The sequence below is a fragment of the Canis lupus genome, chromosome 24, assembly GCF_003254725.2.
Source record: "Canis lupus dingo isolate Sandy chromosome 24, ASM325472v2, whole genome shotgun sequence".
In the NCBI taxonomy this organism is placed as follows: domain Eukaryota; kingdom Metazoa; phylum Chordata; class Mammalia; order Carnivora; family Canidae; genus Canis; species Canis lupus.
This window is the reverse complement of record NC_064266.1, coordinates 26,867,714-27,156,071: the sequence shown is the minus strand read 5'-3', so window position 1 is coordinate 27,156,071 and position 288,358 is coordinate 26,867,714. Positions and strand designations below refer to the sequence as shown.

Here is a 288,358-nt window from a genome sequence, read left to right as displayed (position 1 = left end):
CACCCACTCTCATAGACACTCACTTCATCATACTCAAGGTGCTATAACTATCAAAAGAGGGAGAACTTTCTAACAAGACTATCCAACAGGCTGACCCTGGAGATCAGAGATGCACTCATCTGTTATGTTAGATGACCTCTGATTAGGATGTTTATAGAAATCTATTTATTTCCAGAGGGCTTTCATGATGGATCAATTACTTCCAAATACCAGTTTTGAAACTGATGCCAGTGTATGGTGAAATTTTCTGTGGCTCTTAGTTAAATGGGAAGAATAAGGACAATGAATTGCATTTTTACAGAGCCACTTTGAATAACTGTTTTTCATTGTGATTATGGATTTCCAAGGTTTTCAGTTTTAAAATCTGCTTTTCTCTCAGAAGATGGAGAGAGTAAGTGACAGTTGATGTTCTTACATGTCTTTATTTTGAATTACCCTTGACTGTTTTAAAATTTTACTGGTTCACAAAGTCTTTAAATCTTGGAATAATATCAACTTTGGGGTTCACTGAAACATATACAGAATAGAATCCAATGATTCTGGGTTGATATTTTTTCCTAATCTTCTAAACACTACCCAGTATGCAAAGTGGGTAATCCGTAACTTTTGTGGATTGAATGAATGAATGGGATTGTAGTATAACATCTGGCAGTGTATTTGTCATTGGTTGGAAAGAAACTGATGAAAAAAGGCCAAATCTGATGGACTGAGAACTACAGGCCAGGCTTTTACCTCTTGCAAGCTTTCCCGTCACCCAACCGTCAGCACCTCGGACAGCTCAGCTACAATTACGCAGATCTCTGAGGAAACCTATCTAAACACGAAGGCATTTTTACATTATCTTTTCTCCACTTCATTATTTAAACAAGCTCTTCTTGTTCATACACAAGCCTTCCTCTTCGCTCACTTAAACCCTTCCCTTAGATTGTTTGCTTCACAGTCTGCAATTCCCCAGCAAAATGGCCAGCTCTAACCCAAGCTTCAGAAATGCCAATTTTAATTAAAAGTGCAATTTTCAAATCCACCTAAAGCTCAGATAGGATATGGCACACTTGCTGCCCTGTGATCTTTCTGGATGCTTTGTTGATTAAAATGGGTACTGCTTTAAGTGCTTTGTCAAATCTTCACAAAAATGAGGAGAAATTGACATTTACACCTTTATACCAGCAAGAAAGTGATATATTAGATTCACCCTTATTGTCACAAAAGCTTGCTTTTGGCTTAAGGGCAGCATGAGGCCAACAGGTCCCCTGTGATAGCTCTGTTTTGATGCTTCAGCTTTAAGGGCTCTCTCCCCAGCTGGTGGTGATAATGGCAGAGCAGGGAGTGGGGGTGGGGGGAGCTACTATGTCATTTGCCCACTGACTTCTCCACCCCAGACAGTTCCCTATGTGCCTATGCAAGGACTTTGAGCTTTTATGGTTCTCTAATTTTGATTGATACAACAAAAACAGGACTCTATCTTAGCAGATTCCTTGGCTCTACTTCTAGAGACTCTGATTCAGGTTAGGGGAGGTTAGGGGTATGGCCCCAGAATCTGAATTTTAATGAAGTATAAGATGATAATTCTGATTAATAAAGATAAATTTTGTTCTTTGGGAAAATTTGTCCTAGAGATTTCCAGAAAATTTACCACAGGGGTCTAAGCTATGAAGTGGGCCAGGAAAGAAACCCTGTGCAGGGAATCTAAAAATGTGACCCTGTCCAGCTCTGATATTTGTATTCTGGTGTCCTCAGGCAACTCACATCTCCCCTATGTTACAACTTCTCTATCTTTACAAATGAAGGGTCATGCAGTAAATAACAGGTTTATATTCTTAATATGCAAAGATCTTCTGAAAACCCATAATGAAAAGAGCAGCCACCTGATACAAAGATGGTTAAGTGAAACGAGCAAGCATTTCTTGGAGAAAAAAAATGATGAACAAACATTTGAGAAGATAATCAACCTTAAAAATGCCCAAGTAAGTGCAAATCAAAATAACAACAGGGGCGTAGTACTGTTTGTTTTAGTTTTTTCTTTTGCTCATTTGCTCATCATATTGGGGGAAGGAAATCTTGTGAATTGATAACAATGAAACCATTTTTAGAAAGGGAGTGGAAAAATTAGAGTTTCCCTGGATCATTGGTAAAAGTGTGAATGATGGGGCATCTGGGTGGCTTTGTCAGTTAAGCATCTAACTCTTGATTTCAGCTCAGGTCATGATCTCAGGGTCATGGGATCAAGCCCCGCATTAGGCTTGGCATCAGGCTCCACACTCAATAGGGAGTCTGCTTGAGGGTTTCTTTCCCTCTCCTTCTGACTCTCCCCGCCCAGCTTTCTCTCTCTCTTTCTCTAAAATAGATAAATCTTTTTTTAAAAGTATGAATGACTACAATATTTAGAGAAAATAATCTGTCAGAAATTTATTAAAAAATTAAAACGTATGTTTTTTTCATTCAACCATTTTGCTTTAAGAATCTACCCTACAGGGCAGCCCCTGTGGCGCAGCGGTTTAGCGCCACCTGCAGCCCAAGGTGTGATCCTGGAGACCCGGGATCGAGTCCCATGTCAGGCTCCCTGCATGGAGCCCGCTTCTCCCTCTGCCTGTGTCTCTGCACCCCTCTCTCTGTGTCTCTCATGAATAAATAAATAAAATCTTTTTAAAAAAAAGAATCTACCCTACAGAAAAAAAATGTATCAGGACATATGGATATAATGGATATTTATTGAATATTATTGTTAGTGGCCCAAATAGGAAATTACTTAAAGGTCAATCAACAAGGGACTGGTTTTATGCTATAGCCAAACTGAGGAATATTCCACAATTATTGAAAGTCTATCTATTAAATCTGGAAGGGCTGATTTTAAATGATGTCCATGATATATTGAATTGTGAAAAGTCAAGTGACAGATATAATATGATTCCATTTTTGAAAAATAAAAAGAAGAAAACTCCAGACTCTGTATTTATGTGAATGAGTTTGGCACTCATGTAGAAGGAAATATACCAGGCTATTAATATTGATTTCTTCACAGAATGAGATTATAAGAGGATTTGGGGGAAACCATAATGCTTTATTTATTCACATATTGTATAACTTGTTCCAAAAGAATGTATTACTGGGATGCCTGGGTGGCTCAGTGGTTGAGCATCTGCCTTCAGAGCAGGGTATGATCCCAGGGTCCTGGGATCAAGTCTCACATCGGGCTTCTTGCAGGGAGCCTATTTCACCTTCTGCCTGTGTCTCTGCATCTCTCTGTGTGTGTCTCATGAATAAACAAATAAAATCTTTTTAAAAACCAAAAGAATATATTACTCTTTTAACTGAATAACTATAAAGTTGACTTCAGACTTAGTTAAGAGCCAAAAAATAGGGATCCCTGGGTGGCGCAGCGGTTTGGCGCCTGCCTTTGGCCCAGGGCGCGATCCTGGAGACCCGGGATCGAATCCCACGTCGGGCTCCTGGTGCATGGAGCCTGCTTCTCCCTCTGCCTGTGTCTCTGCCTCATTCTCTCTCTCTCTCTGTGACTATCACAAATAAATAAAAATTAAAAAAAAAGAGCCAAAAAATATTAAGGGCTATACTCAAGGGATCATTTAGATCCCTACTAGCTCTGACCATCTTGGGAGAGCTATTTCCTTCCCCTGCCCTACATCAAGGTCCATTTACTTAAAGGTTCAGATTTTCCCATAACCACATCATATCTTTATAGTGATGTCCATTCTAGCACCCACCTGAGAGCCCACGTGGGAAAGACCCAAGCTCCTGAAGTTGGATTTCATGACTAGACTGCACGTTTAGATCCTAGCCCCCCATGGGGACTTAAGTGAAAAGACAAACCAATGCCCTATATATCAAGTTCACCCAGAGCATTACCTTGCTCCTTTCAAACCTGTACAACTTACCCAAGTGCACCTGAGATTCTCTGAAGACAGAACCATGGTATATGTCATGGAGACAATTCAAGGGGACTCTCAAGGACTGTGGATCCCAGGAAGTCCCTGGTACTACCATAATGAGAATTGCCTATGGGACACACACACACACACACACACACACACACACACGTATGGTGCTGGCCCTAGTTTCTGAGAGACACCTCCAGCCTTTCCATTGGCATGCCAGGCTTCTCATGGATGTGAACAGAGTAGAGACCCAGAGACTGATGCTGCACTGATGCTTTCTCCTTTGTCCCTTTATTTTTTTCAAAGATTTTATTTATTTATTCATGATAGACGGTGGAGGGGCAGAGACATAGGCAGAGGGAGAAGCAGGCTCCATGCAGGGAGCCCGATGTGGGACTCAATCCGAGGACTCCAGGATCATGCCCTGGGCCGAAGGCAGATGCTCAACCATTGGAGCCACCCAGGTGTCCCTCTTTTGCCCCCCATAGCAAAAATTATGAAATACACCACACAAGAACTTATGACATAAACGTGTAAACCCAAACCAAGAAATAGAATATTGTCTGAAATTCCCCATGTGATCCTTTCCAATCATACTCTCATCTTCCCACTAGAATAGAGCACTATTCCATCTGCTATGGTCAATCATTTCTTTGCTGGTTTTTATGGCTTTACCACTTTTGTATGCATCCCAAAACAATATTTTAGTTTTGCCTACTTTGAATTTAATATAAATGGACTTACCATTATATGTACTCTTTGGTGTCAATATAAAAAAAACTTATATTATATAAAAAAAACTTCACTTTGCCATATTTAGCTATGGTTCACTCATTTTCATTGTTGTATAGGATTCTGTTGCATGATTACATCATAATTAATTGTTCTGCTGTTGATGGGTATTTGGGTTGTTTCCGGTTATTGGTTATTACAATCCATGCTGCTAAGAACATTGTGTATGTGTCTCCTAATGTCATACACACAAGTGTCTCTAGAAAGAAATGAAATTGCTGGGTCACAGGGCTTGCATATCTCCAACTTTGCTAGATAATGCCCAACTGCTTTCTAAAATGTACCAATTTACATTCCCACCAGCAGTGACCGAGACTTCTTAGTACTGCACCTTCTCACCAGTACTTTATGGATACTCTTTCTTTTCTCAGAGTCTGAACATATTGATTCTTCTTCCTAGAACATTTTCTTTTCCTATTTTCTTATTTATCTTGCTACCTCTAAGGTGGTCATTAAAGACTCTCCCTCCTGGCAGTCTTCCCTGACTCCTTAAATCTGGGTTATATGCCCCCCCCATACTCCCATAATCCCCTCCATAGCATGTATCACACTGAATTATAACTTCTTATTCATTCTCCTGTCTTACTCCACACACACACACACACACACACACACACCACCACCACCACCACCAGACTGAGGGATCCCTGAAGGCAGGGGGTGTATCTTGATCAAATGTAGTGCCCCGCACACAGTTGGTGCTCAGTACATGACTATGGAACAAATAGGCAGAATGCATTTCTTCCCTCAACTCATGGCTCCCTTCAACCATTGGGAAGCCAGGTGAGGATTAAGGCTTTACAGAGAATTGTTGCCAAAACAACAAATAATAACTCTGGGGAAATTAATTGTCAAATCTGGTTCTTTCATTAGTGGCTCATCAAAGGACTGTGAGCCCCCAGGGGCACTCTTAAAAATAAGTAACCGATCAGCGTGGAAGGAAGGGCATCCTCTTCCCAGCACACCCCCTGCCATCTCCACCACCAACACACAAACAGACACACCTCCTGCAAGTTGCACGGTCTGGCCATTTAACACAGTTATTACCAACTCCCACTTAGTGAATTATGAGCAAGAGCCTCGAGAGAGCTTTCAAAGATCTCCAAATGAATGTTTAAAAGCCTGCGGTTACTCAAACAGGCTCAGCTAATGGCATTTATTACTTGGAGGATAGGGTATTTACATAAAGCTGGATTTTTATTATAATGGTCAGATAGTTCCCCAGAGGGCGGGTGGAAGGGAGAAGGGAAGTTGAAGATGCAAGCGTTCTACTTAGAATTGATTTCAACTGATGTTGTTAAACCTAGGGTAGGGGTTGAGCAGGTGACCATGGGGCAGGAGGGGCCAGATACAGAGAATGGTACTGTGTTCCCCCTAAAACAAGAGCCAGCACCCTGGACAGCTCATGCAGTCTGCCATTGATCTGTCGGTAAGTACACTCTCAACAGTTCTTTCTTACTAGGGTCCTTCCGTGAATGATTTAGGGAAGGCCCCTCATTTATCCTAGCTATACTTGGAGTGGGACTAATCCAGGGTATTCACTGTCTCCTGGCTTCATCAGTGGTTCTAGGGATCCCTATGTATTTATGCATATGACAATGGTCAAGGTGAAGATGAATTGAAGCCAGTTGTTGCTGAGTTCAAGGAGCTTCTATTAGTTGTGTAGTACTGCATAATTAGCTACCCTCAAGAATTAGAGGGATAAGACAACAATTATTTATTATGATGCTGCTGATTGGGTGATCCTTCTACTGGCCTTGCCTGGGCAACTAATGAAAGTGTGGGTACCCAGCTAGTGGATTTCTTGGGGCTGGAGGGTCAGGCAGTGAGAATGAATTTAATAGAGGAGTTGATGCCAGGAATGAATCTGGAAGATGAGTCTTCCAGGTGGGCATGACTGAGAGAATATTTTAGAAAGAAGCAGCAGCATATGAACAAAGGTATGAACTGATTGGGAAGTGTTTGGGAACCATGCATATTGGTAAGTAGTTCAGAATGACCAGATCATAGGAGGAAGAATGATGTCAGATGACCCTGGGGAGGTGAGTAGAGCATTAGATACTATGTAGGGGACTTGGCTATTATTCTGTATATTTTGAGGAGAGCTGGAGTGATAATATTTAAAAGAACAATTACTACATACCAGGCATGTTACTCAGCATTGGAGATGCAGCATTATTTCATTTAATCCTTGCTATTACCACCAGTTTACACTTGAGGAAAAGGAGGCATATCCAGGGACACATAGCTATTAAGTACTGATGATGTGTTCAGAATCCAGGTATTCTGGTTTTAGAACTGGTTATTTTAGGGACACCTGGGTGGCTCAGTCAGTTAAGCATCCGACTCTTGATTTTAACTCAGGTCATGTGAGATAGAGCCCCATGTCGGGCTCCATGCTGGGTGTGGAGCCTGTTTAAGATTCTCTGTCCCCTTTCTCTCTACCCTCTTCCCCTTCACAAAATGAACTGGTTATTTCTGGTTATTTTAGTTATTATATTCCATAGCACTATGGCAGAGGGGCAGGGTGTTGAGCCGGGAGTGAGACAATTAATGAGAAATGAAGTAGGATTAAATTTTCATTTCAGAAATAAAGGTGTGTGTGTGGGGAAATTCCATAATTAAATAAATACAGAAGATGTTGGATTAAACAAACTGTATCATGTGTCTTTACTGCCAGACTTCTCAGAGCCCAATGTGAGACTAATATGCACTAGAGCACTGGGTGTTACACTCTATGTTGGTAAATTGAATTTAAATAAAAAATAAAACAATAATATGCACTAGAAAGTAAGCTCCATGAGCACAGGAGGTTTCGTCTCTTTTATTGACAACTGTATCTATTCCCAACACCCAGATTGGCGCCAAACATACAGTAGATGTTCAATAAAAGTATACTGAATCAATTAATATTGGGGAGCTCCAAGGGCTTCTGTATTCCAAAAATTTTAAGTACTGGTTCTTCACCATAGCCTTTTTGTCCTATTGATCCTTCAAGGAACACTAATGCTCTGTGGAACACAATTGAGAAGTTCAGCCACAGAGTACTTGAAAATTACATCAAACTTGTACTGTGGGCCCAACTGTGTGTCAGACAACTATTCATCCATTCGTTCACAACTTCAGAAAACATGAACTGTGAGCTGTCATTCACTGGGTCCCCTACAAAGTACTAGGGAACAAAGATGAGGAGCCATGACCCATGCCCTCAGGAAGTGCCCAGCCAGAGGACATTTTCTCATTTTGCACAGGATTTGTCAACAATCTTATGCAGTTTTCTATGTGGTAAAATGACTTTCCTAAGGTCTTAGCAGAGGCTTACATGATGGACTCCCCTCTCCTGCTCGCTGGTGGAAGAGACAGAAGCAATGGGTGGCCCAGAGGATATCAGCCCATCTATATACTAGAATCTTGAACAATCTGGGGCCAGGGCCCCACTTCCCCTTCAAACAGGTAAACTGAGGTTGCCACTGTTTCCTTCTGATGTAGGTATGACATGCTCTCAGTGGTTTGGCCATGCAGGAGAATTCTGAAGCACAGAAGCAGCTGGCCCCAGGCTGTGACTAGGGCCTCCTGGACCACCGAGTGGGTGGGTCCTTCCTACAGAAGGCTAGTCCTTAACCAACACACAAGTTCTTGCTGTGGGAGCAGGTGAGGAGAGCAGGGAAGTTTCTCCGATCATCAAAGGGTCCCACCTCCTATGGTCACACAAGCTCATGTACACACATATGCAGACACACACAAACATGTACACAGAGCCTCCACCGCATATGCCCACTCACATGTACATCCAGGACAGGGCACAAAAACGCATGCCCACACAGAGCACACCTGCATAGGTGCACACACAGGGATTTGCACACACATGTACAATCACAAACCTGACAGCCATCCCTCACTCTGGGGGACTCCATGCTGAAGTATTTTCCTGGAGGAAGAAGGGAGGAGATCCATGGAGAGGAGATGAGGAGGAGTGCCAGTGCCAGGCGGAATGGGCTCATGGGATTGGTGACATGCTGTCCCCAGGCATGGCAGCCCTGGCCCAAGCCGGCTGCTTTTAGGAGGCCTCTCTCTTCAGCCACACTAATAGTGTCTATAGCACCATTAGTGTCCAGCAGACCTGGCCTCTTAGAGATTCCAGCCTTTATGACAAAGTAATCAGCTTGACAGGCGGAAGAACTTAAAGGGTTCCCCTAGGATGGGCAGGACTTGGGCAACCCCATGTAACACATTCAATAAGTTGAATTAACTACATACTTTCAGGAGGCAGAACTGTTACATCATTTATTTCCTTAAACCAAATGTAATCAGTTTAAAGTCCCATCCAGTTGGCCAGGAAGGAAATTTAACTAGTCATAATTGAGTTTCCTCCCTATCACCTCCGCCTCTGCCAACTGAATTAAGGTCACAAGGGTTTACTCAGAGCAGGTCATTTGGGGATAATCCTCTTGTTTTCTGTTCCCACTGGTCGCTTTTGAAATACACACTATCCAAACTCATATAATTCTTGAAGACTCATATAATTCTTGAAGACCTGGCTTTAGGTGTGGACATAGGGACCCTTGCATGGTCTGAAAAATCTAATAATGCCCTTTCTACAGATAGGCTTCCAGGCATCCTTCCTTAGCATCCCAGAGTTCCAGAAATGGGTGTACAGATCGTCTACACACACTCCCTAAATGAGACTCTTATAGAGTGCTGGAGAACAACTGGTTAAAAGGAAGAGATCATTGAAATATGTCTTCCTTTATCAGCCTGATTCTCCAACAAAACTGATTGACTCCAGCGCACTTGATTTAAATGAAATGCACGTTCTCGGAGCTATAAAAATGACTTTATCATAGTCAAGACGAGAATGATTAAAGAAAATGAATATGTGGGTGATTGAATACAGGATGTCCAGTGACAGGGGATGGAGGACTAGGATCGCTATCTCGATTCAGCCGCAGCTGGCTTTATGATGCTCCCAGGGGCAGCCCCATCTCGGAGCAGGGACAGGATGGCCACAGAGCAAACACTGCCCCAGCCACATCGGACACAGAGAATGGCTCGCGGGGCCGGCGTGACAGCACCTGGCCTCCCGCCGTGGTCAATGCAAAGTAGGTACAGGACGTGGGAGCTGGAGTCAGCCTACCTGGGCTCGGATGTCAGCTCTCCCACGTAATTAGCTACCTGGCCTTAGATAAGCTAGTTAGCCACACTACACCTCACTTCCTCCTTCCAGAGAATGGGAATAGTGGTAGCAGCAGGGCTTTCATCGAATTGCTGTGAGAGTAAATGTAACACACATGAGATAGAGCAATGGTCTCAGTGGATGGAGGCCAGGGCCGGCTGCTTGGTGGCAGCATTTGCACTCAGACCTGCACTGCCTTTCTGGACCTGGCTGGGGGTAACATGGGGCCTCTGGTCCCTCAGGAAGGGATCATCTTACCTGGGAGGAAGCTTGCATGGGGCTATCAGCATGCCTTTGACCCTTCCAACAAGCCACAGCACTCAACTGTGCTGTAACTTGGTAACAGTGCAGACTCCAGAGCCAACTTCTTGGGTTTAGATCTTGGCCTTGCCACTTACCAGCTATGTGGATTTGGGCACATTATTCTACCTCCCTGGGCCTCAGTTTCCTCATCTGTGTAATGGAGCTACCAACAATCCTTACTTTACAGGGTTGAGGTGAGGACTGAATTCGAGAACTCATCTATTATTCCAATAGTATCTCATGGCGCCCCTTCTCACATTCTGACTCTAGATTCCATCTGCCAGGTGTTGAAGCGACCATCCTTTCATTCCTGCATTTATAAAAGAAATTGCTACTTCGTGCTGGGTCTGAGATACACCAGCAGGGGAGGCCTGATTCTTTCACTGCCTCATTCATTCATTCAACAGATACCAGCCGGTGCTGCTCCAGGACCTGGAGATACTTCAGAGAGCAGAGCTCCAGGAGCCCACAGTCTAGTGGGGGAGACAGACGAGAAGCCAACGGACAAATCCAAATCCAAGTTTAGGTGGTCATTATTGCAGAGAAACTAAGGGCAAGATAAGGGTATAGGGAGCGATGGGGGAAGTCCCGCTTCCAACCTCCTCTGCTTCCTGCTTCTCAGGAGTGGTGTGTCTTCCACCCGGTGTTGGAATTCACATTCCCCAGGAGTCCTCAACTCCTCCTCCCTCCTCCCGCTAAACCTAACCAGCCACTAGTTCTGCAGATTTTACTTCCCAAATAGACTTCAAGTCTCCACCTATTCTCTATCCTTCAGACCCACCCTTCCCAGGTCACATCCTCTCTCACCTGGACAACAGCACAGGCCTCCTTCCTGGTCACCTGGCTTCCAGTGTCACCTCCCCACCCCATTCAGCCCTCAAAGTCACAGGGATCTTTCTGGAACGCAGATCAGGACCCCTCTATGCACCTCCGCCCCCTGCTCTCTTTGGATCCCCGCTGCCCTCAGGTACGGCCCCACCCGGGTCCTTTGCCTGGAATCCAGGGCTCTCCAAGACCCAACCCCACCCACCCTGGCTCTACCAGAAGGTCTTCCCGGATCCCACAGGCTGGGTTTGGGGGCCTTGCTCTGGGGCTCCCACAGTACCTGAGCCCACCTCCCCGATTTAAATATAATTGTCCACACTGAACGAAGGTACAGACCGAGGGGGCCAGCCCCGGGCTGAAGGTCGGGAAAGCTGTGTCTTGGCGCAGGACTGGGCCGAAACCAAAGCTCCCCTCCCACCCGGCATCCCGGGCGGGGGAGGGGCGCTGGGGGGTGGGAGTGGGGGGCTCGCGGCCCGCGACCACGTGCACGTGGTGGAACAAAGGGCCCTCGGCGGCCGCAGCTGCAGACTCGGGGGCGCCCCGGCCCCAGGCCCCCCACCCCCGGTTCCCGCCGCGCGCTCTGCGCCTGCGCGGGGAGGGGCTGGAGCGGGGTCTCAGGTGTGGGAGGGGTCGGGGACCCGGCTGGGGTGCGCGCGGAGGGGGCGGTGCGTGCGGAGGGGGTGCGCGCGGAGGGGTGCGCGGAGGGGGGGTGCGCGCGGAGGGGGCGGTGCGCGCGGAGGGGTGCGCGCAGGGGGTGCGCGCGGAGGGGTGCGCGCAGGGGGTGCGCGCGGAGGGGTGCGCGCAGGGGGTGCGCGCCCGCCGCCGAGCCTGCCGCCGGGTCTCCCGAGCTGCGCGCTCCTTCCAGCCGCGCGGCACCTGCTCGGCCAGCGAGCAACAGCGCACTTGGCGGTCGCGGGCGGCGCGGACCCGGGGGAACCGGCTGTGGCCGAGGCAAGGGGAGCCCCGGGGCGAGACAGGGCGGGAAGGGGCGAGGTCGCCGCCCGGGGGAGCCACCTGCATCCGCCCCCCCCCCCCCACCGTGCTTGCTGAGCTGGGGAGCGAGAGAGGAGCGAAGGGACCCGCGGTCGCAGGAGGGGACGCCGCGGGGGCCCCCGAAGGCTCCGGGGCGCTGGGGCCCGGGCCCAAGCTCGAGGGTTTGCGGACACGCGTCCTGCGGGGCTCGGGGGCGGGCCGGCCTTCCTGACGCCCGAGGTGAATGAACCCGGACTCCTCGCCGCGGCCGCGGGACCCGGGCGCCCCCGTCCCTGGCCCTGCCCCAGGGCCCTCTGCTGTGCTCCACGCCTCGTGTCCTGTCTGGCCCTCGGACAGGCCAGTGCCCTCTTGCCCCCAGATCTTCCGGTCGATCGTTGTTCCCTCTGCCTGCGAAGCTGTTGACCTGCTACTCTAAAGGACTGGCTCCTCCCGGCTCGGCTCAAATACCACCTCCTCCAAGAAGCCCTCCTTGACCGCCCTTTCAGAAGAAGGCCCACCCCTCTGTTAGCCCCTATATTACTCTGTTCACTTCCTTCTCTTTTAAGGCATTTATTGAACTTTGTGATTAGACAAATTATTTATTGAAATTAGATATTTATTTTACCCCCAAGAGGAGGAGCTGCCTCTTTTTCACTACTCTTTCTCAGGTACCCACTGAATGTCTGGCCTATCCCTTTGTCTTCTCCCCTCCCCCTCATTCTCCTTCCTGAGAAGTAAATGCTAAAGGGTTGAATGAAACCCTGACTCCCCACTGTGGTCCTCAGGCAGCCCATCCCTGCCATGGTCGGCAACAGCATGGACTGAGCACAGGGGACATCCCCGTGGCAGGGAACATGGGTGCTCAGTGTGGACAAGGCCTTCTCTGACCTGGCTCCTGAGGCCCTGACCCCAAATCCAGCTCAGGCCCTAAGCACGTTTTTGTTTTTTTTTTGTTTTTTGTTTTTTTTTTTTTAAGATTTATTTATTAGAGGCACAGAGAGAGAGAGAGAGAGGCAGAGACACAGGCAGAGGGAGAAGCAGCAGAGGGAGAAGCAGGCTCCATGCAGGGAGCCCGATGTGGGACTTGATCCCAGGCCTCCAGGATCAGGCCCTGGGCTGAAGTCTGCACTAAACCGCTGAGCCACTGGGGCTGTTCCCTAAGCACCTTTCGACAGAAGGCTGCCCTGTCCCTTTGAGTAGCTGCTAGCCATGTGTGGCTGTTGACAGTGCAAGATGTGGTGAGTCCCACTTGAGATGTGCATCAAGTGCAAAACACAGGCTGAACTTTAAAGACTTAGTGTGGAGAAAAGAATGTAAATAGAAAAAAAAAAAAGAATGTAAATAGCCAATTAATAACTTTAAATTGATTATATATTGAAATGACAATATTTTGGATCCAATGGGTTGAATAAAATGTATCCTTAAAATTAACTTCACCTGCCTGGCTCCCTTTTGAAAATCTGGCTACAAGAAAATGTATAATGATAGATGTGGCTCATGATTGTGGCTTTTCTCTGGACAGTGCTGAAGGACATGTCTGATTTATGCCAGGGGTCTGCCCCTCAGCCCTTGGTCACCCATATTCAAACAGAGGGGATTCTTTTTTCTTTTTCTTTCTTTTTTTTTTTTTTAAGATTTTGTTCACCCGGGGATCCCTGGGTGGCTCAGTGGTTTAGCACCTGCCTTTGGTCCAGGGCGTGATCCCTGGGGTCCTGGGATCAAGTCCCACGTCGGGCTCCCGGCATGGAACCTGCTTCTCCCTCCTCCTGTGTCTCTGCCTCTCTCTCTCTCTCTCTCTCTGTCTATCATAAATAAATAAATAAATAAATGTTTAAAAAAAAAAAAGATTTTGTTCACCCATTCATGAGAGAGGCAGAGACATAGGTAGAGAGGGAGAAGCAGGCTCTCTGCGGGGACCTGGACCCGAGGAATAGGACCTGAGCCAAAGGTAGATGCTCAACCACTGAGGCACCCAGGTGTCCCAAGCAGAGGGGATTCAAGTCCACTCTTGACCTTCAGTGTCAAAGAATTTGGGGGCAAGTTTTAAAGCCACTACAGTATCCTTTGCTCTCTGCCATCCAAGTGAAAACACTCTGGAATTTGGAAGGTCTTGGTCCAAACTGGCTCTACGATGTACCCACAGAGTGCCCCTAGGCAAGGCACTTCACCTCCCTGAGCCTCAGTTTCCCCATCTGTGAAAAACGGGTAATATTTGCCTCACACTTGTTTGCAGGACTAAATGATGTGTGGGTGTCTCTCGACACAGTGAGCCCTGATAGATAGTTGGTGGCATCATTATTTAAAAGCATCTAAAGGTCATCCCAAGAGATGACCTCCACACCCTCCATCTCTAACCCCACCCTCAATTTTTGTCCTCCCAAGGGAATTTAAACACCTTGGAAACTGAATAAGGACAGATGGAGTCTGGGGACAATGCGTGCACCCACATACCCCAAGCAGAGCTCAGGTGGTGCTACCACTAGCCTGAGACCCTCCCAGAGGTGACACGTTCTCTCCGTGACAGAACTCAAGCTGGGCCCCTCTGAACCCTCTTCTCTGTGAGGCCCCAAACTTGGCCTGGAAAGACTTGAACAAACACTAACATATTGAGGGCTGCATCCCTAAGATGACCCTAGCCCCCCACTAAAGTGCTTGCCTGAGAAAATGCAAGGCTTTTCCAAAAGACCATTTTTTTTCCAGAGGACACCTAAGGATAGGGCTCTGGTCTCCAGCCTTGATGGGAGGGGAGGGGCAAACCCAGATGGGTTTCACATGGAACAACCCCCGCCCCCCAATTTTTTGTAAATTTTCACTTCCCAGACACTACTGAGCCCCTGCTCACCCCTCTCCCTAACTCCTCATAAAATACCCAGTCACCTTTGCATAAACCAAAGTTGAGTTCAGGTCACACTGGACTCTCTTCCCTTTTGCAACAGCACGTTAATTAAAATTGGTCCTTACTGGGCGGCCTGGGTGGCTCAGCTGGTTAAGCGTCTGAATCTTGCTTTCGGCTCAGGTCAGGATCTCAGGGTCATGGGATCTGAGGGTCACCTGCAGCCCCCAATCTCTTCCAGGCTTCTTTCTGAAAGCTCAACCTTCTGACCCTCTGAAGACTGAGGCAGCGCTCCCTATTTTAATCATTTGCAACTCATCATTAAAATGTATGTTTTATCCACGTGCCACCCATACTATTAATGACTTAATATTGTTCTTTAAACTGACTCAACTATTTTACTATTTTCAACTACTTTATTAAATTTCACTATTACTACTTTTACATTTATGTAAGTGGAAAATCAGAGCATTGCCATCCACAGAAAACCAGTATCTGGCAGTTGCAGGGAGGGGAAGTAGGGGCCAGCCTGGCCTCCATCACAGCCCTGAATAGTTTAAAAAAAAAAAAAAAAAGGCATTTTCAGTGCTAATTTGCAGCTCTGCTGTGCTCTGGGCTACAGCTGGGAGTACAGGAAAACTGAAGCTGAGGGGGCTGTAAGCCCGGCCCCTGCAGGACAGTTTCCTGGAGATCCCTGACCTTGACCAAGTCATAGCAGAGATGCTTGCTCCTTGCCCCCAAACCTAGTGGCCCCTGGTCCCAGACAAGACAAGACGCGTGCAGGGCGTATGGCCAGCACTCAGGGCCAGGGGTCAGAAGGGGGCTGCAGCCTCCAGGGGTGATGAAGGCGCTCAGGAAAATTGCTCATTTTCCCTCCCTCCCTCGACCAACAAGAATAACCACACTAACAAAACAAAATGTATTCATCTGTTGGAGGCAGGCTGCCTGTGGCTCACCAGCCTAGTAGCTTCGGTGGCTGTATCTGACTCCATGGGTCTAGGTGTCCTCATCTATAAAGTCGTGATGAAAGCAATAGCACACCCATCTCATGGTGATTTTCCTTTATGGAAAATAAAGACAAAATAAAAATTAAATTTCCTTACTATCTACAGCCCATTCAGTAGTCCTTGGAACAGGCAGAGTGACCTTCCTCTAGGGACTCAGCTGCCTCAATGTTAGTACTTTGCTAAGGGCAAAAGGCAATCTTAGCCTGACCCCCAGGATCCTGTAAGTCTACTTTAATTTATAAAAATTCCATTGGAAACTTCTTTTATTTCTACCCCCAAGATACATGTTGGCAACCAAGTCCAAGCATATGACCCACTGATATACATCTGAAGGGTCTCATGACTCAGGTTTTAGTAGACAGTAATAAATGACTTTTTCCCAATAGCTAGCCCCCTCAAGGTCCTGGGAATCTTGCTTCCAAAATTCCTTAGAGACTTATCGTATCCCTGACCTCCTCCCAACTTGAAAGTATGTAATGGGCCTCTTCTCATGACCCCAGTGCAGCTCTTTCTGCCCCTTGGTCCTGTCCCCCTGCTTTAATATAACCACCTTTTTTGCACCAAAGGTGTCTCAAGAATTTTTCTTGGCTTTGAACCCCAACGTCTTTCCTACCTCTATAGGGCATTATAAGATGTCTATGCAGCCCTCAGCACGACACTGGGATGACCAGCCACAGGAAGGGTATTGACCCTTGGCAGGGATGCCTTGCTAAGCAAGGTGCCCAAGGTCCCCTGCCTGTAGTAAAGAAAGAGGCAGTCACACAACTAGAGAACAGAACAGAGGTGCTGCGGTGGGGAAGTTTTAGGGGGTTGGGGGTTCACAGTGATGGGGAAGGGAGCAACATCCACCTGGGGCTTGGGGGGAGGGAAGTGACAGTCTGGGAGGGCTTCATGGAAGAAGACGCATGCCAGCAAGGCCCAGAGCTTGTGTGAGTCATTCAGACAAAGAGTAAGGTGAAGGGACGGAGGATGCTTCCACGGGATTCCTTCTCCCTAACTGCCCCTTCAGCGAATCCACTGGTGCTCAACAGAACCCTCTCCAGTCGTCACATGAGGGAAGTTGACTGTCTATCTGTCTACTGCAGAAATCAGAACATGGGGAGTGAACCATGGGAGTGGTTGATGTGACACTTGTACACAACACAGGCACATGAATAAGGGAATTGCCCATGACTAGCCTCGATTATGCCATTGTGACTGATGCTGTGATTCAGGGCAAAAGTGTCCTTAATCTTGAGAGAGAGGTAAGGACAGACATTACAGTCAGGTGCTGCCAGAAGAGGGGAAGAGGGCAGCCCTGCCTCCTCCCATAGCTTGTCAAGGCGGCTCCATGAGGGAGGGAGTCTTTGGAGGCAGCAAGGGGGAGTTGTGGACCTGCAGGCTGCCCAGAATGCCTCCTTGTCCCACATCAGACCTTCCGTGGCTCCCTCTGCTCCTGCTAGCCCAGTGCTTCTCAAACTTGAGCATAAGCCACCTGAGGACTTGTTAACACAAGTTCTGCACCCCCAGAGTTCCTGAGTCAGTAGATTTGGAGTGGGGCCCGAGAATTTGCCTTTCTAACAAGTTTCCGGGTTGCCCATGCTGTTGGACTGCGGACCACACTCTGAGAACCTAGTTCTCCAGCCTCATCTCTTCCCATCTCATCCCATCCCGCCCCATGTCCTCTACGTAGTACTTCTTCCCCCACTCCATGCCTATTGTCCATGACCAGTATTTTAAAAAGCCAGGTGGTTATTTTTTTTTTAAGCCAGGTGGTTATGATGTGTGGTAAGGGTCAAGAAAATCTGACCCAAGCACACAAGATGGGACAATGGGATTTGGAACTGAAAGGACTAGGAGCCATGAACAAAACAAAAACTAAAAAAACAGCAAACCCTCTGAAGCTGCCCTGCTGGTTTATACAGAGGTCTGTAACTCCAAATGTCAACGTACTGAATGCATGCCCAGGGGCCTCTCTGCTCCAGCCCCTGAGAAACCTGCCTGGACAACCTGTTTTGCAGCTTCTCCCACATCCAAGGTGGCCCAGAAGAGTTAGTCACAGAGGCCAGGAGCCCCGTGGGTGCATGTCTGGCGCAGGAACCTCTAGGCTCCTCACCTCACCCACTGCAGACATCACCAATCAATCCCAGTTCTCTCTACCCCGGGGGCTGACTTAGCCTCAGAATATTTTCCAGTTTGGTCCAGGCACCCATTTCCAAATAAGCAGAGCTGGTGCCCAAATTCACAACTATGTGGTCTGCTCAGGACCTGAGGCTGCCTTCCCCACCTGCTCTCTTGACCCAGTTGCAGGTGGCTTATGTTTCCTTGTCTGCTTCTGTCTCTGAGCTCTTGGTTCTATTCTCTCCTGCCTCTGAGCCATCTCCTGGTACCCCCAGCCTCCCAGCATTTTAGACTTCAGCTCTCTGGAGCGGCATTTTGCTGGGATGCTTAGCATAGGACCTGGCGACAGCTGGTACTTAAGCCGTGTCGGTGGGTATCTGACAGTCTATGCATGAAAAAGCAAGTTCTCCCGGGGTCTCAGGCAATATTCTGTTAACACCCTACTCCAAAATTTACTAGCTTAAAGCAAGAGGAGTTTAATTCACTCCTGATCCTGTGGGTCCAGGATTTGCTCGGGGTTCAGCTGAATGATTCTTCTGCATACGTGGCATCACGTAACATTCTCATGTGGCTGGCAAATGATACAGACTTCGGGGGGCGGGGGGCTTTCCATGTGGCTGCTCGGGCTTCCTTGTGCTGCGTTGGTTGGGTTCCAGGAAGGAGCATTCCAAGTGGCAAAGGCAGAAGCTACTGATCTATTAGGACCCCGTCACAGAGCCACAGTGTCACTACTGTCACTTTTCACTGGTCCCACAAAGCCACTGAGCCAGCCCTGATTTAGGAAGAGGGAACCAGGCTGCCCATCTCCATGGGGGGAGCAGGGAAGAACTTGCAGCCATCTTTGGCTCACCAAATCTGGCAGTTTAGGGTCATGGCACCCAGTCGGTGCTTAGTAAGTATTTCTTAATGAATGACTCCATCAATTCCATTGTCAGGACTGGCTGGGGCTCCTCCAGTTCCCGTCCTGTCACTCAGCCCCCAGGCCCACCCAGCATTCCCTCCTACAAGCCCTGACCCAGCCCTTCATGGCAGGGGTAGATGATTGGTGAATTCCTACCCCTATCTGGCATCCAGGAGGCGAGAAGTCTGCGTGGGGATAGGTGGAGCCTTCCTGCAAAGAGGGCAGCCAGTCTGGGCTGCCCCAGGGCCCATTTCCATCTCACTGATGTGGGGTTGGAGAAAAATGCTGATTTTTTTTTTTTTTTTTTTGAGCACTGGAGACAGAGAGCAATCTGGGTTGCTATGCAACCAGCGCCTGTGCCCAGCTGATAACACCAGAGGAATTAACTGTCCTTGTCCTACTCAGTCAGGCTCCGGAGGAGGGGGCTGAGGCTGCTTCCCAGTGCCTGAGCCTCAGCCCCACCAGCTGAATCTCTGGCCCAATTACAGATGGAGGAGTCCAGAGCCAGGTCCCAGCCCCACTCCAGCTTCACAGAACAACCAAGGGATGTCCCTTGCCTGGAGCCAACAGGGGTGCTTGTGGAGTGTGAGGAGGGGGCTGCCTGGGGTATCTTGGATGCAGGGCAGTTCTGTCTTCTTTGATCTGCTAATGAGCTGTGAATTAAAGACAAATCTGAAATGGTGGGAGGCTTTCAGGAGGCTGGTACAGAGTGAGGATAAGATGGGCAGAATGAGGACAACGCAAATACAACACTGACCGGAGCGGGGCCAGTGCCCCCAGCCACAAGCCCCCCCAAGGCCCTGGGGAGAAGCAAGCCAGGTAGGGGTGGGAAGTCCTGGTGGGCAGGGGAGCTGTGTGCAGAGGTGGGGGGACCTTGGCACCCTGGAAACGCCAGGGCTCATTTATCCAGAGTCTGAAGACCTAAGGCAGCCTGTCTGGGGCCTAAGGGGATGCATGAAGGAAATCCAGGGAGACTATTTAACGTGCTTGTTCCCTCCTAGTTGGTCTCTTTAAGGCAAGGAATGCGTACCCTATGCGTTTCTGAGTCGGGCCTGCGTTCCAGGCCAGCCACTTGCAGCTGTGTGACCTTGGGCTTGTCACTTCACCTTCCCGAACACCACTCTTCCCCACCACAGAAAGAAGAATATCTACGGCCTTGTCATCAGCATGAGAGCGATCACATATTTGGCTGAACCATGGGAAACTACTGTGTCGGTGAGTGAAAACTGGTTGAGTATCAACTCTCCCATTTGGTTCAACCTTACCTGTCAGGCACCGAGCAGCGTCCTGCACACAAGAAGCACTCAGTAAATAGAGGCAGCTTTATTTTTTTTTAAGTGATTTCTCCACCCAATGTGGGGCTCGAACTCACCACCCCGAGATCAAGAGTTGCTGGCTCTACTGACTGAGCCAGGCAAACGCCTGAGAAGCAGCTACTGATGTCTTTGTTGTCCTGGGTGGTCATCCAGGGTGCTGTTCAGGGAACGAATGAATGAGTGAATGAAGAGAACCAGCATCAGAATTAGCAGAGCACTGGTGGCTGGTCCCTGGAAACCACTGACACGATGGGGACTCCCTCCTTGAGCCTAGGAGCCAAGTTCACTGGCTCAGCTTGTCTGCTCTTCCTCTCCTCATTCCCCTTCTCCGGGTGTACTCCCTGTGTTCCTTTCTTCTTTCTTTCTTTCTTTCTTTCTTTCTTTCTTTCTTTCTTTCTTTCTTTTTTTCTTTCTTTCTTTCTTTCTTTCTTCTTTCTTTCTTTCTTTTTTTTTTTTTTAAGATTGTATGTATTTATTTGAGAGAGAGAGAGAGAGAGGGCACTGAGCGGGGTGAGGAGCTGAGGGAGAAGAGGCAGGCTCCCTCACTGAGCTGGGAGCCCCAAGTGGGGCTCGATCCCAAGACTCCATGATCATGACCTGAACCAAAGGCAGATGCTTATCTGTCTGAGCCACCCAGGGCCCCCCTGTGGTTTATTTCTCTCTCTTGCCCCATTTACAGAGCTGGAGCCGATGTCTTGTTTTCAGGTTACCATGGTTACCATTTACTTGCGCACTTATTCTGTGCCGGGCTCCACTCTATGCACTTTGCAGGCACTAACTCATTTCCTCCTAACAGCAACCTCACTAGAACTTTATTTTTAACCCTTCGAGTTAGGGTTTATGGAGGTATAATTTAAACACAATAAAATGCGCCTGTTTTCACAGTTGAACAAGTTTTGTTAAATGTATACACCTGTGCAACCACTGCCACCATCATGATGCAGCATTTTCATCACCCTGAAAGTCCCCTCACGCCCCTTTGCAGCCAGTCCCCCCACTGGCCTCCCGCAGTCCGGGTACCACAGACCGGCTTTCTATCACTATAGATTCATTCTGACTTTTCCAGCATTTATGCGAATCATTGGAATCATAGAGTGAACATCTTACATCCGGCTTCTCTTGTCTATCATTCATTTTTCTCCCTTTTAATTGCTGAGTAGTTGTTATGACTGAATTGTGAATATCCCCCCACCAAAAAAAAAAAAAAGTCACAGTTTGAAGCCCTCATCCCCCAGTGTGACTGTATTTGGGGAGAGGACCTTTAAGGAGGTAATTAAGGTTACATGAGGTCCTAAGGTCTTCAGTCCTCAGGAGAAGAGGAGGAGCCCCCCGGAGACATTGCACGCACAGAGGAAAGTTCCTGTGAGGACAGAGTGGGGAGTGGCTGTCCCCACTCTGGGGCAAGGAGAGAGGCCTTCGGGGAAAGGAGAGAGGCCTTCGGGGAAAGTGAGCCCGATGACATCTTGATCTGGCACTTGCAGCCTCCGGGGCCGTGAGAAATGTGTCTCTGTTGTTCAAACCCCATCTGCGGTGTGGTTGCAGCCGCCGAGCTGACAATACAGTGGCATCCCATCAAGCGGGCACAGCGCATCCCCCCCAGCGGTGGTGGTGGTCTCATGGACCAGGAAGCAGACCTGGAGGCACCCAGCACCTCACCTGAGGCCCCACCCATCAGCCAAGAAGCAAAGCCACCTCTGGGGGACTGTGGAGTCTGTGCTCACAGGGGTGGGGCAGAACGTGGCACAGAACAGGTGCTTGCAGGCAAGCCACCTGGTGTCCTGGGCCACTGGTGCCCTGGGGCAAGGCTGCTCCAGCTGGAGGCCAGAGGCTCTTGGGGAGTGGAGGGGAGGTGCCCTGAGAGGGTCCCGCAAGCCCCTTGCCTCTGCCCTCAGACACTGGGGGGCACCGACCTTCCAGGAGCCCACGTGGAGGAGCGGTCAGTGCCTGGCAGGCTGAGGGGGCCTGGGGACAGGAGAGGAGATCCGAGGATGGGGGCTCTCCAGGGAAAGGCCCTGGGGAGGACTCAGCAGAGCAAACATGACACTGGCGCTCCCCTGCTGTGCCTCAGTCTGCTCCTCAGCAAAATGGGTGTGATAATTCTCCTTAGCTGACCTCTCTGAGGAGGAAGAGACAATGAATGAGGCGGGGAGGGGAGTGATCACCTCTTCTCCCAGATGAGAAACCAGAGGCCGAGGGAAGAGAAGGGACATCTGGCCAGGCCACCAAGAAGCATCCTTGCTGGGGGGCTGAGACAATGCCTCCAGGTCTAGGCTCTGGAAACAGCTTCTGGGTCTTTAATGCCACAGGACAGAGATGCCACGATCAAGGCCTGCTTTTCCTGCAGTCTGAGAGCTTCTGGAGGCCAGGACCGTATCCAGTGTTGCTCATCCTCAATCCTCAGCATCCAGCAGAGCTCTTGACACACTGAGGAATGAATGAATAAGTGACTGAAGAGAGCCATGGTTTTCAGAAGTAGGCTGGCAGGGGAGCAGGGTGCCAGAAGTCATGGGTGCCCCTTCTTGGAACATCCGTTAAATCCAGCATATGGGGGAAGTAACCAGGTGACAGGTTAACACTTTTTTTTAAAATTGTGGCTGTTTCTGGGGGATCTCTGGGTGGCTCAGCGGTTTGGCGCCTGCCTTTGGCCCAGGGCGTGATCCTGGAGACTCAGGATCGAGTCCTGCATCGGGCTCCCTGCATGGAGGCTGCTTCTCCCTCTGCCTGTGTCTCTGCCCCTCTCTGTCTCTCTATCATGAATAAATAAATAGTTTTTAAAAATGACAAACTTTATGTTACGCACACATTTTTAATAATAGTAACGCGTGCACACCACCACAATGCTACAATCACTCTCGCAGGGGGTCGAGGCCACCCTTCCATCTCAGGGGCATGGTCACGGCCGTCTTCCAGGCGTGTCCAGTCCCATCAGGAGCTGCAGGCACCAGGGTCCAACCGGGATGCCAGTTGGATGGAGAAGGCACAGGAAGAGACGGGGTGGTTTAAGGGGACATGTCCGGTTAGGTGATTTTTTCAGTAACCCACATCTGCCCGTCTTGTATTTATTTCCCTCACCACATTCCTCCTGTGTGTGCCAAGTGCAGGTTACCAGGCGGGCTGCGGGGAGGGGTGCTGAGGAAGCCAAGCCTGTGTCTGATCTCCGGAGCATGCAGGTCAAGAGGAAAGGCACGACAGCCCGGGCTGTAAGAGGGGCCGCCACCTGCTCCTTGGGGTTTTAAGGGAGGAAGCTTGAACAGCTCTGTGCCCAGGGCCTGGCCCAGAGCAGGAGCCAGTCATGGTTCTTCGGGTTTTTTTCTACTTTACACTCTGACGGGAGATAAAGAAGGCCCAAGTCAGTTGGCTACGGGGTGCAGGGTTCTGTGAAAGGACAAGCCGAGAGGGTTATTTTCTTATTTGAAATAGAGGCAAAATATGCTGGCGAAAATATAGGAGAATATCCACCCAATATAAGGAGGAAAATCTTACTGAGGGGGCAAAGTGGCGTCTTGCTAATCATGATTTCTCTGCTGTCTCCCACCCCCATCCCAATCAAGAGCCTAGTCTCACATCAATCACTGCCCCCCTCTACACTTAGTGCCCCCTCCCCATGACTCACTTGCTTTAGATCCAATTGTTCTCTGGGCCTCCTCAGTCCGGAGCTCTTGATGGATTTGGTAATTGGAGTAATTACGGTAATTTTACCTTAAAGACAGGCAGCTGCAGATTCCCTATTGGGAGCCCCCTCCCTGGGCCTCCTGCCAGCCAGTATTCAGGGAGGAGGACAAGTGGCTCCCATTTCCCTTCCCCCAGAATGCAAAGTGTCTGGGGTGGGATGAGGGCTTTCAATAGAACGCATGTCCCACCCTCTCATCAGTGCCTCCCCAGCCCCCCAGGGGGGTAGAAGACAGTGGGATGGGTTTGCCAGGAATCATTTCTTTCCACCACCCCAACACTGATGCCAGGACTTACAAAGCACAGCAGTGACATTCACTCATTCCCCATCCAGGCCTGAAAACCAAGACAGGGGACCTCTCCTCAACCCGTCGGAGGATGAAGTCTCTTACGGATCCCTTAAAGCCCCAACTGCACGTATCCTGTGCTCTCCATATGTGAGAGGCAGGGAGGGGTACTAGACCTTTGGACAAGGTGAGGAGTCATCTGCCCACAGCCGGTCCCAGCAGCACCCTCGCACCCTTAGCCCCTCCCCGCCCAAGCCTGGGCTCCCTGCCCCCCCAGTGGCAGCCTGAGGAATTTCCACTGCAGAGACCAACGTGTGGGCCGTCGGAGCTCTTCTGGTTTCAGGATTAGGCTTCCCAGCAGAGGAACTTTAAGGAAGGCCTCCAAGAATGTACGAGACCCTGTCAGCGGCTAGAGCCCTGGGGGACCCCAGACAGACCCCCGAGTAGACCAGCAGGGCAGTCGCACACCAGAGCATTGGGGGGCCATACTCGGGGTTGCTGAGGGCAAGGCTGGGAGTGGTCTCAGACTTCCTAGGCCGTGTGGTTCCATAGATATAAACCTTCTAGTCTTCCCAAACCTCTTAGGGTCCATTTCTAGTCCCCACCCCATCGGCCCACTGCCCACTTGTCTTCTTCCGACATCTTTCAAGCTCAGCTTAAAAATCACTCCTGAAACCCCTGGGGAACAGCAGCCCGGGTCATGTCCCTGCCCTGTGTGCCCGTCCCTGCCCTGTGTCCCCGTGGCTCCTTCTCCTTCATCTTACTCACCGCACCTTGTGATCATACCATATTTTGTGTGCCGAGTTATTTTAATGTCTTTCTTCCTCCCCTAGACCACACACTCTGAAAGGAAGGTCTGCATTGATCCAGTGGTCCATCCCCAGAGCCTGGCTTGGACAGAAGTTTTGGTTGATTGCATGTTGAAATTGTTAGCGGCCTGAAGTTGACGGGGGTGCATTCCCGGAAGAGAGAACAGCACAAGCAAGGCTCTGAGGCCAGGGAGGACGGCTAAGCTCAGAAAATGCTGGGACCCCTGAGGGGAAGGGGAGGAGCAAGGAGATAGGTATGGAGGGAGTGGGGAGGGTTCGCTCTGCTGCTTGGGCGTCAGAGCTGGGCACTGGTTGGGCCCACCAGAGAGGAGGGGCATTGATGAATGTGGAATGATCCCCCCTCCCAGGAAGGGGCCTCACTGGGTCACCTCACTGCCATTTTGCCCACCTGATCTGGCCACTGGACTAGATTGGGCTACCGAGGTCACTGGGTGTGGGGACTGCTTAGAGTCAGAAGGGCGCATGCCCGTGTGACATCAGAGCATCACTGAGTGGCCAGGGAGGCGCATCAGTGTCTCCTCTAGCACTGGGGGAAGTGAGGGCAGTAGTGGCCATAGAAGTCCAACTTCTCTTGCCTGTCACCTCCCTTAGGTGAGCAGCATCTCTGCAGCCCTCCCACCTCCCTCGGGGGGCCAATGAAAGGATAGGGCCTCCTGGGATTGGGGCCACCAAGGCCCCGCCCACCCCTGGTCAGCCAATCACTGACTCTGCTGTAGGTGGGTACAAGGGTGGGAGGTGTCCTGAGGACGGAGATGAAGAGGGCAGGATGGGAAAGCCCTGGGAGGCAGCTAATATCCATTAGCCCGGCTGCCCCAGACACCCTCTCCTCCCAGGCATGTGCTGCTCCAGCAACGATGGCCTTGGCTGACCTCTTTCTGTTCCCTCCGTCCTCAGACCCCTTCTCCAGACTCTTCCAATGGCTGGCCCCTGTTCATTTAGGTGCCAGTTCAAGGGTCACCTCCTCAGAGAGGCCTTCTGTAGCAGGTGCTACACCCACATCTGCCCCACCCACATCCCCTTGGCGCCCACCGATCCTGTCCTCACTGATGGCTTCCTATCATAAGGAACCCTGGCCCAGGGTCATTCTATGACACAGAAGCTGGTCAGCCTTGAATCTGTGAAATGGACCAGATGTACCAGAGAGTTAACACCCCTGGAAGCAGCACTCAACCAACAGAGGTGGTCAGTGGATAACACTGTGTCTTCTTTACTCCTTCATTGATGCATGCCTCAAGTATATCTATATCGTTTCCCAGAAATCCCTGCAGCATCCAGCCCCAGCTGCCCACCATCAAAACCTGCTCTGGCTCCAGCCTTCCTATCTCACATCTCTCCTTTCAACAGGGTCTTCCTGGGACCACCTCCCAAATAAACTGCTTACCCTCCAATTTTTGGCTCAGGGTCTGCTTCTTGGGGCTTCCAAACTCAGGCCTTTCCCTGGCCATCCAAAACACAGACCTACCCACATTCCCTTCTCCTCTCTCTCCTTTCTAGAGGCTTGCTTTTCTTTTTAAATATTTTTTAAGACTTTATTTATTTATTTATTTATTTATTTATTTATTTTAGAGAGAGAGAGAGAGAGAGCATGTGTGCATGCACAAGCAAGGGGAGGGGTAGAGGGAGAGGGAAAGAAACTCAAGCAGACCCTATGCTGAGGGCGGAGCCAGATGCAGGGCTCTATACCACCACCCTAAGATCATGACCTGAGCTGTAATTAAGAGTTGGATGTGCTCAACCAACTGAGCTGCCTGGGCGCCCAATAATTTTGTTTCTATGTTAGTGTGTGTCTCTGGATAGTGTATGGGTTCCAAGAGAGTCGGGACCTTCCCTGTCTTGTTTATTACTCTGGCCCCAGCCTAGCCCAGTCCTGGGCACTGAATGTCATTGTGGAGTGGCTGCAGATTTCCTTGCATCATCCTTCCACCGCCTGTGGTGACATAGGAACAGAAGATTGAATCTACAGGAGTACAGAGAGGTTGGGCAAGTTACCCGCAGCCCCACATGAGTAGGTTGGAGCTCAGGTCTGCCATCCAGCTCCATCTGGCCACTAAACACCGCCTGTCCCAGAGAAGCACTCACTTGAATGCCAGGTGAGACACCTCCTCTGCTCAGGGGCATTTCTGCCTTTGCCCAGGGAAACACTCCCACTTGAAGACATCTCTCCAAATCCCATCCTCCTTCCTTCCAGAATCTGGAGGCAGGAAGGGTTTGTCTCAGTCTGCTCAGGCTGCATAACAAAACGCCACAAGCTGAAGGAGTTTAACAACAGATATGTATTTTCTCATAGCTCTGCAGGCTAGAAATCCAGGTCAACGTGCCAGAAAATTAGGTTTCTGGTGAGAACTGTCTTCCTGGTTTCTTGTCTTATTATTGCGTCTTTACATGGCCTTTCCTTTCCTCTGTGTGCCCAAAGACAGTTCTGGTGTCTCTTCTTCATATAAGGATGCAAGTAAAGGGATCAGGGTCCCCATCATATTAACTCATTTAACCCTATTTGTCTCCTTAAAAGCCCTATTTCCAAAAACAGTCAACTTGAGAGAGCTTCAACACATAAAGGCAGGGGCATAATTCAGTCCATAACAGGGCTCCTTAAAAGAAAGATGATCCCAACCCAAGTCAGCCCCAACTGCAAAGAGCTCAGAGAAGCGGGGCACCCAGTGTGAGCTGTGCTAAGCCAGCAGCAGGGCTGGTGCAGGATCATCAATCACCATGATACCAGAGGGTGGAGAAAGATGAGCCCTCAGATAGAGCTGAAGATGAATGGGGAAGCTGACATATGATTAAACTGGGATCCTCTGCTGGTGGCTGATGGCCCACACTGGGTGCAAAGTTAGCACAGCTGGGTCTGGGCTCATGGCACCCACCGAGGCACCTGCCCCTCTCCTACCCAAGGACTGCACAGCTCTCTGTCATCCCAGCCCTCTTAATGAGAGAATGAGGCAGGCAGTGGGACCAGAGCAGGTGCTGGGAACCATGGGGGAGAGAATAACATTAGTTATCATTCAGGCTGCCTGGTTCTTATTATATTAATCGTGAGAGCAATGAATGAGCACTAGGTACTTCAAGTGCATTTTCTCATTTCACTCATTGGACCAGGGAGGTCAGAGTTAAGTTGGGTGGTGAGGCGACAGTTTCAGGAGGAAACAGAGGGGCAAAGAGGTATTCATTCATTCATTCATTCATCCATCCAACAGATTTTTATTAGGCACCTACTATGTACCACATATACACAAAGGTGAGCAAAAATCCACGTGATCTCCGCCTTCAAGGAACTACATTGTATTGAGGGGGGCAGATGATTTAAAAAATGAATCAAATAAGATAACTTCAGGTAATGATAAATGCTTAGAAAATTAAGGTGATGAGAGAGAGCGTGTCAGAGGAGGCAATGTCATATGGGATGATTAGAGAAGTCCTCTTGAAGGAAGGACATCTGAACAGAGACCCGGATGTGGAAGGAGCTGGCCATGGGAGTGGCTGGACTATGAGTGTTCTAGGCAGAGAAAACAGCAAGGGCAAAAGCTCCAAAGCAGGAATGAGCTTGGTATGTCTCAGGAATCAAAAGGAGGTTTGTGTGGCTGGCTTTGTAAAGTGAGGTGTGGATTGGTTGTCAGTGAATGGTATGGGAGACATTAGGCCTCAGAGGCCAGGGCAAGTATTTGGGATACTATTTTAAGTGGTATGGGATCTCTCTGGAAGGTTTTTAGTAGGAGGGCTTTCAGAAGAATTGGGGTTTTGTTTTACAAGAACCACTCTGCCTGCTGTACAGAGATAGAAGGGTGAGAAGAAAGAATAGTTTGAAGGCAGTGAAGCCATTGACACTTTGTACCATCACCATCATCATCACCACTACCACTACGGCCATCATCACCACTAACATCACCACCACTAACATCACCATCACCATTATCACCACCACCACCATTACCATCGTCACCATCACAACCACCATCACCACCACCATCATTATCACCACCATCATCATCACCACCATCATTATCACCACTACCACCACCACCACCATCATTACCATCATCACCATCACCACCATCATCACCATCACCATCATCGTCACCATCATTATCACCACTACCACCATCACTATCATAATTATCATCATCACCACAATCAAAGGCATTGAGATGATTGTGGCTCGGACTAGGACAGTGGTAGGGGCGAAAGGTGCAGTGGTTAGATTGGGGTGTATTTTGATGGGAGGTTCCATAGGGCTTGTAGGTGGATTGTGGGGGTAGGGAGGAATTGGGAAACAGAAGCAGCAACTTTGGCGGAATGGTATTTCCCTGCTAGGTTAATCTACCCAATCCTCCTACTTCCATTCTTGTCTGTCCTCTCTCACTAGACCCTACCAGGTCCTGATACTGCTTCAGTCCATCACGGTATGGCTGAAAGAGCCCTGGATTTGGAATCGGGCATTTAAGCTTTTCATTCTGTGTGACTTCGAACCCATGGTTTAGCCTTGCTGAACTTCAGTTCCTTCATATGTAACATGGGACCATAGTGACACCTACCTCCCAGGACTGTGGGGCTAGTGTTGGGCTAAAGTCGTGCTTCCTCCAGTCTGGGCTCTTTGGTTGGAGCTGCTGGGGAACCAAGGCCACTCAAACACTCTTACTTTACTGCGAGCAGGTGGGGGTAAGTCAGAAGGATATCTCCAACATTGCTTCTCAGAATTCTCCAGTAGAGTCAAGCTCTGGTTGCCCACCATGGTAAGCTGCTTCATGATGCATCCCTTATGAGCTGCCTCCCCCTCACCTCCCCACCCCCTTGAGTTTCTTGGGATCACTATTTGCACCTGAATCATTGTCTCAGGGTCAGCTCTGGATGAACCCAAACGGAGGCACTGGATTATTGTGGAGGTTACACTTATAAAGCCCTGGGCATATGTTAAGCACTTAATAAAATTGTTGTTGAACAAATGAATGAATAAGGCTTCCCCTGCTCTGAGGAGACAGACCCGGGAAAGGGGAAGGAGGAAGGGAGAGACCTGGGACCCTTGAAGATGAGAGAGGGGAGGATCCCAGAGGCAACCCTGCAGCACACCCACCACCTTCAGCAGCTGGTCAGGACTCCATCCCTCTCCAGAGATCTCCTCCTGGCCCTCGGGGAAGCTGCAGGTGCAGAGGTGTGGCCAGAGCCCATTAGTGCTGGACTGGAGAGAAAAAACCTTGAATGAAGTATAAGCGACATTTCACGTGTGCCTTTCATCTTCAAGCGGAATTTAAATATGATATTACAAAATGACAAGATTGCACGAAGCAGCATGTAAATCGTGAGAGCTGCGGAGAGAGGACTCCGTCTTTCCGGTTCTCCCTGGGCTGTTCACAGCCACAGCCCCAGCTCCCCCTCCCTGGGACCCAAACCCTCATCTTTCCAGGGAGCTCAGAGAAGGCAAGGGGGTTGACCCAGGCCACAGAGCTCTTCTGGCTTTGTCTCCAGTATTGTCCCATGATCTATTCTAGGGCCTCTTTCAAAGTAATTTTTCCTGGAGGGAAAAAAAAAACTGCCTCTTGATAGAGCTGCTGTATTTTTTATTCTACTCAGGCTGGGAATTATGGACCAGACTCTGTAGAGATCCAAGTACCCAAGTGTTGTCGCCATACAGCTGGCATGGGGCAGGAGCCACCATCCGGAGAGCTGGGGAACACACCGGAGAGAGGGGGCTCTGTGGGTGTGGTCCTGAGAGAGGACAGTCCCAGCCCTGAGAGTCCTCTGTGGGATCTGAGAGGCATTTCAGAGAAGGTCCCCTTGGAGGAAGACCTAGACTTCCCCTTAGGCAGCTGTGCTGTCATGCTGTGTACACTGACACAGGCCACAGGGGCAGGGCGGTGGCATGTGGGGCTGCTCCTTGGAGTCCAGGACTTAGGTGAGGCTCTGTTGAATGACCCACTCGCCACAGGGGTTGGCGTGATACAGATCTAAGGGGTAGGCACCTGAGGCCAGGTGATGTTCACCTGTGGAAGTGGGGACGGAGGAGGCTGAGGGTGGTGGGTGGGAAGACGCTGCTAGCGGTCTCGGAGCCTCACCGAGCCAGTGTACCGCCTCCACCCCTACCTGTGTGAGCCTTGGCTGCTGTGGCTCACAGCGACCCCTCTCTAGACACTTGACCTCTGCAGATGTCGGATGCCTGGCAGAGGGGCTCGTGCTGCCTCCCCCAGGGCATCCCGCAGCCGATGTCTGCCCGGTGCCCAGGTAGGAGCCACCGACTTCCAGGCCTCTGTAGGGAACCACGCGGACGCAGTCTGCACGCCAGAGCCCCCATGTGGCCAAGGCTGGACTTCTCTCCTGGCCTTCTTCCCCTCCTCCCTCGGAAGGCTGTGCCTGAGGAGCAACCCCTCAAAGCACCTCGGCTGCAGAAATCTTATCTTAGCCTCTGCCCTTGGGCCAGTGGTTCTCAAAGTGCAGTCCCTGCACAAGCACCAGCAGCATCACCTGGGAACTCGTTAGAAATGCAGATTCTCAGGGCCCAGCCGCTGTGTCTTCACAGCCCTCTAGGTGATTCCGACCCCGTGGTACAGTTGGAGAATCACTGCACTAGAGAATGCAACTGAGAACAGCTGCCCATCCTTGGCTCCCACGAAGCCAGGGGAAGAAGCCTCAGAGCGGGGTATGTGCTTGCAGAATTCCTTAAGGAACCCCTGGCCATTGATCCAGGAGGAGCCTTTTCAGTTAGGGTGCCCCAGAGGCATCAGTCTCACTGGTCATAGGGCAACTGTCACACTAAACAGAAATTCCTGCCCTCCCCCTGCCTCAGGCCAGCTCCAGGCAAAACTCCACACTCCTGGACAGGATCCTGAGGCTCGGCACAGGCTGACCCTTAATCCCCAAGAGGCTGGAGGGGAAGGCTAACCCCGAGTGGACTCTGGCTTCCCCCAGAGGGGTCCAGTGAACCCTCAAGGTCAAGAGCTCCCAGGGACCTGGGCTTGGACTCGTTCCCCATCCGGGGCTTAGAGATATTTCTTCCAACTTCCCAGAGGAGGATGTCCGCTGCCTTCACAGGCCTGCTGCCACAAGACGGAGAGAGTGAAACCTCTGACCTTCTCTCCTAGAGGCAGTGACAGCGACTGTTTATGGCCCCAAAACCTGGAAGGGGCAGTCCTCACAGATTTGGGGTGCCAGCTGGGAGAGGAGACATAAGAACCCTCCTGGCAGAGCTGAAGTCCCTGAAGGAGCCCAAGGCCCGAAGGTAAGGGAGCAGCAGCTGGATGGCACTCAGGGGGCCAGCCATGGGTCCCCTGTCACCAGAGCATCTGGATGGAGGCTGTGAGGAGGGGTAGGATGAGGGGTGACAGATGCAGGTAGGAACCTGCTGTGAGAGGCAAATTCTAAGTCAAGGTGGATTATGAATATGGTATGATTACATATGGTAATTTAAATTATCATATAGTTGTTATGTAATTATCATATTATAATTATGGATATCCTGAGTTCAACTCCAGACTCTGTCCCCAGTTTGCTGTGTGGCCCTGGGCAAGTCCCTTTCCCTCTCTGGGCCTTAGTTTTCCCATCCATACAAAGAGGAAGTAGACTAGACACTTGCCGAGGACTGGCAATCCAAGAGTCCTTTGTGCAACTCCATCAAGGAGGCTCCTGAGAGCTCAGCTGTTTCATATATCCTGGAGCAACTGCTGCATATCAGCCCCACTAATCCTCTTTCAGCTCTTTGGCCAGGCTTCCTCAGGGCCTTTGCACATGCTGTTTCCTCTGCCTGGAAGCACTACCTCATTCCCCAAACTATACCAGGTGTGTTGTTCTCCATTTACATTGTTCCCTGTATTTCTTGTGAAACCAAAACAGTTTGTAACTTGATATTTATTTTGTGGCTTTAGACTCAGGTCCGTCTTTTCCACAGGGTGACAAGCTGGTAAGTCCAGCGCCCCTGTCTATTCTTTTCATGGTGATTCTAGCATTGCACATGGGACCTGGTCTATGGTAGACAGTGATTAAATATCATTATTATTTGTAGCCAAGAAGCTCTCTAAGAAGGCTGCAGAACCCAGTTCTGACCACTCCAGAAAGGAAGGAGCCAATGGCATGAGTAACTCCCCTCAGTGGCCTTCGGTTCTGAGAGGCCGACCCCTCCTTTGCCTGCTCCCTGCAGGTGAAAGGCTCCTGTCTCAAGGAAGCGCCCCTTACCACGGAGGGGAGGCTGTTTATGTCCTCACTGCCTTCTTGACCCTGTGAGAGCCAGGACTGAACCACTCTGTGAACCGCCTGGGGACACGGGCCAGTTCAGTGCTGGGAGTCAGGGGCACCTCCAGGGGATCTGTGATAGGCCAGGCCACCTGGATCTTTGCCACTTTGGGAGTCTACTAAGAAAGAAAAAGATCCATCCACATAGGACACGCGTGCATGCCTGGAATTCAAATGTGTGAGCATAAACACACATGCACGTGCACTTACACAAATACCCATGCCAGAAGCACAAGATGCACACATACGCATGCACGCCAGCCCTTTGTGCACACAGCATCTCATGTTCACATACATAAGGCCCCCCAAAGTGTGCTTACACAGACAGGCATGGAAACATACGTGCACATACCTTCACACTCACACACACACGAGGAGCGCATGCAATGCACCTACAGACGTGCATACAGTTTATATAAATGCACATCATGCGCGACGTGTGTGACGCTGGTCAATTTCTCTGTGCGGGCCCTGCTCCGGACTCCTCCCAGCAGCACTCCGTGTTCTCCTCGAAGGCCTCTCTTTCCTATCACTCATCTCTTCGCCTCAATCACCGCACAGCTCACAACGCACCGCGCCCCCCAACCAACCCCGCCCCGTTTCCTCCTCGCCCGCTCGGACGGGGCCGGCGCGCCCCCTGGTGGCCGAATCGGCAGCGCCGGGCCCGGCAGCCAGGTCGCGAGCACCTGGAGGAGGAGGGTCAGGTACGTGCTGTGTGCTGTGGGGCAGCTGGTGCTGTGGGACAGCTGCTCGATGGCACACTCAGGCAGAGGTGTCCCCAAGAACACACCTGGAGTGAGTGGGCTAAGGCTCTGAGAAACCCCAGCCAACCCTGCACTGGCAAATTCCCAAAGACCATCAGATCAGCACATGCCCGTCTGTTGGATCAGAACCCAGCAGACAGAGACCGATGAATCTAGGCCCCGTGGACCTGATAACAAAGAGCATTTATGCAGCTCTGAAAGAAATGGATTCCATGCTGGGATCCTAGATTTACTGCCTGCAAGACACCTGAGCAAGACAATACACCGGGGGGAAAGGGAAGAGGCAATTCTCCCATTTACTAATGTTAGCAACAAGAAAATGTTTAGGTATTCTTGGAATTTTTAGAACTCCCTACAATAAAAATTATTATAATCTAATGTGTCTTAGTAATCACATCAGCTCAGAGATGAAAGACACAGGGAAGCAAGAACTGTGGCAGTGTAGGCGGTACCGCGTGGGGGAGGAGCCGGGCCATCCACGCTCTCGCTCTTGAGCTGGGCTGGAAGGCTGAGCAGAGCTACCAGGCCCAAGCCCTTCCTGAAAACGGAAGGGAATTGCAGGCAGAGCAAACCGCATAAGCAAAAACTCAGAGGTGTGAGGTGCCGGAGGAGTGTGGAGAACCAGCTGGCATTTGGTGTGCGTAGAACACAGAAGAACGCCTGGGCTTGGTGGGGGAGAAACAGAACAGTTGGAGCTTCACTTGCTGGTTTCTAGAATTAAAAAAAAAAAATGCCGATCTTACTGACTTGATGGATGAAGGAAGGGAGTGAGGGGGAAAGGTGAGTCAGTGGATGGATGAGTGGAGGGGTGGGCGGGTAGGTACATGGGTGCATGTTGGATTGATGGGTGGATGTTAGAGGCTGAGCACTTCCCAGTGCTGTGGCCCGCCAGCAGGGGTGGGCCACACTGCCTTGCGTTCACGGGGGTCTCCAGGCCTGGCTGGGTCTTCCCAGGGCTCCTACTCGGCCCTCAGCCTTCAGCAGGCCTTGTATGCCTACAGCACAGAAGGATTTCTCTTCTTACTCTTGTTCCTCACCCTTGCCTTGGACTGTTAATCAGGGTGAGGCTCATGGTGCGCCAGGGAGTGCCTTGGTTATCTGGCTGTGGCCTGTTTTAGGCAGGCCCTGTGCTCCTGGGGCCTCCTGGGGCCTTTAATGATGGCTTTCTCAGCATCATTAAAGCTTCCATGTGAAGGAATTCCTTGTAGAAGCTGAGGGAACACCCAGAATCTGGGGTAGACCAGACAGCTGTGGACTCTCTGAGAGGCATAGCAGTGGAGACAGAAAGTGGAGACAGCTCTCTGACACTAAGGCAGGGGAGGGAAGAAACACAGGCCCACACGTAGGATCCAATGGAGATCCCAGAAGAGACACAAGTAGGGATTGGAGAAATACAACTAGGGATATGTCCCTCACACTGGCAGGAGCATCAGGGCAGCTGACCTAGAGGAGGATAGGAGCCTGTCCCTGTCACCAGGATCGACACTTCATCCCTTCCACCCATGGTGGAGCCACAGCACTCGCTGCCCATAGCAGGTCCTGGTAGTGCACACAGTCATCTGCACCACCTCAGCCACCCCCTCTGCCAAATGCTTCTCTTTGCCCTTGGGGAGTTTGGGGGCAGGAAATTTGGGGGCATCACCATGGAAATGTTCTTTAGAGTCATCTTCTTGCTTGGCTCTCAGGCCGCCTCCTTCCTGAAGAATTTCAGGAGTGCCTGGGGAAGGCCACAGAACCTCCCTTGGATCTTAGCAGGTCCCAGCAATCCTTACCTTTCCCAGAACACCATGCTGCACAACTCGAGGGGGCACTTGGAGGGAGCCTGAGGCTGCAATATGGGTGTCCATTTTAGCTTTGCCATCAGCCCATCAGGACCTCCCTGCGTCTCAGTCTCCTGCGGTGCACATGTGCCCATACCCTTCCCCTTCCCTCCTCCCTCAGAGGCAAAGGAAACATCTGAACCAGATTTCAAGTTTCCGGCAGAAAAGTCACAGCTCTGGGAAATGGGTCTTTTCCCAGATAGCCCCAGGAGAGCTGCTTTTTCTGGAGACTGGATCTGCCAAAAATGCAAAGGAAAAAAATAGGGGAGCAGACACAATGGGGAGAAAGGGGGGGAGATTATAATACTGTCATCTATTAAGTATTCTTTGTGTTTCTGGCCTCTGTGTTAGCATCTTACATGCATTTGTCATCTCATTCAGTCCTCACAACCACTCTGTAAAGTGGGTTCTATCATTGTGCCCATTTTACAGAGAAGGAGAACGCACCCAAGGTCACATAACCAGTAAGGATGAAGGGAAGGAGGGAGGGAGGGAGGGATGGAAAGGTGGAGACACAGATGGTGGATGGATGGATGGACGGATGAAAGGAAGGATGGAGGAAGAGCATACATGGAGCATCTACAAGGTACCACACCTTCTACTCTATGAGTTCTCGTGCGTTAGCTCTTGTAATTGCCAAAACATTGCACACAATGCTATTATTATCCTCATTTTACTGAAAAGAAAACAGAAATTCAAAGAGGCTGTCTTTTCTACCAGAGCCGAGGCACCGAGAGCGAGGTCCCTTGAGCCCGGCTGTCTGGTTTTGCAGACTTCCACGGGGCCTCCAAGTCCGTGCCCGCAGCAGACGAGGGCTCCAGCAGGCCTGGGCTTCCTCACAGCTCCACCCTAGAGGTCCGCCTTGGCTTTGACCCAAAGCCAGCCAAGTGCCAGAGCCCCACCCCCAGTCCTGAGCTCCTACGCCCATAACACACAGTGGGAGTGCCCTAAAAGAGTGTTTCCCAGATTGGCATCCTCCCACTGCAGCAGAACACAGCGGGGCAATGCTTTTCCCGCACACACATGAGGTCCGCTCGGCCAGGCTGGGGGAGTGCTGCAGGCTGTGGGCCCGCAGCCCTGGGAAGTCTGCAGGGAAGACCGAGCCCCAGCCTTGCTCCACTGAGTCAGGGTTCACCCCTCTTGTTTGGACACAGAGTCCTTTCCCCGTAACACCTGTCAGCACCACACGGGACTAGCGTCCGGCAGTCCCCGCTCCGGAAAGCACGGATTTCTTTCAGGGCTCATCTGCTTGCTGTAGGGAAGAGGTCTCAGGAAAGACTCAGCCGTCCCGTGGCCGTCACCGCACGCAGCCCTGGCCATGGTTGTTGAAGGGATGGATAAATCAATGATTGAGTGAGCAGATTTAGAGACCTGATGGTGGCTGTGGGCTGAGATGGTGGAAAGAGGCAGCTCTGGTTACTGTGTCTCCTTTTCTTCTTTTTATTTCTTTTTTAAGTAAGCTCTACACTCAATGGCTCAAACTCACGACTCTGAGGTCAAGAGTGAGGTGCTCGCTCTGCTGACTGAGCCAGCCAGGTGCCCCAGTAACCTTTACCCTCAGGGCATGTCTGCTGGGTTCTGGGAGGATCCGCTGAGCAGGTGGAGGGCCTGCAGGTACTGCTTCAGGTCGGGGCTGTTTGAGGGAGGAGGGAGGACTTGGCCTTTGGTCTCTGGTCTCTGTGGGAGGTTCAGGGACTCTCCCCTGTCAGTGTGGAGACCCCCTCTTGGGGAAGGGAGATAGCAGAGGCTGCCAAGTCCAGGAATGGCCAGGAAACCCTTCATCAGGAGACCTGGAACTGTTTCCTGGGCTGGTGTCAGCTCAGAGAGCTCTGACCAATGCTAGTCTCGAGGCTCGTTCCCTATACTGTGTAAATAAATAAATATCATGCGCATGCACACACACATTCACATGCATGCACCCACATGTGAGCACACACACACTCAGATGTGTGGTCCAAGAGCTATAGTCCAGGGTGAGAAATGCACTGAGCCCACAGTCACCTTTAGGAGGGGAGATAGTCAAGTGCCCTAGAGACAAGGTTTAATGGAGCCCTTTGCATTTTGAGAGCTTCAACGGAAGAAGTGTCGCCCAGCTGGGGTCAGGATCTCCAGGGAGCAGAGGAGGTGGGAGTTACAGAGTTCAGAGAAAGAGTTCACCAGGCCAGACCAGATCCACCAGCTGATAGCTGGTGGAGCCTGGGGACCAGCTGCACGGGGGGTGGACACATGGGGTCGGGGACGGAGGCTGAGCACCAGGTCTTCATCCCTCAGATCCTGCATGGCTCGACTTCATTCTTCATTCACTCATTCATTCATTCATTCATTCATCTGCTCCTCACTCAGCAAGTATCATCCAGTGCCTGTTGGGTGCCATGCTCCAGTCCAGGGGAAACCAACGGGACCCAGATTTGCAGAGCTTATGTTTCAGAGGAGAAGATAGTAAGTGAGCCAAGAAATGACTAAGGATCTTCAGACGCTGATTCACACTAGGAAGGAAACAACAGGGTACTGTGATAGGCAGCGCCTGGGTGGGCCTCGGGGAGGCGCTGACCCCCAGCTGCCATCCCAGTGCCCAGCGGCAGCCCACAAGCCGTGCAAGGGGGCAGGTTTCCAGAACAAGAGGGCAGGGCACAGGGCCTGAGGGAGGAAGGAGGAGTGGGGAGGCTGGGAGCCTGGCCCATGTGAGGAGGCAGGGCCCAGGCCGGGAGGAGCCCAGTCAGAGACAGGAGGGCCCTGGGGGCAGAGAATGGGAGACACCAAGCTTTATCCCAGGCAGTGGGTCGTGGACCAGGTGGAGCTGTGTGGTGACAAGATCTGGTCTGAGTTCTGTTTGATTTTTTATTTTTTTAAAAGAGTTTATTTATTCATGAGAGACACAAAGAGAGAAGCAGAAACATAGGCAGAGGGAGAAGCAGGCTCCCTGCAGGGAGCCCAACACGGGACTGTGATCCTGGGACCCCAGGATCACGCCCTGGGCCAAAGGCAGACGCCCAACTGCTGAGCCCCCAGGTGTCCTGGTTCTGTTTTAAAACGAGACTGTATGATGCAAAAGCTGGAGAGGACTTCTCGGGGTCCCTGCCCTCGGCCACACATGGAAATGGGACTGCCTGAGCCCTGCAGCTTGCCTGGGCATCACAGGGAAGGCCGGGAGGAATGCAGCAGTGAGCAGAGCCTCCGGCAGCTCCCGGGTGAACCTTTTGAGCACATCTTGGGGATACATCTTGGGGTGAACCTTGTCCCAGCTAAAAAGGCCAGTGTAGAAATCTCTCCCCAGGTTTTGTTCCGTCCCCTGCAGGGTGGAGGGGCGCCAGTGAGAAGCTGGCCCAAGGCTCTAGGGAGAGTTGCTCTACCACTTCTCTGGGCCTGTTTCCTCATCTGGAAAGCAACCAACCATCTCTGAGGGCTGATCCGAAGACGAAATGGTCTCATTGTATAAGTCTCATGGCACAGGGTTTCACCCAATAAATGTTGGCAGGCTGACTCCAGGCCCGCAGCTCCACCCCTGCGCCATACTGTGTCGCCTCCCTGCCTTCAACCCTCCTGGAACTCCCTGACCCAAACAGGACCCAAGACAGAACACGGACAATCTGGGAACTGGGTTCTCCCCTGGCTTAACTCGGGAGATGCAGCCTCGAAGATGTGGGGGAAACCACACCATTACCTTGACCCTGGCCTGGGATCCGGGCACCCTGAGAATGCCTTCTGTGTCCAGCTCTCTCTTTTCCAAAATAGGACAGCAGCTATGAGAGAAGAAGCCAGCGTTTAAACCATGAAAAGTGGGATTCAAACCGGTGTGTTTATCTCCCATGAAAACCGGGCCGAGGAGAGAGCTAGGAGAAGGAGAACAGCTTTCTTGGCCATTTCCGGGAGCCAGCCATTGCTCTGAGAGCTTCATACGCATTTTTCTCATTTATTCTTTCATAAAAGGAGGATACTGTTATTATAACTTCATTACAGAGATCTTGACAGGGAGAGTCATAGAGGTTCAAAGATTCATCCCCAGTTTCTGAGCTAGCAAGTGTCAGAGCCAGATGTTGAAACCAGGAGTCCCAATTCTAAAGGCCACACTTACTCCCCAGGCTAGACATCTCCCAATGGTGGCCCCAGACACAGCCTCTCATGAGCAATGAGCCAAAGCTGGGGACAACATACAGCTTGAAGGACCAGGTGCTTGGGAGGGCTTTGCGATCAGCTTCTAGCAGGACATCAAGGGGCACCCTGAAAAGCCACGTTTCTGTGGAAAGTCAAGAGCAGAAGGAGCATTTCACACCCTTGAATGACAGTGGGGTTCCAACCTGCGAGATCTTCTGGGCAACTGAGTCAGATTCCTTCCCTGTGTGAAGACTGGGCTCGCTGGAGAACAGCTGAGCTCAAACTTCACATCTCTCAGGCAGAACCCTTGGTCTCAGCAGTAATGAAAATGTTAGCTGCATCCCAGACCAGAAAATCTCAGCTGGATGAAAAGGTGTTGAAATGAAAATGTGCTGCTGCCCCACAGAGCACGCGGTAAGGTATGTACCAGTGGCCTGGGGTAGATAGTCCAGCTCTGCAGGCATGGGCCACATTCCCAAGACATATTCCCCAGGTCTTCTTACTCATCCTGTCTTACGGTCTTCTAGGGCATGCTCCTCCTTCCAAATCCACTCTACCTTCCTTCTCCCTCCACCTGTCTACTCCCCTCTCTGCAAAACCCCTACCCCTGGTCTGTCTTATCCACTATCTTCTTTTCTTTAAAGAAACAAACAGGGCAGCCTGGGTGGTTCAGCGGTTGAGCATCTGCATTCGGCCCAAGGTGTGATCCTGGAGTCCCAGGATCGAGTCCCATGTCGGGCTCCCTGCATGGAGCCTGCTTCTCCCTCTGCCTGTATCTCTGCCTCTCTTTCTCTCTGTGTCTCTCATGAATAAATAAATAAAATATTTTTTAAAAATAAACAAACAAAATTCACAGTGTGTAGTGTTGACACTGATGCAGTGAAATGAACACTCTCATAATCTATTGAAGGGTAACACACACCAAGAACCGAATAGGTATATTCCAAATAATCTAAGGCACATTCAAAATTGTATGTACAATAATAGGGATTGTATTTTATAATAGGAGAAACAGGGAAATAGTAAATGTCCACTGATAAGGAAATGGTTAAATAAATTAGAACATATCCCTAAGGAGGAAAATAATACCATGAATAAAAATCATGTTTTCAAAGACTGTTATTAATAATTGTCATAAATGATAATATTATTCCAACCAGGTTCATTACCCCTCCTTGTATCTACACCCTTTCCCATATGAATTTGCATACTTCCCCACTCCTTTGCTAGTCAGCCAAGTGATAGCTTTTTTTAAAAGATTTTATTTATTTATTCATGAGAGACACAGAGAGAGAGAGGCAGAGAAGACATTAGGCAGAGGGAGAAGCAGGATTCCTGCGAGAAGCCAGATGCGGAATTCAATCCCAGGACCCCCGGATGACGCCCTGAGCCAAAGGCAGAAGCTCAACCACTGAGCCACCCAGGCGTCCCACAATAGCTTAGACCAGTGGATCAATAAACTCCGTGATGCATGCAGAGGTTCAAATGCATTGTATGGTAGGGTTTGCTCTCTTGTGCTTCTGCCATTAACTGGCAGAAGAACAGGCTCCAAATGGCCTGCTGGTCCAGGAGGATGAGATACATGAAGCAGATCCAGACCCAGCCAACAGCTTGAGTCAAGGCCACTACATCAGCCAATCCCTAAACATGCGAACAAGAGTAAGTGATTGTTGTTTTACGTCATGAGTTTGGCAGTTGTTTGTTATGAGGCAGTATTGTGGCAATAGCTGAATGATACAATGGGAAATGTCCATAATTCTATAATATTTAGTGAAAAAAAAAGATACACATGTAACACAGGACGATGATGCACAGAGAGTTAATAGCACTTATATATGAATTGAATTTTTCCTTTTTGTATTTTCTCTATTTCCCAAATTTCCTACAATGAACAAATTGTAAAAAAAAAAATGAACAAATTGTTTTCAGTTTAAGAAATATACATATATGTATATATATAACACATATATGTAACAGAATAGACATATATGGATGGATGGATATATACATATAACAAAGAGATACAGCAGCTAAGCATGCTTTAGTGGAAGATTCTCCATGCAGCTCCTTGGATGAGAAAACCATGGGTTTTTGGAGTCCTGCTCACTTGTTGCCTTCCACTTCCCTGCCTTGTTCCTCTTCAGTCTGAGCCACAGACCACACAGAGCACAATCAGCTCCATGAGGGCCAGAGCAGGGACTTCTGCACATCCTGCAGGGACAAGTCTCCTGTCCAGGTCAGGCCAAATCTGCCTTTGGGAATCCTAAACTTCTAGGGAGGGAGGTAAGGACAATTGCTCAAGGGACACCTGGTTGGTTCAGTCGGTTAAGCATCAGACTCTTGGTTTTGGCTCAGGTCATGATCTCAGGGTCTTGAGATCGAGTCCTACATAGGGCTCCATGCTCAGTGTGGAATCTCCTTGAGGTTTTCTCTCTCCCTCTGCCTCTGCCCCTGTTCACTCCCTCTCTCCCTCTCTCTCTCTCTCAAAATAAATAAACAAAATTAAAAAAAAAAAAAAGGCGATCGCTCAAGCTGCATGTCTGGTATGTGTGTTGAGGCTCTCCCATCCCTTGAAGGAGGTTATGAGAAGGAAGAACAGAGTGGGTGGGAAGTGGGGCTCAGGATTCCATCCCAGGTTCAAGTTCAAGCTCTATCTCTGACTGAGAGGGTTACATTCTGAGCTTCTAAATTCCCATCTCTCACCATAAAATAGTGCCTCTCTCAAAGCGTTTTGTGCAACGGGCTAAGGGATGTAAAGTGCTTAGGGAGCCACCCACATAGGAAGGCCCCAATAAACAGAAGCTATCTTTATTACTTGCATTCCAACAGAAGGGGCTGAAGGAGTGGGAACACTGCACGGACCTCTTATCATCGCTTCTATTCCGGTCCTTTGTTGCTCTCCTTTGCCCCATCTGTCTCCACCCTTGGCGGTGCCACCCATGGCTCCAATGCTCTTCTTCCTATTACTCTGAATAATAACAGAATATTAATGGAAAAATAAAGTATGCTCGACTGCGCCTCTGGAGGCCACAGTGGGGTCCCGCAGGCAGCACCAGCCATTCCCTCTTCCAGAGGTGAAAACCAGCAAGAGGGAGGGACTGATGAATTTGCTTAGTATCGCCAGGAGGACTTGAGCAGGTTTTTCCAGAAGGCCGCATTCGAGTGCCCCACGAAGGGAAAGGAAGTGTGCTCTGGTTGTAGGTAATGATGTTACGTCAATCAGCTGTGGTACAGGGGATCCCTGCGGTTTGGCGCCTGCCTTTGGCCCAGGGCACGATCCTGGAGACCCAGGATCGAATCCCACATCGGGCTCCCGGTGCACGGAGCCTGCTTCTCCCTCTGCCTATGTCTCTGCTTCTCTCTCTCTCTCACTGTGTGCCTATCATAAATAAAATAAAATAATAAAATAAAAATTTAAAAAAAATCAGCTGTGGTACAGCCTAACACTTGCCGCGTGAGCTGTGGTGTCACACCTCCTGGATCCAAAGTCTGACGTTCCCTGTGAGTTTGGGTAAATCATTTTACCTTTCTTTGTGTCTCACTTGTGAAGAGGGCTAATGACAGGATCTACTTCATGGGATTGTGGGGGAGATCCAATTAAATAGAGCATATAAAACAGTGCTTCACACACAGTGAGTCCTCAATAATTATAACTATTACTATTTTTTAGTTTAGTTATTCAGGGGGTTATTGCCAACATAGCAGAATGAAATGAAATCATGAATGTAAAGTACTGGGTATAATGCCTGGTCCATTGTAAAAGGTCCATATGGAATATCTTTAGATTATTTACCATCATCATTCATGGTTTAATGGGTGAAATCAAATGATCAAGGCTAGAAGGTAAGATAATGTTGAGCATTAATTATCTCTGATGCTTTAGAAATAGAAAGTCAATATTTAAAATTTTATTTTGATGTCCTGTGCTTACATAAGATATTTTCCCTGGGAGAATCTAGGTAAAGAGTACATGGGAGCTTTGTACTATTTTTGCAACTTCTTGCTTCTCAAAATGAGAAAGAAACATTATACTTGGGTGAATGAAAGTGCTTTCCCATTGGGAAGGGGGCATGCTTCCTAAGCAGTGGAGAGTAAGGTCCATCGGGAAGGGCTGGTAAGGGCTGCTGGCGGCTCCGGTTCTGCCTCAAGATCAGTCAGCTCTATCACCTCTCTCTGAACTTCACTGCTCCTTTCCTGCCAGTGAGATGTGGGTGCAATGACAACACCATCTCCTAGGGTGAGGTAACGAAACAAGCCAGTGCATGGAAATCTCTGGAACAAGGCCCAGAGCCAGCTACCTAGTGGTTATCCAATCACATCAAAATATGGTCAGTGAAGAACCTCTTCCTTTAAGTAACAGCAGGACATGGGAAAACCTATACGCAATGAGAGGGGTCAGAACAGTGGCCGCCCTAGAGGGTGGGGATTAGCCAGGAAAGGTGTGGGGAAGGCTTTAGGAGTACAGGACATGTTCTAGATCTTGATCTGGTGATAGTTATACATTAAGCTGCACATGGTAAATATCTGCGCACCTTACCATGCACTGTATTTCCATCTTAAAAACCTAAATATAAATGATGGCATCCTCATTTGGAAGGAACTGTGCTGGGACAGTTGAACCTTTTGTGGGGGAGGCGCGAAAGGCAGAAGCTGGGCTCTCTCTTTCATACCAGACACCACAATTAATTCAAAAAATAACTAGAAACAAAACACATAGGTGAATAGTTATCAGTTTGCTGGATGAAGCATAAAAACTTTCTAAGGGTAAAAATAAAAAAGAATGCAAATGAACAAACATAAGGTGAAGAAGGAGCATAAAGGCCTGTAGCTCCCTGCTCCCCAGTCCCTGGCACAGGCAGTTACTCAGCAGGTGGCTGTGGTAGGAGCTCAGTGAATGAAAGGTTCAACCCCTGTGTGCTGGGTGCCTGGCAGCTTGGCAGGGGTGAGGAAGGCGAGGCAGGCTAGGGTGAGGCAGAAGGGCTGGAGGATGGGCCTGGCCACCAGCCCTCTGGACAGCGTGTTCACCGCAGGGAACCCTTGCCCCAGGCACAGGGGCCTCCGAGCACCTTCCTTCCGAGGGGAAGGCTCCCTCCCTCCCGGCCTCTGTCCAGAGGTCCCTCAGGCTCAGCGGTTGGAAATTGGGCAGAAGGGGTCCCCTGGGTGGCTCAGCGGTTGAGCTTCTGCCTTTGGCCCAGGGCGTGACCCCGGGATCTGGGATCAAGTCCCACATCGGGCTCCTGCAGGGAGCCTGCTTCTCCCTCTGCCTATGTCTCTGCCTCTCTCATGAATAAATAAATACAATCTTTAATTAAAAAAAAAAAAAAGGAAACTGAGCAGAGAGGCAGTGAGTCAGGACTGGCTGCCTCCCCATTGACTCCAAGCTCAGAGCCCCAAGAAGCAAATTCCCAGGCTTGTGCCCTTGCACAGGCCCACGAGACTCAGTAGCAATCGCCTACGATTAGGGCCTGAGATCGTGACCCCAGGAATCAAGCTCTTAGGCGGAGGATTCAGGCCTTTGCCTGAGCAAACCGCAGGAAGGAAGAGTGGGATGCTTAGAGGCGCGCCCTTCTCTTACTTCACAGCGCCGCCCCGTGGGGCAGCTGGAGAATGCCCACGCCTGAGGAATGAAGGCCACTTACCGGGAGGAGACTTAGAAGCCCGGGACCTGGTATTTTGATAGGGATTGCATTAAACGTGTAAATTGCCCCGGGTAACATTGACATTTCCACGATATTAATTCTTCCAATTCATGAGCATGGAATATTTTTCCATCTCTTTGTGTCTTCCTCAATTTCTTTCAGAAGTGTTCTATAGTTTTTAGGGTATAGATCCTTTACCTCTTTGGTTAGGTTTATTCCTAGGAATCTTATGCTTTTGGGTGCAATTGTAAATGGGATTGACTCCTTAATTTCTCTTTATTCAGTCTCATTGTTAGTGTATAGAAATGTCACCATGGACTTTCTTCAGAGAGTTAGAACAAATTATTTTAAGATTTGTGTGGAATCAGAAAAGACCCCGAATAGCCAGGGGAATTTTAAAAAAGAAAACCATAACTGGGGGCATCACAATGCCAGATTTCAGTTTGTACTACAAAGCTGTGGTCATCAAGACAGTGTGGTACTGGCACAAAAACAGACACATAGATCAATGGAACAGAATAGAGAACCCAGAAGTGGACCCTCAACTTTATGGTCAACTAATATTCGATAAAGGGGGAAAGACTATTCACTGGAAGAAAGACAGTCTCTTCAATAAATGGTGCTGGGAAAATTGGACATCCACATGCAGAAGAATGAACCTAGACCACTCTCTTGCACCACACACAAAGATAAACTCAAAATGGATGAAAGATCTAAACATGAGACAAGAATCCATCAAAATCCTAGAGGAGAACACAGGCAACACCCTTTTTGAACTCGGCCACGGTAACTTCTTGCAAGATACATCCACGAAGGCAAAAGAAACAAAAGCAAAAATGAACTATTGGGACTTCATCGAGATAAGAAGCTTTTGCACAGCAAAGGATACAGTCAACAAAACTGAAAGACAACCTACAGAATGGGAGAAGATATTTGCAAATGACGTATCAGATAAAGGGCTAGTTTCCAAGATCTATAAAGAACTTATTAAACTCAACAGCAAAGAAACAAACAATCCAATCACAAAATGGGCAAAAGACATGAACAGAAATCTCACAGAGGAAGACATAGACATGGCCAACACGCACACGAGAAAATGCTCTGCATCACTTGCCATCAGGGAAATACAAATCAAAACCACAATGAGATACCACCTCACACCAGTGAGAATGGGGAACATTAACAAGGCAGGAAACCACAAATGTTGGAGAAGATGCGGAGAAAAGGGAACCCTCTTACACTGTTGGTGGGAATGTGAACTGGTGCAGCCACTCTGGAAAACTGTGTGGAGGTTCCTCACAGAGTTAAAAATAGACCTGCCCTACGACCCAGCAATTGCACTGCTGGGGATTTACCCCAAAGATACAGATGCAATGAAACGCCAGGACACCTGCACCCCGATGTTTCTAGCAGCAATGTCCACAATAGCCAAACTGTGGAAGGAGCCTCGGTGTCCATCGAAAGATGAATGGATAAAGAAGATGTGGTTTATGTATACAATGGAATATTCCTCAGCCATTAGAAACGACAAATACCCACCATTTGCCTCAACATGGATGGAACTGGAGGGTATTATGCTGAGTGAAATGAGTCAATCGGAGAAGGACAAACATTATATGTTCTCATTCATTTGGGGAATATAAATAATAGTGAAAGGGAATATAAGGGAAGGGAGAAGAAATGGGTAGGAAATATCAGAAAGGGAGACAGAACATGGAAGACTCCTAACTCTGGGAAACGAACTAGGGGTGGTGGAAGGGGAGGAGGGAGGGGCGTGGGGGAGAATGGGTGACGGGCACTGAGGGGGGCACTTGACGGGATGAGCACTGGGTGTTACTCTGTATGTTGGCAAATTGAACACCAATAAAAAATAAATTTATTATTAAAAAAATAAATAAATAAATAAAAGTATTTCATTCCTAAAAAAAAAAAAAAAAAGAAGAAGCCCGGGACCTGAGCTGCAGCTTTTCGTTTCATTGCATACCTCAGGCCCCATTCTCTGAAGACACGCCCTCTGCAAATTACCAGCAGCTCCCAGTTAGACTCAGGAAGCCCTGGGACATAGGAGCCATTCCCAACCCCTTCACGGATGGAGCAGCTGAAGCTCAGAGATCTTGCCCAAGGTCCCATAGTTGCTAAAGACCTCCATGTAAAATGGGAGCACAGTGGCCTGCAAGCACGCAGGTAGCATGCATGCCCTAGCGTGCAGGTGCACACAGACGCACGTGTGTGCGCCAACACAGCCCTCCAACAGTATCACTGCAGGAGGTGGTGGCATGAATGCCACTTATTCACCATTGAGCTGAAGAAGCCAAAGATGTCTCTGACATCTCTGACAGGTGCTTTGTGTTGTCTTCCGGTTGAGCAGACACGGATGTCCAGCCGGCAGCACACAGCAACCTCCTGGGTCGATGTCAGGGTGTATGGGAGCCCCTGGTGCTCATTGTCCAAGCTCTGGCCACCGAGGAGGCCTTACAGGCCTGTGTCCTGCAGCCACTGGGATTTGGCTTCTCCTCTTACCAACAGAGGAGAACACCCAGATGAATACACACAGCTACATGCTCAGCCACATGCACTAAAGCCACATATAAGAATGCATACTCACATGGACGCAAGGGGCATCCACATATCTGATCACCAGAGACCCCCTAACACCAACTAAACTCATCAATGGGGAGATCTAATAGGATGCCTGAGAATACCGGGGATGCTGATGGGATTAACCACTATCTGGATGTAACCACTTCCTGGATGCCACTCCTGGGAAACAGAGCAGGCTGGGGAAGGCCTCCTGTATGCTCTGATTCTGAAATGTAGCAATGAGCTCACTCCCCCTCCCAGATCTGGCCGTGACCACAGAACCACGTGGACGCTGCTGTGTAGAGTGCCAGCAAGCAGGTGGTGTGCACTTGGAAAGTCTCTTCCTAGTCAAGACCTTATTTATAATGGAATACACCCCTCCGCTATGCTTCACCACCGTCCTACAGCAAAACCTTTCACCCAAATCAGTCCTGAGTCCCACTTCCACAGATTCCACCAGGAGTTCAGGCTCTGGGCCTGGGAATCTGCACTTGGAACAACATCCCCAGGTTACTGGAGCATCTGGGAAACACTGGCCTGGTTAGTTCCTTCCTTATGACAGGGAACAGATGAGAGCTCAAAGAGGAAGTCGCACACACATGTGAGCAGACGGGGCGGGGGAAGGGGCTGTATATGGTTGTACCCAGTGTGACCAAGCTAGTCCACCAGGTGCTGGTGGTTTAAAAAACCTAAAACTGCTTTTATGACAGTATGGATTGCACACATAAGCCAGACACGCCAGTCTTACAACATTTTCCCTATACTTGGGCACCAAGCAAATGCTTCCAGGGTAGCCACAGCTTTGTGGGTCCTCCCCTAACACGGGCTGGCTGGTGGAGGCACTGATTTCATTGCAATGCCAGGAGTTTTTCCCTCCTGCTAGCCACAGGACATTTGCGTGGGATCTTTTCAACAAACCAGTGTTTCCTGAAATCAAGACATTTACCTATTGCCTTTATAATTTTTTTATGATTTTATTTATTTATTCATGAAAGACAGAGAGAGAGACAGAGACAGAAACAGAGGCAGAGGGAAAAGCAGGCTCCACGCAGGAAGCCCGATGTGGGACTTGATCCTAGGACCACTGGGTCAGGACCCAAGCCAAAGGCAGACGCTCAATTGCTGAGCCACCCAAGCATCCCGCCTTTATAATTTGTATCTGTATATAATTAGTCATGTACAATTGTTTACTTAATATTTTCCCTTAATCCGGGGTCACATTTTAACTAACGCCTATTCTTTTAAACCCTCAATATCCCAACCATTAAATGGAGCATCTACCACCACTTCTGTAAGTAGAAGTTAATGAAAACAATGACTATGTTAACATTTTTGGTCCCATGGCTCCCAGAGGCTCCCGCTGCCCTGTGAGTCTTAAAAAGCTCCTGTTTCTATTTAGTTATCCACATGGGTTTCTCCATTATCCACTCTGGCTTCAACCCCTGTTCTGTGTGAAATTGGATTGCTGGCCAGGTCATGATGGCCGGCCGCTTTCCTGCAGAGGGGGAATCTCCCCAAATCACTGTTTCGGTGCCCAGTGATGTGTATTCCATACTTGAGATGCTGCAGCAGACCTTGAGGGATCCATGTCTCCCATACAACCACATGTTCTGGAAACCATGGGCTAGTGTAGTTGAATTATATGCCCAACCAAGGAGATTTCCACGGCATGCTCTCTCCATTCCCTCATTCACTGAGCAACTATGGATGGAGTATGAGAATGTGCGTGGCTCGGGTCCAGGCACTGAGGAAGTAACGGTGAAGAAGATGGACAATGTCCCCAGCCTTGTGGAGCTGACATTCTGGGTCCTGAGCAAGAACTGCATGGCTGAGCCCTGTCAACCCCCAGAGCAGTGAGATAGCCTCATCATCATCGTCGTCGTCATTATCATCACTGTCGTCATCATTATCATCACAGTGACTGCTGCTTTACACTGCTGAGTTTGGGATGCCCATGCAGTAATAGGTAACAGGGACACAGGGTTGTCTGTCACGCAGAGAGAGATGGGGAGACACTTACATTTGAGCAGAGCACTTGGAGTTCCACTGGAAAGTCAGCTCCACAAGGGGACAGACTTCCCTTTGTGTTGGCTGTTGTATAGCCTCAGTGCCCCAAACAGTACCTGGCATGTAATAGGCACTCATCAGTATTTGCTAAATGAATTAATCTAAGCAGGGCATCTGATTTACATTATAAAAAGATAATTTTGACTGTTGCACGGGAAAGGGGGACAGCAGATGGCCAGGAGCAAGGGCAGGGCAGGGAAGTCAGTGAAGAGAATACTGCACCAGTCCAGATGTGAGGCAAAGCCCTTTCCTGTTCTGGTTTCCGTCAGGCTCCTATAGCATCTCTCCCTGTAGAAGGCAGAGCACCCAGCAGGACCCAGCCAGGGGCCTCACCTAGTGGGAGCTGGCCTTCACCCCTGCTGCTGTTCTCTTGCTTCGGCTCATCTCGCTATTGGATCCGCTCCACCTCCATCTAAATGCTGTCCGTGGACGAACTTTCCACCAAGCTATTATTTAAAAAACAAAGACATAGGGATCCCTGGGTGGCGCAGCGGTTTGGCGCCTGCCTTTGGCCCAGGGCGTGATCCTGGAGACCCGGGATCGAATCCCACGTCGGGCTCCTGGTGCATGGAGCCTGCTTCTCCCTCTGCCTGTGTCTCTGCCTCTCTCTCTCTCTCTGTGTGACTATCATAAATAAAAAAAAAAAAAAAAACAAAGACATAAACAACAATACACTAGAAAAGAAAAGAATGCAGCTGGAAGCTACATTCCTCCAGCCACAGGAATTGGTTCATGGAAGGTAACACAGAATACTTGCTGGGAGTTCTGAGATAGAGACAACCAGCTGGCTCTGGCCCTGGATGCAGAGCGAGTAGCCCCAAGGAGGTGGTGGCCATACAGTGGGGATCCAGGCTCAGAACAAAGTGGATCTCATACTCAACATAAATAGAAAATTTTAAAGCTTGGTCCTAGATGATGTCATTGTGCAGTTGAGTCACAAGAGGGTCACCTACATGGTGCATTTTACTGGAAAGAACCTTGTTGAGGAGGTAACATGGTTTTTTAATCCATCCCCCCCGACAGAGGCTTGGGTTTTTTCCATCTGTCAGTATCACGACAAGCATCCTCATGTTCATTATCCTGTTCCCTTGTGTGGAGGTACCAGGAGAACAGAGGGCCAGAAGCAGATTTGCAGAATCAAAGGGTTTGCGGGACTGTGACTCCTCTTGCCAAATTGCCTTCCAAAAAAGGATTGTTCTATTGGATTTGTTTGTCGTGATTGCTGTTGCAGCCTGGACAGGGTGCTGGTTTTGTTCCTGCTGCCTGCCTGGCCTCTGTCTTGGGGGGTTCTGTGCCCTGGAGTCCCTGGGGCTGCGTTTTGCCCACAACTTGAGATCCCACCTGTCAGTGTTCCCCCAGCTTCTGGAGATGTGATCCAATAACCTGGTCCAGTGTCATGGATATGTGACCTGAGCAGTCACAGGTCCCCTGCTTAGAAGGGCCTCCTGCTTGGTTTCACCATCATCATGGGATTCTTGATAATGTTTGAACAAGGGTCCCCATGTTCATGTGGCGCATGCATGGCTTGTGCCTTTTTCCCAAGTGTCCTGCCCACACACTGAGCTCAACTCCAAGTGATACATACTCACATCCTGAAACATACTCAAATGTGGTAAAGTAGAGAAATCTTAGGTCCGCCAGGGCCCAAAGGAAGAGGCAGGGCACCAGCTCTCCCTGGGTAACGGCTTGGCCATTTTCACCGAGCAGAAGCTTAACTGGAGACCGATTCCCAGTTAATTATAAAATTGGCTGTTCCACTCTATTTATGCTTTTTGAGAAAGCTGCTAGTCGGCGCACCTCCTGTGAATCTGTTTGGTCCCCCATGCTGGCACACAGTTTGGTTTCTTTAGCTGTTTTGTGATTCGCTTGAAAATTGCCGGCATCTGTGTGTTTTTGTGACAATTTGAAAACCTCAGTGACTAAACCCAAACAGAAGTCAACTGTGTCACCATTTCAACAGCTAAGCAATGAGAGAGGAACGATCATTTCTCTGGGTGAACATCCTAAGGGGGTCAGACAGGGGCACAAGAAAGAAGAGATGAGGGATGCCTGGGTGGCTCAGCTGTTAAGTGTCTGCCTTTGGCCCAGGCGTGACCCTGGAGTCCCAGGATCGAGTCCCACCTCAGGCTCTCTGCATGGACCCTGCTTCTCCCTCTGCCTGTGTCTCTGCCTCTCTCTCTCTCTCTCTGCTTCTCATGAATAAATAAAATATTTTTTTTAAAAAAAAGAAGAGATGAAATAAAACCCCAACGGTTCTAAAGGTGTTGTTGTGCCAAGATCACAGTGTGCAGCGTGGCCAACAAATCTTCAGTTTAGCAGAACTACGGGCGCTCAGCGCATCCACAAAATTCATTCTGAGCTTCGCAAACACAGTCAATTTCTTTTGTTTTGTTTTCAACATTTTATTGATGTATAGTGTGTGCAGAAAAGTGCACAGATGTCTCTAATTGTAATTTTGTTTTTAGGCATTTCCCGAGCACGTACTACATGCTCACTAAGCGACGGTTAACCACATCAGACAGTTCAGAAGTTAAGAACTTTGGCTCAAGTGTCAGACAGGTCTGACTTTGAATCCTAGATCTGTCATTTATTAGTGAAGTAACCTTGGGGAGCCTCAGCTTCCTCATCTTCACATGGAGACCACCTCGTGTGGTTTAAGAGCTACTCCAGTCAGCCAGCCAGTGTGTATTGAGCTCCTGACACAGCCAGTCATTAGAAAGCTAATGTACGCCAAGTGCTGGAACAGAAGTCCTCAGTGATTGGCAGCTTGATAAATACATGTTGCTTCTAGGTGCTTCCCACCTGACATTCAGAGGGACAAGTGACTTGCCCGAGGCTGCCCAGGTGATGAGCTGTTTCTAGCTCCTGGTCTGCAGCGAGGAGCCAGAGGCTTACAAGTCCAGCCTGTGACAAAACATGCCATTGGGTCAGATGGTCGGGGCAGCACTCACAGCTGCTCAGAGCTCTCCCGAATGCGAAGTTTCTCCCCACACGCCAGCTGGTCGTCCCCCCAAGCATCCTGTGGGAGAAGGCAGCGTCCTGGAAGTCCTCAGCTCCAGTCCGTATCCTCTAATACTTACTCTGTGTAACCATGGGTGTGTCCCTTTCGGGATCATGATCTGAGCCAAAGGCAGACACCCAACTGAGCCACCTAGGTGCCCTGGAATTGGGTTTAGAGCCAGTTGCTAAAATGCCGACATCAGCTGCTGGTTCAGGGTGGAATGAAGACAGACGAACGCTGGGTGCTCAGAGGTGCCTGGTTACACCCGGTCATAACCACCCCTGATTTCAAAGAGGGCACAGACGAAGGTACAAGAAGGGAAAAGCCACAGACATTTGGCATTTCCATGGTTTGATTCCTGGGCTGCAGGAGGAGGCTTCTGGTAGCAACTCAGCTGTTTTTGGTCCTAGTACTATATTTTACAATGTTTGAAAATGTCTTCCCAACAAAGAGTTCTAAGTGTGCAGCTTGTGTTGTCCTGTGTCATTTGAGTTAGTACTGGGCAGATCAAATTATTGTTCTCAATTCATTATTCCTCCTTCTACTGACAGACTTTGACCCCACCCATCCATTGACTTGGGCTTTGGGCACATGCCAGGCTCTGGCCAATGGAATTTAGTGGACATGAGATAAACCGAGGCATGAAATGTGCCTGCATGATGGGGCTGGCCCTCTTGTACTTCCCATCACCATAGGAAGAACTGTCCCTGGATGGCTGTAGCCCGAGTCCCAGAATGAACACATGGCACAGACCAGAGACCAGCCAGCAGGAGAAGCAAGTTCAGCCAGACCCACAGCTTGAAATGGAGCCACCAGCAGAGCCTGGGGCAGATCAGTGACCCCTCAGGTAGTCAGCAGACACATGGCTTGAATAACGAATGTTGCTTTCATGAACGATTGCCATTGAGTTTGGGATCATTTGTTACACAGCAATAGCTGATACAGACAGTGTATTATTGAACAACCTAAACAGCTTGGCCAGAGAACTAGTGGGTCCACTCTCTCCCACTCACACACATTTCCAGATGCTAGGTGCACATGCCCCGTGCACACTCCATGTCCCACCCTCCCCCCAACTCCCAGATGAAATGACATTCTAGGTTCTGAGTCAAGAGAAGGGTGGGAATCGGATCTCTCAGAGCAGAGGCTGAAAGGCAATGGGTACATCAGGGAACGTGTAGGTCCATACTTTCCCATGCACATGGTCATGTGTGATAATGTGGGCTTATGGAGGGTCTTTCCTCTGCTGCTTTAGAACTTGCATGGAAGTCTGAACTCTCTGTGCCCACACAAGTATGCTATGTAACTTAGTCTATGACTGTGATGTGGATGTGCCCCTTTGGATGTAACATCTTTATGCAGTGCACAACCGGAACATCAGTACACAGCACTTTTGCTATTTATGAAGCAGTCCCTGGGAGAATGGGGGCAGGGCAGGAATAACATATAATAAAAGGCAAATCCTGTGTTTATATTTTGAGTATCATGTTAACTGAGCTCCTAAACTACCTGTAAGGCAACAACTTTCCCCTTAAGACGGGATTGCTAGACTTTGAGATTTAGACTGACCTTCCTAAAGGTCACCACTGCATAAATGTGGTGAACATTTCTGGGATGGCTAGGGGAGATGAAAGTTCTGCCCAAGACCTCTGGGATGATGAATGTGCCCAACCAGAAGATCCGGATCGATACCAAGCTCCACCTGAAGTGGCAGAGTGGCCACCCTCCTGTGTCTTAAACACTTAATACAGCTTGCCATCATTTGAACATAAGGAGGTCTTAACTTTAAAAATCCCCCAGTTACAATTTCTCTTGAAAAGAAATAAGAAGAGATGATAATCCTGAGGCCCCAACCCTAAGAAGCTGGGTGATGGCCACCCCTTCCAGTGAGCTTCCAGCCAGCAGTGAGTCCTTGCTCTACTTTCCAGAGAGGGTCTGAAAGTTCCCAGGGGGTTGAGGTTTGCCTCCATCCTTCCTGTAAGCAAGGTCATGGACACTAGCTTGTCCCCACCTGAGCCACTTAATCAGATTATTTTATATGCTAGGCAACATCTGGAATCATGTTGGTCATGTGTGGCTACTAAGCACTTGAAATGTAGCTAGTATGACTGCAGAGCTGAATTTTTTATTTTATTTCATTTTAACCTTGTGAGTGAGTCTGAGGGACCAGACAGGGATGAAGCCCTGCAGGTAGAGGCAGATGATTACTGTCCAGAGAAGCAGCATGGAAGTGTGAATGCTATAGATAGAATACTACCCTCCCCACAGAAAAGGTGCCCAGGTCCCAATCCCCAGAATCTATATGTTCTGCTACATGGTGAGGTGGGGATTAAGATTTCCATTAAGATGGAAGGGTGCCTGGGTGGCTCAGTCAGTTAAGCATCTGCCTTCAGCTCAGGTCATGATCCCAGGGTCCTGGGATTGAGCCCTGCATCTGGCTCCCTGCTCCTTGGGGAGCCTGGTTCTCCTTTTTTTTTTTTTTTTATTTTTATTCATAGAGATGCAAAGAGAGAGAGGCAGAGACACAGGCAGAGGGAGAAGCAGGCTCCATGCAGAGAGCCCGACGTGGGACTCGATCCAGGGTCTCCAGATCACGCCTCGGGCTGCAGGCGGCGCTAAACCGCTGCGCCACCGGGCTGCCCGAGCCTGGTTCTCCTTTTCCCTCTGCCTGCCACTCCCCCAGCTTGTGCTCTGTCAAATAAATAAATAAATAAATAAAACCTTAAAAAAAAAAAAAAAAGATTGCAGATGGAATTTAGGTTGCTAACCAGCCAACCTTGAAATAGGGAAACTACGCTGGATTATCTAGGTGGGCCCCATGTGACCACTAGGGTTCTTAAATGGGGAAGAGGGAACCAAAAGAGTGAAAAACAGAGACACAGCAGCATGAGAAGGACTTGGGTGGCACACTTTGGAGGTTGAAGGGGACCACAAGCTAAGGAAGGCAGACGGCTTCTAGAAGCTGGTGAACGGGCTCTCTCCTAGAGCTTCCAGAAAGGAATATAGCCCTGCCAACACATGATTGCCCTGGGAGACCCCCTTTGGACTTTTGGCCTCCAGAACTCTAGGATAATAAATCTGTATTGTTTAAGCCACTTAAATTATGGCAGCAATAGGAAATAATTAGCACAGTGGCTTAGGGTCCAGGGCCTGGAGTCAGACTGTTTGGGTCTGTCCTCTTGATGTGTGACCCTGGGAAAGTATCTTAGTTAGGCTCTTGGCTCCTCCTGCTAAATGAGGGTGGCGATGATGATAACAGTATACATAGAGTTGTGAGGAAGAAGTAAAGTAATGCATACAAATCATTTGGCTTCTACTAAGGGCTCCAGTAAATGTCTAAAAGCAAAACTGTGCTTCAACACAGCCTACAAACTACCTAAGATGGGGCAAACAGCCCAGAGGGACAGAACAGTAACCGGAGTAGGATGGGGCTCAGAAGAGAAGGCTTCCTGGAGGAGGCAATGTTGGGGCTCAGTTTTATTTTTTTTTAAAGATTTCATTTATTTATTCATGAAAGACACACACACACAGAGGCAGAGACACAGACAGAAGGAGAAGCAGGCTCCCCACAAGGAACCCAATGAGGGGACTCGATCCTGGATCCCAGGATCAGGACCTGAGCCAAAAGCAGACATTCAACCACTGAGCCATCCAGGAGTCCCAGGACTCAGTTTTAAAGGGTCAGTGAACACTAGGGAGGAAATGAGATGTGCAGAGCTCGCAGGACAGGAAGCAGGTTACTATGCTGGTAAGTACAAAGGAATTTTCCCGGTGGGGGGGGGGATGGGAGCCAACATTAGGGATTGATGAAAATGAAATTGGGAAGAAATAAAGGGTTGTGGGGAACAACTCCCCAAGCAAAATAAAATCCAGAAGCCATTAACCAGCAACACCTGAGGTTGGATTACAACAAAATTCAAAACTCCTGTGTAACAAAGATACCATAAACAAAGTTAGTGACCAGCTGATAGGATATTTGCAACAAATGATAAAGTTACTATCAAGTTTATATAAAGAGTTCCTAGAAATCGATAAGGAATGAAATACCTTCAAAAGACATCTGATAGAAAAGTACACAGCACATCTGAATTAACAGCCACTGGAGATAAAAGGTAAACGCTCAATAGGAAAAGATGTGATTAAGGAAATGTAAATTAAAACAACGAAATGTTTTCACCTACCAATTGGCAAACACCAAAAAGATCACTAATACCCAGGAAAATACCCAAGAAAAAGACATTTCACATTCTGTGAGCATCTGCTGGCCATCCTGGGTGGAGCTGGCAATGCCCAATGGGAGGGGAGTAGGAGGAGTGGGGAATCCTTTTTTTTTTGTTTGTTTGTTTGTTTTTGGGGAATCCTTGAGCTGTGAAGGGTCCCAACCTAACCCCTCAGCATAATGAGAGGCTTCTCCTTTTGTTTCACTGTGAGGCAAGAGAGGAAATACGGAGCCCATCAGAAGGGACCTGCCTTTTGTTGGTTTGTAAGCAAGGTGAGCCCTGGAGAGAACCTGCCTGCCCGCACTTCTGCAGCAAAGGTGGTCGGTTGGCAGCACCAGGGCCGCCGCTGGGTCCCAGGGAACGCAGCGCCCAGGTGGGAGTTCCGTGGTGGACATACAGGAAGGCGTGTGTGAGCTGCAGCAGCTATCAGAATGGCACTTGTTGAAAATGAAGGAACAGGTTCAGAAGGGCGAAGTAAGTGGAGGACTCAGGGCTCAAATACTGATCTTTCTACCACTCGGAGGAGTCAGGAGGCCTGAATTTACCTCTGTTTGAGTCCTTCCAGAGGATTCCCTCGGACTGCTAATGTTTGGTGCACACAGTGCGCTCCCCATGTCCATGCTCCGTGCTAGACACTTCACATGCACTCACCTCGTTGCATCCTCATAGCAGAGAAGGCAGGAACTGTTGCTGCATCCATCTTGCAGAAAAGGAAGCTGAGGCTCAGAGAGTTTAAGTAACTTCCCTGGAGCCCCACACAGCTGGTAAGCAGGGAAGCTAGACTTTGAGATTTAGACTGACCTTCCACCACTGATGCTTTGAAACCGTGTTCGGGTGATCTTTTGGTGCTTGGGTTCACAAACAGGGGCGTGTACCTGCGGCCTTGAAGAAACAGGATATCTGGAGAGATAGGTGACATTAACCCATGACAGAGACCTCAGAGCTACACATGAGCAAAGCATGAGTTCAGGCAGACTTTGTAAAACTGACTTTTTCCACAAGTTATCTGCGTGCAACTGGCTGAGTTGCTTAACCCACTGTGTTAACGGGACCTGAGTGTTGCCCTAGACTCAAAATGGTCTTTCTGCCTCTGTGATCTATCAGACACTCAGCATGTGAAAAGTGCTCAACTGTACTTGTAAGAAAGCTGAGCTAAAAACAAGATACAATTAGCATAGACTAAAAAGAACGAAGTTGTCCAGTCAAGAAGGTCAATATATAAAACCAAACTCGAGCCCACCCAGTGAGGCTATAATTAGAAATAAAGAAAAGAGAGAAAATTATACTATTATAAACTCATTATATAAGTTCAATTTAAAGCATGCGTCTATATAATTTTGATGGACAAAAATGTTGGGGATATAACACACTTGAGTGTGTGTGACATCTTACTAGTGTCTCAATACTCAAAAAATATAGGGGCGCCTGGGTGGCTCAGTGGTTGATCATCTGCCTTCAGCTCAGGGCGTGATCCCGGGATCCTGGGATCAAGTCCCACTTCTGGCTCCCCCACAGGGAGCCTGCTTCTCCCTCTGCCTATGTCTCTGCCTCTCTTTCTGTGTCTCTCATGAATAAATAAATAACATATTTTTTAAAAAATAAAAAAATTAAAGTATTAAAAATACTCAAAAATATAATAACGATCAAATTCAAATAAAATATGTACAGAACTCTGGAGTTTGAAAAACTGCTGGAAGTAAGGATGTTGTTTCTGTTTTGTTTTAAATAATAAAGGGAAGGCAACACAATTCCTTTGTTCATTGATTGATAAATATTGAGCATGGCTGAGGGGATGAGGCTGTCTTATAGTGAATTCAGTGCTAAAAGCCTCAGGATCACAAGGAACAAAGAGATGAAGGGAGGAGAGGGAAAGGGAGGGAAGGAGAACAGCCCTAATAGGTAGGTAGGTAGATAGGTGCATGGATGGATGGATGGATAGATAGATAGATAAATGATAGACAGATATGTCTCTGGCTTTTTACAACTGTCTCTCAAAAAGAGCACATGTCCTGAGGTCCTGAGTGATTTTTGCCTGGGATGGGACACAGCACCCAACTCACAGGAGCTCAGTGAATACACTGTATGAATGAAATGAGCTCCCTGAGCTCCCCCTCTTCTCCCTGAGCCTAGAAGTTGTTCTCACACCAAGGAGTTCTGTGGGCTCCGTTATCCTAGGACTAGGATCCCCTATTCCCTAAATCTGCTCTCCACATCAGTCTCTGGGTCATGGGGTGAAATGAGTAAGGCAATGGGGCTCCCTGGCCGTAGGTGTGTTCTGAGCTAGAAATCTTTGGAGGGCAATTGGGCAGGATCCATTAAGATTCTAACTGTTTCTTTGAAACCTACAGTTATACTTCCAGGAATGAGTTTTACCCACACAAATCTAAATGTCCATTAGCCAGGGACCAGTTCAAATGAGCCAAAGGACAAAGGACAGCCATACGGTTGGATTCTGGGGAGCTATTATAAATGAGTTAATTTTGATATTACTCACCTATAAAGTTGTCCATAACATTAATTAAAGTATAAAAGGAAGCCTAGAAGCACATGGGCCGCATGATCCTATTTGTGTAGAAGCAAACACACAGAGGTTTGTATATGTATATATATACCAAGGAATGTGTAACATTCTTAAATGTTAACAGTAGTACATTCTGGAGAATAGGCATATACACGTCTATACTGTCTGAATTTCTATAATAACACTATAACATGCCATAATTATAGTTGGGGAGAAATGGCTTTTTAAAAATTCTAGTCTGGCTGTCAGAGGCATGCTGACTAGGAAAGAGGGGTGACATAGTTCTCAACCGAGGTGACCAAACAGTCACAAGGACCCAGCTGAGATTTTGTAGCTTAAGGTCCTGAATCCTGAGACACGAGGGTGGCTCAGAGGTTTAGTGCCTGCCTTCTGCCGAGGGCATGATCCCAGGATCCCGGATTGAGTCCCACGTCGGGCTCCCTGCATGGAGCCTGCTTCTCCCTCTGCCTGTGTCTCTGCCTCTCTCTCTCTCTCTCTCTCTGTGTGTGTGTCTCTCATGAATAAATAAATAAATAAAATCTTAAAAAAAAAAAAGTCCTGAATCCTGAACCCCAAATAAACCTTTGGGTCCCTAATACTCCCTAATACTCTCTGCATTCAGAGGAAGGGAAAACAGCACATATGGGGTGTGTATATGAATATATTAGAGCATGAATGAGTGCATGAATAAATCAGTGAACCATAAGGTGGATGGGTAGAAAAACAAATGAGTGGAGGAGTAAATAAATGCTTGGAATGAGTAAACAAGTTAATACCTGAATAAATGAACTTCTGATTTGTAACAAAAAAATCTAACTTGTTGTCATCTCACTTAGGAGTAGGAAACCCTGGAAAGAAAGCGGGGAGGAGGAGAGGGTATCCTGCATCTGGAGAAGCTGCACTTTCAAGCTTCTTTAAGGAAGTACCACCTCTCAACTTCCTGGAGAGCCACGTGTACTCAGAGTAGGGCAGCGCTCCGCACTCTGGGCAACATTCCTCAGCCCCAGCTGGGCCTGGTCCCAGCGCTGGGGTATCTGTCAGGTGGATAGGTGACAGTGGAATGACTTAGATCCTGGCAGCCTGCCAGCACCTCCCGGGGGAGCCTGTGATCCAGCCCACCCACTCACTATTGTTGAGAGGTGTTCCCACCCCTCAGACCCAGAAAGCTTCCCAGGGCTTTGTGCCCTGTGTGCATTTCCTCCCTGCCTTTCTCCCCCTCTGAGCATCTCCTGCTCCCCTCCAAACAGGTGTCCCACCCACTGTGGTAGATGGAGCCACACAGGCCTGGGGTTGATCCTCAGCTCTGCCACTTAGGCTGTCTGACTTCAGGTAAGTGCTTTAACTTCTCTGAGTCACAGCTTCCACATCATTTAAATGAAAATCATGCTTGTCTCCAGGGGCGGCTGTGAGGATTCAGGGGGATAAAACAAGTCAAGGACCCAAATTGTGCCTGGGTGCATGATGTACACCAAGCACCTTATTTCCAGGTGCTCAACTTTTTTCTTCTGGCAGCAGGTTATGGAACATTTATAAAGTGTCAGCCAGGCACTGTGCTGAAAGCTCCACATGCATGGCCACATTCAATCCTCACAGAAGAGGGTGCTAGAAATTATTGTGTGCCGTTAAAACATATACATGAAAGTCCTAACCCCCAGGATCTCAGAATACGAACTTTTCTGGAAATAGGGTATCGACAGAGGTAATCAAGTTAAAATGCAGTCATAAGAGTGGGCCCTCACAAATGAGATGTCCCTATAGACAGGGGCAATTTGGACAGAGAGACAGACATACACGGAGGGAAGACAATGGGAAGACACGCAGGGAGAAAGCTGTATGAAGAGGGAGGCAGGGCTGGAGGGACACAGCCAGAGGCCAAGGAACATCTGGAGCTGCTAGAAGCTGGATCATTCCCACAGGTTCAGAGGGGGCACATCCTGCCAGTGCCTTCTGGACTCCTGGCCTCCAGGCAGTGGAGCAATAAATTTCTGTTGTTCTAAGCCATCCAGTTCGTGATGCTCTGTTGTGGCAGCCACATGAAACTAATACAGGGAGGATTGGCCTCACTTTGCCAAGGACGACACTGAGGCTGCTGGGGGTGGGGAGGGAGGGGCTTGCACTCAGGTTCCAGAGCCTCTGGTTAGAGGTGGAAAATAAGGGCACGCCTGGGAGTTGTGTCATGACAAGAGGTCCAAAGAGAGAGACATTGTCCACTCACTGATTTGAGTTTACTCGTGTTTCTTACAAACATCAACAACACCACCTTCAGCTGCATCATCCAGGACATGGATCTTGAGAAATACCTCTCAGTTAGCAGTCAGAAAAATGAGCCATTTCCAGGCTGTGTGACTTTGGGTCAATTACTTAACCTCTATGAGCCTCCATTTCCACATCTGACTATGGAATGATGACCCACCTCATGGGGTTGTTGTGAAGATCAAATAAGACAAGTCATGGGAAGTGCTTGGCACTGGGGCAGGTGCACAGCAGCAGGCACTCAGCCACGGCTGCTGTAATAGGGATGATGTCTCTTGGGGAGCTCAGTACTAGAAGATCACAGGCTGTGTTTACCACACTCACACACACACACACACACAACCTGCCTTATAGAACAAAATGTTAAAAGGGGGCCTTAATCCATATCCCTCAGAGGCCCTGGGTATCAGCCTCCCACCCAGAGCAGGGAGGGCATCTCCCCACAGTTCCCACCAACTGCCATGCAGAGCTGCTCACCTGCCAGGAGCCCCAGGCAGCTGTCTCCCTTGCCTTCTGCTGCAGGTGCTCCCAGGCACCTGTCCAGATGCCCTCCCTGCAGTGCCAGGCAGTGCCCATTCTTCCTCAGGGTCTGATCTTCCTGCAGGAGGCTCCCCTGGCTCCCCCAGAGTGGCTGGGGGCAGGAGGGTGAAGCTTGGTGTCTCCCCTGGCTTTTCTAGGTCAGCACGGAAGCTGACCTCCAGCACCCCTCCCAGCAGATGGGGCAGAGGCGATCAAGCAGTGCATGAGACTCTACAGAACTGGGAAGTTAGAGAAATTGCCAAAGTCTGAGAGGGGATGTCCGTTACCAAAAAGTATTTATTCAATGCCAGGAAACATCCCAGGAAAACGCAGGTTGCCAAAATCTCCTCAGCTAGAACAAGGCGTGTGTGCAGGAAGGGGTGGGGCGGTGTGTGTGGGGGTGAATATGTGAGAGAGAGAGCGTGTGTGCACGCACGCACTGGGAGGGACATGTACAGTAGGGCAAAGGCCCGGGGGGGCAGGCACCTAATGTACACCCTCCGTGTTACCATATGGTGGGTGATCCAGCAACATCTTCAAAATGTGAATGCAGAGATGTTAAATTCAAAAATTTCTCCTCCTGGAATTGACCCTCTAGATAGAAACACACTTGTACACGAAGATAAAAGTTCAAGGGTGTTCACGGCAGCCTTGTCAGTAAGAACAGAAACCTGGTCCAGCAAATTGGGTGTGGCCCATCTCCCAAAGGGCAGCTCTGTACTCTACTTCAGCTCTAGGACAATAGGGAGCCATAGGGGGCTTTTAGCAGGGGGAAGGGCATGTTCATGTTGTTCATGTTCCGATGCGCGCTTTGGATGGATGGTTCTGACAGGGCAGAAAAAGCAGAGCTGGGAGACTGAGCTCCAGACGAGCTAATAATTCAGGTTCCTTTCTCTTTGCTCTGGATAATTGAAGAGGCTTGTGGTGACCGGTGGGATGTGGGGTGGCAGAGGAGGGGACACTGGGAAGGCCTGGCCCCTTCTGCTGTCAACTCTGGGGTACCAGTGAGGGTGTAAGGACAGGGGATTGCCTCCCCTGCATCTCCCCCACACCTCTCCCTAGAGAAGAGCTGGCACAGCAGAGTCAGGGCCTCGGCTTAAACCCCACCTCCACCGTGTAGCTCCAAGCCAGTTACTTGGCCTTCTGTGCCTCATCTTCCCCATCTCTGAGACAGGGATAGCCAAAGGTCCTACCTCAGAATTCTTGCGAGGGTTAAACCCCTGTGTAAAGCACATGAAGAGTACCTGGTACATAGCAAGCGCTCATAAAATGTGAGCTATTTTTTTTTATCATAACTAGGCCTATGATAGCCACTCTGTAGATATTTATAAAATGAGTATTTGTTATTAAAGTCAACCTAAAGGTGTATCAGGGAGTATGAAATCAGAGAGTGGGAGCTGAAGGCAGGATCCCCAGCCCTTTGAACAGATGGGAGTCAGGCATTCCCAAAGATGGTCAGCAATAGTTGGAGTCAGTGCCAGGGGTTGGGCCCAGGCCCCACAGCTTGCTAAGTGAATGGATGTGGCCAGGCCCAGCAGGTTTGTCAGGGGTCTCCTGAGCACAGGAACCCCCTCGTTCCTTTAATATGGACCCACACCTTCCAGCCCAGCCCTGTCCTAGGATTTCCTCTGAGTTCAGTTGGCCACCTTCTCCCTGTGTCCCTGCTTATATCATCTTCACAGGCCTGGGTTCCTCCCCAAGGACCCTGGGAGGTCATCTGTAGCGGGAGAAGAGCAGGGTCCTCTGGAGGCTTTCCTGAGTCCACTGGTGGAGATGAGTCAGGGGCCCTAGGGAAGCACCTCACTTGCCAGGGTCTTCTTCTTCCCTCACCGGTGAGTCTCTTCCATCCACCTTGGTTACTGCAACCACCCAGCTGACTCCAGGAAAACCAGGCTGGAAAAGCATGGCAGGTTGAGTCTAGGGATGATAATGGAATGAAAGGTGAGAGAGGAAGATGCGTGATGGGGTGGGAAGGGGTTTATATAAATGGGACAGGATTCTGGACAGAGTTCATTAGTTTCCATTTCTTACCCCACTAATTGTACATAAACAGAACAGGCTACATAATCTGTGGGCCCATTAAAAAATGAATGCGCGGGGCCCCGTACCAAAAATTAAAAATTTTAAGACAAGTGACGGCTGAATATCAAAGCAAGCATGGGGCTCTTGAGAACATAGGACCTCATGGCACTGCACAGGTTACCACTCGTGAAGCTGGCCCTGAACACAGAACTCTGAGTGTAAGGACAGTGTGTGTTTTTCCAGGAAAAGTACCCTCAACTGTCAACCCCATGCCCCAGAAGGGTTAAGAATCAGTGTAACTGAGGTTAAGTGAGTGCCCCTGCTTCTCACCCCATGCAGGCAGGGGCTCCACATTGTGACCACAAGGGGAAGAAGGGGGTTAGTGACATCTGGCATCAGCAGACTTTGGAATAGGGCAAGCCATGGAACCAAAGGGACAGAGAAAAGTGGGTGCACGAGGGACAGAGTTTAAGACTTATTGATGGACTGGATGTGGGCTGGGAAGAAAAGAACGGTATGAAGGTTGACCTCCACATTTATGACTCAAGCAATGAAGGCAATCAATGGAGGTGCTATTCATGGAGATGGAAAGAAGCTGGCAGGAGATCACGTTCTGTGTTTTGCACTGTTGGATAGCCAAGGGAATCAAGACTCCCGTTCCGGCCATGAAAAGGTATAAAGAGATAATAGAGTTGAGAAGGACAATTAGAGTGTGGGGGTCTTTGGCACAAGGATGACATTTAACTCCAGGGGAATGGATGAGTCTTTGCAGCTGTTCAGTGGGTGCCACCAGAGCCCTGTTACTTTGGGCAAATTACTTACTGCACTGCCACTCAGAGTTCTTATTTGCAAAATGGAGGTAAGAATAATACCATCTTCGTAGGATCTGATAAATGAGCTTGTGAAAGGGAAGTGCTCAGCACAGGCCCTGGTGCCTGTTAAGTGTCCAATGACCATCAGCAATTGTCATCACTGGCATCATGTCATTCCTTCTACAAATAGCTGTTGCCCCCCCCGCCATGTGTGTCAGGAGTGCTGGGATGCTTTGGATTTACTTATTTATTTTTAAGATTTTATTTATTTATCCATGAGAGACAGAGAGAGAGAGGCAGAGACACAGGCAGAGGGAGAAGCAGGCTCCATGCAGGGAGCCTGATGTGGGACTCGATCCTGGGTCTCCAGGACCACACCCTGGGCTGAAGGTGGCGCTAAACCACTGCACCACCAGGGCTGCCCATCAAGCACTTTGGATTTAGAGCAACAATTATCAGAAATGTCAGGAGGTGGTGAGTGCTAGGGCAGAAATGTAAGGGGGACATTTGAGGTGAGGGAGTGCGCCAAGTGGACGTGGGGTGAAAAGCTCCAGGCAGAGGGAGCAGCCAGTGCAAAGACCCTAAAGAGAGTGGTGGGAGGTGAGGTCACAGAGGTAAAGGGTAGGGGACCTTTGTAAAGGAACTCTTCATGGCAGAGGAGGCTGGTTCTCCAACATGGTGAAAACAGGTTTCCGACAGAATGAAGCAGAGTATTCCCAAACAGCAGACCTCCAACATGGCAGCCACCTAGGCTTTGGGTAGGAACTGAGGCTTCCCCTCCTGCTCCCCACTCCTGCCCCCCCAAAAGGGTCTCACCTGGCTGAAGAGGCTCACCAGCAGGGTCTCTCCTCCTCTTAGCTATGGAATGTCCCCTCCCAGCAAAACTGTGCTGGGCCTTTGCTCCAGGGCTCCCAGTCAAAGCATAAATCTGAGTCATTTTCCTCTGAATCTGTGGAGGTACAAAACAAGGCGTTTTGGGTGGTCATATCCTGTCTCCTACCCCTCACCCAAAAGGAGCCCCCTACCAAGCCTGGCCATTCCTGCAGCTATATCTGAGACCAAGAGACCAAGGCAGAATCATGACATGGGACAGCCCTGAGATCTCAGGAAGACTTCAGGGCCCGCCCTGTAGGGGAGAGGGGTGGTGGATGTGGTAACAGGGTAATAGACATTAAGGACGACACGTGATGTAATGAGCACTGGGTGTTATATAAGACTGATGAATCACTGACCTCGACCTCTGAAACCAATAATACATTATATGTTAATTAATTGAAGTAAAAAAATTTAAAAATAAAAGATGAAAAAAAAAAGACTTTAGGACCTCGAAGGTGACCAGAGACCAAAAACGTTTGTCCTATGACTCAGAAAGTGACCATCCCCACCTATCATATAGAGACAGGCCCTAGAGGTGAGCAAATGACCTACCTGTATTGAGTGTAGTCCAAGAGCAGGCACTGAGGAGACACAAATCCAACCATTGGCCCATCCATCTGTTCACCCACCAATCCATTTATTAACAAATATCATTAACAATGATTTCCACTGCAGCACTGTTTTGTGGGGAAACACACACAAGCAATAAAACACCTGGAAACCGCGCGCGTGTGTGTGTGTGTGTGTGTGTGTGTGTGTGTGTGTCCAACATGAGCGGTCTGGGCGATGGAAGTGTGGCACATGCCCACTGCATAAAGAGCTGGCCCATCCATCCAGTGGCATGTCAGAAGCTGTTAAAACAACCACATGAGACCTGTAGCTTTCAACTTGCAGGATGTCTATGATACATCACAAGCAAGTTTCAGAGAAATTCTCCTTTGTTTTGCAAAACAAGTAAAAACTACCCCCCCCCCCTTTTCTGGAAAACCTGCATGTGTTATTAGGTAGGTGCATGAGCCTGCTAATGTGATTTATCTGGGGAAGGCAAGGTGAAGGAGGAGGAGAGGCTGAGGGGGGACTCTCCTTCTTACTATATTCTTCAGGTGTCTCACTGGTGGCAGAGAAGTAATGGAGGCTGAAGAGAGCCCTCGGCTGGCACACCAAGAGCAGGAGACAGAAAAGGTGGGCTCCATTTCCTCAGCTGTAAAATGGGCATATTTCAGCCTCTTCTACGATGAGGGTTTGACTGAAGCAGAACACGTACAACAGGCATTCATCAAAGTTGGCAGTGATGATGCTTTACAAAGCAGTGTGATTGAAGGGACCACTCATCACTACAGATCGTGATTGTTGTTTGCACATATGCTCTGTGCTAAGAGTTTTATGTGTATGTTCTCATTTGATCCTGTTAACAATTTCTTGAAGGCAATGACTAGTGTTGTGTTTACGGATGAGGAAGGCTCAGAAAGGTAGAATGTCCAGGCTCACAGGCAGGAAGTGGTGGTGTTGGACTCCGATCAGCATCCCCAGTGCCAGTTCCCTGCAATTCCACTGGGTACACTTGTTTCAAGTCAGGGGATTCAAAGGTAGCTTTGAATTTATAACACTTCACTCCAAGGACCATCACAAGGTGGGCAGGACCCTCAAAAGGCATGTATCGGCCCTAAATCCATCTCCGGAGGTTTCTCTTCTTCTCTCTGCAAATTCCTTTCCAATCACCAAAGATATGTCCTCAGCAGAGTATCTTCTCCTTGAAGGGCACTTGTGGCTGCATCCTCTCTCCTCATGTCATGGGTTAGTGTTGTCCAGGATTAGTGTCCCCAGGGCTCACCTGCCCACGACCTTCTCTTGCCTGAGTGTCAAGCTTGCCAGGCAGCTCCCTTCTCCTCCCCTTGCTCCCATGTCTACTTAAGAAAGCACATCCTCCTGGGCCACATGGTCTTCCCTGCTCAAACCAGCTGCCTCCTGGGCCCTGGAACTGCCCTGCTGAGCCAGGCCAGGCAGGGTAGGTAGGGAGGATCAGGGCTAGTCCTATCTGCTTTTCACACTGGATTCCTGGCCAAATTGATTCCAATAAGGTCCACAGCGGACTAGAAAACTACAGGTCAGGGTGTCCTGAGAACCAGCTCCCCCGAACCCTGGCAGGCCCCACCCCCGGCACCAGGACACTACCGGTGAGATAATACTAAGAGCTCCAAGAAGACTGGGCTGGGCCGCTGAGGGAGGACTGCTCATCTCACTTTAAGGACAGTTTCTGGTCCTGGCAAATAACCAATGCCTTATTGCACAGGGCCACATGGGATGTGGGAGAAAGTCTGAGAAAAGGGCAGGGCGGGGCAGGCTGTGGATGGCTTTAGAGCGAGGCCTTCAAGGAGAATGAATTGCTGGAGAGGAGTGCCTTAGACCTTAGGTGAGGCATCTCCTCGCTTCCAGAGAAGCCATCTGAAGCCATGCCTACCCTTCCTCCTACCTTGACAAAACCAACACGGACTGGATTATTCATCAGCCTATAAGCATCTAGTAGGTGCCACGTGTGTACACACACTGAGTGCCCTGCCCTTCACACGTATCTCTCCACAAGGGGTAGGAACCAGTATTATCTCCATCCTGTAGATGAGAAACCCAAGGCTCAGAGAGGACTTGCCCAAAGTCACAGAGCTGGTAGGAGGCAGAGCCAGGATGTGACTGACACCAGGTAAGCGGCACTCTTAAGTACTTCACAGGTGTGTGACGTGGGCACATGGCTTCTCTCCCCGAGCCTCGGTTTCCTCAATCGTACAATAAGGATTACTTCGCAGGGTTATTCTGAGGATTAAATGAGATTATGCACATCAGTCTTTAGCACCACCTTTAGTACCGTGTTGAGAAAACGTTAGCAATCATTCTGAACTATTAAGGGGCGAGGCTAAAATCTGGGCCCAGGTGCTAGACTCCAGAGATGGCTTTAGAGCCGCTACACAGACAAGGGCTCTCCTGCCAGTCACGAGCCACCAGCCCATTGTGAGTTATGCCCCTTGGGGAGGGCTGCAACCCACCCTGGGAATGTGAGATACTTTAAACAGGCATTTTCTGGAAGGTCTCCCCAGGAACTCCCAATAATCACACCATTACCAGCGCCCACATTTGAGAACGTGGGGCAGTTCTGGGGATGAACTGCTTAGCCTGTCTCAATGCCATCTGACCAGAGCTGGTGGTACCCCAGCAACTTCCCTGCTTAGCTGGGCAAAAGTCTTGGAACTGAGGAGCAGGAGGTGGAAGGAAGGAGGTGGAAGGTCAAGCGATCCCCAGGGGAGAGGCCCTATGGTGAGGCGAGCACCCAGGGGGACAGGATATCTGAGGAGCAGGTCATCCCCGCCACAGGCCCTCAGCTTTCCTCTTGGCCAGCTCCTCCCTGCCTCCTGTGCCTCTGGGCCACATGCTGAGCTCAGGACAAGGGTCAGCCTCTGTGATCTTGCAACCCAGATGCCTCCCTGATGTATAGTCTGGGCAGAAAGCAGCGGGAATGGTCTCCTAGCACCTGATAAATGCCTAGGGCTGCCATATCCCATTGTGTAAGTTGTTTACTGCACAGAACTACCCAGCAGGGTGACTGGGAGAGGCTGAAATCCAGCCCACGCCTTGCTCCCCCAGCCTTGTGCCCTGGCTACGTTCATAGGAAAGGGCCCCTTTTACGAATTCATCTGTGGGCAGGGGCCACCTCTTTGTGATTTGTACCAAAGACCTTCTGTGCTAGCAGTGGCCCTGAGGGGACAGAGGTGTGAGCACACACACACACACTGCTTCCCAAACTCCGGCGCTCACTCTTAGCCTCACTCAACTAATCCTTTGCTCCTACTGGAGACTGCTTGTCTCAGCCAGTGGTTAAAGTACATGAAGAAAACTTCTCTTTGCAGTTGCTTCAGGGGACCCCCTGCCCAGTTTCGGGAACCCCCTGCCCAGCTTCAGGATTAGGGCCCAGCATGGGCAACTCACCTTGGCTAAGTAAGAAGCGTAGCCAGATGATCAACAAGACCAACAGCAGACCCACTGGCAGGCAGAGCCAGAACACCAGGAAAGAAAACGTGAGGTCGTTCACCAGTGGCACCAGGGGGTACTTCATGGTGTGTACGTGGCCAAGCCAGGCCTTCCTGGGCTGGGCTGGCAGGGCTGCCCTGGGGACCTAGTGGGCCGGGCCACACTCTGCTCTTAGCCCAATTATGATTGAGAGAGTGATGTAACAAGGAAGTCACAGTGTCCTTCAGGCAAAGGGAGAGCTGTTTTGGACAAGTACTTTTGGACTAATGGGTGGGAGCTAGTGGCAGTGAGAGTTTGCTCAAGAAAAAAAGCCTAGGCTTCCAGGCAGGCATGCCTGGGTTTGAATCCCTGCTAAGATGCTATGGGTTCATGGGATACCTCCTTGTATCCTCTTTAAGAGGGAAATGATTCTTACCTCAGCAAGCTGCTGAAAGTCAGAATAAATAATGGGATAAACATCGCCCCCAGATGGCTGCTCAAGTATTTGAGGTCACAGATTCTTTCAGGAGCCAGCGGGGGTGGGGGGGCCTGTCCTGACCACATCTGTACTTTGTGGCAGTGGCAGGGCCTGTGGTGTACTGGATGGAGTGTGGTGCATCGAAAGCAGGCAGCTTCACAGCTTCAGGCAGTAAATGTTGCGTCAGAAAGGCAGGCCCCCCCCCCCCAAAAAAAAAAAGGCAGGCCCAGTATTGCCACATCTCTCTTCCCAAAAGAGCCCCCCAAATCTGCACTTTTATGTGAAACCTCCCAATATAAAAATGTTGCATCAAGCATTGAAACACTGTTGGCTAAACAAAACAAGTCTGCTGGGCCAGCCTAGGTCACTGGGCTGCCATTTAAAAACTTTCTAACACACATTAGGCCCTCAATAAATGACTACTTAATTTGGAAACTTTACACTTCATTAGAGTTTTCAGTGAGGGGATTCTAAGTTGTTACCCTTGTTCCTTCGTCTCCCAAGTGGAGAGAATACTCTCAAATGCCATTCTTGTCTCTTCCTACCTCAACTGTCATTCGTCCATTCATGTAGTAGTTAGTACACCTCCATGTGCCATGCCAGCCTGTGGCAGGAAGGAGGCTCTGGACCTCCAGGGCCCGAACATTCCTGAGCCGGAGGGACACTATGGCCAGACCGGCAGCCTGATAGGGGCAGGAAGTTCACGGGGAGAATGGCTGCTGCTTGTGGAAGGGAGGGAGGCAGAAGCACTGCGTTCCATCCAGGAGGGTCTTGGATCAGCTAACTCAATCATTATAAGCAAGTGTCTATGAAATACCCCAATTCTGACACTTCCCCCTGTTCTCCTGAGTCAGAACCTCCAGATGAGGCTTAGGACATGACATGTTAATGAGCAAGCAGTCTGATGAAGCCCTTATTTTGGCACCACAGCAACTCATGGAGCATGGGTTGGAAAGTCAGGCAGACCCAGTTCCAGGCTGGCAGAGCAGCTGCAAGAAGCGAGCGGTAGACCTAAGGGAGACATGGGGAGGAAGGATCCCCTTACAGGAAGATACCAGCTCAGGGAGAAAGGCAGGAAGGCCAGCCACAGAAAAATAGAGAAGGGGTGGGAGGGAGGGGAAAGCTGGAGCTTGGAAGCCAGTGGCTGAGTCTTAGCTCAGTGATGGGACGATTGGAGTCCCCAGAAGAGGAGGCCTGGGTAGATGACACTGGAACGTGTGCCCAAGAAGAACAGTGCCTTGGTAGGCTGTGCCACTCAGCCCAGAGGCGAAGACCAGGAGTGGTTTGTGCTGGGGTGGGGGAGATCCCTTAACACTGGGTCCTGAAAGGGGTGGGGTCAGAAAGGGCTGAGGAGCACTGGTGGGAAAGGCTTGAACACACATTTTCTTGCCCAGCCCCAAACAGGACCAATTGTGCAATCAGCGCAAGGTGACGCCTCAATGGCCACCAAAGGACCAGTGAGAGGTCCTGTGGTCAGAACAGGCATGGACTCACAACTACAGGCCAGCCCTGGCCTCCAGGTGCAGTTCAGGGGGTTACATGTTAACATCATATCGAGCCAGTGCCAGGGTGGAGGGGTGACTCTTGGCAGAGGCATGTACCCTAACCAATTCTCATCATTGTTCCCTCGAGTGATACAACCACCCTACACATGTGATGTAGACAGGAAGGTGCTAGTCATGCTGCCTGGAATCCTCTGTAGCCAACCCTACTCACAGGGGCAGTGGGTGGGGGAAGGATGACCTCCTCTGTGTCTCTCTCCTTTCCTGACTGCTAACCCTGACAGAGCCCAGATTATCTGCAGGCAGGAGGACGGCTGGCCTTTCCACATTCCTAAGATCCAGGCAGGCAGCCCCCCAGTGAACACTAGCGTCTGTATGCTGGGCTTCTGTTCACAGCATTTTCATTACACAAGCTCTATAATGACTTTGTATAGTGACATGTATAAAAATAGTGACTTGCTCTATGTTGTACCCTGAAACTAATACAATGCTGTATGTCAATTCAGTTAAAAATTATTTTTAAAAGTCAATCTCATTTTGAATATTCCATGAAACTCTACAAAACCAGCATGAAAACCCACGGATCTAAATTATGAAGGTGAGGCAAAGCAGAGTACACATGCCCTGGAAAGAGTAAATCAGAAATACCCGTGCAGGAATCAAACCCCGCCTGTAACCAAAAGTACACACAACATTATTAGATAAGAATCTCCTTAAAATTTAATTGACTAAATGTATTACATTCAATATTCCATGGGCTTCTTCTGGACAAAGGATCGGCATAAATACAAACAAGCCTCTGGGCCTTTCCCCCTAACCAATGAAGAGAAAACACAGGAGGCGAGGGGACACGAGTACACCTTCGTATTTACACTTCCCCTTTACTTTACAGTTCAGTGCCAGAAATATTTACAGAAAATACAATAAGAAAAAGATCATGTCTTGGCAACATACCGAAATTCATACAAATTGTATATATGATTTCAAGCAAATAATGATACTGCTTATTTTTTAGCCACAACTGCCAAGCCCTTCAGAGGAGAAAGATGTTCTTGGTCACTGCAAGAGGCAAGGACTTGGAAAACTTGGTTTGCTTCAACAAATATTTATTGGGCGCCTACTATATGCAAGGCACTGTGGAATCCCAAATTACACCTTTTCCCTCACCATTAAAAAAAAGAAAAGCATCTGAAGAACATGAGTTGAAACTCTGAGAAAAACACTATACAGTACATGGCTTCTTCAGCTACTGAGAACCCACAGTTTGATTCCACACTGAGTGAGTGGATTACCTCCAATCTCTCTGTCTCAGGAAAAGAGGCTGTCACCGAAATCCTTAAAACAGACCATCGAATTTAACTTAACTATTTCATGTAAACACAGAAATCAATTCTTTTTAGGAAGATATAACCTGAATGGGTTTTAAAATGCTGAATGGAGAACCACTGCCAGCAGGAGTGTCAAATTACCCCTAACACATCTTTACTATCTACCACAAAACATGTCTTTGAGCAAAACTGATTCCCACTTTGGGTAAAGTTCCACCTTCCAATGGAAATAAATGTTCCCAAAGACCGTCTATACTCTGATAATCACTCTGCAGAGCCTGACAAATGCTTCCCCACAGTATGTAGAAAGTAACCATTAATAAAGGCCTCATACACACAACCTGTGGGCAACTGACATTACTGGCCAAAGATGTAGGTCTTCTGTATTTAGAAGTGAGTCCAGAGGAGAATGGGCTGCCCCTGAAATCGAGGACCTGGAAATGGAGGACAGCATGCATGTGCATGGGTGTATGGTCAGGGCAGGAGGGGGTGAACCTGACACATAACTATTCCTTTCAGAGGGCCAATGCTAGGTAGGAGGAGGTCTTAGGAGGAGCACAGAACACAAGTGGGAGCTGGCTGACCGAGAAAAGGCAAAGCCTCCTCATTGTCATCAGTGCTCCCAACCAGAAAGGAGGAAGAAAGCCCCCATCTCCCAAATGGTAAAATGGACTCTGAGGGGCTACCTGCCTCTGTCCCTTGGGTAATGCTTTCCCTGTCACCAAATGCCACACTCATCCATCCCGATACTCCTGTCACATGCAGCAACGACAATGTTTAAAAGCCACAGACCAAAATGGTCCTGGCTTCCCTTCAGAGGTTAAGAATACATGCTAGCAAATTTATCAAGTGGACTACTAAAGGTTGTAACTAGGGACTAAATATGCTCCTCTGGCATTATTCTACTCAACATGATTTTTAACAAAGGCAGTTGGGTGAACTTAGTGACCATATACTCAAACCCATACTAATGAAAGTTTCCAAGGGTTCTAACTGCACTCACTCCGTAGGTGAATGCTATTTTGAGTAGAAGGAAAGAGCACCTCACGAGGTATATGTACCCTATACTCTGTTTGTACTGTACACACTGGGGTCTCATGCCTCCAGGGGCTGCACAGCTCTGAATCGATCCCTTTTTCCCTGGGAGAGCACAGGCTTCTAGATTACAAACTGCATTCAACACAGTTATTCATTCATCAGTTATGAGAATTACAAAGAGTTGCCAGAAATTAGAGCAAACTGAAGGGTCAGGAGGCCTACCCTCAACACGCACATCACAGTACATTTAGCTGACAGTAAAATTATGCTAAAGGTAAAAGTTCTATCCGAAGAATTACACCGAGGAAATACACCTACATCAGTTATTTTTAACCTCTGGAATGTTGTAAGTTGCATATCAATTTAAGCCTTCTTTGTTCATTTCCACTATAAAAAGGGACCATTTTTCCTTTGAAATGTCAATCTGGAATTTCCATGAAAGTTGTTAAACTTCACCTTATACCTGCTGAATTAGTAAAAACATTTTTAGGGTAGAGTTTGCTCCTCTTTATCATATACCCCCTGCCTCCATGCTACCATCTGGAAACATTGATTTATTGCCCAGAGTAAAAAGAAAATCAATTACTCAATAATATCATACCCTGAATGGAAACTGGAGTCTTAGAAGGAGGAGGTAACCTTTACCTGAGCTTAAAACAAACATGATGAAAAGGGTACAGCAAATTTAAAACCAAGAGGTGCTATAATACCCACATTTCTTGCTCACAGATGACAAAATACATACTTTTGGAATAGAAATATCTGCACAGGGAGCTAGGCCCTACATTATCCCCCACTCTCTAATGTTAAAATCCCCAAACGTCAAATGAAACACACCACTGCGGCCCTGACCAAAGTCTATTGACAACAGAGTTCACATAGGGAGACCACCCCTAACACAGCTGTGAGCACTCCTCTTTGGACTTCAGATGTCACTTACTTTCTTAACATAAAATAATCTTAATAAAGAAGAAAGCATATAAGAATAGGAGAAATGAGCAGTGTATACTCTTAGCACTGTAACAGGAATCCTTGGAAGGTTGTTCTGGGTCTGGCCACCTCAAAAGATATATCCCTGGCAAAAAAGTAGCAGCGAGGTAACAGAAGTATTTCCAAAACCCGGGCAGGGATTTTGTTGTGCCTTCAGCTGAAAAGTCCAAAAAAACATGACAACAGCCATTTTTAACAGTAGCCACCCGAGGGGTGGTCACTAACGTTTGTCAATTATGATAAAATCCAGTAGCTCTCTGGGAGAGATCTGAATTAGTAGCATTGAGAGGCTATTTCCTGAACCCCAAATTAGAATCCTTCATAAACTACTGCAGTTTCCTGCTTGGTCCTAAAATAAGAGACAATGGATGAAACCAAATAATTTTCAACCCTTGTTGTGAGTCTACATTTCTCAAAATTTAACCAAGAAATTACCAAGGAATTATGAATGTTTAACCTATCATCATGTCCCCAAGCCACACAGCAAAGGAGAGAGTGGAGGCATCACTGCTGTCGTCTTACAACTGCTAACCCACAAACGCCACCTGTGTCGCCGTAAAAGGACAGGGCCGAGCCTCCATTATAGATCTGCTCCTGGGTTGCCCAGAAACTGAGGCCTTCAGATAGATCTGTGCAGTAATGAGGATGATAACTTTGTGAAATGTGGAGAGGAAACATGAAATATTTTAATGTCAGGCTTCTTATCTAAACAAAACACATATATGTTTGTTTCTGTCAGTTGGACAGTTGGACGACAAATGGACTTACAAGTGAGCAGAAAGCTGAGATTTCTTTCCTTCTCCTCCATGCTATCATCAGTATGAATCTTTAAATGTCCTGGAAGATTCTGAGACAGATTTTAATTCTGAACATAACCTCCTAAAAAGTGAAGTATAAAACTATCTTCAACTTCTAATTTGCAAATTTGATACTACCAATGCACGTGTTTAACTGAGATGCATAAAGCCTTTCTCCTCAAAAGGCTTATATTTAACTAAAATTGTCACTTTTAAAAGAAAGTTTATGGCTAAAATGTGTATCATCATTACCAGCAGGAATATGATTGTGTCTGGGAGCCCATTTCACTAGAAAGCCGAAAGTCTTCTATCAAATGGGTTTATAATGTGTTTCTTCTATTCTGGTGATTAAACAGTAAGCTCTTGGGGAGTGATTTGTTTGTCTTTTTTACAGTGATCACCTATCAAACTGTTTTGCTCTGATATCATAGCCCCAAACTGGAGTTCAATAGTCCTAGACAGTGTCTAAGAAGAGCAGTTCTTGAGTCCAACCTCCTGGAAAAGTGAAGTATAAAACTCTGGCTCCAACTGCTTGTTCCGGTACTTGTTGACAATGTCGGTGATTTTCTGTTTCCGGCGGACATGTGGTGGACTGTAGGAGTCACTCTCCAGTCTCTTTCTTCTACAAATATTAATTACAGTCTGCCTCACCAGAAAACCTTGAAAACAGAGGGTATTAAAATCCACATTAATAACTAACCATCTAGGTGAACTATCAGTCGCTTTTTTTTTTAAAGACCTTACTCATGAGAGACACAGAGAGAGAGAGAGACAGACAGACACACACACACACACAGGCAGAGGGAGAAGCAGGCTCCATGCAGGAAGCCTGACATGGGACTCGATCCCGGGTCTCCAGGATCACCCCCTGGGCTGAAGGCAGCACTAAACCGCTGAGCCACCCAGGCTGCCCAAACTATCAGTTTTCAAGTGAACTATTCTCCCCTTCAAGGTCAAACCTATTTCATTCCATTTGCAAAACTCCCCATCTCCAGAGAGAAGGACAACACTGCAACAAGACTGCAAGAAATACACAATGACAAGGAAAAACAAGCAAAAGTCTGTTCTGACAACCCATTTCTAATTGCCCTGGATTATAAACAGCTATCTGCATTTTCCAGGCCTGGAAGTTTGCGAATCGTAGTTCTATTTGTACTTAAGTAGATAAAGCAAAGTTAGAATAAAATATGCTTTGTTTTTTAAAGATTTTATTTATTTATTCATGAGAGACACAGAGAGAGAGGCAGAGACACAGGCAGAGGGAGAAGCAGGCTCCATGTAGGGAGCCCAATGCAGTACTCGATCCTGTGATCTCCAGGATCATGCCCTGAGCCAAAGGCAGACGCTCAACCGCTGAGCCACCCAGGCGTCTGTCTCATAAAATATGCTTCTTATTTAACAAGAACTATAGCATTTTCTATATGTAGCATCTATTAATATCACCATTTCCTTATTTCTACTTCTTCTTGGTTCATAAAAATGTTTAAATAAACAAACAAGTAAATAAAAAACAGAGAAATCTTAACTCTTCAGCAATATATGAAGACCTTACCAAGTGCTCGTCTGCTGACAATCATCCCATCCACGAGCGGGATGACCATGTTAAATTTTCCAGTGGCTCCTTGAATTTTTATCCGGAATAATCCAGTGTTTAAAGGGTGGATAAAGATGACAGGAACTTCTTTTTCAAGAGTGGTAGATCTTAAGAAAAGAAAACTTTTCACCCAGACATATAAAAGCTTAAGTCCCCCACATACCATGTAAGAAAATTAAGGACGCTTGATGCCAAGCCTGATGTAGTCTGTAAGAGCCAATGTGTCACAGTCTGCTCAGAATCTTCCTTCTGGGAGTCCATGTTGCTGCATTCCCACTCCCACCTCTACCGACACTTAGCCCTAAATGCCCATCACTGCTGCTAGTCTTTCCAAACTGACAAGAAAGGGGCTAAAAAAAAATGTGTTTTAAAGCCACTAGGGATACAGGGTGGAAGGAAACACAGAGGAATCTGTCTGGGAGCTATGAATCTAGCAACCAGCTATGGGACTTTCACAGAGTTCCTCCTTATTCCTCCTTAACCAAAGTGGGAGTGGCCAGGGTATAGGGAATTCCACCAGAGCCAACAATGGAATCTCAGAGCACAAGTGGGAATATAGTTTAGGCCCCATTATGGGAATCTCTAATGTAATTTTTGTTCAGGGGTTGGGGGAGGAAGTTAGGCCCATTAGTCTGAGCCAGCTGAAAATGTCCTCCTTAGCAGAGGTAATAAATGGCTACATCTTTGCAGGGCCAAAGCCTTTGAGTAGGTAATGGGTGCTGATGTCAAAACTGTACCTTTAGAAGACTGAGACACACATCATGCTCAGGGATATGTCACTGCATCTAGAGGTACCCATGTTATTACTCTGTGATACTTGCTACATGTTGGCATTTCTTGTTTTTTTGCTTTCAATACAATGCTTCTGTTCTATATAGGTAAAGTGATTCTGGCCAAAGCAACATTGAGTCAATTTTCAGTATGTTGTATAAAAGTTAGTCTTTTAGTTAATTTTGTCACCAAGACAAATTCTTGACTTTTGCCAGTCTACCAACAAAATACGATTTTTACAGGCTAGTCATATTATTATAACTTTTGACCTAAAAAGACTGAAACAGTAACACTACTACCACCAACACAAGACACTTCAAAGTTTTCTTCCAAACTAGTTCTGGAGAAGTCTACCTCAAGAATTACTCTAGTCTCTTCAGCAAGTCAGCATTATGGAGGAAAAAAAAGACAAAAAGGGCTGTTCTGGGGTGAAAGAGACTGAAGCCATATTAACATCAGATGGAGTGGATTCTGGTTTGAACAAACCAACTCTAAAGGGTATTTTAGGAAAAATGGAGAAATTCTAATATGAACTGGTTACTAGATAGAATTAAGGAATGCTTACTAATTTTACTACTGTGATAATGTTATCTTTGTCTATCTGAAAAGTGTTTTTACTTTTCAGAAATGCAGACTAATATTTAAAATGTTAGGATCTCCTGCAACTTGCTTTAAAATACTTCAGCAGAAAAAAACACCTAAGTTTTAAGAATGACTTCTCCTTTTCGGGAAATTTAAAAATATGTTGTTAAAATAAACCATCTTAAAAAAAAAATAAACCATATTTACTTCAATTCTATGACAATAATCTAATGATGTTAAGAACAAATTCATCTTACATGCAATACAAATCAGATCATGTAGCTTGATATCAAAGGTAGCTCTCTGCTGTACAAGGTAAGGTTGGCATCTGGGGTCAAAAGCCTGAGTGAGTTCAGATCACTTTCTCTTTCATTTACTGAATGTGTGATACTGAAGAATAATCTCTATGAGCCTATTTCATTCCATTTGTAAAACAGAGATGATAATGGTACCTCTCTTGGGTTGTTTTAAAATATTTGTTTAAACCAAAAGCAAGCAAGCAAGCAAGCAAAAAGCCTTGAAACTATAAAGCCTAAAGATATACATTGTTACTAATCTGAATCCAACTATTCTCTTCTTATATCCCTTTTTTGGCATGGGCAGCTAAAATAGGAATCATATCACTATAATATAGTTAGTATTACATTTTATCTAGAAATATTTTCCATTAAATAGCTCATTTAACTAGGATATTTCAACTATCCAGAATGTTTTGACCAATTTAACTCTATTACTTCTAATATTGCTGTTACTATGGTTAACATTTACCTGCTTACACTTATTCATTTTTCTCTCTGCTGCAGATAAATGTACAACAGTAATGATGCCATTTAAAAATACTTGCTAATTTATCACCTTGTGCATGTATCTACCAACTTCTTTGATTTTTTCCCCTCTATGTTTATTTCCTATTTCCTTCATCCCTCTTGTTTCCTTATGTCTTTCTTTATGTAACCACAACTGGCACATTGTAACAAATAGGTTTCTCCATGCTTAAAGACATGCTGATCAGCCTCAGGCAAACAAAGAGTGTACCTCAGAGAAGTGCTGCTGTTTGCAGTAGTTTCCACACCAGTACTGATCTCTGTCAGCAGGTCTGAGAGGGGAAAGTTCTCTGGAAGAAAGTAACAGTAACAGTAACAATTCATATCTCCCTCATATTTCTAAAATAAATAGTATGAAATCTAACTTCTAATCTCTTTATATAAGGGTGCAATAAATATATGGATTACGGTATCCTTAAAATACATAATCCTAACCATTCCTCACCAAGAAGAAATCTCCCTCAAGACATATTTTAGATAAGTTCATCTAAAGCTGAGTTTTTACAGAACATGATCTGTGGCCTTTGAGGGCTTGGTTGGAAAGCAACAATCACACTTGTCCAAAAACCCTGACCTGGATGTGATTTTTAGGTTAAGTATACACTTCTAATGCTCTTATGTTGCTTACATAAAAATCACGAGAAACATCCATAGCAGAATTCCTAAATACAAATTATCTTTATACCAGAACTAGACAGTAGGGTTCATGCAGAAGTGAGGGAAGTGTTCCCTCTTCCCCTTTCCAGAAGACCTGGGAAGACCAGGAGCTACATGGAGAGGGACCAACTGGCAACAAGCTATTCACTGTGATATCAAGAATAGCTAAAAGTTTTATATCCACTTACATCCACTAGTCTCATCAAATCATCACAAGCAGGAGGTGCCATGAGTGTCTCTATTTAATAGATGAGTAATTTAAGGCTTAAAGAAATTGAGTGAGGGGCACAGCCAGGATGCCAACCCAGGCTTGTTGAACTCCAACCCCAGCTTCTGGTCACCATACCACATCTGTGCTGCCTCTCCCCACATATTCAGCAAGTCATTGTCATTCTATAATGGACAAAGTCTTTACACAGTACCTATATCATCATAGCGTTCCACCCAGACTACAGAAACTCTTGTCTCAGGTCCAAGGGGAGGCACAGGGCGACCCTGAGGCAGCTTCTTCATTCTGGAACTGGGACTAAGCTATATGAGGTAGAGAAAAGCAGAAAAGGAGAAGGGAGAGGGGAAAAAAAGAAGTGGCTTAATAAAACTACTCAACCACATATTCAAGTTGTCCAGTGATGTATCAGGCCATGGGATATCACTTCAGGAAAAAAGTTATTTTTTCACTTTTTTGCAAATATATTTGCAAAAAAGCTCTTTGACTCCTCTGTTTATCAAGTCTCAAACTAGAACAAAGAAATGAAGGTCTTAAATTCCAAAAGGAAAATAAGGAATACTGACCAATTATAATTTCCATTTAATAAAAATAAAATTTGTGGGCAGGGTGCCTGTGTGGCTCAGTTGGTTGGGCATCTGATTCTTGGTTTCAGCTCAGGTCCTGACCTTCGGTTTGTGAGATCGAGCCCTATGTTTGCTGGAGATTTTCTCCCTCTCCTTTTGCCCCTCTACCCACTTGTGTGTGCACACTCTTTCTCTAAAATAAATAAACAAAATCTTTTAAAAAATTTATGGACAATGTCTTAATGAGATCATGTGAGACCAAAGGATTTGAGTCTATCTCTGGCCAGCAAACAGAATGCTTTCTTCATCACTTCATCACAATGTTACTGGTTTGCCTGGGGATCCTAACCTCTAAAATGTCCCATCAGCAAGTTACTTCTAGTTCTCATTTCTAGGCCAGAAATTTCCTACTACAGTCTAGGCCAAAAAAGTCACTTTTTTTGTCAGCAGAAAGAAAAAAAGAGTTGCTTATCTCTTTACTATCACAGTGTTTGTTTCTGGTTTCCCTGCCCACCAATTGGCTTGAAGTCTCTCTGAAGAGCTAGCAGGACTCTGTGGCTCCCCTTTAGCACTCTGAGCCTCACCACTTTGAGGGCATGCAGCAGGAATGAGTTTATGCAAAAGTCCTAAACAAAGGTATGTGTACAGAAGGTAGAATCTCATCTCTAAGCTGTATTTTAAAAACAAAACTGCCTTATTAGCACAGAAATATACCTGTGTTTAGCAGATGACCAGAGACCATGGCAATTCCCTTAGATTCTTGTTTCCAATTCTATTTGTGTTCTGACAGTCACAGAAAATGACTGTGACTAAAAGATCTTCCCCAAACTGGTGGCAGACACCAGTCACACTCAGAGACCATTTTTTTTTTTTTTTTTTTTTTTTAAGAGACCATTTTCTTAGCATGGCTCCTAATCAGCTTTGAATCTCCAACTTCAGCCCTAAATATAAAGGGCTTCTGTGATTAGGTCAGGCATACCCGGGTAATCTCCTTTTTATTAAATCAAAGTAACTTTAATAATTATATCCACAGAATCCCTTTAGCTGTATAATGTAACATAAGCACAGGATAAATCGTGTTCACAGGTTCTGCCCACACACAAAGGAGCAAATCATATTGGGGCAAGAGTTCTAGGGAGATCTCTAGCAAGAGATCATGTCATCTGCAAATCCATACAGTGTTACTTCTCCTTTCTGATCCTTATGCATCAATTCTTTTTCTTGTCATATTTCCCTGTATAGGACTCCATGTCCAATATAAGTGGTGAGAGCAGACATCCTTGCTTTGTCTTCCATTCAGGGGGAAAGCAGTCAACAATACTATATAGTATAATGTTAGCTTTAGGCTTCCAGTAGAGCTCGGTCTCAGGTTGAGAAAGTTCTCTTCTACTGATAGTTTGCTGAAATATTTGTCATGAATGAATGTTGAGTTTTATGTCAACTTTTTTCTGTATCTATTGAGTTTTTTTCTTTCTTTTTTTTTTAGTTAGTAGTGTGGAAATCAGTAAAGGGAAACCTCACTAAAATGGAGTAGGTAGGCTAGAAAAAGGAGCTGTACCACCCAATGGCAATTACATGAAGAACTGTCAATTACAGACCCTAACAGAAGAATCATCAACAGGAAAGAAACATCAATTATAGCCCCACCAGGAAAAGATGTACATGGAATCTTCTGCAACTCAGCCAATGAGAGACCTTGGTCATTCCCATCCTGAACTCTTGCTTTCCTCCAATGACTTTCACTCAGAACAACCCCTCCCAACTTCTTCCTTCTTCTTCATAAAACGATGTTCCTCTCCTTTGTTTGCAGGACTTGCCAATAGTTTTGCCATAGCTTATATGTCCCCAGTTGCAATTCTCTGCTATTCTTGAGTAAACTCATTTTTGCTGATAAAATACGTTTATTTTAAAGGTTAGTAGCAGTCTACAAAGTATAAATAATAAAAATACGGTGCTTTAAAGATTTTGGATTTTAAGGAATAACCATACTGACATTCAGAAAATGAGTACAAGGTCTACCAATCACTGAACATTAGATCTGGCTGAAATCCTACATTACTACCCTACATAGACATGTTCATCTCCAAACTATATTCTATGAAACCTTCTAAATATAGCAGTTTCTGATTTTCAAAATCAGTTACTTCAGAAAGTCTTAAACAACTTAACTACTTTTCTACTTTTACTATATTAATTTTAAAGGTGAATACTTCTGTATTCTCTCTCAAGTGCATATATACAGTGTTGATGTTTGAACAATGCAGGGGCTGGAGGTGTTGATCCAGCCTATTGTTGACCAGAAAGAAGTCTTATCAATAATATAGTTGATTAACACATATTTTGTATATTAGATGTATTATGTGCTGTAAAGCTAGAGAAAAGAAAATATTTAAGAAAAACATAAGGAAAATACATTTACTGTACTGTATTTATTGTAAAAACACAGATGTCTGGACCTATGCAATATTTTATTTTTTATTTTATTATTTTTATTATTTTTATTTTATTTATTCATGAGAGACATAGACAGAGAGAGAGTCAGAGAGATACAGGCAGAGGGAGAAGCAGGCTCCATGCAAGGAGCCCAATGCAGAACTCAATCCCAGGACTCCACGATCACACCCTGGGCTGAAGGCAGGCACTAAACTGCTGAGCCACCCAGGGATCCCATGAACCTACGCAATTTAAACCCCTATTGTTCAAGAGTCAACTGTATTATGTTAAAAACAACTTTCACTGTTGAAGAGCCAAATTAAAAATCCTATAAAATCAAAGAATGGTTCAATCAAGTTTACACTTCTTTTGCCTTTCTTATTATGTGTTATAAATCAATCTTCCCACATTTATGAAATCATCTTATACTCTTGCTATCACTCGTCCACTTTCCAGTAGGAAGAGCTAACATGAGGAGAAAACAAAAATAAAGACAAAACAAAAATAATATCTACTGATATGGCAAGAAAAAAAGTATAAAAGTAAAATACTCCCTTCTTGTGGTGGCTGCTGTGTGCCTCACTCAGTGTGTCTATTCATACACTGGGCTAGTCTCCAAAGTGCTACCATTTGTATAGAGCAGACTTGTTTAAGTTGAATGTTACATGATTAAAGACATGGAATGTATAGCTGCTGTTGTACCATTTTTTAAAAAAGATTAATTTGAAAGAGAGAAAGAGAGAATGTATGCACAAGTGAGAGGGGGAGAGGGAGACGCAGACTCCCTGCTGAGTAAGGAGCTCAACACAGGACTCGACCCCAGGACCCTAATCATTAACATGACCTGAGCCTAAGGCAGACATTTAACTGACTAAGCCACCACCAGGTGCCCATCACTGTTGTACCTTCAATGTGTATTTCAGGGACCAAATAAAAGTGTAGGCCTGAGAAGGAATGGGTGAGAGACCTAAGCGTGGTACCAGAATGGCTAAATCAAGGAAACCACGAGAGGCTATCTTAGAATGACCTATTTGTTGCAAGCTGAAAAAAAGAAAATTGTAAGAATTTGATTTAAAAAACTTAAGATACTAAAAAAAAAAAAAAAAGGCAAAACTTAAGATACTAATGAATCAGTACTGCTATCATTGTTCTTTATGTTACAGTTAAAAGCTTGATTTAAAGCATGATTCTATAATTACCCTCAATTCATGACAAATTTTTAAAACTGTATCAACAAAGTTACTTACCCGCTGTGAGGAATTAAGATTGTCTGTGTGATTAGGGAAAAGCTCAAGTGTCAGGGATGGCTGTTTCAGAATTCCAGGCATAAGATCCATATTTGAATCACTATCTTGGTCCGAGATGTTACTTTCTAATGAATCAGCTATAGGGAAAAGAAAAAAAATTATATTTACTACTTCTTTAGAGAAGTGTTTCAACTAATTATGCTAACAGTTTAACCTAAGTCACTTAGGAGAAGCATTGCTTCTAGACAAAAGGTTGGTAAAACTTTTCTATAATGGGTCAGTAAATATTTTAGGCTTTGCTGGCTATGTAGGTCTCTAATGCATATTCTTTGTATTTTATTTATAACACCTTAAGAATGTAAGAACTGTACTTAGTGTTCTAATTTTGGCCTATGTGCCATAGTTTGCCAGCTCCTGCACTACAGAAAAACTGAGATAAGACTAGAAAATATTTAGACTTTTCAGATGCAAAATATAAGCCACCTGTCATTCTCTTAATTATTTTGATTACATATTCAAACATGTGGCGTGGTACCCAGTGGCACTGGGGCATTCCAAAGCTACAGAGGACCTAGTCCTTGTGATTAAGAAGTGATCTGGTTACAGACAAGCACACAGAGTCAGAAAAAACAAAAACAAAGACAAATCTCAAGAAACCGGAAGAGGTTGAGTCAGAGCAGGGGCACAGCTGGCACACGGGACATTTCATGACAAGAGATAAAGACCCAACTGTAGCAACTAAAGTAGAAGGACAAGATTCTAGCTTTGTTGGTGCAAATAGGCTGGCCTAGAGACACCACAAAGGAGGGACTCAACCCACAGAGGACAAATAGGGCCTCGCTTCTGGAATCAAGGTAATAAATCACAGCCTTGATGTGAAGGCAAAGAGCTGCTAAGGATACTGACCTAGACCATCGAAGGCCCCTCCTACCAGGGACACAACTGGCCCAAGAATATAAGACAGGGGTGGGGGACCTAGTGTGGGAAATCAAGGGCCCAAGTACAAAAAGTTCAGAAGGCTGCCAGAGCAAGGGCACGAGAAAAGTAATTAGCCTGAAGATGAGACCATGACAGTGTGATATATAGCAGCCCATTCTACAGACCGTCTCAATGAAGGTGAAGTTTTTCACGTACTACCTGGTCAGGCACAAAGAAATGGGCTTAATTTGCAAGAAGCAAAGGTTTGAGGCAAGATAAGACTATGGGTTCAGACTGAGAAGTAATAATCACTCCTGATCCTTTGGAAGAACTGGCTTAATTCACCACCTTTTCTAGGCTGTGAAGTTTCTCCAGCTTGGTGTCAGATCAGCCAGATGCTATCAGAGAGCCTTCCAATTGTAGGATTCTCTAGAGTTCCAGATAAGGCTCTCACATGGAAGCAGGCAAGTAGATGGGAGCTAATTCATAAATGGAGAAAGAAATGAATACACTGCAAAACAAGCCTTCTATGCATTGATTAATTAAAGAAAGACAAAAAATGGGTTGAAGTGGATCTCTCCTTCTCTACTTAAAGATTATTATAGGAACGTCTGGGTGGCTCAGCGGTTGGGCGTCTGCCTTCTGCTCAGGGTGTGGTCTGGGGATCAAGCCCCACATCAGGCTCCCAATTGGGAGCCTGCTTCTCCTTCTGCCTATGTCTCTGCTTCTCTCTGTGTGTCTCTCATGAATAAATAAAATCTTAAAAAAAAAAAAAAAGATTATTATAAGAGGTTTGGTCCATCTGTCTTTAAAAGTCCTTAAGAAAGAGGAGCTAATATCCTATACCTTTGCATCATCTAAATGCTATCATGCCTTAGAAGTTAAACAGTGTCTTAGATGACTTCAGAAATCTCTCCCAATGCAAAAATACTGCACAAACCAGTGAATATAAAAACAGATTTTAAAACAGCACCATATAAAAAATGCTTACTTAAAGACTCCACAGGAGAAGGAACTACAAAAGCTATTTCCGTAAGGGCATCAGCATAATACAGCACCTTCTTCTGTCCATTGAAAATGCTAGCCCCAATGTCTTCAGAGGAAATCACTTCATCTAGGAATGAGAAACACTACATTACTGCTCCAAAAGGTGGGAAAAATCCATTTCATCCTGCTTCATGAAATTTTAATTGGTTAATAAAGTAATAATCAACAGAAGGTATGTTTCCAGCAAGAACCAATGAGTATGTAAGAAGAATAAAATATAAATGTTCATTAAATGTCTTTACACTAACTTTAAATGATTAAACTTTAATTTTACAGTTTCTGAAACTACACTAAATTAGGCTACTTCTGAAAAGCAGAGACTTGAACTCATCTGTATGAGGCAGATTATGAGGCAGTTTTTCGGGAAGAGGTAATAATCTAAAGGAAGATGACCACCACAGACCTCTAAAAAGAGGGCAGGTGTCTGTGCGTTTTGCACTCTTGCTTTCAAGGTTATTTCTGTCCTTGGTCTCTCTCTACTGCTCCTCAGCTCTGCTTCTTCCCCAGTGGCCAGTGACAGAACATAAAATGTACAGGCAGTATATTGAATAGTAGTATCTGCTCTAAGCCAACAAGAATGAATTAACAAACAAACAAAAAAAAAAGAATGAATTAACAAAAGTAACATTCCTGAGAACTAGTACACTTCTCAATTAAAATGAACACAATGTCCTACCAGGAATGCATAAAAGACCAACAACCTGACAAAAAAATGGGAAGAGGAAATGGAACAAGTAGTTCCCAGGAGAGAAATAAAAAAAAAATTGAAAAAATGCTGAAACTCAGTTATAATTAAAAACAGAAAATTTGGGACACCTGAGTGGCTCAGCAGTTGAGTGTCTGCCTTCGGCTTAGGGCGTGATCATGGGGTCCTGGGATCAGGTCCCACACTGGGCTCCCTGCATGGAGCCTGCTTCTCTCTCTGCCTATCTCTGCCTCTCTCTCTGTCTCTCATGAATAAGTAAATTAAAAATCTTAATTAATCAATTAATTCAGAAAACTTCTCACCTAGCAGATTGGAAGATACCTAATGTTGGTGAGGATGTGGCAAACTTTATTTGCAAAAACAGCATAGTTTGCCAACTCCTGGTTTAGACTCTGGGAAGGCACTTTGTGTCTACTGTAATAGACACTTGGGTTACTGCCCCAACACCCACTCCACCCTCCTCTGCTCTGTAGCAGATGTGAACTGTGAGTGGAACTGACCCTTCACACTGGCTCTACCTTGTCTTTATCTCTCTACCAGGGTTAAGAGTCATTCCATCTCTCTTGCTACGGCCACACGTGTAGAGTGGCCAAATCACTGCATATCTCAGGACTGGAAGTAGGGAGGTTCTGAGACCCAGCTAATCTCTCCTCTTCAGGCGAGGGTTGGCATGTGAATATAAAGCCTGGAACTGCCTTTTGGTACTATGAGAGAAGCCAGGCTAAGGAAAAAGCCAACATATGGACAGCAGAGCTAAAGGAAAACTGCAGAGAAAGAGAACAGGGTGTTGATCAAATGACAACAAAAATGTACACTAATCTCTAGAATTTTCATTTACTACATGAGACAATAAATGACTTTTAAAATATAAGCCAGTTTGGGTCAAGTCTTCTGTTACTGCAACCATAAGCATTCAATGATACATTTATCAAATTGAAACATGTGCATATCCTTTATAAATTTACTTATGGGAATCAGATATACTCAAGCATATATTAAAGGATATATGTAAATTAAAATTGGAGTATATCCCTAAATACTTAGATTTAGCCTTGACTGAAATTAGAAAAAAATGACAGGTCACAAGTCACAATGGTATTCAATTGGAAACCTTGAGAGGGTACAATCTTGCTCACAGAGCAACTCTAGTAATTCAAAGCGTGGACACAGGTATCACCCCCTTCAGAGATATTAACTCTCCAGTGCTCTTCAGGAGCCCTCAGAAGAAAGAGCATTGTGGGGGGGAGGAGGAGAGGGTAAAGGTCTTAAGTTTAAATTTATACTTGCTCTTGTATTTATTATCCTGATTATCTTCCTCAGGAAGATTTGTAGATATGGGCATCAATCTCTCAGAGATAGCTGTTTACTACAAAGGTTTTTATGTAATATCCCAAAAATGTAACCTTTAATGATAACCACAAAGTCTATATAACACACCTTTTAATAGAAAACTGTATTGGACAAAGGACAAAATGTACTTGCTAGCAAACTGCTGCTAGTTTAGGAACTTATTATTATTAGCCTTGTGACATTTGAGCCATGAATTTTATATGAACTGTCTATCTTTCTTTAATTCCTCCCCCCCCCGCCCCCATATACAGAAGACATCTGAAAGAATATATAAACTAGTGTTAAGTGACTTCTTGTCAGGACTAGAATTAGGAGAAAAATATTCTTCTTTAATATACCTCTGGTTTATTTGTAAAATAAGACTACAAACTTAAAGAGACAGAAATTAAGAATAATAAAACAAGAAAAAACAATGACCATTATGAGTTTTACCTTGTTCAGGTCCTTCACCATCATCACAACTGTTAATAGACCAACTGGTAGAAACATGCCCAGTCCAACCTGGGTGTCTGCCCACATCTACTGACCAGCCAAGGGAGAGCAAAAATTCTAGGAAATGTGGCTGAACATTTCTGGAAGATTCCACATTCTTTAAAATCTGAAATACATACCAATCATCAGCTATAATGAAGGAAACAAAAGAGCATATCAAAATAAATCTCCATAAAAATCAGTTAGCTTTGAAGTACCTGACAAATCAAGCCTAAGCTCAGAATAAACTTGGGAATACATTTCTATAGTTAAAAATGATGCTTCTATAGAAGTTAGACAGATTTGGGTTCAAATGGCTGGGTCTTGGGAAAGTTTCTTAACCTCACTCTTTCAGTGTCTTCATCTCTAAAGCAGAGATAGTAACAATGGTTGTGAAGATTAAGTGAGATAATTCTAGCTCCCTCTCTAGCAAAACAATTACTGAACCAGATGTGTTTACTAAAAGTAAACTAAAACTGCTATGTCCCTATCTTCACAGACTTTACTGTCTGCTTAGTGAGACACATTACACAGGTATGTGATTATTTTATTACACACCATGACAAAGGCTGTAAAAGGTACAAATCTATTTTTAATAAGTTCAATGAAGATTAGGTATAATTAACAAACAAGTGAGAAAACATCCTCCTCTTAGTCCAAAGAAGAGAATGCAGCCATTTTAGCATAAAATAAGGTGATCAGAAGGTTCTCTGCTCCTCACTAAATACCAGATTTAATACCTGGGCTTTTTACAAATGGCCTCAAAAAGAAAACCCCCTAAAACTGTTGTTCTCACAGGGGTGACTTCCCCCTCCAGGAGGCACCTGGAGGGGGAAATCACAACTTATGGGATGCTACTGGTATCTGGTGAGTAGAGGCCAAAGATGCTGCTAAATGTCCTTTTTATAGGACAGCTTCCATAATGAAGAATTATCTAGCTAGCCTAAAAGAGTAATAGTGCTGCTGTTGAAAACTCTATGCTAAAGGCAGGAAAGTGGGAAATCCTCTACAAATTATCAAAATCAAAATGCATGTATCAAAATCACCCAGGGAATATTTTTTTCTTGGACATTTCATCAAACTTTTTACTTAGTAATTATAAAACATTTAATTTTAATTTTGTATTAGCATTATTACCTTATAAGCATAAATGACAATTAAGTGATGTATTTGATCTATAGTTCTTAATCTAAGATCATTCAACCTATAATTTAATATCTAAAATAGAATATTAAAAGTATGCAGTATGAACTTAGGTCTATAAAAAAATAAATCATACAACACAAAGGCAAAGAGTACAAGGATCACCTATCAACACTGCAATTGGTATCACTGTTGATAGCACTCAAAATCAGCAAATAGAGATGAGGTATTTTTAATTTTTTTTACATTTTTAAAATTTGTTTAAATTTAATTAATGAACATATAATGTATTATTGGTTTCAGAGGCAGAGGTCCATGATTTATCAGTCTTATATAATACTCAGTGCTTATTACATCACATGCCTTCCTTAATGCCCATCAGCCAGTTACCCCAGCTTCCCACCTCCTTCCCCTCCAGCAACCCCCAGTTTGTTTCCTATGATTAAGAGTCTCTCATGGTTTGTCTCCCTCTCTAATTTCATCTTGTTTTATTTTTTACTCTTTTCCCCTATAATCCTGTTTTGAGGCATTCTTTAATTCAGAGAGGAGTGAGCTGACATGGATTCTGTAGTACCAGATCAACATAATTCTGTCACCTGTACAATTTTGTGAACATGAGATTCTCGTAGACCATTGTGGACTTCTACACAACACCAGCAGAGGTAGGATCCTAGAATCACTATTTTTATTTTTTATTTTTACCTGGTGTCAATTTATTGGCTTTTAGGGAGATTGTACATTTATATTGATTGCAGTATTTTTAAATTCTAAATTCAATTAGTTAATATATTAGTTTCAGAGGTAGAGTTCAGTGATTCATCAGTCTTATATAACACTCAGTGCTCATTACATCACATATCCTCCTTAACGTCCAACACCCAGTTACCCCATCTCCCTACCCCCTTCCCTCCAGCCAGGGTTTGTTTGTTTCCTATGGTTAAGAGTCTTATGGTTTGTCCTCTGGTTTCATCCTGTTACATTTTTTCCTCTCTTCTCCTATGATCCTCTGTTTTGTTCCTTAAATTCCATGTTTGAGTGAAATCATAACTGTCTTTCTCTGATTGACTTATTTTGCTTAGCATAATACCCTCTAGTTCCATCCATATTGTAGCAAAAGGCAAGAGTTCATTTTTTTTTTTAAGAGTTCATTTTTTATGGCTAAGTAGTATTCCACTATATGTATGTGTATGTGTGTGCGTGCGTGTGTATACACATACCACATCTTTATCCATTCATCTGTCAATGGACATCTGGGTTCTTTCCATAGTTTGGCTATCGTGGAATTTGCTATTAATATGGGGATGTAGGTGCCCCTTCAGAGGACTATATTTGTATCTCTGGAGTAAATACCCAGTAGTGCAATTGTTAGGTGGTAGGGTAGCTCTATTTTCAACTTTTTGAGGAACCTCCATACTGTTTTCCAGAGCAGCTGCACCAGCTTGCATTCCCACCAACAATGTAGAAGGATTCCTCTTTCTCTGAAACCTCACTAACATCTGTCATTTCCTGACTTGTTAATTTTAGCCATTTTGACTAGTGTGAGGTGGTATCTCATGGTGATTTTGATCTGTAGTTCCCAGATGATGAGCGATGTTGAGCATTTTTTCATGTGTCTGTTGGCCATTTGTATGTCTTCTTTGGGGAAATGTCTTGTTCATGTCTTCTATCAATTTCTTGATTGAATGATTTGTTCTTTGGGTGTTGAGTTTGGTAAGTTCTTTATAGATTTTGGTAGCCCTTTATCTTATAAGATACTTACAAATACCTTCTCCCATTCTGTCAGCCGTCTTTTGGTTTTGTCAAATGTTTCCTTTGCTGCGCAAAAGCTTTTGATTTTGATGAAGTCCTAATAGTTCACTTTTGCCTTTGTTTCCCTTGCCTTTGGAGACACGTCTAGCAAGAAGTTGCTGCAGCCGAGGTCAGAGAGGTGGCTGCCTGTGTTCTCCTCCAGGATTTTGATGGATTCCTGTCTCACATGTAGATCTTTTATCCAGCTATTTTTACATATGGTGTAAGGAGATGCTCCAGGTTCATTCTTCTGCATGTGGCTGCCCAATTTTCCCAAAACCATTTGTTGAAAAGACTGTCTTTTGTCCATTGGATAGTCTTTCCTGCTTTGTTGATTAGCTGACCACAGAGTTGAGGGTCCATTTCTGGGTTCTCTATTCTTTTCCACTGATCTATATCTGTTTTTGTGCCAGTACCATATTGTCTTGATGATTATAGCTTTGTGATAAAGCTTGAAGTCCTGAATTGTGATGCCACCAGCTTTGGTTTACTTTTTCAACATTCCTTTGACTATTTGGGGTCTTTTCTGGTTCCATACAAATTTTAAGATTATTTGTTCTAGCTCTGTGAAAAAAGTTGATGGTACAGACTTGAAAGTATAGACTGCTCTGGGAAGCATGACTTTTTTTTTTTTTTTTCTGAAGCATGACATTTTAAAAGTATTTGTTCTTCCAGTCCAAGAGCATGGAACATTTTTCCATTCTTTGTGTCTTCCTCAATTTCCTTCAAGAGTATTCTATAGTTTCCTAAGTACAGATCCTTTGACTCTTTGGTTAAGTTTATTCCTGGGTATCTTACGGTTTTTGGTGCAATTGTAAATGGAATCTACTCAATTTCTCTTTCTTCTGTCTCATTGTTAGTGTATAGGAATATAACTGATTTCTGTGCATTGATTTTATATCCTGGAATCACTACTTTTAAAAGTTCCCCCCACTCAAAAGACAGTGACAGAGTCCACAAGTCACAGATGTGGTTCATCAATGCTGATCTATGTCAAGACCATACAGAGGCGTGATCAAACCAAAATATGGAGTGTTCCTTCTATTACTTGTCAATCCACTGGGCAAAAATTGCCAGGCCATTATGTCTTAAACACTTCTCATTAGAAGTACACATATGTAGTTCACCCACAGCGCTTCACAGTCATGTAAGTGCCAAAAAACTGATTTGACAGCCACTTCCAGTTTTTTTCCAATTAAAATTTTTATTCAGGAGTGAAAGTTTTAAATAAACAATTTCTGAAAAGTATTGCATCAAGATGCAATAGATGAGTCAAATTCAACCTACAAAGCCACTGACTGGCAGCTAGAAATTAATCTAAAGCCACCCTGTGCCTAGGAAAGGTGGGGCTCAGACATTCTACAGGAGGCTGCAGAGAATGTGCATTGTTCTAATCACTCTCAGTCCCTAAAGAGCTAAGGTAACTAAATTAGTTTAAGAGCTACTTCAATGGTTTATGTCTTCTTTTACAGGAAGGAGAAAAATGGCCCTATTATTGTCATATGAACCATGCATTAGACTTCTTCCAAACAAATCCCCAATTGCTCCAATCTACCCCATTCTGAGGTTCTTTCAAAAACCTGGAGTCCACTGGTCTCACCTCCAGCTACCATAAGCCCATATCCTCCTAAGCTCCAAGTATACTCACTCCACAATGAATTTTGTGAAGATGGAATTCTCTCTTACCTCCAGGGTCATTACATATGCTACTACTTTGTTAGTAACAACCTGCTTCTACCTTTTTACCTACTGCAAACATAACTGCAGATATCAGAAAAATGTCTTTTCCTCCTAAACTCCAAACGAGGTTAGGTTTTCCTGGTTATGGCTCCTAAAACATGCTTCTAATTAACATACTTTACAATTCTTGTTTATTTAGTCATCTGTCTCCCCCCCCTTAGACAGTAGTTTTGGGAGGTTAGATACCCTGTAGAGCTTGTTCACCTCTCATTTTCTAGTAGTTCACTAATAATTTGAAATACTGCTTATAATAAAAATAAACATTTTGTGACTTTGATAAATTTCTTTTTTTTTTTTTTTTTTTAATTTTTATTTATTTATGATAGTTACAGAGAGAGAGACAGAGGCAGAGACACAGGCAGAGGGAGAAGCAGGCTCCATGCACCGGGAGCCCGACGTGGGACTCGATCCCGGGTCTCCAGGATCGCGCCCTGGGCCAAAGGCAGGCGCAAAACCGCTGCGCCACCCAGGGATCCCGATAAATTTCTTAAAGTATCTTCAATTTGATAAGCTAACAGTGTTACACGGACTATAGTAAAATTCCAAGATCATGTAGTCATAATGCCCTACACATCTAATACTGTATTTGATAAATATAATTTCGGCCCTTTCCTAGTCAAAAATTGGTAGGTGCCTGCCTATTCTGTGTTTCAACTATTCATTTCCAACAGATGCTTTAAATCTTTTGTCATTTACTCTCAGTTTCCCATTATCCCCTTTTATTTTTCTTCATCATTCTCCTACTCTAAAACTTAAAAGTTTTCTTTAACTTAAATTTTACTTAAGTCTTCCATTTTTACCCTTTACTTTATTTCAGGAGGTCTTTTCCCAAACATATGCTAAGCAGGCCTCAACTGAAATTTACCTGCTTTCGATATTACCTAGAAGATGAGCTCCTCAGGAGGAAAGACTGTTACTTACTTCTATACCCAGGCACAGTGAGCCACACAGAAGATGTTCAGCAAATATCTACTGCTGTTTTTCACTCTTCTTAAACAACAGGGCCTAGTTTTAGCTTTTTGTTGCTAACCTTCTGTATTTTAGTTTCTTTTGTCCTATCAATCTAAATTCCTTAAGGGGAAGAAAGACACATTGTGGCTCCTCCCTAATCACATTCTTTTGAGTGTCAAGACTTAGGACTCTGAGCATGATAATTTTCATTAATTCCATTCTGAACTGGTTCACGAGTCTTTAAGCATCAAGTATAACCTATCTCCTACTATGGATAAGCACAAGGCAAGTAAAACTTCTTACATTTACAGCATAAAAAATTATCCCCCAAATTCAGAAATCTTACCTCCTGGTTTGTTTTCTGACCTGGTTTCATATAGAAAATAAAAACTGTGTCAAAGGGACGACACGGCAAGAGATCCAGATATCCAATGTCATCAAAAAATCCAGGTATCGTGGAGTCAAGTGCAATAAGGTGAGGAGGTAGGCGACTATTTGCAGGTTCCTACCACCAAAGGAAGAAAGGAGAAATTATTCTCTCTTTTCACTACTCTAATTATAAAACCGACACTTGGGCAGCCTGTGTGGCTCAGCGGTTTAGCGCCACCTTCAGCCCAGGGCGTGATCCTGGAGACCAGGGATTGAGTCCTACGTCAGGCTCCCAGGATGGAGCCTGCTTCTCCCTCTGCCTGTGACTCTGCCCATCCCCCACCCCCACCCCATATGTTTCTCATAGATAAATAAAATCTTTAAAAAAATATATAAGACCAACACTTGTTCATAGTTTAATAAATATTAAGTAAAAAACTTATAAAGTGGCAGGAATAAGCACCACCATTATCCTAAAGAAACTATTTAACATTCTTGTGTACTTCCTATCAATTGTCTTTTTTGTTAAAGACAATAAAGATCATACTATGATTGTAATTTTGGTTAAGTGGCCCAGTCCTGATTTCTGCTCAGGTCATGATCTCAGGGTTGTGAGACTGAGCCCCACATCAGGCTCTGCACTGAAGCCTGCTTGAGATTCTTTCTCTCCCTCTGTCCTTCCTGCCACTTCTGTGAGCTCAGAGTAATGTTCATACTCTCCATCACCAACTCACTTTTCTACAACACAGAACATTTTCCATCAGTGTGCTGAAACCTAAAACTAGCAATGTTGCCCCTTCTTTCCTTTTTTTTTTTTTTTTTAAGATTTTATTTATTCATTCATGAGACACAGAGACACAGGCAGAGACACAGAGGGAGAAGCAAGCTCCTCGCAGGAAGCCTGATACGGGACTCAATCCTGGACCCAGAATCATGCCATGAGCCAAAGGCAGCCACTCAACTGCTGAGCCACCCAGGTGCCCTTGCCCCTTCTTTTCTAAAAAGTTAAATGGCCTTTAACCAAGCAGCTGCTAGGGAGTGAGGGCAGGGGACAACTTGTGCAATGAGTAACTTTTTGCCTAGCACTCTTCAATTCTGCTTTTCAAAATAAAGAGGCCTTAGTACAAATCCCAAGTTCACCTCAAGCAAGCTATTTCACACTTTTAGCCTGTTTCCACATCTAGAAAATAGGAATAGTATCTCTTTTCTTTATAAAACTGTTTTAAGGATAATGGAATAAAGAATAATGGCAATATCAGGGCCCTGGCTGGTTCAGTCAGTAGAGTGTGTGACTCTTAATCTCAGAGTTGTGAATTCAAGTCCCACACTGTGCATGGAGCCTATTTAAAAAAAAAAAAAAGGCAGTATTTACCTTCCAGGCTGGCCAGCTGTGTGCTAAATAAAGCATGAAGCATCTCACCCAGTCTCACACAGCCATAGTGAGGTGGGTACTTTCATCGTCTCCTCACAGATGTGGAGCTAAGACTCAGAGACATCAGGCAACTGCCCAAGACTGCACAGCTGGCAAGCATCACTAGGCTATAAACCCAGCCAGTCTGATCTTAGAACCTACACAACATAAGAAGTTCTCGGCTCACAAATACTTGTTACTTTTTAAAAGTGGTATGAAAGAGCAGAGCTCATTATAGCCTGTACCTTCAGTCATAAATGTTCATTAGGAGATTTTTAATATTCTTTTTCTAATTATCTATAGATTTCATTTATACATGTGATATGGGTCCTACACAGGGAATTTCAGAACTTAGTGTATTACCAAAGCATCTCCCTCAGATAGGGGGATTGTCTCCTCAATCCTGAAGGATTCGTGGGACAAACTGTTTTGGACTTACAAAGTAAAAATTGCAGCACCACAGAATTTCATTTACTTGCATGCAGGGTAAGATTTATTTTTTTAATTTCTTCTATTTGCATAAAAAATGTTTTAGCTATCATCAACTTCATGTTAATTTATGAATATATTTACTCAAAGATATTTAGGAAAATTACCTTCAATGCTTCTAAAGACAAAAATCCAAAGTGTGAAAGGAAGAGGCGTGCTGTTTGGAATTCTTGGGCAGGAGGTGGAGGCTTACAATCCGTAATTGGATCAGGAAAACTTCTCTTCTGCAATTCTTCCTCACTTTGTTGTTCAAGGTGTATTTCATAAGCAATCTGCTGGGCCATGCCATTCCTTAATTTTTCATGTCTCTCTTCTAACTGAAATAAACCAAATATTTAATTTTTTTGGAACTATCTTAAAAAAGTATTAGGATTAATCATAATTTAAAAATAAAGTATTAAGCAATGAAAAAAATGCAGATAATTTTCAGTGATCAACACTGAGTTTCAACTCAATAGAGATTGCAACCAAGCAAACATGTTCAAGGTTAAAACAAATACCAAAAACCCCTGCGCTATCGCCTCAACAATGATGTCCTTCATCTCCTTGCTGTAAATGAAACCATTCTATCTCTGCTTCCCCTCAAACAGGCATGAAAGGGGACAGGGTTGTTGCTTTCATTCCCACTCCCAGATCACTGTCCACCCTCACCCTGCAGGGGCCTCATGTTGAAAGTCCTCGTCCATACGGATTACTCCACTAGATTCAGAGACTCTCCGCAACCCTTGCTTCCCTTCTGAACAATTCTAGTTTAAACTCCATCCTCTGTGGTGCGAGCAATGATCCTTGCAATTGCTTGGCTTTTATTTCCATAACCTCCTCAAACTTCACAACTTTGGCCATCCATGAGCACACTCTGTACCTTAGAGAAGCTGTACTTTAAGAATTACAATCCTGAGATTCTCTTCTCCAACCATAAGACCCGTCCTACAGCTCTCCCACACTTTCACTCCTCAAGCTGTGCTTTGCCAGCACTGTGAGCATTCAATTCCTCCTTCTATTTTCCCAGGCCATTTAGTACCTGGCTTTACCTACACCTACTTCCCAACCAAGCCTAATCCCCCAAGTCTAACATCTTAGTACCTCTTCTAAACATATAAATGGCTATGTTTTTTGACTCTTCCATATTTTTACCCCATCCATCTCCATACCACTCAAATTTTTTAACTTAATGCCTCCAGACCTCAAGGATTTTCGAAGAATGTCAGCACAGTGAGTTAAATAATTTCACTACAGGCGATGCTACTTAACTTGGGCTGGGCTGCCTGGCAATATTATGAGCCATCTTTTATTCCCTATTTCATTGCTAAGAGCTAAAATTAAAATTTACATAAGATCCTTCAGTTTCCCTCCTTTCCACCTTTAAATGTCTCTGAATCTCCACCTGCTCTCTCCTCCTCTGTCTAACCAGAAATATGGTTCTTCTAGATGCAATCACTTAGAATCTTGACCCTACTGCCTCCAGGGCCTTATTCTATTAATCATGGTTTTTCCTAGCCCATCTTACAGTGTTAGCAGACACAAGCCCTTCTCCACTGCTTCCTTCCTCTCAGCTTCTAAGCATGTTCATATTCCTCACATCCATGAGTTTAAAAAAAGAGAGAAAGGAAAAAGAGAAGTAAAATCTAGCTTTGCCTTGCCTTAGCTATACAATTTCCTCATGCTATTATCTACTCTATACCCTTCTCTTAAGTGCTAACAGTATAGTCTATGTTCACTGTCGCTCATTAACCATGCCTCTCCCAGCCCCTTACCCTCCTGTCCCTGACTTTAACACTCCTTTGGAACTGCTCTCAAAGGTCACCGGCACGTTCATGCCAAAATCCAGGGGCCTCTCCTTAGTGCTCCTTCTCCCTCATCTCCCTGGCTAGTATAAGCAGCCTCCATTTCTGCCCTTCTGTTCTCTCATATCCTGACATCCTTCTGTCCCGTACTTCTTATAACTCTTCTCTCTTGACCTAAGATACCAATTACTTAATCTAACTATATATTAATCTAAAACCAAATACATTTTTCCCATCTTCCCAAATCTGTCCTCTTCCTAACTAATCCATATTTCTCTAAGTAGCACTGATAGTTTGTCACTCAGGTTTAGAATCTATACTCTTCAGCTCTTTGGCTTCCTTTACCAACTGAAGCCTGCCTGGGTCTACCGCTACGGCACATTCCATGTGTTTCAACTTCCAGTATCAGTCAGGCGGTCCTTCCTTTTCCCTGTCTGAATGGTCAGCAAAGTCTCTGAATGGGTCTCCCTTCTCCAAATATCCTCCACGAGAGTCTGATCATATCCCCATCCTGCAGAAACCTACCACGGACCAGCCCTGGCAGCCCAGACACCTCTCTACGAGAGAAGTCCAGGTCCTTTCAATCAGCCACAAACTATAACTGTCTTCCATGATAACCTGGATGACAGAGATCTATGCCATCTTATGAATCACCTCCAGTAACATAATTAAAAAAAAAAAGTAGTCTCAACCATGGCAGTTGTTCAAGAATGTTTATAGTAATTCCCTTTAACAAAAGCTGACAATAACTTATCTTACTTCTTCAGTGACAATTTCATGCAAATCTGGAATGCTCAGATCTGCTTTCACAAAAGGAATCTTATCCACCTCTTCAGGAAATGGTCGATGTTTGACAGTATATTTAAATCCAACATCATTTTTAGGAATTGGACGAGGTTCAGGTACAAAAAGCTGTTAAAATAAAACAAATAATATTATGTGTATTACATTTGGTGCCATCTGTGATGACATGTACTTCCCTGGTCTCTTGGATGCCGGTTTTCCTGGGATTACATAACACTAGAACTCAGTAATAATCTACAAATACCACTGCTAACACAAAGGTAAATAGCCTGTGTTCCAGGGTACTCTTTTACTATTATAAAAATGTTCATCAATTTGTAGATTTTTTGACTTACGGGTTGTAAACCTCAACTGCCCCAGGCCAGAATCTCTCATATTAAGTGGCAAACCAATGGATAAGGCAGTTCAGAGCTTAAGACTCAAACTTTCCTCTTCCCCAAGGGGTCTCAAATTATCCTATATAACAAAGTACAAGTTTAGGTCCACTGGGGCTCTCTAGACAGTGAGTTCAAATGAATACCAAATCCAGATCCTCATGGCTCCAAATCCCTGCTTTAACATACATTAACTGTGCAGATTTGTTTTTGCAACTGAAGTGGAAATAATCCATCACAAGGTTGTTGTAATGATTAAATAAAAATGTATAACACACATATTAAACCATCAACAAATTTTCGTTCTTTTCCTGATCTCCTTCCTCCTGTCTTTAATGCTAATTTAGTGGCTTACAGTGCTGACGGAATGTGATCTGCATGACGCCACCATATGAAAACAGAGGTGTGTTCCTCACAGGGTAAAAACGTATCTCACCTAAAAGACATCTAGGATGTTAAATGATTTTAGACACATGCTCCAGTTTTGCGGTTGTCTCTCTTAAATGCTGGTGACATTTTATGAAGTCATATTTTAAAGAATTTTTAGTAACATAAGTATAAGCTTGTAATATAATAAGTGAAAAGAACAGCATACAAATGGGACTCAAATTCTATTTAATATTATTGTGTACAGAAAGTAAAAAATATTGTAAAGAAATCCACTAAAATATTAAGAGTGACTACTTCTAGAAGGCGAGAGTCCAGATGACTTAAGACTTCTTCCTGATTATCTGAATTTTCCAACCTTTTCCCATAAGCAAATTTTACTCACAAAATTACAAATGTTATAAAGAAAATAAACTATGCCACCCCAAATAAGATTTCAGTATACAGCATATTCAAAAACTTATAAGGTGTATTATCAATTATACAGAAATAAATTATATAAAAATGATTTGAAACTAAGTCCTGCTGCCAGAGAGATCACGAATCTGGCCGAATGTTTTGCATATATGGTGTTTACCTGAGTTTTATTATATTTTAACGTTACATTAAAAACTGAGGCCACAGCTCAGAACAGTAGTTCCTAATCATAAACAGATATCAGAATCACCTGGAAAGCTTTTTGAAAACACATCAACCTTAAAGATGTCTTTAAAGAGTAATTTAGAGGATGTGGGAATTATGGCCTTCTAAGATGATTCTGATGTGAACCAACTGACTGAACCCTGGCTAGGATCAAAAGTATTTACCAATGAATTTTGTTGGGATGTTATTTAACCTTTAAATCATAACACGCATGCACACTAGCATGCGCTCACTCACTCCTTGTCACTTCCCTGTAACATCTAATGGATACCTTCTGATTTGCTTTTGCTCCTCTGGGTAAAAGGCAAAGTTGTTGTGCCCAAGCAAGTCTTCCAGACATTCCTCGAACCAGCACAGTGACAGAGGGAAAAAAATCATCTGGAATAAAATATTGATGGAAAAAGTTTTTATTTCAAAAAAAAAAAAAAAAAAAAGTTTTTATTTCAGACAACTATTTATAATACACCTGTTATCAACTGAAAAGCCTCTAATAATCAAAGCCCTAGCATAGTGTTGAAAAACATAGCATGGTTTTTCTTAGTGGTCTACCTCTGTGGTTTCTGCCTTATCCACAGACCATAAGTACTATTATCTTATTCTGTAACAACCACTTACTTTCTTTTTAAAACTTAAGTCTATTTTAAAAGGAAACAGTGTATCTTTAAATGGAAAACTCTGAATTGTGGTGTGCTAATAATGTGTTTTTTAAACACATGTTTAACAATACATAAAATAATGTTCAACATACTAACATCATCTCACATGCCTCCAGTGGTACAAATATACATTTTTGGCAAACACTCTCCTAAGCAATACTCTTCCAGTGTTGAGAAGAACCAAAGTACAGAAAGGCAGACTGGGATTCTGCAGTGCTGCTGTTGCATTCATCCAGACCTGTGTGTTATCCACCACAGGCAGTCACTGTTCCACCCCAGGGAAGTTCAGGGGCAGGGGATGGGAGGGGAAAAAACTTAGGATGGACTTGTGGAGTGGCCCAGATGCTCCTTCTTATTCCTCCCTTTTGTCCTGGTGTGAGAGTTAAACCTGTTCAAACTTTCTCACTTCTTCTGTTATTAACTATTAAAATAAACTATGAAAATGTCCTTGTAAATCTATAAAATCCCATCTGCTTATGTTTTTAGTAGGCTTCCGATGCAGTGAAATTACTGGGAATGAGAGAAAGGAAGTCCTAAAAAATCTGGAAGAGGGCTGACACTTACCCCTCAGGCCAGGAAACCCAAAGGGGACACTGGGATTTCAGACTCCTTAGCAGGTGGCTTGGGAGTAGAAAGCTGGAGGAATCATGAATAATAGGCACAAGCCAGGGAACCAGGGAAGAAAGTGAAGCAAGCCCTAGGTTTGGGATAGAGAAGAAGTACATGCAGGAAAGAGTTGGAACCAGCGCTTCTGGAGTTGGAAAATGATTAAAGGCCACATCTATTTTTATATTAAAGTCTTTGTATCTTATCACCATACAATGGAAACCTGTGATGGTATTCACTCATCCCCTAACTAGAGGGAAATGTCTCACTTTATTTTATGGATTCATGAGATCCTACTCCTACAATCTCAAAAGAATCTGCTTAGGACTGTAAGACACTGTTCACCTTTGTAAAGGTAAGAAGTCAAATCTTTAATTACTGAGAAAATCTTATGGGACAAGGACAACAGAAACACTCAAAATTTGGACACTAGTCCTAGCCATACCATGTACTTCCTGAGTAACCCTGACCAAGTCATATATCCTCTCTGAGCCTCCATTTCTTCACCTATAAATGAAGGAACAGTGAATGATTCCCGGGACCCTCTCTGTGGGTTCTGTAACCTTCACTTTTCAAGAAATAAGGGTCTCTCTGAGAACATGCTTCCTTTACGTACTGGCTGATTCCAACTACCATCAGAAAAAAAAATGTACTTTGAGTAGCCTGAGTTGCAGTGGTAATCATATACCTTGAGATGGTTTATAATTGAAGTTGAGGAGGGAACCAGTGCATGGTGTGTCAATGGAAAATCATTAAAGGGCTTTCAGGAGGGCACTGGCATGGTCAGATCCACATTTGAGGAAGAATACAATGGTGGCAGCAAGTAAGATTGGGGGCAGGGTCAGACATATTGGAAGCAGAAGGAAGGGGGGATCAGACTAAGTAGGAAGCAACTAAAATAATCTCAGTAAGAAATAATAAGGCCCTGCATTTGGATGTATTGGGAGGGATGGAAAGGAAAAAAAGATTCAAGAGTCACTGGGTAGGTAGAAACTTGGACATCAATTGTGGAAAGGAGAAACAGGAAGGAGCAGGCCAAGACAATTCCTCAAACCTCCCACCTGTTTGGGTGGCCCCACAAAGTGGAGTCAGGGCCAGTAGAAGAGAAGGGCAAGATCCAAAGTTCAAGAAGAGTAATAATTTTTATACATAGAAAAATAAAATAAAATAAAACCCCACTAAAATAAACTTTTTATAGAACTAGAGAGCTCTTTTCTGGTATTTCAGATACATTCAAAGAGCCTCTAAAGATTCTGTTTAATACGTATATTCTATTTTCTGACCCTCTATTCTTCAGGTACTATTATCACACAGCTAGAAGACCTTTTGACAAATGCAAAATTCTGTAAATTTGCAGTCTTTTCTTCCCTGATCCTGGAAACAGCCTGAGAGTACTGATGAACATGTCAATTTAGCAGTGGAGAAGGCCCAAAGTGCTGAAACTTACTCTGTTCATTTCCAAGAGGTTGCTCCAGCATTGCCAGGATGACACTGTTATCCAAGACAAAGTACCGGAAACTATGCTTGTTTATGGTTGGCAGCCTTGAGTATTTAATCAAAGTGGTCTCATTCACCAGACTACAAGGAGAGGCAGGACCACTGGGTGAAGGAAACGCGCCGAGCAACTGCATAATACTAGGAGAATGCAAAAGATAACAGTAAATCCCCAAAGCAAAATCTTAGGTTAACCTCATGCATCAATGTGTCCTTCTACTTTGAATTTTAAGTGACCACAGCCATGCTTCCTCTTTGCAAGTCAGATTACTCTCTGTGGTGGACACTGTGGTGTGTGGTCCAGATTCCTGCCTTCAAGACTGAAAGCTTCATTCCTCCACAGCACAGAGAGATGGTGGCCACAGCTTTCAGCTGCATCCCTCTCTAGGACTTGCTCTCAGTCAAGAAAAAGCACCTCACCCCAAATCAACGTTTTGTCCCAGAACAACCCACAGCCAGTGAAAGGGTGTGGGGGCAAGTCCCAGGCCCCTTGCCCTACCTCTGAGACCCCTGAAGGCCCAACCCAGCCCCAGAGTTCTTTGCTGCATCTGTTCCAGCTTAGTCCTTCCCTCTGCTCAGCCCTGCCCCCTTCACTCCCATAAGCACCTGATCCTAAGAGCACCTTCTAATAAACTTCTTGCAAGGAAATTTCTCTCAGAGCTTGCTAACCCAGAGAACCTGACTAACCACATCTCCAAACTGAGGAGCTCCCAAAGATATATTGAAAAAAACATGTTATGTGCTCCAGGTATCAGGACTGTGCTAGCTAATGCCTTCTAGCCCTAGAAAAGGACCCAAAGACCAGCCAAATCTCAATTTTTCAGATGAGGAAATTCAGGCTCAGATGTGATAAGTGATCTTTAAGCAACCAGAAACCAGGGATTGCTGCCTTAGCACTGTGTGGCCCTGAGTAGACATTGTCCTCATTTTACAGATGAGACTAGAGGCATTACTAGTACATCTCACAGAACTATTGTAATTACTAAATAAGAATATTTACGAAAAAAAATGCTTTGTAAACTGGAATTCAACTACACAAGACTTAACATTCAGAAATGTTTATGTCCATAGAAATTTCTGCATACAATTAACAATAATTGGCACTTATCATGAGGCACTGCTCTAAGCACTTTACACACGTTCTTTTATTTAGCTATCAAACCAACCCTATAAGGTAAGTACCATAATTATTCTCATTTTATAATGAAGAAACTGAAGCACAGAAAGTACCTTGTAATAATTTTATCTTATGGTCCTAATATTACCTGATCCCTTATATGCATCTCATGTAGATCAGACATACTACTGGTTTGCTGCGAAGCCTTCCCCATATGTACCTCATTTGTAAAGCTAATACTCTCCAACACATTTTTGTCATCTCAATCTTTAACCTGAGTGGCCTCTCCCTTTCTCCTTCATTCTAATGCCTGAACCCAAATACCTTTGATAATGGAAGGCAACACTGCTCAACAGACGTTTTTCATCTAAAATTTTCCCTCCTGTTAGGAGAATGGTCTAAAAATTTCAAAGACCAAGAGAATCTGATGGTGAGTTCAAGCCTCTAAGGATTTGTGGAAAACAGATGAAATACCAGCAGACCAGAAAATAGGAAAATGTAACTTCATATAGTGAGTGACTAGACCAAAAAGGTAGAGAATGGTTTCTGAAATCAAGACATACAAGTCTTTGATGGTGTATGGTATAAACCTGGAGACATCATTAAAATATCCCTGTCAATCTGAATGGAAATCTCTACTGAGGGGCACCTGGGGGGCTCAGTGGTTGAGCATCTGCCTTCAGCTCAGGTTGTGATCCTGGGGTCCTGGAATGGAATCATACATCAGGCTCCCTGCATGGAGCTTGCTTCTCCCTCTGCCTATGTCTCTGCCTCTCTCTCTCTCTGTGCCTCTCGTGAATAAATAAATAAAATCAGGTCATCAATAAAATAAGATTTTATTTATTTATTCACGAGAGGCACAGAGAGAGAGGCAGAGACATAGGCAGAGGGAGAAGCAGACTCCCTGCAGGGAGCCCGATGCGGGACTTGATTCCCCAGACCTCCTCAGACTGGGATCACACCTTGAGCCAAAGGCAGATGCCCCAATGCTGAGCCATCCAGGTGTCTGTCCCAATAAATAAAACCTTTAAAAAAAAAAAAAAAAAAACTCTGATGATATGCTTTGTGAATCTATCTCTGTTCAACATTTTCATGAGTGTCTTTGATTAGGAAACATGCATAGCAGGCTCATTAAATCTTTGGTTGACCAAAAGTTGAGCTGCGAACTAGTATGTTAGAGGAGGAGTTGGGATCCAAATAATGAGGCAAATCTTACATAACGAGATCTCAAGTTTAAATGTAGAGTTCTGTACATCTAAATACCCCCAAACAAGTAAGTACAGGATGAGAAAAACAGACAAAAGATAAATGTGTGAAAAAGACTCTAATTTTAGTTGACTTTATGCAAATCATCAAGTTCTCGAAAACCCAGTGCAGTCTCCAAGTACATTTTAATGAAAATATAATATCCTATAGAGTGTAAAGATCATCCGACCCCACCTAGAATATTGTACTTGTAAACCACCTTTAAGAGGTATGTAGTCAAACCCACACCACTGAGAGAATAACCAGGATAATAAAGGTACTTGAATCTCTGTCATACAACAAATAGCTTGAAGTATTGGCGAAATGAATCATTATCTTCATGAGCACTATCTTCAGACATTGTTACTGCCTGGAAAAAAGGACTCCTCCTCTATCAAGAGTTTGAATTAGGGACCCTGGGTGGCTCAGCAGTTTAGTGCTTGTCTTTGGCCTGAGGCACGATCCTGGAGTCCCGGGATCGGGTCCCACGTGAGGCTTCCTGCGTGGGGCCTGCTTCTCCCTCTGCCTATGTCTCTGCCTCTCTGTCTTTCATGAATGAATGAATGAATGAATGAATGAATGAATAAATAAATAAATAAAATATTTAAAAAGAAAAATCAAAAACGAAATTAAAAAAAAAAAAAGAGTTTGAATTAGAAACAAAAGGTAGAAGGCGGGCAGCCTGGGTGGCTCAGCAGTTTAGCGCTGCCTTCAGCCCAGGGCCTGATCCTGGAGACCCAGGATCGAGTCCCACGTCAGGCTTCCTGCATGGAGCCTGCTTCTCCCTCTGCCTGTGTCTCTGCCTCTCTCTCTCTCTCTCTGTGTCTCTCATGAATAAATAAATAAAAATCTTTAAAAAAAAACCATAAGTTCAAATTTTATATATATATATATATATATATATATATATATATATATAAAAGTAGAATGCAAAGTGGGAGAGATTTCGGTTCAATGTAAACATCGAATTTTTAATAATAAAAATGAAATGGAAACCTTGGGGGTTAGAGTATCCCCGAATTAGAGACTAAATACTCTGTAAACATGTCTTACAAGTGGCCTAAGCAGAGCGCCTGCTGAAAAAACTTCAAGAGTCCTAATTCTGAATTTGTATTAGTACATGAAGGAGAAAACACCCAAACCAGCCAATCTGTACTTCATAACTGTCTACTATTCTTAGCGTTGTGAGAGGTGTTAAAGAAGGAAATGTGGCCTCTGCCCAAGTTGGGGAGACAACACTAGCATGTATCAAATATAACCAGATATGATCGTGACAGTATAGAATTCCACTATGCAGTAGGGTCTGGCTAAATGAGCAGAGGTGCAGAAAAGAGTCATCATTCAGAAGCAGAATAGCCAGGAAGGTTCCAAGGAGGTAGCTAGATCTGATGTGAGCACTGAACAGTAAGAGGACGTGACCCTCTGGGAAAAGAAGGAAGTCATGAAACCCAGGGAATACACAAAGACAGGTATGAGCATGCCCAGTTCACAGCCACAAATGGCCTGCCAGGTCCCACTATGGCAGAAGGGATGTGCTGGGAAATATCAGACAGTGTAAGTGGAGATAGAATAAGGAGGGCCTTGAAAACTGGACAAGGAGTTCAGACAACATAGCAGGAAACAGAGATCTATTCAGTTTTCAACCACTCGAGCAGCAAGAAAAAAAAGCAGTTCCTAAGGACGAGTTAAAAAAATGGAATGCAAGATGGACAGGAAGGGTAAGATTAAAAACAGGGAAATTAGACAAGAAGTGAGAAGAGCATAAACCAGCATGCTGAAGTTAGAGGGGATGGGGGAAATACTTCCAAAAATAAAGTCTACTAGACTCAGTCACTGGCTTCATATGTCAATGACAAATAAAGCAGAGATAAAATCAGAAAAAAAGCCAAAGGTCTGTCTGTGTTTGCATAACCAGAAAACAGCAGTGATGCAGACATAAAGCCGTAATTTTGAGGAAACAGTGAGATTTATTTTGGGACAGGTTTCATGATGACAGTACTCTGCAGGGCCCACTTCAAGACAGGTAACTGGAGATATCATTTGTGGAATTGCCAGCAGAGACAAGACAGCTGCAGATAAAAGAGATGAGCCACCTAGATAACCACTGGCTAGGATGCCTGGAAGCCAGGGCTCACTACTCATTCTGAGCACACATCCAACTCTCATTGCCAGTCATACTCTCATCAGAATGTCTCACTGAGGCTGGATGCAGCAGACTTACTCTTGTATAATAGAGTTCCCAGTGTGAAATGCTCTCCCCCATTCTCTCTATATCCTTCCTACTCTTCCAGGCACACATCAAGACTCAGTTCTTTCATAAAGCTTTTCAGTCTACCCCACACCCACATGGTCTTCTCTGTGAACTTTTTTTTTTTTTTAATATTTATTTACTTATTTGAGAGAGAGAGAGAGAGAGAGAGATGTCTGGGTGGTTAAGCATCTGCCTTTGGCTCAGGGTGTGATCTTGAAGTTCCGGGATCAAGTCCCACATTAGGTTTCCCATGGGGAGCCTGCTTCTCCCTCTGCCTATGTCTCTCTAGGTCTCTCATGAATAAATAAGTAAAATCTTAAAAAAAAAAAAAAAGGAAAGAGAGAGAGAGAGAGTGTGTGTGCCATACGTGTGTGTGTGCACGTGCACGCACACACACACAGAGTGGTGGGAAGGGGCACAGCAAGAGAATCTTTGAGCAGACTCTCTGCACGGAGCCCAAGATGGAGCTTGATCTCATCATTCATGAGATCATGACCTGAGCTGAAACCAAGAGTTGGACACTTAACCAACCAAGCCATCCAGGCACCTCCCTGAACTCTTATTATTTCTAATACTCATCGTCTGTGTAAGCAAATGTTTCAACAGCCACATTCACATTTTTCTTAATTTCCAGCTATTAGCCAAACTTCCAGAATCCCAATGAATGCCTAGCTAGCGTAGTAAGCAGGACTAAACTGAAGCACGCATGCTTCTAAAAATGTACTGAGTAACCAAAGCCCACAAGGAAGAGATCCAACTTTATTGTGCATGCCTCAAGTGACAAACAGACCACTGAACTCCAAAGACTCTGGGACCTTGGTACCGGCCAATGTACATACAAATCTGCGAGTAGTCTTGCCTACCACTTTAAGACCACAACGAGCAATCCAGACTGACCAGACATCCTCCTTCCTGCTCTCATGTGTTCTGGGTATTCACCCACACTCACACTCACCCTTTCCTAAGTCCCATCTTTCCATCTGCACTATGATTCTACCTAATCTTCTCCACTCAACTCCTTCTCTTTAATCCATAAATGGGCCTACATTGCCTTCCTTCCCTCTTTCCACTTTCCTCACTTATCTGCCAAATGCAAACTCTCTAAGCAATCGCTGCTACTTTTCTAAGGTTCCAACCTATTTCCATTCCTTCACTACCTAAATGATTAGGTAGTGAATCTTCTCTTGCTGCCTTAACTACTCCTTAATCTGGCTTCTGATGAAACTTCATCCATCCTGTGAAAATTCATTTTCCCCTTCCAACACATTATTATACCTCTTCTCCTGCAGCACCTAATCTCCTCCCAACACTACAGCTATTTGTGTTCATCTCTTATCTTCCCTACTGGACAAGAAGCTCTTTGAGGGCGGTAACTGAATCTGATTCATCTTTACAACCCTATTAAGAGGGAACTCAAGAAATCCTGACTGAATGAACTTCTAATATGTACTATAAATGTAACAGACTACAGACCACTAAGCTAAAAAGGAGGAGACCTAATAGTGTGACCTCAGGCAGATCCCATCTCTGGACTCAGGCACCAAAGTGAAGAGGAGAGTAAAGTTCTCCAAGATCCTTTCTAATTCTACCACGACATGTCTTCAATTAATGCCAACTAGCACAGAAAAACAAGGACTCAAACTCCCAGCCCCACATTCCTGGTTTGGTTCCCAAAACATGTTTTTCCTTTCCACTTTACTCTAGAGAAAAAGTATCCTGGAAGGTTATATCACTTAATGCTGAACAACTGGGGAGAGGAAACAACATGGATCATAGCTAACCCCATCTAACTGCCAGGCACAATCCCTGTGCAGTCACTTTCATACCATGTTAGAGTGGCTTCAGCAGCATCCTTTACCCTCATAGATGCAGGGTTTGGCTCCTTATCTCCTTTGTACTTGACCTCTTGCTCACTGTTCTTGGACTTACTTCCTGAAATACCCAGTTCCACAATCTCCAATACTTCCTTAAGACAGTCCTAGAAGCAGGAGAAGCAAATCAGTTTTTGTAATATACCTATCTTGTGAGAAGATAAGTACATCAAAATGCTAACAGTGGTTCTGTTTTGGCTGGTGGGCTCAAGCTTCCTTCTCATTTTAATAGGTGTATGTTAATTTCACAATAATATAATAAACTTTGCCCCCCAATTTCTCTTTAAAGAAATGAATTTGAGTGTTAAGTTAGATAATAATTAATGATAAATCTAATTCAATCTTATCAGTCATAATTCTTATAAAATTACCACAGACTATAGGATCAAGAAAGCCCAAGTTAAAGAGACAGAACAGTAATTCAGCTAAACCCGGGGTAGTTTAATAAGACATATTAGATTGTCCAAAAGGAAGTTCATCAGTTACTGACATTTTTAAGCAATTCTTGGTACCATAACATTAGAAGCCATAAAGAAAATAACTAAGATTTAATCAACAGTATTATTTTATAAACGATATAAAGCTCTCCATAAATATTCAACGAGCCTGATATCTCTTACTTATACTATGAATTCTTCATAACTGCCTGCCTCCATATAAGGAAATTATTAAATAAAACAATGGCAAAGGAAATCAGCCTAGATATCTGGGATATCTGGACCTACCTGAAAGTGGAAAACATGTGAAATGGAATTTTTACATACAGGCAAACCTTTACATCAAGCTATGCTCTAGGTTTGCAGCCTGGCTACCAACTGCCCTTTGAAGTTTGGCAATGGGTGATCAAAGTGCCTTCTGACCATCCTGAGGCTACCACATCCTTTCAAGAAAGAATATTCTTGATAGTTCAGATAAATCAGTCAAGGCTCTATCTTTCAAAAGAACTTCTCTATGGGTTAATTTGCAACCAAATACAAGCATGATGACAATTTTGAGTTGTGCTCAAAAGGACAAGTGTTCTATCAAAATATAACAAGTATATTCAGTTTAAAGTATGCAATATTGTATTTAAATATTCTCTTTTAGGAGGCATTTTCCCAACATACATTTTTTTTTCTCCTTCCTCTTTTAAGATCTAGTAAACTGGGACGCCTGGGTGGCTCAGCAGTTGGGTGTCTGCCTTCGACCCAGGACATGATCCTGGAGACCCAGGATCAAGTCCCACACGGGGCTCCCTGTGTGGAGCCTGCTTCTCCCTCTGCCTGTGTCTCTCATGAATAAATAAATAAAATCTTTTTTTAAAAAATTAAAAATAAGATCTAGTAAACTAACCTTTTCATCAAGCATATCAGGATGCTCTGTCAGCCAGACACAGAGACACTGAAAAGCTGCTACTATCATGGAGTGCAGATCGCGGGAGTGAAGAGGAGCTGGCCGACTACACTGGTACACGATGTAGCTGCACACAGAACTGATGGCTCGTTTCCGGTCTCCCGAGTCAACCATCACCTTCACCTGAGCATATTCATATGGGGAACACAGTTAGCCAGAAACTGTACCAATTTCACAGTATCTTCACTGTAGCCTGGCCTTTCTGACACAGTAATACACCACAGAAAACTTTGCTTTTTAAAATATTATTTATACAGAGGCACCTTGGTGGCTCAATCAATTAAGTGTCCAACTCTTGATTGTGGCTCAGGTCAGGGTTTACAACCAAGGCCCAGATGGGGCTCTGTGCTGCGGGTAGAGCCTGCTTGAAATTCTCTCTCCCTCTCTCTCTCAAATAAATATATCTTAAAAATAAAATATTATTTATACAGAGAAACAATATTTCAGATAAATTATCACATAATACTCTATAAAATCAGAGGACATTTTTCAAACTCTACAACAGTTATTTCATTTTAGCATATTTCTTCATTGGCTAAAACCGTTTTAAACTCCTAGATGCACCTATTCATCATTGCTAGATATCAAAAGAATAGCTGGCAATGCAACATGTGTACATTTCTTAAGCCCTATAACCCAATGCTGCGGTGATGCTCTATGGGCTATAAAGTTCTGTATAGCTAGCTGCTCAGAGGTATAATTCACATACAGGAAACTACATATATTTGCAGTGAACAATTTTATAAATTTTGGCATAAATATACACTTGTGAACTATCATATCACCACAATCAAAATAGCAGACATGCCCATCACCCCCCAAAATATCCTCATGCACCTTTCTAATCCTTTCTTCCACTTCTTTATGCCCCCTCCTATGTTACTACTGATCTGCTTTCTGTCAATACAGGTTAATCTGCATTTTCTAGAGTTTTATACAAATAAAATTATATGTATTGTATTCTTTTTGAGGGGAAGGGATCTAGCTTCTTCTACTCAGCACAAACATTTTTGAGACATATGTACATTTTTATATGTATTTATCCAAATCATATGATCCTACAACAGCACCAAATGTCATGTTGGAAATTTAAGGGTATTATAAGCAAATACAAAATCAACAAGTATTCTATTAGCATATGCAAATAAATAGGAAGATTGAAATGTTTCCTGTAACTTAACAGCAAAAGTATTATTCATAATCTTTCAACCTACTAAAAGAAGTAAAGTTCATTTTGTAAAATTTCACTTGGAGGCTCATTTTTGCACACTCTGGATACAAACTATGTTGAGTATAAGCAACACTGTGATACCCGTACCAAGGAGTTGGGAGATACAGGAAAAAGAGTCATGGTCTAAAGCTGTTGGGCTAAAATAAAAGGACTGTCCTTCTCACCTTTGCCAGGCCAGAGAGGAGCTCCAGCGCTGCCAGTGATATGCTCATGTCTTGCCGCCACTGAGAGTTGAGTCTTTGGGTGACAAGATGAATGCTGCGAATCAGGAGCCCAGCAGCTGAATCTGTATTAAGAGCTAGGATATAACCCCAATGCCACATCCCACAGGGAGGGAAAACAACTAAGCATTAGTAACGAGAAGCACAGCATTCCACCAGGCACAGACCACAGCAGCCACAGTGAGCACGACGGGCACCCACACAGTGCTATGCTCCCCACCCCACTGGCCTGAGTATCAAGCCTGACTAAACAACAGTGCACAGGGCACACACACTGGACCAAAGCAGCTTCTAGCTCCCAGCTCAGGTACTTTTATACAGACATCCACTAGGATTTGGCAGTTCAGTATCATTCTTATAATAATATAAATTTTAGAATTTCTTAATTAACTCATAGTTATATTTTCATAAAAACAATGAAAAGGCTATCAATTATTTCCTCAGAATTTTATAGAAAAAATAATTCACATTTTAGAATCTCCTCAGATGCTAGGACTATCCCAAAACATCTGTTGAAATTATTTTTAGGATTTAAACTATCAAAAGTCACATGCAATGCCTTTTCAAACACATTTTAACATTTAATTCTCTAAAGCTACTTTAATACTTCTTAAAAAAGTAAATAACCAAGTCACCATGTATTTATATGGCCTCCAGTTCTACATTTAAATGTAATTACTACTTAGCTAATAATAAATAAGGACAAATTTAAATGGAATTTATAAAGGAAGCTTTAGGGACATTATACCTGTCGATCCTATCAGAAAGAGGGCAGTGACAACAGAAAAAGGAATGATCATTAAAGAGAGACATTCATGCGACACTAACACAAATCTGGATTTCTTAATAAAAACTATGACATTACAAGGAGAACTAACACCAGTTCAAAAGGCTGAAACAAACAATAATCACTTCAAACATTCATGTTAGAACACATACAATAATTCAAAAGTTTTTTAGTTTAAAAATGTTTTAGAAAGCATGAAAAACAAATTTTCACCTATAATACACTTAAATCCATGAACATAATGAATAAGGTAACAATTTAAATAGCTTATTTATAAATGTAATATCTAAATTTATTGAATAACCACACAATGACCTGATGTTATCTGATATGCTCAAGGATACTTAACCCAAATTTAAACATGCTTGGACTCCTAGGCTCATGAATTCTCCAGATAATTAAAAAATTAAATTCACATCTAAGGATCTAGATTTCATTCCAGTCAAATCAGACTAGCACTCACAGATTCAATACAATATTAATAATTATGTGTAAAAATACAAAGGCACCCACAAATTCAAAGAACCCATAAAAGTAATTGCCAAGGGTAGAAGCCATAACTGAATAGGATGCTCTCTACTAGCAAATGTTTCCTTACTTTCACTTAAAATTTGTGACTGAAAAATCTAACCAGTTGTATATAGTAGCATTTATAGTTTTTAAACACAAAGACTCTCTCCTTTGGGTTCCATCTAATGTATATTTTACTACTCCACTTATCACACTACCAGTAGTTGATGTGCTGGCTAGCTCTGTCATCCTGAGGCAGAGGACATCCTATTTCTCTGCAGTACCAGTATCTGATACAGAATATAGAGATTTTCTGACCACTCACTATAATCATTTATAAAATCTAATAAACTATCCAAAATCTAGCTACTAAAAGTTATAGAGCTAATTTTAAAAGGTTTGCTTTCTCTTAAAAAATCTTTCAGACTAATAATCTATTATACTTAAGTACATTAAAATTATGAACATTAAAATTTTGTTTAAAAAGATTTTGTTTTATATATCTGGGCATTAAAAGTTATTCAATGAACTTTGGATTTCAAAAAAAAAAAAACAAACAAACAAACATGGCTTACCATAATCCCTTAGGAGAGCTTGAGCAGGTCTTTCACTATCGGGAGTTGTGGGTTCTGTGCTTCCACCACTTGCTGAACTAATACCACTATTAGTACGACTATGACTCTTCAGGTTATTTTCTCCACCACCCTAGTCAAATAAAAATGAATCAAGTATTTGAGGGCTACATCCAAAACTGACAAGCACAGATAGAAGTCAGTCATTAAAAGTCATGCTGATAAAAGGGAATGGGCCAACTAAGTAGCACAAACGGATTCACAGATAAAAACTGACAAGAGATTAAAACTACTAGTGGTGTTTCTTCAGAGACACCATCTACTGAAGGATATGAAGGGTCTGATGATTATGGATGTCTATTCTGGAGTCTTCTTTGCTGCTGTTTACAAAGGGCCAGCCCAAGACCTTTCCTATTTTCACTAGACTTAACTAGCTAATGACTCTGGGCCCTTAAAGAATTACCCTAGGGCCTCCTAAGCAAAATTTCAGAACAGGAGTACAATCTCAAGAAAACACAAATAAACAAACAATAATAACTTTCAAATGTAGTTATATAACACAAATGATATCATGGTTAGTATAAAGATTAACTCCTATATGTATAGCAGCTAAGAAAGGTATCTGTTAAAGATTTCTCTCATTTTTCCCCATATAAACAAAATTCATTATATCCAGATCAGCTGATTATTATTAGCCACCTATTGGGAATATAATTACCTTAATAATAATTTGATCACTCATCCCATATCTACCCAGCTCTATATCCAACATATTAATTTCCCCACTCTCCTGCCTCTACTCTAAGCATGGGGATCACATATCCTGAAGCCAGAAGCAGGGAGCAGTGGGAGTCTCTGGGAAGTTTTTTAATTTGGAAGTACTGGTGTTTTGGGGGACCTTCGAATTTGGTCTAAAGGAGCTAAAAGAGCTCATGAGATGAAAAAGAATAAACTTGATGCTTGTTTCTAGCCAGTGTTAGATCTACTAGGGATAGAAGGAATTATGGAATAGGGAGGGTTTTCCTAGATTACTAAAGCCAGTTCACCAACACAGCAAAAGAAGTTAAGAGCTTTAAGTGCAAACTGTCCAGAAATAAAGACTGCATCTAGTTGAAATTACTCTCATGCAGAATCTCCCAGGGACCTGACAAATGGTTGAGGAAGCACCGGTAAGAAACCTCAAAACATACATTTTAAAATAGGATCCTTCTGAATCATTGAGCTGCATTTACAAACAAATGCCTTTAAAAATCACAGGGACAGACATTTTGGAATGCAATTTACATAAAATCAGGTATTGTTATTATCTGACAGATTACATGTGGTATGCTTCTTACCATCTCCATTTGGCAACCAATGGCTTCTAAAAGTGCTGAATCTTGAACAATATTTAACATTGCCCCTGTAACAGCAAAAAAAAAAAAAAAATTATTTAAATATAGGACAAGACTACTAAAATGACTAAACTATCTCAATTAACACCAGAGATAAGAATATGATTTTAGCTGACTATTCCTGAAATATCCATAAAATTACTAATAAATCCATTGACTGGCATGAAAAAAAAAAAAACAACACACTCTTTAGAAATGCCCTAATTCTGATCTGCCTTGAAGGTTCTTTTTTTTTTTTTTTAAAGATCTTATTTATTTATTCATGAGAGACAGAGAGAGAGGCGGAGACAGAGGCAGAGGGAGAAGCAGGCTCTGTGCAAGGAGCCTGATGTGGGACCCGATCCCAGATCCCTGAGCCAAAGACAGACGCTCAACCACTGAGCCACCCAAGGTGTCCCTGCCCTCAAAGTTTTAAAACTACATTTTCTAAAATAAGTCTGAAGCCCAAACTTAACTATATAAAAACATGACCACTATCAGGTATTTTTAAATTGGTGTTTAAAACGATTGTAGACATCTCAATTTCAAGGCTAATAAAAACGAAGAAAAATACTATAGAATACTTTTAAAAAACAGATCATATTCTTTTAGAAATAAAAGAAATCACAAAATAAAAATCACAGCTATATCTTTCTGACCATACTGTTTTTATAAAAAATTTATTTATTTGAGGGAGAGGAAGAGAAAGAGAGAGAGAGAGAGAGAGCGAGCATGAGTGGGGAAAGGGGGCAAAGGCAGAGAAGAATCTCAAGCCAATTCCCCACAGAGCACAAAGCCTGGGGCCCAGATGCAGGGTTCAATTCCACAACCCATGAAATCATGACCTGTGCAGAAATCACCGGTCAGAAGCTCAACCAACTGAGCCACCCAGGTGCTCCTGATCAGATTACTTTTTAAGACTGATTAAATCCATATGGTTCAGGGCTACCCCTGGCTGCATATTCTGAAGGTGAGCTGCACATATTTACTATCAAGGAATTTACAACCCTAGAAAGACTAGAACAGATATAAGACAGTGAGCCTAGCTATACTGCTTCTCATCTCAGGGCAGGAGTACTCTTGTCCACAATGGGTAAGGAGAGGACAGACACAGCTTTGGCAATCTATGGCAAGAAATGATAATTGACTATTCCTTGAAATGCACATAGGGAACTCTTCAGAACAAGGGTGAGGCAAAACTAAGTAACGACTTTGTAGAAAATTATCTGATTTCAAGTGATACGTTATTTGAATGACCTAAAACATTACAACTTGGAGGTTCTCTCATAGCAAGGTTTAGCCTCTGTTCTTTCAACTCTTATAGAATGAAAGGATTTATTCTTCCCCACTTACTCCATCTTCTCACTGAAGACCATACTATACTTCCTGAACGCTCATTCCAACTACTCCTGCCATCACCAATTCTTTGGCCATGACACTTCCTCTCCTGAAATGAAATCCTAGCCTCCTTTTTGCCTATTCAAATTCTGCCCTACAATATCAAATTTAACTTTCACTTCTCCCTATGAATTCTTCCTTGCTCATTTGGTGTCTTCTCTCAACACTGAAGACACTGAACAAGATAAGCAATCAGCCCTACCCTCTGTCATTATCTGACACTTTTGGAGGATATACTAATTTCTTCAATAAGACTTGCTCCAGGATGAAAGCCATGCCACTCAGTTCTTTAGTGCTCTCCTCAGAGCACCTGTACCTAGGACCATGTCCTGGCTTTGATGAAAAGCCATTAAGTACAGAAAGAGACAGTTGTAGTAATCAAGCTGAAAAATCATGGAAGCCTGAAATATGGCAATGGCCACAATGATAAAGAGTCATTTAAGAGTGATTTAAGAGAATCAGTATGATCAGGAAACCAACAGAGAACATGAAGGAAAAAGGAAGGAAGCACAGCAGCAGCTACTCCTCAGTTTCCTCCTGGCAGGGTTCTGATATGGCTTCCAGAATTACACCCATCTCAAGAATGTTCCCCATGGACATAACAGGCAGGAGGCAGAGGAGAATGCAGATATACAGGAGGGAAGGAAAGAGGAGACAGGGAGAGTAAAAGGGGAGATGGGGAGAGGAGGAGTGAGGAAAGAGAAAAATAACACAAATAAGACTAAGCAAAAATGACCCCCTAAGACAACTGTTAACGCTTTCCCCTTCCCTCATCTAACCTTTTTAAACTTTTTCGCATATAAAAGCAAACAAATTCTGCCTCTGGTTAAGTAGAGCTGTATTAGACTCGGGCTCCAACACTGACCCTGCCTTCCAAGCACGCCTGGGGTCAACAGTATATGGGTTCACCTACAAGAAAATATGAACACAAACCTAGTATCATTTGAGTGTTGTTGGGGTCCGTTTCCGTTTGCAAGGCACCTATTAGTATATTCACAAGTCTCAACTTCAGGGACAAAAAAGTTATTGGTTTATCATATGAAGAGCTGTCATCATTACTAAACTTCCCTTCCAGGACCACCTATGGAAGAAACATAATATTCAACATCAACTGTTGTGGTGCACTATGCCCATGTGGAAACTGTTACACTGGACAAAGAGACCAGGCTAACAAGCGAGGCTTTCAATCTGTCTAGTTAGCCACTGTGCTAATTAAGTCTTGCACTAACTCACACAATACATGTTAATTAGCTGTCACTAGTTATCACCACTTGAAATGGCAGACCAAGGCATGCTGGCTGGCTGATAGAATAAATACCACAACAAATCGTTGATTTGTCTGAAATAATCTGAAAAAAAGTTTTTAAAAAGCTCATGTTCCATCTTTAAAATTTGACTTGAATAAGCACACAGAACAGAATATAGAATATGAAGAACTTTAGTAAAACATTACCTCAGATCTGACTGTGCCAAAATGATGAGGGAGGGGCAATAAAGAAAGGAGGATATTAATGGAAGATCTTCTCAATTCTGTTGGATTTACATAGCTTTTGAATTTTGAGAGTTCTCTGCCAAAAAAAAAAAAGAAAAAAAGAAAAAGAAAGAAAGAAAGAAATAGCTATTGGTATTTCCAAACCAAAGTATGTTTTTAGCTTTTTGCCAAATACACATTATGTCAATTTTTCACAACTGGGTTTGGTTTCATAAAGAATGCAGTAACTACTTTCTGCTGAGTTTATATTCTCTAGGGTGTGTGTGTGTCTGTGTGTGTGAATTTCTACATTAAACTATTATAGAATTAAACTAGAATCTGATTGATTGATTCTACGTGCATGATCTACTCTATAAAAGTAGGACCTCTGGGCTGGGGTTGCTCTTAGCCCTCTAGACCAGTCCAAAAGGGATTCAACATGCCCATGGACAAATTAGAACTAAATAAAATCAGGGGTTAGATGTATCTGGATGCTCTATGCTCACATAATGTGACCTGAGTTCCCTTGGGCTATAAAGACAACCACACAGATAAATTAGGAAACTGGGAAGGAAGCACCAAAACAGACCAAGCCAAACCCAACAAGTGATATGCTAGTACAGAGTGAGAGCTTACCTGTCAGGCAAAATGGTTTCAAGAGCTGAAATAAAGTAAGGAACCACAACATCAATCCCTTTCAAGTCACAGCAGAACAAAGGAGGGGAGTTTAGAATAACGCTGGCCAAGACAGGATGGCACACATAATCATTTATCTGCAAACCTTGAATTAAAAGCATGTAAAATCTAGGAAAGCAAGAAAAAAATTTTAAATAAACTGCTGATCAATTGTTTTCATAATTATTAATATTTTCTACAGTAATCTGAAAGTCTATTTCCACTCTTCACTACTTCTATCCTTTAAAAGGTATTACTGGAGTTAGAATAATTCAAAAGCAAATATACTATAAACCAATAATTTTTCCTAATGAAAAGAGAAAAAGATTCACATCTATTAGACCTCCTTCAAGTGCTAAGCCTTGCAACTCAGTTATAGGTGCCTGCAAATGAGACCACCAAAACAAGACAAATGGCTGTAGAAATTATCAGTAAATAGAGGAATTAGTGAACTAAATTCCATATTAGTAAAATTTTGCAACATTTCCCAATTCCTGAAGGAAAAAAAAAGTGTGTATTGTGTCTTTTTCCCCTTCTCCATCAATTAAAGAAAGAAACCTCATTCAACCCTGCATTCACCACCACACATGGAGGTGAGTCTTTTAGGGATATACCTAAGCTTACCTTTTTTTAGCCTCCTTTCCTAACCCCCAATCAACTAAGTATTCAATCTTCCATCATTCAAAAGCAACTATATCTGTGAATTCTACTACTGTGAGGCACTTTTCTCCACAAACCTCTTCGGAAACAACTCCCTCACCTCCTGGTCGCTATTCGGCACACTGCCATCTAGCCTCTCTTTCTAGAAATCAGTTGAAACCATGTCAGCAAATAACCAACGGCCTCTCAATTGCTAAATCCAGACGACATGTCTAAGTCTTAATTTAATCTGCCTTTTTAAAGTATTCAACCCTTTAATTACTCCCTTCTTCTCTTCTTTTCCTTCTGTGACCCCTGAAGTTATTTCCCATAACAGACCCTCTTACTCCTCCTGCCTCCTATACTGGTGTCCATCAGGCTGTCATGCTCCACCCTCTAAGCTCTCTCTCATGCTAACCTGGGTTTAAGCCACTGAATATAATCAAATGAATCTCTAGCCCATGCGTCCCAACTGAGCCCCAGATCTGTTAGCCAAAAGTGTGTTGGATACCTGAAGGCAGGGCATGTCTAATTATTGATTATTGATAACATGTACTGATTACTCTAGTACTTCCTATACACACACACTGTCTGCACACAGTAGGAAATTAATAAAGATTTGTTGATTCATATCCTACATGCATCTAAAGTTCAACAGTTTCACAACTAAGTTCATCACTTGCCCTCTAACAAATCTGCTCTTTCGGTTGCTCATACTTCCACCCGTCCAGTCTTATGGGCCAGACAGAAAGCACATGGTCATAGCCTTATTGCCATTGGTACTGTTCAGGGTATATCACCAGCCCAGAGCCTCCCTCTTGAGACCATGCCCCCACCACAAGGGATGAGCTCCAGCACTCCATGTGACCCCTCCCTCACAGCTGTAGCTGACTAGAACAGAAGACACTTGATTAATCAGATCCTCTTTCCCAGGAATCTGAAATTAGGCTTCAGAAATGCTAACTTCCCTGCTGGCCATCCATACCAAAGCCATGGAATTTGGGAACTCAGAAGCATATTGAATATAAGAAAAAAATCTGTGGAGAAGAGAAAACTAAAGCACTTCTGGGAGACCATGGAGACAGAGAAACAGAAAGGAGGAAAGTTGTTTTGTTCCCTGAATACTTTCTGATTCCTGGTCCCTGCCCTTTGTGAGGCCCTGCTGCATGTCCTGACCTTAGAATGTATTAAATAGCATAATTTCTCATAACTCACTACTATTTTGCTAAAACCATACCGAGGAGTTTCCTGTTACTTAAAGTTAAGAACCTAGTAAGATACCCCTGATTAGCTCCCTGCATCTACCATTCTGTCTGTCTCAGGCCTCTAGGATTCTGCACTAGGTCCCCTCTGATTCATTTTAATCCTCATTCCTAAGAACCCAGCAGGTACAGACACGTGAATGCTCTTCTTGATCACTTTAGCAGCTTTGTGAATGATCAGGAAAGCAAAACAGAGTCAAGAAAAATAGGAGGCCACTACAAGTCAATTTAGGAAAAAAATGACAAGGTCTAAAGTGTCATGATGAGGAGAGAGTGGAAAGATTAGAAAGAGGGTTAAGTAGAAGAAAGGCAGGACTTGGTTCACCATCTAAAGACAAAGACTCTAAAGAGAAGAGTCTAAAATGACTCCTAGTTTCTGGTCTAAGCAACTGAATGGCTGGCAGAGACAAACACAGAGATGGTTGAAGTCAGAAGACCCTACTCAACCTAACATAGGCTAAACACCACTCATTTTTTTTTAAGTCCAGGACAATCATCCCATCCTCTGTATCTCCTCCCTGAACCCCTGGGGAAAGCGTGTACTGCTTCTTCTTCTTCTGAATGCCTGCAGCACTTTACTTCTACCTCTCTCCTATCAACTTCCTATTATTACTGGATCATTGTTACCTGTGTACACGGCTTTGCTCACTCGAGAAAATAAGCTCCTTAGAGGCCAGATTTACAGCTAATATTTCTGGATCATCTATAGTGCCTAATACTGTGCTAAACATATATTTCATTAGTGTGATCCTTCCAAATCTCTCCATCGTTAATAAATGTCAAATATGATGAAATAAATACTACTTCTAAAATAAAAAAACATCTTAAGGCAGGTAAAATGCAAGAATGTCAAGCAAAAATTCCAGTTACTTAACAGACATTTGCAAGTACTACAGACCAAAATTTACTTCAATTTTACTTCAAATTTTACTTCAAATTTACTTCAATTCAGCCTTACCAAGCCACTATCAAAACTATATAAATGGGAAAATAAACAAAAAAATTCTAAGACCTGGATAAATAAGCTGGCAGAATCTCTTCTCCAGTCTTCTTGCTACAAAAAATCCTACACAGTGTCCCACAAGCCTCAGCTCTTCCTGCTTCATAGTTATCAGGAAATTCACTTGCATCAAACATAGGATTGGAAACCATGGTGTCTGTGGACATTTGTGACCCTTTCCGTCGAAACTCCATGCTAGCTTGTGTTGTAATGGCTGAGGAGAGAAAAGAACGTTTTATTATATTTGTCAATATGCAAATAGGCTCATGGGACCCTGGACACAAAGATCAATTGTTGGTGTCATTAAATTGTTACTTAAATAGAATTCAATAATGCTTTTGTTTGCAACTATATCTTAGTTTTTTTTAAGGGGCTCTCTGAAATCTTCTTTGAAAATGGTAACAATTAATTTACAGTGGTATTATCAGTTTAATAGATTCTACTTGAAGCATTTTTCAACTGAATTTTTGATCAGCAGAGTACATTTGTATATATCTGTATTCACATACAGAGATATAACAAAGAATTTGGCTTTTCTATTATTCATTCTGCTTTTTCCTCCCCCTGTAGAATGATGCTTAAACATTAAGAAAAATAGCTACTGCAATTTACATTATTACCCCAGACAGACATCATAATTGAATGGGCAAGCCCATGCCAGTTTGTATACTTTAGGGAAAGGGCAAAGTAAGGATGAGAAATGGGTAGGGAGGAAGAGAGAGCATTCCCACCACCCACCCAACTCCAAAACACACACCAAAGAATCGCCCAACCAAGCAAAATGAGAATGAATTTTAACAACCACAGACAGCAGCTAACTTGAGGTTGATAAATCAGAAAATTGGATTGGTAGGAAAGATTATCATGGTCATTCGTTGTCACTGAAACAGAAGCCCTTTGAAAGTTGCTTTTATTTTTAACAAAAGATTTCATAGTGTATTGAAAATCACTCTGAAATCTTTTATCGCTCTACATGAAATGTTTAAATTATTTTGTAACAGTTTTAATAGAATGCAGAGTCAAGCATAAATCTTTATGCAACTTCCCATGAGCCATTTTTAGTCCTGAATAAGCTATCCAGCAATAATACATTTGAAAAAACACTACATGCAGAATGCATACAAATCAAACACTAAATCTGTAGAAAAATAAGCTTAAAGCTTTAAAAAAAAAAAAAAAAAAAAAAGCCAAAACACAGTTAGTGCAAAGTCCTGGAATTCATGACATGACCAGACTAGTGTACAGAAATAATGGGACTGATTCAGGCAGATTAATTTGCTTTTGCCAACAATCTTCCCCATTCAAAACACAGAAAAGTATTTTTCTTCCCAAGTGCAAAAACTACAAGAGACAATGACAATCAAATTTTTTAATGGAATTATGAAAAAAATAAAAACATGACTGCAATTAAGGAGAAGCTTCTGGTTCCTACTTACAAGATTTATAAGAAAGAAGAATTTGGATAAAAGATGCTGCAAGATAATAGAAATAAATGGAAACAAATCAAAGGACAGCAGTAATTATAAAATACTTTAAAGATGGTGAAATTTTACAATAAGTTAAGAAGCTTTTTAGCTTTTTAAAAGTTAGATTAAAAGCTTTATGATACCACAAGCTAGTTCAAAAACAGGAAATTGTGCATTCAGATCCAAAATTATGATTTTTGTATCATGCAAAACAATGAACGAAGAAAATTACACAGCTACAAAGAATTGAGGTTTTGAACTGCTGATAACGTGCATTAAAATTTAGTTCATTAACCCTTCCCAGCTCAATACCACTTCTGCAAACTACAGTGTAATGTCGCATCAGTCTTGAGCTAACCAGTTGATCGAAGCAAAGACCTTAAGTTAGAGGTGAACTGCAGGGCAGAATTCCTTGATGGCAGCCAGTACTTAGAGAACCGACTAACAGTGTTCATTCCCCGTCCCTCCGCCCCCTTCCCCCCCCCCACCCTGCGGCTTCAAGACCAGCTCTCAAGAGCACCCAAACCCAGTGAAATACCAGGACACTCCTGTCTCCTGGGTAATGTAACAGCCTTTCTCATCTCCAAACACAACAGGGGCAAGAGGACCTTCTATCTTTTCCGCACCAAGGAAAATGTTCAGGGTTAAAGTAAGAATTGGTTTACCACATATCTAAGTTCTGGTTTCTATCTTTTGGCACAAGAGGGTGAGTAAAGCTGTTACAAACTCCCTAGAGAATGAGAAGATTTGTATATTCCCCTTAAGCAAGCCCACCAAGGAGGCAGGAGATTGAGACATTCTGGATTCAGGGATTTTAGTGTCAACAGCTTGATGCCCAAAAGTTATACTACAAAAATTGCACCTTAATAAAAATAAAAAACATGACTGATTCATTCTAGAAAATACAATACAAATTAACAAATATAAACATGGTTTAGAAAACTCAACATATAAGGTACATGAACATAAGAAAATATAAGCCAAAAAATGGTTTTCTAGAAGTTTTCATTAGCCATAAGTACATACTTATCCATACAGAAGCACAAATTTCAAACTTTTAAATAAAATATGGAAATGGAAGAATATAAAGTGTCTGAATTTGAAGAAAACAAAGGAATCTGTAAACTCAAACATGCAATCTTGAATTATAGTCCCCAAAATATCTTCATATTCACGACTTTTTAAATTATTTTAAAAATTTAAGAACATCCAAAATGATTATACATGTATAATGCTCATATAGACCTTAATTCTGAGATGATTCATAATAGCTAGGAATGCATTTCTGAGAGAAAACAGAGACCTTTATGGTCACCATGTTAGTTTTAATTCTTGGAACTAATATTCTCCCTAGAGATGCATGAACTAATGCAATTAGGCATCCTTTTCTCTCAACCTACTTCTAACCCCAATCAGAAAAGTGCTTTCTTATCAAACAACCAATACACTCATTAGTGCATATAACACAGTGCCTGGGCATAGTTATCGCAGCTCAATAAATGCTAGCCATGATTATTATTCTCTATAAGACATGTCATAAATATCCAGTATATTCTGCACTACCCTACACTCCCATCCTGCACACTATGCTACTACTTCCAAGTACAACAGTGAGATGACAAAAATAAATCAGATTTAGAAAGGGTCGTTTCTGTAATAAAATCAAAATGAAGATATCAGGATTGAGTTATTAATTCTTCACCCACTCTTAAATAGTTCCAGAGCAAATGGTATTTTTTAAAGTGTGCCCTGAAATAAAGTTCTCTGGACTAAAACCTGAGAATAAGAGTTTTTCATGAGGCAGAAATTTTCTAATTTTTTTATGTACTAATAAGTGAATGGCTGTCAGGATCTAAGAAAACACTTCTTGTGAATAAATTTCTGGTCAAAATCTTTATTTAATTCTTTCTATCAATATTATCATCCTGGCTGACATGAAGGGAACTTCCAGGCCACCTAAGTAAAGCAATTTGATTCAACAAAAAGTGGCTGACCTAAAGTGTGCCTAATAAAAACAGACAAGAGCCAAACCTCATAGACAGACATATAAAGGACAGGTAGGAAAACTTTCAAAAATTTGTTACTGTAGCTGGAAGGGGTTAAACACAAGACACTGCTTGGTCAGAGACAGAAAGCTTTTTAAGATACATATTAATCTTGCAGGTAGGAAAAATTAAAAAGAAAAAAAAGAAAAGAAAAAAGTGATAACATATTTCTTGAGCAATATTTACCAGTCATGCTGCTGTCTCTGTTTATCCCATTATGAAGTTTACAGTGAACAAATGCTGCATCAAATAACCATGATCCAAAGAGATTCAAGATGCTGTTAACCTTTGGTCTTCGAGGGGCAGGCAGTGGCCGGGGTTCAGAACTAGTCTGATTGGGACTTGACAGAGGAGAGGTGGAGGATGTCTGGTGCTGAACTTTCGAGGCATGAGCAGTACTAACCTGTTGGAGGAGTACAAGAATAAATCCACACTCAAGAAAAGTTTGAGAAAAAAGAAAGACTTTTTTAAAAGGTTGGCAGATTAAAAAGGCAACTTTATACAGCATAATAATGGAGATGAAAACTCTTACTGTGCTTGTCTTCATGGTGGCCTTATTCACAGTAACAGCCCGGTGCCTCCGGTTATGTGGTGGGGTGGTACTGACAGCAGTGCTTTGAGGCATACTTAATCTATTCACGGGTGTTGGAGGAGCACTGTCTGATCGGGGTCTAGAAATGCCTTTAAGAAAAAGACAAATGGAGTTATTCTTCATAGTTTCAAACACATGGTCAGAAAATCTTCCTCAAGCAACACCAGTGACGGCTCAGGACAGACTACAGCAGACACTGCTAGCTGCCTCCCAGTATCCATTCACTCTTCCTTCCTAAGTTACTGAATACAAATTTTAGCTGGACATGGCTACCCAAAATAAATAACTACATTTTCAAGCTTCCCTTACAGATAGATGTGGCCATGTTCTGACCATAAAGAAGTAGATGACTGTGGGGTGGGTCTTCCAGGAACTCTTCTTAAAAGGACCAATCAAGTATAAACTCTCCTCCTTTCCTAATTCCTGAAAAGGAGGATTGGAACTCATTTAACCATCATGGCCCATGAGAGAGTACACAAAGGATGGAGAGCCAAGAGATGGAAGAGCCCTGGGTCCCTCACAATGATGGAACAGCGATAGCAGCCCTATACTGCCTAGCTCTGCCCTTATCATATGTGAAAATAATTATCTTGCTTAAACCATTGGTATTTTTTATTGTTATGTGGCAGCCAAACTTAATTTGAACTAATATACTACCTATGTAATGTATTAACAAGTGCACATAAATGTTTTAAAAAAATAGATATAAAATATCATTGCCTTTCAGGTTAAAAATATTGACTTTTCATATTCCTAAAATGTGAAAAATGGTTTAAAATAATGGTTCACAAAAGGTGTAATTTTATTCCCAGGGACACATACCTAACGTATATTAATCTGTATTTTCTTGGATTACTACGGAGAATGAACTTTTCCCTTCTGCAAATCACTTATTCATATCCTTTGTCCATTTATCTACCAAGTCTTATTCTTTTTCTTAGCATTGTTTGATCTATTTATATAAAGACAATGGAAGTGTTCTAGCTATTACATTTGTTGCAAATAATTTTTCCTACTTTGTCATTTGCAACCAAAGCTGTTCATCTTTTTCTTTGGGCTTTCCATAATGTTTCTAAATCCATACTCTAGAGTTATCTACATGTAGGTCTCCAAACATTTAGAAACATACACAAAATTCACCTAAGAATGCATCCACTAGACAGCTGATTCCACGCATGGCACGAAAAAATATTTGAGGCAGATGTTTAAGGCAGGGATACTGATTCAATTCTTGTGGCATTCCGCTCACATTTAAGAACTGTTCCTGAAATTTGGGAGTAGAGCTTATAATGGCCGGGTTACTCAAATCCACGGGATTACTATCAAAAAAGGAAAAAAGAATTAATTACACAGAAAGCCTTTCTATTTTTTTTTTTTTTTTAGATTTTATTTATTTATTCATGAGAAACAGAAAGAGAGGCAGAAACACAGGCAGAGGGAGAAGCAGGCTCCATGCAGGGAGCCCGACGTGGGACTCGATCCGGGAGTCCAGGATCATGTCCTGGGTCGAAGGCTGGCGCTAAACTGCTGAGCCACCCCGGGATCCCCAAGACTTTTCTAATTTTAAAGGAAACAGAAAATGATCGTTGAAAAAGACATTTAAAAAAACTGAAATCACTAAAAGATGAAAAACAAAAACTACAACCTGGAAAAAAAAAAATAGTTAACATCCCTAACTTATAAAAAGGGTAATTTAGAATCACTAATACACAAACAGAAAAATGAGACTAGTCAAACCAGAATGAGAGGATATGGAGAGGAAATGGTTTAAGAATTAAGGCAGTATGCAACAGAACAAAAGTTCCATAGGACACAAGGATGTAGCTAGTACAGAGAAAACAAGCAGCAATAAAATTGAACTGAATAGAATTACTATAAAGAGAGACCAGGAAGCAGCAAGTTATCCCTCTGTGTAATTTTATTGTATCACCCTCAGCGACATTTTAAACAAGGCCACTAGAGGAGAGGCCCTCCTGGCCAGATGGACCAGGTAGTGTTGGTCACATAGAGAAGCAAGGCACTCTCCTGTCCCACAGAATGCAACAGAGTCCTGAGAGAGATATCATCCAGGATGTAACAGTAGGCAAGAGAACAAATGCTACATATAACACAGGGGACAAGCTTCTAGAGTGTAGACTAAACGCAGCTGAGGGTAGCCTGAGTCTGCTGGGAGCAAGAGAGCAAGAGGCACATGATATAGATGTGACTACTGTCCAATGTGGCTCCATCTGAGGGCTGTACTTAGCAGCCACACACTGAGCACCAACACAGAAGTTACAGTACGGTTCCTGCCCTAAGATAGGAGTAAAGAGCATACACAATACTAAATAATAGTACCTTAACATATGTAAGAAGCGAAACCATGTCTGTGCTACACACTCATTATCCATTTCAGGAGGGATCAGACTGGCATCTTCATCAGGAACTTTAAATGGAGGAAATGAAGGACCATATGTAAAGCGTAGCAATCTAGAATACAAAAAATATGCAAACCACCACGTTCATTTCTTAACAGAATGAAAAATATATTAAAATATGTATTAAGCATTAAAATATGATGAGAAATACAAAAGAAAATAGATGACATGTGTATGATACCTCAAAGAAGATAAATGAAAACCCTCATTGATAAGAGACAAAAACGGGATTTCTAGTTTTGTAAGATTTAAAAAACCTTTAAACATTTGAATAATGTGTTTATTTTAAAAATTATTATTTGTAACATATATCTTTGTAATTTAAGTTATACAATTTATATTATGAATGTATCATAAATTATAAAATTACATATATTACACATTAAATATATATCATATTATAACCTTATTTTTATATATAATAGCTTTATAACATTAATATGTAATATATAAACTATAATTTTATGATTTCATAACAAAATTACAAATCAAATTATAAAATTATAAATTACTTTTAAATTTTATTTATAAATAATTGCAAATAACATATATAGTAAATTGTATAATCATATATGCAGCTTTACGTTTCTACCATTATTTGCTTAATTATAATATAAATTGATATTTAAATTATTTTTAAGAGTCATCCCACTGCAAACTCCTTCAATACAACTTAGCTGTAATTTATCCATAATAACTGCTATATAACTTGCATGAAGTTCAGAATTTATGGTGTACCTTAAAAGTAATTCAACAATTTAATTACTTAATTTAGTAGTACTACTCCAAATGTATTTAAACTGTTCAAAGTTCCTTTGACTCAATTATCTTTTATCTAGAAATTATATTTTAATGAAATAACCAGAATACACACACAAACTATGCATAAAGTATTCATATCAACAATATCTTTAAAGTAAAATACTGGGAACAACATGAATATCTAAACAAAGAAATTATTAAATAAATTATAATGCCACTTATATAATGAAAAACTACAAAGCCATTAAAAATATGATCTTGAGATTTATTTAAGAATGGAAAAGGCAAATGTAATTAATGGGACGCATCAAAATTAAAAATAATACTCTATAAAATAATCTCAATTTTTGTAATAAAGAGAAATGGAAAAAATACATTAAAACATTAACATTGGTTATAAGTAATGGATATTTTTCCCTATGTCATCCAAATTTTCTATGTATTGCTTTTATAAGCAAGATAAAAAGAAGTATTATTTTCTAATTTTGACATTCACTAAGATATACCAGAATCAACAGAATATTCCAAAACCTCCATCTTTTACTTTAAATAATGTTAAAGTTATAAACGTAAACATTTTACTAACTCAGAAAAAGACCAGTCTACTTTCTGATACATAATGCTACCTATAAATTATTTGTCCCCGCCTCCACACTGCCTTCCCCCTACATCACATCAAGTCTCTAGATATAACTGCCAGCTGACAGGAAATACAGAGGACAGAGAAATATATTAACACAATTAGGACATAATGAGAAAAATTCAGAGTAGAAACATTCTAAGACAAACATCTCAGTTTCTTCAATAACAAAAACTTTACTGTAAAGAAATAAAATTGAGAGGGACGCCTGGATGGCTCAGCGGTTGAACGTCTGCCTTTGGCTCAGGGCGTGATCCTGGGGTCCGGGGATCGAGTCCCACATCAAGCTTCCTTCAAGGAGCCTGCTTCTCCCTCTGCCTATGTCTCTGCCTCTCTCTCTGTATCGTTCATAAATAAAATCTTTAAGAAAAAAAAGAGTAGGAACCTATGGCTTAAGATAGACTTAAGAAACATGTCAACTGGGATCCCTGGGTGGCGCAGCGGTTTGGCGCCTGCCTTTGGCCCAGGGTGCGATCCTGGAGACCCGGGATCGAATCCCACGTCGGGCTCCCGGTGCATGGAGCCTGCTTCTCCCTCTGCCTGTGTCTCTGCCTCTCTCTCTCTCTCTGTGACTATCATAAATAAATAAATTGAAAAAAAAATTAAAAAAAAAACATGTCAACTAAATGCAATATGTGAACCCTGCTTGTTTTTATTCAATGGAATCAACCATAAAAAAAGAAAAGAAAAAAAATTATTTTAAGATTCATTCATTCATTCATTCATTCATTCATAAGAGACACAGGCAGAGGGAGAAGCAGGCTCCATGCAGGGAGCCTGACGCGGGACTCGATCCCTGGTCTCCAGGATCATGCCCTGGGCTGAAGGCGGCACTAAACCGCCAAGCCACCCAGGCTGCCCAAAAAGAAAAGAAAATTTAAATATCGAATGGCTGATATTAAAGAACTGTTAAAAAAAAAAAAAGACTCAAGATTTTTAGTATGATATCAGTACTGTGATTACACTTAAAAAGAATCCACATCTTTTAGAGTTACATATTAAAATATAGAGTTGAGGGGGATCCCTGGGTGGTGCAGCAGTTTGGCGCCTGCCTTTGGCCCAGGGCACGATCCTGGAGACCCGGGATCGAGTCCCACGTCAGGCTCCCGGTGCATGGAGCCTGCTTCTCCCTCTCCCTCTGCCTATGTCTCTGCCCCTCTCTCTCTCTCTCTCTCTGTGACTATCATAAATAAATAAAAATTAAAAAAATAAATAAATAAAATATAGAGTTGAAATGAAAAAAAATGAGTTTGAAAAATAATACAACCTGAAAAAAAAAAAATAATACAACCTGAAGTTTAGTCATAGAATAGTCATGGTACTACATATAAATGGTAAAAAAGGTAAAATTATCATAACAAACTACCTATTTTGGTTATAATATAGCATGTTATAGTACAGTCTCATTTCTGTAAAATTATGTATAAACATATATAATACAATTTCTAATAACTTTTTTCTTTTATACCTTTCTATGGTTTCTTTAACATAATAATCATGAATATTTTAGTAATCAGATTAAGAATGGGATTTTGGCAAGGGAGGCAGGGTACAGAATGTATTTGCTTTTCCATACTTGCTTAATCTGAAAGGTTTTAAATATGCCAGGCAGTAGCCAAATTGCTGCATCTATTTTTAAAACGTGGCTCGATTCTGTCACTAAAATACAAGTAATAACAGACACAGGATACGGGCTTTTCACAACATATTCCACAAATCCCAGAAAGACACAGAACTAGGGGAAAGGTGCCTTAAGCTGGGTGGATGAAGGAAGGTAAATGGATGACGGTAACCTACCTTGAAGTGAGGGCACAGGTGACCTTGCTCCACTGCTCCACCACTGCCGGGTGGTGCCTCCAGTTTGCCACCATCTCCTTGGCGGTTTTCCAATAAGGAGGTGTTGGAAAGCACCGAGTACAAGCTAGTAACCAAACCTCAAAGAGAACACCAATCAACTTCTCTGCTAGATTCTCAGCAATGCCACCTTACCAACAAAAAGAAAACATCTTTGATATACTTATTTTTAAAGAAAAATCTTTACTTCACTGATTTGGGATAAATGGTAAAAAAAAAAAATCAAAGTAACTACAATGTTAAATTCTGACTTTCAAGTAGCCATTTAATAAGTAAGAATGAGAAATAATTCTTAGGAGCTCTTATGGAGAAAATCATGACTACTCAACCAATTACCATTTAAAAAGTATTCAAGTCACCCTGCTTGGTTCTTATCAAAACTCTTTATCTTCCAGCAAGTAGGACAGACGAAGAGGAAAAGGGGAAGGACAAATGTCTATGATGTGTGATTACTGGGTCAGTTTCTGTGCCGACTGGTTTATGTACATGACCTCACATATTCTTCACATTAATTCTGCAATATTATATCTTCTACCAATTATTAATTAAACCCATTTTGAAGAAGAGAAAACTCAGATGAGAAAATTTAAGTAACTCGTCCCAGTTTACATAGTAAGTGAAGGAATCACAGCAAATAAATATACAGATCTTTCTACCTTCAAACTCCATTGTAAAACTTTCAGGTATTTGAAAGCTGCCCTTCAGGGGAAAGGGAGACAAAGAAAGGAGCAAGAGGATGAGTGCTGTGCAGGACGGAGCCTCATTCACGAAAAACAAACTTGTTCCTCTGCTCTGAGCCCCGAACTAGGGAGAGAAGCAGTGGTCTATACTCTGCATAGCTCCACAAGGCAAACTTGGGATTAGTAGGAAAAGTTATAAGGATGCATATTTCAAATAAGCAAAACTGAAGTTTCAACAATACTGGGCCCCAGAAAGGGAAAAATTACTTCCTTTGAGTTGTTGAGATCCCTGGCATGGAGACTATGTACCAAAGAGCTAATGAGTCCATGACTGGCTACTATTGTCAGTAACTGAAAAGGTATTCCTACTATGGAGTCACTTTCAACAGTGGAATTCTGTGATTTCCTTTAGATCCTTTCCTGGACACTCCATTAGTGTGAGATCACCAGCACACTTGCATGTCCACTAGCAAAGAGACTACACAGATGAATAGGCAACAAAGGAACCTAGAACTAGAATATCAACTTTCAGCCTGTGTACACTGTGCTATAAAATACACAAAAGGGCTTCTAAAATACAGTCTGAAGGCATACAACTGGAGGCTTCTTAATGACAAGGTAATGAATGGCATATTGTCATACTTCCAAATAGAACCCTTAAAGACCTTATAGGTTTCATCTGCTGAACAAAATACGTTCTGTAGCTGTCAAGTTTTCAGCATCTACTTTGATAACTACTTTGTAATCAGGTACAATACTGACAGGTTCTACTTCAGTTAACGGTTTCTTATATAGGCTCTATCCTATAAACTACACAACCTACTGTTCCTATCATTATCAAATATGCATTAATGCACTGAGTCTCTCCTTACATTAGCAAAATCATCAGTGAAGGTAAAATAATCTTGTATTGTGCCTATGAGGGCTTCTATTCTAAGAACCGTTAACTTTGGTTTGTCAAATGTCATGCCAAATTGTAAATCCCCACTGAGTCTATTATTCATTCAGTTTAAAGTGAACTGTATCCAGAGCTCAGATATAAATTAGAAAAAACATAAACAGACCTTGAACAGTTGGCGGGGCTAGAAGTATGTCATTAATCTGCAGAAGAAACAATAGTAAGACTTCCCACGTTTCTCGTGCCATGATGGATGACTCACGGGCTAGTTTCTGAATGGCTCTCAGGACCTGTAAGCATAGTCGGATCTGACTGGAGCCCTGTTCCTGTCTGAAGAAGACAGACATATCACTGACAAGCCTTGAGGAGAGAAAGCAAAGGCTCAAGGACAGGCAACTTATGGACACAGAAAGCAATGCTCCCTAAGAGCATCAGAAGACAGGACAAGGTACACCCTCTTTAGTTCAAAGCTATTTCGCCACCATACAGTTTGGCACTCTGGGATCCCAACCTAACACTCCTCTGAGAGCTTGAAAAGCTATTGGGGACAGGCAGGAATAATGGAATGTAAGCTTCACCTCTGGATTTTCTGAGTCTAAAATGTGCCTTACACATAGCAGGCATACTGTTTTCCGCTGAGTGAATGAGTAAATACCCATAGCCACTTCTGTTGCTCACATTGAAACAGAATGGTCTTTGCATTCTTTTTAAAATTTTTTAAACACACATTCACGAGAATTCAGAATGTGAATTCATAGTGCTCACAGTCCCTTTGACACTAATGTCTACTAAAGAAGAGCCTAAAGATCCAATGGAATATCCTCACAGGTCCCTAAAACTAATGATGTACAGAGGCAAATGCCTCCCAAATGAGCACCTGCCACTGTGATCTCCACAGAACCATTTTTTTCTCAAGAGAATAAAATAGATCAAAGTATTGGGGCTAGAGTTGAAGACAGAGGTCCAAGCCACAGCCCCTTAACCCTACTCTCCAAAGTGGACCATCTGAGATTTTTTTTTTTTAAGATTTTATTTATTTATTCATGAGAGACACAGAAAGAGAGAGGCAGAGACACAGGCAGAGGGAGAAGCAGGCTCCATGCAGGGACCCCGATGTGGGACTCGATCCTGGGTCTCTAGGATCAGGCCCTGGGCTGAAGGCAGCACCAAACCACTGAGGCACTCGGGCTGCTCCTTTTTTTTTTAATTAAAAAAAAAAATTTTTTTTAATTTATTCAATCATGAGAGATACAGAGAGGCAGAGACACAAGCAGAGGGAGAAGCAGGTTCCATGCAGGGAGCCCAATGTGGGACTCGATCCTGGGACTCCAGGATCGCTCCCTGGGCCAAAGGCGGCACTAAACCGCGGAGCTACCCGGGCTGGACCACCTGAGAATTTTGAGAACAGTAGGAAACTCACTGCATAACTGAGTGGTAAATTGGCCTCCAGACCTCCTATGTGAAACCCAAGATAAGTAATTAATATTACTGAAATAAATCTTGAGGACTAGTTTCTATATTATGACTCATGTCACAAAGAACTGATAAAACAGAGCTTCCTCAAGAAATCCAGAAAATGAATGACCTTAGGGCTCTCACCCCAACCTTAGGATAGAAGATTCTCAGATTCTGGGCCATGGCCCAGAAAACCAGACACTTACCCTGAAGTTGCAAACAAATGATACTACTAAGTTTTTCCTAAAGTCCTACGTAGGGTGAAATGAGACATTTACCTAGGAAAGACCAAGACCCCCACAAAGAGCAGGGAGATGTCCCATGTCTTGTGAAGCCATGAGGCTCAAGTTTGTGTCTATTGCTCTGGTTATCTGAAGAACAGTACAAAACTATGTAATAGCCCCAAATCTCATCTAGCCATTCAAAAAGTCCAGAATAAGAAATAAGAATAGCTCTGGGGCTGACACTCTTCCAAACTAGCGAGCAATGATAACACTTCAAGGTAGTAACCTACGGCTGTCCACTGGTACAAAAGGAAACTTCTATTCTATAGGTAACTGTAGCCTCACTAAGAAGGCCTAATTCAGGAGCAGTGTCCAAGTTTCTAAAGGTAAGAGAAATAAGGTCATCTTTACTAAGAAATAAACAGAAAGGTCTAAACACCAGAGATTTTGCTTTCCCCTAGATGTTTTCAAAAAGAACTTGTTCTTCAGAAAAAAATTGTTCTTAGAACAAGCGCTGATGAACTATAGCCTATGGATCAAATCTGGTCTGCCATCTACTTTTGTTAGTTTTATTGGAATGCTGCCATGCAACCTCATTTATATATTATCTCTGACCACTTTCTCTACATAAGCAGAATTGAGTAGTTACAACAGACACTGTACAGCCCACAAAGCCTTAAGATATTTACTATCTGTCTCTTATCAAAAAAGTTTGCCATTCACTGCTTTAGAAGAATATTACATTTTTTAAACTACAATATATTTGAGCAATGAAAATCCTAATCAATTTTAAAAGATGAGGGATCCCTGGGTGGCGCAGTGGTTTAGCGCCTGCCTTTGGCCCAGGGTGCGATCCTGGAAACCCGGGATGGAATCCCACGTTGGGCTCCCAGTGCATGGAGCCTGCTTCTCCCTCTGCCTATGTCTCTGCCCCTCTCTCTTTCTCTCTCTCTCTCTGTGACTATCATAAATAAATAAAAATTTAAAAAAAAAACCTTAAAAAAAATTTTAAAAGATGATTCACTCTTCACTTAATTATGCAAACAAACAAAAAAGAGATCAAACTGATAGGCCAAAGGAGGTTATCCCCACTTTGACTTATTTCTAGCAAAGTGGTAAAAAGTTTTTTCTATTTTGAGTGTCACCCTTTATAAAAACTAAGTAAACTTGATGACAATTTTGTGATCTGAATTTTTAAAAAAACAACCCTGATAACTTCCAATAAAGGGAGATGAGATCCTAATTCCCAGTATATAGTACTGAAAATATTCAGCTCCCTAAGACATTGTTGGCCAGGAGATCCCTAGTACTCAATTCGGTATCCTCTCTGAAGCATGCTCAAGAAAATAAGCTAATTACCAAATGTTAAATGAACAAGGTACTCATGTTCTCAGAAGAGGAAAAAAGCAAACCCCCAATTAACTCAAATGCCATTGATACTTTTCATCAATACAATGAACTGAGCATGGAGAAGTAAGTGGTAAGAGTACAAACAGTAAAGAAACAGTGACAATACTACTCCTGAGACTGTCCCATGCCACCCAGAAAAGGCTAGTAAATTAGCCTCCTACATAGAATGGCAAAGGCATTAGAACTATTACATCATTTTAGAAGAACCTGATTAGACACAAATAATATGCTAATCACTGCCAACTACTTCCTATTACTTCTATTTGAAATCAATAAATATAAGCAACAAGCATTTAATTCACACCTAAAATAATGTGAGTACTGCACCAGTTATTACAGAAGCCCAAAATATATACAGCCTAGTTCCTGCTTTCAAGTTGGTTAGTTGGGGAAATGAGACACACACTTTAAAAGATAAACAAAAAACAGTAAAGACATAAAAGCATGACACAGGAAGTACCACACAGGTTCAGAAAAGGTATGATCACTGTGGGTCTGGATGGTCAAGTTAGGCATCTCTTTATAAGACAGAACTTAAGCCAACAACAGTGAGATGTGGACAGCTAGGAGAAAGAGAGGAGGAAGACAAAGAGGCAGGTGATGATGGGGAAGATCATTAAGGAGTCTTAAGGGAATGTTTAATTTACGAATCTGACCAATGAGCAGGACTCGTGCAGAATTAACAGCAGCTAATCTGCCTAAGGGCCAGATTACTGCCAGCATTTATTTCACACAAGGCAAGGAGTTTATACTTGATCCTACACATCAGAGTTCTCAATGGAGATTTTTTCTAATTCAAATTTTGCAAAGTAATCTTCTTTCTAAAACTCTTTTAAAAAAAATTTTTTTAAGGAAGTAAACTACACCACACATGGGGCTCAAACTCACAACCCTGAGATCAAGAGCTGCATGCTCTACCAACTGAGCTAGCCAGGTGCCCCCAAAGTAATCTTCTCTCTAAATTTAAAAAGCCAAGTGCTCACTTCACCAGCACATATACTAAAATTGGAAAGATACAAAGAAGATTAGCATGGCCCCTGCTCAAGGATGACATGCAAATTCATGAAGCGTTCCATAATAAATAAATAATTAATTTAAAAAGTTAAAATTTATAGAGTGGTTTTTGGATGATTCAAAGTCCCTCACCATCTGATAGAAAAATGCTATAATGATAATTTTTCCAAAAGGAAGCAAGCCCCTCTGCCTCTTTTAAAAACATAAAAAATAGCTAAAAACAGGTCTTTCTTAAAAGAAATATTCATGAATGGATAAGAAACTAACTAATGCTTCCTTTGCCATTATTTCCTCTATTTCCCAAACTCTCAGAAGGTATGAGAAAAAAGTCAGTAACAAACTGTTATGAGGAATGCCTGGGTGGTTCAGCGGTTTAGCGCCTGCCTTCAGCCCAGGGTATGATCCTGGAGTCCTGGGATCGAGTCCCACATCGGGCTTCCTGCATGGAGCCTGCTTCTTTCTCCCTCTGCCTATGTCTCTGCCCCTATCTCCCTCTCTCTCTCTTTCTCTCTCTCTCTCTGTCTCTCATGAATAAATAAATAAAATCTTTAAAAAAAAAAAAAAAAGCTGTTAAGATAATCTTTTGGCCTATGAATTTGCCCATAATAATTTCAAGTCTGCTTACTTCGATGTTTTCATCCTCTCATAGGAAAGCTCCATCTTAAGGTAGTAAGCTTTGTTGCCTTTAGCTTAAGTAGAAAAAATTATGACAGGCAAAAGTATGTTTTTTGAATGGAGGGGAAAGGGGTCATAATATTTTAATATCTACCAGCTATTAGATCTTAGAAAGGAAACCAAAAACCTTTAATGAGCACATACTTCTTAAAAACTCTTAGTAAACTTTATATAAGCCCATCCCTTTGATGCATATTAGTACATTCTTTGAACAATAATGAAAGTTACTTTTCAAAAGAGTAACAATGAAATGAGCTCCTTTTAATATAAAAAAGTAGTATCTGTGAATATTTTATTACAATCCTGATAATAGGCCAGACAGATATAGCTTACCTTGGTACAAAAAGATTTTGCAGGTGTTTTAGTATACTTTGAACATATAGATTAGGCTCTTTAATAACTGGCAATGGAATAGAATCTTTCGGCAATACTAAAGCCATAATCCAGTCTGTATATACATCAACACAATATTTTACAGTCTCTCCATCCAATGGAAGGGTCAGTCCATAGCAAATTACTTCCATGGTCCATTTCACCTAAACAAAAGAAAATAAACATACAGAATCATCACACATCCCTACTATACCTCAGGAGACTAATTTAAAATATTTACCTCTTTTATTACCAAAAACCTCTCAAGTGACAGTACATTCATCTCAACCATATATCATCAGATTTATTCTCAAGGATGTACTTTCCATGGATAAAATATAAACAACATTTCCTAAGTAAAATATTTAAGAAAAAAATAATTATTTATTTCTAAATATTAAGCCCATGTTGGCTTTTACCCATTAGACGTTACTACTGTTTGCTATGTGAAATAAAATGCAATATGGGGTCATCTTGATTTTTCCCTAGACACCGGAGGCACAGAAATAGAACATCTTAGCAATTTTTCTCCTTTAATTTTTATATAGGTGTGTGTGTCATTTGGGAAGTCATATACATAAATTCAGTCACACTCCATTTCCAGATTATACAACATTAACAACAACGAGAAGGAATATGAACTGCTCAACTCTTATCCTGTGACTTTCCCTGCTAAAGAAAATAATTAACATGGGAAGGTAAGATCAAACACAAGTGAGAAGGGACTTAAGCTGAGTAAGATCTTAACAAGGCACTTGGTGCACTAAATGAGTTCCAGCCTCTTGACCCATCTGCCATCACATCACAGAGGCTGAGAGAACCTGTCTGAGAGATTGCCAACCCACTGCCTGAAGTCATGAAGAATGAAGACGATTATGGCCAGAAAGGGAAAATAGCACAATTTGCAAAAAAGGATAAAACACTATTCTAGATACTACAAACCGGAAAGTTTTAGTGAATTCCAAGTGAAACTCTGGGACAAATTACTAAGCAGATGATCGGTAAGCACTTATAAAAGGGAAGCATGATCACTGGGAACCAGCCTACTCAAAAAGAACAAGTCATGCCAGGTAAGCTTCATTCCTTTACTAACAAGGTTACTATGAAGGCAGTGGACAATTGCATAACCCTGGCAATTTATAAAGCACTTTCATAAATATCATCTACCCATTAAAATAACCCTGTGCGAGAGAGCAAACTATCCTCACTTTACAGATCAGAAAACCGACACTTAAGATTAAGAAATTTGGCCCAGGTCACTGGTTTAGAAATAGTAAAACTGAAAACCTGGGCCCTAGTCTTCCAGCCAGATATCTGAGGTTACTCTCACCACACCATCAATAGCCTTGTCTGGCTAAAGGGAAACTGGGCTTTAGCAAGAACTGTTGTCAAATGCAGGATACCTTTGTGGACAAGATGGGGACATGTGGCCCAAAGGAAGAATGGCTGGATTTGTAAGTGGTTGAAACACAAGTTGAGAGAATACAGTGAGTTAATGTACTAAGATCATTTTGGAAGAAGGTACCCAGTGGCATGCCAAAGGCCCTGCTGAGATTTTAACTTAGGAAAAGAGAGAAAAACAGATTACAGGCTGACCATCAGTAGATACCACAAAACTAAAATGGAAAGCTAACTTGTTAGATAGAAATTCAGGATTCAATAAAACTTCAACAGCTTAAAACTAAGGTTGAATCTAACAAAATAAATACATGTACTCAAAATTTTAAGCTCAAAAACAACTAGAAAGGCTAAGTAAAGGTAAAAATACGTAACAGCAATAAAACATAGATATTCTGATACAATATAATCTACAACAGTGATAAACCTTAAAGGCTCTAACACCACAACGAAGTTGTGACAAATATAAGAGGGATTTTAAAAACGACTACAAGTCCCTAATTGTCAGATGAAAAGACAAAGGAGAAAACATCTCTAGTGATACCTTCATAATAGCTCAATTGTATGATTCCAGAGGACACTGGATTCAAGGAATATTCTCTCATATCATTTTAAAGGTGGAAAAGGAGAACAAATGAGGGTTGCACCAGAGCACTTCTATCCATTCATGTGCTATCTCTTCCCAGATTACAGGCCCACCAAGAGGAGTATGCACCAGAGCAAGCACTGGTCCTCAGGGGTAAGTCTTAGCTAAGGTGCTCTGAAGAGAGAAAACCGTTCCTCAGACTGAAGTACTTCATCCTCCAGCCATCTATGGCCTGCAGAGGGTAAATAAACTGCTTTTAGAGCTATAAGCTTTGGTCTTGTAGCTAGACTAGTCTATCTAGATTAAATCTAATCTCTCCTTTGTCAAAAAGAAATCAAAAAGTAATGGGGAGAAAAAGTGGGTCTAAAACCCAAAGTCTGAGGGTTGTAGAAACTTCTTCAAGCACAAAGTTCTAATCCGTATCTTAGCCAGACATCACCCTAGCAAGTTCCTGTATCCCTCCATTTTCAGGGTCCCTTCATGACCTCCCCCTGAAAACTTCACGTTAGCCCAGTCACCTGAACCCAAGAACAGAGGATCACCTCCAAGTTGAGCCACCCCAATGGCCCTTATCTTTGGGGACAGCAAACACAACCTCAATTCCAACCACTGGGCTCATAGCCAGATGGGCTTAGCTGTTCTGCAGCACTCTTAAACCTGAGAGTCAGGTGGCTCAGCAGTTGAGCATCTGTCTTTGGCTCAGGGCATGCCTGGTCCAGGGATCGAGTCCCACATTGAGCTTCGTGTGGGTAGTCTGCTTCCCCCTCTGCCTATGTCTCTGCTTCTCTATGTCTCTCATGAATAAATAAAATCTTAAAAAAACAAAAAACTAATGATACACTTTATGTTCATTAATTGAATTTAAATAAAATAAGACATAAAAACAAACAAAAAACCCCTGAGTCAGGTAAGCAAAGACAGACAGAGACACAGGAGGGCCTTAAGTTCAATGCATATGTGTAGCCTAAAAACTTGACATAAGACAGGCCTTCCGTTAGAGGCCTTATGGGAGTAGCAATGAAGAACATCCAAACACATCTCTGAATAGAAATCTGAAGACTGGGCCCAGAGCTTAAGGGAAAGGGCCTGATACTTACGCCTCTGTCTCAGGCACAATTCAAGTGGAGAATTGGGTCTAGCTAGCAAGGAGCCAACAAGCACAATGGTACAACCTATTCCTTGACCCCCACAAACTTGCAGCCCCAACCCTCAACCCAAAGGTCAAAATAAGAAGTTCATACTACATTAGACAGAAAGCCATTAAAAGGATAATAAATTCACCAGTAACAAAATTATGTTTTTACACAGTAAAATGAAATGAAGAAACACTTACTTCTTTGTCAGTTTTTAACAAACTCTCACTACCAGCCACTGAAGGGGTACCTAAGGCCTGCCCAAGGGGATGGACCACTGCATTTGCCACCTCTCGCCCAACGCTCTCTGGATAGCTGTGCAGCACACTCGTGTGGCCCTGATCATTCTGGATCACCAAATGCAGTGACCTCCACTCAGAGTACATTGTGCCGCTAAAGGACTATCCAAATGGCACCTGAAAAGACAAAAGAGAATTACTGTTAAATTACACTACTGCAGATTAATAAAAATAAGTAAAACCCAGATTTACCCTACACGGTAAGATAAAGCAGCTACAAACACACTGCCAAGAAGACTGAGGGGGAAAAACGCATCTAAATGTATTGAGATTGTGCTAAAATAGCCTCGTGGCAAGATCAGGTAGGAAGGCAGACCCTGGGAAGCAGCTATCTAAGCACCTCCCCAGAAGAGCCTCAGAAGCCCTGGAGCAGAACTGGGACAGACGCCACTGTGCAGGGGGATAAAATGATCTGATCTGGTACATTCAAAACATGAGGAAGCCCTCCTCATTCTATGTTCCAGGTTAGAAAAGGCAGAATGAAGTGTCCTAAGTAAGAAATGAAGACATAGGAAAGAGTTTACTCCAAGATCCTGATTTTTCAGTCAACAATTTCCAAATACCTATTACATGCTAGAAACATATCCCTGTTAATTTCCCTCCAATGTCCTCAGATTAGACATAAAATTATTTGAGAATATTTCATTCCCTGCAGCAGTGAAACACAAATTTCTCGTAATGAAACATCTGGAAGTTAGTGTTCTTCAGAAAACAAAGTAAGAGCTCCATTGGGGTGGCTTAGTCAGTTAAGTGTCTGCCTTCGGCTCAAGTCATGGTCCTAGGATTGAGTCCCATGTCTGGCTCCCTGCTCAGTGGGGAGTGTTTCTCCCTCTCCCTCTGCCCTTCCTCCCTGCTCATGCACACTCTCTCTCAAATAAATAAAATCTTTAAAAAAAAAAAAAAAAGAGCTCCACTTATGAGCATTTACTACATGCTACTCAGGCAATCATCCAAATAACTCAATGAACAGGGGCACCTGGCTGGCTCAGTTGGTTAAGCATCTGACTCCTGGTTTTCAGATCAGCTCATGGGATCCAGCCTCACTCGGCAGGGGGTCTGCTTGGGATTCTCTCTCCCCCCTGCCTTTCTCCCCCCACTTGTGTGTGTGTATGCACACACCCTCTCTCAAGATAAATAATCTTGAAAAAAAAAAAAAAAACCCAACTCAATGAATATTAAGGAATATTATCTCTATTTCACAGACAAAAAAATTGAGACATAGAGAGGTTTGCTTTTTACCTGAGGCTTCAGAGCTATAACGTGGTGGATCTGGGTTTGAATCCATGTCTGTTGGGTTCCAGGGACCATGCTCTTAACCATGGCATATACGGCCTTCTCCCTATTCTATACATTCTCCATAGCATGTACTGCTTCTCCCTGTACTGTATATTCTCCATGAAATGATCTATATCTACCATGCAAATGAAAAACTTTCAGCCACAGAAAACGTATCTGTATGAATGCAATATAAATGTTACAATCATAAACACCATGCTCATGAAGAGAATCAAAGATGGTCAGCTCTTTCCAATTCATTTGTTAACTTTCATCTTCTACTTGTTCTGAAATCTGTATGCCCAGCCAGCAGAGTTTAAGCAAAACATATGGGTACACTTAATGTTTAATAAGTTCTATCCCTTAAACTAATTTTTCTTCATACTGGGAAAGACTAGCATTGTTCAATTTTATTTTTAAAAACCTCACTCCAGCTCAACAGGTATCAGTGTTTTTTAAAAAGATATGGCATTTGAGAATTATAGGCCTGCAGAATGAAGATGAAACTCCTCAGCACAAAAGTCAAAGTTCTTCACAGACTGTTCCCAAACTACCTTTCCCTTTTCCATACAGAGGAACCCATCACGTTCCCTTCCCCTCCTGCATACCTCCCATTCCCACCCCTACTCAATCTTCTCAGTTTCTTTGGGAATCTGGTAGACTCTGGGCTCAGGTACCTTTCAGTGACCCTATGAAGTCATATACACACTATATAGAGTTATATATACACATACATATATACATGCTATATACACAGTTTCTTACATGAATGCATGTAAGTATTATACCACAGGGGATTTTGTTTTGTTTTAGTGTAGTTTTTTGTTTTTGTTTTTTAACTTTTTCATTTTATTTGGCTTCATGGCCTGTCCAAATAATTCACTTACTTCCCTGTAGTAAATAATCCATGTTGACTATCTAACATTTCCTCCTGTATCTGCTCCGACCTAACTTAATCATATTAAAATAATTTGTATACTTGGCATAGATAGGGATTCTATCCCTCTCTATATGTTTTTTTTTTTTCCATTCAACAATGCCTCATGAACATCCTTCCAACTAATAATAGGTTCTTTTTAATGACTGTGTAACATTCCATGGCATGGGTGTGGTATAACTTATTCAGCCAGTCTCCTAATGATGTGTATTTACTTCATTTCCCATTTTTTTTGTCACCAGGAAATGATACAATAAACATGCTTGTTCATATAAACAGTGGCCTTTTAATTTCTATGGAACAAGTTCCCAAGAATGAAACTATCGGATCAAAGGGTATTTGTTTTTAATGTTAATAGGTCCTGTCAGACTGCTTACCCAAAAAAGCTGTTACAACTTCCATCTACATTAGGAATGCCTCTCACTCCCTATCTCCTGCCAGGAACTGCTTGCTTTTTCTTTCTTCAACATGTGATAGGTATGAAGTGAAATTTTATTGTTCTAATCCCATATTTATATTTCATAGCTTTTAGTTCTGGCTTAGGTGGTTTGTGCCTCCCATCTCCTCTATCAGTGTTTTTCAAACTGTTGGTCATGAAATGAATGTAATGGGTAATACTTTTGTTTTTAATTACATGCAATAAGATATAAAACAAAGGAATCACATTTAGTAAAGGTAAGCAATGTTCTGTAAAACTTGTTTCACTTTTCATAAATGCATATTTCTGGGTCACAATGTAAAATACATTTATTATCAATCTAGGTCCAAAAGTGTGGAAACATAAGCCTAAGCTATACATGTAATCTCCCAGATTTCCTGCAAGACAACTGCTTATTTCTTCACACTTAAGTTTTATATTTATCTGGAACTTACTTCTGTAAGTGGTATAGGAAAGGTGCAATTTATTTTCTTGTAAATGTACAGTCAACTGTGCCATTATTATTTATTAAAAATACATCCTTTCTCATCAAATTGAAACACCAATTTGTCATACACTAAATCCTCATTTATATAGGAATCTATTTATGAATCTGTTCTATTCAACTATTTATCTATTCCTATGCCAATGTCATAATGATTTAAATTCGGTAGCTTTACAAAATGTTTTAATACCTGGAAAGAAGCCCCTTCCACCTCCCCCATTCTTTTTCAAAACTTTACTAGCTTTTTCAAAACTTTACTTCAAATTTTTTTCTCAGCCCAAATTATTACATATGTGTTCTTCTATATAAAATTTAAGCTGATTTTATACAATTTAAAAAATAGACAAAATCTTGCCAGGAATCTAATTGAAATTGCTCAGTGTCCACCTGCCCAGCCTCATCTTCTACTGACACTTTCCCACACAGACCCCTTCCCCTAGCTATGGCAACAAAGGACTACTGATGATCACTCAAACCCAACAAGGTTTTTCCCACCCTGTGTTACTGCTCAAGCTACTCCCACTGATTGCACTGCCACGCCAAGTCTTGATCCACCTTATGAAATACTACTCCTTCAGGGAACGGCACAAATATCTTCCCTTTGGTAAGGCTTTTCTACACATCTCAAATCACCTCTTTTCCATGTGCCTATTATAGGCTGGTCATATCAAGCCTCACATTAACTTGTTAGCCATGTAATGATACCTTCATCACAAGACTATCAACCTTTTCTGGGTAGAAACCTCACTTTCTCAATCTCTGAGTAGTTCCTAGCACATAATAGATACTAAATAAATGTTTCAGAATGTTAAGTTTTACCAGTGGGAAACAGGAGGATATTAGAAAGTTCCCTTTATTTATCTGAGGTATGTCTAAAATTTTGCAAGCCATACACAAATAAAATTGGAAAATGTCCATTTGTTTTATGCTATTGGTTTTTAAAGAAAATAGATGGCTTCCAAATATTTAAAGAATAATTAATATTTGGCATGCATTCCAGAAAACACACTACTGGAGGAAAAAAATGTTTTAAGGCCAAACAAACAAGAAGAGAGCTAGCTTTCAAACTCCACTGTACACATAAGAATCATGGAAGGGCAAGTGCAGTGGGAGGGTGGGGTGCTGCATATTTCCAGGTTCTTGTCACTGAAATTCTGTACAGGTCTGCATTGGGGCCTGGGAATAGACATTTTTAAAAAACAGCTGCCATCCCTCCCAATTCTGAAAGACATATTATTTAAACAAACACACAAACACACAATGAAAGACCAATCAAAACAGGCTTAATAGCTCTTAAATTCTTAAAAACTGGGACGCCTTGGGTGGCTTAGCAGTTAAAGCATCTGCCTTTGGCTCAGGTCGTGATCCTGGAGTCCCAGGATTGAGTCCCTCATCGGGCTCCCTACATGGAGCCTGCTTCTCCCTCTGCCTGTGTCTCTGCCTCTCTTTCTCTCTGTGTCTCTCATGAATAAATAAATCTTAAAAAAAAATTCTTAAAAACTCTTAAGAAATTTTAATTCTTTAAATGTATTTTTAAATAGTTAAAATGTAAAAAAATGAAACATGTAAAGTAGAAAGGTATAGAAAGGATACAGTGAAAAAGTTGAACTATTAAAATGTATATAACAGAAAAAATATGCTAAATTTTAACAAAATACAAATAGACAAAATATTAAGACAAAGATGTGCATTATAATTACAGGCAAATTAAAGAAAACAATGAAGAGAAAATAAGCAGGAAACAGACATGAATTAAAAAAAAAACAAAGCAAAGCAACAAAGATACTGTTTTTGTACCTATTAAACTAGCAAAACAAGTGATAAAACTCAATACTGATTAGGAGGTAAGGCCAACAAGACATACTCAAGAATTTAGGTCAATGGTTTTCAATATGGAAGAACTGCCTCCTAGAGGGCATTTTGGAAATATTGAACGCACTTCTGGTTCACACAATGATTGAGGCATGCTATTAGCATTTATGGGCAGGGTCAGGAAATCTAGACATCCTGCAATGCAGGAGACAGTCCTGCACAATGAACAATTATGCTACTTTTCACATGACTATCAAATGTCTGCCAGAAAATCATTCTGTCCTTAACTGTCTGAGCCTAGAAATCTAACTCCATTTTATACAAAAATACAAATTTTTTAATGTGCTATTTTAATTTGTACTGAATTTTCCAGTAATGCAATTAATCATGTAAACTGCAAAAAGACTGGGCCATTTTATGTTTAGAACCCTACCATAGTAAGAACTGTTTAAAAAAAAAAAAAAAAAAAAAAAGGAACTGTTGACCATTTCAGAAAACTCACATCACCAAAAGCTATGCCACTGGTGGTATCTAGCTGCTAATACTACACACTGCTATCAGGAATACAATCACAAGAACTACATATATACTTATGTAGCCCTTATTTCAAAATGTCCAAAATATGAGGAAAAAAAAAAGTCTCTTCAATAAATGGTGCTGAGAAAACTGGATATTCACATGTAAAAAGGTGAAACAACTCCTACCCTACACCATTCACAAAAATTAACTCAAAATGGATTTTAAGACATGAAACTCCTAGAAGAAAACGTAGGAAAGGCATGAAAATCCTAGAAGAAAACATAGGAAAAAGGCTCCTTGATGTGGGTCTTGGTGATGGATTTTTTGGAAATCATACCTAAAGCACAAGCAACAAAACGAAAAATAAATGGAACTACAGCAAACTGAGAAGCTTCTACATGGCAAAAGAAACCATCATCAAAGCAAAAAGACAATCTATGGAATGGGAAAAAATACTTGCAAAATGTGTATCTATTAAGGGGTTAATATCCAAAACATAAAGAACTCATACAACTCAATAGCAAAAAAACCCCAAATAATCCAATTATAAATGAGCAAAGGATCTGAATAGACATTTTTCCAAAGAATATGTATGAATGGACAACAGGTACATGAAAAGGTGCTCAACATGATTAGTCTTTAGGGAAATGCAAATTGAAACCAAAATGAGATACTACAAAAAAAAAAAAAAAAAAAAAAGAGAGAGAAAGAGATACTACCTCATGCCTGTTAAAATGGCCATCATCAAAAAGACATAATAAATGCTGGCATGGATGTGGAGAAAAGAGGACCTTTGTACACTGTTGGTGGGATTGTAAACTGGTACAGCCACTATAGAAAATAGTACGGAGGTTCCTCAAAAAATTAAAAAAGAACATAAGATCCAGCAATTCCACTTCTGGGAATATATCCAAAGGAAATGAAAATGCTAATTCAAAAAGATATCTGCACCCCCATGTTCAAAGCAGTGTTAATACATGGAAACAACCTAAGTGTCCACTGATGGATGAATGATAAAGAAGTTGTGGTGTGTGTGTGTGTATATGCGCGCGCGCACGTAATGGAGTATTATTCAGCTATAACAAAACAAGAAAATTCTACCATTTGCAACAACATGGATGGACCCTCAAGGTATTATGCTAGGTGAAGTAAGCCAGACAAAGACAAATACTGTATGATCTCACTTATATGTGGAATATAAATAAATAAATAAATAAAAATGAAAAACCCACCAAAATCATAAAAAGAGAGTTCAAGATTTGTGGTTACCAGTGATGAGGGCTTTGAGGAGAGGAAACTGGAGGAAGGTGGTCAAAAGGTAGAAACTTCCAGTTACAAGATAAATAAGTACTAGGGATGTACTGTACAAACGTGATGACTACAGTTAACACTGCTGTAGAATATACAGGACAGTGTTAAGAAAGCAGATCCTAAGAGTTCTCATTACAAGGAGAATTTTTTTTTTTTTTATTCTATCTATAGGAGATGACGGATGTTAACTAAACCTATCATGGTAAGCTATAGGCAAGGCATTGTGGAAGATTAGAGGACAAAAGATTACTTTTGATTGAAAGAAGGGCTGAGCTGGAAAACAATGGGATAAGATCAGGGAAGAATAAATGGGGTATTGAAGGAAGGTTACAATTTCAACAGCAATAAGAAAATTAAGAGCGAGAGTATAAAGAAGTGAATAGAAAAGAAAAATATATAAAAGGAAGGGTGCTTGTTTCAAGTAGCAAAAGACAGCACCAGAAACTAAAAACCTAGAGTAGCAGAAAAGAAAGCTATATGTAGAAGGGATAAGATTTCAAAGACACACAGTGACCAATTTTGAGAGTATGAATGCTAGGATTGGAGCTTTATAATGAATTTAGCAAAAACTGGGGCAGAGAATGAGAATAATATTAACTTTATCATAGAATACAATAGGAACCAGAATTTGGTGTAAGTGTCCAAGACAGGCTGAAGGGACAACAGAAAATTAAACTACCGTGTGGCTAATATACTGAAGAGGGGAAGGGAAGGAAGGATGGGAACAAGGCAGAGAGGACAGGGCATTGCAGTGAGAAATGAAAACATAAGTGAAGTTAGATGATTAAGGGCTCTGACTGCTAGGTTAAGGATCCTGTGTATCCTCCCCAGAAAGGCCCAGTCAGGGATGCCTGCCTTTGGCTCCGGGTGTGATCTGGGGTGCTAGGATCGAGTCCTGCATGGGGCTCCTCTTGGGGAGCCTGCTTCTCCCTCTGCCTATGTCTCTGCCTCCCTCTGTGTGTGTGTCTCATGAGTGAATAAATAAAAATGAAGGAAGGAAGGAAGGAAGGAAGGAAGGAAGGAAGGAAGGAAGGAAGGCAGGCAGGCAGGCAGGCATGGTCAGCTATCACCCTGAGCCACAAGCAGAGAAGTCTCTATCTACCTCAGTGCTTCGGAAATAAACATGACTGGAGAAAGGAGAGGATATGACAGAGCTCTCCTGCAGATCACTTAATTTCTTCCCAACTCTACATGTGTCCATTTTCTAGGTAATCTCCCCAGAGGTTTCTATATCAGGTGACTGTGTGCTGGCAATAGCTTATGGTGTGTAGGTACCACCACAAAGTAACACGAAGGTTTGATTTAATCGACAGATTACCAAAATGATCGATATAGTGGTAGCGGTAGACACACTGAGACCACAGTTTGACATTAATTACATCAACTGACTCAAACAATATTTATTACATGCCTTCTATACACCAGCACAGGGAATAACAACAGTGAATAAGTAAGATCCCTGTTCCCAAGAAGCTTCAAGTCTAATTACAGAGAACAATTTTTTAAAACTTCATAAAGTATATCAAGACATCAGTTATTTCATGAAGAAAAACATTTATTAAACACCTGCTACGTGTCAGGTATTATCCTAGGTATAAGTACACAGATATAAACAGGACACAATGGCTGTCCAAGGAAAGGTTTCATAGTAAGGAAGCCAAGAGAAAATCTACAACAGTACCAGAGTACTGTAATATTCAACATGATTAACTGATGTAATGAGTTATGAAGCCAGCATCAAATAAGAGAAAAACTATTAGAGATCTTACTTGATAACAATGTACCTTTATAAATCTGATCATTTTGAAAGAGTATCCACATGTTATTTCATTTTATTCCAACAACAAGCCTATAAAGTTCAGTAAAACAAATGTACTAGACACTATGTGAGAACACAAAAAACGCTATAACTTGCTCAGAGTCACATCAAGTGACAGTAGAGCTGGGACAAGAAACTCTACCTTTTGCTCCAAAGTCCAATGCTCTTCCCTTTTGTTCTGACTCCATACCTCACCATTATGACCTTGGACAAGTCACTTGGCATTTCTTTGTCATAGTTTCCTCATCTGCAAAACAGGGAGAACACCTGCAGTACCTACCTAAAGTAACTTGGGGGAAGGATCAAATAAAGCAACATTAAGTCAACATATTTTAAGATGTACAAAGGCAAGGTACACATTATCAGGCATGCCTTGCTTCTCTTAGGAAAAATAGGGCACAGGGTGCCAAAACACTGAGTAAATAAATGAACCACACTGGATTTTAGGGCATACATTGCTCTCAAGGTCGCCCATTCAACTTTATGACAAAGACAAAAGGATTGTAGTTCACATTTCTGTTGTAGTCCCATTGACCCTACAAGGCAAATATCAATCAAGTTTCATCAGAAAGGTATGTATTCACCTATACACCAGATTCTGTTGGGGATCCTATCAAACACCTGAATCACAAGAAAGAAAGACAGGTTATGCCTGTATTCCCCCCTAAAAGTGTAAACAGGTTGTTTTTGCTGTCTGTTAAAAAAAAAAAAAAAAAAAAAAAAAAAAAGTTTGAGTATTATGAATTCCCTGCCTGCCCCCAACCAGCACCACCACACTTCCCATCTTTCATGCCTCAGACCTGCTCTGTCCAATACCATACTCATAGCCATATCCACATGTAATCACATTTAAATTACAAATTCAGTTCCTCATTTACACACTAGTCACATTTCCAGTGCTCTGTAGTCACATGTGGCTAGTGGCTACCATCTTGGACAGTCCAGGTATAGAACAGCTCTATCACTGCAGAAAATTCAACTCAACAGAGCTGCCTTAGATACTACATTTTTATTTTTATTTCCACTCTGACTATAGACTCCTTGAGGACAGAGGCTATGTCTTCCTTATCCTGGTATCCTTGATATACACAGCAAAGTACCTATCACACACCAAGCATTCACATTATACATCTAATTGAGTATCTCAAACATAGCAGACTACTCTGTCACTTCCCCCACCCCAAAACACACACACAAACACACACACACACACACACACACACACACAAATAACAAACAAGACATCCTCTCACATGGGGGATAGGGGTGGAAGAAAATTCTGTATGTGCAGGAAGGAATCTGCTTTCTAGTTCTTGATGTGCTAGAACCCAACCATGTAGTCTTGGGAAAATTATCTACTTTCTTCACCTCTAAAAACTTAGAATTAAACTCCATGTACTTTAACTCTAAAACTTTAATCATCTTGTAACAAAGGAAGTCATGTATTCTATCCAAAAGGTCTTTATACATGTCAGAGAACACATCTGCTAACACTGATGAGTATCTCAAATTAAACAGAATCCATTTCTACGGCTCAGGCTATCTTGATTGGAGTCACTTTTGGTCTTTAACTGAGCACGTGGAATTTTTCACCTTTACTTAGGATATCAACTACAGGGTAAAGCCTGAGGCTTGAAGATTTAGTTTCTTCCATGTGCTGAGGCCAGAACTGGATACTCTGTCCATATCTGATTAGAGAGAAACAAGGGCAAGTTTCTTGAGTATCTGAATTTAACAAGAATTATCCCATCAGTTTCTCTATTAGCCTTAGCCTAAAAATTGACAGAATAGTACAAAGTTGAACCAAGAGAATCTTTCTGTAACAATCCTTATCCTATAAAGAATGTCATTATATAAAACATTTATATCTTTATTCAGTCCACACTTCACCATATTTAACAGCTATAAAAAAAACCTTCATTGTCCCCAAACCTCTTTATAATGACCTTCACACACATATTCACTCATTCCCTTTTATAAACTTTACATGGTTTGAAGACCAGCTAAGAACAAATACAATCTGAATTACTGGCCTGCCTTTCTTTAAAATCTGTAAATATTTTGGACAATAGCAGTTCAGGCACTGTACAATAAATTATATTAAGTTTGTCAAGTCTTCTGACATCAAAGTTTTAATTTTCCTTAAATACTACCTATGTCATCTCTCCTAGTGAACAGAATGAACTAACAGCCAATTCCATCTACTAGCATTTACTAAGTACCAACAAGGCAGTAACATTTAGTAAATGACAACTAAACACTATTTTGGACAATGAGGTGGGGACCATACGCAAAGGCCTAAGGGCAATTAAAGGTTTCTACCACAGAACTGACCCTATCTGATTACAATAAAATCAGATATAAAAAAAAAAAAATCAACCAATGTTATTTACATATAATCCTACATAGTGCCCTGCCAATGTAAGAATTCAGTGTCTGTCCAACTGCTGGATGGATAAATTAATGAACCTAACTAGAGTATTTCTAAGCAAAAAGAAAAAAAACTCTATAGGCTAAGAACTGCCTTTTGCAAAAATGGAAATAGAGAAGAATCTGTTTGTAGCATGAAATCTATGACACAGAAGGGACTCAAATATGCCAATCAGTAAGACCTGTGTGCGTCTTTATCAAAACACTGGGAAGAACAGAGATAAAGAAAACACAGTTTGAGTTACTCATAATCTAGTAGAGGAGACCGAAATGCAACACAGAAGAAGAACTGGCATATTCCATCCTGATAATGCTAAAGAGCATAGAAGAATGACCCAAGGCGGTGGGGTGTCACAGACAGAGGCATCCCGAAGGGCATGTTGGGAGTTAGGCAGCCAGAGACTGAAGAAAAAGCTCTATGCACCTGTGTGAGAAAGGGCAAAAGTGTATGCATACGGGTGGAACGGGGACAGAGCTGGAGGACAGCACAGGCAGAAAAACAGCATACGCAGAGATGACCCAGAAGTCCAAGACACTAGACCCATGAGTATCGTGAATCCAGGAAAACTGAGAACTAACAGTTTTGCATGAGACGTATACACTGTAAGGGGGCACAGCAACTCAGAAATCCTGCGGGAAAGTTACTTTCCATCCCCAAGTGGCTTTCCCAAGGTGGAGTCGTCACTGACGCCTAAACCTCAAAGACAAGCGATCTCGGCGAGTGGCATCCGCATTGTTAACGGACTCCCAGATGATTCCCCTAGACATTTAAACTGGAGACACGCTGAAACGTCTTCTGAGGTCTCAGCAGTTCCCAAAGTTTGCTACACCCTGGAACCGCACGGGGCTCCCTAAGAGACACGGAGTCTGTCTGCCCCCACTTCCCCCCCAAAACACTCGGACTGAATCCGTCTGGATGTGCTACCCAAGCTTCGGGAATCTTTAAAAGCTGCCCCCCCCCCCCCCCCGACTAACGTGCAGCAAAGTTGGGAGCGCCGCTGACCTCATTAAGAACTTGAATCCCGGAGTCAGGCCGCCTGGGTCCAAATTACCAGCTACGTGACCTTGGGCAAGTAAGCCACGAAACCCTTCGGAGCCTCGGCGGCCTCGTCAATAAAATGGGGATAACGATCCTACCTTACAGGCTTGCTGTGAAGTGAGACGTGGTGGACGTAAGGGCCTGGCACGACGCCTGGCGCACAGCGAGCGCTGAACGAGGCTGGCTGCTTAGGGTCCTTATTACTCTCCTCGTCCGACTGTCACTGTGCCGCGGGCAGCAGCGTCCCCACAGGGCGGCGGCAACTCAAGCAAACCCTTCTGCTGGACCAAATTCCTCGCCGGAGTTGTCTAGCTCCGCTCCAGACCCGCCCCCTCCCCCGGGGGGCCGGGAGGGCGCATCGCCCCGCCCGGGTAGCTCCGAAGGGTCAGACCGGGTCGCTCCCGCCCGGACAGAAGCCGCCGACACCCCCCCGCCCCCCGCCCCGCGGAGTCAGGGCCAGGCTCCGCCGGACCCCGCGGGGCCCCCCGACGAAGGCAGGGACGCGCTCCGAAGGCAGGGCCCTTGCGGCGCCCGGGCCGGACGCACAGATTGGGCCGCTGCGGGACCGCCCGGAGGGGAGGAGAGGGGAGGGCCGCCCGCTTACCTGAGGCGACGGGCGGGGCCCGCATCGCTGGGGCGGGCGCCGCCGCCGGCCGCGCTCGGCCTTCCGCCTCACGCCACCCGCGCCATAGTGCCGGCGCTCTCGCTGCCCCGGCCGGCTGTCCTCAGGCGGTCGGTCCGGCCACCCGTCAGCGACTCTCCGAGGGCGCCCGGGGACGACGAAGGCCGGTCGGGCCGGCCGGCTGGGCTCTGCTCCGGCAACTTCCGACTGCCAGGGGCGGCAGCGTCAAATAACTCCCGGAACCGAGGGGACCACGGCGCGTGCGCGTCGCGCCTGATCAGAGACTTCTGCGGGTCCGAAGCCGCGGCGTCAAATAACTCCCGAGATACGGCGCCGGAAGCTGCGCGTGCGCAGCTTTCCCAGGTGGCCGCGCGGGGCATAGTCCCTCCTTCCTTTCCGGATCAAGTGGAGTGGGAGGGGCGAAGCGCGGGATGCGCCTGCCTCGTCTCCATACAGCCCGGGGGTGTTGCACCTGTGTGCCTGTGGATCAACCCGGACTCCGCGTGTTTCCCTGCGGACGGAGTCAAGGGCTCCTCGGCAAGATTCTGGCTCCAGGTTCTGGGAGTTTCTCACATTCCCACCATTACAGAGCACCCTTTTCTTTGAAATGTTGCCCTTTACTTAACCACCCTATGATTACCTGGGCGTCGTATCAACTATAAGAAATACTCGATTCGAGGCCAGGAGCAGATTACAAAGATGAATCAGAGATCAAATTCAGAGACTCTGGTTAAGGAACTGAGAAGACATTAATAATAATAATAATAATAATAATAATAATAATAATAATAATAATAATAATAGCAGGAGATACCGGTTTGCCATAAAAGAGGAGGGAGGCCATGGCCTTCAGACTGTCCTTGATATTCAGAGAAGACGGGGTCAGGGTGTTGGGTAGTGCTGAAGGTATAGTTGTCCGAAAAAAGCCGAAGAGAGCAGAGAAAACGCTGACTCCTTATCTTCAGGTAGACGAGACTGATTTTCTCATAAAAAGGATAGAGAAGAGTATCTCAAGACCTCACCCCACCCCCAGGAGAGTTGCTAGAGGGAAGGGGAACAAGGGGCAAGAATGTTCCAGAACAGGAGCGCCTGAATGGCTCAGTGGTTGAGCGTCTGCCTTCGGCTCGGGGCCTGATTCTGGGGTCCTGGGATTAAGCCCCCAACTGGCTCCCGGCAAGGAGCCTGCCTCTTCCTCTGCCTAAGTCTGTGTCTCTCATGAATGAATGAATAAATAAATTTTTAAAAACTTAAAAAAAAAAAAAAAGAATGTTCCAGGACAGGAATGGGGCTGTATATCCAGGACACTTTGTGGATCAAAGCCATGCGTATCAGTTAAACAAAGTGCGACAAACACTATAAGAGGTTCACTCAGTATCTATTCCAACCACTTATCCCTCGCCTTTCAGAACTAGAGACTAAAAAGCAAAGTATATAGTTTCCAACCTCCCTTACAACTAGGAGTAGCAACCAAATGAAGTTCTGGCCAATAAGATATAGGCAGAAGTCCTAAGGGAGAGCCTCCCTCCTGGAATAAAAAGGAAGCTTTTGGAGACCTTTACTTCCCATTCTCTTTCTTCATTTATGGAATTCAGGCACAATACCTGGAGGTGCCACAGTCATCCTGAGACCATGAGGAGGACTGTGCTAAGGAAAGTGGAACAGAAAGACAAACCTGGTTCTTTAGGATATACTCAAGCAGCTGCACAAACCTTGAGCTGCCTTCCTGTTTTATGAGAGGGGGGACAATCTTATTTAGAACACAGTTTGTTGAGTTATGTGTTACTTACTTTCTTTTCTTTATATGTTACTTTCAACCAGAATCATTTCTAACATAATAAATACTGAATACCTATAATGCTTTAGACTGGTAAGGGGCTGATAATGAAGGTGACAAATTGGAACAGATTATGGGAACTGGGAAAGTGATAGACTAGGAAGGACTAGGAAGGTCAGGACTAGGAAGCTGTCTGAAAGCTCCTGGTAAGATAATGAAAATATGTCTGTCTCCCACCTGGTGACTTCAATTCATTCCTAAAAATTCTGACTCTAAGTGAAAGCTGTTAAATGAAAGAATATATTTCCATTAATTTTAATGGAAAAACAAAACAAAAAACATGTTCAATTCCAACCCAAGACACCTAAGTATTTTTACAGAAAAATATATCTATGGAATAAAGCAAACAACGATTATATAAGCAACAAATAATTTTAAGTGAAGAGCATGGCTTTTACATAAAATCCAAAGTGTAAGGACTATTGTACTGGTCAGGAAGATAAGATTTAACATTCAGTGGGAGTTGGTGGAGAAAAGATGCAAGAGAGTCATTCTTTATTTTTTAAGTAGGCTCCATACCCAATGTGGGGCTTGCACTTATGATCCTGAGATCAAGAGTTGGAGGCTCTACTGACTGAGTCAACCAGGTGACCCAAGAGTCATTCTTTAAAGGTAATACATTTCTGCACCTTTTTCTTTACCATTTTTTAAAATTTTTGAAGGCTTCTCTTAAACTAGCATGAGGATAAAGTTATAACCTGCACACACACACACACACTACACACACACACACCCGAGGGAGGGAGAGGACTAAACATGACACCTTGAACATGTGAGGAAAGTGTCCACACAAAACAGACTGAGGAAACATGAAATGCCATACAGAGGGAAACCTTATGGTTTTTCCAAATACAGTGCCTAATTCAAACATGTTCCACATCATAATTTCTAACTAGAAGAGAAGATTAAATTTGGGGAGTGTCTTTATCTGAAACTGTTATGTCAAAATATCACCTTGTATTATGTACCCATTTGCTGTGTATTAAAAGGTATTGCATTCAAAAAAGGAAAACTGGAATTATATTAACCTTTTTTGGCAGACTTTTCCCCCCAAAGTTGATCACATAGATAGATACACATACACACATATACATATACACAAATATACACAAAACCCATCCTACAGGTCTTACAATGTAACAAACATTCTTCTCACTGGCAAAGGGGATCCATGCTCCCTCCCCTTGAGTCTGGTTGTGACTGTCCTGGCCAATGTGGCAGAAGGAATACTATGTAGCTTTTGGGACTAGGTCATAAAGAGGATACAGCTTCCACTTAGCTTACCGCCTTTTGCAATATTCATCCTGGAACCCAGTCACCATGTTGGGAGGAAGCCCAGGCCATATGAAGAGACCATGCGGAGGTTTTCCCTCAGAGAGCATGAGCTAATGTTTCAGCTGGCAACATTAAGTGGCCAGATAGGTGAGCAAGGAAGCCTTCAGATGATTCCAGTCCCCAGACTTCATGCCAACCTACCTGATACCAAGCAGAGCAGAGACAACGTACTCATTTTGAGCCCAGCCAAAAGAGCAGATTATGAGCAAAATAGTATTTTATTGTTTTAAACCACTAAGTTTTGGGGTATATTGTATGCATTCATAGTAATTAAAACACTTTCAAGAGCCATAATTGAGAAAAGTTGTTAAAAGAGGTAGGAGAGGTATGTCATCTGTAGCCAATTTTTTTTTCTTTTCCTTCTTTTTCAAAATATACAGAACTAGTTTGGGGTAGATAATGGTTGGGAAGACCAACTTCTATTTCTCTTGAACTTAATATGGTACTGGCACAGTGTAGGTACTCAGTAAACATTTGTTAGGTGGATGTGGGGGTGGTGGATGGAAAATTCATTGGCTTGGCATCTAACCACTTTCTTGCATCTAGCCACTTTCTTGCTCTACTGTTAAGTTTTAATGAGTAATATCCAGTGGCCAGTGGTACTGCCATCATTAGACCTAGGTAAGAGGTTCCCTGCCCCAGACTATCTGCCTCGAGGAGTGCTGCACTAAAGTGCACTAAATAAGATCAATATTCCTTAAACTTTTCCAAGTGTCCCTCCAAGGTCAACACTGTGACCTTGGTATGGTGCCTCAAATCAGACCAGGCCCCATATGGAGCCTGTTAGCTGGAAATTTCAACCTTGAAGTTTTATAAACCTCACTCCAGTGGATGAGACTAGCCAGAGCCAAAAGTGCCATCCAGGCAGGGTGATGCACCCCCAGTCCAAGTCCATTCCCTATGCATCTCATTCTTTATTTCTTCTCTTTGAAGAGCCCTTCAGCTTCTGTCTTACCACCGTGCCTCCCCCCACCCCCAATCACTTGTTTGTAAGGTTGACCAGACACCTTGAAGAGCTCCAGGACTTACATATATGGAATCATTCTGGAGTCTCATGACCAGTTCTGGTTCCAGGAGGACAGCCTGGCAAGGAACTCACTCTTGCTGGCTGGTGCAGAATTTCTTTCACCAGCTTGTATGAGATTAGGCTGCCAAAATAGTGTTGGCATGCTGATTTTGGTGATTTTCACTCACACTGAAGCCACGGTGAATTTAGGACTCTGAGCTACCAACAGTGCACTGTAGATGCTTGGGCTTGAGTTGCATGATGTGGGCCCAAATGTAGGTTCACACCTCTGTGTTCAGATCATGATACTGCCCTGACCTACTGCAGCCAGGACTATAGGGCAGGTGGCAGTAGGGATCCTGTACTCTGTGTACTCTGCAGTCCCTTCCTCAGCTGGCCCCCAGGGTGGTCACCTCACCCCCTTTGGCACGAGTTGCTGTGCCCTTCTCCTCTGATAACTCTTGAATTTTTGCTCTGCAATAGCAGTATGGTGTTCCCATTAATGTACTTTCTTGCCTGTGATGGACGTGATGGTATGTGCTCTCATCGCTTTAAGCCATGTAGACAAGGGTAGATGTAGCTTGTATGAATGGGATTGCTCTTCTTGCAGACCCCTTCCCTGTGCTCCCTGCTGCTGGTGGTAGAAGGGGAGTGTGTCCGCACTGAAAGCAATCACATTGTAGGAACACAGTGACTATTGCTTAAGGAGCTCAAGACATGACTGGAATATGTGTCATTCATGTTTATGAAACAATATTCCAAAAGGTAAATTTAACATGACCAGAAAATAAATTATCATTCACATTTTCCTACAGATTCCAGGTAAGATTTGTATTTATAGTTCTCATCAATGAGGCACAGTAAAAATCTCTGAGTCCTTGGAAGCCAGTAGATGGAGACCACCACTCATGGATGATGTAGTGTCATGGGTAATAATATACCAAGCATTAAATAAATGTATTAGAAGACTACAAAGTTAGGTCATATTGCTTCAGTGCTAACAGGTTTCAAATAGCATACCTTTTCTGGCAGTGGGAAATATGAAATTAAACAATAATGGCACATTTTACCGTAAAAAAGAAATAGGAAGGGATGGTTCTTGGACTTGAACTGGAAGAGATGGTGCCTGGATACTACCAAGAATCTTCATGTGCCCTGATAGGACAATAAATACAGTCCCAACACCTCCTCCCTACCCATTATTCTAAATCACCACCAATGAATCACTATATTCCACGTGGGCCCATGGATTTTATAAAATATCTTTTCTTAAGATTTTATTTATTTGACAGAGAGAGAGTACAAGCAGGGGGAGTGGCAGGTAGAGGCAGAGGGAGAAGCAGGCTTCCCCTGAGCAGGGAGCCCGATACAGGGCTCAATCCCAGGACCTGGGGATCATGACCTGAGCTGAAGGCAGACGCTTAACTGACTGAGCTACCCAGGTGCCCCTGTGATATATCTTTAAGCAACTTGCTTATATAGACAGGAGCTATGCAAAAAACATTTGCTCAAGGCCTTGCACATATTAGGCCTGCCTTGGCCCTCCTCCCCTAGTAGCCCCCCCAAGTCCCTGGGCTCACTTCCTCCTCTTCTCACTCTTGAGAGCATCATTTTCAAGGCAATCTTAATTGCCAATCTGGGCCTCACTGGAGTAGCTGCTTGTGCCCCAGAACATCCCCTCTCGTCAAAAGCCCAAATTATACATATACTCCTTCCTGCTTGGAGGGAGTATGCCTCCTCTTTTATTTTTAAGACCAGGAAATAAATTTTGCGGCCAAATAAGGGTGAGCCACTGAGGCTGGACTGTTGTCTGAAAGCCATGAGCAAGAGCCATCACAATTTGTTTATTTTGAAAACTTGACATGCTGCCTATTTGCTGGAATCTGGTTAGGTGGGCAAGTGTCATACAGGGGAAAGTCAGCCTGGATAAGCAAAATGCCCAGAGTGCCTCATGCAAGCCTTCCATGGAATACCTTGATAACTGGCCTTTTGGGGGCAAGTTAAGGAAAAAAATGGACTTTTCTCCAGGATGCATTGGTGACAGAAACCTGACGTATGCTTCCAAAAGAAATAATTTTTGGGAAACTTACAGAATCAGCTGAGGGGGAGGGCAGAGGTCAAGCTGGGCCAACACAACAAACACCAGGGACTGGGATTCCACCAAATTCCCTGTCTTGCATCTCTGCCTCTCTCTGTATGTGGACTTCTGATTTCACACTCAGTCACGTTTTGTTTTGTTTTGGTTTGGTTTGGTTTTTGTTTGTTTGTTTGTTTTTTGCATATGGTGAGATACTTATACTGGGTTTATCCCAGGGCACAGTCCCCATCCATCTTCCACCGAGCAGTAGGCAGGACCACCACATATAGTCGTGCACTGTACAATTCACAGGAGCCATTCACATCATAGTTTATTGTTGAGAAGCAGAGATGCTGGGGATGCTTGGCTGAGCCAATACCATAGAAAATGGAAAGAAAAGGAGGACAGGTTTTCCTAGCACACCCTTCTTTGGTGAAGAGTGGCCCTTGGTGAGCCCATTTCGAGGGAGTTCAAAGAATCCATCCTGACCCTTAACCACCTCCCTAATAAAGTTGGTTCCCTCACAGCTCTGAAGGAGTGCCAAAGACCAGAACACTGGGGAGTTCTGAACCCTCTTAATTCCTGTCTACAAGAGTCAAAACAGGTGAGTCTCCTGTGTGATGGATCACATTCTCCCTTACTGGTAGAAAATCCCAAAGAAATTATTCGAGATTATAAACTCCTTGTGTACTATTTTAGCTGCATTCCACAAGTTTTGATATATAGCATTTTCATTTCATTCAAGTCTGAGTATTCTCAAAAGCTTGTTTTAGTTTTATGTCTTTACATATTGTAGTCCATATGATACTGATGCATTGGTATGTGAAATTTGCTCTGCAGCATACAACATGGTCAATATTTAGAAATGCTCCAAATGTGCTTGAGGAAAATATATACTCTCTCACCTTTGGGCAAAGATTTCTAAACATGTTTCCTAAAATATGTATTAAAATCAAGTTTAGGGGCAGCCCCGGTGGCGCAGCGGTTTGGTGCCGCCTGCAGCCTGGGGTGTGATCCTGGAGACCCAGGATCGAGTCCCACATTGGGCTCCCTGCGTGGAGCCTGTTTCTCCCTCTGTCTGTGTCTCTGCCCCTCTCTCTCTGTGTCTATGAATAAATAAATAAAATCTTTAAAAAAATCAAGTTTATATTCCAAACACCAGGATCTGAAAAAGGAGAAACAGTACCTTTACAATGAAGTCTGGCAGTCGCTCCTTAGCAAATGATCAAGGTTAACATCACTAGTGATAACTCATGTTGATATCATGTGCCCCTGACATGTGATGAGAGGGGAACTTCATCTCTGATATTCTTTACCCAAACCCATAACCCCATTCTAGTCATGAGAAAACAGCAAAGAAATGCAAATTGAGGGATACTCTACAAAATACTAACATTCTCCAGAACTGTCAAGGTCTAGAAAAACAAGGAAAGACCTGAGAATCTGTTCCAGCTTGGAGGAGATGAGGATACACCATGACAAAATGTAACATGGTGTTCTGGATTGGATCCTGGCACATAAAATGGGTGTTACAGGGGAAGTTGGTGAAATCCAAACTGAGTCTCGAGTTCAGTTAATGGTAATGTGCCAATATTAATTTCTTTATTGTGTCAAATATACTCCAGCTACATAATAGCCATGTGCTTCTTAGGGGCAGTGGGGTGAAGGGCATACAGGAAGTCTCTGTATTAGGTTTTTTACTTTTCCATAACTCTAAAATTATTCCAAAAGAAAAGATTTATTTTTAAAACTCAAGTCTGTTACTTGTGTCATTCAAATCTTCTAGTAAAAATAAAGTAAGGGGGAAAATAAAGGGAAGTGTCTGTCTCTACTACTCTAAAAACTACTTTGGAGCATTCAGCCCCAATGTCCCTAAGACAAGGAAACAAATACAAAACTTGACCATCCTCTTGATATGGTGCAGAAGAACCATCAATGAATAAGAGCGGAGGTCAATAGTTTAATAATGAATCAGGGTATCTGGTGTATCAGGTGTATTCATAAGTCTTCACTACATCCCTTTAAGTGAGATAACGAGGCCCAGAGAGGGTGACTCTTGTCACCCAAGTCACCCCAATAGGTTGAACTAGGTGCATGTGGCATGAAGCTAGCACTCTTACACTCACTCCACGCTTGGTCCTCAGCGCTGCATACCATCCATGCTGGCCCTCCTCCAGCTCCCCGCTAGGTCCCCCACACCGCTTGTGCACATGAACAACTCCTCTGTTGCTCAGTTAACTTCACTTGCTTGGGGAGACCTTCTCTGAATGCCTCCCAAGATCTCAGGTGTCCCCATTTAGTTCCACAGCAACTTTCATTTGTCCTCATTTGTTATAGTCTGTGATGATTTCTTCTTTTGTGGGTTACTCATTTATCATGACAGGGCTGTGAGCTTACAACTGCCTATGTTTACTGGTGTGTGTTCCCATTGCTTAATGCAGAAGCTGATGCTTAGTAGGTGCTCAGTAAACAAGTAGTAAGTATGAACAACCTCTGGACACACTCAGCTTAACCCAGGAGGTGGGGCTTGTGCTAGAGAAGCACTATGGAAGGCTCTGGATTATGATGCGAGGACTCCACTAGGCATACTTAATATATACTCGGCCTTACTCTGCCAGGATGTAGGATCCCCAGGAAAGATACAAGAGAACGGGGGACCTAGGTGAGAGCAGCTTCTTTAAGATTCTTCAAAATGCAGCAGCCTTCCTGTTAAGGAGTTGGCCTCAGAACACTCTTCTTGCATGGAATTAGCCTTGAACCCCTCACCACCTGGATCTTTGCTCTCCAGTAAGGTAGCCACCTGCCATATGTGGTTATTGAACATTCGAAATGTGCTTCATCTAAACCTAGATGTACCCTAAGCATAAGATATACACCAGATTTCAAAGACTTAGTTGGGGGAAAAGTGTAAAATATCTCATCAGTAATTTTGGTTACATATTGAAATGACAATATTTTCTGATATAGTGGGTTAAATAAAATATATTATTAAAATGTCATCCTCTTTTTATTTAAGTGGCTACTAGGAAAACTTTAAATTACCTTTGTGGGTGGCATTATGTTTCTATTGGATGGTGCTATTCTAGACCATAAGCTCCATGATACCCTCCTCTGCTTTGGTCGAAGCTGTATGCCCAGCTTACAGCAAGACTCAGCACATGGTGACTGTTCATAGACATGTAGGGTGTGGATTAATAAAACTTACTATCATATGTACTTGTGTGTGATCCTCTTGAAGGCAGAAACTTTCTTTTTCATCACTGTATCTCTATTCTTAGCACAGTGCCTGACAATTAATTTTTTGAATGGACAAGTGAAACTTCATTCTTCTGGCGCTCTGTTCTCCTACAGAAATGGCACAGTGGTGGTAAATGTAAGGTCTCTAATAAAAAAAAAGCAGCAATAGTAAAGATCAACAAGAGTTGATATTTTGGGGTTGGCTGAAACATGCCTATTGTTTCTGTACATGTCAGATTTGCAAGTTCAATCCCAAAGACTGTCAATTCGGATGGGGAATATTTTAGAAGACTGGGAAATGGGCAATGTGAAACAGATGGGATAGAATAGTAACATACCCTAAATTTCTCGTTTTCCAGCACAAACAAGCATCTGACAACCTGATATGCTCATGCTATTTACGAAATCAGCCTGCAACATTTTTCACTACTTAATACAGCAGGCAATGGAAAACCAGCTGAGCCGCTCATTAGAAGACAGGTCCCTTCGTTTCTCTGAGCCTTGGTTTCCTCATTTATAAAATGAAGATAATGAAATCTACCTCACTGGGTTGTTGTGAAGATGGAATGAGGTAATTATATCTATAGGCTTACTTAGTACAGTACGTGACATTTAATCAAAGTTCAATCAGTTGTGGTGATGATTAACACCAGTCCTACTAGGATATCTGCAAGTTAGCAGAGAAGAAAGTGTTGGTGGTGTCACATTAACAGATGAGTCTGTCATAATGACATATCTGTTTTCTTGTTAACCATCAATAAGCTAGATGTGCTCATCCAATAAAAACGGCTGACATTTATTGAGCACACAGTATGAGGCAGGTATTGTGTTAAGCATTTAACATGCATCACCCTATTTCATCCTTACTGTTGGGGATAGGTGCTGATGGTCAAATTACAGAGCCAGAAACTGAGGCTCAAGGAGGCAAAAGAACATGCTCAATGCCCCACAGTGATTAAGGGACACCATGAACATGCAATAGGTTCTAAATGATTTCACTAGGCTGCTTTCCAGGGCAGGTGTAGTTAGGTATCCTGGTGACATGGCAGTTGTAGTTAAGGGGACAGAGAGGCCTCTGTGAGCTATTCCTGGTACACATTGTCAAGACCATCACTGGTCTCCGTCCTCAACCTTGAATACTGACAGAGCTCCTTACATGGGTCTGTCACTGTATCCTTCAAGCTGTTAGGGGCAGAGGCTCATTTGGCTCCCTCTAGTAATGGCACAGTGGTGGTAAATGTAAGCTAATGAAAAAAAAAAAAAAAAGGAGGACGACAGGAGTTTTGGTTACTTGGCCATGCCTCCCAAAAATTCAGGGGGAACCAGACCTCAGGCCTTGTGGAACACAAATGTGGTTTGGAAATTGGAATATCATCCTCCCCCTAGAAAGGTTCTAGAAATGGTCCCTCATCTGCAATGGGAGCTCAGTGCTCTCTGTACCTTGGGATCCTGTGGTAACAGGGATTGAATCCCTCTGTCTCTTCCTGTTTCTGTTCTGCAACCAATTACTCCAGCTCCTAACATATTCACAACTCCCCAAGACAAAAACCTGGTCTTAGCCCTAGAGCAGGGTCACAGGTTAGGGCTGCCCTCAGGTGGCTGTGCTTCCCTAATTCACTGAGCTGTGGTTAGGGGGGCCGAGGGGGCTGCAGAGTTGGCAGATACAAAGCCTGCCCTCAAGACACACAGCCCAGTCTGACCAGCCAATCCCAACCTGATTGGGCCACCACCCTCCCCACACAGCAGCCATTTGTAATCAGGTACAGCAAGGCAGTGGCCTCATCAGCCTCTTGTCCCAATTCCCTGGGCCTGGTACCCCAGAGGAAAGCTTCCCACCATCCCATCCACACTGTAATGGAGGCAGCACAGGCTGCCATGAAAGCCCAGAGGTGAGAGGCCCTCCCTTGACTCCAATCACACCTGCCAGGTGAGGCCTTCCCTGTCCACTCAGTTTCAAATGCCACTCCCCCTCTTTAAGATTTTATTTTTTTAATTTTTATTTGTTTATGATAGTCACAGAGAGAGAGAGAGAGAGAGAGAGGCAAAGACACAGGCAGAGGGAGAAGCAGGCTCCATGCACCGGGAGCCCGACGTGGGATTCGATCCCGGGTCTCCAGGACCGCGCCCTGGGCCAAAGGCAGGCGCCAAACCCTGCGCCACCCAGGGATCCCGCCACTCCCCCTCTTGCCCCAGACTTCCTGTCTCATTTCTCTGCTTCATTATTTTTTCCCTTAGCCCTTCTCTGGCATAATACACGTTATAGTGCTTTATTTATGGTCTGTCTCTGTCCTCTAAAATGTTAAGTACCATGAAGGCAGGGGTTTGCTCTTTTGCCTTCTTTTGTTGACCAGTTCCTAGGATTGTGCTGCACATAATTGACACTTGGTATGAATGAAAGGAAGGGCAGAGAGTCCAGTCTGGCTGGAGGTTTAGCCAAGAAAAGCTTCCTGAAAGAAGTGACACACGCTGAGTCAGGCCAGCCTCTGAAATGGGAACTGCATTCCAAGCATGTAGGCCAGAAAAAGGAGAGCACATTCAGGAACCTTCAGCAGTAGCATGGAGGGGGCCGATGTTGCTCATGGAGAGTGGCGTGTGGGTTGAGGATGGATAGGCAGACCGTGGGCAGTGAGGAGGGCCCCGCAGGTACCCCAGAGAGTGGGATTTCAATGCTAGCACTGAGGCTCAGATGGGGCGAGGGTGGCAGAGGGCAGGGGAAGGCAGACTGAAGAGGTTGGGCCAGGGGTGAGGATCATTTACAATCTGAAAGTCAACGAGTTATTGACTGAGAAGAACTGTGCTTTGAGTGCAGACCGTGTGCCAGGTGCTGCAGCAAGTACCTACCTCCCTGATATACACATCCCATCATTGTACGAGGTGTCACGCAGCAGATGACTGACACCTCTGCAACCTGATTAGTTGGGCTTACCGGGAAAGACATTTTGATGACACTGGCCAAGCTACAATCAGTGATCACACCTCTATAGCCCCACTCCTCTCCTTGGCCATTTCAGCAACCATGGCAATGTCACCTCCTCCTTTCTTCCCCAACATTCCATCGCTGCCCCTCCTACAGATCATGGATCAAATGGCAGCAGAGATGCCACAAGACTGAGGTGCAAGGCAGGAAGTAAATTAAGAATACTGTAAGAAACAGAATAAAGGGGAAGGGAACGTGGTGCACGGTGCTACCGAAGCTGGCAGGAAGCTGCCTGGCAATGAGGGGCTGGTCAGGGTGAAAGAAAAGACATCTATAAATGTCAAGTCAATAACCAAAACCTCACTGCAAAAGGATTTTGGCCAAGCTGGTGAAAATGTGTTCATTTTTCACAAGGGGTCTAGGGCCACGGTTGGAGACACTGGCCCAGAGGGTGGTGGGAGGGACCTTCAAGAGAGAGTAGGAGATATCAGGCCACTGCGTAAGAATTCAGGAAAGGGGCAAGGCAGAAATAAGGGCCCCTGCCGGAACTGGTGGGCAGAGTAGACGCTTCAGCCCCAAGAATGCCTCCTGTTTGACCAAGGCCATCAATGTACTGAACTCACAAAGGTAGGCCTGATCACCTGGCTTTGACCTCAGCCCTAATCAAGGTGATTTCAATTTCCATGCAAGGAATGGACAATCACCTTCTCCCTCACCTTTTCAAGAGTTCCTGTGTGGACCATATCTGAAAGACGAGAACCTGGCCTTTGCCTACTTTGGCCCCACAGTTCTCCAAAGAATAGGAGAACCCTGTCCATGCCATGCCCACCCCTACTCAGAATCATCTCCTGGAAATCCCCAGAGGAACCCCACCTCCAGTGCTCAGGACACCCCTGACTCCTCCAGGACTTCAGCCCGACTCTGCCTCTCCATCCACCCCACTCTCTTTTTTCTCTCTCTTCCAAAACCCTGGCTCAAAGGTCTTTTAGCCAATGATTCTAACATTTTCCTTTTCTCCCAAACCTGAGGCTCCCAGAAGCACTTGGGATGGTTCAACCCCTAGTCCAAACTCTATATCCCATTTCCTATCTGTAGGCCAAGCCTCAGAAGTATGTTAAGTGGAACATCTCAGTGAGTAAAAAATGGAAGATCTGCTCATGATCTGCTTTCTTTATACCTACCTTGCTGGCATATGGAGGTGTGGATTTTAAAATAGAAGAGAAATAACAAAAACAAGCTTCAGGGTAGTTTCAAGATTTATTAGGCAGGTGAGAGGACAAGGATGCACAGTGCTGAAAACTCTTGAAAAGTCAGAGGAGGAGAAGGTGGGGAGACATGGATGCCGCTGGACAACCTGGCCCAGGTCGAAGCAAACCAGTCTTCCTGGTCCATGGCATTCTGACTCCTGCAGGGGGGAACGGCAGAGCCAGCTCAAGTCTCTGGCTCCACACCTCAAGCTTCCAGGGTCCCAGGGCTTTCCCTCTGGCCTGCTTACACAGAGAGAAAAGCCCTTCCATGCTTTGCTGAGGCAACATGGTGAGAAGGTCTGGCAACGTTCACACGGCAACAGCTTTCTTCATTATGCTACTCCAATGTCCATGATCCACCCAAACGACAATCTAAAGGAGAAAGTTCAATGAGGCCAGCAGTCCAGAATTTCCATGTCAGAAACACAGGCCAACTTAGCCCCATTGCTAAGCCCCATTAACTCACCATGATGAGGTCCCTCCAGGACAGCTGGGACCAAGGTCAATCCGAGAGCACCAGTGCCTCCATCCCCTCAGAATTCCTCCAACAATCTCCAGATCCAAGGCAGCCCTCCTAGAGTAAGGACGACGCCACAGGGCAGGTGGTCACAACAGGTGTTTGGGTTCCAATGTGATCTCATCTTTCTCCAAACTGTTATCAATGATCAATGAGAATGTCCCAATTAATCAGGCATGAGCTGCTGGGTTATTTTTCACACCAAACACAACTTAAAAATGAATCTTAGTGCTCCCAGAAGAGTCAAAATAAACACTACCTTAAAGAAGGGGCGTTTTCAGGGCAAGAACAGATACAGTAATTGGTAGAGATGGTGGGAGAGCTCAAGCTCAGAGACTCTTCCACTGAGCCCGCCACCCATCCCCATCCCACACTGGGAGTGAAGGTCACTAATTCAGCCTGCTGTCATTACACATACACCCCTGCATCTGTCTCCTCGGTGCTTGTGCTCACCTCAGCGCCAAACTCCTCCCCAGGTTGCTCTCCCCACTCCCACCCAATACCTTCTCATTTCCCGTCACACCCACCCCTTTGAAGGTCTGCCCGGGGCCACCAAATCCAAAAGGCTGCCACCTTTTGAAAATCTTATGGCAATCAGTATAAACCACTCAGTATTGCACAGTGTCATTATGCAGAATTCATCCTGGCTCCTTAAACCCTGTAAAGTATCTAAAAAAAAACAGAGCCCGGTTTCCCACAATAGGAGGCCAAGCTGAACAAGGCCAAGCTAAAGTGTCCCATCATGGACTCTCACAAGGCAGTGCTCAATGCCAGAGACCAGAGAGCACTAGTTGGAGATGGGCAGGACTGTGTGAAAGCACCAGCATTTGAAAGGGACAGTGTGGACCCTCCAAACACGGGAAGCTGCTTTCAACAATTCCTCTCCCTGCATTATCAATGACCAGAGCACAGACAGCCCATGATCGCTCTTGAATGCAGGTGCGAGAAGGGCAGAGAGAGAGACCTAGGAAGAGAAGCAGGTGCTACTGGCCTTTGGAATATATTGAATCTGGGACAATCACCCAGCCAAAACAGGACCTCAAGAGTAGCCATTCTTGCAAAAGCCCCATAGAACCTCCCTGCCAAAGGGAATCAAAGAGAAGTCACTTTGGGCAAAAATGCTGGGAAAATATTAGGGCTGGAAATGATAGGAATCCTGTGGTCTTAAGCAGCACAGAAGTCATCTCTATGATTAAGTTTGTTTTTTAAATGAAGAAAATAAGGTTCTGAACAGGTCACTGAGAGAGTAGCACAAGAGGATTCAAAGCCAGGGACAGGAGTCTCCAATATGAGGGTGCCATTTCCCATCACAACATGCTTCTGCTGTCCTAGAGAGCTCTCATTACCCAGTGAGACCCTGGAGGCCCTTCCTCTGCAGCAGCCCTGAGGACGTATTAAAGGACAGATGTGATCTAGGTTGCCTGGGATTGAGGGAGCAGATCTGGAGACTCATAGACATTACCTTCTCACCTCTCAGTTCCCTTATACATTCATACAAAGCCCCTAGGAACCCACACACGACTGCACTAGATGCAAGGAACCAACATTCCAGAGAAGAAACAAGAGATCTTACCTCAAGGACACTGGGGTCTAGAATGTTCCTGATACAACAACCATGACACTTCTGCACACAGTGGGCTCATCTGCAACAGACAAGAACCCAAGAATGGGCATCCAACTTGTCCCTGCTCACAGCAGGGCACGCTAGGCATCAGGAAAGGGCTTAACACAGTAGTTATTGGATAAACCAAGCATTCGACAAATGTTGGCTCTTGTTATTTCCTTAACACGTTACGTATCTCCTCATAGAAATGACAGTAGTTAACTCTGAAGAGGGAGACAGTGTGTGCTCTACGATAGGGTGACCATTGCTGATTAACGCTTCATTAAGCAGTGACAGGCCAAGGCTAGATATACAGGAGCATACCATGGCTGCCCCACAGCACTTATACTGGGCATCAAGGAAACCTCCAGTAACACACATAGCCTGGTTCCCAACAGCAGGGGCAGAAAGTGAAAGCCCCAACAATGGCACTAATGCACACACAGGGCCCCCGAGGCCCAAGGTGTCTGCGGAGAAGATGGAACGTGGTAAAACTGGAAGGTGAGGATGTGGATCCTCCAAACAGAGGACAACCCTCCCCTGAATCTTCTCCCTGCACCATCAATGAGCACGACATTGGCACCAGGTGACAGGAGACATCTAAAAGGTGGTAGGAAAGAGAAAGTGCAGAATGCTCCAGGTTTGGAAGGGACAAGAAGGGTCCCTTCAAACACGGGGAAGCGCTTTCAAAAAATCCTTTCTCTGCACCATCAATGACCTGGACCCGGGCTGCCCATGTCCGCAGCCTGCTATCTTCCCAGGCAGGGGAAAGCTGCGCCGCCAAGCCCAGGACCCCGAGCACCGTCAGCACTTGGTGCAAAGATTCCACCTCCCGTCATCAACAGGAAGACCACCTCCCGGCAAGATCGCCTCAACTGCTTATTCACCCCACAAACGCAGCCTGAGAACCTACTACGTGCCGGGCACTGTGGCCTCAAAGACAAAGGACACCCGCAAGGACTCTCGTCCCTCCAGAGCTCTGGCACTCTCCGCACTTGCAAGAAGCTGAAGCGCAGCACCAGGAAGTGATGAGCCAAGGTTCTGTGGCCGGCCCCGGGCTGCGGCACGATCTGAACCCGGCCCCCTCCGGCCTCCTCCCGCAGAGCCTGAGCTCCAGGGACCCCCCCCCGCCCCCCCACGCGCGGCAGCACTTACCCAGGCCTCACCCCTGCACACAGGGCCGGCCTCGGGCACCGCGCGTCACGGTCCCGCAGAGCCCGCCGGCCCCGGCACCAGGAGCGGGGGGAGGCGGGAACCACCCTCGGCCGCTCGGGACCCGCGGGCGCCGCCGACTGGAGGCCCGGACACGCGCTCCGCACGGCCCGGCTCGCGCACTCTCCCTCCCGAGCGCTGCGGGCCGCGAGGCGGGCCCAGGCGGCTCCGCTCACCTGGTAGGCAGCCGGCCGACGGCTGGGGGCGGGGGCTGGGGGCGGGGGCGCATCCCGGGCCGCGGGCCGCCTCGGCTGCGCACCCGCCGCCCGCGCTCAGCGGGACCGTCCCGGGAGCCCCTCCTCCAGGACCCGCCCGCAGAGGCCCGCCCCGGAGCCGGGAGCGGGGCCGGGAACCGGGGCTGACCTCCGCCGGCTCTCCGCGCCCGCCCCGGGCCTCAGTTTCCCCTCCTGTCGGGGGGAAGAGGAGTGCAGCACCAGCCTTGGAGGCCGCCGGGGTCCCTGCGCAGCGCGGCCCTGCTGTCACTCACCCGGGGCACCGGGACCGTCGCGGCGGGGACAGGAGGAGACGCTGCGGCCCGGCTCGAGTCGGCTCGGGACCAACGCGAAGGGCCGCCGCAGCCGCAGGGACACCCTCCACCCACCCAGCGCCGGCCGAAAGGCACCTGCAGCGCGGGCTGCGGCCGAGAGCCGCGTCTGCGGAGCTGCACCCGCGCGCGGGCTGTTCGCGCCCCCTCGTGCATAGGAGGTGCAAATCGAGCGGCCCGGACCGCAAGCATCCCTACATCTTCCCATCACCCCGTGCACCCATCCGTCCATTCATCCGGAAAATATTTAGGGAGCTTTCTCATCCATCCATCCATCCACCCACACGCTCCTCTATTCGTTCATTTAGATTCCCACCCACCCAGAAAAATCTACAGAGCAGCAACTTCATATCAGAGACTGTGCTAAGCATTGGAAATGCATTGAAATATTAAAAAAAAAAAAAGGAAATGCATTGAAGATAGACAGGCTTCCTGATTTTTCTGTTGTTAATTTCTCGTGGGGATATGAGCCAGCGAATGCAATAATTAAAAATCATGGCAAGTACTACAAAGGAAATGGGCAGGGTGGTACAATGGTGGGGTTCTACTTAGCCAGAGTGGACAGCAAGGGCCTGCCTGAGGGAATACCAGTGTTTTACATAGCATGATATCTGTCACTGCAATGCCCCATCCCATCAACAGGACAAAGGACACCACTACTATAATGTCAAATAATGACTAAGTTTTAAGTACACATAATATTCCAGGATTTTGATCTATTTAACCATTGTATCAGTCCTATAAGGTAAATATGATTATTATCTATTTTGCTGATGAGGGAACAAAGGCTCAGAAAGTTTAGTTAATGTGCCCAAGATCATGCAACTAATATGTATTAAGAACTGTGCATTCATGACCTGAGAGCAAACCCTCGTTGCAAGCTCACCCGTTACCCTACCGTGTCGTAGATGCTAGCAGAGGTCACAAAATTCCTGAGTCAGAGTCTTAGGACCTTATTATTGTGGCAAAGCAGAGAGAGCTTTATGTTCATTCATGTTGGTTCTGGTGCCTTGTAGGCCCCATGGGATGGTGCACAGGGCGTGATGGCTGCTGCACACACAGTGTGTTTCAAGAGAGGGACACTGAGCTTAGGGGATTCACTACTCATCACAAACAGAAGTAACCCTGGTTTTAGTCTGGGAGGAGAGTTTATCCGTCGTTCAAAATTGCTCCCTGCAAAACGCAACTCTGAGGAAGGGCTTAGGTAAAGAGGAGTCAAGGCCTTGGATTCTTAGCATATCCAGAAAGAATATGCATAGGTGCTCAGGACCCACGGCAGACTGCTGCCCCTAAGGTAGGCATCAGAGTTAAAATTCAAATCCAGGAATCAATCTAAGAACAATTTATCGAATGCTTGAAAATGTGTTTGGTAATATTTAATTTCTTTTTGGGGGGTAGTATTTAGTTTCTATTACTGGTCAGAAAAGTATATTTTGGCATACTTGGATTAAAAAGATGTTTTCCTCCTGTAATACAGACCATCACCAACCAATAATGCCTACGTTGAGAGGCATTCTCAGAAAACTACGTATTTTCTTTCTTTCTTTTTTTTTTTTAAACTACGTATTTTCATGTGACTCTAGATATATAAGTGGCTAGGACATTCAGAGTTTGGACCTACTCACTCTTCTCCCTGATTCCCTGTGGCGCTCTCCCTGTTGAATTCAACCTTGTTGGGAATGTCACTTATGATGTCCCACCCTCCTCTGACAAAAAGTTGGATGTGGGACCTAAGCTGGGAAAATGATACTTTCCCCCTTGATTTTTCATGGTGAGTGTGAGGAAGCATGGTTTCTAAAGCAGCCTGGAAGCTTGTGCTGTGGAACCATAAATAGAGTCAGTCTTCTATCAATTTCCAAAAGGTGGCTTCTTGGTAGTGGTGTGTCTTAGCAGGATTTTGAAGGGCTCCTGTAGAAAGGGGGGAACAGAGAGACATTCACGGAAAGGAAGAGGAAGACTCAGAAACTGAAGTGGGGGAGAGGTGGGGAATGAGTATGTGAAGCATTTAGGAACTGCATGGGATCATATCTTAACATCTCACTGCATGGCAATAGATGAACTTTAGGGCACCTGGATGGCTCAGTCGGCTAAACATCTGCCTTTGGCTCAGGTCATGACCCCAGGATCCTGGGATCTAGCCCTGTATCAGGCTCCTTGCTCAGCGAGAAGTCTGCTTATCCCTCTCCCTTTACCCCCCCTCCCTGCTCATGCTCTCTCTCTCTCTCTCTCTTTCTCGCACACACTCTGTCTCTCTCAAATAAATAAATAAAAACTTTAGAAGAGAGTTGAGGAGCTTCAAATGTTGATACAGGAGAGGAGAAATCCTTATTATTGCTATGAAAAACAACTCACCTAATTCTAAAGTGTAAGAAAAATTCCACGTGTCCCAGTCGGCTCCAGAGGGCTTAAAATAATAAGAAAAAAGGACAATTGAACTGATCCAAGTATAGTAAATCAATAACATTACAAAAGCAGAACGTAAAATGGCAGAAAATTAGCATAACCACATCTGGAGCAACAGCGGCAAACACTTTTAGGAATGAGAGAGGAGTTGGAGTGCAGTCAGAGCAGAGAGTAAACAATCAGAGAAAAATAAAATTTTAAACTTAAGATGAACACATTCCTGGGACTCCTGAGTGGCTCAGTGGTTGAGCGTCTGCCTTTGGCTCAGGTCATGATCCCGGGGTACTGGGATCGAATCCCGCATCAGGCTTCCCCCAGGGAACATGCTTCTCTTTCTGCTTATGTCTCTGCCTCTCTCTGTGACTCTTATGAATAAATAAATAAAATCTTTTTTTTAATAAATAAAATCTTTAAAAAAAAAGATGAACACATTCCTGAAAAATATATAGCAAAATTGTCTTAAGGTAAAATAGAAAACCTGACTCATCTCAGAGCACTTTAAAATGATGAGTCGGTAGTTAACAATATTTCCATAAAGAAGACATCATACCCAGCTTTTCAGCCTTACGCAGTCTCCCAGATAATAGAAAAAAAGGGAGTCGTTCTCAGTTCACAGAATAACCATGGTCCCCAAATTAGGCAAGGTCAATAAAAGGAAAATAAATTATAGTCCCTCTCATGAGTATAGATGTAAACATCTTTAAAAATATATTGGCAACTTTCGGGTGGAAGCAGCCCTCGCCCCCAGTGCCTTCAGAGGGCACTAACTGCACTCCTGTCTTGTGAGCGTCTTTTCTTTTTTAAAATATTTATTTATCTGAGAGAGAGAGAGAGAGAACACTTGAGTGGGAATGGAGGGGCAGAGGGAGAAGCAGACTTCCCCCACTGAACAGAGAACCCAATGTGGGGCTCGATCCCAGGACTCTGGAATCATGACCCGAGCCAAAAGCAGACGTTTACTGAACTGAGCCACTCAGGTGCCAGTGAATGTCTTCTGACCATTGATGTCAGACATCTGACCTCCAGAATAGTGACAGAATAAATTTCTGCCATTTTAAGCCACCCAGTTTGTGGTACTTTGTTATGGCAACCTTAGGAAATTAATACAACAGACATAACTTAAAAGTTTTCTCTACCACGTTTTAGCTGTAGTAGCAAGTGACTTAATCTTTCTGAACCTCAGTTTTTAAACTTTAAAATAGGTAGAATATGCAAATTGGTGCAGCTGCTATGGAAAATAATATAGTATAGCAATTGCTCAAAAAGTTAAAAATAAAATTACTCTATGATCCAGCAATCCCACTTTAGGGTATATTCTTGAAACAATTAGGAATGTGATCTGAGAGATATTTGTCTACCTGTATTCATAGCAGCACTGTTCATGATAGCCAAAGGTGGAAGCAACTCAAGTGTCCATCAACAGATGAATGGATTTTAAAAATGTGATACACACACACACACACACACACACACCCACACACACACCCACACACACACACCAATGGGATATTACTCAGTCTTAAGAAGGAAATTCTGACATATGCCACAGCATGGAAGAACCTTGAGGGCATGATGCTAAGTGAAATAAGCCAGACATAAAAGATCAAATACTGTATGATTCTACTAACATGAGGCACCCTGAGTAGTTAAGTTCAGAGAAGAAGGGAAATGGTGGCTGTCAGGGGCTAGGGAAGTGTGGAATGGGGAATTGTTGTTTAAAGTGTACAGTTTCAGTTTAGCGAGATAAAATTTCTGGAGACTGCACAACAGTGTGAATGTACTGGATACTATTGAACTGAATATTTAAGAATGGTTAAGATGATAATTTTTGTTATGTGTATTTTACCGCAATTAGAAAATTTAAAGGCAGGTAAAATAATATATTGAAACTCAATACCATAAGTGCTTTTTAAAAAATAGGTGTTGGACTATAGGAAGGCAGTTTAATAAATTTTAGTATCATCATCACCTGATGAAAACTAATATCCATTAGTAACTTTCAAAAATTCTTAGACTTCTTGAAATAGAATATATAAGTAAACTATCTGTCAATATTCTACATAATGGTGAAATCATAGAAACATTCCTGTTTTCTTCCTGGAAGTCCCAGAGAAATAGCCAGAGTGGGAGGAAGGAGGGGATGTCTGATTCCCTTGGGCAGGAAAACCCAAGGTCTTAAGAGTGAAAAATTGATGTAGTCAGCTACCAGGGCAAAAGATCATGGGGCTAAGTCAAATATCATCCTGGAATGCCTAAGTGTTCGAGCAAAAATTTAACCCAGGAAAGTTTAAGTAATGAGCCACAAATATCTCAGTGATTTAGTTAGCAAGAAAGGTCCAGGGCTGTTGTTCAGGGATACCCAAGTAAATTAACTATGATCATCCAGATTGAGTAGTCACATGGTTGTTTTCAAGGATTGTCCACAACGGATATAAGGAAAGTCCAGTGTCCCTGTAAGACTATCCGTCTTTACTTGGGATTCCAGTTCTTAAGGGCCCAGAGTTGCTAGTTTCTGGAGGGAGGAGGCCAGTTCTTTTTATGTCTGTTTCCATGGCAGGGGCCTGATCCATTCATCTCTTTCCTGAGCCCACACCGAGTCCCTCTCCAGAACCAGAGGTCCACAGCCCAGGACAAAAATGAACCAGAAGCAAAACTAGTATGAAATACGGTGTGAGGGTCAGAGAACCCAGCTAGGGGACCTAGGGAGAAGGAGGGATGGAGACCTAGGTGGAAGCCAACTCTGGTGGGAAGCATCCAGTGAGGTCCTGGGGCTGTTGGAGACCCCAAAACAGGCCAAGACCCAGACCATGGACAGCTGAGGAAGAAGAGTCCGTTGTGCTTGAGAGGCCCTGAGGGGTCAGACTGGCCATGGCTTCCATTGGGCCTCAGCCCCACCTTGCAGGAGCCGGAGTGGATTCCCTCTGAAAGAAGCAGTAACAGAGAAGCAGCAAGAAGGAAACGAGGATGATGAACAGAAACAGCAAGGCTTCTAGCATGGCGATCATTCTTAATGCAGGGACAGACAGGGCCTGGGGCTCCTGTAGACTTCACAGGGTTGATTCTGGACTACCAGCTTGGACCCTGGGCATCACCTCCTTGGAGCAATCTGTCCAGCAGCCACAGCTCCATTTCCCCAAGAGAAGGGGCTCCAAGCCATGGAGATCTCTCAGCCACTGTGAGGTCACAAACTCCAGGATGGTGGAATGTTGGCCTCCTAGCTATGGCCCAAATCTTTCTTAATGAGACCAGTATGTTGAAAGCAGGATTCCTGGTATGTAATTATACCTTTTTTTTTTTTTTTAACTTGCCTCTTTAGACTTTCTAAATAGAGGAAGTATCTTTTCCCTGTCTTTAGAAAAATATCAGGCAGGCCTCATAGCTTTTCTTAGGTACTAAGTCTTTAAACGCTGAAAATAGTGAACACTGTTTCCACTCAATTATTTTAAATGCCAGTCTAATATATTAATCACATTTTTAGCGATAATAGCGACTTCTCTCACCATCTGGGGCCAAGCTCAGGGTGGGCTGCTGTCTAGCTGAGAGTGGAGGGGAGACTTCTCCCTTACCCAACATGTGTCTCTCTTCACCAGGAGGACTCCTCTTACTTTCCTACCCCCAGTATCTCCAGGATCAGAACAGGTGGCATAAAGATTGAGGTGGAGGGGAGATTCCTCTCCAGGTTGGACACATATTTAAGATAGGTCTTTCTCTCTTGGCCTCTATTTCAGGGATTCTTTGAAGAACCTACCCTTGTCCTAGGGATATGAACAGGCCAGTTCCTTCCAGGTGGTCCCCTCCCCCTAGCAGGCTCCCTCTCGGGCAGGACCTCTTGGGTAGCAGGCGGACATTCTGACACTGGGAGAGTTCTCGCACCCTGAGCCCTCAACCACCAGCCGGGGGTATAGGTTCTTGACTTGGCCGCGAGAAAGCATTCGAGGACCAATCAGAGTAAAGTAGAGCAGAGAAGCTTTATTGCAAAGCAAAAGTACACACTCGAAGAGGAGGTTGTGCAGGTGCACTCAGGGAGGCAGTCATGAGCAACCGGCGGAATATATACACGTAGGGTTCTGGAAACAGTTGCAAGAACTCCATAGAGCATCACGCAAGCTCGAGGCTAGTGACTATGCGCAGGCGCAGTCTGAGTCTCCTCTCGCGGTCACGCGGTAGGGACGGTCTCCTCGGAGTCCTCTAGCGCCCCCAGCGGAGGGGTCCGTTTCCGTCAGTCGCAGGCTAACTGGGGCTTTTGCGCATGCGTGCCGCAGGTGCGCCCCCCCCCCCGTGTGGCGTCTCTGCGGGTTTTCACCGCCACGAGTATCCTGTTATCCAACAGGTGTAAGGTCGGCTCCGTGTTCCTTGTCCTTCTTCCTCCTGCTGCTTCCCAACATTTCCCTATTCCACCTGCCTCACTACCACCGATGCTACATCTGCTGAAGAAAATGATGAGCCTTGGACGGAGGAGTGGGTCACACCTGGCTCCCCTGAGCTCCCTACCAGGGTAGCAGGTATCCAGCTCCCACGGGGTTCTGCCGCAACCCCAGGCCCTCCACTTGTTCTCCCTCTTGGGGGCAAGGGGTGGTGGTGGGGTGGGACTATTTTAAGAAACAGAACACATAATTCTCCCTCGTTTTAATGTCTAACGAGCAGTCACTGCTCAGTTATTTTCTTCCTAAATTCTGCATCCGGTCCAACACCTTCTTTGGAAGGCAGCTGCCATTTTATCAGATGGAACCTTCAGAAATGGCCGATACTGGGCCACAATTTGCTTACCACAAGGGCAATTTCTTGTTGCTTAGCTTTTTATTCCTATATCGTGGTGACTCTTTGGTGCCTTGCTGCAATGCCCATTTTAGCATCTTATTGCATAATAAGCAATAATGATGATGATTATTGATGATTGATGATTATTGATTATTGATTATTGATGATTATTGATATTGATTATTGATTATTGATGATTAACAAGCCTCAGCTCCACCTTTTAGACGCTCAGCCTCTTCTCGGTACTGGGGATGCACAAAGAAACTGCCCCAGATCCCTTCCCTGGCATCGTGAGAGCAAAGGGTGCAGGAGAATAATCTAGGATTGAATCGTGGCTCTACCCTTTTACAATCTTCTTAGGGCACCCTTGCCTTAATCGCCAGCTTGGGACAATAAGGCCCCCAGCCTGAGCCAGGCAGGGAGGCCCATCTCCTCCTAGGATGTCCCAGACTCCTGGGGTGCTGGGAGCTGTGGAAGGGACATGCTCTCAGCCTCCTGCTTGCTGCTTCTCTCCTCTTGCTGCAAAGAGTTGATCAAAGGTAGATGGCTTTAGACCTGGGCTGATGAACCTAGCAGCTGGCAGCCACTGAGGCTTATGGAGCACTGGAAATGTAGCTGGTCCAAATGTCAGTGTTACACATGCATCCGACTCTGAAGACTTTGTTCAGAGAAAAAAGATAGCAAATATCTCATTAATAATTTAAGGATATTTAAAAATGGTGAAATGACAAGATTTTGGTTATATTGGGTTAAATAAAATATACTATAAAAATTAATTTGGGGATCCCTGGGTGGCTCAATGATTTAGCACCTGCCTTTCTTTAAAAAAATTAATTTCACTCTTTTTTTGTACCTTTTTAATGTGGCTCTCAGAACATTTTATTTTTATTTATTTTTAAAGATTTTATTTATTATTTGAGAGAGAGTGTGTGCATAAGTAGAGGTGGGGGGCAGAGAGAGAAGCAGACTCACCTGCTGAGCAGGGAGCCTGAAGTGGGGCTCCATCCCAGGACCCTGGGATCATGACGAGCTAAATGCAGACACTTAATCGACGGAACCACCCAGGCACCCCAGAACATTTTAAATTAAATATGTGGCTAGCATTATATTTCTACTGACAGTGCTGCCTTAGACTTTTCAAACATAGCACATTCTCTCAGGCTCATAAATAATCCCACAGTGTCCTTGCTGTGACAGAAGACCTTGGCTTTCTCAGAAATATTAAAGTATGGCAACTAGTATGCTTGACCATTTGCTCTGTGCTTTGGTTTCGATATCAATCATTTCACATTATTCTTGAAGCAATGCTTTGAGGGGAAAGCTATGATTTTGTCCACTTTTCAGAACAGGAAAACTCAAGCTAGGTAGAGGAGTTGGGTCATTTAGTCAAGGTCACACAGAGCATATAAGCAAGAACAGGAGGCAGGAGAGGACACCAGGGCTTCAAGAGTGCACACCTGACCCCGTGGTACAGTGTCTTCATAGCTATAGTATCCGCCGTCCCTGCTCATCAGAGAGTTCCCCAATGTTCTCACAGTCTTGAAATCCCACAGACTCCTCCCAGGTACGCAGTATGGAGAAGCTCACCTTCAGAGATTCCTTCCACCCTCTCGGTTGTATCCCTTGGGCTTGGATTTCCCCACTGTGCTGACCTAGTCAGTAACAGGAATCTGAGCCGGGGGGGCGGGGGGGGACCCTCTCCTCGGGCTGTTTATACTTCAGAATGTGGGCTGAGTTAGTGCCAGGATTGCCTCAGGTTCAAGACGAACAGTGGCCCAGGATGCAGGTAGTGTTAGCACTTGTGAGATTTGGGAGCCACAAGCCCCCTGTCTGCAGTGTCCTGCTGGGAGCATGGGTTCTCTGTCTTCTCTGCCACTATGCAGATCTGATCAAGTCCCTCCTGCTTCAAGGACTCATTCTGGGGACAAAGGTTAGCAGAACACCCGCCCATCTCTCTAGGTTTATCTCCTTGTCACTCTCACGTTCCACTTTCAAGTCATCAGAACAATATTTTAACCTGGCGATGTCCAAATATATGGCCAGAATTCGTTCATTTGTTCAATTGTGCCAGCCCCCAAAACGAGGTACTGTGAATGCAGTGGTCAATCAGGCAAGAACCCTATGGTCCAAAATACCTGCAATTAACATGAGCTCTTGCTAATAACAGCTCCTTACGTGGACGAGTAACCATTTCGATGAATTAGTAACAAACCAGTGGCCAAAACAATAAAGAGAAAAGCAATATAAGTGAGAGAAATGTTATTTCCAAAATTTCAGGCTGTTCTTGAAAATTATCGCAAGCCCCACGGAGTCAGAATTCGACCTCCCCGCCACCAGGGGGCGCGACAGGACCGCGCGCGCGGGATCCGCCCCTGGAGGCGCCGCTCTAGGCCGCAGCCCGCGCTCCCGCTGCCTTTCGGCGGGCGCCGGGCGGGGGAGGAGCCTCGCGGCGTCGCGTGCGGTCCCGGGCCACCCGGGTCCGTCTGCCGCAATCCTCAGGCATCCGCAGCCCCCGCGCCGTAGCTCGCGGCGCCCGGGGTGAGTCCGGGGCGGGGGTCGCCGGGCGCGTGGTCTCTGGGCTCCCACCACCTTAAGGGGAAACTGAGGCCCGGGGCGGGCGCGGAGAGCCGGCGGAGGTCAGCCCCGGTTCCCGGCCCCGCTCCCGGCTCCGGGGCGGGCCTCTGCGGGCGGGTCCTGGAGGAGGGGCTCCCGGGACGGTCCCGCTGAGCGCGGGCGGCGGGTGCGCAGCCGAGGCGGCCCGCGGCCCGGGATGCGCCCCCGCCCCCGCCCCCGCCCCCAGCCGTCGGCCGGCTGCCTACCAGGTGAGCGGAGCCGCCTGGGCCCGCCTCGCGGCCCGCAGCGCTCGGGAGGGAGAGTGCGCGAGCCGGGCCGTGCGGAGCGCGTGTCCGGGCCTCCAGTCGGCGGCGCCCGCGGGCCCCGAGCGGCCGAGGGTGGTTCCCGCCTCCCCCCGCTCCTGGTGCCGGGGCCGGCGGGCTCTGCGGGACCGTGACGCGCGGCGCCCGAGGCCGGCCCTGTGTGCAGGGGTGAGGCCTGGGTAAGTGCTGCCGCGCGTGGGGGGGCGGGGGGGTCCCTGGAGCTCAGGCTCTGCGGGAGGAGGCCGGAGGGGGCCGGGTTCAGATCGTGCCGCAGCCCGGGGCCGGCCACAGAACCTTGGCTCATCACTTCCTGGTGCTGCGCTTCAGCTTCTTGCAAGTGCGGAGAGTGCCAGAGCTCTGGAGGGACGAGAGTCCTTGCGGGTGTCCTTTGTCTTTGAGGCCACAGTGCCCGGCACGTAGTAGGTTCTCAGGCTGCGTTTGTGGGGTGAATAAGCAGTTGAGGCGATCTTGCCGGGAGGTGGTCTTCCTGTTGATGACGGGAGGTGGAATCTTTGCACCAAGTGCTGACGGTGCTCGGGGTCCTGGGCTTGGCGGCGCAGCTGGGGGCGCGGAAGGGCTTCTCTTCCTGGCTCACCGTGTGTCTTTTGTGCACCTGCATTCGAAAGTGATCGTGGTCTGTCGGTGTCCTGGTCATTGATAGTGCAGGGAGAGGAGTCGCTGAAAGCGCTTCCCCGTGTTTGGAGGGTCCACTCCTGTCCCTTCCAAACTCTGGAGCTTTCCCACACTTGCTCCCCCTCACCACCTCTCAGGTGCCTCCTGGTGCCGGCCGTCTTGCATGCTCTCTGTGCCTGGCTGGGCGAGGTTTCTGTCTCTGAGGCTGTAAAGGGGGAGCAGGGTGTGGGTCCTCCCTCAGTGCATGTCTGAGTTGCTTGTCTGGTCTTCTGACACTGGTTTCTGATTTCAGCGGCCCGGTGTCCCTTTCTGCCCCTGTGTTTCAGGTGATTACGGGCTGCCTCTGTCCTGGTCATTGGTAACACAGGATGAGGAGAAGCTGCAAGGTTTTCTTGATGTTCACAGGTTCCAAAATGGGACAGCCTGAGGTGACGGAGCACGACGAGGTAGGTGGAGGGAGGCGGGCTTTTAGTGCCTTCACCTCCTCAGACCAGATTCCCCCAGCGTTTCCCTGTTAGTGAGCATGGTGATTTCCTGGATGTGTAAAGCCACGCCAAGTGCTTCTTGTCCCCTGCAGGAGGGTCTCATGTCTGCTGTCCCACATATGTGAGAGGTGACCTCCGGGAGAACCAGGATCGGGAGGTCCCAGGTGAGCGGTGTCCTGCTTGGGTCTCTAGAGCTTAGGGCTGTGAGGCCACAGGTGTTCAGATGATGTGATGTGGAAATGAGTGCAGGTGAAGGCTGCTTCCCAGTGTTCCCAGCTGTCTGTCCCCTCAAGCAGGTCTGGGCCCTCTTCTCCTGAGAGCCCCCAATGAAGGCTCCTGTGACCTGGAAAGCAGCAGTGTGGGGATGGACAGAGGGCTGCATTTTATTTTATTTTTTTAAAGATTCTTTATTCCTCAGAGAATAGGAAGAGAGATGCAGAGACATAGGCAGAGGGAGAAGTAGGCTCCGTGCAGGGAGCTGATGTGGGACTCGATCCCGGGACTCCAGGATCACACCCTGCACTGAAGGCAGACACCCAGCTGCTGAGCCACCCAGGCGTCCCAGAGGGCTGCATTTTAGAGGCAAACTGAGATTTGTATTGGGTGCACGGCTGAGTGCTGTTATATGAGCCTGAGTGCTGTTAGGTGACCACTTACACTCAGTCTTCCAGAACCCAGGAATCCTCAGTATTTCTGCACTGTTTGTCTTCCCTTCATCTCCTGGGTGGGCGTGGTAAACCTCTGTGTGAGTAAGGGGAAGCTTCTGTAATCTCAGGCTGTTAGTCTGGGCATTGGCCTGTATGCCAGGCTCCTAGTTCAGGCCAGTTCCTGGGTTGCTGCCCAACCAAGCCTCCCTTCTTGGCCCACTCACTTCCCTTTTCTGCTCCTGCATTCGAAAGTGATCGTGGGCTGCCTGTGCCCTGGTCATTGATAGTGCAGGGAGAGGAATTGCTGAAAGCACATCCCCGTGTTAGAAGGGCCCATCCCATCCCTTCCAAACCCTGGAGCTTTCATACACGTCTTTCTTCCCACAAATTTGTGTTAATTCCTGGTACTCGGGGCTGTGTGGCTTGCCTAGTGCCCTTTTTTGCCAAGCAGGGCCCTGCCTTGGTGCTTCTGTTCCTGGGCCAGTGGTAGAGCCATGGTGGAGGTCCCTCTTCTCCCAGGGCTCCCCCCAGGAAGCTTTCCCTGCCTTCACATCCCACCCTTCCCACTCCCTCACACCATCTTTCAGCCCGGGTCACACTGGACATTGGTGATTTGCTTGTCATGCCTCTTTTGCTGTGGTCTTAAGGGCAGTGCCTCTGCCTTGGTGTCTAATCTGTAGTACTTGGACAGGGCAAAGCAAGGCGGAGGAGACTGAGATGCCACATGGTAAGGCAGTGGGCCCATCCCATTGTACAGTGTCACTGGGAAGACAGCGCCCCAGAGCAAGCCAGCCTGCTCAAGCTGAGGCATCCTCCTCTTCTTGGAAGTGTTTCTCTCATCTTGGTCATGGGCTGGACCCATGGTGCCCAGGGGATGATGTTTCTCTGTCCTTAGATTAAGGGGCAGGGAATGGAGTAGTAATCCACCTGGGCAGAACACATGATAGTTGGCACATAGGTAAGCTACCCTTACACACTAGATGGAGGACCCAGGGCCCTCCCACCACCTGTTTCCCCTCTCATCCCAGGCTTATGGCTTCCTGTCAGCATGGCTCTCTCCCTAAAACTCGGCCTTGACAACCTTTTGGCATAAACTGGTTAGCAACAGATTGAACACAGGCACATAGGTTGATGTTGATGTTATCCTGTCACAGATCATCTGCAGACCCCTTTCTAGAGTTAAGTTTTTGTCTCTGAGATAGTAGTGTGGGACCGTTAAGGAATAGCAGTAGGCCACGTTTGTGGGTACTCTAATCTGCTAGCCACTGTGCTGGGTGCCCTCTGCCCACTGGGGCCTGCCGAATGCTCATCTGTGCCTTGTGTTTTGTAGGTGGGTCTGCACTTGCAGAGGCACCATGAGAGGTGTCATCTCTTCAGTGGGCACGAGGCCATGGGGCCCAAGGTAAGGTGTTCACATCTCTCTGGAATCTTGTGCCCTGGGGTTTAAATGAGAAGTGAGATGAAAGTGTATGTCTTGTGAGCTCGCAGTTGTCTCCTCATTGTGGGCAACCCCTCAAGTACCAAGAGAGGATGGGCCTCTAGAAAGCTGCTCAAGTAGGTGAGGGGCTTCCCAGGGCAGCTCCCTAGTGTCAGCAGTGGGCCCTGATGGAAAGCATGTGGATTTAGGCACCAGAGACCCTGGTCCAGCCTCTGAAATTACTTAGTTTTGTGACCTGTTCTCAGTCTCCACTTCAGCAAAGCATAACTGGGATAATGGTGAAATGTTTTAAAATTTTTTCATGGAGTTGTCGTGACCATATGATCCTGATTTTTTCCAACTCAAAAGCATTTCTGAATTTTTTTTTTTAAAGATTTATTTTAGAGAGAGAGAGAGCGTGCGCATGCAGTGGGGAGGAGCAGATGGAGAAGAGAGAGAGAGACTCTCAAGCAGACTCCACAGTGAGCACAGAACCCCCAACATGGGCACGATCCCACAACCTGTGAGATCATGACTTGAGCTGAAACCCGAACTGGGCGCTTAACCAACTGAGCCACCCAGGTATGCCAGCATTTTCAGTGTTTTATGCTGGAAGTGTCTTGACTCTCTGGCATGGAGGTGTTACAGGGTCTCTACAGGGTACACAGAAGCTCCTCTGTGTTTGGCTAGGGCTGCTCACCCTCCCTCAGGCCATTCCCCAGACCCCTGGCACCATCCTCCCCATCCTTCCAGGCTCTCTTTCTATCCTTTTCTGCTACTGCATCCAACAGTGATTGCAAGCTACCTGTGCCCTGGTCATTGATAGGCCGGGAGAAGAATCACTGAAAAAATTCCTGTGTGTGAGGGATCCAGCTGTCCTGGAGCTTTCTCATGCTAGCTTTTTTTTCTCCTGCTGTTCCTTCAGAGCTTGGGCTTTTGCGGGCTCCTATGTGATGTGGTGACTGGGCTAGCCCCCTGACCTGTTGGGGGCTCTTTCTGTCTTTTCACGTTACAGATCCTCTTGTCAGCAGTCAGTCTACACGTTTCTGTATGGGTCTCTCACTGGAATAAGTCCGTATAGCACTCAATGGCACTCATAAGAATTGCAAATCATGGGTTCTGCTTTATGAATTTATGGGAGTGGAGGCTAGCCCATAAGAGCACATTAGTCAGGACAGTGTGTGGATGCATTGCTCATGTGTGTTTTGTCTTTGCTCCTTTACTCTTTCTTGAGCACAGTGTGGATTGCTTCAGGAGCTGTCAGTAATGTTAAATAAATAAAGAAAAATCTAGATGGGGCCTGCACTAGGGGCATGGGGGAGTTACCATGTCATGGTCTGCCAGCAGTTGGAGTTTTCTTGTCAGTCACTGATGGAGGAGAGTGTTGACTTATAATCTTGCCTGTTGCTCGCCTTTCACGGACTTCGTCTGTGTCTTGTGGGTTCTTTTAGAAAGGGTAACCCTAGGGGTTGACTGGAGAAAAAACTTTCAGGCCGTGGATCTTTGAATCTGTATTGTAGACTGCGGACTTCCTAGCCTGCTTTCTAGTTCACGTCTGTAGGACATTGTGACTGGGTGCTTAGTGTGGTCCTCCATCCACAGCAGGCTGACTGGCTGCTGCCTTTTGTGCTGTGCACTGCCGATGTGTTCAGGGAGCAGAAACCCTGCAACGGTGCTTTCACTTTGTATACTCAGATACAGCGTGGTGCCCCTGACAGATACAACATGGTGATGCTAAGAGCCCTGTCTTGGCTCCCAGGTAACAAGGGCAGTGAGGTTTGAGGTCAAGGTGTCCATCGCATTGACACCCCCCCCCCCCCCCTCCAACTTTTGGTCGGGGCTTCTGTCTCGTTCCCGAGACCTCTTCCCTTTATATTCAGGTATTGTGTTTGCAGATGGGATCCCTTTGTGCCAGTTTTGTTCTCATCTCACAATGAGGTGGAGGTAGTGAGAATAACATGTGAACAACCTGGTGCCCAGGAGCCATTGAAGAACCCAGAGGGTTCCCTTGTCTTTCCTACCTGCTCTGTCCGTTTTGCATCAGGGGACTTGTCCTGTCCTGTAGCCTAGTTCCTGGTCTCTGGTTCCTCAGCCAGGCTGGAGGATTTAAGGGACAGTGGTGACCATTCTGAAAAGACAGTTAATCACCCCATACCCCGCTTCAGACCTGGTAATTCAAATGTCTGAGGGTAGAGTCTGGAGATTGAGTTGGGGTTCCCTCACACTGTGTCCTCAAGCATTCAAGATATTTCCTCATTTCTCCTTCAAGTGGGCCTGGCAGTGTTGATCTTCACAGGTCTGGGCACCTAACCAGGACAAGTTTCATCAGAAGTTAATTTTGCATTTGCCTTTCTTGGCTGGGTCTTATTAAGTGGGACTTTGCAAAATAGAATGGCAGGCTGAGCGGGCAAGTCATGACAATGTGGGGGAGAGCTGCTGAGGATGGTGGTCCATTCCTTTGCTCAAGATACAGTGGGACTCAGGGTCAAGCCCCTGACAGCGGTGAGCTGTCCTCCTATGGCTAGCTATATGTGGTCAGTTGCCCTGATCATGAACTATTTGAAAGAAAATAATTTATTATAAAAACTGGATTTTCAAGATGTTTTCCTTTTATTATTAGCCTCTCTTCTGGTGATAATCTAGTTTGGCATGCATAGACTAGATGCTTAGGCCTGGTTAATGGGGACCCTCTCAGTGATGTCACTTGGGGAAGGAGGCAATGGAGACTAAATGCTTGTATGCTTTTTCTCCCTCTTAGATCAGCCTTAGATCTGGAGGCTGTTGAAGTAAGTCCCCAGGCCATAATGAGTCCGTGACCCTTGGGATGACTTGGGATCTGAATTTGCTAATCTGTCTCCCCAAGGTGAGTTCATGCCCAGCGCTGGGGGACCCAGAGGGTGGGAACTCCAAACCATTGGTCTCACCTGTCCTTTCTTTTTTAGATTCTCTTGGCATTATTGGACACCAGAAGAGCAGAGGATGGAGGAGTCCTCCCCAGAGGATGGAGGAAGCATCCCCAGAGCACCCCCTGCTGTTACTCAGCTCATTATGAACCAACTCTTCCCTCCACACAGGAGATCGGAGGGAAATCCCTGGGGCTAGGGCTGGCGTCCACTTCAGCTGGCTCGGAATCTTGACATCAGTGCCCTGAGAATCCGTGGACTGGGAAGGCCAGCCCCGTGTCGCTCTGCTGTGCCTGGAATGACCTTAATGACCAAGAGTTTTTCTTTTGAATTGTAGCAGCTCATCACTTTACTCTCAGCCCACCCATTTCAGTAAGTCTTACAGACTCACTGTGGCTGCCTTTTAAGTTCGTAACGAGCTGTGTGCCTCTGAGGCTGGGTGTGAAGAAGTGGATCACAGCCAGCTTATTTTCACCCCTGAGCCTCTCCTGTCACCATCCTGAGGCTTGGCATGCAGGCTGCAGTCTGAGGTGTTCCGTTAGGACTAGAAGGTGAGGACACCTGGGTGGCTCAGGTGGTGATCCGGGGTCTTGGGATCGAGTCCCGTATTGGGCTCCCCACAGGGAGCCTGCTTCTCCCTCTGCCTATGTCTCTGCATCTCTCTCTCTCTGTCTCTCATGAATAAATAAAATCTTTTTTAAAAAAAATAAAGGTAGTAACAATACAAACAGGTTTGAAAAAATCCCTATGCTTGGGAAATTTTAAAACATGGTTTAAAATAATTTCATCAGAGGCCCCTGGGTGGCACAGTTGGTTAAGGCATTGGACTCTTGGTTTGAGCTCAGGTCTGATCTCAGGGTTATAAGATCCAGCCCTGAGTCAGGCTCTCTGTTTAGTGTGGAGTCTGGGTGAATTTCTGCCCCTCCCCACTTGTACGTGCTCTTCTCTCTTAAAATCTTAAAAACAAAACAAAAGCCTAGTAGAAGATGATACCATAAGGGGAATTAGAAATATTAACAACTGAATTGAAAATTTTTGCATACCAAAGTTTGAGATGTAGCTCAAGTAATTCCTAAGGAGGAAATTATGCCTCTTAGGGCTTAAAATAGAAAAAAGACTGAAATTTAATAACAAAATAAGTAATGAGAATAAAAATTAGAGCAGATTACTTTTTTGTCTATAAAAGTTTATACTTTGACAAAATGAACAACATTAAAATTGCCTCAAAATGGAAAACTTTAATAAAGACTGCAGGGGAGAGAGCTCAACAAGGTGATTTATTCGCAGGTTGCAACATGAACTTTTGGTCACTATCAAAGCTGTGCTTTTCTGACAAATCTTGGATCTGCCCCTGAATGAATATATAATGATCCAAACATATGGCTCATTGTTGGGGAAAATTGAAGTCTATTTGAAGGGGGTACAGGGGTCTTTGAGGTTTTGGCTTCACACTGTCAAGTTTGGTCAGAATCCAGCTGTAGATAGGTCATGAATGAGAGACATCATTGATCAGGCTTTTAGAATTTTCCTACCAATCCTGAAGATCGCAGAGATGGACCTCTACTAAGACAGTAAGACTAGGGATCCCTGGGTGGCGCAGCGGTTTGGCGCCTGCCTTTGGCCCAGGGCGCGATCCTGGAGACCCGGGATCGAATCCCACATCGGGCTCCCGGTGCATGGAGCCTGCTTCTCCCTCTGCCTGTGTCTCTGCCTCTCTCTCTCTCTCTATGTGACTATCATAAATAAATAAAATTAAAAAAAAAAAAAAAAAAAAAGACAGTAAGACTAAACAGCAATGAGCATGGAAGAGAGTGAAAGCCTCTTGAGGAATTTCTGAGGATGTAGTGAAGGATAAATGACTAAAAACACATGAGCTGTGAAGACATTGATAAAGTAGGAGCTGTGACTGACTCACTGATTGACAAGGATGTTGAAACTTTAAAATCACTAGACCATTTTAAAAAAAAATTTATTCATGAGAGACACACAGGCAGAGGGAGAAGCAGGCTCCATGCAGGAAGCCTGACTCAGAACTCGATCCCGGGACTCCAGGATCAGGCCCCGAGCTGAAGGCAGACGCTTAGCCCCTCAGCCACCAGGTGTCCCTAAACTTTTTTTTTTTTAAAAGACTTTACTCATGGGGATCCCTGGGTGGCTCCGCAGTTTAGCACCTGCCTTTGGCCCAGGGCGCGATCCTGGAGTCCCGGGATTGAGTCCCATGTCCAGCTCTCCTGTCGGGTTCCCGGCATGGAGCCTGCTTCTCCCTCTTCCTGTGTCTCTGCCCCTCTCTCTCTATGTCTATCATAAGTAAATAAATCTTAAAAAAAAAAAAAAAAGACTTATTTATTTGAGAGACACAGAGAGAGGCAGAGACATAGGCAGAGGGAGAAGCAGGCTTCCTGCAGGAGCCTGATGTGGGACTTGATTCCAGGACCCTGGGATCACGACCAGAGCCAAAGGCAGATCTTCAACCAACTGAGCTACCCAGGCATCCTGGTCTTTAGACCATTCTTGTACCGGTCTTTTTGCTTGGACAGGAGTCTGTTTCTTTGAACCTAAAAAGTATAAAATTATTCAAATGTTTTTATATTAATAGAATCTCTATGTAATTAACTCTGAAAGATGGAACTTCTTCTGTCAGTGTGGTGTTTTTTATCCTAAATTTGGTAAACAAAGAGCTCTCACAAATTTTGAATTAATTGAAACCTAGAGAATGCTAACATCTAATTGTATCTTTTACACTTAAGGTGAAAGGGCAAATCTGTTGTGTTACCTGGTGGCCATTCAAGGAAACACAGATCCCTTAGGACTAAAAGACATTTTAACCATCTGATTCTGAATTTGGGAAAGGAAAAGGCAACAATTGTCAGAGGACAAACGAACACTTCACAATTTTCAAATATAAGAAAAAGTTACTGCAAGATGATTTTAAAAACCACAGCAAAAAGTACATAGCTATTAGAAACTTAACTTTTTTTTTTTTTTTTTAAATAAGGAACTTTGGATCCCTGGGTGGCGCAGCGGTTTGGCGCCTGCCTTTGGCCCAGGGCGCGATCCTGGAGACCCGGGATCGAATCCCACATCGGGCTCCCGGTGCATGGAGCCTGCTTCTCCCTCTGCCTGTGTCTCTGCGCCTCTCTCTCTCTCTCTCTCTCTGTGACTATCATAAATAAATAAAAAATTTAAAAAATAAATAAATAAATAAATAAGGAACTTTTGTTGAGACAAATCAAGAGTATGCCAGGTAGCATCCAGATGGCCAACAGACACATAAAGACATGCTCAACATCACTCAGCATCAGGGAACTGCAAATCCAAGCCACAATGAAATACCACCTCATGGGCAGCCCCGGTGGTGCAGCGGTTTAGCGCCGCCTGCAGCCCAGGGCATGATCCTGGAGACCCTGGGTGGAGTCCCACGTCAGGCTCTGTATGATGCCTGCTTCTCCCTCTGCCTGTGTCTCTGCCTCTCTCTCTCTCTCTGTCTCTATGAATAAATAAAATCTTTAAAAAATTTTTGAAAAAAAAAATCACTTCATCGGAGTCAGAAGGGCTAGTATCAAAAAATTAAGTCTTGTAGATGTGGAGAAAAAGGAACCCTTGTGCACTGTTGGTGGGAATGTAAATTGGTGCAACCACTCTGGAAAGCAGTATGCAAGTTAAAAAAAAAAAAAACTACCGCATGATCAGTAATTCCACTATAGGATATTTACCCGAATAAAAACACTAATTCGGGAAGGTAGAGCCACCCCTATTGTTTACTGTAGCATTACTTAAAATAACCAAATACGGAAGCAACCCAATTGTCCATCCACAGATGAATGGATAAAAATGTATATACATGTGTATATATACATATGTATGTATATATACACACACACAGAATGGAACAGCACTCAGTCGTAAGAAACTGAAAGCCTGCTACTTGCAACAATATGGATGAATCTAGAGAGTATGGTGCTAAGTGAAATAAATCCACTAGAGAGAAAAGTGATTTCAGTCATGGAATTTAAAAAAACAAAACCACCAAAAGAAGACCAAAGCAGATTTTTAACTATAGAGAACAAACTGGTGGTTGCCAGACAGCAGGTGAGAGGGGATGGGTGAACTAGGTGAAGGGGATTAAGAGTACGTTTTCTGGGCAGCCCCGGTGGCACAGCGGTTTAGCACCACCTTCGGTCCAGGGTGTGATCCTGGGGTCCTGCGATTGAGTCCCATGTTGGGCTTCCTGCATGGAGCCTGTTTCTCCCTCTGCCTGTGTCTCTGTCTCTCATAAATAATATAAATAAAATGTTTGAAAAAAGTACGTTTTCCGTGATGGAGCACTGAGTTGGATATAGTATAGAATTGTTGAATCAGTAGACCTTGTGCACCTGAACTAATGTAACATGTCAGTTACACTGGAATTTTAAAGTATCTGGGAACAGAATAACATTTTTTAAACAAAAAACCCCCTAAATTCTAGTTTTATTTCTGTGTGTGTGTCAACCATGCAACAGTGTGCAGTAAAGGATTTATAAACCTACCTTCTTTTTTTAAAGGATTTTATTTACTCATGAGAGAGACAGGCAGAGGGAGAAGCAGGCTCCCCGTGGGGAGTCTGATGTGGGACTCGATCCCAGGATTCCAGGACTGTGGGATCATGACCTGAGCCAAAGGGAGACGCTCAACCACTGAGCCACCCAGATGCCCCTATGCCCCTATAAACCTTTCTTATGGATAAACATTGAGCCAACTTTGTCAAAGTTTTTATTTTTTATCTTTTTATTTTTGTCAAAGTTTTTAATATGGGTTTTTGTTTTTTAAGAACACGGTAGTATAACTCAAGTCAAAAAAATTGTTAATAAGTTTGTACACTTACAGTATAATTTATTATTTTTGTTTAGAGACTAAAAAATGAATCTTATTTTCAAAATATAATTTTATGAACATATTACATAAAAAGTCTTATATCCTAGTGATTTACCATTAAATAAATTATAATCATTCCCTTAAACAAACTATGTGTATTATCTTATATATATACTTGCATCTTCCCATAATTCTGCCAAATATCGTCTTAGTCATTTTTGTTAATTACCATTATTAGCAAAGTAAATACATTTTGTTTTCTCTAGACTCCAGAAAACTAGAAGACAGGAAAATAACTATTTTTTTCCATTGGTTTACATTTAGTATTCTCTTTTTATATTTAAACACACCAAAAGAATTAAAAAAAAAAAGCACACCATCTGGTTAATTTATAGCTATTTTAAATGTATAAGAATAAGGGATATATTAAAACTAGGTTTGGTGACTGAAGTTTAAAGTTTATCCGTGGACTCAAATTAACATTTGAGGTTTTACAAAAGGACCTAAAAATGACAATTTTTTAAAAAAGATTTTATTTATTCATGAGAGACACAGAGAGAGGCAGAGACACAGGCAGAGGGAGAAGCAGGCTCCACACAGGAAGCCTGACGTGGGACTCCCTCCATCCCGGGTCTCCAGGATCAGGCCCTGGGCTGAAGGCGATGCTAAACCACTGAGCCACCAGGGCTGCCCTAAAAATGACATTTTAGCTAAAATATTATCTTTTACAGTTGGTAATGCTATAAAGATAAGATCAAAGCCCCTGCAGGGCTTCAGCTTGAGCTGTGGAGAGCATCCCCCTCCTTATTGGAAAGTCTGTCTGCCTTTGTCCTTTGAGAGTTGATAATATTGTCGCTCCCTTTAAACACTCTTGAGTCACATACCAGATGAAAAATAGGAATTAGGCAAATAGAAATGAAAATGTCAGCGTTGTTCATAAGAGCTAGATGGGGAAGGCAGCTCTGTACCCACCGGGAGGGCTCCCTAATACCTAACACCCCCTGAATGCAGCCTTGCCCATCACTGACAGAGGCAGAGCTTTCATGAGACCCAACAGGGTTCTTTAGGAAGATCTGCAAGCAAACTGAGGCATCTAGCGATCAGGGTGACATGCTGAGCTCTTAAAGTACAAGTGAGGGTCAATTTTTGGTCACAGATTTCAGCTGAAAATTACCCAAGCATTCTGATAGCCAGGGAAATCCTGAATGGGCTGTTTAACACATACTCAGGGAGCACCAGAGATGGGCCAAGCTGTTCTTCCAGCTTCAGAATTGTCCCACAGGAATGGAGGTGGAGAAAGATGGGTGACCCATGGGCTTTCGGGAAGACTCTTGTTGAATTGTCCCAGAAGTATTGGGGTTGAAGGAGTCATGGAGGCAGAAATGATTAGATCAGAAAAGTCATCCATCATTTTGGAAGGGGGTGGGGTATGTTGCAGGTTTTTCTTTTTCTTTTTTTAAAGCTTTTATTTGAGAGGGAGCAAGAGTGAGAGATCATAGAGGGAGAGGAAGAGGGAGAAGCAGACTCGCTGTTGAGCATGGAGCCTGATGCACGGCTTGATCCCAGGACCCTGGGATCATGACCTGAGCCAAAAGCAGACACTTAACTCACTGAACGCCACCCAGGCACTCCTGTTGCATGTTTTTCACATGGCAATGACCAGATCCCTCACAAAGCTGCCTTCTCTGTGAGAGATGAAAGATGGATGTGCCAGAAGAAATGATCTTGGGCAAAAAACCCTTATGCCCAAACCTCGTCTAGAAAGACAGGAATCCCTGCCTTCAGGGGACAGTGTGGGTTCACTGGACGGGATTACAAGCACAGAGGACTAGACTGGACACCAGTGGGGGTCCCCAGGGTTTGGGACTAGGGAATACCCCGGGACCTTTACATGTCTCTGAGGGAATAAGGACATCCAGCGGCAATGGGGGAAGAATTTCCTAATAGTTCAATAAATGAGGGCACAGGGGAGATTATGCTTAATTTAGCCAACCTAAAGAAATGAGACCCTTTTCCACCCTAGTTTTGTGGAGTAAGATGCATACCTGATATTCATAGGAGTTATTGAAGGAACCAGGATTTACATCTAGATGTTGTCTTTGGCCAATATCCCAACAACTATTGGGACAACTCTGTAATAGAAAGTGTTCTTCCAAGTCAAGGAACACTTTTTTTTTTTTTTAATGGAAAAGGTCAGTTTTATGAATAAAGCTTTGACAATTAAAAAGTCTATAGGTGTCTTTGGAGCTTTTGTGCTTCAGTGGCACAAATATTGTGGTTAAGGGCTGTGCTTCCTGGAGAGCTCCCATACTTCTTGTAAAACCGAGATTTCTATTCAGCCTGGCACAGGTTTGACTCTCAGCCAAGTTTAGCTACCTTCTACTTAGAGTAAATCTTGGGGCTAGAAAAAATCCACAAGGGCTTTATCCTTAAAATACTCTCCAGTGGCTTTTTATTTGTAAGACTAGCCACTTCTGGGCGAGGTTGGAACTTTCTGTCTTCCCCTAGGATGGGCTGGAGTAGGATATGCTGGGAGGACATCTTTCCTTTGTCAGTGGTCCTCAACATGGTGCTATTTTACCCACCGCAGGGGGCTTTCAGCAATGTCTGGACACATTTTTGGTTGGCACCATTGTGTGAGTGTGTGTGCTACTATCTAGTGGGTAGAGGCCTGGTAGCTGCTAACCATCCTACAGTGTAAAAGGATGGCCCCTTGCAACAAAGAATTATCTGGCCTAAAATGATTACCATGCTGAGGTTGAGAAACTTTGGTTTAAGTCCAGCCTTTTCTATGGCGTGTCTCACTCTCTCTGCATCTCAGCTATAGACCTCAATGTGGAAGGGTGCTCCCAAGAGCTGTACAGTGCACAGCCTGCATAACCACATGTGGCAACCCTGTACACCCACAGGGAAGATGGGCACAAGTGTCCCTCAGGGATAAGCCTGGTACTGTGCTCCACAGGTGGAAGGAGAATGGGTGTGAGTTGAAGGACACACACACACACACACACACACACACACACACACAGAGAAGTGGAGCTACAGGATAGAGTCCTAGTGGAATTCCATTCCCTGGTACTTACCGTCTGGAGGCCTGGCCCTTCCCCTGCTCTAGTTTGCTTACATGATCAAGTCTCCTGTTTTCTGCATCAGCACCGTCAAGCTGGGTGTCTGTCACCTACAAACCACAGCATCATGACTAAAAGGCCGAGTCTTTTCTCAGCTTTCAATATGCCTGCTTATGGTTATTGTGTATGATGGGCCAGGCTCTTGCATGAGGCCCAATGGGTGTTGTGCTTCTTTAGGAAGACTTGCCTGCTGTGAAGCTGGCCTAGCTGACCCAGGAGTCCAGCAGGCAAGGTGACACACTAAACTCTAAGTAAGTGTGCTTTAGCCTTTGCTCACAGCTTTCAAACAAGAATTCATTCCCAGAGGCTCAGCTTATCTGTCAATCTACATGCATGTCTGCTAACATTAAATATAAAGTAGGCACTCTTCCTGCCAACATGAGAAGAGGTGTGTGTGTGTGTGTGTGTGTGTGTGTGTGTGTGTGTGTGAAGTGGACCTTTTTGCTTAGAGGGAATGTGCTTCTCCTAAAGGTCTAGGAGAGTAGTCAAGGTTGTCCAATGGCCTTGGCCAAAAAACCCATGAGAAACAGGGGAGCCTGTGGCTACCAAGAGGATGCAGAAACAGAGAAGAGGCAGAGGAGGAGGAGGATGGACAGTATCTATAGTTGCTCTCAAACAGCCAATGATTAGGGCAACAGAGGAGATAGAATAATCTACAGGGAAAATCATAACTTTGATAATTAACTGAGCATTGCCGGATAATATTTCATTTTGGTTCATTATCTTTCACTCTCCTGGCTGGCCATCTTCCATCTTCACTTTTAGACACCTTGGGTTTTCCTAGCCAAGATCATCAGACATTCCTGGCTTGTTTCCTGGGCCTTCCAAGATATAAACGCAACACCTCTATGATCTCATCACAGGTGTGATATTGGTTGATAGAGCAGGACAGGTTTTTTTTAATTTGAAAATGTGTCATCCTATTCCTAGTGTACGAAAGGGTCTGTCTGTATGTATTATTAATTATTTGAGAGAGAGAGAGAAAGAGAGAGAGAGAGAGAGTGAGCACTAGCAGGGGGAGTGGCAGGCAGAGAGGGAGAAGCAGACTCCCCACTGAGCAGAGAACCCAACGTGGGGCTGGATCCCAGGACCTGGGGATCATGACCTGAGTTGAAGGCAGATACTCAACTGACTTAGCCACCCAGGCGCCATTGAAGGGGTCTTTAGTAATGAGGAGTGGGCTGTGATGACAGCACTAATTTATTGATCTAGCACAGTGTGGACCAAGAACCGCCTTGAGCACTTTTCGCATGCTTTATTTCAATCTCTCGTCTTCCACGTATCACTACATCCAATGACATGTCCAACTAAGTCAACCTTTAAGGTTGAGTAGGAGGCTTCAGGTGGCAGGGTGATTGGCTCCTGCTCCCACTATTTTAAGACAGAGGATTCTGGGGTTTGGAGAGATTTTGTAAATTGCTGAGAGTCAAAGTGATGGAACCACGATTTGAAAGCAGGCCAGACTTGCCTCTTCTGTACTCTTAATTACTCTTAGGACCAGGTAGGATATGTTAGCACATTTACTAATTGAAAACAAAATTTGTATTCATGGTATAAATCCTATTTGTTGGTGGTGAATTATTCTTTTAGACCACAGGTGGGCACACTGTGGCTTATGCTCAGATCTGGCCTGCTGCCTGTTATTATAAATAAAGTTTAATTGGAACACAGCCACGCCCACTCATTTGCTGTCCAGTGGCAGTGAGGAGTCATTGTCACGGAGACTAGAGGTGTGCAAAAGCCTAAAAGATTTACTCTCTGGGTCACCTAGATGGCTCAGTGGTTGAGCATCTGCCTTTGGCTCAGGTGGTGATACTGGGGTCCTGGGATCAAGCCCAGCATCAGGCTTCTCTCAGGGAGCCTGCTTCTCCCTCTGCCTATGTGTCTCCCTCTCTCTCTGTGTCTCTCATGAATAAATAAATAAAGTCTGTTTCAAAAAAAAAGAAAAAAGATTTACTCTCTGGCCCTTTATAGCAAAAGTCTGCCGGCCCCCGTTTTCAGCTGTAAGCTCAATGAAGACAGAGACAGTGTGTTTTCCTCTCTGACTCCCTCTGCCCATAGCACCAAGCCCAGAGACAGAAACCACAGCAGGCAAGTCATTAGCAATTTGAAATTGAGATTTGTTGAATAAATGTGGAACTCATAGAGCGGCTGCATGGACTCTGCTCCCATCTCAATGAATATTACACACCAAGGAAGTGGCAACACCAGGCTTTGAGCCCACCCTGTCTGACTCTGGCTCCCATAACCAGGACATGGAAGGACACATACAACTAAGTTCGTGTTCGATATTGAGCAGGGTGCCTTGAGCTCTGTGGGGACTGGACACTGCTCATGGTTTCCCCTTTACTGGAGTTTATTCCAGTGCAGGCAGGCAGGCAGGCAGGGAGCTAGGGTGGAGCTGGCCTGAGTTGGGCTAAGGACAGCTGCAAAGGGGACAGGAGGGGGCACGGGAAGGAAGAGAGAAAGGTGGGGAAGGGGTCCCATGCTCAGGCGTGACTTCAGGTGGCCCGGGCTCCCCAGTGAGTAGCGTTCACGTGGAGGAGGCCCTGATGGGAGTGAAAGCAGGGTGGCCTGCAGCCTCTGGACCCCCAAAGGGACAGGGGCAGGGGCAGGGGCAGGGGCAGGCCCAGCTGTGGTGTCGTCCATGCCTCCAGCCATGGCTGCCTCTTCCTCAGCGTTCAGTAATCAAGGTTGGCCAAAAGGAGCAAGAAGTTCTGGAGAGAAGGCAAAAGAAGCACAGACAAGAACGATCATTTTCTGAGCTGCAGAGGATAGGAGTTTCCTGAAAGAGAAACCTTCAGCGGAAGAGGCAAGTTTTCACTTGAACGGGACGCGAGGTCAGTGCCAAAACCATGGGGGGGGGGGGCTTTTGAAAACACTGTCCCTCTTAGCTGCCTGATTCTGGGAATTTGTTTGCATTCCCCCAATACTCTGATTTCTGGAAGACACGCGTGAATGTCGCTGTCCTCTTCCAAAAATTTTTTTTTCTCCTAGGAGAACAATGTGCATCTGGGTGCTGCCTGGATTCACCGCCCTCACATAATTAATTCAGGAGGATGTGGTCCAGGATTACCTCAGAGGAAGGACATACTGTGAACAGTGAAGACATGACACCTCTGGAGTTATACAGTGAACTATCCTTGTCCCTGACCCTGCTTGTGAGGTGGTTCTTGCACTAAAAGGCCTGGGCGATTTTTCTCCAGGACCATCCCTTGCTGCTGAGGGCAGAAAGGCCAGCTGGTGGCCCAGTGGAGACTCTCACACCACCATCGAGGTTTCAGCTCATTAACCCGCAATTGGTGCATCTAATTGGACCCCTCTGCACACTCTAGTCCTGCCATTCACGGCTAATGGGCCTTGCACACTAGCAAGCTGATGTTGATGTTGCTACAGTTGATGTTCAGTTGACCTGTTTGAACTGAATACTGGAAACTGAGCTATTCTACATGAAGCCAAGATTCCATACAATCAAAACTTGCCACCTGTACTCCAAAATTTAAAACAAAAATTTCTATAAACATTATGACCAGATGTTAGAGGGCCCCAAACCTGCCCTCCCAGGAGGTCTTAGAACTCTCCACCCAGACCCCATGTCTCACTGACCTCATGGACTTGGAGCTCCGAACTGTTGAGGTAGGTATCCACTGGCAGAGGGAGAGGAAAGCCCTCCTCAAGCTTTGCTGGAAGATAAAGAGCAGAGAGACACGGGCAGGAGGGGGAAGGCTGGGGAGGTGCGGAGACACGCTCATTGCATTAGATGCTGGCCGGTGAGAGGGCAGGCTACTTCGAAATGAGGTTGGCTATTGGATTCAGGGCTGGTTTTCTGTTGGTGGGAGCATGTAGATGCAAATGCCTGATAAATGCAGCTTCTTCAGGAGGGGACAGATGTGGACAGCCCCCACCAGCCAAAATGGCCCAGGATGGGGCATGCAGTGTTTACAACAGTGGACTCATCCCTGAGGACCACCATCTCTTCCACTTTCTCTTTTATAGGACAACTTCCCTGCTCTTCTCTGGTGGTAGTAGAAGTCGGACGGCGAGGCCGGTTAGAGAAAGTCCAGGCATGGGTTCTCAGGCAGCCACTGTGCCAAGCATTATTTCCATCAAGGTCACCTATCAAGTCAATGACCTAACCTGGCCCAGAACCCAGGTGTGCTAACTCCAGGTGTTCTCCAGGTGCCGTTTGGTCTGCCACTCCTTGGCCTACCTCCCTGTGCTTTGGGACTCAACTTGACCTTCACCTTCTGGAAGTCTGGACCAACCTCTGAGTCACAGTCAGTGCCTCCTCCTAACTCCCCCACAGCTGTGACTCCTGTCACAGCATTTATCACACTGGTTGTCACTGCCTGTTACACATCTACCTTCCCAACAGAGCATAAACTCCTCAAGGGCAGGCTCATGGATTGCCAGTACCCCTGCCAGTGCAGAAGGAGGGGCTCAGCTTGTTGAATAAATAACTGAATGACTGATTGATCCATGAATCCTACAGAAAGGGTAGAATTTGACGTTTACGTGGGGCAGTCAGTAGCAGGTACTTACTTTTTTTAAAGGTAGTATTTTAAAATTTTGTTAAAATATTTAATTTATTTATTTTAGAGAGAGGGAGAGAGAGAACAAGCAGGGGGAGCAATAGGAAGAGAGAGAGGGAGAAACAGACACCTCACTGAGCAGGGAGCCTTATGTGGAGCTGAATCCTAGGACCCCAGGATCATGACCTGAGCTGAAGGCAGATGCTAAACCTACTGAGCCACACAGGCACCCCTAAAGATTTTATTTATTTTAGAGTGAGATAGAGAGAGAGCAGGGGGAGGCGCAAAGGGAGAGGAGAATCCCAAGCAGACTCTGCTAAGTGCAGAGCTTGACTTGAGGCTCCATCTCAGGACCCCAAGACCATGACCTGAGCCAAAATCAAGAGTCAGACACTTAACTGAGTAAGTGTCTGTCAGTAGCAGCTATTCTTACCATTGAGGGAGGGGTATATGGTGTGGAGCGCATAGTAATTGAGGATGACTTCCATCAGCTCCACCTGGATTGGCGGGGGGGGGGGGGGGGGCAGAACAAAGGGAGCAAATAAGACATGAATGAAAACAGGAGTCCAAGGGAAGAACATCTAGTGGCCCTCACCTCCAGAAACACTGACATGCCAGCCCACTTACAAAACAGGTTGACTGTGACTGTCACAACTACAACTCCTTCTTCACAATCTCCTAAACTCCACTCTCTGGACTTCATTCTCCATCAGTACATACGAGCTCATTTTATGGCAAAACATGACCTGAATTGCCATGGGGATATGTAGTGTTTCTTTATTCCACTTTGCATGAATATTTTAAAATTTTGTTGCAGGAGTATTAATGTGTTTGATTAGAGATTGCTGCCCCAGATCCTCCTGGAAGAGTTATATAACACATGGTGCATGTCCCAAGTTAACCTCTCATAAATTCTCAATTCTGAAGCCCATCAGCCCTGAGGGCTTTGGGTAAGGCATTGTACACCTGGGCCGCTATTATTACAGCAGTGAAAATATACCAAGAGCTTACTATGTGAGACATTTTGTCAAAGTGTCTTACTGAATTCATTGCCCTGTTTCATGTTCAGTTCCCATTTGAAGTAGTTGAAGTAGATATTAGTATTCCCATTTTACTGGGAATGGTTCAGAAAGGTTAAGTTATTATCCCAAGGTCACACAGTAACAAGTGGCACAGTTGGTAAAAGAGCCCAAATCTATCTTCCTCCAAAGCTTGTGCTCTTAACGTCCACGTCCTGTCTCCCTGTTAGCTCTCAGGCTGCGCCCTCCTTAAATGATTAACTTTTAGACATGGTATCCATTTCCTGCAAGACTGTAGTGCATCTTCTCTGGGTCCTTGGTGCTTCTCCAGGAGTCCCCTGAAGCCCTGCTTAGAGAAGAAATGCAAGAGGGTCTGGGAGAAAACAACTCACGTCGATGAAATTGATGTTGGAGTGTTTCAGTTCCAACTTCAGCTTACTGTGTGGAGAAAGAGAAGCACGGGTCACCCCAAGACGTGGCTGCTACTTCTTCGCAGTTACCTCTAGGGAGTGCAGTGCTTATGGACAAGGCCATTTCTGGGGACTGGGTGCCTAAGAGTTCCTCTGCAACCTGGTGCTTGTGCATTTAAGGATTTCAGCAGGCACAGTGATTTAAGAAGAAGTGGCATTGTTGAAAATAACGTTTGCTGAGCATCTTCAATAACTTAAATAAATTATGAGGGTATAAATATTTACTGAAAAAAAGTGGGATGCAAAGAGCAGTGCTCTGTATGTCCAATGACAAAAATGTGTATTAAGAAAAGACTGGAAGGAAAAATGAAACTATTAGTAATGATAGTCTCTATGTGGCAGGGTGGTAGAGGATTTTTAAAAAATACTTTTACAGGGGGATCCCTGGGTGGCTAAGTGGTTTGGCGCCTGCCTTCATCCCAGGGCACGATACTGGAGTCCCGGGATTGAGTCCCACGTCAGGCTTCCTGCATGGAGCCTGCTTCTCCCTCTGCCTGTATCTCTGCCTCTCTCTCTCTCTGTCTGTCATGAATAAATAAATAAAATCTTTTTAAAGACTGCTTTTACAATTTCCATGCCATGAACATGTATTATTTGCATAACATGGGAATAAACAACAATGGTAGAGAGAGGCACCTGAGTGTTGCTGGCAGACAGCTGGCACCCAGCGGAGAGAAGGAAGGCAGAGTGACTCTGGAGGCCTCGGGTGCTGTCACTATAGAAGCCAAACCTCAATTCCCCCCATTGATCCTCTTGGCTGCTGGCCTAGCTCCCTCGTTCAGGGATTCTAACCACCCTGGACTGATGATCTCTTTGCTTTCTGCTCATGGGGCAGAGTAGTTTTGCTAATCCCTTGATAAAACCATGGTGTGAGGTCCTCCTAGATCCTCCTCATTTTGCTGTGTCTCCACAGTCCAAGCCCTTGGCTGTCCTCTCAGATACTGCACACCTCCCAAGCCAGGCTGATGCATGAACTTAAAATTCTGGGACCTCCAAAAATGCTCACATGCTCACCATTAGCTTCTCTTTGTAAAGACCTCTTATGATGTGCATTTTAATGAAGTCAGTGCACTCTCTGAGTCAATGGGTATCTAACCCCAAGGCCAGGATTTGGTTCCTCTGATGGACCCGCTGCATCCTGTTCTTCAGCCAGGAGCAGCGCTCAGAGTGGGTGAGACACGGGGTACAGGTGAGGGCCCCAGAGAAGGACGTCAGGGCAAGTGCCAACCCTTGCTGACAGTTTAGTCTCTCCTGCCCACTGGCTCACTGGATTTAGTGAGTATGCTCCTATTGACTGGGTATCTGGGTGGTGGGGCAGCAAGGAGTGGCTTGGGGGCATCTTTAATCCTCAGCCTAAAATCTCCTTTTTTTTTTTTTTTTTAAATCTCCTTTTTTTGATGTGCAGTACTGACTGTTCTTCTCAATCTTACATATAAGGTCCTTGCAAAGCTCCATATCTTCCAACTAGATTATGGCTCCTAAGTAATCCCTTTGCAGAAGTTCAGCAATTCCACTGGTGCCTGAGACTGAGAGGGGACCTGAATGTAACCTGGGCTATGTGGCAACTTGTCTGGCTTCTGGCTTCCCCACTGAGACATGGTCAATATGTCTTTCCAAAGGGGCCCCCGGATTAGAGGTGAAGCCAGCCCCAGTGGAGATCTCTGTTTCCAAGGGTAACCCCAGCCATAGCACTGACCAGATTAAATGCTCAGGTTGCTGCTTGGCTATCCTCATCCTACCCCACTTCCCCCTACCCTTGCCCATGGCCGCTTACCTTCCTGGGGTCACTGAACCAACAATCCTGTCAGAGCTCACATTGATGGTGGCAGAGATGCTTGTTGTCTAAAAAAGCAAAAAAAGATAACCCAGAATCTCAGGTGACATAGAAGTCCTGTTGGCTCCCAGTCCAGGGGACAGATCTTCAGAAACCACAGCAAGATATGAGACATGTGGGTGAAAAGCAGCTACCCCAAGGAATTTGGGCTGAAGATGCAGGATGTTGGTGACTCCACAGCTGACTCTAGGAAAGGTGAGCTGAGGTTTTAGAGGTCCTAATGGAAGCATCAACAAGGGCAAATAAGCCCAAGCTAAAGACACGGAACATTCAAATAGGGAGACCATTCACCAATAAGCATGACTGAGCTTTGAAGCAGGCTACTATGAGAAGTTCAGAGAGGCCCTGAGTCCTAGGGACCTTTAAAGACACCACCAACTGACACCTGGGTGTGAGGATGAAGCCTGACCTGTCCAGGTGTGGGGTTGAACCAGGCCACTGAATTTGGGCAATTTCTGGCCAAAGTATTTCTTTGAATACTTTTTCCAGCCCCTCCCACTTTCTCCCCTCCTGGGACTCCGAGGACAGTAAGATGAGAACTTTTGTGTAGTCGTACAGGTCCCTGAGGCTCTATTCATTTTTTTAGGCCCATGCATTCAGATTGGGTAATTTCTATTGTTCTATATCGAATTCATTTGTTCTTTTCTCTGTTCCACTGACACTCCCCCCCGCCCCCCCAGCAGGGATGTCAGGGCATTTTGTTACAGCCTCGTGCCAGTGTAAGCCTCAGCTCCCCAGTCAGCCTTTGCTGGCCTGGGTGGGGCTAGGGCCATAGCTTTTTCTCTGGTGTTTGGCTTTAGTAGCAAAGTTATTGATTGTCTACAAGTTTTCTATCTTACTAGGTTGTCCCTTTTTTAGTCCTTTGGCTAGAAAGAGGGGGATGCTGTTGGGGCTTTTTTTGTTCATGCCTATTGGTGTTTCTGGGTTGCCCCAAATTGGAATATGCAGGGCAAAAAGAAACCCCAGGGAGCTCATCATCATGTTGTTCCTTAGATCTGGAGACCTCTGGCTGATATATCTTCTTCTCTCTGTCTTTCAGAGTTTTCTTGTTTATTTTATATATAATGTTTAAGGTTCTGGGTTGTACTCAGCAGGAGTAGGGAAGGAAATGGACATCTACTCAATCTTCCCAGAGGAGGAAGTGTTTTGCCCATTTTTGAAATTAATTGTCTTTTTTATGACTGAGTTGTAAGAGTTCTTTATATATTCTGGATACAAGTCCCTTCTCATATATATGGTTTGCAAATATTTTCTCTCTTTCTGTGGATTGTCGTTTCACTTTCTTGAATTCTGTCCTTTGAAGCATGAAGTTTTTAACTTTGGTGACGTCCAATTTATCCATTTTTATTTTTTTGTTCATGCTTTTGAGTTGTATCTAAGAAGGTCTAACCCAAGGTCATGAAGATTCAATACTGTGTTTTTTGTTGTTGTTGTTTTGTTTTGTTTTGTTTTTTTCTGAGAGTTTTGTGGTTTTAGCTCTCACATTTGGGTCTCGAGTCCCAAATTGACTTGGAGTCAATTTTTGTGTATGTATAATGAAGAGATCTGGTTTCATTCATTTGCATGTGGATATCCAATTGCCCTAGCACCATTTCTTAAAAGCTTATTCTTCCCCATTGAATTGTCTTGGTCCCCTTGTTAGAAATCAGTTGACTATAAATGTGGAGGTTTATCTCTGGATTCTCAATTCTATTCCATTGATCTGTATGTCTATCCTTGTACTACTATCACATAATTATGGTTACTATAGCCTTACAGTAAGTTTTGAAACAGAGAACTATGAGTTCTACAATTCGTTTTTCTTTTTCAAGATTGTTTTGGTTATTCTGGGTCCCTTGAGCTTACATATAAATTTTGGGATCAGCTTGTCAAGAAAACCAGCTGGAATTTCAATAGGGATTGTGTGGAATGTGTAAATCAGTTTGGAGAGTATTGCCATTATGAGTTCCTTACATTTTATACCTTCTTTAAAAAGGTAATTTAATGATTTTATTTATAACCACTTCAAAAGAGTTATGCTTTAAATTGAACTTATTTTTATAGTAAATGTAACAGTGAAAAACAGCTAAAATCGTCCAACTTAGCTAGTGTGAATGACTTTTAAGGTTTCTTGCAATTCTGCCAATGTATGATTTGATTAAGTACACCCTTGGGAAGCCTGACTGTTCAGGCCAGGGATGCAAGGTCCCCTCACGCTGCTGCCAGGCAGAAGTAGCCTCCAGAATTTATCAGCTTCCTTGTCCTTTGGTAGAGGGAGGGGCTTACACTTTGGCAGATGGAACCCTTTGCTGCCCTGTCCAGGGGCACACTTACCACCCTGAGCTGGAAGAGTGGCTTGCGGTCAGAGGAGTTGGGCTTGAGAGCGAAGGCCTGGACATCTATTGCTGGCATGAGGGTCACATTTCCAGGGGTGAACATCAGTAATGGAGCTGACTCAGGTGACATCTCAAGTTCTAGCTCCATATTGGGGTACATCCTGGCCAGCTGGAGAAAGAAGGCAGAGGCTCGGGGGGAGGGCAGGATGCACTGATGTGCAGCTACAATCCCCACGTTTGGTCTAGGTGGGGTTCTCCGAATTCTCCGTGGTGAATGTTCAAAGATCTTACCTGAGGAACAAGGGCTGGGAATGAGCTGGTGTGCAGGTGGATTGGAGAGTCTGGGGAAATCTGCAGGAGAAGCAGGAGGCTACTTGAGATGCAGGATGTGGCTAGAAGTGCGGAGTTTGAGGTCAGACAGGTCGAGTCCAAATACCGCTCCCGCCATTTTTTAGCTGATGGCTTGCTGGCAAGCTTTGTTAGGTTCTGCATCTGTAAAATGGGGATGATAATTGTAGCACTCACCATGCAGAACAGGCAAGGATGAAATGAGACAGTGTATAGGTAAAGTGCTAAGTGCAATGCCTGGAACCTCAGTAAATATAAGTCTGTTTTTGTTATTTTGGGTCAGTTTTTGTTATTTTTGGCCCCCTCAAGGGCCAATGAGATCTCATAACCACCACAATCTGGATTGAATCTATTTCCAGGTATGTCTTACCGTCAAAACTTTTCTTTCATCCTTTCTTCCTGTCTTCCTTTCTTCCTTTCTTCCTTTCTTACTTTCTTCCTTCCTTCTTCCTTCCTTCCTTCCTTCCTTCCTTCCTTCCTTCCTTCCTTCCTTTCTTTCTTCTTTCTTTCTTTCTTCTTTCTTTCTTTCTTTCTTTCTTTCTTTCTTTCTTTCTTCTTCTTTCTTCTTTCTTTCTTGCTTCTTTCTTTCTTCTTTTCTTTTTTCCTTTCTTCTTTTCCTTTCTTTCTTTTCTTTTCTTTTTAAAAAGATTTTATTTATTTATTCCTGAGAGATACAGAGAGAAGCAGAGACATAGAGAAGCAGGCTTCTCACGGGGAGCCCTATGTGGGACTCGATCCCAGCACCCTGGGATCACACCCTGAGCCAAAGGCAGACACTCAACTGCTGAGCCACCCAGGCATCCCTCCCTTCAAACCCTTTCTAACCCTCTTTCTGGTAGTCTTCTCTACCCAATCCTCTGACTTGCTGATCTTCTAGAGTGGTGAACCCTGCCTGTACCCGCACACAGCCTATCTTCCTTGATCTCTCCTCTCTCAAGATCCCATCTTTACTTGGACTGCTCCCATAGCACTTATCATAGTGCTTGGCTTGGGGGGTGCATGGCTCAGACCTCCCTTCGGGAGGGTCTCCCGCAAGAAGGGCAGTTGGCTGATAGCCCCCTGCTACCTCATTCAGGCCCCACACTTTCATGCTGGGCCACGATGTCCCAGAAAGCCCCCAGCCCCAGACCCGAGCGCAGCACAGCCAGTGTAGTGCTGGAGAATTTTGTCCAACCAGGCAGGATTGAGACGATGAGCCAAACCCAAAGTAACAAGCCCTCATTCACTTACTGTGAAAGTGTAAGCAAGAGGCTAAACAGGAAAGGATACCGGCCCCCACCACTCCATTTCCCCTGTGGCATGGCACCTGTGAGGTCAGATGCTTCAGCAGAGGGAAGGAGGGGGTCACCTTATTGCCAGAGGAGCCCCCAAAGAAAAGGCTCCTGCTGTGTTATGGACCCGGTGTGGGAGGGGGAGGAGGGTCAGTAGAGGAGTACTGAGTACCGGGTCAGACTGGAGAAAACCGTCCTCCAGGCCCTGGCAAGGGGGTCTCAGCAGAGGCACCTAAGCAATCTCACCTGAGGATCTCCCATCCCCTCCACCCGTAAGGAGGCCTCTGAGTGAGGTGTCTAGGCTTGGAATGCAGATAAGCCTAAGAGCTTGGCCAGTCTGAGGAGGGGATGGGGCGGAGGCTTATGTCCTTCGCCACAGCTCCCTCCAGAACCTGACGAGCACCGGCCAGTCACCAAGTCTAGTCTGGGAGGACCCACCAGGTCAAGCCTTTGTAATTGCCTGTGGTCAGGCCAGAAAGATCACGCACAGGCTTTTAGCCTGGAGCCGGACTCGTCGGATTTCTGTCTGCCGCAGCACCCCTCTGATCAGCAGGCTCCGCTCTGCGCTCCATCAGCTGAGCTGAGTCTCCTCAGAGCTGCACAGCAGCACTTCTGCTACCAGTGTGCTTGCCTTCCCCTCTCCTCCGTGGTGCCAGGCCTGCATCTCCCTGGGAGGACTCTCCCCTCCTACTCCTCCTTCCTCTCCCTTTCATCCTTCCCAGGCACTCCCCTAATCTACCCCTTCCAAGTCTAGTGCCACCTTGGCATCTGCTTGGAGGACCGATATGATACCACGGGGTCTTTTATATTTTTTTAAGTATTGCCAATAATAGCTAATATGTATCATGCATCAGACACCAAGCTCTTAACAGAATCGCTCATATGATCCCTGGGGAATAGGCACTGTTGGGATCCACGGCCTGGATTTGAACCCACATTTGGTAGGCTTCAGATTATACATTCTTTCTCTGGCTCCCCAAACCCCCAGGCTTGGTCTCCAGTCCAGCCTGCCACTCTCTCCTGAGACTACCCCCCGCAGCCTCCTCCCTCCCCTACTCACGTGCTGGTTTTGAATGGTGAAGTTCATGTATCCAGCCTGATGGTAGACCCAACTGGCTGTGTTGAAGACATATTCAGAGATAGCAAAGTAGACCATGTAGTCATGTTTCTCTGGCAGCCTGATGGGCGGAGCCTCGAAGGGGGCTCGGGAGTGCCCGTTTTGGCCAAAGAATTCACCCTGGAAACAGAAGGACACGTCACCCACCCAAGGTTCCTACCAGAGAGGGTGCCAGGCAGAGGTGTCCAAAGCCTTCCTGGGGAAGCCTCCTGTGCCCTGGTTCCTCTCCAGAATGTGGGCCTGGGGTCCTGAAAGCTTCCTTCTGGCACCACAAAATTTAGACCTGACAGCTGCTTGAAATCCCCTATTACAGAATCGGCTGGGAGATATGTGCTGAGTTCTCATGGGCTCAGGATGTGGCCTGATGGTGGAAAGCATGGACTCCAGAGATTGACTGTCACTTACTAACTCTGGGACTTTGGGCGGGTCCCTAGCTTCCTTGTGTCTCAACCTCTTCACCTGCAGAATAAGGATGATGCTAATGGCTTCAACTTCATAGAGGTGGCATAAAATGGAAATATGTTAATATTTGTACCAATATTCAGCATCTGGCACAGGGTAAGAAGCATATACTTGTTTGTTAAGTAAATAAAATGGGAGGAAGATGGCACTCCAGGACCTAGCTCAACCCCCAGGGGAAACATGGAAGAGACTGGAATAAAAAGGGGGTGTATTAATTTCCTATTGCTTCTGTGGGCACTGGCTAGGGATGGGAACTTACGGGCAGATGGACTAAAGAAGGAGGTTAGGAGCTGACTCTGGGGGGTAGAACTTATTTTCTGCCAGCCCTCAGCTCTAAGATCCTTTCGCCATAGCAACTTACCTTGAAGGGTGTGTCTAGGACTTGAGAATTCACTTGAGGAGCTCCTATTAAACTGTAGTCAATGCTGGCAACCTGGTCAATCATTGAGATAACTGTGGAACAGGAAAGAGACAGTGTTATGAATAGGGTAGTCAAACACAGTTGTGTGTGTTGTGCACTGCACAATTGCAGGGCTCTTCTTTCACATGGACTGTTGCCTTTGGAGAATTGGAATGGGGATGGGGCTGATCCATGGTAACTTCAGGCACAAAGAGAGTGCTGTATTCATTCATTCACCCATTCATTGGATATGTATTAACACCTGCTCTATGCCAGGCACAAATGCAAGGGGCTGATGAAACAGCTGAGTGAGATAGTCAGAGTCCCTGTCCTTTGACAGTCCATGGTGGGGTGGGGGGAAGATAGTCAATCAAATACTTGAGAAAATAAATGTAAAATTGCAACTCTATTAGGTAGCGTAAGTTCGTAGGATGATATCAGTGGCATAACAGAGATGAAATGGTGAGGGGCGGGGGCTGCAACCTGATTTGGACAGGGAGTCAGAGGAAGTGTTGCTTGGGCTGTGATCTGAAGGAGGAGTAGGTGTCGACTGGGTGGAGGGTGGTAGATGTAGCGGAAGGACAGTCCTGGCAGAGGGAATGACATGTGCAGAGATCTTGTAGCAGTAGGAGTACAGTTGAGGCATAGAGGGTGATTGGAGGAATTAGCGATGTTGGGAGCATGTAGGGACTGTGTGGCTGGCCACATTGCCAGACCATGCAAGGCCTTGTCACTTGGAGCGGGGCTCAGTGTCCTGAGAGTCAGAGGAGTTTTTGTTGGGTTCCAAGAAGAGGGGGAGACCTGACCTGTTGTGTGATTGTGAAAGGTCCCTGTGGCAGCCAGAGGGCCAGGGCTGGGCGGATCCCGGGCCCTACTCGGGGATTGCAGAGCATCCCTGTTTTGTTAAAGCAGCCAGGACAGAGCTAGCATGTTTTTCTCCCATGTGCCTGTCATCCTCTTGTGCTCCTCCCAGCATGTTCAGTCATAGTGAGTCACTATGCTCAGTCACCTTACTCCCCGGCCTCCAAAGCAGACCCCCCAAGAGAGGTGGTCACCCCATATCCAGCTCTATAGGATGGAGAGGTGCTCAATGGGGAAAGTTCACCCGGGACTCTAGGGAGATGAGGGTGGTGATGGCTCCGGGGGTCCTGGGTGCCATGGCATCTGATGGTGCCCAGAGAAGGAAGGGACCTCCGAACCTGGCAGAGTCTGGAGATAGGGCTCCAGGCGAGAGGTGGTTGCCTTCTCGACCATTTCGCAGATCTGCGGGAAGCGGGTGAGAAAGTCAGGTGAGCTCCCCTCTCCCTCTCTCCTTGGCCCTGCGCCTCCCCCGCCGCCCTCCAAATGATCTGGCTTTTCTCTGGCTTTTCTCCTCACCCTGCAGGCAGGAGGAGGGGGGAGGTGAGCATGTCCAAAGAGAGAAGAGCCCACTACCTTCATCAATACACAGTACTTGGTCACTGTCCCATTTGGGCTGGGCACGCACGTGGGCTCAGCTTACGTCCCTAGACTTTTCTGGAACCTACATTAGAAGTGAATGGTGGCCACGCGGGCACTGCCCTGTGGTCTGCTGTCGCCACGGGTCCCAGTTCAATGTCTTGGCTGCTAAGTGGCAAGAAGCAGAGTACATCAACACATTTATTAGGGAGCCGAGGGGCAAAGCGGGAGAGCTCCCAGGTGAACCAGGGGCTCCATCACCTCATTCCTCAGCCTCTTTGCCTCCTCCTCTTGCTCAGGCTCCTGCTAGCTGGGAATAAGGGATCCCAAGGAGCGCGGCTCTAGGTCTGCAGGCAGTACTGACCGGGGCCACCAGAGGGCCTCAAAGCAAAGCCAGAAGGACAGTTTTCTGGAGAATTGCCTTCCTCAGCAGGCCCAACAACCTACTCCTCTGTACATCAAGAGGTCCTGCTTGGGAGATCCCAGAAGTCCCCCGGCTTCCGATTTCCTAGCTCCAGCTATTCCGATTTCCTAGCTCCAGCTATTCCTCTGGGACTTTGCCTTTTTCACCTATTCATTTATTAATATCTACTTTACAGCAAGTGGCCTCTTAAAAAATCACATACTTTTAATAAAAAAATACAGGAACTGTATATCACTTGTCAATGGAAAACTGGCATCCCTTGGCATAAACATGATATAATTGGGAAAAAAGAATACAAGGACTTGAAAAAACGTTCTGGAAACCAGGCTAGATAGGATTGCCATGTTCAGGATACACTGGCCCCAAACCGAGACTTCCCCTTTGATGTAAAAAGAAAGGACTGCAAAGGGGATTGATTGCTCGTGTTAAAATCAACACTTTGTTTCGGGGAAGTTTCCCCACTTTGGGAACTGGTATTTTGTGCAAACTCCAAGTCAGCCTGTGTCAGGTGGGTTTGACCTGGAGCACCCAGGCAGCCAGCCCTTCTGGGGCTTGACTTCATCCATCCCAAGTCCCCTGGTCAGAGATCCTCTCTCTCCTCATACCTCTCTTTGTACTCTCAGCCCTGTGGGGTCTGCAGCCAGTGCCCCCATCCCCTGACACTGACCGCTCCTTGGGCTCAGCCTTTCTGGCACCAGCCCTATGCCCCCTGGACACATGATGTCCAGAGTTTTCTTTTTTTTTTTCCAAAGATTTATTTATCTATTCATTAGAGACACAGAGACAGAGAGAGAGGCAGAGGGAGAAGCAGGCTCCATGCTGGGAGACTGACGTGGGACTCTATCCCCCGTCTCCAGGATCACGCCCTGGGCTGAAGGTGGCGCTAAATCACTGAGCCACCCGGGCTGCCCGATGTCCAGAGTTTTCTGGACCATGTTTCCATATTTGTAGGGCAGAGACCACAACTTGCCTCTGGCCTCAGCCTGCTGCACAGGGCTATTGGGGAAATAACCTTGAACCATTTACTCTGTCCTTCCTCTGTACGAGGCACTCATTAGTGCCTGTGTGTATGACATCATACAGCCCTCCCAACAGCCCTGCAGGGTAGATGCTGTCATTATTACCGGTTTATAAACAAGAATCTCAAGGCTCAGAGAGGGTAAGCCTGTTAACCACAGCATCACAGCCAGCAAAGGGGCAGACCTGGGATTTAAATCCAAAAGTCGGACTGCAGAACCCATGTACTGAAGAATGAAGATTCCATGAGGTGAAACATGATTCAGAAATGACTCTGCAATATGATGAGTGCTCTGAGCAAAGCCTGTGTGCCAGGTGCACTAAGTGGTTATCAATCCCTACTAGCCTCCTTTAAGGTAGGTAGGGGGTCATCGTCCACATTTTACAAATGAGTAGAGTGAGGCTCCAGGAGGCCCATCAACATGCCCAAAGATACACACCAGGTAAATGGAAGAGGCACTCTGCCTCCAAAGTTTTTTCCCTGAGGTGATGTGTACTAAAGCCAGCCCCATTATTGTTCTCCATATAGTGCATTCTGGGGGGAAGAGTAGAAGGTGAGTCTTTTTTTAAGAAATATTTTCCTCTCCTCAGAGTGAGAAAGATATGCTAGATTTTCTCCTAAGAAGTTTTGGATTGGTTCTGGAATTTAAATCCTTAGACCACCTAGACTTGATTTTTGTGTATGGTGTGAGGGAAAGATCCAAGTCACTTCTCCATATCTCTGTAATATTATCTACAACTAGATCTCAAACACTCTGCCAGTTCCAAATGCCAATTTAACATATGTGGTCATACAAACTTGGGAAAGCCTTGAAGTTAGTCTTTGCACCACGAATGAAGAAAGTTTAAGCAAATTCAAATGACAGTGTACTTAAGAGACAAGGCTGTTTCCAAATATCAAATATGTCCATGCCAATGACCCTTGTATTAATCACAAATCTATGTGTCCTTTTGTTTACCTTTTGTTCCAAGATATTTTTGAATTTATTTTCAATTCTCTCATGGAAGAGGTTCAGGATCCAGCTGGAAAAAAGAGGAAAGAGGGTCAGGATCCACTTTATGATTAACCTAGGACTCCCAAAATGATGGCTACCCATGGATCTGATCTTCCCCCATGTTATCCCAAAAAAGGAGCAAACCAGATGGGGAACTCTCATATACTATTAGTGGGAATGTCAATTGGTACCGTCACTATGGAAAACAATGTGGAGGATCCTCAACAAATTAAAAATAAACTACCATATGATCCACCAATTCTACTTCTGGGTATTTATCAAGAAAACAAAAAATGCCAGTTTGAAAAGGTATCTGCCTCTATGTTCATTGCAACATTATTTATTATAGCCAAGATAGAGAAACAGCCTAAGTGTTCATCAGTGGATGAATGGATATAGAAAATGTGGTACACACACACACACACACACACGAAACCGGCTGGAATATTAGTAAGCCATAAAAAAGATATTTTACCATTTGCAACAACATGGATAGTCTTTGAGAGTATTATGCTAAGTGAAATAAGTCAGACAGAAAAAGGCAAATACCACATGATCTCATATATACACGGAATCTAAAAAAAGTCAACAGCAGCCAAGCTTATAGATGTAGAGAATACATGGACAGTTGCAGGGTCAGGGGGTGCAATGGGTGGAGGGGATCAAAAGATGTTGTACATCACACTCCCTTGACTTATTCCAATTATAAAATAAATTAGTCAGGGGGATGTGATGTACAACCTGGTTACTATAGTTAATAATACTGTATTGTATATTTGAAAGTTGCTAAGAGTAGATCTTAAAAGTTCTCATCATAATAAAAATATTTTGTAACTGTGCGTGGTGACAGATGTTAATGAGACTTACTGAGGTTGACTATTTCACAGTATCTACAAGTATCAAATCATTGTGTTGAATGCCTGAAACTAGTATGGTGTTGTTTGTCATTTATACCTCAATAAAAGAAAAAGAAGGAGACTCAGGCCTATTCTTTATACCCTACAAGATCCACAGAACAATTTACCTGGCATTTTAGCAAGTAGTCACTCCCTCATTCATTCAACAAACATTTACTGAGCCGCTCTGATGGGGTAAGCACTGAATAAGGTGTTGAGGGGACATTGGTGAACAATTTCATGGTGCTCATGGTGTGGATCTAACCCACTTCAGATAAAACTGCCCTCAGAGACCTTTCTCCACCACAGATCACACTCGGTGAGAATCGTGGCCCAGAACAGACATTGCACAACTGTGTTCTCATCTGGGGTAAGGATAAGAGGTTGTGGGATATAAGTGAACTAAGTTAGTGGAATTAGGTCTGATAAAATTTCTTTCCTTCCATAAATGCTTCTTTTCCATTCAACGCTTGCTGATTGAGTGATATGTACTATGAATATATGTATATTATAAATTCATGCACTAAAATTGGACACAAGTATTTCCTGGGTGTTCTGCAGAAAGCATCTTGAACTGTCCAGGGTTCTGTCCCCTAGGCAAGTCCAGGACTTACAGACTGGTTGAACGTTGGATCCTGGGTGGATCTGAATGACCCTGGATGTAGAGACCATGGCTGGAGTCCCTGACAGCTGTGGGTGGGGTGTTGCTTCCAGAAAAGGCTGTCTCCTCCAACGTCCCTGGGTACTCCTCCAACATTGAGTTGAAATATAACAGATTGAAGCAGTAGGACACTTTCCACAGATCACAGACTACATAAAGTCATTCTGGCCCCATTCTTCCTCCTGTTGCCCAAATTCAGTCCAATCTCTTAAATCTGTCACAGGCCCTTCTCCCCCACCTTTGCTGCCATCGCCTGTCCTGGGGCATCATTGTCTCTCACCTGGACAACTGCCTCTCTCCTCTCTGGTCTCCCTCCACTCACTCTGCCCTGCTCTAATCTCCTCTAAATAAAGTGATCTTTTAAAAGAGCCAATCTGATTATATCACTGCCTTTTCTTAAAATCCTCCAGTGGCTTCCCACTGCCTAACTTCAGGATAAAGACTAGAGTGTGGCTCCTGCCTAGTCTCTTCACTTTTTCTAATTAATCACCACCCTTCAGGTACACTGACTTTAGCTCACTTCCTGGGAGGCACAGGCTTTTCACACGCCTCAGGATCTTCTCACATGCTTCTTCCTCCACCAGAGAAGCTCTCCTCTCTCCGTCTTTTGCTAAAATTCAAGACTAATTTCCTTGAAGAAACTGTCTATGCTCTAAATGTTAGGTAAATTGTTTACCCTTTACATTCATAGCATCTGGACTCTCTCCTTATAAGCATGTTATCATAACTATGTTGAAGGTAATTCAAAATATATTAAAATACTTTATTTATGTTCCCTTCTCTCACTAGAATGTATATTGCATCGAGGTGGGGACCTGTCGTCTCCACCTTGCATCGTCTTGTATTCCTAGCATTTAGCTCAGGATCTGTTGAATAATAGGGCCTCAATAAATATTTGTTAAATGAATGATTGAATAAGGCTACCAACTCCTCATTTTGGTCAAGACCGTGGGGGTTCACACTTCTGTGTCCATATCAGTAGCACCCAACTATGCAGCTATCGCCACCATAACAAACTAGCTAAAATGTTTCTCTGGCCACCAGTGTGCCCATCTCCACTGTGTGTGTGTGTGTGTGTGTGTGTGTGTGTGTGTGTGGTGTGTGTGTGAACCACACGGAATTTCATGACTTTGATCTTGAGAAATGGAGTATTATGCTCACCTGATTAAAATAACACAGTGGTTTGAAGCTATCCAGTCTCAACTAAAAGTTTCCTTTTCCAAAAGGCAGACTTAAGTTCAAAGGCTCTAGTATTTGTGCAGAAAAGATTTGTCAGTTGAGTAAATGCACAGCTAATAGTTTCTGGGTTCCCCAAAAATATAAATTCCCCTGAAACTGACAAGATTAAAGGACCCTACATTTCTGTTGACATTTGTTCCCTCCAACATGGCCACCCAGCAAATAAATATCCAGCAAAGAGGTAATTGGCTATAAAAGAGTTTATTCACCACTACTTCCCTGTGTCCTGGGGGCTGACATGTGCAGATTCGTCTCTCAGACTCTCTTGCTGTCTGACTAACGAGGGGTATAGGCAGCAAGGAGGGATGAGTTGGGGTATTTGTACTCAGGCGTGCCCTGCTGTGCCACTACACAGCCTGCCCTATGGCCCCTTCTCCAAGGTTCCACCAACTCTTTCTGGGCTCTGGTAACATGCTTCCCTCCCCTTTCAGCCTTCAACCCTAGGGGTAGTCATAGCTCCCTACTGGCATGGGTGTCCAGGTACTTCAGTAGCCCTTGCTGAACATCTGTTTATCCTGCTCACACTCCTGTGAAGATTCTTTTCATCAGATCCTTGTCAGTTAAGCCTTTTGAGCTGCCTCTATGTCCTGCCAGGAATTGAAGGATGAGGTGCCAACCAACCAGAGTGAGAAGGCAGTCACTCTGGGACTGGACTCATTCCTTTGCTATTCACTAAAAAATAGATAAATGTGTACTATGATCTCTTCCTGGCAAGTCACTTCAGGATGCTGGATTGCCATTAAAGGCCATCTTGCCCGGGTGTCAGCAGGTTTTCCTCCCTCTCTTCCTTCCTTCCTTCTGGCCTGCCTTCGTACCTGCTTTTCTTTTTTTAAAAGATTTTATTTATTTATTCATGAGAGACACAGAGAGAAAGGCAGAGACATAGGCAGAGGGAGAAGCAGGCTCCTCACAGGGAGCCTGATGTAGGATCCATTTCAGGACCTGGGATCATGACCCGAGCCAAAGGCCAGGCGTTTCTTTCTTTCTTTCTTTCTTTCTTTCTTTCTTTCTTTCTTTCTTTCTTTCTTTCTTTCTTTCTTTCTTTTGAGAGAGTGAATAGGGCGAAGGGGCAGAGGGAGAGGGAGAAAGAGAATCTCCAGCAGACTCTCTGCTGAGCGCCAAGCCTGACATGGGGCTCAGTGTGAGGCTCATCCCACAATCCTGAGATCATGACCTGAGTGGAAATCAAGAGCCAGATGCTCAACCTACTGAGCCGCCCAAGCGCCCCAGAAGACTTTTTCTTAAAGGGCCAGACAGTAGATTTTTTGGCACTGCAGGCCACATGGTCTCTGTTGCAACTACTCCACTCCGCTGTTGTAGCATGAAAGCAGCTATAGATGGTATGTGAGCGATGAGTGTGGCTGTGATCCAATGACTTTATTTATGAAACCATGAAGCAGACTGGATTGGCCTGCAGGCCTTAGTTTGCGGACCTCTGATCCTGATGCACCTTAAATCTTGCTCTTATGCTCCATCAGGAGCATCCCTGGGTGAGCTGGATGTTGAGGCATCTCTGACAAACCTCCAGCAAGGGCATGGAGTCACTTACCTTAGTTTTCCGGAAATGTCAATGCTGATGTGGCCAATGGAGTTGTTGCAGTGGGCCATGGAGGCAGTGAGCCGTCCAGACTGGTCCTTGCCCAGGTTCAGAAAAGCTGAGATGCAAATGTCATCCACTTTCATTTCGAAAGTACCATCGAAGGAGCTGATTGGAAGTTATGAGAAGCAAATGGTATATAATCAGTCACCTCCAGGAAGAGGAGCCAAAAGAATGCAGACCAGTCCCCAGTTCACCACTAACTAGCTGTGTATCCTAACTGAGCCTCTACTTTGCAGCCAGCGTTTATTGAGGATTTGCTGTATGCTGGGCAGGCCCATTGCTAACTGACTTACATCTGTTATTTTACTTAATCTACAACTGCATCAAGGAGATGGGTTATTATGAATCCCATTTTACAGGTAAATAAATGCAAGTTTAGAGAGGCTCAGATCTGGCTCCTTAAGGGCCTGGTTGTTTGAGCACCCAGAAATGGAAGCCCAGGGTGGGAGGACATGCCTTCGCCCAAAGCTGAGAGACATTCTAATCCAAGCACTACTCACAAGAAAGCCTTTTTTATCTTCCAGTTTCCACTAACAGACACGTAGTTATTGGACAGGGAGGCTCTGACCCCCTGCCTTGGGCATAGCCTCAAATCTGAGTTCCTGAGCTCGAAGTCATGTATCTTCAGTCTGGGGAAGGAAAGCAGAATATCAAACCCAGAAAAGCCAGGTGCATATTAATCCTCCGAATGAGGGTCTCCAGCTCTGGAGTTATCAGTGACTTTCTGTTACGGCTAATTTTGGGGTTGCTTCACTGTTCCCTATTTGGCTTTTTGGTTGTTTTAACATCTTTCAAGAAAATTCCCTGTATTAGATTCCTCATGTGGATTTCTGCTGGTCAGTGATGGATATGGCTACCCTGCCTGGTCCACTCATCTATATTATACCCTCTCTGTGGCCTTTTGAGTTTGTGGCTCTTGTCAGATCCACATTCATTAGCTCACTCAACAAATATCCATTGAGATCCTGCTCCATCAGACCTGGCTCTAGGCACAGAGGCCACAGAGATTCACAATGTAGTCCCTGTCCTTGAAGAGCTCACAGTTGGTGGCAAATCTGGATGTGTTAACAGACTATGGCGGCCCACTGTGAAGACTAGATGCAAGGGGTACTCTATGGCTGTGGGAAGGGCCCTTGACCTCTAAGTGGCAAGGCCTGAACAGAGTGTGTGTGAACAAATTTTTAAAAATATTCTTTTTAAAGATTTTATTTATTTGAGAGAGAGAGAGAGAGAAAAACCCAAGCAGGGGGGAGAGGGAGATACAGGCTCCCCGCTGATCAGGGAGCTCAATGAAGGACTTGGTCCCAGGACCCTGGGACCATGACCTGAGCTGAAGGCAGATGCTTAACTAACTGAGCCACCCAGGTGCCCTTGTATGTACAAATTTAAAGTAGCTCCTTTTTGTTCACTGCCTTCAGGAAATTGTCTTGAGAGATTTTGGGAAGATTCAAAGGAACAATCTTTTCTATCAGGGATGAATAAATGACCCACAAGAACCTATTATGGACACTTATGGGGCTGGGGAAGAAAAATCCATGCAGCCAAGGAATGAATAAAGAAGCACTAAGGTGTGAAGACTCTAAGATTGACTGTGTAAAAGCTACAGGAGATTAAGCTCATTTAAGGCTTATGGAGAGGGAGCTTGCTCACCAGGGACCAGGAGGTCATCTGCTTTATTTCCCATAGGGTTATGTGTGGATGCTATCCTCAAGATGTAGCATGCAAATAAAATGTGAACAGGTTCCAGAAGAACTTAAAGTCCTTCACTACAGACCCCTGAAAGGCTTTGGAGGGAAGGACCGCATATCTCGAGCAGATTCCTCATCTGGGCAGTCAGGAAAGTAGCTGGGGGTCTCTGGCAGAGCAAAAATTTAGAGGTAGTTTCTGCAAGAATGACCTTGGGACTTGCGAATGGTTTCTAAGGCTCTCTTTCCCATCCTGACGATTCAAGAAACATATAGCACCTTTCAGAAGCCCCACAAGAGCTGACCATGATCCTTTTTGCCTTTAATCCAAATGATGATTCCATGTTTATCCCTTTACCCCGGGGAACCTAGGCCCCCATTCTGCTTCCTCCACTGCCCCTATGGTGGAGAATGGAGACCTCACCTGTAAAACTCATAGCTCATTGATTTTAATCCAACTGACTTTGAAGCTTCCTGAGAAATCAGGCAACTCAATTGTGGATAGCTCCTTCTTCAGGATGGCTACTCCGTATTGGCGGGCTGTGGGGAAACAGCGGCAGTCAGCTCGTTCCGTGGGAGGAAGCCAAGCCCAATAGTTGGGTGGCCAGGCTTTGGAATCACACGGACTGGGAGTGAATGTCGGACTTGCCATGTACTCTTGGTGTGCTCCCAAGCAAGTCCTCTAAATTCCTTGAGCCTCACTTCCCCCCATCTGTACAATGGTGGTAGTAATAATACCAATTGGGACCGGAGAATTAAATTAGATCATGAACTCAAAGTGCCAGGTAAATGGCGAGTATTATTTAGTCAACAAGGTGGTAGAAGCAACGATACAATACAGCAGGGCTTTTGAGGACTCATTTACTGCAGCGTGGTCAAACCTTCGGGTTTTTCACTGTTGCCTGGGCCATGTGTTAACAAGGCAGATTCCCAAGCCTAGCTTCAGTTGATAATAGATAGATATTTGGAATCTGCATTTTAACATGTGTCCCAGCAATTCCAGTGTGGTCCACTGACCCCCAGGGGAAAATGCTGGTCTAGTCCCATCCTTTGCCTCTGGTATTCAAGACCAGGAAACTGAAGCCCAGAGGCAGGCATATCCAAGGTTTCCGAGCCAGGCAGGTGCAGAACTCAAGCCTGTGGTCCCTCGTCCTGATTACCACACCAACCTGGTGAGCAACAATGAGCACCAGAAAAATGATTGACCCTCGCCCCCCCCTTACCATATTCCAGGCCTTTTCTGGTGATTCTGGCCACGAACCCAGGATTAGATGCCCCTTCTTCAAGCCCAGAGACCACTGCCAGCAGCAGTAGGACCACTACCACACAGTGTGGTCTGGCCATCATCCTCAGCAATGTCTTGGGCAGAGGTTGGCCAGAGTCTCTCTGTAGAAGCCTCCTTTACTGAAGGTGACAGTAGCGCTGAGATGCTTATAAAGCCTGGGGCCAGATGAGGAACTGAATCCTTTGGGAGAGAGGGTGGGGAAGGTTCAAGGCTTTGGGGCAGCCCAATTTTCAGCAACTTGAGATGGAAAGAAGGTTGCTTGCGAAATTGTTTAAGGTTTATTTCTGGCCTAGAGGGCAGTGGGAACAGGACCACAACCTCCAACTGCTTCCTCTTCTAAGCTCTGCTGCGTAATGCTGCCAGAGGAGACTCCCGTAGCACCTCTCTCTCTAGCTGAACACCTCCATTCATTCTCTATTATCTACAGACTGAGATGTAAACATCCAGCATGGCAGCGGGGGCTGCCACAACTTGACTCCAATGCACCTCTCCAACTGGACCTTCTACCAGGCCAGCCTGCCAACCCTGTGCTCTGGCTCCCCTGGAACTCACCGTTCCCCACTTACACCATGCAAGACCATCTCAAGTCAGGCCACACATACAACAAACGGATTTTGCAGATGGTTTTGGATTTTTTCTCTTGCCTACATTGTTTTAAATCTACTTTGTTAAAGTATAATTTACATGCAATAAAATGCAGACATTTTAAGTGTACAGTTCAATGAGTTTTGACACACGTATATATCCATGTAACTGCATCATAATCAAGATAAAAACTTTTGCATCACCCCAAGAATTCCCCTCATGCCTCTTCCCAGAAAATTTCTGATCCCGTCTCCTATTCTCCAAAACCACTGACCTGCTTTCTGTGTCCATCCATTCATTTCACCTGTTCTAGAGCTTTGTGGGAATGGAACCATACAGTACACATCTCGACTGTACTGACTGGCTTCTTTCATGCAGCATTATGTTTCTGAGATTAATTCATGTTATTTTGTGTGTCAATAATTCACTCCTGTCTATTGTAGAGTAGTGCTCCACACAGCTGTTGGATCAATCCTTTTATTGCATTGAATCGTATTTTTAATTTTCTTCAAATAGGAAATACATTCACATGGCTCAACAGTCAATCAATATAACAAGACCTACAGTGAGGAGTCTGGCTCTTAACCCTCTTGCATCTTCCCAGCTCCTATCTCCTCTGAGTCAAATCATTTTTTTTTTTTTTTTTTTTTTTTTTATTTATTTATGATAGTCACAGAGAGAGAGAGAGAGAGAGGCAGAGACACAGGCAGAGGGAGAAGCAGGCTCCATGCACCGGGAGCCTGATGTGGGATTCAATCCCGGGTCTCCAGGATCGCGCCCTGGGCCAAAGGCAGGCGCCAAACCGCTGCGCCACCCAGGGATCCCTCCTCTGAGTCAAATCAACATAAAATTGCCATGTGGCAATAGGGGACATTGACTGATGGGGGACTGATAGGGGACATTGAAGGTGCTTTGACAGCTTACATCTTAGGGCCTGTGGGAGCCCAGGGAAAGAGCAATCAAGACGGGAGAGGCGCTTGGTCTGGGTTCTGAAGTCTGACAAACAGTCACAGAGACGAAAGGCATCCTGGACAGAGGGAACAGCACGAGCCAGGGCACGGAAGCCTGAGGCAGCGATGCACATTCTGGAAGGCACGAGAAACTGTGGGAGAGGAAAGGGTGAGGGGTGGGAATGGAAAGAGCATGGCTGAAGAGCAGGCACAAGCATGGGCGCAAACTCCTCTTGGAGGGCCTGGTTGAAGTATGAACACAGGAGTTTTCATTTTCCCTTCCTTGGCAATCCCTATGTTGTGTTAAATTCTCCTTTTCCCCCGGATAGGGGGCTTCTTTTGTGACAACTCAGTCCTGATTCAAGCACTTCCATCATGTTCAGCTTAATTGAAGACTTGGTCCTGTCCCTATAAGCCCCAATCTCATGTCCACCACATAATGTTTTCCCTCCGTCGCAGGCAGGCATCTGGAGGCTCTCATGGCTTGGAGCCGGCAAATGTGTGTGCTGGTGCGTGTGCACGTATGTCCACACATGAGTGAGTGTTTGTACATGAGCATGTGTGCGTGCATGGGTATCCATGCATGTCTGTGTGCTTGCAGGGGTATGCATGCGTGCCTTGTGTGTGCATATGCGTGTAGGGCTGGTTTTCTCTCACATACCCCTCCCTCTTTCCTGCTCTGACCTGTAAAGAGGAGGGAAGAGCTATTGGGGGGAAATTGGAAGACCTCTTCGTGTATCTCAGTGGTGGTGGCCCTTGCTGGGGCTCATTGGCACTGATCAAGCTTGACATCCATCAACTCAAGGAGGGTAAAAAGAGGCCCCCGTGGGCTCTGGTAGTGAGGGACTCAATTCCAAGCAGCTGTTTCAGGCAACAATCAACCCTTGGAAGAATTGTCCTTGACCTGTGACCCCCAATACGTCCTCGACATAGGCCTGTGGCCAGAGTTGAGTCCAGTTTCGCTTCCCTTTGGTAGATGGGACATCAGAGAGGTAGTCTTTGCCTCTTCTTTGTCTACTTGTTGCAGAACCTACCTTTCTAGGTGTGGTTCTCCTGGGAGCCCTTTTGTCTCAGCTTTGTTTAGGGGAACAGTCAAAAATCTCCTCTGTCCTGTAAGATGGTGCAGAAGAGGGTAGTAGAGGGGCTCTGTTTATAACCTCCTGGAAATAGTTTCATTAGGATCCTGTCCAGGTCAGGTTTGGGGTTTGCTCAGAGGTCCAGCAGCAGCAGTCGGAGGATGGAGAAGATCTACGTGAAGGGTACCCATGGGCTTGGACTCCAGAATGTTTTGGGAGACAGAACTGGCTGCGTTAGTTTGTCAGGGCCTCTGTGATAGGGTGCACAGCTGGCAGGATTAAATAACAGAAATTTCTTTTCTTGAAGTTCCAGGGGCTTGACATCTGAGATTGAGGTATTGGTGGCACTGGGTCCTTCTTAGGGCTGTGAGGGAGATCTGCTCCAGTCCTCTCCCCTCACTACCGAGGCTCTCTGCTGATCTTTGGCATTCCGTGGCTGATAAATGTGCCACCCCAAATTCCACCTCCATTTTCACATGGGGTTCTTCCCGTCTCATGGCTGTCTCCAAATTTCTCTTTCATAAGGACACCTGTCACGTTAGATTGGAGGCCCCCCTTAACGGTCCTTCTTAACTAATTACCTTTGCAATGACCCTGTTTCCAAACAACATAGGTACAGGGGCTAGGACTTCAACATATGCATTTGAGGGGGGCACAATCCAACTCCTAACAGTGTCCCATGAGTTGTAAGGAGTGAGGATAGCAATTCTAGTCTTGGTTATGCTGAAATTTGCGTCAAGGTCCTACATGACTGCCTCCATAAGCCTGTATCCCCCCCTCCCCAAAAGAGCGTAATGCTACTGACTTGGTGGGGCTTTTGCGGGGATTAAATAAGTTAACATCTGGGAATGCTCGAAGTGTCTGGTACCTGCTGAGCCATGGCAGTGAGGTCATATGCATTGGGGACCATCCCCTGAGCCGGCATCCTGAGACATCTCATCTTGCCAAAGACGTGAAACCAGCAGTAGAGAAAACATCCTAATTGTGGCTTTCACTTCTCTTTTGGCTGAAACTTGAGGTCATGGCCAGGAGATTGAAGGTTCATGTCAGAACTCCAGGATTAAAGCCCCACAAAAGCTCTGCGCTGAAGACAAGCCTCTGAGGCATTTTTTTACAGGCACTGTCCCTGTCATAGGGCCTTCCTGGGCCTCTTGCACGTGTCTGACATGGTGTGCCCTCTGCCATCTTGTCCTGGGACCTGTCTCCTCACTGTCTACCACCAAAATCCCTCTTCTTCCAGGGATGGGGAGTGCATGTCTACCTGTGAACACCCACAGGTGGCCTAGCCTTGGCATTTTTCTTCTCCTTCAGGGCCACCTGACCTCTCTGTTGGGTGCACCCAGGCCTGCACAGACCTTGACCTGCTGCAGGGGCGCTGTGTCTGTCACGTGTCCTTTATCCATGCTCAATCCCACCCCTCAGCTTCTTCCAGGACTGGGCTGAAGCTCTAGCTTACAGATTACAAAATACCTTTAAAAAAAAGATTTTATTTATTTGTGAGAGAGAAAGAGAGAGTGCACAGGGAGTGAGTGAGGGGAGCACTGAAGGGGAGGGAGAGAGAGAACTCTAAGTAGATTTTGTGCTGAGTGCCAAGCCCCAATGAGACTGGATCTCACCACCCTGAAATCATGACCTGAGCTGAAACCAAGAGTCTGACACTCAATGACAGAGTCACCCAGGTGCCCCTGATTACAAGATAGCTTTATAGGCAATATCTATACATGATGAAAAGGGTCCAAGTGGTACAAAGGGTGACAATAGTTCTTCCTTCCACTGCCATCCCCAGGCTTCCAGCTTTCTGCCCCAGAGGCAGTGTCTTTCTCTTCTTTATAAACTACTTTGTGAGAGTGCCTGAGTGGCTCAGTCGGTTCAGCATCTGCCTTTGGCTCCAGTTGTGATCCCAAGGTCCTGGGACTGAGCCCCGCATCAGGCTCCCTGCTCAGCGGGTAACCTGCTTCTCTCTTTCCCTAGCTCTTCACTCCTGCTCATACTCTCTCTCTCTCTCTGCTCTCTCTCACATAAATAAATAAAATCTTTTAAAAAAGTACTTTGTGACAACAGAAGCACACATGATAACACAAGTTCTCTGCATCTTAATTTCTGCACTTAATGGACCTTGGAGGGAAGGCGAAACATCTATTCACCCCCACCCTACAGGCTCAGCCAGGCCAGTGCTGGGCCCTGGGGACCTCAAGGGACACCAGCTCTACAGCCACAGGGGTCTGCACAGTGGGATCGCAGAGCCCCATCTACCCAGGCACAATAGTTTGAGCCTTCACCCCTTCAATCAGATTGTGAATATCAGAAAGCAGTCTGATGACTATGAGAATGGCAGGAACTTTGGGCGACCCTGGTACTCTGGATGAGACTGCCTATGAGAGACTGGCAGAGAAGACACTGGATACCTTAGCAGAGTTTGTTGCAGACCTCCCAGACAAACCTTACATATTGGAAGACTATGATGTCTCTTCTGGGAATGGTGTTTTAACAACTAAGCTGGATGGAGGATGCCTGGGAGGCTCAGTGGTTGAGTGTCTGCCTTTGGTTCAGAGCATGATCCTGGGGTCCTCAGATTGAGTCCTGAGTCGCACTCCTCACAGGGAGCCTGCTTCTCCCTCTGCCTGTGTTTCTGTCTCTCTCTATGTGTCTCTTATGAATAAATAAATAAAATCTTTAAAAAAAACAAATAAACAAATGGATGGAAATGTAGATCAACAAGCAGACCCCAAACAAACAAATCTGGTTATGTTCACCATCCAGTGGGGACAGAACTGGGTAGTACTCCCACATGGGTGGATCCCTCCACCAGCTGCTGGCCACATAGCTGACTAATGCCTTAAAAACCGAAGTTGGACTTAATTTCTCTGGCCTATTCTGGAAAAGGCACTTGATGCTCAGCTCAATTCCAAAAACTAAGAAAAGCTAAGAGGCCAACACCCCTGCTTCCTTCTGCAGCTGAGTGGCCAGTTTTTTTCCATTCCTGGTTTTGAGGACAGTTGCATGGGGTGGAAGGGCTCTGTGAAAAGAATGTCTTGCCTCCTGCCCTCCCCCAAGTTCAAATTTTTAACTTCCATAGTTCTTTTGGATTTATTGTCTGATGTCCTCCCTCAAAGGATATCCCTTCTCTTTTATGATGTCCATATACTCATACATACATTTATTCATGAGAGACACAGAGAGGCAGAGACATATGCAGAGGGAGAAGCAGACTCCCTGCGGGGATCCTGACGTGGGACTTGATCTCACGACTCCAGGGATCCCGATCTGAGCCAAAGGCAGATGCTCAACCACTGAGCTACCCAGGTGCCTCTTATTTATTTTTTTTAAGATTTTATTTATTTATTTGAGAGAGAGAAAGCACGAGCAGTGGGGAGGAGTAGAGGGAGAAGCAGGCTCCTCACTGAGCAGGGAACCCCATATGGGACTGGATCCCAGGACCCTGAGATCATGACCTGAACCGAAGGCAGACACTTAACCAACTGAGCCATCCAGGGGCCCCCTCATACATTTATATATAACCTTCTAAGAAAGAAAAATAAGAAGAAGGAAAAATTCCAGGAGAAATGAGTTTATTTCAGTATTCATTCTTTGAAGGACTTAACTGCAAGAAAAACCACATGAAGAGCAGCTGGCTGACCTCACCTTTTTGTCCTCAAATAAGACTCATTAAAGAGTTGCCTATAAATGTTAAAAAAAAAAAAAAAAAGACCTTGGAGATAGTCTCACATCAGCACAAGAGAATCTGGCTTATCTGTTTGAACGACCCCAGAGTATTCCATTGTATGGAAATTTATGATTTGTGTGATTTGTCTTCTCTTGATGGACATTTAGATTAGTTCCATTTTTTTTTCTGTGACAAAGACACTGCAGATAGTATCATTGTGCAACTGTATTTGTGCTCCTGTGTGACTATTTCTGTGGGAATTCTTAGAAGCACATACTTGGCTGGTGGGATATTTGTAAGTTTTGCTAGATTGTTGCTATATTTCCTTCCAACAAGTTGAACTCATTCACATCTGTCTGTTTCATTTGGGGGAAGTGTGGGGGCTTTGCCTCGGAAACTTGGGCTAGGAACCAGAAGACACTTCTCATGTAGGGCCTGTCTCAGATCTACTTCCTATTCAGATAAACCACCTTTTAAAAAAATCACCCCCCCCCCAAAAAAATATTTGGTGCCGTACAGTGAAAATCACATCCTAAAATACATATATTGTGTGGGAAGACAGTCTTCCTTATCTTATTTACAACTGAATATCGTACTCCCAACATGCTATCTAACCTATAGTAGACATTCGATAAATATTGGATGGATGCCTGAATGAATGAATGGATGAGTGAAGGGAGGCTGATAAACTTAAGACCTTGACTTTTCATCTCTCTCACACTCAGTGGGCAAAATGAAGAAACATTATGGTAAGAAAGCCAATTGGTTGCCTGACCCAAAGTCACCTTCCTTCGAGGAAACCTTGGGTTTTGTCCCTGTCCACTCCTCCTCCATGTCATTCTAGTAAATTCTGACTCATCTAAGTCAGTCAATTCCATTCCTTTGCCAGTAATTAGGTTAGAAAAGGCATGTGATCTAATCCTGGCCACTGAGAGGTGTTAAAGTCCCCTAATAAGGGTTTCCTGACAGTGCATAAACTGCAGGGGGAGACATAGCCCTCTGCTGCTGGAGGTTGTCCTGTGAGTATGTGATAGCAGGAACTGTGGCAGCCACCTTGGGACAGTGAGGGGAACCAGTCAAGGGTAGACTGGCATGCTAATGAGGGCAGAGCAGAAAGAGAAAGAAGCTATGCTTTTGGTTAAACATGTAGTCACTGAATAAGCCAAATCTGGAGCTGCTGACTATTATATTTGCTATTACATGAGACAATAATTCATTATCATTTTCTCTTACTTGCAACCAAAAACATCCTAAATGGAATCTAATGCCTTGATACGTTATAAAACTCACATGCCTGAAGTGCATTTACAATGCAAACTAGGGACATTGGAAATTCCAGAAGCCTTGTGTATTGTGAATTTGTTTTGCCTATCCAACAGGGGGAGAAATTAAATAAAAGTACTATAAATGTGTGTGTGTGTGTGTGTGTGTGTGTGTTGTTCAAAATTTGGCAACAGAGGCAAGCACAAAGGGAATACAAGATTTCTGTTTCCTTATCATCAAAGATGAGCAATTTCAACATTTTGAGACATAGCCTTCCAGTATCCTTTCTTGGTTTCGGTACATACGAAGTAAATGTAGATAAGAGTAAAATATAATGGTAATTATCTAGTTTTTGTTTGTTTTTACCAAGCATACATACTTTTCTCTGTGCTGTCAGAGAGCCTTCGATAAAGTGATTTTTGGTGATCGCATGCATTTTGGGGACCAGCTTTGCTGGATTTTCTGTTGCAGCATCATACTCTCCAGTTAGGGAGGTCTAGTTACTTCACCTTCTCCTCTCCAGTGGTCAAGGGTCTAAAGCATATTGTGATGAACCTGTGTTTTCCCTCTAGTCATTGCAATTAAATAACCCAATACTTTAACGTGCAGACTCCAGGGGTGCAGCATAGGCCACACCACAGCATACCCTAAGGGTGGGGCTCAGGAATCTGCGCCTCTGACCAGCCTGCACCTTTGACCAGCCTGCCCGCTGAAGAGTAAGAAACATATCACTCATCTTCAATCATCTTCCCGGAGAAACCTGCCCACTCACCTGAGTTGAGGCACTTCCTCTTGTCCATTTGGACCAGTGGGGTTTTCCATCAGTGTCTGCCTCTCCTAGTTTGCACTAGAGTCTCTGTCACTCCTCTCACCAGTTGCTCTGCACCTTGGGAAACTTCCAGCCATCAAAACCTTTTCTATTACCAGAACTCCGAGAATACTTTTCTGTTTTTCTGCAAATTCCACATGTTGGCTCTAGGACTCTAGTTGACTCTTGAACTGTCAAGACAAAGCCTGATGTCTTTCACATACAACATTTCATCCATATATTCTTCCCTTTGTTCATCTCAGACAAACGCATGGTGCACCTGTTGGTACATGCTAGAGCAAAGGTGTGATAGGGTGTGAGCCTTGTCCCAAGGCTGGCTGCTACTCAGCTGTCAGGTTCCAGTTTACCAAACGGGGAAACTATCAGCTGGAACTCTACTCCCATGGGCCCCACCCTCACACCACCATCATCTTGCTCTACCTGGGCATCAGTGACCTCTTCATTCTGTAATTGGTTGCACCTTCCAATCTCGAATGATACTTTTGCTGGTTATAGAAACCGGTTGTTCTTTTCAACACTCTAAAGATATTACACTATTTCACAGCCTCCATAGCTGCTGATGAGTCATGGATCTTTCAAATCACTGTTCCTCTTTTGTGACATTTTTCTGTGATTTCTGTCAACACTTTCCTCCTAATCTTTGGCTTTTCAGAGTTTTATTATGATGTGCGTTGGTGTGGTTTTATTCGTATTTGTCCCGCTTAGGTTTAATTGAACTTCTTGAATCTGTAATTTTATACCTTTCACCAAATTTGAGACACTGTTAAGAGAGAGTTAGGCAGACTTTATACACAGAATTCAAGGCTCCTCCTTTTCTAAAGGATTTTTCCTTTACTTTTAGCCACTGTGGTTGCTCCAAACTCTGTCTTCAGGTTCTTCAAACCAGTAAGATTGTCGCCTTCACTCAAATTAAAAGCGATACAAATTGGGAAACTCAGCCTGTGGTGATCCTTTATTTCAATTTTTAACTCCCCTCTGGTATCTCCCAGCTTTGGACATTGCTATATCCAGTGCCTTCAGAGGGCTGTTCTGCACTTCTTGTCCAGCATTTAGAGTTGTTATATAAGGGAGGGCGGTCTGATAGGAGCTACTGAGCCAATATTTGATGAAGAAGAATCTTCATTCTTTTCCTTGCACTTCATATTTGATTTTTTTTTGCTTTTAAATTTACTTTATTTTCATTTACTTATTCTTAAAGTTCCATTATAATTAGTATACAGTGTTTTATTACTTTAGGGTACACAATATAGTGATTCAACAATTCTGCACATTACTCAGTGCTCATCATGCTAAGTGTCCTCTTAATCCCCTTCACCTGTTTCATACCCCTCCCGCACACCTCCCCTCTGGCAACCACCAGTTTGTTCTCTATATATGAGTCTGTTTTCATTTCTTTCTTTTTCATTTCTTTTTTTCTTCATGCATTTGTTTTGTTTCTTAAATTCCCCATATGAATGAAATCAAGTGGTATTTTTCTTTCTTTCTCTGACTGATTTATTTTACTTTGTATTGTATGTTCTAGATCTATCCATGTTGTTGTAAATGGCAAGCTTTCATTGTTTTTTATGGCTGAATACTATCTATCTATCTATCTATCTATCTATCTATCTATCTATCCATCCCACATCTTCTTTATCCATTCATCTCTTGATGGACACTTGAGTTGCTTCCATAATTTGGCTGTTGTAAGTAATGTTGCAATATACATTATATCTTTTTGAATTAATGTTTTAATTTTCTTCGGATAAATATCCAAGAGCAGAATTATTAGATTATATGGTAACTCTATTTTTAATTTTTTGAGGAACCTCCATACTGTTTTCCACAGTGGCTGCACAGTTTGTATTCTCACCAAAAACGCACAAGGGTTCCTATTTCTCCACATCCTCATCAACATCTGTCATTTCTTGTGTTTTTGATTATAGCCATTCTGACTAAAATTATTTTTTATTATTTTTAATTTTCTACCTTTCCATCAGATTATATGTTTCTTGAGGGAAGATGAGGATAATACTGTGTCTGTTTTGTTCATAACTGCATCCCTTTGCTCACAGTAGAAAGCACATGGTAGGGGCTCAGGATATGTTTGGTGGCTGTATTAATGAGGGCAGTCGCAGTCCTTATCCTCATGGAACATAGAATCTAACAGAGAAGGTGGCTATTAAACAATTACATGATTAGAAAAGGGAAACTGGAATTAAAAATTAAATAAGGCTGACTATCATTACTATGTGTTGGCATTGTGCAAAGTGCTTAACAAGTTTCATTTTACTTGGTCCTCCTTATTTTCTTCTAAAGTAGGTGCATTAGTTTCCTAGAGTTTCCATTTTAAAAAATGAACACAAAGTAGATGCTTCATAACAACAGAAACTTATTCTTTCACAGTTCTGTGGGCTACACTCTCAAATAGAAATGTCAGAAGGACTGGATCTCTCTGGTGGATTGGAGGGTGAATCTCTTCCAGGACTGACTCCAAGCTTTTGGTGGCCTCCGGCATTCTTGGACTTTTAGAAGGCATTCTCCGTGTGCCTTCGCATCGCCTTCTCTCTATGCATGTCTGTCTCTGTGTCCAAATTTTGTCTTTTTTAAGGACATAGTTATATTGGGTTAGGCCCACCCTAATGACCTCATGAAATTTGATTGTCTGCAAAGCCCTTGTTTCCAAATAAGGACACATTCACAGGGCCCTGGAGATTAGGATTTAATATATTTTGGGGGGACACTCATTCAACTCATAATAATATGTGATGCACCTTGTAGCAAAAATTTTCCTTCTGCTTAAAATACAAAAAATAATGTCTGTGGTATTTTACTTATATATATATGTATATTATTATGTTTTTAAACTATAGTATTTCTTCAGTCTTTATTATTTATTCATTTATTTTCAAGTAGGCTCCGTGACCAACATGGGGCTTGAACTCATGACTCTGAGGTCAAGAGTTACCTGCTCTACTGACTAATCCAGCCAGGCACCCCTATTTTTGTTTATTTTTATTTAATACACACACACACACACACACACACAGAACCCTTTCTTGGACTTTACTTTGTTCCTTTTAGCCCTGAAATAGGATTGGACAGAGTACACTGAAATGCCTTTTCATCAACCTCCCTTTCTCCATTTTGGCTACAAGAGGGATGTCCACATGCGTGGCTAAAATCTTTCCCAGTTTTGTCGGCCCCAGGGATCCCCGGGTGGCTCAGTGGTTGAGCGTCTGCATTCAGCCCAGGGCATGATCCTGGGGTCTTTGGATCGAGTCCCACATTGGGCTCCCTGCATGGAGCTTGCTTCTCCCTTTGCCTGTGTCTCTGCCTCTCTCTCTCTCTCTCTCTCTCTCTCCCTGTGTCTCTCATGAATAAATAAATACAATCTTAAAAAAAAAAAAAGAGAGATTTGTGGACCCAAGAGGCAAATGAAGGTGATCTCAGCCAATCTGTATTAGCTCAATCTAACCCACAAGAGCATTGAGAACACTGGGAAGAAGAAATGTTTATCAGAAGAGTGTCATGTGATGTGCTGAGGATACCAGTTCTGCCACAACTGGTAGAGACCTGGAGAAAGTTTATCTGCTCTGTAAATGTTTGCATTCCTTTTATAAAACCTGGACAAACATGGTGACCTCCCAGGGTTGTGGCAGATGAAGGAAGTAGAAGTGCTAAACCCAAAGAAAGAGACATTGGAAATCACAATGTTCTTAGAAATGCAAGGAAGGTGGTGGCATGGATCTTAAAAGCTGCCAGATTGTCCTCTCGTGGTTGGTTTCCCCTGCAAACTATCATGGTTGCCAGGGCGTAGGTGCCTGAATGTGTTTGCATGGCAGGTCACAGGTCCTCCTCAGTGGAATGGATGGGGCTTTTCCTCTCTCACTGCCATGCAGACTAAAGAAGGGATATTTGTGGGGGAGCACTTCCTCTTCCTTCCAGCAATGTTGGAAGTCACCCAGGGCAGATGTAGGAACACAGTGGACCAGCGGCAGCTGCAGGACAAGAGAACTGGAACAGGAATTGAAGTTGTGGTCAGGCACTTGCTTTTCCAGGGAAATTCTTACGAATTGATCTGGTTCAGTGGAACTGGGACTGGGCTTGGGCAACAAAAAGTTTTAAAAGCTGAACAATATGGATGCTACTGAGAGTTAGCAACATGGGGCCAAATGAGCACTCTGTTGCTGGAGTGTAAATTTGCATGTTTCAGAGAGGTGTAGTGGATTGACTAGTGTCCCTCCAAAATCCACGTGAGAACCCCAGACTGACTGTATTTGGAAATAGGGTCTTTGCAGATATCATTAAGGTAAGGAGAGAGGTGACATCATACTAGACTAGGTTGGGGCTTAAATCCAAAGACAGTGTCCTTGTAAGGAGAGGAGAAGACACACGGAGAGATCCACAGGGAGACAGAGGCAGAGACTGGAGGGATGCTGTCACAAGCCAAGGAACGCCAGGGGCCACCAGAAGCTGAAAGAGGCAAAGAAGGATCCTTTCTTAGAACCTTTGGAGGAATCATAGCCCTGGTGACACTTTGGCTTCAGACTTCTGGCTTCCAAAGCTGGGAGAGAATAAATTTCTGTTGTCATAAGTCATGAAGTTTCTGGTCATTTGTTACAGCAGCTCTAGGAAGCTGATACAGAGGACAGTGTGATCATCTTTAAGTTTAAGTTACTTGGACCCATTCATTTCACTGCCAAGAAATTACTGTAAGGATGTTATCTCAGATCTTGGCCAACATGTGTGCACATGGACACGCTGGAGGGGAAATGGGGGTAGAAATTTACATACTACAATTCAACTGCGAGTATATAACTTTATGTTTTGGTAGATAAACTAAATATAGGAGATTGTTAACAATTGGGGAATCTTGGTGAAATGTAGATAGGAGATTTTTGTTCTATTTTTGCAGCTTCTGTGTGACTTTCAAATTATTTCAAAATAAAAAGCTACCAAGAGGTAAAGTTACCTACTCATTGACATTTTACTATAGGGGAAGAGAATTTTCTTCTTCTTTACTCACCTATCTATTTATATCCATATGGACTAATGGATCTTTATTCCATGAGTTCTAATTCATTAATACTATTATTTAGTTTGATGCTTGAAATATCCCAGATGTGTCGAATGAGAGACCACTGAAGCAGGCTTGTATGTCCTTTCAATGTGTCTCTATCATCCTTTGACCATGTCCTTACTTTGTGGTGCTAGAAGATACTCCTTGGAGCACCTGGATGGATCAGCGGTTGAGCATCTGCCTTTGGCTCAGGTAGTGATCCTGGGGTCCTGGGATCGAGTCTACTATTGGGCTCCCTGTGGGGAGTCTGCTTCTTCCTTTTCCTATGTCTCTGTCTCTCTCCCTGTGTCTCTCATGAATAAATAAATAAAATCTTAAAAAAAGAAGATACTTCACATTCATTTCATACTTTTCCTGCACCAGCCTTGGTATCAGCCCTTTCTCTAAGTAGCCTGGATCCTTTTAGTGGAGAATGGTATTTAGAAATTGAGATCTGCATAGTAGGTGTACTCGCTGCACCTGAAAAGGTATGGTGTAACTCTTTATATAATAGAAATACACAGAGACACCTAGGAGTATTTTATTTTTTTGCCACAAACTTAAATCTAAATCAGACCAGCCACTAAATCTTATTAATAATTTACAGAAAGTGCAGAAGAAGAGATACATGTTCAATGACCCCATAGAAATGCAGTTAGAAAAATGAAAAATGGGAAATTCTACAGGATAAATGATCTGATTTCTTCAAACAAAGAATGAGAAAGGTAAAAAGCAGATGTAGGGGACTCTTAGAAGCTTTAGGATTCCTGAGAGATTCTGGATCCTGGATGTATGGATCCTGGCACATACCAACTGAGTAGCATAGAAATGATGAGATAATTTGGAGAAATATGAACACTGACTAGGTATTTTGATGATATTAGTGATTTAGTATTAACTTTTTTTTTTTAGAGAGAAAGAGAGCATGCATACGTGCAAGCAGGGGAGGTGGTGAGGGAGGGGCAGAGGGAGAGGGAGAGAGAATCTTAAGCAGGCTCTACACTCAATGCAGAGCCTTGACCAAATGACTCTGAGACCATGACCTGAGCTAAAATCAAGAGTTGGATGCCTAACTGACTGAGCCACCCAGGTGCCCCAATTTAGTACTTACTTTTAAGTGTGATAATGGCATTGTGGTTATGTAAACAATGCTCTACTTTGTTAGAGATCCACACTGAACTACTTATGGATTAATGTCCAGGATGTCCAGGATCTGCTTTAAACTAATCCAGTGGTGGGGCACCTGGGTGGTTCAGTCAGTTAAGCATCTGACTCTTGATTTTGGTTTGGGTTTTGATCTCAGAGTGGTGAAATTGAGTCCATGTTTAGCTCTGTGCTTAGTGCAGAGTCTGCTTGGAATTCTCTCTCTCTCTATTTCCCTCTGCCTCTCCCCCTGCTCTCATGCATGTGTGCTCTCTCTCTAAATAAAATCTTTTTAAAAAAATAATAATCCAGGGGCTGCCGGGGGTGGCTCAGTTGGTTGAGTGTGCAAACTCTTGGTTTCAGCTCAGGTCATGGTGCTAGGGGGGTGGGATTGGGCTCTGCGGTGGGTGGAGTGGGCTTGAGATTCTCTCCCCCTCCCCCACCCTGCTCCCTCTCTCTCTCTCAAATAAAATAAATAAATAAATCTTAAAAAAAGAATCCAGTGGCAATGGTGGGGAGCAGGCAGGAATTAGGGAAAATCAGAGAGCCCATAAATTAGTTGCTCAAGCTGAGTAATGAGTCCTTGGGAGTTTTATTTTAAAGTTCTCTCTACTATAATATATATGGACACTTGTCATAATAGCAAAGTTATTTTGCTTTCTTTTTAAGGTTTCCAGATACCTGCTCAATTCTTGGCTTATAGCTTATATAAGTCGGCCTCTCAACAGGAAATGGAGGACACATTTAAGTTAGGACAATTCATGGAGGGTTTAATTACAAAGGGACTGCTTTCTTTTTTTAATTATTTATTTATTTATTCATGAGAGGCAGAGAGAGAGAGAGAGAGGCAGAGACACAGGCAGAGGGAGAAACAGGCTCCACACAAGGATCCTGGTGAGGGACTCGACTCTGGGACCCCGGGATCACACCCCGAGCCAAAGGCAGATGCTCAACCACTGAGCCACCCAGGTGCCCCAAAGGGACTGCTTTCAAAGGAAAGAGCAAGGCATAGAGAAGCCACAGGGACAGTGCAGGAACCTGGAGTTAGTGACAGCTGAGCTGCTCTACCTCAGGCGCAGGAAGAGAAGAGAGGACACAGTTGCTGGAACTGAGAAGAGAGTTGTAGAGAGGCCTCCTATGGAGGACGCCCCAATCATTGTCCTCCCTCTCAGACCCTGCCAGACCCCCTCAGAAGCCAGAGGGTAAGGAGCCCATTGCTGTGGTCCACACAGATCAGCTCCCTGGTCACAGAGCAGAGTGGAAGAGTGAGTGTACCTCAGTAAGGGCAAATAGGAAATTAGTGGCTCGCAGCAAAACTCCTTTACTATCTCTTTCTTATTATTCTCTAAATTCACAATAGTCATGTTTCAGATTCACCACTGTATGAACATTGTTCTCCTTGAAGTCACCTCCATCATTCTGCACCCATGATCAGTTCTCATCCTTCAAATGGGCCAGTCTCTCAGTAGCATTCGATAGCTGATCCTTCCCTCCTTGAAACATTTGCTTTTGGGACAACACCTTCTCCTTCACTGTCTCCTACCTCACTTACCATTTCTTCTCAAGGCCCTTTGCTCACACCTGTTCCTCTTCCCAACCTCTAAATGTTGGGAGTGTTCTGGGCTCTGGTCTGGGCCTTCCTCTCATTTCTCATTCTTGGGTAACCTCATCTAGTCTCTTGGCTTTTAATATCTTCTATTTGTTTAAGGCTCATGTTATATTTCCAGCTCCAGACTCATAGCACCAAATTTCTGCCCAACATCTCCACATGATATCTGGTAGGCATCTCAAGGGGCTCCTTCACACATCCATACAGTAATGAAGCCAAGTCATTGAGGATCTTCTTCTCATCAGACTTTCTCCAGTTCATTAGCAAGTCATGTCAGTGCTAGTGTCCAGAATTGGACCACCTCTTACCATTACCATTGCTTGTCCAAGCTATCCCTATATTTTTACCTGGACCATGGCAAATATCTTCTTATCTAGTCTCCCTGATTCCATTCTTGCTCCCTTGTAGTCCACTTGCCACATAGCAACCAGAGCCATCCTATAAAAAAAGTTAATCTGATGATGTCACTTCCTGGTTGAAGACACTTTGAAGACTCCTCATATCTCTTAGGACAAAACCTAAACTTCATAAGGCCTTACACTGACCAAGGGAGAGAGGTTGGTCCCATGTGGAGACTGGTTACTACAGTCCAGTAGCCAAGACATGCTTCAATTTCTTCATTCCTTGTATTTTCTCAGTAAAGGAGCATTTGAAGCTGGTGGGGAAGGGGCCTCTGGGCATATGAGATTGAAAAAATTGGCCTTGGTCTAAGAAGGGATGGGTGAAATTCATCACATGATCTCCCAAATTTAAAAAAATAGCTTTTCCCCCTAATTTTTAATAAAAGTCAGTCCTTTTTGGTGTACTTTTTTGGGTCTGCATTGATAACACTTATAAAAGTATTTCATAATCCCAAAATAACCTTAGCAAGGCCCAGAATGCTAGGGGTGGGCAGCAGTGAAAAAAAGGCCATATTTGATTGGGCCTCTTTTCTCTAGGGACCTCTTGATTTGAACTCTCAGAAGCTAATCTGCAAAGATAAATTTGCGTCTCATTACTGGACCAACTTTGCTTCTGGTGCACTGTGAAATAATGTTTTAAAAAAAGATTCCATATTTAGCTAAGCACAGTTATTTTTCACGGCATTTTTGTATGATATTTTAATAGTATTTATATGTTAAATATAAGTATCTAAATTTTTACACATTGTGTAAATCAAACCTGTAAACCTATATAGAATTTCTTCAATTTTTAATAGTTCCAGGAGCCCCCAAATGGAAAAGATCTGAAGTTGTTAAAAGGCTCAAAGTTGTTTTAGGCTTAGAGTTGTTTTAGGTTATTCAGAGTTACAGTTATTTCTTTGGGGGTGATGAACATGTTCTGGAATTAGATAATGGTGATGTTTGTACTAAATACTAAAAAACACTGAATTATACATTTTAAAGGAGTGAATTTTATGGTATGTGAATTACATCTCAATAAAGCTGTTCTAAAACAAAGGACATATAGTTCCTCACACAGTGGGTACATCCTGACATGTGTAGTCTTAGACAGTCTTTGTTCCCCAAACCTCATGATCTTAGTTTAGCTGTACAGTAGAAATGTAACATGAGCCATAGGTATAATTTAACATTTTTTGGACTCCCGTCAGGAGTCAAACCCAGATCTGCAGCCTCCAGCCCACATAAGATTGACAGTGGTCCCAGCAAAAAAAGAGGGGGCACATGCTCAGCTACCCTCTCCAGAAGGGGTTAAGGTTTTCCCCATCACCACAACTCAACGCCTCTAGTGCTTTTGGACTCTGGAACTTTCAGGCGTCTTTAAAAGTATGTCTTTTATATTTTATCTACCTTTTCCAGTTGTTCTTAGCTGGAGTTTTGTCTTATTGCTGTCTTTATGGTGTTTTTGTTAGTTATTTGTTTTTTAAAGATCCTCTTTCCTGTTTGGAAAGCAGAGAATGGCAGGACAAGAGTGGAAGCAGGGTGGCCAGGTAGGAGACTGAGGCAGTGCTCTAGGGTAGGCATGCTGCTGGCTGGGACCATAGAGGTAGAGAATGAGAGAGATCTCTGTGTGCCAAGATGAAGGGCAAGGAGATATTTGTAGATGAATGAGGCTAGGAGCACAGAAGTATATAAAACATGATGTAATTTTTTTGTTAAAAAATATTTGAGCAGGGCAGCCCGGATGGCCCAGCGGTTTAGCGCCGCCTTCCGCCCAGGGCGTGATCCTGGAGACCCGGGATCCAGTCCCATGTCGGGCTCCCTGCATGGAGCCTGCTTCTCTCTCTGCCTGTGTCTCCGCCTCTCTGTGTCTCTCATGAATAAATAAATAAAACTTAAAAAAAATATTTGAGTAAAAAAATATTTGAGCATATATATATACTTAAAATAGGGTAGTCTTTCTGTCTTTCTTTCTTTCTTTTTTCTAATATGACATTCTTCTGTTTTATTTACAGAGATATTTAAATGTACACATGTTGTAGCCTTTAAGGAAAAAATAACAATTTAAAAAGTCCTTTTATTTGAAATTGAGTGTAAATAAGTAGACAATTTTAAACCATAAGTCAGTTCTGTGTTTAGTTTAGATGATGTGAAAGTTTTTGTTCCATTCAAAGGCACCTATGTCTTTGGGTTCTGGCAACTTCTCGGTAACTTCTTGGCCAGCTAACCTGCAGCTGGAGTGTGAGGCTGAGCAGCTACACTGTACGTACTGCAGTAAGCAGCTTCCCACTGCATGAGAATACTTCCATGTTGGGAAAGCTCTTTGCAGAATTCCAAGCCTTTTCCTGAATCCCTCATTTAGGAAGCCACAGTGTTACATTTGACTTTGTTTCAGAGGGGCAGTCCAGAGCTATGTATACTCTATGCTCCGCCCTATGACCTAAAGAGAGAAGACCTGGGACTGAAAAGGTTGTGCTAGCCTTTTCTGTAGTGTTATTTGGAAGCAAATTGGATAAAAAAAAAAAAAAAAAAGGCCCATTTTTTCCACTTCAAACTGAAGGAAAACTGAGGCAAACACAATAACCATGCCATAGCGTTCAAACCGCAGCATGTCAAAATGTAGTATTTACCAGGGGGTTATAGGACGATGGGTGAATTATTTCTACTTAATGCTTATCTGTCTTGTCCAAATTTTCCTCAGGGTGCCTTATTTTTAATCAGAAAAACATCCTCTGCTTGCCAGTTGTTAGAAAAGCAACAGAACAGGGTGAGGACACGGGCAGGGCAGATGTGGGAGGCCGAGGCCAAAATGGGAACCAAGGCTCGTTATATAAGACAAAGAGGGGAAACGAGGTTAAGTTTTAAGATCAGGCCTCTCTGCAGATGGCTGGGTGTGAAGCGCTTCACATGTGCTGGCCTTCAGCGCGCAGACCAGGCCAGGGAGGGCTAAGCACGCTGCTCTGCTCGTTACTCCATCCCAGGGCCTGTGATGTAGCTGTCGTGGCATTAATGCGCTTCACCGCAGCTTCTTCATACTGTTTTCTGTGTCAGTAACCCTTCCATTATTATGCTTTCACGTTCTTCAAATTTGGGAAACACTAACTGCAATGTAGCCTTCAGTGGATGGCTTCTCTTGCAGAATAGATGGCTTATGGACAGTGTTTCCATTCCCTTCCATCAACCGTCCTCTAGCAGCTAGATGTGCTGTATTCTCCATCTGAGCAGTAAATCTCACACAGAGGGGCAGGCTTTGTTAGAAACTGTCCCTTCAGGGACCCCTGGGTGGTTCAGTGGTTTAGGGCATGATCCTGGAGTCCCGGGATCGAGTCCCGCATCGAGTCCTGCATGCTCGATGGAGCCTGCTTCTCTCTCTGCCTCTCTCTCTCTCTCTCTCTCTCTCTCTGTGTCTCTCATGAATAAATAAATAAAATCTTAAAAAAAAAGAAAGAAACTGTCCCTTCGCTTAAATTTCCCAGAGACTTTGTTCTGAAGTCTGCTACAGTTAGTACTGATTTTATAAGAGATGCTTTTATTTTTTTATTTTTTCATTTAATTTAATTAATTTTTTGTATATTTTTTATTGGAGTTTGATTTGCCAAGATATAGCGTAACACCCAGTGCTCATCCTGCCAAGTGCCCCCCTCAGTGCCTGTCACCCAGTCACCCGCACCTTCCACCCACCTCCCCTTCCACAACCCCTGGTTCATTTCCCAGAGTTAGGAGTCTCTCATGTTCAGTCACCCTCACTGATATTTCCCACTCATTTTCTCTCCTTTCCCCTTTAATCCCTTTCACTATTTTTATATTCTTTATCAATTCATCTTTCGATGGACACCGAGGCTCCTTCCACAGTTTGGCTATTGTGGACATTGCTGCTATAAACATTGGGGTGCAGGTGTCCCGGTGTTTCACTGCATCTGTTTCTTTGGGGTAAATCCCCAGTAGTGAAATTGCTGGGTTATAGGGTAGATCTATTTTTATTTTTATTTTTTTAAGATTTATTTATTTATTTATTCATGATAGACATAGAGAGAGAGAGAGAGAGAGAGAGAGAGAGAGAGAGAGAGAGGCAGAGACACAGGAGGAGGGAGAAGCAGGCTCCATGCTGGGAGCCCAATGTGGGACTCGATTCTGGGACTCCAGGATTGCACCTTGGGCCAAAGGCAGGCGCTAAACCGCTGAGCCACCTAGGGATCCCCTAGATCTATTTCTAACTCTTTGAGGAACCTCCACACAATTTTCCAGAGTGGCTGCACCAGTTCACATTCCCACCAACAGTGCAAGAGGGTTCCCCTTTCTCCACATCCTCTCCAACACTTGTTTCCTGTCTTGTTAATTTTCCCCATTCTCACTGGTGTGAGGTGGTATCTCATTGTGGTTTTGATTTGTATTTCCCTGATGGCCAGTGATGTGGAGCATTTTCTCATGTGCATGTTGGCCATGTCTATGTCTTCTTTGGTGAAATTTCTGTTCATGTCTTTTGCCCATTTCATGATTGGATTGTTTGTTTCTCTGTTGTTGAGTTTAATAAGTTCTTTATAGATCTTGGGATACTAGCCCTTTATCTGATACGTCATTTGCAAATATCTTCTCCCATTCTGTAGGTTGTCTTTTAGTTTTGTTGACTGTTTCTTTTGCTGTGCAGAATCTTTTTATCTTGATTAAGTCCCAATAGTTCATTTTTGCTTCTGTTTCTCTTGCCTTCAGAGATATATCTTGCAAGAAGTTGCTGTGGCCAAGTTCAAAAAGGGTGCTTGCCTGTGTTCTCCTCTAGGATTTTGATGGATTCTTGTCTCATGTTTAGATCTTTCATCCATTTTGAGTTTATCTTTGTGTGTGGTGCAAGAGAGTGGTCTAGGTTCATTCCTCTGCACGTGGCTGTCCAATTTTCCCAGCACCATTTATTAAAGAGACTGTTCTTTTTCTAGTGGATAGTCTTTCCTGCTTTGTCGAATATTAGTTGACCATAGTGTTGAGGGCCCATTTCTGGGTTCTTTATTCTGTTCCATTGATCTATGTGTCTGTTTTTGTGCCAGTACCACACTGTCTTGATGATCACAGCTTTGTAGTACAACTTGAAATCCAGCATTGTGATGCCCCCGGCTCTGGTTTTCTTTTTCAATATTCCCCTGGCTATTTGGGGTCTTTTCTGATTCCACACAAATCTTAAGATGATTTGTTCCAACTCTCTGAAGAAGTCCATGGTATTTTGATAGGGACTGCACTGAATGTGTAAATTATCCTAGGTAGCACTGACGTTTTCACAATATTAATTCTTCTAATCCATGAGCATGGGATATTTTTCCATCTCTTTCTATCTTCCTCAATTTCTTTCAGAAGTGTTCTGTAGTTTTTAGGGTATAGATCAGTTACCTCTTTGGTCAGCTTTATTCCTAGGTATCTTAAGCTTTTTGGGTGCAATTGTAAATGGGATGAATTCCTTAATTTCTCTTTCTTCAGTTTCATTGTTATTGTATAGAAATGTAGGAGATGCTTTTAGTTGCTTTTCCACTTTGAAGAACTGGATGAGAGCCTGCCAATGTGATGACACATATTCGGCTGCAGTGCGATAGTGTACAGTGGTCCGCATGGGGGTTGCCTTTGACATTGGCTTTGTACCAGAGAGTGAAGTAACAATCCACAAGCGACGGCACAGTTGGTTCCAACCCTTACCCCCAGCCCATCTGGGTGGTTGGCCATGGTGACCACGGGTGCCACTACCCCTGCCCCCTCTTCTTTTTATTTTGATGTGATTTTCTCTTTTGTCTTTCCTAGCCATAATCTTTTTCTCCATTACACCCTAGGTATCTTTCTGGCCAAGTGGAGATTCAAATCTGTTATACAAAGAATGCCAAGGAACACAACTCCAGCTCTTGCCATTCAAAAATCAGATTATACAACAGGAAAATAGCCTTGCAAGGCCAGTTCTCCAAATTCCTGTATCAGTAAGCAAACTTGGAGAATCTGTCCCAGTTGAATTTTCAGGGATGTGGAGTAGGGACCGCTGTCCACCATTAAGGCTTAGCTGGAGTCAGGAAAAAAGAAGATATAATTAGGAGCCACAAAAGAAAAGCCTATCACCTTTTTGACCTCCAGAGGTTGAGGAAGGAGAATAGAGGAGCAGGAAATGAATGGCTAAGATGAGTGCCCTATTTCCCTTCTCTGGACTCAGGTTTGGAGGGGGAAGGTGGATTAGAGAGAACAAGAAGTCAAGGAGGGAATTGTTGACCTTTCTTGCAATTCAGCACCCCTCTGGGACAGTTCTCAATGCTAACCTGTAGTGGCTGGGCAGAGTTGGGGTGGGGGGTCCTGAGTCAGCTGTGCGGTCATAACAAAATATCAGAGACTGGGTGACTTAAACAACAGAACTCATTTTTTCTTGGTTCTGGAGGCCAAGTCCTGGTCAAGGTACTAGCCAATTTGGTTTCTGGTGAGGGCTCTCTTCCTGGCTGGCAGATGGCCATTTTCTCACTGTGTCCTCACATGGTAGAGAGAGAGAGGGAGGAAGAGAGAGGGAAAGAGAGAGACCTCACTGGTGTCTCTTCTTGTAAGGACACTAATCCAACTAGATCAGGGCTCTACCCTGATGACCTCATTTTGCCTTAATTACTTCCTTATTCCAAATACAGTTACACTGGGGGTTAGGTTTCAACATATAAATTTTGAAGGGACATAATATGGTCCATAGCAGGGGGCCTTGGAATTTAGTTTCCCCGAGATATCCTGGGATCTTGAGGGGTCTGAGCAGACCCAACCACATGAGTTGCTGAGGAGCTGGCTGCAGAGCTTGCCAGAAGGGACCACGGTACCTCACCAGAGTGAGGTACCAGATCTGTCCTCTGTTTAAAATCCAGCCTGCATCATGGTGACCTGTTGGCACTTGGCAAATGCTTATTGAAATAATCAACTGTAACATCCTTTTGCAGTTGAGCGTCTCCAGTTCTCTGGCCTTCAGGAGTTACTGTATCCTCAAACATTCACTGAATATCAGCCCAGCTCTGCAGAAAATCCATTTGAGTCTTTAGAAATTGCTGATATGTTTTAATAGATTTGTCCTGCAGCTGTTTGTTGTGTTTTTCTCTGAATGGCTCCATTGCTCCAGGCTTCTCTATGGTCACCTGTGGTTACTTCTTAGCTTCTTCCGGTGGCTGTTCCTTGCCTATGCCATTTTACTTCAAACATCTCTGTGAAGCTAAGGCTGGCTGCAGAACATCATAGACTCCAAACTGAGGCTTGGTCTTGTTTCTGCCCCAGAAGCATACGGAGCCATGGCCTCAGATGGCCATCACGGTGTTTTCTAGTTTATCCAGGCAGGCTTGCTCACCAACATTCAGCTAGGAGAACGTGACCATTTTTGGGAGCTTGGTGATAATCTTCCATCTTCCTTGTGGTCCATGGGGTCTCACAACCCAGCTAGGGTGCTTAGATGGAACCCCAGGGGCTTCTGAGAAGTTGTTGGTTTAGAGGGGAGGATGGGTGGGAGAAGATAGGAAGAGTGAAGATGAAAAGCAACACAAATACGATAGCCTGACTCTACTCTAGCTAGAATATATATCCACACCACCTAGACAGCCTGCTTAAATACAGATTTCTGGGCCTCACTCCAGAGTTTTTGACTCAGTAGTTTTGGGGTGGGGACCAAGAATTCTCATTTCTAACAAGTTCCCAGGTGATGCTGCTGCTGCTAGTCAGGGTACCACACTTTGAGGACCACTGACCTCATCTCAAACTAACTCGGACACAGTGCACCCCATTTGGATAAGGTGTTTTGCTCTTCACAATGGGTAGGCAGATCTACTCCTTCCAAATATCCTTGAAGCCAAGAGCCAAGTCCATCTGTTTGTTCAAACAGTAGCAAGATGTCTAACAAATCCCCAAAGAAGCTAACGAGCAACTTGGATCCGACTCTTTATTGTCTGTCAGAGAAAAGGCATCCATGCTTGGTAATGAGCCCTTGGTTGCTCTGCTGGGCTTTAAGGCCAGAATAAAGCACCTTGTCATCTAGCTGGTAAAGGCCCCACTTGACAGTATTGGCCCAGAAAGCCTAACCACATCACACTTTCCTAAATAGCACCTACTTAACACCCCATTAAACTGGAGAAGCAGTGGATGGTTTCTACTTTCACAAACCCATTTATTTCCATCTTGGTGGTGTGGAGGGCAGGACAGGGTGTGTGCCCCACATTGCACAGAGGCCTGGGACATGATGGCTACTGCTCCCATTCACCCATTCCATCAGCAGTTAGCAGCTTCCCACATAGTCTGACCCTGAACTATGTGGGAGCATGTTCCATGTGAGCAGGCGGCAATGATGAGCTGCATTCAAGATCTGCTAACAGGATCTACTAGGCCTGGGTGCCTAGTGAGCCCTCAAGAAATGTCAGCCTTAATTATTACGGGTGTGATTAAGAAAAAAGTGCCCCAATCACGGTCTGGTGTAGAACTCTCTTGCTTGATGCAATGCACAGCCTCCTTGTGGGAGGAAATTAGCATTCCTGATAAATGCTTAAGCAATTTTCTGATAAACTTTAACAAGATTAAAACCTCTTTGGGGAAATCAGCTACCCACACATTCAGCTGATTATTAGACATTCTTTGTCTTGTATTCAGTTTAATAGTGATTATCCAACCATTCTCTTTTCCTGCAAAATGTCCTTAACAAAAGAGAACTGTGACTTGGCTCTGTGGTAAGATTGAAATAAAACTTTGACACCTGCTTATAACTAATTTATCTGAGAAATTTAAAACAGTCATGGAGAAAGGACATAGGAATAGGAGCTATCATTTACTGAGCGCTTACTGCTTGCCAGATGTTATGTGAGAGGTTTTGTATAGTTTGGCTCACTTTCTCTTCATAATGAGTTGGCTTATACAGCTCTGTTTTGCTTCTAAGATGCTCAGAGAGGTAAGCGACTTGCCCAGGATCACCCAGCCAGTAAATGGCAGAGCTGGGTTTTGACACCAGGTCTAAGTCTGTAGCTGGAGCTAGCAAAAGCTACACTTTTCTGCCTCTGTCAAAGGAATTATAGTGGAAGAGGAAGAGTGGGAATCTTGGAGAGAGGGATGCTATAAAACCATAGGACAGCAGAAGAGGGAGAGAGCACTCCCATGGAAGGGCATGGGCTGCGGGGTGGGTGGGGGGGGGTGGGGGTGGGGGAGGGTTGGCGCGGAGGTGACTCAGCCCAGAAGAGGAAGTAGGGGAGGGATATTGGAGGCAGTGAGAAGGGCAATGAGGACTTTCAACAGTGATGTGACCTGTAGTCATCTAGAGTGGTAGACCCTACCTGCTGCTAGTTGGGTTTTTAGGACTCTAGATCCCAGTTTCATCACTTGTTAGCTGTGTGACCTTGGTGCATAGCTATGTGGAGTGAAGGTTTCCTCTTCTGAAAACTGATGAGGAATAATAGCATCTTTACCATAGGATTGTGGTGAGGATAAATGGGGAAAGCCTTGAAAAATAACTAGGACATGCCTGGTATCTCTTGAGGTGCCATAAAAAGCTGGGGTGTTCCTGTTTTATTTAATTAATTTATAGTTGACACACAACTGTATAGTTGACACAGGATGTCACAGTGGCTGCAGATGTACAGCATGGTGGTTGCACAAGCCTATACGGTACGTTCTGCTCACGGCAAGCGTAGCTCCCAGCTGTGAAGTGTTCCTGTTGGAGTGCATAACTGAACGTATGGTGGCATTTTGTCACCCTTTATTTTCTCAGGAAGGCTGTGAGAAAAATCTTAAACATATTTGGTTATAATTTCAGGCTGTAAGAAAAGTTGCAAAAACAGTGCAAAGAATTCTTGAACATCCTTCACCAAGACTATACACACATATATATTTCCTCCTGAACTGTTTGCACATCAGATGCAGACCTGGTGGCCTTTTACCCCTAAATACTTGCATGTGTGTTCCCTAAAAGCAAGGACGTGCTCTTATGTAGTCACAGAACAAGGGTCAAAAGCATGAAATTGGCAGTGACATGATGCTATTATCGGAAGATCATATTCAGATTTTGTCAATTGCCCCATGACATCCTGTACAGCAAAACAAAGAAATCTTGCATTCACTTGTCCTGTCTCTTTAGTTGGCTTGAGTTGGTAACAGCTCCCTAGTTTTAATTGTCTTTCATGACCTTGACATTTTTGAAGAGTACAAGCCAGTCAGTCTCTTTAGGTTTGCCTGGCGTTTCATCACAATTAGATTCAGGTTAAGTGTTTTGGGGCAGGAGAATACATCTCAGTTTATCACACCACTTTGAACATTTTTGTTCACAACTGAAAAATGAGGTGTCTTCATAGGAAGAGGTGGGAGCACTGGACTCTCTGCAGAGAATCCCCTGAGGCACTCGACAAACATGCGGACATCTCCAGGACCCCGGGTGCATGGGGCAGGAACCTACCTGATTAACCAGCATTTTAGGTGACCAGTTACCTATGTTCCCTCAAGTCTACACTCTAAGACATGGCCAGCAGATGGCAGTGCAGTCTGCACTTTGAATGCAGCTTCTAGGCTTCTGGAAAGATCTCACTGTGCTGGCTTTCCTGTGAATACAAGGCTAACATCCATCAGGAGAGCTTGGTTCCTTAAACTGCCTGCCTCCTGCTCTCCCATCTTGTTCCTTCAGAGGGACCTCTGTTGATGCCTCAAGACCTCAAAGTGGCCGGAATTCACTTAGAGGCCCCTCAGCCAGAGATGATCCCCACTTCTGAGTGAGAGACCCCTCTTCTGAAAAACTAGCCAGGAACTGTTAAAACAATAGTAGGAATACTACCCATGTCTAGCATTTACTGAGAGCTTACCGTGCCCTTGACACTGGCAAGCATGACTCATTCATTGTCTCCTGTATGCTCACAACAAACCCTGAAGGATTAGTACAGAGGAAGTAACCTGCCCAAAGTCACATAGTAAGCCACTGTTACTACCTCCTTTCCATCTTGGCTGGAACTTGTGTTTGAGTTAGAAGAGGGGATGGGGAGCAATGTCTGCACCATAGGCATATGCCGTGAGAGCCCTGGGAGTGTCCTGAGAAAGGGATATTCCTCCCTGCCTGTGGGGGCCAGTGTGATTGGGCCTGGAGCTGCCCAGGACACACCCTGGGTCAGCACCCCCATGTGAAGGAGACTCAAAGGATTGCTATCTAGCAGACTCTGGGGGGCTGGAAGGGATGGGAGCCTCTCAAAGACTGGGGGGACACTGTGGGGGCAGTTGGTTTCTCTGATACCCATAATAGCGCAAATCATACTTGTTAATATTTGTTTCTACATATTTAATCCTTTTTCTAACAGATTGCATTGAGGAGATTTTCAAGAGATGGGTTCCAAGGTATCTGAGAGGGTGATGTGAAATGAGCTTGGTGATGTGGACAGGTGAGAATTTTTACCTCCGAGTATGGTCATGAGAAGTGTCCTAGAAAACAGAGAAGTTCGGGGCTCTGGAAAGTATCCTTATCAGTATATATTGCTATTGAAGCAGACACTGCCAGTTGCCTATGCAAGACCTCAGCTCCTCTTCTTTCTTATTAGCAGAACCCCAGATTAGCTGAAGTGGCCACCTACCCAGCTAAAGAGCACTGGCAATTAGTCTTGGCCAATGAGACGTGAACCAATAATGCTGGGTGGGTGTATTAGTCTGGCTTCAATCAGGAGAGAAAAACCACATGGTAATTTGAATAGGGAGAGTTTTATATAAAGAATTATTAACCAAAACAGGGGATTGCAGTAATGAGGGATTGGCTAGTAAGAAGTAAAGAGGACACAGGATAAGGAGCAGCCACTACTCTTAGAGCTGAGCTACAGCTCCTCCCTCCCCCATTCTCTCCCTGCAGAGCTGAGATCTAGACTTTGCTGGAGATGGCAAGGTTGTGGCTCACTGCATGGCAGAGACATCACTGTAGTCTGTGCTGGGGGAACTTACCAGAAAACTGCCCTCTTATGGTACCAAGGAAAGTTATTCACAGGAGGTATCTCAGTAAAGGCACTGGGATACAAAATCACCAGAGGTGGGGATGTTGGGGGAAGCCGCTGGTGTGGCAGTGCTGCTGGCTGTCACCCACCACAGGTTCCAGGGGCTGGAGGCGCTGCCTTTGCGGAATGGAGGAGGCTGCAGAATGAGGCTGCACCCAAACCAGGAAAGGGGGGGAGGGTGCTGTTGGAAATTTTTTTTAAAAGGGATTAGGTCTGTTTGGCTTGTCCCTTTTATACTTTGATTTTCTCTCTCTTTCTGTATACTGGATCCAGAATGAGAGGACTTGGAGCAGAACTCCAGCTGATGGGTAATGTGAATGAGAAATAAACCATTGTGGGGATAAGCCACTCAGATCTTGAGGCTGTTTGTTCTGCAGCATACCCGGTGAAACCTGACCAATACATGAAGAATGTTTTATATAACAATTGCCAGTTAAAGTAAGTAGAAGTTTTCTCTGTTTCTTAAATGACTGTGAGGAGGTAAGAACATGGCTAAAGAAAGAACTAGCAAGATCTTATTCAAGGGAAAAGAGAAAGAGTCCTACAAACATTTCCTGGGCATCAGAAATACTGGTACTTACAGATTTGTTTCAGGGTCAGGAGAAGGAATACAAATAACAAAATAGAAAGAAGAAAAAGAAAGGGAAAAGGTCAAGGGGAAAGCAAAGAAAGTTTGAGAATACTGTGTTTTTTTGTTGTTGTTTGTTTTTTTTGTTTTTTGAGAATACTGTGTTTGTACACCACTCAACAGATTCCCTGATGCTGCCTAGGAAAATAAAAGGAATATTATTAAACCAGTAAAGCCTGGTTGCTGCTTACCTAAAGACCACATTAAGTCGCCCGTGTGAGACACCATTCAGAGCATCTCCCCATCCACGAGATTTGAAGCCACTGTGTTCTCTCTCAAGAGCATCTTAGCATGCCTCATCTGTCCTCATCAGCAGGCACATGGGCTTCCCATTGAATTCCAGTTTTAGAATGACCTTTGAGGTGTCCCCAGGGATCCACAAAGTTAATAGCTTTTATTTTGAGTCAGACACTTCAACACATAGTCTCTCAATTTAGTGAGGATCTAGCTCCTGGCTTTCATAGAATATGGCAACAGGCAGAAACAATTGGCTCAAATGAGTGTGAGGAGGAAGAGGGCTGTGTGGAGGCCCCTGGTGACCCCCAGCAGCAGCAGCAGCAGCAGCAGCAGCAGCAGCAGCAACAACAGAGACAAATGGTGGAGCCAGTCACAGACGATCACGCCGTCAATCATGAATTTAGCAGATTTGAGCAAATTGAAAAGAGTGTCTTCCAGATACAGGGATATAAGGGACGTCTTGAGAGCCTCTGCCTATCTCTCAGATAATATGTTGGTCTAGTTTCCCAAAAGTAAGTGAGAGGATCTGGAAAGGTCTGGCCAACGTCTTTCCTTGGAAAGATAAGGACTCAGAGCAGAGGTAGGATGAGTTAGGGAAGATCATGCCTCACGCCTGTCTTCAAGCCCCAGGGTGGTGGGAATCTGAGCTGTACGGAGGACCCAGTGACCTTACCACCCTTCTGTTTTCTGGGCTCCTCATCCAGACCAACAACCTGAGGGCAAGATGAAGAGAGGACAGGTGGGAATAATACTTTGACATCACTCTTGCATGATACCAGCTAATCAGAGATAAAGAAATTAAATCTCACTGAAACAAGGTGGCTCAAAGTCTTTACCATGAGCCCCAGGTCACAAAAGAATGCAAAGAATCTGCATCGAAGAACTAATCAGGCTGACATTAGTGATGGTACTGCATGGTGTATCCTGCAAACAGAGAATATACCTTCTGCTGAAACACCCATCAGAGCTTTTATTAAAAAAATTGCATGTGGTTTTTATAAAAATTGACCATGGCTATAAAGGAAATACCAATACCTCTCCCCAAAATAGATATGGAGATCTCTTTGGCCACCAAATAATAAAATAAGAAATTAAGAGAAGAAATGGGACCAAAACCCCCTCCTCAAAATTTAAAATTCCAATCTAGAATAAAAGGAAGTAAAAACTGCAAGCTAAACCAGATTGAAGGAAGAAGGAAAACACTATGCATCAAAAGCAACAAGATGAAGCTAAACCCATATTGATCAGAAAATGCAGTCCTAAACGTTGAAATTTCTGAAAAAGAAGAACAAGGAAAATGGAATCAACCATTCAACACAGGAAGATAAAAAATGAGTAACAAAATCAATCCAAGGGAAGAAGGACAGAATGAAGACAAGTAGAAATTAATGAATCAGAAAACACAACAAAGGTAGAATTGATAAATGGAGGAGCTGATTCATTGCGGGGGAAAGGACCCCATACAGGAAAACAGATAAGCCGCTAAGCCGCTAGCTAGCCTAATCAGAGGGCAAAACGCAGACGGAGAAGGCACAATCAGGAAAGAGAAATGACAGATAAGCATGATGAGAGCATTTTAATATGCATTTTTAATTACATAAATAATGCACGGATACACATGCTTTAGAAACAAGAGGCAAATCATAAGAAAAGATAGAGTAAAAGGTGAAAGCCCTCTAAATTTGTTTGCTGGGACTACCTCACAAAATACCACAGGCTGGGGGTGAGGGGGGGCGGACGTAAGCAACAGAAATGTATTGTCTTATGGTTTGGGAAGCTGGAAATCTGAGATCCAGGTGCCTACAGGGTTGGTTTCCTTTGAGGCTTCTCTCCTGGGGGTACAGGCGTCAGCCTCTAGCTGTCTTTTCACGTGGTCCTGCTGTGTGTGTGCCCCTGGTGTCTGTGTGTGTCCAGATCTCCTCTTCTTGTAGGGACACCAGCCAGCATGGATGAGGGCCCACCCTAATAGCCTCATTTTAATTTAATCACTCCATTAAAGGCCCGATGTGCAAACACAGTACCGTTCTGAGGTACTGGGGTTAGGGCTTTCACATGGATTTGCGTGGGGACACAATTCAGCCTGTAACACCCCCTTTCACCTTCTCCCTCAGAAGCTCCCTCTTTCCCCAGAAGTGTCTTGACTAACGAGGCCTCCCGTGACATTTGAGGGGCCCAGGACAAAGGTCAGACTGAGGCTCACATGCCAGGTGTCTACGTATTTTCTGTGAAGCCAGCTGACACACCCTTAAATAAAAATGTGACCTGGAAAACCAGGTTTGAATTTAGAATTCCTGGAGTCTCAAGAGTTCCTTGCCAGGATGTAGCAGTAGGGCCACCCTTCTGCTCCCACACCTGATTCTGTCCACACCACGAGGGCCCCACGCACACCTGTATGTATGGGGTCTCCAACCTCACACCCAAGCTCGTTCCCCACCTCAGACAGTGCTCCTTGGTTACTGGTTGGACCTTGCAGGGGTCATATCATCCTCAGGAGGATGTACGTGGGTGAGGTTCCCACACACCCTGGAAAAAATTCCAGGGTCCCAGGAATAGGAGCCTGGTCTAGAAGGAAGGCTCAGGCTTTAGAAGAGTAAGTCCCCTGTGGGGTGTGGTGCATCTAGAGGGGGCTAGAGTAAGCCCCTTGGAAGTACAAGCCCAAGGCAGAGGCATCTCTTGGTTGGGACTAAGGGTAATATAAAACTGCTACCATCAGATATTAGTGGGTATCTCCTCAGACCATTTTACATCCATTATATATATAAAAATGAGACTCTAATTCCAAAATAAAAGTTTGTATTAAAAAACAGATTTTCCATTTTTCTGAGACTTGCGTCCCTCCCCTATTATGTCATAGATTTTTCCATGTCAGCATATATAGATCTACTTTATTCTCTTTAATTGTTGCATTTAACACAATGCAATATTAATCTCTTGAAAATTAGGATGATTTCAAACCGATATAAGTTTAAAAAATACAAATTACCAAAATCAATTTAAGAATAAATAGAACAGGGGCGCCTGGGTGTTTCAGATGGTTAAACATCTGCCTTTGGCTCAAGTCATGATCTCCAGGTCCTGGGATCAAGCCCCACGTTGGGCTCCCTGCTCAGTGACATCTGCTTCTCCCTCTCCCTTTGCTTGTGCTGTCTCTCTCAAATTAATAAATAAATAAATAAAAGAATAAATAGAACAGCTAAACAGACTAGTAACTATGGAAGTAGCTAAGGAAGTCCAAATGAACTTCATAGTTTGTCACAAATCTACAAGTAACAGGTAATCTCCCTGCCAAAAGTCAAACTCTTCCAGAGCATAAAGAAATAAGGTAAACTACCCAGTTATTCTTATGAAGGGCACCTATATTGCTGTAGATTGAATTGTGTCCTCCCCTCCAAAGTCATATGTTGAAGCCCTAACTCCCAGTGTGATGCTGTTGGAAGGTTGGGCCTTTAGGGGGTGATTAGGTGTGGAAGAGGTGTTGAGGGTAGAGCCCTCTTACACAAGAGAGATCGAGACAGCAAGAGGGTTGCCTGGGTGGCTCAGTCCATTAGGTTTTTGCCTTTGGCTCAGGTTGTGATCCCAGAGTCCTGGAATGGAGCCCTGTGATCCATCCCTATGCTGGGCTGCCCACTCAGCGGAAATCTGCCTCTCCTTCTGTGCCACCCCTCCCCCCAGCTCATGCTCTCTCTCTCTCTCTCTCTCTCAAATAAATAAATAAATAAATAAATAAATAAAATCTAAAAAAAAAAAAAAGACAGCAAGAAAATAGCTATTTAATAAGTGGGGATTTGGACCCTCCGAACTGAATTGGCCATTACCTTGATTTTGGACTTCTCAGCCTCCAGAGCTGTGAGACATAAATTTCTGTCGTGTACACCCCCCAGTTTATGGTATTTTGTTATAACTGCCTAAGCCAACTAATTTCATCTATGAACATTGAAGCAGAACACCTCTATGAAAGATTAAGAAGTAGAATTCAGTAATATAATTAAAGAATAACAGAGATAGCCAGATGGTGGGAAGTTGAAACACAGAAATCAGTCATTTCAGTCATATTTCTATGCATTGCCGATGAACAATTGGAAACTGAAATGAAAAACACAGTATCATTAACAATAGCTCTAAAAATTGCAGTATTTAGGTACAAGTCTAACAAAACACATTCAAAATCTACATGATGGTAACTAAGAAGTATTCATTATGAAGTAAAAGACCTCAATAAATGGAGACACAGACTGTGCTCATGGACTGGATGATTCAACATAACCAAAGTGATATTTCTTCCCAGATTTTTTCACGGGTTTAACATAATTTCCATCAAATTTCCAGTAGGAGTTTTTGTAGGTACAGATCAGCTGATTCCAAAATGTACGTAGAGGTAAAGGAACTAGAATAGTTAAAACACTTAAAAATGAAGAATGAAATTAGAGGAATCACACTATCTGATTTTACTACTAATTATGTAGCTATAGTAATCAAGAAAGTGGTGTTTGTGTAGGGATAGATACAAAAATCAAGGGAGCGGAATAGAGTCACATAAGTATGACCAACAGATTCTTGACAAAGAAGCAAAAGCAACTCAATAGAGAAGGGATAGTCCTTTCAACAAATAGTATTGGTACAATTGGACTTACAAAGGAAAAATAATGAACCTTGACTTGAACTGTACACTGTCTGCAAAAATTAACTCAAAATGAATCATAAATCTAAGCATAAAATGCAAAACTACAAAGCCTTTAGGAGAAAATCTTCATGACCTAGGGCTTGGCAAACTTGAGTTCTTCAATATTAGACCAAGTACAAGACATATTAGAAAAACAATTGATAAATAGGACCATTAAAACTAAAAACATTTGATGTACAAAAGACCCTGTTAAGAAAATGAAAAGACAAGCTACAATCTGGGAGAAAATATGTACAAATCACAAATCTGGCAAAGACTTATATCCAGGGATTCCTGGGTGGCTCAGCAGTTGAGCATCTGCCTTCAGCTCATGGTGTGATCCTGGGTCCTGGGATTGAGTCCTGCATTGGGCTCCCTGTAGGGAGCCTGCTTATCCCTTTGCCTATGTCTCTACCTCTCTCTGTGTGTCTCTCATGAATAAGTGAATAAAATCTTAAAAAAAAAAAGACTTGTATCCAGAATATAGAAAGAACTCTCTAGACTCAACATTAAGATAACCATCAACTTAGAAAATATGTAAAAAAATGGAAAACACATTTCACCAAAGAAGATGTAAAGATGGCAAATAAGCACATGAAAAGATGTTAAAATCATTAGCTGTTAGGAAAATGCAAATTGAAGCCACAATGAGATACCATTACACACCTCTAAGGATGGCTAAAATTTAAAATACTGACAATACCAAGTGCTAGGGAGTACACCCTTTAGTATAGCCCTGACTCAGAGAACCAGAATAATGTTTCATATACCCGATAAACAAATGATTAACCCAAACCAACCGGGATATATGGGAGAAACCCAAAATGGCATGCAAAGAATAACAAACAAACCTGGGTTACAAGTGATTAGGATAACCCCACTGAAACATATGGGGAGTAAAGGAACAAATCTACATAACTTTGGAAAACAGTATTTTGACTGGAAACTCAATTTAGTAAATATATGTTTACTAGTATTGAACAAAAAATAAATACATTATGGACCATGAGAGACAGGTTTCTCACTGTCAGAAAAAGAAATTAGTAATAAGGAAAGACCCAGGATGAATGCTGTGTGGTGGTGTTCTAGAATCAAAAATATAAGTACGAACCCATGGATTTTAATATATTTACAGATGGATAAATATAGAAATAAATACGATACCTGTATGAATTTGTTCATCTATCCATGTGTATTTCCTAGTTCTGATCTCTCAGAAGGCAGTGACATCCCAGTGGCAATGAGCACATTGAGATATCTAGTGTCCGGCTCATGGCCTCTATAGACCATTTTCCTATTATAGTGAAAGAGGAGCACCCCAGTGGTTCAGTCAGATGTGCGGATCAACTCTTGATTTCAGCTCAGGTCTGATCTCAGGGTATGGGATTGAGCCCCGCACCATGGGCTCAGTGCTCAGTGGAGAGTCTGTTGAAGATTTTCTCTCTCCCTTTCCCTGTGCCCCATCCCGATACGCTTGCACTCATGTTCTCTCTCTCTAAAATGAATAAGTGGATCTAAAAGAAAGAAAGAAAGAAAGAAAGAAAGAAAGAAAGAAAAAAATTTACTTTTTGAAAAAAAATTTAAAAAAAGAAAGTTCCTTGGAGAAATGATTAATTCCAGAGCTTGGATAGAGAAAGTACAACATGAGCCTGGAACATATTATGGTGCTAGAGAGAAAGGAAGTGGGCAGAAAATGCTGGGGTCACAGTGAAAAGACACAGGAAGCCAACCTGAATTATTCCTAATGGCTTAAAGCAGGGCCTATTTGAGCAACAAAATGAAGATTGGATTATAACCTTGTTCTGTTTTCTCCCATAACCATTATCATCTCTTAATTAACTATATAATTAACATATTATGTTTTTGTTTATTGCCTCTCTCTCCCCACTAGAATATAAGCTTTACAGAGGTGGGGATTTGAGGGTCTGTTTTGTTTACTGATATAGGCCAAGTACCATAACAACACCTGGCATATAGTGCAGACTTAATAAATATTTGTGGAATGAGTAAATTTTTTCTTTCCCTCCCATTGGCATGTAGATCGGGGAAACTGAAAGTACTAATGGAAACAAAAAGAATTTTTCCAAATAATTGAACACCAAACAGCTACCACCATCTGATTCTCAGCACACCTGAGACTCACACGGGCAGGCAGGGGTGGTCTTGGGGTTGCCGAACAGTCTGGGACATTGTCCTGAGAAAAGAACATGGCCACCTGAGAGCCACACTTCCAGGGAACACTTTGGAAAATTTTCCTCTTAAAAGGTTACTTGAAATACCTGTTGTTATTTCAGCGAGATGACTTTTGTATGACTATTTTAAAGTCCATTGATATCTTTATCTCAGCTGAAACCCTCCCACCATTGGGAGGTTGATGTTAGGTGCCCATTTTACAGGTAAGGAAAAGAAGTATGGAGGAGGTCAGTATATTGGTTTATAGGGCTGCTGTAAAGAAAGACCCCAAATTGGATGGCTCAGACAACAGCTATTTATTGCCTTTCAGTGCTGGAGGCCAGAAGTCTGAAATCAAGGTATCCATAGGGCTACTCCCTCTGAGACTTTGGGGAGAAGCTTCCTTACCTCTTCCTAGCTTCCAGTAGCCTCAAGCATTCTTTAGCTTGCAACTGCATTAGTCCAAGCACTGCATCTGTCATCAGACAGCTGTCCTCACATCATCTTGCCTTTGTGTGTGTGTGTGTCTGTATCCAAATTTCTCCTCTTTTTTTTTAAATTTTTATTTATTTATGATAGTCACACAAAGAGAGAGAGAGAGAGAGGCAGAGACACAGGCAGAGGGAGAAGCAGGCTCCATGCACCGGGAGCCCGACGTGGGATTCGATCCCGGGTCTCCAGGATCGCGCCCTGGGCCAAAGGCAGGCGCCAAACCACTGCGCCACCCAGGGATCCCTAAATTTCTCCTCTTTATAAGGACACCAGTCATATTGGATTAGGATCATCCTAATGATCCTATTTTAACTTGATTACCTCTGTCAAGACCCTATTTCCAAATAAGGTCACATTTTGAGGTACTGGGGTGAAAATATCAGCATATCCTTTTTTTGGAGGACACAGTTCACCTCATAGCAGTAAGTTACTTCAAATCATGGAATGCTAGAGCTAAAAGAGACTCTTCCTGTTGGAGCCACCCCACTCTATAGTCCCTTTACATGGCCTTTACCATGAATAGAGTCTCCTAAAATGAAATATTGTCAAGAAAATTCACCAAAGTATTAACTATGGCAAAGGTCATTTCAATCTAACAGGTCTCTCATCCCTGCAGGCCTTGATTAACCACCAAAATGCAGGTCCCCTGGGTCCTTTCTTGTTTTCTGCTGCCCTGGGTTTCCATCCTCTTGGATTAACATTTCATGACTCATCTCCCTCCTGAGCAGCACCCTTTGGAGCTCCAATAGCTTAGAACAATGAGAAAGAGTGAGAATGGAGTGAGACGTCCTTCGGGATGCTCTGTGATTTGAACAGGAATGACATGAAAGTGAAATACAGGGACTACTGAGCATGTGCAGCACAAACAGAGGCAAAGTTATGGAGATGATTAACAACTGACTATAAATTGGAGGAGCTATGTGATAAGGGCCTGAGGCAGCCCGTAACTGGGGAAAAGATTGGAGTATTAGGTTAAGTGCTAAGAGACTTCAAATCAAATCACCAGGTACTTATTAAGTGCTCAACTCAGGATTGCAATAAGCCATGGGTGACACAAAGACATCTAATATCTATTTCCTGCCTTCAAGGAAATTATAATTTACTTAGGGAGGTTAGACATAAAACTCAGGAGAACTAGAACAACAAAATATTTAAATAGTAATCTACAATACCACAAGACCAGCTGTTAAATGAACTGTAGAGCTGATAACAAGCTTTTAGAATTCTGAACCAGGAGATATTATTTGTTTATTTATGATCTAGATAGGTACATATTTTCTTGCTGGGGAAGGAAAGGGTTAACTGAGCAGGGAAAACCAATGAAACCTAGAGATGTTTTTTAGCAGAGATCAACAAAATTGATAAACCTTTAGTTAGACTAAGAAAAAAAAAGAAGACTCAAATAAAATCAGAAATGAAAGAGGAGGCATTATAACTGATGACACAGAAATAAAAAGGATGATAAGAGAGTATCATAAACAATTATATGCGAATAAATTGGGTAAGCTAGAAGAAATGGATATATTCCTAGAAACGTATAACCAACCAAGATTGAATTATGAAGAAATAGCAAGTCTGAGCAGACCTATAACTAGTAAGGAGATTAAATCAGTAATCAAAGATCTCCCAACAAAGAAAATCTCAGGACCAGATGGCTTCACTGAGAATTCTATCAAACATTTAAAGAAGAATTAATGCTGATCCTTCTCAAACTCTTCCAGAGTATTAAAGTGGAGGGAATACTTCCAAACTCATGTTATGAGGCCATTGTTACCCTGATGCCAAAGCCAGACAAAAACAGTAAAAGAGAAGTATAGGACAACATCTCTGATGATTATAGATCCAAAATCCTCAACAAAATAATAGCAAATAGGCAAGGAAAAAAAATTAAAACATCTAAATGAAAAAGGAAGAAGTAACATAATCTGTGTTCAAAGATGACATGATCTTATATGTAGAAAACCCAAAGATTCCACAAAAAACTGTTAGAGCTAATAAAATAAGCATAGTTGCAGAATACAAAATCAACATACAAAATTCCATCACATTTCCATATTAAAAATGAACACTACAAGAAAGAAATTAAGAAAATAATATCATTTACAACAGCATCCAAAGGAATAAACTAACTAGGAATAAACTTAACCAAGAAGGTAGAAGACCTTGTACAATGAAAACTATAAAACATTGCAGAAGAAATTAAAGAGGACAGGGATACATGGAAAGACATTCCACGTTCGTGGATGGGAAGACAATATTGTTAAAAAGTCCATACTACTTAAAGGAATCTATAGATTCAATGCAATCCCTATGAAATTCTAATGGGCTTTTTTTGCAGAAATAGGAAAAAACTACAACATTATAATGCATATAGAACCACAGGATCCCAAATAGCTAAAACAATCTTGGGAAAGAAGAGCAAAGCTGAATTCAAAACACTTTACACTTGCTTATATCAAAACATATTACAAAGCTGTGGTGATCAAAACAACATGGTACTGGAATAAAGACAGACATCTACATCAATGGAAGAGAATATAGAGCTCAGAAATAAACTCATGTATATATGGTCAAATGATCTTCAAGATGTGTGCCACAACTACATAATGGGGAAATTATAGTCTTTAACAAATGACACTGAGAAAATTGGATATCCAGATGCAAAAGAATAAAATTGGACTTACAATCTTATACCATACACAAAAATAAATTAAAAATGGATTAAGGACCCAAACATAAGATCTGAAACTATAAAAATCCTAGAAAAAAACATAGAGGAAAATCTTTGTAACATTAGTCTCGGCAGTGATTTCTTGGATATGATACGGAAAGCACAGGGAACAAAAGAAAAAAATACATTAAACTAAAAAAACGTTTGCACCTCAAAGGAAACAATCAACAGAATGAAAGGCAATCTATAGAATGGGGGAAAATATTTGCAAACTATATATCTGGTAAGGGGACAATATCTAAAATATGTAAGGAAATCCTACAACTCAATAGCAAAACAAAGCAAAGCAAAACAAAAACAAAACAAATAACCCTATTAAAAATGCACAAAGGATTTGAATAGACATTTGTCCAAGTAAGACATACAAATGACCAACTAGTATATGAAAAGATGCTCAACATTATTAACCATCAGGGAAACGTAAATGAAGACCACATGAGGGGCACCTGGAGGGCTCAGTGGTTGAACATCTGCCTTCGTCTTGGGTCATGATCCCAGAGTCCTGGATCAAGTCCTGCTTTTCTCTCTGCCTATGTCTCTGCCTCTTTCTGTGTCACTCATGAATAAATAAATAAAATCTTTAAAAAAAGAAAACCACATGAGATATCACCTCACATTTGTTAGGATGGATATTGTAAAACAGACCAACAAATCAGATAATAACAAACCTTAGTGAGGATATGGGGAACTTGGAACCCCCTGGTGTACTATTGGTGGGTATGTTAAATGGTGTAGCCACTATGAAAAACATGGTTTTCTCAAAAAGTTAAAAGTAGACCTCCCACATGATTCAGCAATTTCCTCTCTGAGTATGTATACAAAAGGATTGAAAACAGTACCTCTAAGAGATATTTACACTCCCATGTTCATTGCAATATTATTCATGATAACTAAGAGATGGAAACAAACCAAATGTCCACCAATGGATGGATAAAGACAATGTGGTGTATTCATACCATGGAATATTATTTAGCCCTAAAAAAAGAAGGAAATTCTGCTATATGCTACAACATAGATCGACTCTGAGGACATTATGCTGGGTGAACTAAGTCCTAGAAGGACAAATACTGCATGATTCCACTTATTTGGGGGGTATCTAAAGTAGTCAAACTCATAGAAGCAGAAAGTGGAATCATAGTTTCCAAGGGCTGCTGGGGAAGGGAAGTAAGGAATTGTGGCTCTTTTCGTCAAGCAAGATGAAACAGTCCTAGAGAACTGCTGTTCGACAATGTATATAGAATTAACAATACTGTACTGTGCACTTAAAGACTTGTTACAAGGGTAGATTTCATGTCTTTTTTTACCATAATAAAACGATTTTTAGAATTCCAATTAAAATAAACATCACTATATTAAACAATGACTGAGCAGGACAATCATGGAAGGCTCTGGATGGAGAAGCGGGAGACAATCTGACACCTAAGGAGTGTATAAGCAATAATTATTGCTCCTATTTATTGAACCCTGACTGCAGACTCAGAAATTTACATACTTTGTACTTAACTCGTTTAAGTCTTTCTTTCTTTCTTTTTTTAGATTTTACTTATTTATTTATGAGAGACACACAGAGAGAGGCGGACACATAGGCAGAGGGAGAAGCAGGATCCCTATGGAGAGCCTGATACAGAACTCAATCCCAGGACTCCGGGATCATGATCTGAGCCGAAGGCAGACCCCCAACCACTGAGCCACCCTAGCGCCCTTATTTAAGTCATACAACAGGTTCCATGGGTTGCTATCACTACCTTCTGTAACAATTTAAACCAATTCTAACTTCTGTAATAGATAAATCCCCAAATCTCAGTTGCTAAATATGAAGAAGTTCATTTCTGCTCTTCTAAAGTCCAAATGATGGTTGGGTATGGCAGGAGCTCTGCTCCTCTGCTCCATACAATCATTCAAAGACCCAGGCTGCTAGAGACTCTGTCGTCTTCAACACATATTATCTCTAGTCACCTTGGGTGTCAACATTCAGCTTCAGCTATGGGGGAAGTGGGAGAGAGAGAGAAAATGAGAGAGAGAGAAACGGGGTGAGGGGGATCATATAGGTCGTGTTTTATGGGCTCTGCCCAGAATGGTGCACATTATGTCTACCCACATTCCATTTGCCAAATGGCCACATATACTTAAAAGAGAAGCTGGGGGACATAGCTGTGTGTTCAAGAAGAAAGAGAAATGGTTTTGTGGATAGCTATCTAGTTAGGTTCTCTCACACCTGCCTCTTTTTCAGGGGAAGAAACTTGGACTCAGGGAGGTTCAAGGTCACACAGTGAGTAAAGAGAAGTCAAGAGACCATCGAAACTAGTTGATGGAGCAAAAAAAAATTGTCAATATAATATCTAAAATTATACACTTACCAATAGAGGAACCAAAATATTGAGTTACATAATTATTTTGAGAGAGGGAAGGTAAGTGGAACAGGTTCATGAGCTTAACCCTCATGAAGTCAGTAATTTTGTTTAAAATTGGTATTTAAAAAAAAAAGGGGGGGGGGAATAGAAGCATTACTTGATATTTGGAGGTATCCAGAACTAAAACCAAACATTTAAGGAATTCGAAGTTGCTCTTTCTGTGCCGAGTGTTGCTTATACAGGCCCTTTTGTACATTAGATTTTTTTTAAGATTTTATTTATTTATTCATGAGAGAGAGAGAGAGAGAGAGAGAGAGAGGCAGAGACACAAGCAGAGGGAGAAGTGGGCTCCATGCAGGGAACCTGACGTGGGACTCGATCCCGGGTCTCCAGGATCAGGCCCTGGGCTGAAGGTGGCGCTAAACTGCTGAGCCACCCAGGCTGCCCTGTACATTAGATTTTTAAAGCATGTGCTCAATTACTTTGATTGACATGTTTGAATTTATATTTTGACAAAGTAATCCCATTACTGTTGTAAAAAATCCAAACAATACAAAATGGTGCAAGAGGGGAAATCAAAGCTTCACAACTTTATAAACTCTTTCTTCCCATGCTCCAGAGGTAACCTCTGCTTCTAGTATCTTAGGTAAACCCCAAGAAATTTCCTGTAGACATCTAAGCATGTGTGTATGTGTCCCTATCATTTTAAATAAAAGGAAATTTTAAATACTGTACTTACTGTCCTATAGCTCACTCTTTCCATTTAATAATGCCTTGATATCTTTTCATGTGTGCACAGAGTCATTCTTCTTAATGACTGTATGGCATTGTTTTGCATGGATGCACTAATCGATCTACCAGATCTAATCAAAGGTCTCATGGGTTGCTTTCAGTTTTCACTTTGTGATTTTTTTTGCTATTACAAATAATGCCACAGTGAGTGAGCAGCCTATACAAAGTGTACATCTTGGTGTGTTAGATGAAAAAAAACCCGGAGACACAGGATTTTGTTTATTAGGAGGCTCAGTAATCAAAGGCAATGTAAGAAGTCTTGTAAACACAGATAGAATCATCTTATGTGTACTTCTTGGAAGTAAACATATATGCAGGAAAAAAGTGCAAACAGTAAGTGTATGAATGTGAACTCACCCAGCCAGCCAGCACATGGATCAGGAAGCAGAACATTTTCCAGACCCAAGGAGACCCTCGTGTCCTTTTCTTGTTACTCGTCCTCCCTGATAGCATGAGCACTCTCCTGACTTTTACTTCCACGACTTGGTTTTGTCTGTTTTTGAACTGTGTCAGTAGAATCACACAGCATGGAACTTTTTGTGTCAGGGTTCTTTAACTGAGCACTGTCTTGGCAGGATTCATCTACGTTATTGCCTGTGTTTGAAGTTGATTTGTATTCATTGCTGTATAATATTCCACTGTGTAAATATTCCACGATTTATCCATCTACAATTAATGGATATTTGGGTTATTTTCAGTTAGGGCATATTAGGAAGGGTGCATTATCAACATACTGGGATGTGTCTTTTGTTGACCGTGTGGAGGCATTTCCACTGGGCATCTATGGAGGACTGCGATTGCAGGGTCATGGGCATGTGCACATTCAACTCTGGGATGTCTTTCCAATGGTTGTACCAACGTACACTCCCACCAGCAGTGGACACATGTCCCAGTTACTCCACATTCTTGCCAACAGAGATTTTGTTTGCGTGCTTCATTTTAACCATTTTATATTGACTTAAAATGGTTCTATGCAGGGGCAGGGGCAGGAGCAGTTCTTGGAGGACCACTATGATTCAATGACAGGTCCTAGAAGGCTAGCTTGTGGTGGAGGGGTGGGGCTGGAAGGAAGCTGGGTTTGATTGGATCTGGGGGATTCAGGTGATGGCTCTGGTGCTACTCCTGCACCCAACACCCCAAGATGAGATGGTAATGGCAACAACATCCTTTTAAAGGTTTTATTTATTTGAGAGAGAAAGAGAGAGAGCACACGAGCAGGGGGAGCTAAGGGGGAGCAGAGCGGGAGGGAGAGGGAAAGAATCTCAAGCATGCTCCGTACTGAGCATGTGAGCCTGATGAGGGGCTGGAACTCATGATCCTAAGATCATGACCTGAGCAGAAACTGAAGGTTGGATGCTTAACCCACTGAGCCACCCAGGTTCCCTAGCAAGAGCATCCTTTTAAAAACAGCCTTCCTGTCCCTGGAATTTTTGCTGATAGGTCTGCAGTAAGGGCCCCAGGAGATCACTTGAGGTGGGAGGAAAGCCTTCTCTAAGGGAAGTGGAGAACTGAGCTCTGGATTCTTTAGTGGTCCCAGATGGGAAATCGTTTTCTTCTGGCCCATAAAACAGTTGTCTGTTCTGCTGTGTTTTACTACCAGCGTTCCTCTGCGGACCAGGAGAAGCAGGCCCAGGCGGATGTGTTCGGGGTAGTTTATGCACCAGACTCCCACGGAAGTCCCCAGGATGCCTTTATAGGTTCCTTTGTCACACAGGCCACGTGTACTGCCCAAATCCAGTCAGCCCGAGGGGTATGTCAGGCCTGCAGTTAGGGGATAGGTTGGAGTCTCAGGATAGGTCTGGATTGGAGATACATACATAAGGGACATTGCAACCACTGATGGTCTTCCAAGCCCTGGAGGCTGAAACCTCCTTCCTGCCTAGACTAACCAAAGAGGATTCTGAACTTTGCAGTTAGGAAGCCTGACCAATACAGGGTTTGCAGTGCTAACAAGAACAGTGTTGAAGATGAGTCAGCTGGCAGCTGGAGTGGGGGCCTTCCAGTCCTGGCCAGGTCACAGAACACAGATATCAAGTGTCTGGGGCCAGTAGTGTGTCTGGTGGTCAAAGGAGTCAGAGAACTGAATACACCTTGTGAAGACAGAGGCACACAGCACACAAGATCACCCTCATTTCTGACACCCTTGCAAGTTTGATGGTCCCCAAGACCACACATAAATTCCATAATTTGCTCAAAGGACTCAGCACACAGAAAGCTATTAATCTCATGGTGACAGTTTGTTAAAAGTGAAAAATACCAATTAAAATCAGCCAGGGGAAGAGGCTCATAGGGTAGAACCCAGGAAAGATCCTAACACAGAGCTTCCAGTCAACCTCTCCTTGGGGATATTTGGACATCTTTCCTCTCTCCTCCTGCCCTGCCACCCCCACATCAGTGTGTAACTACGGACACAGAGTGTGGCCAACCAGGAAACTCGCCCAAGCCTTGGCGTCCAGGGTCTCTACTGGACCCTCATCTGTAGGCACTACTGACCACCCACGTGGGTAACTGCAGTCTCCAGCCCCTTCAGAGGTCCAGATGATGCCATGTAACCCCAAGTTGCCACTACCGATCACATTGTTAGACTGGCAGTTCCAGTGCCCCCAGGTAGACAAGACGCTCTGATCAAGCAAGACTTCTGAGTGGCTTAGAGATTACCTCTCAGGCTGAGAGCGAAGATCAGTCCTCTCTTTGAATTGTTTACTTCAAAAGCCCCCCACTCCACTGCCATGATTCTCCAGGGACTCAGGCCCCACCTCGGGAGAAGGGGAGCAAGTGTAAGAGGAGAGACCATGAGCAAATACCCACCAGCTAAATTATGGAAGAGTCTCCTTCAATTATTGCATTGAATTTCTGGATATTGATTTTACAGATGTACCTGTGCGTATACCTGAGTGGATGTGTGAATAGAAGTGATGTATGGATAAAGCTATTCACTGAAGCACTATTTATTGTCAAGAGCTTGGCTGAGCTGGAAAGGGAGCTGAGCTGCCAGGTGTCACAGGGGCTGATTAAAGCAACAACAAACCAAAATGAAAGTAAGAGGGAAGCCTTTAGTCATTCACTCTGATGATGGTGTAAGAGGCTCAAACTGGAAAAAGCACTGACAACCCCCTCTTCCCTTTCCCCCTTCAAAATGCATGCTGGTGGATCAGTTGGGTAAGTGTAGATGTGGGGATTGTTTCACTGGTGAGGAAGCCCCAAAGAGAAGCCTCGGGCAGTTTTATGGACCCTGGGCCAGCAGGGAGTGATGGGGTGGGGGTGGGGGGGTAGGGCTGGGAGTAGAAAGTACTGAGTACTGAGTCACAGTTGGGGAAAAGTGTCTGCAAGGCATCCCCCTTCTCTCCCTGTGAAGGGTCCTTTGCAGAAGCACCTAAAGATCTTTGTCGAGGGCCTCAGATGGAGAGAGGGCCCACGGTGCCTGGGCTAGGAACGCAAATATGCAAAGAGCATAATGGGCCAGAAGCATTCCCAGATTCAATGCCCTGGCTGTTCACCAAGTCTGGTGTGGGGAGGCCAGCCTTCCCCCAGGAGGCCTGTCAGACAAAGCCTTTCTAATTGCCTATGTCAGGCCTCAGAAAGCACATGTAAGATTTTGGTGAAAATGCCTGACTTCTGTTAAAATAAGGAGGCGGACTCCTCATTTATAAAAGTAAAGTATTGGAAACAACATAAGAACCCATCAGTAGGAGATGGGTGAAATACATTGTGGCATCTCCCCACCAGGGAGATCCTACGCATCTTTAAGAAAGAGTGAGTTGTCCTGTATCTATACAAGCATGGAATTCTCTGTAGCAGTAAGGAGGGCGTGTGGGGAAGTCAGGGAAGAACAGAGGGGGAGCTACAGCTTGTAGACAAGAGGAGGGTCTCCAGGGTGGATCTCTGCTTGGTGTGAGGATGGAGTCCATGGTGTATAATGAGACTGTGGTCTGGATGGTTCTTTGACAGCTCAGAGTTCTGATCACTGATAGCAGAATGTCTTGTCCCAAAGCCAGTCCTATACAGGTCTGAGCTGTACGAGATAGTCATCTGCCCACAGTCAGACTTCAGGGTGTCAGACCTGCTTTGCGCCAGCTGTGGTTGCCCTGGACCTATCTCAGCAAGATATGACGACACTCTGTCACAAAACCCATGCCTTTAGTCTCACTGGGTAAGAACAGACTTTCCTTGCTTTGTGAATAAAAAATATTTTGTTCCGTTACAAATAAGCCTCTGTCTCTTAGCAAACTGGTTGTCCCATACTCCTCAAGAACTTGCCTGAGCTTCCCCGAGTCTTTTCTTGGCATGTTCTGGAACGTCCTAGAATGTTCAGAATGTAAGTTTGCTTGCAAACTAGCCTGAGTTTCTTAAAAATATGCACAGGAGAACAACTTTTCCAGGCATTGTAGCAAACAGTTTTCTAGCACATATGGGATTTTGGGCTGGTGAGCTCCTACTTCACTGTGGGACTGGGTCAGTGCCCCTCCCATCTCCCCACAGCTGGGCTCAGCAACCTGATTTCTGCTTGCCGGCATTTGTATTTCTTTGCCTGAGAGTTTTCTAAGGGCTGCTAGAGCCCTCTGTGCCAAGACTAGAAGAACCAGAGAACTAAGGTCCACCAGAAGATTCCCTCAACCAGTGAGTGGTAGGAGATGGTGTATAAATATTCCCGTTCCCATGGCCCTTAGGTGTGCACTCTGAAGAGTGTCCTGCACTGGATTCCAGAGTTTTCCCAGTTGAACTAAGCTGTGGTCACCTTTGGTTTGATCATGTACCCCTTATAGGCTGCTTTCCCCCAACCCATCCCATTTTCTCTCCTCCACTGGAACTTCCCCGGATCTTCTTCCAAATAAACTACTTGGACTCATCTCCTTGTGTCCACGGCTGCATCCAAGGAGCCCAAAGTAAGGCAGGTGATGACCGCATCAGCCATTTACCAGCACCTACTATGGCCCACGCAACCCCAAGGGCTTGATATGAACTCATGGAGTCCCTGGTCACCCTGCAAGGAGGGATTCCCAATCACAGTTAACAGGTGAGGACACAGGACTTGCCTGGGAGCCCAAAGCAAGTAAACTGGAGTCCAGACTGGCTCTTTCCACCAAAACTGAGGCAACACTCTTAAAAGCAGGGACTGGAATGGGGTCTGTGCTGCCTCTACTTCCCCCACGCTAAGTCTATAAACAGGAGATGCTCAGTAAGCAGAGCCAGACAATAAACATCAAATCCCCAGTACAGCTAAATAAGTCTTTTTATGTAGATCACCGTGACAACAGGCTTAGGAGGTGACTACTATCAGTATCATCCTTATTTTATAGATAAGGACCCTAAGTGGGCAAAGGGACCTGCCCAAGGCCACGTGGCTGGTAATGGACAAAGCCCAAGTCTATCAACTGTCCACCGTAAGGATGGATGATGCAGGTGGACAAGTGAACCAAAGGAAAGAGGAGGGAAGATGTGAAGTCCATCGCCTACCCTGCCGACAGCTGGGTGACAGCACAGTGTCCCATCTTGGAATGCATCTCTGTCACACACAGGGTAAATGGGTCTATTCCTTGTGAATTATCGGTTAGCCAGCAGCTCCATCCATCTGCTCATTAACACTATAAAAAAAATATCAAATGAGCCTTCTGATTCCCAGTCCCCAGAGGCCCAACTACATAACTTGGAAATGACTCTTTAGTAAGTCTGATCAAAGGCTGGTTGTTCAGTAATTAGAAATCATGGCCTCTTCCTCCGGGCTTAGGGCTCATAAACAACAGTTGGATGAGCTTTTTATTTGGGTCGGACCAAAAACCTAGGGGGATCCATTTCCTCCTAATTTATATCCCATTTCAATGGGGGAGAGCAGCAGGAGGCTGAGTTTTTGCTCTGGAGACCCACTGGTGCCCTTGTCTGCAGCAGGCAAGAAGTGAGGGAGGAAGCACACACTGAAGTGAGCCCATGAGCGGCCCATGCACTGAGATAGACAAATGCCAGATCTGAGCACCAGGGCCAGTCTGGGGCCCAGTGGGGAGTGGAATTTCTTGTTCTCTCATTGAGATTCCCACAGCAGCAGCCACTGAGAAAGGGGAGTGTGGTCAGGGTTGAGCCTTGGAGACCATGGATGGGGCTAGCCATCCAAAGACCTCTCAGACAAAAGAGAGTGAATGGTAGAGAGGCTCAACTAGGTACCAAGTGGTTCCTTCATTGAACCATTCAATAAATATTTATTGAGGATCTACTAAGTGCCAGGCACAGGGATCAGATGATGACTAAAAAAATGATGCCTGCCCTTAAAGACGGTACAGGCCAGTGGGGGAAGATGGTCCATCCTGGGAGCAGGGTGGTGGTGGGGGGAGTAAAGCCCAGAGTCAGAGATGGTGTGGGTGCACCTGCTGAAGAGGAGCAGTGTGGGGGCAGAAGCCAGGTGGAGCTCTCCCTGAGAGCTGAGAACAGAGAAGTCTTCATCTTCCCAGAATTGCCAGGACTACGCTGCACATCTGGAAATGCAATTTGCCAATCCGGCTGTGGCCTCCAAACCCCGGCTGTGTCCCTGCCCTCAAGCTCTCAGGTACTGGAGGTTGGTGCCCAGGAACAGGAAGTCCTAGAAAAGACAAGACAGGACAGGATGGCAAAAGCATTCCTACGCCAAAAAGATGCATCTCCAACATAAAGGGAGGCCCACGTTGGGGGAAGCACAAGCTCTTCCAGAAACCAGGTCAGAGCATAAATCGTGAATGTGCCTCCATCCCCAAGGTCTCCATAAAGCACAGCTTTTGCCAGCCACCTTCTCTAAGGTGGCAATTTATCTGTCATTTCCCAAGCTGCTGCTTCCTGGCAGGGCCCATAAATGTCCTTTGTGTCACCTAAATTTTCTCTCCTTCACAAATAACACAAAATTGCGCACCGCTGAAGTTTACTCTCCTAGCTCCTTGGAAGTTTCCATCATCCGAAGAGGCGGGAACTCTGAACTCAAGTCCATATCCAATCCTCTCCTACAGTGATCCAGCCCTTGTCTTTGGGGGTCAAACAAATGACCTCAACAGTCTAACGAGCATGATAGCTTATAATAAATCTTCTGATGTGCCCTGCTGAGGCCAGCTGCGTGAATTGTCAGTCCTTACTTCAAATAACCAGCTGTCTGACTCCTTGTAAACACTCAGCAGCAGGATGTTGAGCATCTCTGGACCAAAAGGACTTTGGATATTTTGTCTTCCAAATACAGCAGTTGGTCCATGTTTCCAGGTCCCTGACCACTCTGCTGCCCTTCACTGTCTTTAGTGGCTGTTACTTGCTGGATGTTGACGATGTACCAGACACAACGCAGCATCGCCCTTACTGCTCACAGGGCTACCCAACCCAGCCATCCCACCTTACAGATGCTATTCTAGAAAGATAACCTGAACCGTGAGCACAGACAGACCAGAAAATGCTTGGTCAGAACAGTGGAGAGAAGAGTGAAGATCAGATGTATTCCTTGGTATTAAAATAGTTCCATAAATTATGGTCTCTGATGGATACAACTGTATTAACATTGGAGAGGCAGGGATAGATTGCAACAAAATAGAAAAACAGCAAAGAAAGAAAACAGGCATAAGTATGACCAACGCAACTATCTCCAACAAACAAACAAATGAGCACACAGTTTTAAAAATACCTAGAGAAAGCAAAAAGACTTTTTTTGTGTGGGAGGCAGCACACCAAAATTCAAACTGTGTGCCTGCTGGGGCAATGGGTTTATGAGGGGGAGCACATCAGACCTGTATGTCTGATAAAGCCTTTCCACTTAAGAATCTAGAAGAAATTTTCAAAACTTACAAATGGCTTTTAGAAGCTGGGCTGTTGCCATGGCAGTGTTTTCAGGATGAGCTGGTCTTGTGGTTTCCCCAGGTCACCCATCGTGGGGGTGTGGAAGGCAGTGTGGCACAAGCTGTGTCAAATGCCCCCTGCCTCCGTAGGGGGGCCACTTTTGAAGACCACATGGATGGCTGCATGGCACCTAGCCGTACCCGGGGCAACCCTCCCCTTTCTGAGCTGCAGGCCGGGTGGGGTCCCACCCACTGAACTATGGCCTCTGAACCTGAAAAACTAACCAACTCCCCTCCCCAAATCCTCAAAAGTCCACCTGAACCCACTGACCTTGTGGATCTCCAGAACAGGGTCATAGAGCCGAGTATCCTTGAGCAGAGGAAGGGGGAAGCCATCTGCCAACTTCTCTGGAGGTTGGGGCATAACATAGAGAGATTTGAAAAAAAAAAAAAAACATAGAGAGATTTGTTAATAAATGACAATCATAAATAAAGTAACAGAGGGACGCCTGGGTAGCTCAGCGGTTCAGCGTCTGCCTTCGGCTCAGGGTATGATCCCAGGTCTGGGGATCGAGTTCCGTGTCTGGCTTCCTGTGAGGAGCCTGCTTCTCCCTGTCTATGTCTCTGCCTCTTTCTCTGTGTCTCTCATGAAAAAATAAATAAAAACTTAAAAAAATATATAAAGTAATAGAAAAAACAAGTTTCCCTCTGCAGACTCTATACACAGTATGTTCCCATTTAACTATCACCAAAGATTATGAGGTAGATAAGACTATTAATTCCATTTTACCGATAAGAACATTGAGGCACGGGGTGGCCAAGTAACTTGTTCAAGGTCATAGAGGCAGAACTGAGATTTCAACTCAGGCAGCTGCCACAGGAGGCTGAGCTCCCAGCCCTGCTGCTATATGGGAGGAGTGGCAGGTATGGGGCGGCATACGATGCTCTCTGCCCTCCACCCCTGTCCTGCTTTCTCTTGCAGCCAAATGAAGCAGGGCCTTCTAGAAACAGCGTTTAGGGCTTTATGCTTTATTTTCTGACTAGGGAGTTGGCAATTGACTGGGAAACGTGAATTCAGAGGTGAGCTGCCCTGTGCCCTCTATATTAACTTGGTCCTCAGTCTTTTACCTGCCATTTCAGGGTATAGGGGGCACATTTCTGTGAGTCCTTACTTCTCTCTTAGGAAGAGCTTTTCTGTGCTCCAAAGAGCTCACTAGAGCCCTGGGCTTTGGGGCGGGGGGCGGTGTGTGGAATGAGACCACCTTCAAAGCGCCCTTCTCGCAGGCTGCTGAAGGTCAAGGAGGAGAAATGCCAAGGTCATTCAGCCTGCCGAAGAGCTCTGTTTGCCATCTCCAAGTCCAGCAACTTTTCCCTCAAAGGAGCACTGTCTTCCTTGACTTGGAAAAATCCCTAGTGATCCTTACCATTGACCTTGGGGTAGAGGGTGTGGAGAATGCCGTAGTTGAGTAGTGCCTCCAACAACTCCACCTGGCGGAGAACAGGAGAGATACACCGTGACCACGTGTGCCATTGTGCCCACCAACAAACTTCCACAAGGCGGACCTGGGATTGGGGGAAGGGCTAGTTTTGTATGTGCTGACACAGCAAACAAGACTGAAAAAACTCAAATTTTGAATAGATGCCTACTTCATGCTACTATTTAATGAGATAAAACTATTTTGAGACACACATTTGTGTGCAAGAGACAGAAACATTTGGAAGATTATACACCCAATTGTCTTTCCTCTAGGAAGAACATCAAGGTTTGGCTTAGCCTTGTCTTTATTTTTTATTTTTTTGCGATTTAATTTTTTTTCACAGCATGTTATCTTGAATTGCTTGTATAAGACATATTTTTTAAAAATTCTCGAAACAAAAATTATAAAACACCACTTTTAACACCATGTACCCAGTATAGGGCTCAGAGCATTATATATATATCTGATTCAGTTTTCACAATAACCACTTGAAGTTGGTATTACTGCCCCCACTTCACAGACAAGAAAACCGAGGCCACAGAATGAAAGTGACTTTTAGGACCAGCAGCAGGGGCAGAATTTGAACCCGGATTTATCTGATTCTATAGTTCTTGCTTTCTGCATTCTGTGTTCCGAAATCTGATAACTTTTTGTGAATCTTTACATGTGAGTGTTTTACCTCCGAGAACATTCTTACATGCCACACACAGATGCAATATTAGTGTGTCATCATTTACTTCCTCCTTCATTCCCTGAAAGGGGTCATCCTTTGGGGTCCCTGTGAGCAGCGTCTCTCCCCACAGGTTATGCATTTATTTCCAAGTTGTAAGTCCGTAAAGGAGGATCTGGGCAGCGCAAGGTAGGGGGAGGCTGGCCAGAGGGACCAGTGTTAGCAGGATGGTGAAAAGTAAGATACTTATTACAGGTAAGTTCTACCCATTTCCTCCTTAGCCTTCTCTCGTCAGAAATCTCTCCCTGATCACTTCTGCCCACACTGATCTTCCCACTATCTTTCTTATTTTAATATAGGGCCATCCATTTTGCCACTTGTCCCTCCTTGTGGAAATCACCTCTTGGTTCAGCCTACCCAGCACTTAATTCCTTCTTGTTTCAATAACAGAGTCCCTATTTTCCCCTGGGGGACCCTCCTTTCCGATCTCAGTCCATATGGCTTGGGACTGAACATCCTGGCTCCAAGAGTATAGGTGAAACCCATGTTTGTCCAATTTTTAACCACAGTGATTGACTAAAGAATGGCCACATGACTCAGATTAACCTAATGAGAGCTAGCACCTGGATTTTTAAAGAATTAAACTACAGGGGCACCTGAATGGCTCAATCGGTTAAGTGTCTGCCTTGGGTTCAGGTCATGATCTCGGGTTCATGGGTTGGAGCCCCACAATGGGCTCTCTGCTCAGTGGGGAGCCTGCTCTCCATCTCCCTCTGCAGCTCCCCCTGCTTGTGTTCTCTCAATCTCTCTGTCAAATAAATAATAAAATCTTAAAAAAAAAAAAAAAGAATTAAACTACAAAATTTTCAGACTTTCCACCAGTGGGAAAAACCTATCAGAGAACGAAGCCAACACAGATGAAAGCAGAAGGGAGACTTGGGGAGAGATTCTTGATGCACTAATTTGAGCACCTAGATCCAGTTTTGCCTGAAACTTCTAGCCTTGGCTTTTTCCATTTTTTTTTTAGTTTTATGACCCTATAAATTCCTTCTGTTGGCTTAAGACACTTTTAGTTGGCTTTCTATTCTTGTAGTGAAAAGAATTCTGTTCAACAGACAATTTAATTATATCTTATCTTCTACTGGGATATAACGGTTGTTTGGCCCGATGTTTCAAGTCCTTGAGAACTTCTACACTTTTCTATGGCACAGAGTAGCTCTTCTCATTTTTCCATTTTCTCCTATAGGTGCCATAATATTGTTTAGTTAACACACTAAATTAGTTAATGCCTTAATCATTTCATAAATAAAAACAATAATAACTTACATTGAACACTCCAACTTTAGATTCTTTCAGTTCCACTCGTACCCTATAATGAATCAAAGAAGATTCAGAGATGGGGGCATTATGTCCATGGGAAACCTAAGCAATGTGGGGGTCCCCAGAAAGGAGGTACTGGCTTGAGAAGACACAGAGCTGAGGACAGGGTAGGGATGGGACTGGAAAAGATGGTTAAGAACTCAAATCAGTGATACAACCTTACTGGGAAGACTCACAAAGGGGTAGTGTGTGTCAGAAACTCAATATAGCTGATGTAGAAAATTTACAGATTGAGAAAAAGCAGTATTAGTAAATTCTTTAGAAATTTGGAAGTAATGGGGGATTAGGTGGAAAGGAAGTTTGTGGAGGCAGGACCAGTGGGGCAAAAGAATTGGGCCAATTGGGGTAAAATATAAGTTTCCTTCCCTAATGGCAGGGCCCTAACATTGAGAAGAAGATCTGCTCACATCCCTACGCCCAGCTGCAGAGAATTGGGTACAGTGTCCAGATGGAAGGAGCTCAGTTGAGTGCCTCCATGTGGGCAGGAGGCTGACTTACTTTCCTGGTTTCAGGAACCCAGTGATCTTGCTGGTGTTGAAGGTCAACGTGGCAGATATATTAGTAGCCTGGAAATTCCAGTAGAAGAAAACAGGTTTAAATGAGAAAGGTTGTCACATATAGGAAGGATACTATTTGGACCTGCTGTTTCCTTTAAACAAACAACTCAGTAAGTTAAAGCAGGAACTTATTCACTAGACTGCAGACTCCCCAAAGGCTCATCATAGGTACTCAATAAATGTTTGAACTTGGACTTGAACATTTTTTACTTGAAGTTGCTGACTGTGATAGTGATTGAACTTTGAATAGATTACCACGAGGTATAGAGTGCCTATCCCTGGAGATCTCTAAAGGGATTGTTTCAGGGCTAAGAGTCAATTCTAGTGGTGATAATAATAAAAATAATTTTGTTTTAATTTATATTTTGGGATATTTTGTTTTAATTTATAACATATAATAACAACAAATTTGATAACAACAATGACAAATCAAATTGCAGATATAGCATTTAGAAGCAATCATCCCTCCAGAAATTTGTCTTGTTGAATTTCAAACCCGAAACAAGAGAGTGAAGTTCTTCAACCAGTGAGCAGGAACCCAGAAGGACTCAGAATCCCTTCGCTCTTAGGGTACATTGAGAAAGGAGAGACACCACCCCCCTCAATATTTAATTCAGAGGGACTTTAACATAGGGACTTGGCTACACGAATTATGGAATTGCCAAGAAGCCAAAGAGAGTTAGAGGGGCGACTCAGGTACTAGCAGAGGCAGGAAGCTGCTTCCACCCCAGGACTGGAAGAGCAGAAGGAGGAATTGGGGTTATGGGAACCACCATGGAAGAGACACAGTCACTGCTTGAGTCTCTGTCCAGGACAAAGACAGAGGAAGAAATATTCTGTCTTCTTCCTTCTTCCTGCCCTCTATTCTCTTCACAGAGCTTTTCATTTGCTGATTTGGTTAGAAGTCAAAGTCCAAGGGAGCCTGGGAAATGTAGTCTTCAGGGGTCAGATATAGATGCAGAGCAAACAAGTCAAAGACCCCTACTATGCCTTCCTCTCAACAATAGCCCTTTCTCACTTAGTGGGAAACATATGCATTAAGCAAATAAACCTGCAGACAGCTACGTAAGTATCTTTATAATAAATGCTATGCAGAAAAATAATAGGGCGCTTTAAGAAAACAAAATGACAGGGGGCCTCAGGTGGTAAGAGGCAATCCAAAAAGTCCTCTCTGTGGAAGTGATATTTAAGTTGAGATCTGAAGGAAGGGGGAAGAGCATGCAGGAAAAGGGAACAGCATTTGCAAAGGCTCTGAACCTTACCACACTAAGCTGGAAGACAGGCTCCCTGCTGGAGCTGGGCAGGAGCACAAAGGCTTCAATCTCCATGAGGGGTGCCAAAGACAGATTCCCGGGGCTGAAGTTCAGGAATGGGGCTGAGGCCATTGTTCCCTGGAGTTCCAAGTTCATGTTGGGGTACAGTCGGGCTAACTGGGGGCAGAATGACGATACTATGTCAAGAGAAGGAAATATGCAGGTTTACCAGGGAACCCCGAGGGAGTTGGATGAAGCTGAGAATGCTTTTTAATTGATTCTATTTTCACAAAATGCTTTGTTCCCTTTATCTCTTAATGGTGCAACTGGAGATCTTGCCCTGTCAGACATCCAGAGTCTGCACCATGTATTTCGTGACTGCATTGGGTTCTATCGGGCATGGGTAATGTAACCACAGTGGGCATCAGGTGGTCTCCAAGGTTTTGTCATTATAATGATCACTGCTATGTGTACCTTGGCTATTTGGGAGTGAGGGTGGGAGGATGGGGGATGTTCCTAGACATGGAACTGCTGAGTCAAAGGGCAGGGATATTTTTCAAGCCTTTTATGGGTATTATCAAACTGTCCTCCAAAAACATTGGGCCAAATGTGTCACACCCCTCCCTCCCTGAGCACGGGGTGAGAGCTATTGTAATTGGGTAACTGTACACGTGGAGACCAGACCCCAGCAATTTTGAAATAGGACACAACTAGATCCCACAGTTTCAAAAGTACTCACAAATTTCTGTTTAACTAGTATTTAACTTAGGGGCAAAACTGCTCCTTTTTAGCGGGAACGATGACAGTCCCTGTGAGCTTTTTGTTGTTGTTGTTATGAAATGTGTAAACTTTACATCCTCTTGTAAAAGGGAGGCACTGAAAAGGTTGAAGAAGGTACAGAGCTTTATTTAGAAGGTGGGCTGAATTGCTTTTCTGCCAGGTTATTGCTGACATGAGCAGGAAGAGGGAGGGAGAGTATCTTCCTCTTTCTAGGACATAAAGGATATTGGAGCCAGGATGTGGCCACCAAGGGCCCTCCAAATCTAGTTCTGACAAATTGGCAGCAGGATGAACGGTTCTGGGGCTCAAGGGAGAGAAAGGGCCTATGAGGGCTACCTTATGGAAGGACACGACCCAGGCACTGCAGGACTTGAAGTTTAAAGTCTTTTCCCATTATAATTCTCTCCGCCATCCTCGGGCCTTCTACAAGCCATGTTCAACACGACCGCCTGTCTGAACTGTGTCTTGGGAGGACTGGGAAGGTGGGGGAGAGGACAAGTGGATTTCTGCGGGATTAAATGACGAGCTAAGCCCCGCGATGAGAGTTGCAAGGTTAGTCACTGCAACACTGCTGTAGCAACACCTGGCGACAACTCCAAGTCCTTCCTGGGAGACCCATTAAGCAAGCTATGGGGTAAGTCCATACAATGGCCGGCTGGGTGCCCAGGAAAACATGAGTATGGAAGCTCCTTTCTACCTCTGCAGAATGATCTCCTAGGACGGTAAGGCAAAAAAATAAGGTACAAATTGGTGTGTATAATATGTCTCTGTTTTGTATAAAAATGGAAAAGATTCACAGCGTTTGTTCTCATATACATAGAATATCCCCAGAAGAATGTAGACTCCGGATGGGAACTGGGTGGTTAGGGGCCAGGAGTGGACAGAAAATTTTCCACTCTAGGATCTCTTATGTCTTATGTGTTGAACCATGAGAATTTAGTATTGAGTCAAAAAATAAATTTTAAAGGACCAAGAACAGTGCCTGGTCCCTAGGGTGCCCTCTGCAATCATCTGATATTATTAATTAGGATGCATTTGGTGGGACATGTTAGCATTCTTTGGGATTCTCAGATATCGTTGATAAAAGACTGGGCAACCTGTGGTCCCAGGGACATGGGGCTCAGGTCTCTGTTGTTTGGGCTTTGGAGAGAAGGGGTCCTGAGGCCTGCAGAAGGAAATCCCTGCCCTCACTGGGGGCCTCACTGCCACATTCTGACTCTTGGTTAAACTGAGAATAGTACCGAGGATTTTATTTTTTGTTTTTTTGTAAAGATTTTATTTATTTATTCAAGAGACACACAGAGAGAGAGGCAGAGACACAGGCAGAGAGAGAAACGGGCTCCTTGCGGGGAGCCCAATGCAGGACTCGATCTCAGGACCCTGGATCTGGACCTGAGCCGAAGGCAGACACTCAACCACTGGGCAACCCAGGCATCCCTTGTATCATGGTTTTAAAGAGAAACCCCTAGAAGGCTAGTGGGTTTGGCCTGCATCTGCCTAGGCCTGAGAGAAGGCTTACCTTGGGGACTAAGGGGCGGAAGGACTTGGTGGTCAGACGAATGTTAGAGCCAGGGGGAACCTGCAGCAAAGAGATACAAAGTTTTATTTGGGTGCTCCCCCTGCAGCTGAAGGTCTAAGAAAGATGGGGAGGTGAGGGGCAGGGATACCATACTACCTTGGTTACCATAGCAACAGTGAGATACCTGCCCTGCACTCAGCACAAGCAGCAGTTGCCAGAGTCCTGGCCACTCTCCTCGGGACATAGGTGACATGTGGGGCACACCCAGAGGGTCTGTGGTGGGGAGATTTGCAGTCATAAGGACCTAGGGATGGCTCCTGGCTTTGTTACTGTGTGGTCACAAGCCAGTCCCTTCACCTCTCTGAGGTTCAATGTCCTCATCTATAAAATGGGGATAATAGGAGCTCCCACTTCTCAGGTCATTGTGAGGGCTAAGTGGGACAGTGGGTACAAAGCACCTAGCACAAGGCCCAACGCATAACTATTATAAAACACCGCAAGCATGATCCAATCCACTAAAAGAAAGGACTGCACCACAGGCGGGGTGGGTTATTCAAACACGATAATAGAAGTAAAAGGCCTGTGTGTGAGTGTGAGAAGTTACTGAGAAGACAAAAAGCCACTCCATCCACCCACAAGATGGCCCCTCAAATATTATTAGAGCCAGCTGATCAACCAAGTGGGACTGCACTGCATTTCCCTCATCATCCTGACATTGTTCACGAGTCCTCAGCTTTACAAAAGGCCACAAGAAATAATTTTCTGAAACCCAGAAGTATTAAAGAAACTTGAGAATTATTAAAGATGTGATCCACTATAAAATTTAATATTCCTTATACAAAGTCCCACTTGAAACACTTGTTTTAGAGGTAAATCCTAGGAAGCCTTTGTCTTTCCTTTCACCAGGAATCATGAAATCATGGACCTTTTTCACTTTGGCTATAAGGAAGGTCCCAAATAGATTTTTTATAAGTGCTTTCATAAGTGTGCTTTACTTTTAACTTGGTCTTAATTTCCTACTCAATAAAACTTTATGCATTTATTAGTGTATCTATTATCCTGCCTCACTTACTAATTTTTTAGAAGTTTTTAAAAAAAACTTCTACAAACCAACATGAGAGAAAATATTAATTAGAACAACAGGTCTAGAGGACAAAAGTAAAACACAGACAAGGAAGTCACAGTCTTTCATGGTTCTGAGGGAGAAAGGATTTTGGCTTGAACTTCCTGGCAACCAAAATGAAAAGGGAAATTGTGCTAATGTAGATATTTCCTTGTCTGAATCTTTTTTCTCAATAACTTCCTATTTAATTTATGTAAATGGGATGGAAAGGAAAGAAGGAAGAAGGACAGGTTACCCTGTCATTTGTGAGTGCTACTTTGCCACCATCCTCACTCACCATGTCATCTGTGATGGTGAAGTTCAGGTAACCTGTCTCATGATAAACCAAGCTGGCTGTGTTGAAGACATAATCAGAGATGGCGAAGTAGACCATTCGGTTGTGTTCCTCAGGAAGGCTCATGACAGGAGCCAGGAAGGTAACTGGGGAATAGTGATCACGGTTAAAGATTTCACCCTGGAGAGAGAAATAGGATGCATTTGAACTTTTCAAAGTCTACCCCAGGGCTAGACATCTGACCTGGGCAGTTGCTCATACAGCCTGATGAGGGGGCACTGGCAAGTCGTTGCCTAAAACTCTCCCATGAAAAGTATTTTTCTTTGGATCAAAGGGTTGTGTATCCAGAATTTATAAATGAAAAACTCCCCGACTGTGGCAAATTAGCCCATTGTACGCTTTCTACCATCTAGCCCAGTTCTGATTGACCTCACCTGCATGGTAGTCAAGATGAGGAGGGGAAGAGGGTGAGTTTCAAGTCCCAAGAGTTGTAAGACACCTGTTGGGGCCCGGGCTCTTGAAACACTCCCCACCACTCCATGTTGCCCCATCCTCAAAACAGCTGGAACCACTTGGGAGATGAGGACAGATCTGAAGCCAGAGAGACAGGAGGCCCTAAGTAAGGGCTGCCCCTGAGGGTACGGTACACTGGGGCCGAACCCATCCAAGCACCTGGTCTAGGACTCTCACCTTAAACATCACGTCCAGCATTTGGGCTGTTACCCGAGGGGCTTCCACTAAACTGTAATCAATGCCAGCGAAACTGTCGATCTGTGTTGTGACTGTGAACCAGGAGAGAGGAAGAATTAGGAGCCAGGTGATGGGGGCTCCGACTGAGCCACACTCTTCTGACTTTCATCAGGGCCCCCTGCCCCTCTGCCTCGAGACCTTCTACCCAGCCCAGCCCTGGAGCAAAGAGCTGCTTCTCCAAAGAGAGATGACATGGTTCTTCTGTCCCACTGGTGGGCTTGCGATGAACAGGTGGTATGCTCAGCTGGGGCCTGAGTGGGTTCCGGGTTCTCTCTCCCTCATACAGACACACACACACACACACACACACACACACACACACACACCTGAGGGCAGGAGGAGCCCAGCTCTGGTATCCCCTCCATACCTGGAACTTCATGCCAAAGAAGCCACAGAATGGGGAGAATTCTGTATATATATATATATATATAAAGATTTTATTTATTTAAGAGAGAGACAGAGACCGTGCAAGCAAGGGGAGAGGCAGAGGGAGACAGAGAAGCTGACTCTCCACTGAGCAGGGAGCTCAATGTGGGGCTCGATCCCAGAACCCTGGGATCATGATCTGAGTTGAAGGCAGACACTTAACCAACTGAGCCACTCAGGTGCCCCTTTATTTTTATTATTTTTATTATTTTTTAAAAGATTATTTATTTATTCATGAGACAGAGAGAGAGAGAGAGAGGCAGAGACACAGGCAGAGGGAGAAGCAGACTCCTCGCAGGGAGCCCGACGCGGGACTCGATCCTGCGTCTCTAGGATCATACCCTGGGCTGAAGGCGGCGCTAAACCTCTGAGCCCCCTGGACTGCCCCCTTTATTTTTATATACAAAAGAAAATATCTAAGGGGTTATATCCCAAACAGAAGTTACCTCTTAGAAGAAAATCTGGGGGTGAAAAGGATACTTAAAGTTATTACTTTCTACATTTCTGTCCCATTTAAAGTTTTATAAGGTATGAATATGTGCATATATAAATTAATAGAGTATTCCAGAGATGGATGGAGTAGCCTACCCGGCAGAGTTTGGAGATAAGGCTGTAGATCAGAGGTCACCGATTTCTGGAGCATTTCACAAATCTGAAACACATGGGAGGAGAAAGCTTGAGTGGGTCCCCCTGGCTTTGGTCTGCCACTGTGCTAATTGCTTTAGTCACGGTCTTTCATACATCTGCCCATTGGTCGATTCTACAAAAACTAGATCAGTGCTTATCATGTGCCACGTGCCAGGAAACAGAAATGATCAAAACCATGCAGGCCCCCACGTGGACCTCAATAGGGTCCAACCGGACCTTTCCAAGTTCCCAGGGCTAGACATCTGAGCTAGCTAGTCAGCTTCCCAGCCTGGCGAGGGCACATGGGCTGGAGGCGCTGCCCGACATTCTACCTTGAGAGATACTTTCCTCTGGGAGGTGCTGGCTTCTCAGAATTTAGAATTGAAGAGCAGAACTAGATGGTCAGTAGAAATAGCCACACACACAGGTGTACTTAGTAGATACTTCTCAAATGTCATCCCTTAACAAGTTGGCTGGACTGATCAGTATTCCACGTTTCCCCTGATGCTCGTGTCCAGGAGGCCGCCACACGGTAGGCATGCACACTTCATGGTGGCCACTTGAGTGACATGCACCTCACGAAGAGGGAATGTGTGTTCCCAAACCTGTTTGCTATACTTGCTCTTGTAATCGTTCGAAATATTTATTATGTAAACCAAGATTACGACCGAGGGAAACTAAGTACTCTGGAGAGGTGAGCTGCTTAGAGAAAATACTGTTAGACATTCTTGGTGTGAACAAGCAAACGCTTAGGAGGGAAGAAATCATAAAAATCTAGAAGGATTCTTCACTGGGATTGCTTTGCAAATGTCTTTGAATTCTCATTGTGGTTAAAGCAATCTGAGCTGGAACGTGTAGCAGATCAATGTTTCATGCACGAAAGACAAAGTCCAGTGTCAATCAGGAGACTATTTTCAAAGAACAGTTCTGGGCCCTGTGTGAAAAGATAACAAATGGATTTGTATTTACTGTATCTTAAAATGTTTAGATTTATATGTAAATATTTCCTGTGTTCATGTGTGTATGTGACTCCCCACAGTACACAGTTGTTTTGACTAAGCAGCCACCACCTCTTGTGCAGATGGATCCACATATCTAAGGGGGGTGGGCTCCACCAGCGTGGGAGGTGACATTTTAAGGGCAGGTGGAAAGGTGAGCAGGCATAAATCAGGCACATGGGGGACATGGGGAAAGGTCTATGCTGGACGCTGGGCAGGCAAGAGGTGAAATCTTAACCTTCCTTTTGCAGCTGGCTCAGTTTTGGGAGGGTTTGTGGCCAAAAAGCAAAGAATGGAGGTGGTGACGGCTCAGTTTGATCAAGGGTTGTGGCCAAAAAGCAAAGAATGGAGGTGGTGACGGCTCAGTTTGATCAAGGGTTGTGGCCAAAAAGCAAAGAATGGAGGTGGTGACGGACAGTCACAGTTGATTTCACAGGAACCAGGAAACTGCTGGCCTCACTGGAGACTCTTCCCTTCTTGCTTTTCCCTGAGACAAAGGCCCATCAGATCTTTCTAAAACCTCCCTGAATGCCCCACCCCTAATGGGACCTGCATGATGGGGCAGGGAAGGCTCTTTGGCCCTCAGGCCTCCTAGAGAGGCAGGTTAAGGGTGTAGTAGGTGAATTGAACAAACTTAGGTTCAAATCCTGTCCAATCCTCCCACCCCCTACCAGCTGTGTGACTTTTGCAGAATCTCTCCCTGCTTTTGAGTTCTTACCTACAGGATACAAGGCCAAGTGCTTCCCAGAGATTGGGCTGGGAGAAACATGGGATGAGACAGTGAGTATATATGACCCAGAGAGCAAGCATACAGGGAGTGCTTATTCTTAGTCCTGGTGGTCAGATACTGCCAGTGGGGAATTTGAAAGGTCCTGTACCAGGCTCTTTGTTTTCCTAGATGTAGCAAATCTCCGAAGACCCATAAGGGTCAGGGATCAGGTGAGATCTCTACCTTTCCCAAGACACTCGCCCCTAGAAGACTTTTGGTACAAACTGCCTCACATTCTAGGAACTTCGAATGCTGACCTAGTGCCTCCCTAGCAAGGTGACCACTGGGCAAGTTACTCCACCTCTCAGAGCCTCCTAGGTCAAATGTGGGAAATGGCACTTTCTTCGAAGGTCATGATTAAGGTGGAGAGCTTGTTCAGTGGTTGAAAGCTTAGCACACTATTCCTGGCCAAACCACAGTCTCAATAAATAGCCGCCATTGTTATAGATAAGAATAGTTACACAATGATATATTCTGTATCACATTAATTATATTATTTAACCAAAGCGAAACGAATTGCATATATCAAAACCAATTGTAGTGTATTACTATTATTGTATAATAGTATTGCTAATCTTTATTTGAACCGTCATCAGCAGGGTAGTATAAATCCACACCGCTGTAGAATACTGTGTCCTACTGAGAAAGGCATGGCTACATGGAAATGAGGTGCTGAAGAAGGAAGTTGACATATTTCCCAAGCTCACCCAGACCCCAGGACCCCAGAATAAGAAAAGGAATAGAATGCAGTTTGCCACTCCTCATCCGTGGGGTCTTCTGCTATTCCCACTATTCCCACTTCAACCACCAGGGGCACTCAAAATGAGACTGGCTGTTGGACCCAGTGGAGACCATGCGCGCGCGTGTGTGTATGTGTGTGTGTGTGTGTGTGTGTGTGTCTGTGTCTATGTGTGTGTGTCTGTGTTCCTCTTTCCTCCTTCATGACTTTCTCCTTCCCAAGCACAATCATTGCTACATACGTACCTCCAGGTTCATGATACCTCAGAAATGGTATTTTGGAGGTGAAGTGAGTATTTGCTAACATGAAACCTCTGTTTTAGCCAAAGATTTTGAAATTTGGAGATTTCACATAGGTGGTTTGTTTTTTTTTTTTTTTTTTTTTTTTTTAATGGGGAAAACTGACAGCCTGTGGCTGCCTTCTCCTCCTGGGCAGGTGCTCATGAGGTAGGAATCAGAGCTCTCACCTGGTTCTCACATTCCCCAAGTGTCCTGCCTGGTATCTGCAGGCATCTAAGTGCTGATTTCCTTTTTTGGCCTTGTGGAGTGCAGGGCATTGGGGGACAGTGAACAAAGTCAAGGAGAGGAAGAGGCAGGAGTCCCTGTTGGGTCCCTGCTGTGTGAACCACTGGCTGAACATCTAACCATTCTCTGCCTCCCTAAACATACTTAGAGTCCAGAGACCTACATTTTGCCCAGCTTGACCACATACTGGCTCCATGACCTCAGGGAAATGATTCATCTTCTCTGGGCCTTGGGCCTAAGTACGTCTGGGCCAGTCCTCCTGGCCATCCAGCGCCAAAATGAAGGCTTACACCTAGCTCTGGAGTGGCACAGCAGATGCCAGCAGTTTGGACATTCCTACCTTGCTCTCCAATACTCTGCAGAACTTAGACTCAATCTGGTTGTGGAAGAGATTCATCAGCCACCTGGGGAGAGAGGCACAGAGGACGGTCAGCTGTGTGCCTCTGAATGTGGGGACAGTGAGGCAGCAGAGAAAGCCAGACCTTGGCCTTTGGCCAGGCCGGTCCCCAAGGGAACTCTTCTCACCCCATCCTGGGACTCTGCTCTGTCTCAGAATCCTGGACAGGATAAAAATGCAGTGTCCCAGCTCCCAGCACACTCGCTGATTCAATGCATCTGGCATCCCAGCCCCCTGCTGCACCCAATCAGATTCAGTAGATTTAGGGAGAGGCTTGAGAATACAAATACTTCTAATCAAGGAAACTCGGACAAAAAGATATGTATCCGAGGACTTGTACATTGTTCACACACTCTTCTTCAGCCAAAAGCCCTTGTGTTCCTCTAATAGATTTCATTCACCTAATGGTGGTCCCCAGTGTATTCTGGCTCAAGTCTGCATCTGTTGATCTCAGCAGGGTCCCCCAAAGAATGACCTCCCAGTGCCTGTGATGTGCCCTTGCATTATACCTGGACATGTGTGCTTATCAGAGGCCAGGCCTTGGGTTGGATGGGGCTTGGGATGCACCCAGGGGTCCAGCTGGCCAGTGTGACTTACCCCAAATCTCCTGATATGTCCACCTCCACATCTTGAATGTGGCTGCTGCAGCTGGAGGCAGCGACGGTGGGCCTCCCAGAGGGCTCCCTGCCCAAGACAAGGTTCACTGAAATGGTGATACCCTTGACCTGCACATCAAAGGAACCCTGTAGTTTCCTGGAGGAGATGAGAAAAGCAATCATCAATTCCTAGACTAAGATCAGCCACCATTTAGGGAGAAAGATGAGCTCAATTCTTACCCCAACATAAGAGGAGCTAGAGCAAAATCTTAAATATGAAAATTACTATGAAGTAAAGATTTATTACAAATAAGACTATAAGAGATCAGGAAAAAAGCCTGGGTCTAGTTATTTGTGGGAGGGGGTGAGCAAAAGCCTTCCTAGGCAGGATCCAAGTCTCAGGAGCCTTAGAGGAAATGGCTGATAGACTTGCCAGCATAGAAAATTAAAATT

At 44.5% G+C, this 288,358-nt stretch overlaps 4 protein-coding genes, 3 long non-coding RNA genes, 4 other non-coding genes and 1 pseudogene across 25 annotated transcripts in view; 5 read left to right on the top strand and 7 right to left on the bottom strand.

Moving 5' to 3' along the window:
- The first annotated feature begins 19,202 nt into the window (after positions 1 to 19,202).
- Positions 19,203 to 22,902, top strand: LOC112673941 (uncharacterized). 2 transcript variants are annotated; one of them, XR_003145140.3, is made up of 3 exons: positions 19,203 to 19,615; positions 19,933 to 20,011; positions 22,419 to 22,902. It is a non-coding gene; the product is annotated as an uncharacterized LOC112673941 (long non-coding RNA). The 2 variants fall into 2 exon arrangements; XR_003145139.3 differs by having other exon boundaries at positions 19,798 to 20,011.
- Positions 22,903 to 30,657: 7,755 nt separating this feature from the next.
- ARHGAP40 (Rho GTPase activating protein 40) lies at positions 30,658 to 57,912 on the bottom strand. The gene is given in 24 exon segments (XM_049100785.1): positions 30,658 to 30,869; positions 31,867 to 31,920; positions 32,543 to 32,544; positions 33,053 to 33,100; positions 33,103 to 33,225; positions 33,700 to 33,899; positions 34,326 to 34,411; positions 35,348 to 35,427; positions 35,430 to 35,494; positions 35,497 to 35,590; positions 37,249 to 37,286; positions 37,289 to 37,333; positions 38,823 to 38,982; positions 39,355 to 39,545; positions 39,766 to 39,927; positions 41,893 to 41,928; positions 41,931 to 41,984; positions 41,987 to 42,056; positions 42,601 to 42,753; positions 47,720 to 47,937; positions 50,405 to 50,517; positions 53,023 to 53,090; positions 57,587 to 57,715; positions 57,838 to 57,912. Coding segments are annotated over 24 exon segments (2,355 nt in total). The 3' UTR covers positions 30,658 to 30,778.
- A 4,952-nt stretch (positions 57,913 to 62,864) lies between these two features.
- Positions 62,865 to 70,470, bottom strand: ADIG (adipogenin). Its single transcript, XM_025470059.3, has 3 exons — positions 70,268 to 70,470; positions 66,236 to 66,368; positions 62,865 to 64,502 (listed from the first exon to the last, which is right to left on the bottom strand). The coding sequence occupies exons 1-2, from the start codon at positions 70,392 to 70,394 to the stop codon at positions 66,274 to 66,276; spliced, it is 222 nt and encodes a 73-aa protein (XP_025325844.1). The 5' UTR covers positions 70,395 to 70,470; the 3' UTR covers positions 62,865 to 64,502; positions 66,236 to 66,273.
- Positions 70,471 to 72,962: 2,492 nt separating this feature from the next.
- On the bottom strand, positions 72,963 to 156,304 carry RALGAPB (Ral GTPase activating protein non-catalytic subunit beta). Of its 7 annotated transcripts, none has more exons than XM_049100186.1 (32): positions 156,056 to 156,304; positions 152,125 to 152,229; positions 143,288 to 143,503; positions 139,932 to 140,134; positions 134,987 to 135,150; positions 133,186 to 133,372; positions 129,907 to 130,038; positions 128,710 to 128,888; positions 127,510 to 127,658; positions 127,164 to 127,380; positions 124,903 to 124,938; positions 123,479 to 123,680; positions 120,527 to 120,694; positions 119,873 to 119,987; positions 119,353 to 119,500; positions 116,986 to 117,050; positions 115,652 to 115,781; positions 113,723 to 113,856; positions 112,268 to 112,450; positions 110,891 to 111,042; positions 104,405 to 104,592; positions 101,967 to 102,073; positions 100,248 to 100,400; positions 97,812 to 98,021; positions 95,782 to 95,940; positions 89,775 to 89,940; positions 87,231 to 87,353; positions 85,322 to 85,458; positions 81,272 to 81,380; positions 80,404 to 80,482; positions 77,974 to 78,122; positions 72,963 to 77,080 (listed from the first exon to the last, which is right to left on the bottom strand). In XM_049100186.1, the coding sequence occupies exons 3-32, from the start codon at positions 143,471 to 143,473 to the stop codon at positions 76,887 to 76,889; spliced, it is 4,524 nt and encodes a 1,507-aa protein (XP_048956143.1). In that variant the 5' UTR covers positions 143,474 to 143,503; positions 152,125 to 152,229; positions 156,056 to 156,304; the 3' UTR covers positions 72,963 to 76,886. The 7 variants fall into 7 exon arrangements, with proteins under 7 accessions (XP_048956143.1, XP_025325838.1, XP_025325840.1 ...); XM_025470053.3 differs by lacking the exon at positions 156,056 to 156,304 and adding an exon at positions 155,550 to 155,863; XM_025470055.3 differs by lacking the exon at positions 156,056 to 156,304 and adding an exon at positions 155,550 to 155,863 and having other exon boundaries at positions 113,723 to 113,844.
- On the top strand, positions 138,885 to 138,991 carry LOC112674310 (U6 spliceosomal RNA). The gene has a single exon (XR_003145364.1). It is a non-coding gene; the product is annotated as a U6 spliceosomal RNA (small nuclear RNA).
- A 13,413-nt stretch (positions 156,305 to 169,717) lies between the features above and the next one.
- LOC112673937 (uncharacterized) lies at positions 169,718 to 173,257 on the bottom strand. 2 transcript variants are annotated; one of them, XR_007405452.1, is made up of 4 exons: positions 173,235 to 173,257; positions 171,817 to 171,886; positions 170,193 to 170,378; positions 169,718 to 170,098 (listed from the first exon to the last, which is right to left on the bottom strand). It is a non-coding gene; the product is annotated as an uncharacterized LOC112673937 (long non-coding RNA). The 2 variants fall into 2 exon arrangements; XR_003145131.3 differs by lacking the exon at positions 173,235 to 173,257 and adding an exon at positions 173,002 to 173,156.
- LOC112674329 (small nucleolar RNA SNORA71) lies at positions 171,052 to 171,184 on the bottom strand. Its single transcript, XR_003145378.1, has one exon. It is a non-coding gene; the product is annotated as a small nucleolar RNA SNORA71 (small nucleolar RNA).
- A 5,998-nt stretch (positions 173,258 to 179,255) lies between the features above and the next one.
- On the top strand, positions 179,256 to 204,295 carry LOC125753487 (uncharacterized). 7 transcript variants are annotated; one of them, XR_007405455.1, is made up of 10 exons: positions 183,154 to 183,301; positions 184,599 to 184,718; positions 184,850 to 184,921; positions 186,735 to 186,806; positions 187,216 to 187,403; positions 189,580 to 189,684; positions 189,764 to 190,096; positions 200,382 to 200,543; positions 200,701 to 201,339; positions 201,700 to 204,295. It is a non-coding gene; the product is annotated as an uncharacterized LOC125753487 (long non-coding RNA). The 7 variants fall into 7 exon arrangements; XR_007405456.1 differs by lacking the exons at positions 183,154 to 183,301; positions 200,382 to 200,543; positions 200,701 to 201,339; positions 201,700 to 204,295 and adding exons at positions 179,262 to 179,276; positions 180,336 to 180,507 and having other exon boundaries at positions 189,764 to 192,352; XR_007405454.1 differs by lacking the exons at positions 200,382 to 200,543; positions 200,701 to 201,339; positions 201,700 to 204,295 and adding an exon at positions 192,720 to 193,455.
- LOC112674327 (small nucleolar RNA SNORA71) lies at positions 184,251 to 184,384 on the top strand. The gene has a single exon (XR_003145376.1). It is a non-coding gene; the product is annotated as a small nucleolar RNA SNORA71 (small nucleolar RNA).
- Positions 185,642 to 185,774, top strand: LOC112674328 (small nucleolar RNA SNORA71). Its single transcript, XR_003145377.1, has one exon. It is a non-coding gene; the product is annotated as a small nucleolar RNA SNORA71 (small nucleolar RNA).
- A 37,858-nt stretch (positions 204,296 to 242,153) lies between the features above and the next one.
- Positions 242,154 to 247,455, bottom strand: LOC112673461 (protein Abitram-like; annotated as a pseudogene).
- Positions 247,456 to 271,436: 23,981 nt separating this feature from the next.
- Positions 271,437 to 288,358, bottom strand: part of LOC112673935 (lipopolysaccharide binding protein) — a 23,041-nt gene continuing 6,119 nt past the window's right edge. Inside the window, 12 exon segments of the mRNA XM_025470046.3 lie at positions 271,437 to 271,841; positions 273,377 to 273,453; positions 274,470 to 274,533; positions 276,520 to 276,562; positions 277,072 to 277,139; positions 278,393 to 278,560; positions 280,683 to 280,742; positions 282,083 to 282,259; positions 282,770 to 282,861; positions 283,844 to 283,907; positions 287,253 to 287,316; positions 287,907 to 288,062. Of these exon segments, the coding sequence (XP_025325831.3) occupies positions 271,797 to 271,841; positions 273,377 to 273,453; positions 274,470 to 274,533; positions 276,520 to 276,562; positions 277,072 to 277,139; positions 278,393 to 278,560; positions 280,683 to 280,742; positions 282,083 to 282,259; positions 282,770 to 282,861; positions 283,844 to 283,907; positions 287,253 to 287,316; positions 287,907 to 288,062 (1,078 nt within the window). The 3' untranslated portion in view covers positions 271,437 to 271,796.

Coding starts and splice junctions, on each gene's coding strand:
- ADIG (XM_025470059.3), bottom strand. CDS start 70,394: ATGAAGTACCCCCTGGTGCCACTGGTGAACGACCTCACGTTTTCTTTC. Junction 66,369..70,267: donor ACGCTTCTTACTTAGCCAAG/GTGAGTTGCCCA, acceptor GTACCTCCACAG/ATTCAGAGGAAAATGACTCA.
- RALGAPB (XM_049100186.1), bottom strand. CDS start 143,473: ATGTACTCTGAGTGGAGGTCACTGCATTTGGTGATCCAGAATGATCAG. Junction 127,659..128,709: donor TCTAGTGGATGCATTCTTAG/GTGAATTTTGTG, acceptor TTTTTCTTAAAG/GCATTTCTAGACCCCGATCA. Junction 112,451..113,722: donor TCCTCTCTGGCCTGGCAAAG/GTGAGAAGGACA, acceptor GAATATGCTCAG/GTGAAGGTGATGGTTGACTC.